The sequence below is a fragment of the Stegostoma tigrinum genome, chromosome 12 (assembly GCF_030684315.1).
Source record: "Stegostoma tigrinum isolate sSteTig4 chromosome 12, sSteTig4.hap1, whole genome shotgun sequence".
Classification (NCBI taxonomy): Eukaryota; Metazoa; Chordata; class Chondrichthyes; order Orectolobiformes; family Stegostomatidae; genus Stegostoma; species Stegostoma tigrinum.
Window position 1 is genome coordinate 19,296,713 of NC_081365.1, and position 228,846 is coordinate 19,525,558.

General features: G+C 41.4%; 1 protein-coding gene across 8 annotated transcripts; it reads left to right on the plus strand.

Annotated features, from left to right (window-relative positions):
* The first annotated feature begins 23,365 nt into the window (after positions 1-23,365).
* Positions 23,366-194,489, plus strand: hlcs (holocarboxylase synthetase (biotin-(proprionyl-CoA-carboxylase (ATP-hydrolysing)) ligase)). 8 transcript variants are annotated; one of them, XM_048540532.2, is made up of 15 exons: positions 23,586-23,694; positions 36,710-37,021; positions 37,108-37,136; positions 37,318-37,685; positions 46,256-46,405; positions 47,088-47,172; positions 50,676-50,838; positions 60,427-61,439; positions 61,940-62,122; positions 83,489-83,760; positions 161,131-161,198; positions 168,301-168,461; positions 172,154-172,268; positions 181,852-182,065; positions 194,248-194,489. In XM_048540532.2, exons 5-15 carry the CDS (start codon positions 46,368-46,370, stop codon positions 194,420-194,422), a joined length of 2,487 nt encoding a protein of 828 aa, XP_048396489.2. In that variant the 5' UTR covers positions 23,586-23,694; positions 36,710-37,021; positions 37,108-37,136; positions 37,318-37,685; positions 46,256-46,367; the 3' UTR covers positions 194,423-194,489. The 8 variants fall into 8 exon arrangements, with proteins under 8 accessions (XP_048396484.2, XP_048396486.2, XP_048396488.2 ...); XM_048540533.2 differs by lacking the exon at positions 37,108-37,136; XM_048540534.2 differs by lacking the exons at positions 36,710-37,021; positions 37,108-37,136 and having other exon boundaries at positions 23,643-23,694.
* Positions 194,490-228,846: the final 34,357 nt, after the last annotated feature.

Sequence of the window (228,846 nt, forward strand, 5' to 3'; positions counted from 1 at the left end):
AAATGCATAGACCTTGGGTACTTTCTTTTGATCTCCAAGCTATAGACTCTGCCACTCTCCTGAACTGTACCAGCTTATTGTTACTGCCTCCTTGAAAAATTCCCAGAAGGACATGCCACAGATACATCTGGGTTCTCACCCAAAGCTCAGGTTGGTGTTGGCATTATGTCCTGGAACTAAAACTCATGCTGAAGTTTCAGGTCATGCAATTGCTATCCCCCACTTCAATTATCTTTCTAATATATTCATAGAATCATGGAATTTTACAGTACAGAAGAGGGCTAGTCAACCCAGCCTGCCTGTATTGCCTCCCAAAAGAGCTACCCAGCTAGTGCCAGTCCTTTTCATGTCCTATCTCCATAGCTCTCTAAATTAATCACTTTCAAACACATATCCAGCTGTCTTTGAAACCTCCTACAGAGCCTCCATCATTCTCCCAGGATATCCCTTGTGAATTGACCAGAAACTAATTTCTCCATTCTTTGCAGAAATGTTCCTTCCTTGTACTTTTCCTAATATATCTTTAATTACTGTATTTTTCTATTTCACTGATTTTTTGCATCTGCCTGACTTAATTGGAATTGACCTCTCTAGTTGGGAGGGTGGCCGTGGCATGGCTACGGGAGGAAAAGGAGAAAATTAGGTAAACTTTGAATAATACATCAATCCCCAACATCAATCCTGATTGCTTAGTCTTAGTCCCCCTGGTCGTTTGTAGCAATAGTGTCCCTCCCTCTCAGCCAGAAGGCCCTAGTTCAAGTCCCACCTGATCCAGAGGTGTGTAATAATGTATTGGGACAGGTTGATTACAAATTATCTTGCTCGATCTTGGAGATGTTACTCTTGACTGGTAGCCACGCTTTGGAGTACATGATTCTTTGGTCAGTATCAGTCTCAATAAGGAGCTACTGATATAATTGCAAGAGGAATTTTAAATCAAATTTGTGTTTTAATTCTTCTATGAAGCACATTTTGACATTTTAGGACTTTATAGGTGCAATATAAATGCAAGTTATTGATATTATGCACTGAGATCAACTTCTAAATATTTTACAAATTAGGATATCAGGATTTTTGATGGTTAATGAGGTTAACACACAATTCTCTTTCAACTTTGGGACTTGAGTGCAAACTCAATTCTGACTGACAGGATGAATGTCCTCTCTCTCTACCACCTGTCATGTTTCAGCCTTTGTGAAATTGTTTCAAACAACCAAACCTAATGTAAAAACAACGCAGATGATGGAAATCTGAAAAAAAGAGAGAGGAAATGCTGGAAACAGAGGTCAGAAAGTATCTGCGGAGAAAGAAACAGAGTTAACATTTCAGATTGGTGACCTTTCATCACTAGAATGTCTGGCATTTTGTGTTTTTAAATCAAAACCTCATGCCTCATTTCAAGGACCATGGACACAAGATTAAAACGAGTACAGGGTAGGGAATATGTCCTACTGATGCAATAGAGAATGTGCGTCTGAGACTTGGTTTGCATTCAAACTAGATGTTTTGCGAGGATAGAGTAAAGATATACTTACTCTTTACCAGCTGTATCAGAACCTGACCTAAAAATGTTAGGTGCTGACACTGGATCCCTGAAATGGGAAGGTATCCCATTTCCTTGTTCAAATACTCCTTATGAAGAAGAGTATAAATTATCCACATTTTTAAAGAATAGGTCTGTATTACTTTAGCACTTTACATTCTTAATACATAAATTTAGAGGTAATTAGATGTTACAAATAATAACCTCCCCCTCCAGTGACTGCTTAATCTTGTACAATAGGATTGCAATATTTATTCATAGATACAAATCCATTGTAATGTCATGTCTAGACTTGACCCTGCTATCGTTAGTTAAAGGTTAATTAGCTTGTGCAAGCAAAAATCAAAATACAGGGGATACTTGAAATTGGAACATAAAAATAGAAAAAGCTGGAATTACTCAAAAAATTTGAGGAAATGGTCTGGATTTTCATGCTTCCCACTCTTTCTGAATAGAGGTGGGTGAAATAACTCTGCAGAGGCTGATATCCTGTCACCAAGTCTCCCTTTACTTACATGAGCATAGTACTTGACACTGGTCTGGCTTTCTCAGAGCCAGCTCTTGGAGTGAACAGAGCCCCTGACAGTTCTGTTTATATTGACAACCAGGGGTCTATGACTGGACAAAACTAACAGTCCAACCAGGGACCTCACATTCTATGAAGCGAGATAACAAGGTGTAGAGCTGGATGAACACAGCAGGCCAAGCAGCATCAGAGAAGCAGGAAAGCTGACGTTTCGGATCTGGACCCTTCTTCAGAATGAGGTTCACCTGGCTGACTTTGTTACAATCACTACATTGGGGGTGGTGAAAAGTATTGAGCTGGATACAGGGTGCCTGTTGCAAGCTCACTGTTGCACCCCTTCTCTGGTCAGTTCCATTGTGGGAAAGACAGCATCTTCTTGATTCCCCTAGTCTGGATTTGGGAATCATTGCCTAATCTACACAGTAATTTCAGCTTTCTCTGTGCCTGTATAAAGACTTGATATAACAGGGATTAAAAGCAAAATTTATGACAGCACATTGATGAGCTACATTAGCATTAACACAGTTGATTTAGAGATGGGTAGACTGCAACATTAGGCCTGTGATTCTTTACAAAGTGGATGACCAATATCAAGTATGTAATTGTTGGCAGACAGTGGGGGAATAAAAAAAAATGTGGAAACCCATAAATTTTTCTACAGAAATGCTTTCAGGAGAATTTGTGGCAGGGTTATCCTCGAAAGGATCTTACACACTTCTGAATGTGAGCTTATTGCAAATATCAGTATTGATGGGTGAAAAGTCACAGCTGTATTTTGGGTAGGGAATCACTTTGCAAATCATAATTTTATTTGGTTTGGAGAGGCAGGAAATCCTCTTTCTGTTGTTTTGCCATGTAATTTGTCTTCCTTTTTTCTCTATCTTTTAACCTTTTTTGTATATCACTACACATTTACCTTCGTTGGCTTTCTATTTTTAATCTCTGATTCTATTCTTCATCATTTCTTTTGCTCTCTTTCTACAAGCAAATTAGTAAATTATCAGTTATAAGTATATTTAAGCAATATTAAATATTAGGCATTAGATAGAGTGCAGAAAAGATTGACAAAAATGGATTAGAGGGAACTTCTATACTTATGTGTTTAGACTGGAAATGATGGGACTATGGAGGGGAGAAAGTTGAGAGATGATTTTACGTGGTATGTAAAATTACAAGGAATTTGGACAGAGCAGAGGGAGGAAAGCTGTTTCCATTGGCGAAGGATTGATAAATGGACAGCACAGATTTAAGGTATTGTTAATATAAGAAATTCTCTGGCTTAATTTGTGTCTATCCTGGGTTAGGTAATGATAACAATTGGCCTAGAGAGGAAACATCAGCTAGGGGATCAGGCCCAATGGCTCCTCTGGAATGCTTGCGTATTTGGACATTCTATCAAGGCTGGATCAACATGTAGGGTTACTAATGAAGAAACATTGTGCCAACAAAATATGAAAGGACTGGGTGCTGAGGAATTGTACCCCAGCATGGGCCAATATCTTTAAAGAAGGAATAAAGAAAAATACTCTGCAATAAAAAAAAGTACCCTTTGTTGAATTAATCAAAACTATAGCTCGAGGACAGTTCAGTTTTAATTCTTAATGTGTCATGGATGAATTGTTTTTCAAACTTTCAGAAAGCATAATTACACAGACTATGTCTCTGGTTTAAATCTCTGTTTTCGCCCCAAGGTGGTCTCTCACTAAGACCGGAATTTACCTTCCACTGGTTCTGTCAGCTCTCTGGGATATTTATCAGCTCTCATTCATGTGTCCCACGCCCTGTGGTTGAAAGTTATTATGGAATCAGATACTTCCGGACGTATTTACTGAGCAGAGATATCTGGACCTGTCAGTAATAAAAAATTGTATTTTGACAGGGGTATTTTAAATTAATACTTACCTGGGGATGTTTAGATGACCTTCCTTTATGAGTTCAAAACAATTCTGTTCCCTGACCCCTCAAGGTTGATTTGTGGAGGGCATATTTAAAAGTCAAACATTTTTCATCTCTAACAGTAGAGGTCCTTTGTACAGACTTTTTCATGGAAATCCCATGAATACCAAGTTAGAAGCCGGAGTTGGCCATATGGCCCCTCTATCCTGCTCGGCCATTCAATAAATTCACGAATAATCTGATTGTAATCTCAACCCCACACTAATGTTTACCTCTCATAATCTTTGCCTCCCTTGTTAGATAAGTATGTGTCTACCTCTGGGTTAAAATATTCAACGATCATGCTTCCACCACTTTCTGGATGATTTATGAATGTCTGACTTACAAATTGCTTGTGCTTACGAGCACAATCCCATATGGCGGTCTAATTTTAAAGATCTTACATATGAACATTTCCTGTATTTATGAATGGCTACTTAATATCACCCTTTTTCACGTTTTGACTTGAATATAAATTGACTTGTGAATGGACTCGAGAATTGAACACTTTTGCAAACCAGGGACTGTCTGTATTTAATTATTTCCTCCTTCTGTTGTTTTGCCACGTAATTTGTCTTCCTTTTTTTCTCTATCTTTTAACCTTCTTTTGTATATTACTACACACTTACCTTTATTGGCTTTCTATTTTTTTAATCTCTGATTCTCTTCTTCATCACTTCTTTTGCTCTCATTCTACAAGCAAATTAGTAAATTATCAGTTTTAAGTATAATTAAGCAGTATTAAATAATCGGCATTACGTAGACTGCAGAAAAGATTGACAAAAATGGTTACAGTGAACTTCTACACTTATATATTTAGACTGGAAATGATGGGACTATGGAGGGGAGAAATGTCCAGATATTACATTGCCTGGATATTTCCTCTCCCAGCCACATTGGAAAACTTGTGACAATCTAAGCTACCATAGATGGATTTTTCTTGTCACAATGTAATGTCCTGAGGCATGGTCTATCTATCAAGAAGAATCACCTGAGCTTCTAGCATCTCTCCTTACCCTGTCATTTAGTAAATTGTTTAAAGGGATCACTGGCAAGGCCAACATTTGTTGTCCATTTCTATTTGTTCTTGAGAAGATGATGTGAACCACCTTCTTGAATCACTAAAGTCCATATAATTGAATGGTTAACTAGATTAGTTAAGGAACAACCATGATGCTGTTGGTTTGGAATCACAAGAAGGCTGGAATAGCAGATTTCTTTCTTTTGAGGGCATTAACGAACCTGACAGATTTGTTTTTACAACAATCAATGGTAGTTTCACAAATAATTCCAGACTTACAATTGAGCTTAAATTTCCCAGCTGCAGTGGTGAAATTCAAACTCATGTCCCCATTAGCCTGGAGTTTCTGGTCAACACTGCTGTCTTCTCTTAGAAAGTAAATATCAACTAGCTGCAGTGCACGTATAATGCAAGCTACAGGGAAACACTGAATGAGCTGCTGCTTCATACTGTGGAAAAGATGATGCTGAGGGAAATGAAGCTAATAAATGTCTTCAAAATGCAAGAGCAATTTGATAAGGCAAATGTAGAATTGCTGTTTCCACTTGTGCAGGAATCCAAAACCATGGTTCATAAGTGTAAAATAATAACTTTGAAATCCAAAATGGAATTCAGGAGAAACTTTTCAAGACTGAAATAATAGCATAAATGTGGAACACACTACCCTAAGGGGGAGTTAAGGTGTAGCACAGATGTGGTTAAAGAAAAGCTAGATATGCATATGAGGGAAAAAGCACCTGAGGTCATGTCGATTGGTCCACATGTACCTTCTGAGAGTTGCAGGAGTCAGATCTGTAGAGGGATAGTAAGAACTGCCAGTGTTGAAGTCAGAGATAACACAGAGTGGAACTGGACGAACACAGCAGGGGAGGCAGCATCAGAGCAGCAGCAACTTTTCTGAAGAAGGCTCTCACCCAAAACATCAACTTTCCTGCTCCTCTGATGTTGCTTGCCCTGCTGGGTTCACCCAGCTCCACACTGTGCTAGATCTGTAGAGGGGCTGTTTTGGGGCTATTTAGTTGAGTTTGAAAAGAAATCTTGTGGTTAAGCAGCTGCTGTTGGGGACTGTATTTCAAATCCAGTAACTTTGGAACACATTTTTAAAGTAGTGCAGTGAAAGTAACAATTTATAAAGTCAGACATCATGTGACACCAGTCCAACAGGTTTATTTGAAATCACAAGCTTTTGGAGCACAGCCTCTTCTGCAGGCGTTGGACTATAATCTGGTGTCAGTGACTTCTGACTTTGTCCACCCCAATCCAGCACCAGCACCTCCACATGATAATTTATAGGCTCAGGAGAGGGTGCTGTTTTAGAGTAAGGTCAAAGAATTTCTACTTTCTACTGATTTTCAGTTTGTAATAGTACCAGAATAAGATTAAAGTAAGATAAAGTAAGTAAAAGTAACTACTGTTGAAGGAAGAGAGGAGCTGGATGAACACAGCAGGCCAAGCAGCATCTTAGGAGCACAAGAGCTGATGTTTTGGGCCTAGACCCTTCTAGGCCAGAAACGTCAGCTTTTGTGCTCCTAAGATGCTGCTTGGCCTCCTGTGTTCATCCAGCCCCACACTTTGTTATCTCGGATTCTCCAGCATCTGCAGTTCCAACTATCTCTAATGTTGAAGGAAAGTAACTTCAAAAATTATGGCTAAGGAATGCAGCATGGCTCAGCCAAGGGGAATGCCAATTTTGTGGCCTGTGGGGAATCACGGACTCTTCTTATGACCCAAATGTACAGCTCATGTGCAGGAAGTGTCTCCAGCTGCACAAGCTGGGGCTCTGGATTTCAGAGCTCAATCAATGCCGAGAGTCACTGAAGTGCATCCATGAGGCAAAGACCAATGTAGGTAGGATGTTCAGAGAGCTGGTCACAGTTATTAGGCAGATGGGGAATGAGGACTGACGAGTATCCAAGGTATACAGGTAAGTAGTGCAGTAGTCCCTAGAGCTTCTGGTCACTAATTGATTTACTGTCCTTGATATCAGTGGAAGTGATGGATCCTTGATGGAGTGCAGAAGAAATTGAGTCACTAGTGCCATGGGTGCCCAGGTGAGGTGCCCAGAAGAGGTGAGAAAGAGAGTAGGTATAGTTCTGACAGGAATTATTTACTTAGGGGAACAGAGAGGCATTTCTGTGACCAGGAGACAATATTAGAAATTAATCCCAGGGTGCTTGAAATGTTGCGAGAGGCAGACAGTACTAAAATAAACAATAGTCACTTAATAGATCAAGTTGGAGTAAGAGAGAAAGTAATGAAGTCTAAATCAGGGTTACATTGCATGCATGTGAATAGTTAATAAGAGTATAGTTAATAAGGCTGAGGAATTACATACATAGATTACTTTGTGAGATTATGATATCATGGCAATAATGGAGAATAGATTAAGGAAGGAAAGATCTGAGACGATAAATATTCCTGTTTGCAAGGTGCTCAGAATAGACAGGAATGGGAAGGAAAGGAGAAGGGATGGCAATTTCAGTTAAGGAGAGCATTGAAGTACGAGAGAAAGAGGAAATTTTAGAGGATTCAAGGACAGAATTGACTTGGCTGGAGTTAAGGAATAAGAAGGGCTCAATTACGTTACTAAACTATAGACCTATATATGGTGGAATGTATATAACGAGCAAATCTCCAAAGAAATTACAGGGTAAATATCTTAAGAAAGTTAGAATGATGAACTTTAATTTCCTGTATATATTCTGCGATATTGGTAGTGTAAGGACAGCAGTGTACGTTCAGTCCAACAACAATAAAAACATTGCCAAACCTGGTTCTTGGAAATGAGGTGGGCCAAGTGAAATAAGTGACAATAGGTGAACATTTAGGAAACAGTGATCATTGTGTCATAAGCTTTAGGATGATGTTAAAAAGTTACATTGGTTAATCCAGAATAAGAATAAATAACTGGAGGAGAGCAGACTTCAATGGGACAGGAACAGGTCTGGGCCAGATGGACTGGAATCAAATATCAGCAGGAAAATCCGTTGCTAAATGACAGGTTACCTTCAAAAATGAGATGGTTTGGGCACAGTCAAAGTATGTTCCCTCAAAAGAAAATTTCAGACAAACAAATCCAGAGCAACCTGGATTACAAAGGAAGTAGAAATTCTGCTAAAGAAGAAAATGTACGTCTGCGACATTTGAGAACCAAGTTGGATATAGGAGGTTCAGCGGGAAGCTAAAAATCAAGTATGAGAAGCAAAAAGGGATTTTGAAAAAGTATGGGCAGCTAACATAAGACACCAGGACTGAGTGAGATTCTCCTTAAATGCATCTACACTATTTACTTCACTGTTCTATGGATTTGCAAGTTCCACTTCTAACCATTGTCTAAATAATAAAATAAATCAATCTCCCACCTTCTCCTGTGTGAAGTACACACTAAATAATTCACATCATTGAATTTCTTTATGATTTGGTAACATCCAGTGAATGTTGCTTTTAATTGTTCTTTTAAGACCAGGTGGTGATACTAATGATTGGTCTTCAACAGCAAAATTTCAAATGTTGGCCTTTTTATCTGCTGCAGTTATCATTATTGAGCACATTTCGAATGTTTTTTAGATATATGAGAATATAAGAACATAAGAACTAGGAGCAGGAGTAGGCCATCTGGCCCCTCGAGCCTGCCCCGCCATTTAGTAAGATCATGGCTGATCTTTTAGAGACTCAGCTTCACTTACCCGCCCACTCACCATAATCCTTAATTCCTTTACTGTTCAAAAATTTATCTAGCTTTGTCTTAAAAGCATTCAGCGAGGTAGCTTCAACCACTTCACTGGGCAGGGAACTCCACACATTCACAACCCTTTGGGTGAAGAGGTTCCTCCTGTCCTCAGTCCTACATCTGCTTATTTTTGTTTTGAGGTAATGCCTTCTAGTCCTAGTTTCACCTGCTAGCGGAAACAACTTCCCTGCCTCCACCTTATCTATTCCCTTCATAATCTTCTATGTTTCTATAAGATCTCCCCCATTCTTCTGAATTCCAATGAGTATAATCACAGTCTACTCAGCCTCTCCTCATACTCCAACCCTCTCAACCCCTGGAATCAACCGAGTGAATCACCTCTGCACCCTCTCCAGTGCTAGTATGTCTCTTCTCAAGAAAGGAGACCAAAACTGCACACGGTACTCCTGGTGTGGTCTCACCAGGAACCTATACAGCTGCAGCATAGCCTCCCTGTTTTTAAACTCCATCCCTCGAGCAATGGCAGATAAAATTCCATTTGCCTTTTTAATTACCTGCTGCACCTGCAATCCTACTTTCAGAGATTCATGCACAAGGACACCCAAAATTGCGTGCTGCAATTTTTTATGATTTAAAACATTCCCAATTTTGCTGTTATTCCTACCAAAATGGATGACCTCACACTTATCAACGTTGTACTCCATCTGCCAGACCTTTGCCCACTCACTTAGACTATCTATATCCCTCTGCAGACTTTCAATGTCTTCTGTGCACTTTGGTCTACCACTCACCTTAGACAACTCATAGATAATGATCAATTTTTCTCTGAAACTCAAAATGTGGGCTGGAAACATAGCTTCTCCACTTTAGCTTATCAGTTTCTCTTTAATTAGTTTAAGTGGGCAATTTAAGTTCAAATTCCCAATTATTAGGAATATTCCTAATAGAACACTGTAGCAAATGAATTCCCTTGTCCCAATCGTTAGGACACAGATTGGTAATAACCTCCAATCATGTTCTTCAAAATTTGATGTGATCATTCCAAAGTCCCTTTAGATTAAGTGGAAAAAGATGGCAGAAAGATGTAAATTTTTATTCCTGAATGAATCATCACTTTTTTGAATAATTGTGACTTAAAGTTTGAACCTTGTATTGATTATACTTCCTAGGATAATCATTTCATATAAAATATTGAACTGAATTTTCCACAAACAGTTTTATAATTTTCCCTAAAGGCAATGCTTTAGGAAATCTTGTGAAAACATCCATAAGTTACTGAGTAACATTCCAGGTTTTAGGCAGGAGTTGTACACAACTTACCCGCCCACTTAGACCCTACCAAACAGTTCATCAAAAGCTGGTATTAGAATTAAAGGTGCAGATTGAATTGAAGGTAATAAAATGTGAGGCTGGATGAACACAGCAGGCCAAGCAGCATCTCAGGAGCACAAAAGCTGACGTTTCGGGCCTAGACCGGATGAAGGGTCTAGGCCCGAAACGTCAGCTTTTGTGCTCCTGAGATGCTGCTTGGCCGGCTGTGTTCATCCAGCCTCACATTTTATTATCTTGGAATTCTCCAGCATCTTCAGTTCCCATTATCTCTGATTGAATTGAAGGTTTGTGTTTTGGCAAAATTTGAAAACATCTTTGTATAATCCTGGCCAATAAAAATTAATAATGAAGATAAACTGGAACAAACAAATTACTTACTTTTAACACAAGTTAAAGGTTTTGAAACATGCAGTAAAATTCAATCTGATTAATCCTTACAGCTCTCCTTTATTGTATTCTTCCAGCGAATTCCCTTCTCAGTTGCACCCCTAGGGCTTAGTTTAACTGTGCGTCAATTACAAGTTATGAAAATGGGATAGTCTCTTCCTTGAATCTCAGAGAACTGAGCTCAGACTTTGTCAGCTTCGAACAGTCTCTTCAGCATTTTAAGCAAAGACTTCTGCTCTTGAACTTTAAATTTTTTACGCTGAGGTACCCTATTTCTTAATAGTTCTAAACGATCTCCTTTGCTCAGGAGCAACTGATTTACACAGCCAGCTTCAGCCAAGACTTCCACAAACCTGCTGAACTGAAATTCAAAAAGCTTTCTTAAATCTATAGGTGTTTCCTCTAATCAAAAGAAAGAAAAATCAGTCTCTGACCTTCTAAATTGAAAGATAAAACTCCCAATGAAAACAATTTGCATTAAATACCCTTGAACTAACTCGCTCAGATTATTTCTCAGAACACGTATCTACAAGCTAATCATTAAATCACTTCAGTCACACAGACCAAAATCCACATGCCACTAGCTCAAATCCAAAGCCTTTTACTAAATGATATTAAAATATAGATAAATCACACAACTTACATTATAGTCAGGATTTATCAGATTTGGTATAATCCATGCAAAATGTTTTTGCCTTTCTCTCATGTCTTGCTATCATTTGTTGCATGATGGAGATAAGAATTATTATTCGTTTTTACTATAATGAAGTGCATTAAATTACAAAGTGTCAAGCAATGTGGATAAAGAGCAACTTATGGATGTGGTATACATGGATTTCAAGGGCTTTTGAGCAGGTTGCACATTAAAAATGCCTAGACAAAATAAGAGACCATGTTTTCTGGGTTAGCATTATTCATATGGATAGAGAAATACTTAGCTAACAGGAAGTAGGGAGTTGGGATGAATACTGTTTTTGAATTGGCAGGCTGTGATGAGTACAATGCCACAGGGATCAAAGCTTGGTCTCAACTATTAACAATCCATATGAATAGCTTGGATAAAGGGACTGAATGTGCAGTTACAAGATTAGGTGATGACACAAAGATGTGTAGAGTGTTGCCTCACAGCGGCTGGGACCCGGGTTCAATTCTACCCTAGGGTGACTGTCTGTGCGACTGCACAGTCTCCCCTTGTCTGCTTGGGTTTCTGCCAAGTGCTCTGGTTTCCTCCCACAGTCCAAGGATGTGCAAGTTAGGTGGATTGGCCATGCTAAATTACCCATAGTGTTCAGGGACGTGTAGGTTAGGTGCCTCAGCCAGGGAAATGCAGGATTACAGGGATAGGGTAGGGGAATGGGTGTGGATGGGATTGTCTTTGTAGGGTGCGTGTGGACAATGGCCAAATGGCCTGTTTCCACACCGTAGGGATTAATGGAACCTTGGTTTGATTCCATCCTTGGCTGATCATCTGTGTAGAGTTTGCACATTCTCCCTACGTCTGCATGGGTTTCCTCTGGGTGCTCAAGTTTCCTCCCAAAGTTCAAAAATGTGCAGGTTAGGTGCAGTGGTCATGAAAACTTGTCCATAGTGTATGGGGATATGCAAGCTTGGTGGGTTAGCCATGGGAAATGCAGGGTTAAAGAGATAGGGTAGGGAGGTGTGTCTGGGTGGGCAGCTCTTCAGATGGTCAGTGTGGACTCAATAGGGCAAATGGCCTGCTTCTGCACTGTAGGTAGGGATCCGATGAATCCATGAGTCTACTTTGATAGGACAAATAGAAAACAGTACATTTTTAAATGGAGAAATGTTATAGTACATCTGGACTACAGGGGGATCTGAGTTTTATTACAACAAAGTCTGGAGAGATGAATAAATTTCCCTATATTCACCCTGAGGTCATTGAACAGATTTTGAATTTTTAAAGTTACATGATTTTTCAATTTGTTATACAACTGATAATGTGTAAAACTATGTCAAAACAAGCCAGTCAGGTACCTTAATGTTGTAAGTAAAAAGATTAATTATGAAAATAAAGCTCTCCCATCTAAAAATATAAACATTTTAGAGATAAAACACATCCTGAATCTCACAACATATGCACACTAGCATGCAACGGAACAAGCTGTGGGGTTGGACAGCAGGGAATTAAATTTGGAAGAAAGTTAAAGTCCATGGTAAAAAAGCATTCTATGTTCTGAGGTTCCTTTAGATGATCTTGAAGTTCTGGTGGCATTGTGGCTAATACAAACTGATCGATCTTCTAGTGACAATTTCTTCTAATTATAATCAGTAATTTTTCACAGTGGGTTCTGTGGCATTTAAAACTTCTATTATTTTTAAATTCTCTGTCTCTGTGATTTTGTAACAGAAATAGTGTCCAAGATTGAAAAAATATTTGAGAGAACTATTATTCCATTGTGCAGGCCTTCTTGATGTTACAGAAAAGCATACAATGTTAGTTCTTCCTAGGTGGGTTTCAGTCACGTGGACATCCGACTGTTGTACTCAAAGGAGGCAAGACGTATGAACAAAGGAGTTTCAATCCTCCATTGCCAAAGCTATCAAGATGCCATTGAAATAGATAAGTGAGGTCATTAGCTCTTCTCTTTGCATATTGGGATTTGGTAGATCTCTTTTACTTAGAACATAAAACATACAACATAGAAAAATACAGCACAGTACAGGCCCTTCGGCCCACGATGTTGTGCCGTGGAATAATCCTAATCCAAAAATAAAATAACCTAACCTACATTCCCCTCAATTCACTGCTGCCCATATGCATGTCCAGCAGTCGCTTAAATGTCACTAATGACTCCGCTTCCACGACTACCACTGGTAAACTATTCCATGCGCTCACAACTCTCCGGGTGAAGAACTTCCCTCTGACGTCTCCTCTATACCTTCCTCCTAACACCTTAAAACTATGACCCTTCATGGCAGACTATGACCCCTCGTGGCACTTCTTACATGTCCCTTAGAAAAAGGTGTTTTGCTTATTATCCATTTCAATTAACTTAATGCAAATCAGTTTCCTGGCAATGTTATTTTAGGCATCCACTTCACAAGTCCCTATGGAGCTTGGCCGGTTTGCAGATCAGATGGCTTCAAACCAAAGTTTGAACCGAAGTCCTAGCTCATTTAAAGATAGTAAGAACTGCAAATGCTGGAGTCAGAGATGACACAGAGTGGAGCTGGAGAAAGGTCCAACCCAGAACGTCAACTTTCCTGCTCCTCTGATGCTGCCTGGCCAGCTGAGCTCCTCCAGCTCCACACTGGCTCATTTAAAGGCGGTTTCTTGCAAACAAAAGACCCAGGTATGAAATAAATTGTTAGAATTAAAGAATAATAGGGTCTATTGCATGTTACGACAGTGTCTTGGTACATGAATCACTAAATGTTAGCATTGCAAGTACAGCAAGTGATTAAGAGGCAAAAGGAATAACGTTTATCACAGGGGACAGAATATAAAAGTAGTGATATTTTTCTATAGTTGTACGGGACATTGGCAAGACCACACTGGAGTCCTGTGTACAGTTTTGGTCGCCTTATTTTACCAAAAGATGAAATTAATTAGAAACAATTCACAGAGCATTCATTTGACTCTTTTCTGGAATGAATGGGTTATCTTATGAGAAAGGCTGATCAGGTTGGAGTTTAGATGAATGAGAGGAGATTTTATTGGAATGTATAAGATTCTGAGTGTACCTGCCAAGATATATCCTGGGAACTTTTCCCTTTAGTGATATACTGTAAGTCGGGCCAGTTTAAAAATAAGGAGCTTCCAATTAAGTTGAAGGCAGGGAGAACTTTATTCTCTTTGAGGTTTTAGCAAAGGTTTATTGCTCAGGTTGTGGCTGAGGTTGTTGACTTGCTCGCTGAGCTGACTTGTTTTTCATTCAGATGTTTTGTCACCATGCTAGGTAACATCATCAGTGAGGCCTCTAATGAAGCAATATTGTTCTACTCTGCTTGGAATTTATACTGTCTGGTCCATTATGATGACTTGTGTCATTTTTGGTTTTGTTCTCTGTGGGTTTGTATATGGGGTCCAATTCTATATGTTTGTTGATTGCATTATGGGTTGAGAACCATGCCTCCAGGAATTTCCATGCATGTCTATGTTTGGCTTAGGCTACTATGGTTACATTGTCCCAGTTAAATGGATGGCCTTCATTTTGTGAGCTTACTCATTTTAAGCTAAGCTCATTGTGTCGTTTTGCTGCTAGCTGATGTTCGTGTATTCTGATGGCTAGTTTCCTTCCTGTCTGTCTGATGTAATGTTTGTGGCAGTTGTTGCTTGGTATTTTATAAACTATATTGGTTCTGCATGTTGTGGGAATTGGGTGTTTAATCCTTGTGAGTGTTTGTCGTAGAGTGGCTGTGGGATTCTTGATTGACAATATAGCAAGGTATAAATGGGGAGACAAAAAATAGAGTTGAAACCCCTGTCTGATGAGGCATGATCTAGGTGAATGGCAGAACAAACTCTACAGGCTGAGCTGCCTACTCCTGCTCTTAATTTATAGCACATTGGGAATTCAGATGAAGCTAATTGCATGTCTGATTTGTGAATAAAGCTGTGCATAATTATTATTGGGCATGTGATCTCAACAGATATTCACTCAGTTAATTGAAGTACACTCAAATCTTTTGTGGAATTATTGGTTGAATAGTAAAATGAAAAGCAAAGTATATGTGTGCATTTCGTCATTGTGATTGCTTGAATTCCTTGTTTGTTGAGTGTTTGTTTGGAAAAAATATGAGAAGTACATTTTCCTGCCTTGTGTACATGAGTATGAAGTGTTTTCTATTAAAATTTGTGCACAAGGCAAGATGCTGGTTGGAATTATGCCTGTAGCTTGCTATTAATTTTTATTGGCTGTATTATAATTTTTTTTTCTGGACTTGGTGCAGGGTTTTACCTCTCCTGCTTTGGCATATAATAGTGAAAAGGTGGGAAATTATGAACAGAATGAAAAAAATCAAAATCTCAAAAAAATTTTGGTTTTGATTTTCCCTTCAAGAATTACATGGCAACTTCACAATCTCCCAACGAGTGGTGACTACCTTATTTCCACTCATTTGCACCTCATTCAAGCCCAAACTCACTTCATTTACATGTCATGTACAATTCCCTTTTTCTTCACCAAGAAACTATACGGCACAATTCCCAGCATTTAAATCACAGTGGGTACTTGGTGGCTGCAGCTCATTGAATGCTTGACTTGGACACTATCTGACTGTTTCTTTGCAACAATGTCCCTGCATGCACCATAAACAGTATCCTCCCTGACACTTGTTCCATGCAAACTGGCATTAGCATCACCACAACATGCCTGTTCTTGATCTAACTCAGGCACTACTTCAGCCCTTCAACTATTTATTGTGGAGCTCAGGGACAGATATAATTTGCATGCTTCACTTTGCATGGATCTCATGCAGCCACACAAGATACAACTTATGATTCCTAGTTTGTTTTCTTAATGTTTATCTACTGACATCAGCGTTGACTTATAGACTATCAGCTTCTGTGTGGAGCACACTGTTTTCTGTGCACAGAGTCTATGGTGCACAGTTAAACATTGCCAACCTCTATGATTTGCATTGCTTCTTAGTACTGAGGGAGAGGCAGGTGGCTTAACAAAGTGGTGAGCATTGAGCTGTCGAGCAGTGAACATCCTGGTGTGTCAACCATCCTTTGTCAATGTCACATCTGTAGCATTTGCCAGTACTTCATGTGACAGGCACATTGCTAGTGCTTCAAGTGAATGGCTATGTACGGAAGTAAAGAAATAGCAGTTTTTTGTGGAGTGAAGGGGGTGTACAGTCAGTTTGGGGAACCATCTAAAGAGTCAGTCAAATTCACACATCCAATTCCAGTCCAGAGGTTGGCCATGGTCTGTTCTGCTGGTCATTGCAACTAATCCTGAGAGTACAGATAAACAATTCAGAGTGCTGTGAAGACTTTAGTCTGGTGTTCGGCACTTATTCCAGCAGTGAGACAAAGGGAGGGATAAAGTATGACGGTACTGAGTGGAATAGCAATTAATCTTCTTGCAAGATCAGAATAGGCATCCCCAATGAATGAGACCGAAGTACGGGGGGATGGAAGCATCAGTCATTTTGGAGGAGGATTGGATGAAAGCTTTTGAGTGGGCATGATGTGTGCAATCGTGAGAATTGTAGTCCATGAACCTCGGTGAGATGTGTGCACGGTGGCAGAGTTAGAGTGAATGCGGTGCTGTGAATGTGATACAGCATGGAGAAGACAGTGACACTTACCTTTGCTGAGTGCAGAAGATTATTTACCTTCTTCCCACAGTGCTGACTATCCCTTTTCACTGTGGCTATAGCACTGCCATGGGCTACAATTTGTGTCCAGCCTGACTTAACCTGGTGGCATGGCCTCCTGGGGCAGTCGTCAGGAAAAAGGTCTGCACTTCTTCCTGCCATCCTGTTCACCAAGACTTTCAGGTCCCTGCCTTTGAAAATTGAGGCTTGAGTGACACATTGTGGAGATCGTTCCTGGCTTGTAGTATGTGAATTGGTTCACAACTGGCCTTCAAATCTGCTGTGCCAGGGGGTGTCTGCTGAAAAGACCCACCAGTGGTGAGTAGTCCCATCTTTCATTGAAGGACATTAGCTTGTTTTTGGTACAGGATAATCAAGGATTGATTTCATCTGAGGAAATCCAGAGATTAAATGTTTTAGGGTAATTCAGAAGAGACATAATAGGGGTCAAAAGCAAACATAGTTTCCCTCCTGGAAGGAACTATCGGACAGCTGAGTGTAAACACAATTAGCTTAGAGTAAACATTTAGTTTTTGAAATTACTAAACTAAGGGTGCTTGGTTAGAACGATGCAGATTATTAGAAGGTAAGAAAGTATAAGCTCTTATTTTCTGTGCATTGATGTAAAAAGGCTTTCTAGTTCACTGGAAGGAAAAATTGGGAAATAGGATGAGATTTTCATCTGCTGTGTGTTATAAGGTTTTTCAAACTGTGTTCCATTTTGAGATGGTTTGAGTTTCATCCTTTTCATTGTATAATAGATTTTTGTTGTTAAACAAACACTCTGTAGCCTTGTGTGACTTTGATTCAGTAACATTAAAGTAAGTGAGCCAAATTTCGTTCTGGAATCTTACCTGTCCAATAGTATCATTAGATGTGATCATCATACTGTATAGAAAGTGTCAAGATATACTGAGTGACTGATCCAACTTAGCCTCCTCCAGAGCTCCCTAGCATCATTGTGCCTTCAGCCTATTCAATTCACTTCACACAATATTAAGAATAAATTGAAGGTACCGAATACTGCAAAGATTATGTGCTCTAACAACATTCCAGCCATAGTACTGAAGACTTGTGCTCCAGAACTGCTGCACCTCTAGCCAAACTATTCCAATACAACAATGAAACTGGCATCTGCCTGACAATGTGAAAATTGTCCATGTACATCTTTTATATATAAAGCCAATCTAACCTGGTTAATTATTGTCCCCTTATGTGGCAGCACAGTGGCACAGTGGTTAGCCCTGATGCCTCACAGTGCCAGGGACCCAAGTTGTGTAGAGTTTTCACATTCTCTTGCCTGTGTGGGTTTTCTATGGGTGTTCTGGTTTCTTCCACAGTCCAAAGTTGGGCAGATTGGCCATGCTAAAAATTGCCTTATAGTGTCCAGGTATGTGCAGATTCTGTGAATTAGCCATGGTAAAAGCCCCGTGTGGGGGTAGTGTTCGTGGGTCTGGGTGTGAAGCCCTGCCAAGGGTTGGTGCAGGCTCAGTGGGCTAAATGATCTTTTTCTGCACTGCAGTGATTTTATGATTCTACGTTCATTTCCTCGTGATCATCAGTAAAGTGTCATCAAATATGAAGGGTGTCATCAACACTGTTACCAAGCTGTATTTGCAATAGCCTAATGCTCAGTTTATGTTTCACGAGGGTCACTTAGCTCCTGACCTCATTTCAGACTTGGTTCAAATATGGACAAAAGAGTTGAACTCCTAAGGGAAGTTAAGTGTGACTGTCCTCAACATCAAGGCCACATTTGACCAAGTGTGGCATCAAGGAACTCTCGCAAAACTGAGTCAAGGGGAATCGATGGGTATCTCTCTGTCATACCTAGTACAAAGGAATATGATTGTGATTGTTGGAAGTCATTTATTTTATCTCCAGGACATTTCTGCAGGAGGTCCGCAGGGTAGTGTCCAAGACCCAAACACTTTCAGCTGCTTTATCATAACATTCCCTCTATCATAAACTCAGAAGTAGGGATGTTTGTTGATTATTGCACAATGCTCAGCACTATTTGTGACTCCTCTAGTATTGAAACAGTCTAGCCCAAATGTAGCATAGAGTTATAGAGGTCTACGGCACAGAAAAAGATGCTTTGATCCATCGAGTTTGCATCTGTCAAAAATATCCACCTATTCTAATTCCATCTTCCAGCACCTTCCAATACTTGTGTGTCTTGGCATTGCAAGTGTATATATAAGTTATTCTTATGTATTATAAGGGTTTCTGCCTCTACCACCGTTATAGGCAATGAGTTCCAGGTTCCCACCACCCTCTGCATGAAGAAAGATATTCCTTACATCGCCTCTTTCCCTCGATCCCCTTACCTTAAATCTCGGCCCCCAGTCATTGATTCCTCCACCAAAAGGAAAGGTTTCTTTCTGTTCACCCAAGCTCCTCCTAATTTTGTGGAGTTCAATCGTTGTCTGAATCCAGTCTCCTCTGTTCCAAGTTAAGCAGCCCCAGTCTATCCAGCCTCTCTTCATAAAGTAAATTATTCAGCACAGACAACATCCTGGTAAATCTGCAAAGAACCCTCTCCTATGCAATCACATCCCTTCTGTACTGTGGATTCCAGCAAGATGTAGACATATCCACATTAGGGCTGACAAGTGTAATGTAATTGCCACACAAGTGCCAAGCAAGGACCTTCTCCCACAAGAGAGAATCTAACCATCACCCCTTGACATTTAAATGCATTACTACTACTGAATTCCCAACTCTTAACACCGGGGGGGTTTCCACTGACCAGAACCTGAAGTAAACTAATCATGTAAATATACCGGCTGCAAAAGCGAGTCAAAGGGTAGGAATTGTACAGCAAGGAACTGACATCCCAAAGCCTGCCCGCCATCTACAAAGCTCGAGTCAGGAATGAAACGTAATGCCCTCCACTTGCCACAATTCAGGACAAAGTAGCGCAATTGACTGGCACCACAAACACCCACTCCCTCCACCACCAACACTTAGTACCAAGAGTGTATACCATCTACAAGATGCACTGCAGAAATTCGCCAAGGCTCCTTAGAAAGCACCTTCCAAATCCCAAACACTTCCATCCAGAAGGATAAGGGCAGCAGAAACATGAGAACACCACCAGCAAGTTTCCCTCCAAGCAATTCATCATGCTAACTTGAAAATATATGCCATTTCTTCAGTGTTTTCAGTTGAGAAAAGTTTCCACAGTTGCAGATGACACAAAAATAGACAGAAAAGCAATTGGTGAGGATGACAAAGAGTCTGCAAAGAGATAAAGATGGGTTAAGTGAATCGGCAAAAACTTGGTAGCTGGAATATGATGTGGGAAAATGTGAGTTTATGCTCTTTGGCAGGAAGAATAGAAGCTCTGAATATTACTTAATTAGAGTCTTAGAGGCATAGAGATATACAGACCCATCGGACCAACTCGTCCATGCCAGCAGATAGTCTATATAAATCTTGTCCCATTTGCCAGCATTTGGCCCATATCCTTCTAAACCCTTCCTTTTGATACAACCAACAAGATACTTTTTAAATGTCATAATCTTACCAGCCTCCAGCACTTCCTGTAGCAGCTCATTCCCTATACGCACCACCCTCTGTGTGAAAAGGTTGTCCCTTAGGTCCTTTTTAAATCTTTCCCCTCTCACCTTAAACCTATGCCCTCTAGTTTTGGACTCCCCCACCCTGGGGAAAAGACCTTGCCTATTTATCTTATCCATGCCTCTCGCGATTTTATAACCATTTATAAAGTCACCCATTAGCCTGTGATGGTCAAGGGAAAAGAGCCCCAGCTTATTTAGCCTCTTCCCATAGCTCAAACCCTTCAACCCTGCCAACATCCTCATACATCATTTCTGAACCTTTTCTAGTTTCACAACATCCTTCCTATAGGAGGGAGACCAGAATACCGTGCAATACTCCAAAGTGGCTGAACCAATATGCAGAACATGATCTCCAAACTCTTATACTCAATGCACGAACGGATAAATGCAAGCATACCAAATGCCGTCCTCATTATATCACCTACCTGCAACTCCACTTTCAGGGAACTATGAATCTGTATATCAATGTCTTTTTGTCCAGCAACACTTCCCAGGACCCTTACCATTAAGTGTATAAGTCCTGCCCTGTTTTCCTCTTCCAAAATGCAGCTCCTCACATTTATCTAAATTAAACTCCATCTGCCACTCTTCGGCCCATTGGCCCAACTGATCAAGATCCCATTGTACTTGAGATAACCTTCTTTGCTGTCCACTACACCTTCAATTTTGGAGTCATCTGCAAACTTATTAACCACACCTCCAATGTTCACACCCATATAAATGATGAAAAGCAATGGACCAAGCACCTTAAGACCAAAAGACCATAAGGCATAGGAGTGGAAGTGAGGCCACTTGGCATGAGTCCACTCTGCCATTTAATCATGGCTAATGGGCATTTCAACTCCACTTCCCTGCACTCTTGCCATAGCCCTTAATTCCTTGTGAGATCAGGGACTTACCAACCTCTGCCTTGAAGACATTTAACGTCCCGGCCTCCACTGTACTCCATGGCAATGAATTCCACAGGCCCACCACACTCTGGTTGAAGAAATGTCTCCTCATTTCTGTTTCAAATTTACCCGCTCTAATTCTAAGGCTGTGCCCACGGGTCCTAGTCTCCCCGCCTAATGGAAACAACTTCCCAGCGTCAACCCATTCTAAGCCATGCATTATCTTGTAAGTTTCTATTAGATCTCCCCTCAACCTTCTAAACTCTATTGAATACAATCCCAGGATCCTCAGCCGTTCATCGTACATTAAACCTTGCATTCCAGGGATCATCGGTGTGAATCTCCGCTGGACATGCTCCAGCGCCAGTATGTCCTTCCTGAGGTGTGGGGCCCAAAATTGGTCACAATATTCTAAATGAGGCTTAACTAGAGCTTTATAAAGTCACCTGAAAGCATATTGCTGGTCAGAGATAATGGGAGCTGCAAATGCTGGAGAATCCGAGATAACAAAGTGTGGAGTTGGATGAACACAGCAGGCCAAGCAGCATCTCAGGAGCACAAAAGCTGACGTTTCGGGCCTGATGATTCTAAATAAATAGGGAGAGGGGGAGGCGGACCGAGGATGGATAGAGGAGAAGATAGGTGGAGAGGAGAGTATAGGTGGGGAGGGGATAGGTCAGTCTGGGGAGTACAGACAGCTTAAGGGGAAAAGATGAGGTTGGTAGGTAGGAAGTGGAGGTGCAGCCTGAGGTGGGAGGAGGGGATAGGTGAGAGGAAGAACTGGTTAGGGAGGCAGGGACGAGCTGTGCTCGTTTTGAGATGCAGTGGGAGGAGGGGAGATTTTGAAGCTTGTGAAATCCACATTGATATCATTGGGCTGCAGGGTTCCCAAGCCAAATATGAGTTGCTCCCGGTCGCGAACCATTTCAACTCCCTCTCCCATTCCTTAGACAGCATGTCCATCCTGGGCATTCTGCAGTGCCACATTAATGCCACCCGAAGGTTGCAGGAACAGCAACTCATATTCCGTTTAGGAACCCTGCAGCCCAATGGTATCAATGTGGACTTCACAAGCTTCAAAATCTTCCCTCCCCCCACAGCATCCCAAAACCAGCACAGCTTGACCCCGCCTCCCTAACCTGTTCTTCCTCTCACCTATTCCTTCCTCCCACCTCAAGCCGCACCTCCATTTCCTACCTACTAAAGTCATCCCGTCCCCTTGACCTGTCCGTCCTCCCCGGACTGACCTATCTCCTACCTCCCCACCCATACTCTCCTCTCCACCTATCTTCTCCTCTATTCATCTTCAGTCCACCTCCTCCTCTCTCCCTATTTATTTCAGAATCCTCTCCCCATCCCCCTTTTCTGATGAAGGGTCCAGGCCCAAAATGTCAACTTTTATGCTCCTAAGATGCTGCTTGGCCTCCTGTTTTCATCCAGCCCCACACTTTGTTATCTTGGATTCTCCAGTTCCCATCATCTCTATATCCAAATAGCTAGTTCTCCCTATATTCCATATGATCTAACCTTGCTAGCCAGTCTACCATGAGGAACCTTGTTGAACACCTTACGGAAGTCCATATAGATAACATCTACTGCTCGGCCCTCATTAATACTCTATGTTACTTCTTCAAAAGAAATCAGGAAAGACTGCAGAAATCTACAGAGCAGATGCATTTGGGAATACTCATTCATTCATCACAAAAAATTAGCATCCAAGTTCAGAGGGTAATTAGTAGGGAAGGCAAATTGAATGTTGGCCTCTCTGCCAAAGGGAATGGAATAGAAAAGTGCAGCTAAAACTGCACGAGGCACTAGCAATGCCTACACTTCTTAAATGAGTAACACTTTACACTTGGCGAAGGAAAACAGCTCAACCTCCGCTGACACCACGTTTTCGACGTTACTGAGCCAACGCTGGCTGCATGCGGGGTTCAAGCCTGAAAGAGGCGGATGCCACACTAGAGCAATTTCCAATAAGAAGCATGAACGGTGAGGGGGTGGGGACTCGTGGAAAAAGATCATTGGACAGCCCGAACAAGGGCGGGGCGGGACAAGTTGTTGGTAGCAATTACCAATGAGGAGCTGGGAAAGGGCCGGAGCGGAGATGGGTGCCGGAACAGTGACCAATGGGAAGCGTGGACCGTGAGGTGCTGGGGTCGGGTGTTGCGGCAATGGCCAATGGGAAGCGGGAGGAGATGGGTTTCCAAGGGGGAAGCTGAACGCAGTGTGGTTAGACGTTAGTCATGTTGCCGGCTTGGTCGCCATGTTGATCACTCTGTGCTATGTTTACCTGTGGATTCGCCTGCAGAAATGCTATGCCATGATCATCTTTCGGTCCGTGAGGCGTTTCCACCGCATGTTTAGCCTGACCTTCACCGCGTTGCCGCCTGACAGCGAGGCCCGGCCTTACAGCCCTTCTGCAGCTGTCCAGGAAAACATCTGTGTTCGTCTGGCCGATAGGGCTTTCCTCCTGGCTGAGCCCCAAAAGGTGATCCGCGCGCAAATTCTTAATCCAAGATTGTCGCACTTTATTTTTATCTTAATCATCATTAATATGAATTGGACCTTCTGCTTAGTTGTTGAGTCTGCCTCACGATTCTTGTTGCTTGTAATCTGATGGATGTTTTATACTATGCTCTTTTGAACTGTTTTATAAACTTTTTTAGTACAGTGATAAATTACATTGTTATTCTTTTAAATCAGAAGTATTGCACAAGAATCTAATTGCATAACGTTATGAAAAATATTACCTTATTTCCGGACTCTGGTGCATATCGCTATCGTTATGCGAAGTAAACAGAATGACAGTATGATGCACAAGTGTCAAATTTGACCAAAGACGTAGACATGTGCTATATGTGCACCTTGATTCTTGCTGAGTCTTCATAAAATGTTTGGATTTGTGTAAATGTGCTATATCCGTGGGGTGCAGAATCAGTGCTCTTTATCTTGGGCAAACAGAAACTGTACTTGGCTCTCTTATCAAATTGGTTTGGAGCGTACTGAGTTGCCCGCTGGGTTTCTGTATAAGATATCCAAATTAACCAAGTATTATTGCAAGGATGTTTGATTTTGGAATGACTGGATTCCTAATGAATTTCGAATGAAGTTTAAATGGTTTAAATTTCGAAAGACATTGAATCTACAATAAATGTTTTCCAGTAATGTCAAGTTTGCCACCTAAAACATGCTTTTGTTTAGCATTGATAATGGGAACTGCAGATGCTGGAGAATCCAAGATAATGAAATGTGAGGCGGGATGAACACAGCAGGGCCAGCAGCATCTCAGGAGCACAAAAGCTGACGTTTCGGGCCTAGACCCCTCATCAGAGAGGGGGATGGGGTGAGGGTTCTGGAATAAATAGGGAGAGAGGGGGAGGTGGACCGAAGATGGAGAGAAAAGAAGATAGGTGGAGAGGAGAGTATAGGTGGGGAGGTAGGGAGGGGATCGGTCAGTCCAGGGAAGACAGACAGGTCAAGGAGGTGGGATGAGGTTAGTAAGTAGGAGATGGAGGTGCGGCTTGGGGTGGGAGGAAGGGATGGGTGAGAGAAAGAACAGGTTAGGGAGGCAGAGACAGGTTGGACTGGTTTTGGGATGCAGTGGGTGGAGGGGAAGAGCTGGGTTGGTTGTGTGGTGCGGTGGGGCAGGGGACGAAATGGGCTGGTTTAGGGATGCGGTGGGGGAAGGGGAGATTTTGAAGCTGGTGAAGTCCACATTGATACCATTGGGCTGCAGGGTTCCCAAGTGGAATATGAGTTGCTGTTCCTGCAACCTTCGGGTGGCATCATTGTGGCACTGCAGGAGGCCCATGATGGACATATCATCTAAGGAATGGGAGGGGGAGTGGAAATGGTTTGACCCCACACCCGAGCACCAAACCGTCATCTCCAACACCATTCATGACCTCATCACCTCAGGGGACCTCCCACCCACAGCCTCCAACCTCATTGTTCCCCAACCCCACACGGCCCGTTTCTATCTCCTTCCCAAAATCCACAAACCTGCCTGCCCTGGTCGACCCATCGTCTCAGTCTGCTCCTCCCCCACCGAACTCATCTCCACCTACCTGGACTCCATTTTCTCCCCTTTGGTCCAGGAATTCCCGACCTACATCTGTGACACCACCCATGCCCTCCACCTCCTCTAGGACTTCCAATTCCCTGGCCCCCAACACCTCATTTTCACCATCGACGTCCAGTCCCTATACACCTGTATTCCGCATGCAGATGGCCTCAAGGCCCTCCGCTTCTTCCTGTCCCGCAGGCCCGAGCAGTCCCCCTCCACCGACACCCTCATCCGCCTAGCTGAACTCGTCCTCACCCTCAACAACTTCTCTTTCGATTCCTCCCACTTCCTACAGACTCAGGGGGTGGCCATGGGCACCCGCATGGGCCCCAGCTATGCCTGCCTCTTTGTAGGCTACGTGGAACAGTCCCTCTTCCGCACCTACACAGGCCCCAAACCCCACCTCTTCCTCCGGTACATTGATGACTGTATCGGCGCCGCCTCTTGCTCCCGAGAGGAGCTCGAACAGTTCATCCACTTCACCAACACCTTCCACCCCAACCTTCAGTTCACCTGGGCCATCTCCAGCACATCCCTCACCTTCCTGGACCTCTCGGTCTCCATCTCAGGCAACCAGCTTGTAACTGATGTCCATTTCAAGCCCACCGACTCCCATAGCTACCTAGAATACACCTCCTCCCACCCACCCTCCTGCAAAAATTCCATCCCCTATTCCCAATTCCTCCGCCTCCACCGCATCTGCTCCCACGATAAGGCATTCCACTCCCGCACATCCCAGATGTCCAAGTTCTTCAAGGACTGCAACTTACCCCCCCCACAGTGGTCGAGAACGCCTTTGCCACGTCTCCCGCATTTCCCGCAACACATCCCTCACACCCCGCCTCCGCCACAACCGCCCCAAGAGGATCCCCCTCGTTCTCACACACCACCCCACCAACCTCCGGATACAACGCATCATCCTCTGACACTTCCGCCATCTACAATCTGACCCCACCACCCAAGACGTTTTTCCATCCCCACCCCTGTCTGCTTTCCGGAGGGACCACTCTCTCCGTGACTCCCTTGTTCGCTCCACACTGCCCTCCAACCCCACCACACCCGCACCTTCCCCTGCAACCACAGGAAATGCTACACTTGCCCCCACACCTCCTCCCTCACCCCTATCCCAGACCCCAAGATGACTTTCCACATTAGGCAGAGGTTCACCTGCACATCTGCCAATGTGGTATACTGCATCCACTGTACCCGGTGTGGCTTCTTCTACATTGGGGAAACCAAGCGGAGGCTTGGGGACCGCTTTGCAGAACACCTCCGCTCGGTTCGCAATAAACAACTGCACCTCCCAGTCGCGAACCATTTCCACTCCCCCTCCCATTTTTTAGATGACATGTCCATCATGGGCCTCCTGCAGTGCCACAATGATGCCACCCGAAGGTTGCAGGAACAGCAACTCATATTCCGCTTGGGAACCCTGCAGCTCAATAGTATCAATGTGGAATTCACCAGCTTCAAAATCTCCCCTTCCCCCACTGCATCCCAAAACCAGCCCAGTTCGTCCCCTTCCCCCACTGCATCCCAAAACCAGCCCAGCCTGTGTCCGCCTCCCAAATCTGTTCTTCCTCTCACCCATCCCTTCCTCTCACCTCAAGCGGCACCTCCATTTCCTACCTACTAACCTCATCCCACCTCCTTGACCTGTCTGTCTTCCCTGGACTGACCTATCCCCTTCCTACCTCCCCACCTCTGCTCTCCTCTCCACCTATCTTCTTTTCTCTCCATCTTCGGTCCGCCTCCCCCTCTCTCCCTATTTATTCCAGAACCCTCACCCCATCCCCGCTCTGTGATGAAGGGTCTAGGCCTGAAACGTCAGCTTTTGTGCTCCTGAGATGCTACTTGGCCTGCTGTGTTCATCCAGCCTCACAATTCATTATCTTTTGTTTAGCATGCTGTAACCCCACATTCAAGTAAGGTCAGGAAGGAAACTACAGGCCATCTAGCTTAACATCTGAAATAGTGAAATTTTAGAATCTGTGATGAAGAGTCTTATGGTCGGATACTTAGAAAATCATAATTTGATAAATCAGTCATCTTGGTTTTTGAGAAAGTAAATTCTGTTTAACCAAGTTAATAGACTTTTTTTGAGAGAATAGCAAGCAACGTAGATAAAGGGAAACCTGTGGGTGTGATATGCTCGGATTTCCAAAAGGTGCCACATTAAAAGGTTCTGTACAAAATAAAAGCTCATGATGTAAGAGATAACATACAAGTATAGATAAAGGATTGGATAAGTACCATGAAGCAGTGAGCAGGGATAAATTTTGATTTGGCAAGTTATTTGTGCCACCCTGGATCATTAATATCTCAGCCATTTACAATTGACTTTAATGATTTGGATGTGGGAATCAAAAGTATTCTAGTTAATTTGGCTGATGACTGTAAGTTAGATAAGAAATTAAGCAGTTGAATAGGTAGATAATCTGAAAATTTCGAGATAAGCTAAGTAAGTGGGCAAATCTTTTTAACTATATTGTTGGATAGTGTAGTGGAATATTGCATGAGAAAATATGAACGCGTGTACTTTGACAAAAAATAGAAAAGTTACATATTATTTAATGGAAAGAGGCTGTAGAACTTTGAGATACAATGGCATCTGGATGTTCTGGTACATGAATCATTTAAAAAGTTGGTTTGTAGGTTTCCCATGATTGTGATGGTAAATGGAATGCTGGCATTTATTGCAATGGGTCTGGAATATAACAGTAGGGAAGTTTTAATGTGCATGGTCTCGGTGAAAGCACACCTGGCATACTGTGCATGATTTTTGCCTCCTTATTTCTAAAGGAGTCAAGGAGTCAAAGTATTCTGTCTTGTAATCACCAGGACTAGGGTACAAGAAACAGGCTTGACAAAGGGTCACCAATTTACACAGCAGGAAAGTAGGTTGCTAGATAACAAAGTATGCAGCTGGATGAGCCCAGCTGGCCAAAGAGCATCTCAGGAGCACAAAAGCTGACGTTTCGGGCCTAGACCCTTTATCAGAGAGGGGGATTGGGAGAGGGTTCTGAAATAAATAGGGAGAGAGGGGGAGGCGGACTGAAGATGGATAGAGGAGAAGATAGGTGGAGAGGAGAGTATAGGTGGGGAGGTGGGGAGGGGATAGGTCAGTCTGGGGAGGACGGACAGGTCAAGGAGGCGGGATGAGGTTGGTAGGTGGGAGGAGGGGATAGGAGAGGAAGAACCGGTTAGGGAGGCGGGGACGAGCTGGGCTGGTTTTGGGATGCAGTGGGGGAGGGGACGAACTGTGCTGGTTTTGGGATGAGAATCCCCATCGTCGTCACAGACCACCCCACCAACCTCCGGATACAATGCATCATCCTATGACACTTCCACCATCCACAATCCGACCCCACCACCCAAGACATTTTTCATTCCCCGCCCTTGTCTGCCTTCCGGAGAGACCACTCTCTCCGTGACTTCCTTGTCCGCTCCACACTCCCCTCCAACCCCACCACACCCGGCACCTTCCCCCGCAACTTGCCCCCGCACCTCCTCCCTCACCCCCATCCCAGGCCCCAAGATGACTTTCCATATTTTGCAGAAGTTCACCTGCACATCTGCCAATGTAGTATACTGTATTCACTGTACCTGGTGTGGCTTCTACATTGGGGAAACCAAGCTTGGGGACCGCTTTGCAGAACACCTCCGCTCAGTTCGCAATAAGCAACTGCACCTCCCAGTCGTGAACCATTTTAACTCCCCCTCCCATTCCTTAGACGACATGTCCATCATGGGCCTCCTGCAGTGCCACAATGATGCCACCCGAAGGTTGCAGGAACAGCAACTCATATTCCGCTTGGGAACCCTGCAGCCCAATGGTATCAATGTGGAATTCACAAGCTACACAATGTTCCCCCTTCCCCACTGCATCGCAAAATCAGCCCAGCTTGCCCCGTCCCCCCACTGCATCACTAAACCAACCCATAAGACCATAAGACATAGGAGTGGAAGTAAGGCCATTCGGCCCATCAAGCCCACTCCACCATTTAAATCATGGCTGATGGGAATTTCAACTCCACTTCCCTGCACTCTTCCTGTAGCCCTTGATTCCTTCTGAGATCAAGAATTTGTCGATCTCTGCCTTGAAGGCATCCAATGTCCTAGCCTCTACTGCACTCTGTGGCAGTGAATTCCACAAGCCCACCACTCTCTGGCTGAAGAAATGTTGTCTCATTTCTGTTTTAAATTTACCCCCTCTAATTCTAAGGCCGTGCCCATGGGTCCTAATCTCCCCGCCTAACGGAAACAACTTGCTAGCGTCCACCCCTTCTAAACCATACATTGTCTTGTAAGTTCCTATTGGATCTCCCCTCAACCTTCTAAACTCTAATGAGTACAATCCCAGGATCCTTAGCCGTTCATCATACGTTAAACCTACCATTCCAGGGATCATCCGTGTAAATCTCCGCTGGACATGCTCCAGGGCTGGTATGTCCTTCCTGAGGTGTGGGGCCCAAAATTGGACACAGTATTCCAAATGGGGCCTAACTAGAGCTTTAGAAAGCCTCAGAAGCACATCGCTGCTTTTATATTCCAACCCTCTTGAGATAAACGACAACATTACATTCGCTTTCTTAATTATGGACTCTACCTGCAAGTTAACCTTTAGAGAATCCTGGACCAACACTCCCAGATCCCTTTGTACTTCTGCTTTGCGAATTTTCTCACCATTTAGAAAATAGTCCATTCCTGTATTCTTTTTTCCAAAGTGCGAAACCTCACGTTTATTCACATTGAATTTCATCAGCCATTTCCTGGACCACTCTCCTAAACTGTCTAAATCTTTCTGCAGCTTCCCCACCTCTTCAGTACTATCTGCCTATCCACCTATCTTTGTACCATGGGCAAACTTCGCCAGAATGCCCCCGGTCCCTTCATCCAAGTCATCAATGTATAAGGTGAACAGTTGCGGCCCCAACACTGAACCCTGCGTGACACCGCTCGTCACCGGTTGCCATTCTGAAAAAGAGCCTGTTATCCCAACTCTCTGCCTTCTGTCAGACAGCCAATCATCAATCCATGGGCCCCTCGAACACCATGGGCCCTCACCTTGCGCAGCAGCCTCCCGTGAGGCACCGTATCAAAGGCCTTTTGGAAGTCCAGAGAGATAACATCTACTGGGTTTCCCTGGTCTAACATACGTGTTACCTCTTCAAAGAATTCTAACAGGTTTGTCAGGCATGACCTCCCCTTAGTAGATCCATGCTGACTTGTTCTAATCTGACCCTGCACTTCCAGGAATTTAGAAATCTCGTCCTTGACAATGGATTCTAGAATTTTACCAACTACTGAGGTTAGGCTAATCGGCCTACAATTTTCCATCTTTTGCCTTGATCCTTTCTTAAACAGGGGGGTGACAACAGCAATTTTCCAATCATCTGGGACTTTCTCAGACTCCAGTGACTTCTGAAAGATCACGACCAAAGCCTCCACTATTTCCTCAGCCACCTCCTTCAGAACTCTAGGATGTAGCCCATCGGGGCCAGGAGATTTATCAATTTTTAGATCTTTTAGCTTTTCTTGCACTTTCTCTTTTGTAATGCCTACCATACTCAACTCTGCCCCCTGGCTCTCCCTAATTGTTGGCATACTACTCACAGTGGAAGGCTGACGCAAAGTACGTATGAAGTTCTTCAGCTATTTCCTTATCTCCCATCACTAGCCTTCCAGCACCAATTTGGAGTGGCCCAATATCTGCTTTTGCCTCTTGTTTGTTTCTTATGTATTGAAAGAAGCTTTTACTATCATTTCTAATATTACTAGCTAGCCTACCTTTACATTTGATCCTCTCCTTCCTTATTGCTCTCTCTGTTATCCTCTGTTTGTTTTTATAGCCTTCCCAATCTTCTGATTTCCCAGTGCTCTTGGCCGCTTTATAGGCTGTCTCTTTTTCTTTGAAAAGAGACAGCTCGTCTCCACCTCCCTAACCTGTTCTTCCTCTTACCTATCCCCTCTTCTCACCTCAAACCACACCTCCATTTCCCACCTACCAACCTCATCCCGCCTCCTTGACCTGTCCATCCCTCCGGGACTGACCTATCCCCTCCCCACCTCTCCACCTATACTCTCCCCTCCACCTATCTTCTCCTCTATCCATCTTCGGTCCGCCTCCCACTCTCTCCCTATTTATTTCAGAACTCTCTCCCAATCCCCTTCTCTGATGAAGGGTCTCGGCCTGAAACGACAGCTTTTGTACTCCTGAGATGCTGTTTGGCCTGCTGTGTTCATCCAGCCACACACTTTGTTATCTTGGATTCTCCAGCATCTGCAGTTCCCGTTATCTCTGAGAAAAATAGGATGCTGATTTCTCAGGCTGATGTCAGTGTGGAGATACAGCTGTTAACTGACAGTTTTAGTTCTTAGACCAGGTAGGGGGACCGTGATCAGTGTGGTTCCATGGGAATGCGGCAGAGATTGATAGTCTCCATGAGCCTTTTTTCCAATAACTAATCCACACTATGGAAAAATTGCCTTTTAACTATGATTTAGTTAGATGTGCAGTCTGATGCAGTAGTACATACTGGAAGCTATATTGAAATACACAGGGATAACAAAGTGTTGAGCTGAATGAACACACTCAGTTTAGATTAGATTAGATTAGATTCCCTCCAGTGAGGAAGCACGCCCTTCAGCCCAACAAGCCCACACAGCCCCTTGAAGTATCCCACCCAGACCCATCCCCCTATAACCCACACACCCCTGAACACTATGGGCAATTTAGTATGGCCGATTCATCTAGCCTGCACATCTTTGGACTGTGGGAGGAAACCGGAGAACCCGGAGGAAACCCATGCGGACCCAGGGAGAATGTGCAAACTCCGCACAGACAGTTGCCCAAGGCTGGAATCGAACCTGGGTCCCTGGAGCTGTGAGACTGCAGTGCTAACAACTCAGCCATTGTGCGGAAAATGGAGTAAAGCCATTGTCATATTGGGAAGAAGGGAAAGTCAAGTGGAGTTGAGACTACAATCATATCAATTATAATCTTACTGAAGGTTGAAATAAGAATATAACAGCATAAGAAGTAAGTGCAGGAGTAAACAATTCAGCCCTCAAGCCTGCCCTGCCATTCCACAAGATTGTGATTGATCTGCCCGCGGTCACAATTCCTCTTTCATGTCAACTCATCATTGCCATCAAAGCTCTGATCGTTCAAAAATCTGCCTACCTCCTCTTTAAGAAATTTCAGTGCTGTAATCTCTGCAACTGCCCGGGATAGATAATTCCAGACATTCACTACCCTCTGGGAGAAGAAATTCTCTTGCATCTCAATTTTAAAGGAGTGTTCCCTTACTCTGTCTGCTAGTTTAAGATTTCCCTATTAATGGAAACACCTTCTCAACATCTATCCTATCAAACCCCCCCCTCAGAATTTTGTATGTTTCAATAAGGTCATCCTCAATCTTTTAAACTCCTGCTGAATAAAGGCCTAACCTGTTGAACAGTTCTTGAAGGGCCATTCCCTTTATGTAAAGAATCAGCCTAATGAATCTATTCTGAATAGCCTCCAATATCATTACATTTTTAATTTAAATTCAGTGACTGAACTGTACACAGCAGTCTAGGCAGAACCTCAGCCAGACCCTGTGCAGTTGTAACAAGACTTCTGTTTTTTAAATTACAAAATCCTAGCAATAAATGCTCTAATTCCATATGCCATCTTAATAATTTGTTGCACCTGCATCCTACTTGCTGTGTTTTAGTCACAAGGACACCCAGATCCCTTTGTACTTCATCTTTTGGAGTCTCTCTCCATTTAAACAATAGTTTGCCTTTTGATTCTTCCTTCCAACGTGCATGAGCTCTCACTTTCCTACATTAAACTCCATCTGCCAAATTTTTGTCTATTCATTCATTCAACCTATCTGTACCCCCTTGCAATTGCATTATGTCCTCAATACAACATACCCTCATTGTTCTATATTGTCAGCAAATTTGGCTACATTTTTGTCTGTACGTCCAGGTCATTAACATAGATAGTAAATTTTTGAGATCCTAGGACTGATCCTTGTGGCATTCTATTAGTTACGTGTTTCTAACCTGATAAAATATCCATTAGTCTCCACCCCTCTGGTTTACCAACCTACTGGATCTTTACAGGAATCAGGTGAGCCTGTATTATTCCGACCAGTGCCTGCACTGTCTCTGCAGCCATTCCTTTAATACCCTCGGTTGCAGGCCATCATGTCTGCCTTTAGTTCCATTCGTTTATCAAATATTTTGTCCTTGGTGATAGAAACGTTATATGTTCATAAGTACACAAGCCTATTTTCTCTGTGATTCTTTATCTTTAAAGAGCTGTCTACTGTAAGCCCATAAGACCAACTTTTCAGATAAAAGTGCATAAAGAATTTCAGACGTTGATAATCTGAGTTGGGTTGCAAGAGAAATGAATGCTTTGTTGCCAGAAATAAACATGGCTCAACAGTGAATTTGGGAGGTTGATTTTAATTTCAACAGATGTTCACTACATTTCCCTAGGGATTGGGAAATAAGATGTTGTAAATACTCGTCAGATTAGTCGGCATTTATGGAGAGAAGTGGAGGTAATGTTTCATGCTAATGACCTTTCACCAGTTTGTTTTTTGCATTTATTTTTGGCTGTGTATCCAATTCCTATCTGGAAATGTTTTTTTTTTCTCACAAATATACGTAAAGATATTTTCTATGAATAAAATATGTATAGCCATAAAGATATTATATGTATACATAAAGATATTTTCTATGAATATAGCCACAACACATCTTTTACACATACAGGATTGTATTTACATGCATTTGAAGTGCCAGGAGGGTCCAATAACTGAATGGACCCCATTTAACTTGGCAGAAAGATCTCACCAGTCGTCTTCCCCACTGCACCTTGGCAGTAGCTGTCACAAACTTTAGTGTGTCCCCCAGTTCATAGTTCTAGACCTTGGAATGTGCCAGTCTGCAACACTCGTTCAAGATCAACTCCTTGTTCTGGAAGACCAACAAGTTTCGGAGACACCAAAGAATGTCTTTCACTGAGTTGAAGGTCCTCCAGGTGCAGCCAATGTTTGTCTCCATTGCGACCTGGGGAACAGACAGTAGAGCACAGGGTCCTGCTTCACAGAGCAGCTTGGGATGAGCCTCGATAAAAACAACTGCATCTTTCTCCAGACTTTCTTTGCAAAGGCACCTTACAGAAGGAGATGTGTGACAGTCCCAAATCCCCAACTACAGCTGCATCAAGGGCTGTTTGCATTGGTGCTGACAGACTGGGTGCACATAAATGATCTCACAGGTAGTGCCCTTTTCACCACCAGCCAAGCAATGTCTTGGTACTTGTTGAAAGCACTGGTGATGAGGCATTCTGCCAAATGACATTGACCGTCTGCTCAGGGAACAATGCAACAAGATCCACCCCCTTCTTTTCTTGCAGGGTTTTGATGACGCTAAGTGCTGACCACTTTCTGATAGACTTGTGGTTGAAGTTTTATTTCTTGCAAATTTATCCATGAAGGACAGATGATATGGAACGGATCACCTGCATGAAGTGTTCCGTGGCAATGAGGCTGGTCTCGTCCTTTGCAACATCGGGGACAGGTGGAACATGTTCGTAGAGACACTTGGTGTTTACATGAAGAGAGCCTGTGCACAGCTTGATGCCATCGCACATAAAGGTGACCATCAGGATGAGGGCAGCATTGGGTACATTTTCATCGCCTTGTCCAGAGTTTTGTGTATGGAGACTCTGCTGACATGGTCCATCTTAGACGTCCAGATGAATTGGTAGATGGCTTGGATGATTGCAGTTTCGGAGAATGGGCTGGACTTGCGCCAGGTACAACAACAGAGAGAGTGCCTCACGCCTGATGACCAGGTTTTTGCTGCAATGGAGAGGGAATGATGCTGTGAAAAGAACAGTTTCTGCTTCACCTTGTCAATGTACTCCTTCCATGATTATGCACATACTTTGTCCTCTCCGAATGATATTCCCTGCACCTTCAGCTAATCTGTCCTGATGGTGAAAGTAAGAAAGGATTAGTTGGCCCAGTTCCCAAACAATGTGGCCTCGCTTTTGCCTTGATTTACCTTGGCTGCTGAAGCAAGTTCCAACTGGTTGAAGATACTCATGAGTCCGTGCATTGACAGCTGATCTGAGCAGAAGATGGCAACATTGTCCACGTATAGGGAGGCTTTGACCTCCTGGTCTCCGCTGTCTAGAATAATCACCCCTATTAGGCTTACTTCCTTCCTGATGAACTCAGCAAAAGGCTATATACAATACATAAACAAGACAGATGCGAGTGGGCAACTCTGCCTGACTCCAGATCTGATTTGGAAGCTTTCTGATTTCCACCCATTGAGACGGCATTCATGATGTTGGTATAGAGCAGGAAGACCCAGTTGTGAATTCCCTCTCCAAAGCCAGTTTTGGAGAGCACATCCCACATGTACGATATCCTGTCGAAGGCCTTTTCCTGGTTCAGGCTGATGAGACAGGCTTTCACCCCCCTGTCATACATGTAGGCAATCATATTCTTGAGGAGCGCGAGGCTCTCAAGATTGTCCTGCCCAATATAGCAGAGGTTTGGATGGCTGAATTATCGATCCCAGAACAGACCTGACCTGGTTGGCGATGATCCTAGGATTTTGTAGTCTGCATTCAATAAAGTGGACAAAGTTGAAAATGCCCAGCATTTGCAGAGTGTTTTTCCGGTAAATAACTTTCTCAGAATTCCACTAATACCTGAAATTTGCTTTAAAACAACTCATTTTCTAATTGTTGGAACTAACTCTTTATAATGTTCCACTCAGTATTCAGTTGATGTTCTGTGATAGTAAGGGACTTATGGCACAGTAGTAGTCTCCCTACCTCTGGGCTAGAAGTCCCGTCTGGAGTCATGTCATAACAATACAAGAATCGGATGATGAAAATAACGGATCCTGTGTTACTGAATTGACAACCGATAGAAGTAGTCTTGTTTTCTACCTGGAGAAGTCACATGACCTTAGAATGAAACCTAATGACACAAATGGGCTTCAGGGTTTCATAAATACAATTATGGTGTTTTCGTGAATTTTGACGAGTCTTTACATTGCTGTTGTAATTACTGGAACAATCAGACCCATATGCAATACCACAACCGTGGCTGAGCCAGTATTTCTTAATAAGTTAAATGACTTCCTTACTTTTGTATGCAAAGAAATATAGCATAAACCTAGGATTGTCTTTACTTCTTGATGGTCTTTTCTGCAAGTAACAAAATCACTTTTAGCTACTTGTAATTTCTTGGGGAGAGGAAAAGAGAATAAAGTTACACAATAATGTGCTATACGTTTGAGTTCAATCTGAGACAAGGAATAAATATGTAACAGCATTAATTGAACTTTGTAACATAATGAAGTTAGTGAACTAAAAAATCAAATTTTAATTTTTCAAATGTACCAGGATTGAAACAATGTAGCAGCCTAGCGTGTTTGTGACAGACCTAATCGCAAAGGCAAAACAACCCTTCCTTAGTGTCGCTCTGAAGCACTCAATGGAAGTCGCAACAATCTTTGCCTAGCTGTGAAGAATCGTCACTGACCAATCTACACAATCCACCAAATGGTGGACCAATTTTCAAAGGATAACCCAGGGAAATTGGTTGATAAGGCTGTGTTTTATAATGGACAAGTGGGGCAGCAATGTGAATGCCATCAAGCTCCTCATTGTTTGAAGAACTTGCAGTTTTGGAGAACATCCAGGAAATCGTAAAAGGTAAAATTAAATTTAAAATGCTCAGAATTTCCGAATTGAAAAATAATCCTTTATACATGTTATAATGCATATTACTTGGTTAACAGGGTCCGATCTACTTTTGCACTCGAAAGAGGTAATTGCATGCCTGAAGCTTGACGACTGATGCGCTGCAATCTGGTTTGGGGAAAGGTGTGGAGTTAAGGAACTCATCAAGATGGTTATGACTGATGAAAGTATTTTTTTTTGCTGCTGCTTGTGCTTCCATTCTAAGTGGAAATGCAAACATTGTTGATATAGTGTCATTTGCTTTACAGGTGAACAGCTGACAAGCCACTAATGCTTTATGCATCAAGAATCTCCAGTGAGCTTAGGAACCAACCTGAAGCTGGTAATGAATGTGGCCAACATAGTGGCCACTTTATGGAAATGCTAGCTCTGAGCAACAACCAGTTTCGGAGTCTGCTGGAGGAATTCAATGCAAAATATGTGGATTTACACCAAAATGACGTATGCTAGCTCATTATGGTTTGCAACACATTCACTTGGAGTTGCAACACAAAATTATACCTCTTACTGGAGGAAGGAATAATCAGTTTCAGGGCTCTGCAGTGGGATCTGGTGGATTTCTGTTTGTGTTTCCCTAGACTTTGGAGTGCTGGAAGACTTTCTTCAAGAAACTGAGGTTAATATGTAATGAAAAGAGCTTACTGAGTTGTGCTCATGCTTTTGAGACAAACTTTGACTGTTTGACTATAACTTGGTCCTGTAGTGAGTTGTTACCATTTCCCTTGTACTGTGATTGAAATGAAACTGGAGTGGCCTGTCAATTAACACAGCAGGCCAAGCAGCATCTTAGGAGCACAAAAGTTGATGTTTTGAGCCTAGACCCTTCATCAGATAAAGGGTCTAGGCCCGAAACGTCAACTTTTGTGCTCCTAAGATGCTGCTTGGCCTACTGTGTTTATCCAGCCCCACACTTTGTATCTTGGATTCTCTAGCATCTGCAGTTCCCGTTATCACTGGTCTGTCACTTAGACAGTTATTAGTTCAACAATAAGAATTGCTTACCAGTTCCTTCCAAGAATCAATGATATCACCATTTGAAAATATTACTTTTGACTGGAGATGCAAATGAAATTGACCAAATTCTGACACAATAAAGAGAAGGTTTAATGTGGGTGCATTAGCATTCTGTAAATACTCTTAGGAGTGATTCAGAGATTGCAAGATCTTGCCTTTATTAATTAGCAGCACATAGTTTACAGAAGAAAATCACAACCCAATCTGTAGCACTTCCACTGATGTTTGAGAACCCTCAATATCTTCAGGGCAATCTTCAATTGTTGGCAACGAAGTTGTCATGGTAAATGCAGTTTCCGGTGATGCAGAACTGAATTAATAAACAGACAGTACACAACAGATGTTCAAAAAAAAGTTGTTTTATACATAATAAAGCCCATCTGCTCCAAGAAAAACCTATAATGTGCAAAATGGTGTGAATGTTTCAAATATGTGTAATACATATCAAAAAATAAATCAGTTGCATTGGACTTTGTGCTTAATTATAATTTTGATCTACCATGCATGTCTAATCACGTTTTTGATTTAATTTATTATTGTCACATGTACTTAGTTACAGTGAAAAATATTGTTTTGCGTGCTATCCAGGCAAATCATACCTTACATAAGTACATCAGGGTAATAGAACAGAATATGATGCTACAGCTACAGAGAAGGTGCAGACAAAGATCAACTCCAATAAATGAGAGGTCCATTCATAAGACTGTTAGCAATGGAGAAGGAATTGTTCTTGAATCTGTTAGTATGTGTTTTAAAGTGTTTGTATCTTCTGCCCAATGGAAGATACTATAACATTGATGGGAGGGGTCGTTGATTAAGTTAGCTGGTCCAGTTACAGAATAAAGCATGTGTACATATGCCTTAGTCCAGAAGATTGGACAGAAGTAAATAGATTTTTTTGATAGATTTGGGAATAGGCCATGATCTTGTTTAACAGAGGAGCAGGCTTGAGGAACTGAATTGTTTATTTTTGTTCCTATTTTGTAAGTTCATGCATGCCCTTGTTTACCCAAGGCTGTATTTCCATATGCCAACAGACAATATCTGGCATAGGTATCTTTTCAGGTTCACTGACATTCACTGATCTAAATCAAGCTGATTTATTTCATGATAAGGTAAATGTGTATAATAGCAGTTGAAACAATTCAACTGATTGATTACACAACAATCATAATAAATAAAATGTAATACTTCCCCACATAAGTAGGGCATATTGGCTTGTTAAGATGTTTCACTAATGCAATGATACTCACAGTTTCCTTTTTAGAAAGTGACTGATGGCCACTATGCTGCTTCAAAAAGCCTCCCTGGCAGTTTTGTGTTCCTATCTTGGCATGTATCAGTGAGGGGAAAAAAAAGCACTGAATATAAAAGAGCGATCTCTTTCATATAAAATTTGCCATAAAAATTTTTGCATGGTAAAACACACTTGCAATGTAATTAGCATCTTGGTAATATTACGAAATGCTTTTTGTAGATTTTCAAAAATTCAAAACTCTAATTCAAAAATCTGAAATTTAATTTTGGTGTTTCTGGAATATTCCTTGTTGCTTTGAGAGTGGAATGTATCGAAGATTACAATAACTGCTGAGGATCACTCTTGTTTAGACATCTACCATAGTCATTTGAAAGGCATACAGAATTGGGTGGGGAACACCTTGTTTTTGTTTGCCAAAACTATTTGGGTGGGCCAGGTAAGTTAGTCGGAATTTGAAAAGTTTGTTTCATGGAACTTGTAAGCAATGCACTGGACATTACAATGAGGTTGCATTTCATTTTGGTACCGCTTGATATTAAAGTTGATTAATGTGATAACTGGCTCAATGGCAAAGAACTGTAAATACTTTTCAGGGAAGCTGTACTACGTTTCACAAGAAGTGGGGAGTATATCTGAGCAGTTATGTAATGTTAGATAACAAGATGTAGAGCCGGATGAACACAGCAGGCCAAGCAGCATCAGAGGAGAGGAATGCTGACGTTTCGGGCCTAGATGCAATGTTCATCATAAATTCAACATACAGTTGAACTGATGACAGGAGATAACCTTGTAAGCAGAAACTTATATACATGTTTAAAAGATTTTAAAAGGACGATTTCAATATTCAGAAAAGGCAAGCTAAAATTTTAATTAGTGTCCAAATTTGCTGTATTACAACAGTGACTACATTTCAAAAATACTTTGGGTATTAGGTGATTTTGGATGTTCTGTGGTTGCGAAAGACGAGGTAGACAGACAAAAACTTAACAGAAGTTTTTTTGTATAATCCTTTAAATAAGTTTAATTTCTCCCTAAGATGCTGCTTGGCCTGCTGTGCTCATCCAGCCCCACACTTTGATAACACGCAAATTTGTGACTTTTCTGAACTCCCAAGTATTTAAATTGGCAGAAGTTAAGCGGCATTAGTTAACAATGAATAGTTTTGCAAAAAAAAGACAAACATTTCCAGACAAGATGATCAGAGGATTGGATAGGGTGGACAGTGAGAGCCTTTTTGCTCGGATGGAGATGGCTAGCACGAGGGGACATAGCTTTAAATTGACAGGTGATAGATATAGGACAGAAGTCAGAGGTAGATTCTTTACTTAGAGAGTAGTAAGGGTGTGGAAGGCCCTGCCTGCAACAGTAGTAGACTCTCCAAGTTTAAGGGCATTTAAATGGTCATTGGATAAACATATGGATGATAATGGAATAGTGTAGGTTAGATAGGCTTCAGATTGGTTTCACAGGTTGGCGCAACATTGAAGGCCGAAGGGCCTGTACTGCACTGTAATGTTCTATGTTCTATGTTCTTTTTTAATATGAACAAAATAGTTTGATAATGTAACTTTTTTTTGCATCCTATGGGCTGAACAGCAACATTTGAAGAATCTGTTTCTCCAGGAGTGTCTTACCTCATTTAATTCCTTTGCACCCTGATAACTGGATTGTTGGAATTTCCCTGTGGAAATTATTTCTTCTGAGAGTGTAAATGGGGTTGTTGGACAAAACCAAAGCTTGTAACTCTCAAAGACCCTGTGATTTTTTTTTTTCTCTCTCTCTAATGAGCCGAACTTTCCTTCCTGGGGTTTGAATCCCTGCACGGAGTGGTCCAGACAACTCTGCTATTTTTTTAAAGAAGTGACCAATCTGAAAATATTTTACACATTCAGATTTTGGGAACTGGTTTGACAGTCTTGAGATAGTTTGAAACTAATTGAACTTCACACTAGTGCAATATAATTGGAAGCGATGCAAAACCATATTGGAAACATTACATTTTATTTAATCTTATTTTCCTGAAGTCATTGTCTCTCAAATTGAGGTACAGTTCTGTAAGCTCTGTTTCATTTCATCCAAGTAACCATTATCATGTGTTAATGCTGCAGGCTTCCCCACGCTGGCCAAACCCACATCATAAGACATGGGCATCGCTGGCTAGGCCAGCATATGCTTCCCATTCTTAGCTGCCCTTAAGAAGATAGAGATGAGCTGCCTTCTTGAACAGTTACAGTCCATTTGGTGGTGGTAGACTCGCAATGCCATTGTGAATGACTTGGATAGGAACTTGTTAGTGGTTTTGTTCCTGTGTTTCTGCTGCCCTTGCCCTTCTAGATGGTAGCGGTCGTGGGTTTGGAATTTTGTCCTGTTTCCAGTAGGAGTGGAAATCATGGATGAGCTTTCTCTTTGACTAACCCACTGCTGTTCTGACCACTTTGTCCAGTCCTTACCTGACAATGCTGAGATCAGCTAAGCCAGTATAAACCATATTAAATATTGAAATGTTATTTTAGTATATTGGTAAATGGGATTATTAGTTTGGTCAGCATAGGCATGGTGGGCTGGAGGGCTCGTTTCTGTGCTGTATGACTGTATAGTTCAGATGCAGCCATCTTTGCTTCTGAGAGCTTGTAATGCTATTCTTAGAAAGATCAGAAGAGGTCATAAGAAATAGGAGAAGGCCATCCGAGCCTGCTTTGTTATAGCTATCCTGATTGTGATCTTAATTCCACTTTCCTGTTGCTTGCCTGTCATAACCCTTTACTGTCTTTGGATCAAAAATCTATTTTTAACTGTGTTGAATATATTCAGTGATCCAACCTACACTGCTGTCTGGGGAAGGGAATTCCAAACAATATGCCACTTGGAGAGTCTGCAAATGCATTTGGCATGCAGACAAATTGACTCTGACTCTGAGATAGTAGGAACTGCAGATGCTGGAGAATCTGAGATCATAAAGTGTGGAGCTGGATGAACACAGCAGACCAAGCAGCATCTTAGGAGCACGAAAGATGACGTTTCGGGCCTAGACTGTTCGTCAGAAGGGTTGAGGCACAAAACGTCACCTTTTATGCTCCTAAGATGCTGCTTCGCCTGCTGTGTTCATCCAGCTCCACACTTTGTTGACTCTGACTCTGACTCTGATTCTGGTTCCAGAAGACAACAGAGGTCCATGCAACGGAAAGAAAATATTGAGAGAAAATAGACAACAAAGTCTAATAACCATCCTAGACGAAAATAATTCCCCCCCTCTGTTTTAAATTTCTTTTTTTAAAATGGTGCCTCCATGTTCTAAACTCCTGGAGAGGAATACAAAGGGAAGTGCTCTGAGCATCCACTCTGTTCCTTCATTAAGGTCACCTTTCATTCCTGTCATTTTTTTTGCACAAGCTGTTTTCATAAGCTAACCCTTTCCTCTGAGAAATCAGCCATGTGATCTTCTCTGAATGCAATTATACCCCTTGGGTAAAGAAACCACAATTGTACACCATGTATTCCCTTCCTAATGGCATTGTGGGTCAATGCACAGGAGTTGGACTGCAATAGTTCAAGAAGGCAGCTCACCACTACCTTCTTGAGGGCAGCTAAAGGCGAGCAATAAATGTTGACCAGCCAGCAATGCCCACATTCCACAAATGAATTTTAAAATAAAAAGTGATTTTACTGAGGCTTTGTACAAGTGATGAATCATATCCCTGGTTTTACACACACACACACACACACACACACACACACACACACACACACACACACACACACACACACACACACACGTCATTTGTGTAGTGAATCATGTGTTGTATCTACATGCTAGCTTGTTTGGATTGTGTACTACACAAATTGATGCAATCTCTCATCAGTTAAATAATAACCTACCTTTTTTACATTTTTCATGGCAAAGTGGACAGCCTCGTTTTCCTGCTTTACCCTGCATCTACCAAATCTGTGCCCCCTCACTGAACCAATCTACAACCCCATGAAATGATTTCTAGTTCAATATGTTTCAGTAGTAATAGTTTATGCAGCAAGGGTGTTACGAAAATTTGAGATTATATTCATACTTTTATACCAATGAAATTATCAAAGTAATAAATTTGTTAAAAATGTTTATTTAAAATAAATCATTGATTTAATTCAACTCTCTTGCCAGAGAGTTGGTGCTTGTTGGTGGATCATTGACCTGTGTTATGGTCCAACTCTGGGACAATGCACCATTTAAAAGCAAGAACTTGCACATGAGGTAGTAGATAATCAATATGAAAGCAGAAGCCAAGATGGGCAGTTTGGAGAGTCGAACAGATTATTAGTGTTTAACCAGGGGAGGGGAGTTTGGGTTCCCTTAACAGTGGAGATAAGGAAAACTTTAGGGATTTTTTAGAGTATAGACAAATGAATCATGGATGCCAGAGGTAAGAAACTGAAGGCAGATATAATTGAAGTCAACGTGAAGTGAAAAGTTTGTTTGAGGAAGGCTTTTCGTTTCTGTGGCGGTAAATTGGAGGAGCAAAAGCCATGGATTTAAAATATGGACAAGCATTTTAAATTCAAAACATTAGCTTGCCGGTAGTAGATTAGGCTGGCAAAAATGGGGAATCTAAATAAAGATTAGTGGATAGCACATGAGCAGCAAGGTTGTGGGAGGGAGTACTGGATAAAATGCCTGGATGATGAAATGCTAATGATAGGATTATGCAGTACAGTCTTGAAGTTTTGAATGTTTGGGAAATTTTGGAGTCAGTAGGTTAAAATGGGTAATTTTATGTTGTTAAGAAAGTGAACTTGGAAACTCCAATCAGGAATGAACAGGATGTTAAGATAGTGAATTGTCGGTAGCCTGATAGAGTGCCTGGAATCTGCTGGAATAGCTGGATCAGTGGCTTCTGTGTCCTCACTGTTCAGGTGGTGGAGGTTCTCAAACAAGTAGACAAAAAAGTAAAAAGAAATAGTGGTGAGGAAGAATTAAGTACCATTAGTATATGCCTGTTAATAATGTTGTCAAAGGATAGTACATAAATGAAGAAAGGGCCAATGTTATAATTGAATTTAAAATAATTAATCCAAGCAAAAAAAAACAGTTAACCAAACTTTAGTGCGAGTTATTAGTGACCAGGTCAAAGGCTACAGAGTGATGTCATTTGTGACTTTGGTAAGGGCTACCTTAATGCTGTGGAGCATGTGGAAACTATTTTAAAAAATGGAAGGAAGGCTTCATGTTCCATTTCAGTGTGTTTTATAAGCTGAACATTTGGTTGGACTGGAACAGTTCAAGAAGTCGATTTACCTACAGTGTGGAAACAGGCCATTCGGCCCAACAAGTCCACACTGTCCCTTGGAGTATCCCACCCAGACCCATCCCCCTACAACCCACATACCCCCAACACTATGGGACATTTCAGCATGGCCGATCCACCTAGCCTGCACATCTTTGGACTGTGGGAGGAAACTGCAGCAAACCCACGCAAACACGGGGAGAATGTGCAAACTCCGCACAGACAATTGCCCGAGGCTGGAATCGAACCTGGGTCCCTGGTCTGTGAGGCTGCAGTGCTAACCACTGAGCCACCATGCCACTCATAAATAGACTTGCTACAACCTTCTGAAAAAAACAATTATTGCTGTTCTTGCCGGTGATACTTGCTTCACATGAAAGAATTAAAAAATAACTTCAATTATAAAGTCATAGAATTGTACAGTGCAGAAATAGAACCTTTGGCCCAACTCGTCTATGCCGACCATATATCCTAAATAGATTCAGAGATTGTAGGAACTGCAGATTCTGGAGAATCTGAGATAATGAGGTGTAGAACTGGATGAACACAGCAGGCCAGGCAGCCTCAGAGGAGCAGGAATGCTGACATTTCGGGCTTAATGTCAGCTTTCCTGCTCCTCTGAGGCTGCTTGGCCTGCTGTGCTCATCCAGCTCTACACCTTATTATCCTAAACTGCTGTAGTGCCACTTGCCAGCATTCGGCCTATATTCCTCTAACCCCTTCCTATCCATGTATCCATCCAGATACCTTTAAAAAGTTTGAAATTGTGCCAGCCTTCATTACTTACTCTGTCAGCTTGTTCTATATACACACCACCCTCTGCATTTAAAAAAAAAATGCCACTTAGTTCATTTTTAAATCTTTCCCCTCTCACCTTAAATCTGTACCCTCTAGTTTTGGACTCCCCTACCCTGGGAAAAAGACCTTAGCTATTCACTCTATCCATGCCTTTTATGATTTTATAAACCTTTGTAAGATCACCCCTCAGCCTCTGATGCTCCAGGGTAAAAAGCCCCAGCAAATTCAGCCTCCCTATAGCTTATCAGCTGATCTGATCAAGGTCCTGTTGTACCCTGAGAATATCTTCTTCACTGTCCACTACACCAGCTATTTTGGTGTCACCTGCAAACTTACTAACCATGTTTCCGTATGTTCACATCAAAATCGTTTTATATAAATGACAGAAAGCAGAGGAGCCAGCACTGATCCTTGCAGCACATCATTAATCACAGGCCTTCAGCCTGAGGAACAACCATCTGCCATATCCTCCATCTCCTACTTTGAAGCCAATTTTGTATCCAGTTGGCTAGCTCCCCTTTATCCCTCATGATCTAACCTTGCTAACCAGTCTACCGTGTGGAACCTTGTTGAATGATTTGGCTGTCCCTAATCAGACCTTGACTTTCCAAATGCATGTAAATCCTGATTCTCAGAATCCTCTTCAACAACTTAGCCACCACTGATGTAATGTTCACTGGTCTATAGTTCCCTGGCTTTTTCCTTACCACCTTTTTCCTAAATTTTTTTTACATTAGTATGTCAACCTGGGTCAGTTGGTTAGATTCACTTACTAACTTGTCCCACTAGCTGTGACCTTGTGATCTACAATATACTTACTTTGCATTTTTTTTACCAATATTTCAGCTTTGTGATGACTTGAGTAAATGGTCACTGCACCCTGAACCTGTGATAGCTAGCACTGAACACAAGCAGCAGGCACAGCAAATAACTTTTCTGATAGAAGCTATCTTCGGAAATGCTAGTTTTGATACAATCTCTGTTTCTTCTGAAAAAGTAAGTGACTTGATCTTATATAAAACAATTTTTATTTATAAGGATTATTTTAATTTGCAAAATCTACAACCTGTTAGGCATTCCTTAGCTGGATATCTTTAAATTATCATTTGATATTTTAGTTGCTGCTATGCTATGCTCAAGATAAAGTCTGATTATTTTGAAATTATGCTGTATTAGTTTATAGCAACAGCTGTCTGAGCTACTTACTGAATAAGCCACAATGCTTCCTTGCCTTTTAAGCAATAAAGCAGTCTTAAATTATGCTTTTATGAAGAACTGTCTCCCATTGCCTCGCAATTCTGTATTAAGTCTCATCTGCTTTTGTTTGCCCATTGGCTACCTGATTGTTGTCATGTTGCAGTTAGTTAGTATCGTCTTCACTGTCATATCTGTTTTGTGGTATCTTCAGCAAATGTTGAAACAGCTATGATTATAGTTTCTAAAATCTCATCCGCAGCCTATGTTAAACTGACTGCCCTGTGAATATCCTTGCAACTCTTCTCAAGTAATAGTTTCATATTTACCAGTTTTTAATATTCTGGCAATTCCCCATTTCTAGAGAATATTGCAAGCCTGTGCACTATCTCCACCTCAGCTTCCCTTAGTAACACAGGTTACAAGCTCAGGTGACATCGCTGTCTGCATTATAACAAGTCTTCCCTCCATATTTTGCCTACAGGTTTTTACTCTGCTTGTTTTCTCTGTCAATTCAGCTTCTACTGATATTTCGTCAACATATCATCCTTAACAAACATCAATACAAGGTACTCCATATATTTTAACCTTGGCTCCATGTTGTAAACACATACCATCATCCTTGCCCCTCATCTGCCACCATACTATTTAATGTTTACAGGCCATTTGTAAATTTTTGGGTTCCATTTTGTGTTAACTGACATTTTATTCTTATATTCTCTTCCGCTGTTTTATTTTTCTTTTTCATTTTCCTTCTAAACTTGTTTTACTCAGCCTGGTTCTGGAATTCACCTGAACTGCACTTTACATGCTCTTTTTGTTTAATCATCTCTATCTTCCTCCTCATCCAAGCAACTGAGGATTTTGTTCCCAGAACTTTGATCCCCTTCTCATTGGAACAGACCTAGCCCGTACCTGAAGCACCACTTCCTTAAAGATCAATTGGGCAATGCACAGGTAACCTGAGAAAAGCCATGAAGAGTTGAAGTATGGGGTGGTGCCTTGTCTTTCTGGCTGATATTACAGATAGAGGAGGCAGTGGCCTTGTGGTCTTATTGCTAGATAATTAATCCAGAGAGACCTAAGTAATGTTCTGGTGCCCTGGGTTCGGATTCCACCATGGTAGACAGATTCAATAAAAATCTGGAATTAAGGGTTCAATTATGACTGGGATCATGCTTTATTATCGTAAAAACCCAACTGGTTCATTAATGTTTTTTAGGGAAGATATTGACTGTCCTTATCAGGCCCATGTGAGAGTCTAGACCTTGCAAGGCATCTTGCGACTCAATGCACGAAGAACATGAGAGTTCTCAAGGGCATTGATTATATAGGTAGGCATCATGACAGCTTCCAGGGTACTTGGTGCAGACATCTAAGATGTGACATTGTGATCACAGAGGACTCACATAACAATGGTTTGAAATCCTTTTCTGTTGATGAACTCAGCTGCAGTACGGTGTGGCTTTTTCTGTGTAGCGTTTGCCTAGTCTATCATTGCTCTACATCTTGGGAAGCCAACTGTGTTGCCAAAACCTACTGCCTAGGCTGCAGCGCCGAGCTGAGTGCACTTTCTGTTGTTTTCTGGAGCACCTTCTTCCCAACGAACTGTCCACTGCCTCTTTATTTCTTCATGAAAGAAAGCATATAGACATGCGAAGCCAAGAAGTATAAATTGTCAAGAAGTGTAGGCAGACGAAGTTTGGACCGAGATTGGAAACAATATGACTGGAAAGGTCATTAAATTAAAAGATCAATGGATTTGGCAAAATTTGTGTTAAATGATCTGAAGAACTCTACTTATGTCCAACTATTCTTGAGTGTGCCTTTAAAAATATTCCTGTGAACTTCTCTTTGTCACTGATTCAATGAAATGTTCAATTTAAATTTTTTATAGGAAATCTGAAATTAAACAGAGGATGGGATGCATAAAAGTATACAGTATGGCCATACTTCACACTAAAACAGTCACGTGCCTCACTGAGAAACTTTGACTTGAACCAGTGATTTGAAGCTGACAGAAAACTTGGCTTTGACGCAAAAGCTGTGTGCTTTTTTAGTACTAAGCTGAAGTTTGTTGATGGGTTTATTTAACATCAATCATGTGCTATGTTGGATGAAGATCAGTACATGGATTTGAGTTTAATATCAAAATAAAACTTATTGAATAAAGATTCACTACTTTGAAGTAGAAACAGGAATAGACTATTTAGCCCATTGAGCCAGCCCCTCCATTCAGTATCATTATAGTTGATTGAACCCTTCAGTGCTTTTTACCTACCCCATCCCCATAACCCTATATAACGCTGATAATCTATAAGTTTTAATGAGTTTTGAGAAGATTTGTAGCTCAGGTTGAGCTTCTGGATGTGAGTTTGCTCGCTGAGCTGGAAGGTTAGTTTTAACCTTAAACATACTTAAAAATTGAGCTTCAATGGGCCTCTTTGGTACAGAAATCCAAAGATTCACAGCTATCTGAGTAAAATGTTTCTCCTCATTTCAGACCTAAATGGCAACCCCGGTCATGTTAAAATTAGGCATCCTGGTTCTAGACTTCTGAACTAGAGGAAACATCTAACGTGCATCTACTGCCTGTCCCTTTAAGTACCTTGTAAGTTTCACCTCTCATTCTTTGAAATGCTAGAGAATACAAGCCCAAGTTTGCCTAATTTCTCTTCAAGGAACAGGAACAAGACTAGTAAACCTAAGTTACACGCTGTGGCAACAATGCATTTCCTAAGATGCCTCTTAGAGTACTCCACAAGTAGCTTATCAAGCTCACGTACATTTGAAGGAAGAGACCATTTTGTAGAGCATCTGTGCTCTAATATCAACATTTTCTGGTTGACAACCATTTTAACTCCCCTTCCACTTCTTGGGTGACATGTACATCCTGGGCTTCCACCAGTGACACAACGACACCACCCGCAAACTGGAGGAGTAGCACCTCCTATTCCGCCTCGGGAGCCTACAGACCAATGGCCTAAACGTGGATTTCACCAGTTTCAAAATCTCCCCACCAGCACCCCCCAGCCTCATCCCGTGACTAACCCTCCCTCTCATTCCCGCTTCCTTGACCTGACACAACCTGTCAATCATCTCTCCCACCTATCTGCCGTTCCCACCTCACTGACCAATCCCCACCATTTCCTACCTGCACTCACCTATCACCATTCCACATACCTGCACTCACCTAACACGATCCCACCTACATACCTAGTCCCGCTGCACCCCTCTCTATTTATTTCTGAGCTTCCTTCCCCCTCCCCATTTCTGAACAATGGTTCTGACCTGAAATGTCAATTTTAAACACCCTCTGATGCTGCCTGGCCTGCTGTGTTCGTCCAGCTCCACACTGCGTTATCTCTGACTTTACTGCTCCTGTATTTAAGTCAGATTTCAATAAGGGATAACATTTTTGTTAGCCTTCCTAATAGCACATGTAACACACACACTTGCACACACACGCACACACATAGAGAAATAACCCAAAAATATGCTCACAATCCATAGACATTATGAAGAGAGCAAAAATGATTTGCGTTCAGTGATGGGCTTTATGCAGAAGGAAACGGCTTATTCTTAATAAGGATAAAATGTAGGATGTTCTGGAGCCTGTTTCTCTGAGCATATGTAGAAGTCATACACTGTTGTCCCTGAAGTGTTTCAGACACTGTTTGATCAGGAAGTACAAACGTGAGATGCTTTTCCAGTCAGTCTTCCAAAATACAGGTTTCACAGTGAAATGATGTAAAGAATTTTGTTTTCAGAAAGGGGAAACATCTGCTGGGATACTTGTCTCCAACTCAGTTCGCTCTTATTGTCTTTACTACAACTCAGCTAGATAAAACACAAATTTGTCGAAACCAGCCACTGTTTAACCAAGCATGTTATGACACTTTTGCATCAAACTGAAATTGCATTGACCACACTAAATATAATTAAGATTTGGACAGATATTTCTGCTGCAATATTTTCAGTGTAAGTAAAGTGGCCAGGTTAACGTTGACAGAATTTTCAAATTATTTAAAGTTTTTTTTTAAACCAGACAATTGTATTTCTTTTCCTATAGATTTTAAAGTATTCTGACTTATGTGTACCGTTGGCATATTTGCTTGGGAACCCATACAAACTAATTGCTGAAGCAAATGTGGATAATTTTAGCAGGCTTGGTGTTGCCTTCATGGAGAACAGACTACAGATGGATAATGGCATGGTACCTCAAAAAATTGTTTGTGAGTGCCTTTTTTTGCATTTGGTTTCAGAATTTTAGTTGTATTAACTACATTTATGTAAAGCTCTTGGGTAAAAGTTTAATTGGTGACCATTTGTAGAGACATTGTAAACATCTTTGAAAGGACTTCCAATGTTTAGTGTTTCTCATAAATATGCAAGCATGTTTCTTTTCTTGAATTTGACATTAACACTTTTACATTGTGGTTATATGTGGCAACCAAAGAAATTCATATCTCTGGGGAGAGAGCAAGTCTAGATGACTCTTCATCAGAGCTGAAATGAGGTATGGAGGAGAGAGCATTTATGCTGTTGTTTGTGAGAGGGGTTGTGGGGTAATAGGTGTAGGGTGCTGGTGGAGAAAAGATGTTGATAGTTCAGTTTAAGTGATCAGAATGTGAGAATGGCAGACCAATGGAGTGTCCTGTGCCAGACTTGAAAGGACAGTAACTGGGATAGGGGGAGGGGAGGACATGATAACAAGCTAAAAGAATAGGAAGAATCGGTTAAGAATTTAAAGGTGACCTAATATGGACTTCAACATCCCAGTTACTGTTCTTTCCAGTCTGGCAGGAGAGACCATTCTCACTTTCTGATCACTTAATTTGAACTATCAACATCTTTTCTCTACCAGCACCCTACACCCACTAGCCCCTCATGTCCCACCCCCTAACTACAGCTTAAATGATTTCCACTCCATACTTCACTTCAGCTCTGAAGTCATCTCGACTTGAAGCTGTAGCTTGCTGTCTTGCCAAAGGTGCTGTCTGACCCGTCGTTTTCAGTACAGATTCCAGCATCTGCAGTAATTTTTCTCCTTAAATTCTTGTTCCTATCTTCTGTTCACAGTTTAAATCAAGTCTGTGAGAGTTTAAGTTATTTGTTTTATTTAATACCTATTTAGAATAAGTAACTATCATCGTTTTTTGCTAATTTACAAAGTTGTTTTTACATGCAGACACTTAGGAGGAACTGAGCCTCTGTTAAGAATGAGATGGCATTAATAAAAGTTGAAGGACCATGTAACGATTGTAAAGAGATCAGTTGAGTGGACCTCATGGGATATGAGTTTCCTGTTAATCTGGTCTAATCAAAGAGCTTTGGCTGACACATTAAAACAGGATTGTCAGACTCCTCTCACTCTGGCTCTGTGGGAGCTTGATCAGTGTCAAGGACTCTCTCTGTTTCAGTAAACAATGACTTGGCGATGGGATACCAGCCTCTGAGGAGTTACTTCATTGTCAGCAAGAGTGGGATACATCCTGAAGAAACTAGCTTGCAACAGTTGTCTTTGAGTTGGGTTGAGAATTGCTTGCATCATGCTGTTATTTGGGAAGCTTGACTCATTTGACCCTGCTGTCGAAGACTGGGCTCAGTATGGAAAGAATGGGAAGAATGCATTATTTTTATTTCTGGGCAAATGATGTTGGGGCAGGTGAAAAAGCAATGAATTGTTCTCCTGACAGTTATAGAGTAGATTAGGTTAGGTTAGATTAGATTATATTCCCTACAGTGTATAGGAGCCTAACTTTCTCTGAGGCACAAGATACTAAAACCATTCATGAGTTGAAGACTTTAGAAAACATGTTATGACCCCAAGACTCCTATAATTCTGAAATGCTGTAGTTTTTACTGTCTCTTCAAGAATCAAGGGAATCCATACTGGGATTTTTGACTAGGTTAAAATGACTGTTAGAGGCATGTGACTTTGATTTAACCCCTTTAGAGATGCTGTAGGGTCATTTAGTATGTGGGATTAATGATGTAGCCAGGCACAAGTGCCTACTAGCTGAAGTCCAACTAGACTTCAAACAGGTACTACAACTGGTTTCATCATTGGAAAATGTTGCTAGTGGACCATCTGTGCTGCAGGGTATTCTGTTGGAAGTGGACACCCTTGCCAGTCTGGCTGAGCTGGGTAACATGACTTGAGTGAAAGAAGTTGCAAAATTTCACTCAGGACATATCTTGAACAGAAGTTTTCCCACAGCAAAATCACAAAATAAAGCCAAGCCTCCACCAAATGGTTACAATTTTCATCAGGATCTGGATGGTAAGCCATTATAGTTATTGCCAAAATGCGGACTCGAGACCGCAAAAGAGTCCCACAAGACCTAATTTGAGCAAAAGAACTCTCAGACCGGTATCCAAGAGAGTACACACCGTGGAAAGTCCACCTGCATCTAGTTTGGAACAATTAAATTGCTTAGGAACATCCAAATCAGCACCAATCAAAAATAAACTACCAATTAAATGGTCACCTGGTTCTATTGGAGATTGATATTGGCGTGGCATTTCAGTAATCACAGAACTAGTCTTTAACAAAATTCCTCTCTGGACTCCAACCCTTAAGTTTGCACAAGATGTTGGCTAGACTGAAAATCTGGACTAGGGAACATTTTCAGATTAAAGGCATGACTTTGGTTCTGTTCTCTAATGAGAAGCAGCTGGTTCATTTACCGTTGATTGTAGTAAAAGGCTGGGGCCCAAGCTTGATAGGACAAAATTGGTTGAGAAAGATTCACCTAAATTGGCTCAACATCTTTTGATTAGAAAATGGCTGCCTGAATGAAGATCTAATTAAATTCGCAGAAATTTTTCAGGAAGGTCTGGGTCTATCAAAGGAGCTAAGGCCACTTTGCATGTTGACCAGGAAGCAATTCCATGATTCTGCAAGATTCTGCCCAGTGCAATTTGCCTTACAGGCAAAAAAAAGCAGAAATCAGAAGGCTAGAAAGCAAGGGGATCATCAAACCAGCCCAGTTTGTGGAATGGGCACCACCCGCCGTATGGACCGTGAAACCCAATGGGTCAGTTTGTGGGGATTTTAAACAAACGGTAGATCGCTTTTCACAGCTGCATAAATACCATAAGCCTTGCATAGAGGACTTAAAACAAAGCTGACAGGAGTCTGTCCTGTGTGAAGTTAGACATGAGTCATGGTAATTGCAGTTAGGTGAGGATTCCCAGAAGTATGCCACAATTAATGTGCATAAGGATTTATTTGTCAGCCTGTGCAATTTTTCAGCGGATGATGGAGAACTTTCATGAGGGCTACCCCAGGTCGCCATTTATCTAGAAGACATGCTACTAATGGAAGACCAAAAAGGAGCACTTAGAGAGTGTGAACATAGTCTTTAGATGATTCTCCAAGGCAGGGTTATGCCTTAGAAAGGAAAAGTGTGTGTTCTAGGAACCCCAAGTGACCTACCTGGGCTACAGAGTCGACAAGACTGGGTTACACCAATTGTAAGATAAAGTAAGCGTAATCAAAGATGCCCTGGCTCCCTTAACTGCACCAGAGCTTAGGACTTTCTTTGCACTGGTGAATTGTAGTGGAAAGTTCATATGTAACCTGGCCTGCATCCTGGCACCTTTCCATCAACTCTTTTGAGAGGGGTCAGCCTCTTCTGTTCGCAATGGTCGCATAGCCAAGCCGTAGCTTTCAGGGAGCTGAAGAAACAGATGACATTCTCTCAGGTGTTGACACACTGTAATTCCATACAGGATCTAGTATTGACATGCAATGCCTCCCCGTATGGCATTGGAGCAATATTAGTTCATAGATGGCCTAGTGGAGAGGAATGCCCAAAAGTGTATGCATTCAGGACTTTTGTTAATGTAGAGCATTAATATGCCTAGGTAGAGAAAGAGTGTTTGATGGTCATATTTGGAGTCAGGCAGTTACACCAATACCTTCAGAGGTAATGGGAACTGCAGATGCTGGAGAATCCAAGATAACAAAGTGTGAAGCTGGATGAACACAGCAATACCTTTATGGGTGGAAATTTGTAATGGACCACAAACCCATGCTAGGTCTACTTAGAGGACAAGTCTGTTCAGCTCATAGCTTCAAGCCAAATTCAGCAGTGTGCTCTAATAATAAGTACATATAATTGCAGGTTGTAACACTGTCTGGGAGGCTAAGGAGCAGATGCATTGAGCTGCCTCCTGCTGATTCACGTCACTGCCACTGAACGGGTCTGTAATGGTTTTAAATTTTCTCAATACCCTTTCAGTCACAGCTGACAGTATCAGACTTTGGATGCAGAAAGATCCAGTCCTGGCAAAACTGAAACAACTGGTGGTGATGGGGGAAACTGTCACAACTGGAATTGAAACCTTTTTGGACCCGGAGAGACTGGATCACAGTGGAGGATGGCATAAGAATGATTTTCCTGAGCAAAGGCAGCTGCCAGATTCTGGCTGAACTCCACCAGGGTAGTCCAGGATGTCCAAAATGAAGATGTTAGTGTGAAGTTATGTCTGGTGGCCGGGATTGGATGCAGACATAGCCCTGTTGATGGGGCAGTGCCACGAGTGTCAACAAGTACAAAAATTACCACCAACAGCTCCCCTTTATTCAAGGGAATGGCCAGGTACACCCAGAACTCACTCACGCATCGACTATGCAGGTCCTTTCATGGGCTCAATGTTCTTTGTCATTGTGGATGCCCACTGGATATGTGTAGAGTATATTCGTCAAATGTGGGTACGACGATAGAAAAATCGTGCACATCTTTTGCAATACATATCTTCCAAAAGTGATGGTCACAGATAACAGGCTATCATTTACCTGCAGGGAATTTGAGTATTTCCTAAAATCGAATGGCATTCAATGTAAGCACAGCTCCATACTCTCCATCATCCAATAGTTTGGCAGAAACAGCAGTCTAAACTTTGAAGCCAGGCTTTTAAAAAAACTAGCCTACACCTTGATACCAAACTGTCTGTATTCCTGTATGATCATAGGACCACCACTTATGCAACTACAGGAGTAGCTCCAGCAGTGTTGCTAATGGGCAGAAGACTCCACACCAGGTTAAATCTGATTTTCCTGGACCTCTGGTGGGGAGGGATGAAATGGCATCAAGAATGCCAGTGCTGGTCACAAGATTCTGCTAAGCAAGAGAGACAGTTTACTTCAATGGGCAAAGATTGATGTGGGAACCATGGGAATGGCAGCCTGCATGGGTAAGAGGCCTGGTCGACGCAAAGTCAGGTGCAGTGATGTAGGAAGTTCGGGTAAGTGTGATGGTCCTGTGAAGTGAACCATGTGAAAGCTGCAAATGCACAAACAGGACAGGAGCAAAATGTGCCCAGCTCCTTGGAACATTTGAAAATGCTGGTTGAACCTGCGTGTTATTCCTGCCTCTCAACTGTTGAAGAGACCTCGGAATCTGAGATGGACATGGCGGTTGTCATCACTTCGACATCCTTTGCTGGAAGAATAGAATGAATTTCTTCCAAGATGCTCTGGGGTGCAAGTGGTGAGCTATATGTGTTACACACTGCCAGTATACGAGGCAGAGTTGGAGGAACCTGACCCAGTGCTAAAATCCTCCAGGAGGAGCTACAAAAAAAGAGCCAACCAATGTCCTTGGACTCTGGGTGGGGTGGGAGTATGGAAATTAATGATTGTAAAGATGTCGGTCAGATGGACCTCATAGAATAAGAATTCCCGGATCGGGAATGAGTGCTGGTCGACAGATAAGAACAGGGTTATTAGACATCCTGACACTTTGAGACCTGGCTCTGTGGGAGCTGGATGAGTGTCAAGAACTTTCCATGTGTGAATAAAGGATGACTTGGTGACAGGATACTGGCCTCTGGGGAGTTATTTCAGACCATTTTACCAAGCTTTATTCCAATGCTTTCCTGATAGTGAATGATCCTGGGATATGACTTCAAATGTCGCAGCACCTTTCTTCATTCAATTAGTCTAGTTGTTTTGTTTTGTGAGGATTAATAATGAGTGTTTGTTGGGAGGCACTATCTGTATAATTGTGAGCATGCACTTCACTTTCAACAGTTTTGTGTCCAGTTTTGTTTTGTTCATTTCATGGAGTGTTAGCTTTACTGGCTGGCCCAGCATTTATTGTCCATCCTGAGTTACACTTGAGAATTGCTGCAGTCCATTTGCTGTAGATAGATCCACAACAGCATTAGGGAGGATGTTCCAGGATTTTGACCAAGTGACAGTGAAGGAATGGCAAAATATTTCCAAGTCAGTATAATGAGTGGTTTGGAGTGGAGCTTGAAAGTGATGGTATTCCCCTGTATCTTCTGCTGTTGTCCTTCCAGATGGTAGTGGTCATGAGTTTGCAAGGCACTGTCTCATGATCCTTTGTTAATTTCTGGAGTTCATCATGTAGATAGCATGCAATACTGCTACTGTTTATGGAGGAGCAATATTAATTTAGTTCATTTGTGGGATGTGGGTGTTGCTGGCTGGCTAGTGTTTATTGCCCATACCTAGTTGCCCTTGAGAAAGTGTGGTGAGCTGCCTTCTTGAACTGCTGCAGCCCACCTGCTATGGGTTAATCCACAATGCCATTAGGGAGGAAATTCCAAGATTTTGACCCAGCGACAGTGAAGGAACGGTAATATACTTCCAGGTCAGGATGGTAGGTGGTTTGGAGGGGATTTGAAGTGCTGGTGTTCTCATATATCTGCTGCCCTTATCCTTCTAGATGGAAATGTTTGTGGATTTGGAAGGTGTTGTCTGAGGATCTTTGGTGAATTTCTACAGTGCATCTTGTAGATAGCACACGCTGCTGTGACTGAGCGTCAGTGATGGAGGGAGTGGATGCTTGTGGATGTAGTGCCAATCGAGTAATCTGCTTTGTCCTGGATGGTGTCAACATTCTTAGCTGTTGTTGGGACTGTATTCATTTGGCAAGTGGGCAGTATTCCATCACACTCCTGCCTTGTTCCCTCTGGATTGTGGTCAGGCTCTGTGAAGTCAGGAGGTGAGTTACTCACCACAGTATTCTTAGCTTCTGACCTGCTCTCGTAGCCACTCGCTTATGTGGTGACTCCAGATGAGTTTGTGGATGTGGTGTTGGTTAAGTTGCATGCTGTTATCACTGTTGTAAATGGAATACACTGTATATTCACAAGCATAGTAGGCCATCAGGAGGTGCTAACTTCTATTCAACCACAATGAGTAACCACATGCTATACGTTCTCCATTTTACTGTTGCTGTCAATTCAGGAGATCAAACCAGATTCAATGAGAATATTGCTAGGAGGATCACCAGGTACACGTAAAAATGAGATGCCAATGTGGTGAGAGATAGTAGGAACTGCAGATGCTGGATAATCTGAGATAACAAGGTGTAGAGCTGGATGAACACAGGTCAAGCAGCATATTGAGAGCAAGAAGGCCTAGACTAGGCTCGAAACGTCAGCCTACCTACTTCTCTGCTGCTTGGCCTGCTGTGTTCATCCAGCTCTAAACCTTGTTATCTCAGATTCTCCAGCATCTGTAGTTCTTACTATCTCTGAAACAATGTTAAACCCACTGTGAAGCCTCTTCTAAGGATGCCTACACTGAAGAAGTTACCCCTTTCCCTCCGGAAAAACCTCAGTGGATCTCTGTCCCACTGCAACTCTCTTGTAAGGAAGAAGGGTCTAGGCCCGAAATGTCAGCTTTCCTGCTCCTCTGATGCTGCTTGGCCTGCTGTGTTCAACCAGCTCTACACCTTGTTATCTCTGCCAATATGGTGATGCTGGCTGCACTATATCTCATCATGAATAGTCGTACACAACTAAAGAACTGATGGAAAGAGGAGAATAACGAAATATTCCCATCCTTAATATGATTGACTCAGAAATAGCAAGAACTGCAGATGCTGGAGTCACAGATAACACAGTGTGGAGCTGGAGGAACACAGCAGGTCAGGCAGCATCAGAGGAACAGGCAAGTTGATGTTTTGGCTTTGGACCCTTCTTGAAATGGGGAGGGGCTAGGGAGCTCAAATAAATAGAGAGGAGGGATGGGGCTGGGGACGGTAGGTGGGATGGTGTTAGGTGAGTGAAAGTAGGAAGTGGTGGGGATTGGTCACTGAGGTGGGAGGGGTGGATAGGTGAGAGAGAAGATGGACATGTGTCAGGTCAAGGAGGAGGGAATGATCGGGATGGTTTGACATTGGACAAGGCCGGGATTGGGGAGAAATCCATGTCCATCCTGGGCTCCCTCCAGTGTCACAATGATACTTCCCGCATACTGAAAGAGCAGCACCTCCTATTCCGCCTCGGGAGCCTATGGCCCAATGACCTAAACGTGGATTTCACCAGTTTCAAAATCTCCGAACTACCCGGCCTCATTGCATGACCACCTCTCCCCCTCATCTCCGCCTCCTTGACCTGACACAACCTGTCCATCTTCTCTCCCATTTATCTGCCCCTCCCACCTCACTGACCAATCCCCACCACTCCCTACCCACATTCACCTATCACCATCCCACGTACCTTCCCCAGCCCCACCCCTCCTCTCGATTTATTTCTGAGCTGTGTTACCCCTCCCCATTTCAGAAGAATGGTCCTGACCCGAAACGTCAACTTTCCTGCTCCTCTGATGTTGCCTGACCTGCTGTGTTCCTCCAGCTCCACACTTAATATGTCGAGCCATCTGATGGTCATCTTAGCTTCATCCTGAGCTCACTAGCATCATAGATGTCTTCAGCAATTTCATTCAAATAAATTGCCCATTTAATATGAAGTAAATAACTCTTTTAAATACCAAGTGAAACAATATTTACAAAAATAAACAGTTGATATGGATTTTGTATTGGTCATCTGGCAAGCACTTATGATTATCATGTTAATACTGAGGTAGGCAAAGTATTTATAATGGAGAAAACTAAAATAACTTAAAACTTTTAACATTTCTTTTATATATAACTGTGTGGTGGTTGCTGACATCTTGGGAAACTTTCAGGTCATGAACTAGTCTTCACATGCAAGCCATGTCTTTACTGTATTTCATTGGATGTTACATTATGCGCTGAAATTATCAAATAATTTGCAATGAGTTCTTAAGATTGACTGAAGTACCTGCTAGGGATAACTGGGCTACCAGTCTATGCCTGTGCCATTGGAGCTGACCCAAATAGTAGAGGCATAAAAGCCGTTGAGACTATATAAATGGTAAGATGACTTGGACTGTTGAGAATAGTTTGCTCAGCTCAATTAGCAGTGAAGTTATTTCAATTAACGACAAAACAACTGCAGATGCTGGAATCCAAGGTAGACAAACAGGAGGTTGGAAGAACACGGAAAGCCAAGCAACATCTGGAGGAAAGGAGGCAGAGAACTTCTTTAAAATGGGTATCCTTTAAGTTCTGAAGAAGCGTAATATCTAAAACATCGACTGCTCCTTTCTTCTAGATGCTGCCTTGCTTGCAGTGTTCTTTCAGCCTCCTGTTTGTCTGATGGAAGTTATTTCAGTTATTTTGTTGACTGGCTGATATAATTGCTACTCTTATGTTGGCTCTTAAAAGTTTGTGAGCAAAGCAGATGATCGAAGAAATTTGGAATATATTTTGGTTTGTTGTGGGGCAGAGGCAGAAATCCAGTGTAGGACCAATGAATTTGTTTGCAAAAATTGGGATTGCTTTTCTCTGTCCATAAGGTAATATTTTCGATCAGGTTCAAATTTTTAATTCCTATGTAATCTTTGACAGTACAATTGGAAAATGCTTTGGGATGCTTCCTGTCTGATATTTGATGACATTGAATTTAGGAATACATTGGATTGTATCACTCAATGTTGCTGATTTCAAGTGCATGTGTATTTCTTTCAGCTCTACAGCTCAATGAATCTGTCCAAATGAAATTGCTGGAACCAAGTGTCGGGTTTCAAAAAGAGTGGCAGGAGCTTGGTCATCTCCAGGATCTTGATATTGCAATGGAACCATGTCATAAAAGTACTTTAATCAAACCAGTGACTGACCAAAATGTGGGTTCGTGTGGCGATACCTGCAGTACAGTTGGTTCTACTGAGAAACTTCGTCAACCAGAAATGGATGAACTTAAGGCCATTCAAAATAAAGAGTTTCATATCACCCAAGAGGCAAAGGAACTCGAGGAACACGAAGGCTATTGCCTTCACCTTGCCAGTTGCTCTGAGTGTTTGGAGTTGGAAAACAGCACCATTGAGTCAGTCAAATACGCCTCAGCAGAAAACCTACTGGACCTCCCTGATGATTATTGTGGAAGCTCTGATGAAACAGTGGTTGGGGAGGACAATTTTACAATAAACACAGGACAAAGTAACAAGAATGGGAAACCTCCCAATGTATTGATCTATGTTGGCTCTGATTACAGTCAGTACTTGGTAAAATTTAAGCAAATAAAATCCGTACTTTTGGATTGCCTTGACAATGAAAGCTATGTGATCTATCCCCTTCTAGAAGAGCAGGTTCTAAAAGTTCCTTGGGTTGATAATGCTGTATTGCTGGTTGTGGCATGTGATGATCCAGTGCCTGAACAGATTCATGCAAAGTTCATGACCTACCTGTCCAAAGGTGGGAAGATCTTGGGACTCTGTACATCATTTTCTTTTGGTGAGATCAAAGTAGCTGTCAAAAAAGAACTGAAAGGAAAGATTCACAGATGGTTCTTCACTAAGTCTGACAGCAAGGACATAACCCTCCATGCTTTTATCAGTGGCAAAGCATTCTTAAGAGAAACCAAAAATGCAGAGGAAGCCATGGAAGATCTTGAGCTATGGGGGAGTTTGGCTAATCCTGAAAAGGACATAGTAATTGTACGTTTACCCTATGGAGAAAATGGAGGAGAAGCTGTGCTGTGCCAGGTATGATGGTTAAAATTTAAATATTTGTGAAAGAAATATCGTTTATTTGTTAGTTTAATTTATTCCCTTGCCTGTTTCTGTCCTGATGGAAATTTAGTAAGGCAGTGATGGACTATTCTTAAAAAAGGAGAAATAAATCTTTTTCTGATAAGTTTGTCAAACATACCTTATAAGTTATTCTGCAATACTTTGACTTCACTTACTCCTAGCAACCAAATTTTCTGCTACAGTTGCTTGCATTGTTCTCTTCACTTATACCTGATCATAGAAGTAGTCAATAATTAGATAAGGTGGGGCATTGAATACTCTGAGATTGTTATTTTGTTGGCTGTAAGTGGCTTGTCATAGAATGCAAAGGAATCTATAATAAAACAAAAGTAGAGTTGGGGTGGGAGAGAGTGAATTTGAAGGAAAATCCCCTTCCTGAACAAAACCTTGGAAATTATAGACATTACTCGGGAGTTAGTTGACCTTTTTTGGTTGTGCATATACCCATACAGGTTCATCTTGAAATTCCTCCTGATTCAAAAGAGACCCAAATGCAGCAGGATTTCAGAGCACTTAAACTGAGCAATGCACTGCGATATGAAGTACTGACAGAAATTCTGACATATTTGCAACTTAACTGTGAACTTAGTCAAGTTCCACCTCTGACACCAGTGTACCTTCTGACCACAGCAGAGGTAAGGATTCTATTTAGCTAGGACACAGAAGGCTTAATTTTCCCTGGTTCACGTGGATAAATACTTTACTACATATGATTTTTTGAAAGATATTTTGGTTTGGATTTAACAATTAGGTTTATGGCGGAAGCAATAGTTGTCTGCATCTTCTCTGGGGAGTTCCTGAATATAGTTAAGAGATCATTGTCTTGTATTACTAACATGGGGCGGCACGGTGGCTCAGTGGTTAGCACTACAGCCTCACAGCACCAGGGACCCAGGTTCAATTCCAGCCTCGGGCAACTGTCTGTGTGGAGTTTGCACATTCTCCCCGTGTCTGCGTGGGTTTCCTCTGGGTGTTCCAGTTTTCTCCCACAGTCCAAAGATGTGCAGGCTAGGTGGATCGGCCATGCTAAATTGCCCGTGGTGTTCGGGGTGTGTGGGTTATGGGGGGTGGGTTTGCGTGGGATGCTCCAAAGGGCAGTGTGAACTTGTTGGGCCAAAGGGCCTGTTTCCACATTGTAGGGAATCTAATCATAACTGTTTTACTAGTGTATGGACTGAGACGAAAAGCTGAGTGCACTAGCTTGCAGTTACATATTCTTTCTCTCATCACCCTGTTCAGCAGAACCAGTCTCAAGAGTCACTCACTAATTAATCGTATTGTGAGGCCAACTTGCCAATTGCACTGCTAACAAAGCACAATTTCAAAAGTTCAGAAGAATTGCTCAATTTTTCTTAGGAGAAAAAATATTGACCTTTTTAACATTTTAAAAACTCCCTTACATTTTACAACTTCCACATAATAAATCATCTTTCACAAGATTATTTTGTGTTATTGACTTGTTTTTTTATCTGTTGTAAGATGTAATACATTTTTAAATCTCTGTGAATGTGTGGGGGTGTGCAAGTGATGTGCTATTAACCTTCCTTTTAATATTACTTTGTCCTTTCTGAAGGAACACAAATCAAATACTTGCCTTTTGGTTCTCTGAGATGACTTCTCTGCTGCTTTGAGGAAATTATGTCTTTGGACCATTTAATGTTTATATTGTTTGGCCTGTATGACTTTGGTTGGTGCCTTCTCAAATTTGTTACTAAAGGTCACCACCTAGTGGTAACATATGGTAATAACTGTATTTAGAGACAGTTTTTGAGTCATAGATATACATCACAGAAACAAACCTTTTGATCCAACTTGTCCATGCCAAACAAATATTCTAAATAAATATTTGGCCCAAATCCCTCTAAGCTCTTCCTATTCATATACCCATCCAGATGCCTTTTCAATGTTGTAATTGTACCAGCCTCCACAACTTCCTCTGGCAGCTCATTCCAGACACGCAACACCCTCTACGTCAAACATTTGCCCCTGAAGTTCCTTTTAAATCTTTCCCTTTTTGTCTTGAATCTGTGCCCTCTAGTTTTGGGCTCCCCACCTGGGGAAAAGACCTTTATCTATTTAACCTATCCATGCACCTCATGATTTTGTAAACCTCTATAAGGTAACCCCTGAGCCTCCATTACATTGTAAAATTTGAATTATCTAAAAGCTCACACCAAGCAGTCTAAATAATTCAGCAAATTTAGTAGTTCTAAACTAAATTATGATATAATTTGAAATAAGCCACTTTGAATTAAAGACATGGGTTGCCTGAGACAGATGAAAATAATTTCTGTGTGATTAATGAGATAGAATAGAGTTATATGTGGCACAAAGCCCAGCTATATTTTGAATGTTTTTCTATACTTAGTTTAATCACATATGCTTATATCCTGCTCTTTAAACATTTCTGTATTCATAAAACATCAAAATTGTTTTTTAGGAACATTTATGAACTGCTCCAACAATAGTTTGGGGCAAATCATTTCATTGTAAACAATAATTCTGCATATAATGTTGTTCTTCTTTTTGCATCAAGTTTTCTTAAATTATATTAAGTTTCCATGTTGTAAAATGACCAGTTTTTCTGCCATTTAGGTTCATATCGTATTCTGTCAATAATGCAGAGCGCAATTTTGTCTGTTATCGAGATGTCCAATGGCAGCAGACAGTCCGTATTTACCTTCCCATAGTCCTTCATAGTCTTTAGTTCTGTTTTTAGGTCTTTCACTTTGTGGAGAAAAACAGAGTTAACATTTCAGATTGCTGATCTACCATCAAATATTATGGAAAGTTAGTTGACCTGAAACGTTAATTCAGTTTCTCACTTCACAGATGCTGTCTGACTTGCTGAGTACTTGCAGCATTTACAGCTATATTTCACTGTTGCACCCCTTACCTTTCTTTGGTCCAGTGCAAGAAGCCTTAATTTCTCAAGTGCACTGTCTTGTTTTGAATATTATATATTAACAGAATAGGTTAATGGTAATAGTAATCTGTGATAAAGTAATCTCTAAGTTATATATTGGTAACGTACATATTAAGAGTTACAGCTGGGGGATAGGGAAGTTTTATTTTACCTGTTTATTCAGTTTTTCTCTATATCTTGCTTGTAGTGAACAGTGAATGGTTCATAGATAATGGGAACTGCAGATGCTGGAGATTCCAAGATAATAAAATGTGAGGCTGGATGAACACAGCAGGCCAAGCAGCATCCCAGGAGCACAAAAGCTGACGTTTCGGGCCTAGACCCTTCATCAGAGAGGGGGATGGGGGGAGGGAATTGGAATAAATAGGGAGAGAGGGGGAGGCGGACCGAAGATGGAGAGTAAAGAAGATAGGTGGAGAAGGTGTAGGTGGGGAGGTAGGGAGGGGATAGGTCAGTCCAGGGAAGACGGACAGGTCAAGGAGGTGGGATGAGGTTAGTAGGTAGCTGGGGGTGCGGCTTGGGGTGGGAGGAAGGGATGGGTGAGAGGAAGAACCGGTTAGGGAGGCAGAGACAGGTTGGACTGGTTTTGGGATGCAGTGGGTGGGGGGGGAAGAGCTGGGCTGGTTGTGTGGTGCAGTGGGGGGAGGGGACGAACTGGGCTGGTTTAGGGATGCAGTGGGGGAAGGGGAGATTTTGAAACTGGTGAAGTCCACATTGATACCATATGGCTGCAGGGTTCCCAGGCGGAATATGAGTTGCTGTTCCTGCAATCTTCGGGTGGCATCATTGTGGCAGTGCAGGAGGCCCATGATGGACATGTCATCAAGAGAATGGGAGGGGGAGTGGAAATGGTTTGCGACTGGGAGGTGCAGTTGTTTGTTGCGAACTGAGCGGAGGTGTTCTGCAAAGCGGTCCCCAAGCCTCCGCTTGGTTTCCCCAATGTAGAGGAAGCCGCACCGGGTACAGTGGATGCAGTATACCACATTGGCAGATGCGCAGGTGAACCTCTGCTTAATGTGGAATGTCATCTTGGGGCCTGGGATGGGGGTGAGGGAGGAGGTGTGGGGACAAGTGTAGCATTTCCTGCGGTTGCCGGGGAAGGTGCCGGGTGTGGTGGGGTTGGAGGGCAGTGTGGAGCGAACAAGGGAGTCACGGAGAGAGTGGTCTCTCCGGAAAGCAGACAGGGGTGGGGATGGAAAAATGTCTTGGGTGGTGGGGTCGGATTGTAAATGGCGGAAGTGTCGGAGGATAATGCGTTGTATCCGGAGGTTGGTAGGGTGGTGTGTGAGAACGAGGGGGATCCTCTTAGGGCGGTTGTGGCGGGGGCGGGGTGTGAGGGATGTGTCGCGGGAAATGCGGGAGACGCGGTCAAGGGCGTTCTCAATCACCGTGGGGGGGAAGTTGCGGTCCTTAAAGAACTTGGACATCTGGTGAATGGTTCATGCTGTGATTGTGTTTTCCAAATCAGAATTCTTTGTTAAAGGGTGCCAGAGAAGTAGGAGAAGAATCTGACTGCAACTTGAATTCTTGATTACAATGCCTTTTCAAAGGCATTTGATTTTAAAGAACTGCTAGTTTTTATTCAATGCATGCCTTGTGTTCACCAAAACTTAATTTTGAAGCATTAATGTAAAACAAAATGTCCTTAAAATGCATTTGAGATTTTAATCCAATGAGCAGAAAATGTAAGGAAAGGTGTGTGTGAAGGTAGACAAATTCCTTTTTCACTCAACCATAAATGCTTGATATACATGAGTGTGTTCAGTTGGGGGGAAAAAACACTTGCACCTGAGTTTACTGTTTCCATTCAGTGTTTTCTTATCCACAAGGAGGCATTGCATGCCTAGAAATATCAAGTAATTTGAAAATACGTGACTGCTGAAACCAGAATTTTTTCATCTTTTAAGAAATACATAAAATTATTGTCTGTATTGGATTAGTCAACCTTTTAAGGCAAACTATAGTTCCGGGAAATCAATTCAATCTATTTCATTTATAAGCTTATTTGTATAAATATTCTAAATACAAGTCAGACATTTGCCTGGGCCAGGTAAGGAGATGCTTGGCGATTGTAGCTGCACAACTGCTGCATGTGAAACTTTCATCTTTACTTTGACTTACTGCTTTTTAAAGAAAATTTAACTTGCTCAATAGGGATGCAGCAAACAGCTCCAGTTTTGAATCCCCTTCTCATTCAATTCACTGGTTGCTGCAATATATTCAGGGCTTGCTTCTTAAAGCCCTCATTGTTAAATGTAATCATTGTCCTCCCATCAGTTATTTATTAAGTCTTTCTAATAACGTGTGTCCGAAACTGTTTTCAAAGTTTTAAAAAAGTTTGTGTACCTTTATTCTGGAGTTCGATTGACACAAAACTGCATTCCAGATTGTTTTTGCAGATAGATTTTATGGGATTGTTGCAAAGTTTGCCCTGTATCAAACTTTTTTTCTTCTTCCCTGTTGCCTAGGATACATTGTTAAGGACGTTATTGTTGCTAAAGTACTGTTAACTTGTTTGTGTCAGTCGATTATTTTTCTTAGCTCACTTATTTTTTCACTTGGTGGGCCTTATCATTGGAAATTAATGAAAACATCAAGATGCCATTGGGAATTTTGATTGGGAAATTAGGTGACAGTATGCATTTTACCTGAAGGGCTGGACATTGATTATTGACAGCCCTGTGAAGGTTGAGCAAAATGTAAAGCGGAATATTATATTTTGGAGACACACAGCAGGTAGGTTAGTATCTATTGAGATGGTGATCATTTTTAGGGAGCTAGGCATTCAAAGAGAACAGTTAGGCTTGAATTAAAGATTCAATTCTGTACTTCAGATAAAGTGTTCCGAATTAATGAGTTATTGATTGGGAATAGAGAATGTTTGTGGTCTTTGGTAGTAACCCTACCTCTGAGCCAGGAGGCTTGAGCTCAAGTTTCATTTGTTGCAGGTGTCTTTTACTACGTTACTGAACATGTTGGTTAGAAATTACCTAGAACTGGAATAGAACTGATTTAAAATTTGCAGCCAATACCCTGGTTATAATCTCTTCCAACCTCTTCTCTCAGGCAGAAGATACAAAAGCTTAAACACACATGCCAACAGGTTCAAGAACAGCTTACCCACTGTAATTAGACTTCCGACTGGACCATTCAAATTTCAAAAGTCATGTTGGTCTTGCTGTTCGTGCATCTTCCTTGCTGCTGTAACTTCATAATCCTTGCTCTGTTCTATAACTCTATGATTAGTATGTTTTGATCTGCCTGTGCTGCTTGGAAAACAAAACTTTTCACTGTACCTAGGCACATGTGACAGTAATAAATCAAAGCAACAAATGGAGTGCATGGTGATGAATATTGGGTGTAGATGGATGAGATGTCATGTAAGGAAAGAGCAAGTGCATTTAGACTTGAAGTCTTGCAATCTCATAATATCTCAGACCTGTGCAAAAATTATTTCTTTTCCCTGCCCTCTTTCCAGTTTTTAGTGCTGTAGATGATGAGTCTGACAATCATCCAATACTTATTCCTGGCACAGACAATACTGGTGAAACTCAGCAATTCTTTCAGCACCTGGAGAGAAACAAAGACAGTTAACATTTTGAACCTGATCTGATTCTTCTTGAGGCATACTTTGAGTCTTAAATTTTTCCAGCATCCGCAGTCTTTTGCTTCTGTTTCTGACCTTTGTTTGTTGTGTGCACGCCAAGAGAAGGGCGGTGGAGAAGATTGCAACCATTTCTCTCACTCAGTGCACACTTGTTCCAGCAGGGTGTCACTAAATAGCATTCAGATTCCCTGTCTGACCACAGTATGTTTCCCCCCCTTCTCTTTTACAAGGGGTTGGGGGGGCAATATTCAGGCTAGCTGACTTCAGCCAAAAGAACACAGTCCGTGGATTACATCTGGCACCTCATGGATCAATTGACTCGGTACCATAATGGGTGGTACATTTCCCCACTGAGTGCCAGAATATTTAATGAATCTCTGCCATTCTTGATGCCTTAAGATCTGATTGAAACAATTTCAATGTTACTAAAACCACACACGAATCTCAATAACATATTTCGTTTCAATCTCTTTAAAACCAGTTGATCTGTAGTCCAGGGAGGGTATATTATAGAAAGGAATTCTTTCCGGTTAACTGAAGCATATAAAGGTTATGCTAGAATTGGAACAAATGATCTTTAGCTAGGACTGATTAGGGATAGTCAACATGGCTTTTTGTGTAGGAAATTGCATCTCACTAACTTGATTGAGTTTTTTGAAGAAGTAATGAAGAGGGTTGATGAGGGTAGAGCAGTGGACGTTTCTGTATCTGTTCAATAAGACATTTGACAAGGTTCCTCAAGGTAAGCAGGTTGGTATGTTTAGGTCACATGCAATACAGGGAGAACCTTTGATTTGTATAGAGAACTAGCCTGAAGGTAGAAGGCAGGTGATGGTGGTGGAGGGTTGCTTTTCAGACTGGAGGCCTGTGACTAGCAGTGTGCCACAAGGATCGTTGCTGCGTTCATTGCTTTTCATCAATTATGTAAATGATTTGGAGGTGAACGTAGGTGGTATGGTTGGTAAGTTTGCAGATGACATCAAAATTGGAGGTATAGTGGACAGCAAAGAAGGATACCTCAGAGTACAATGAGATCTTAATCAAATGGGCCAATGGTACGAGGAGTGGCAGAAGGAGTTGAATTTAGATAAATGTGAGTTACTACATTTTGGAAAGGCAAATCAGGGCAGTACATATGTACTTATTGTTAAGGTTCATATTTTCTTGAAAGTGGAGTCGCAGGCAGTCAGGAAAGTGAAGAAGGTTTAAAGTATTGGCAAAAGTCTGCAGCTTGGGTTGTGGATGAGGTTGTTGACTTGCTAGTTGAGTTGGCTTGATTTTGTTCAGACGTTTTGTCACCATGCTAGGAGACATCATCAGTGGAGCCTCTGATGAAGTGGTGTTCTACTCGGCCTGGAATTTACACTGTCCAGTATGTTATAGTTAGTACTGTAATTTCCGGTTTTGATCTGTATGGGTTTATATACGGGGTCCAATTCTAAATGTTTGTTGATCAAAGTACAGGTGGAGAATCATGCTTCTAGGAACTCCCATGCGTGTCTGTGTTTGCCTTGGGTTACCATGGTTATTTTGTCCCAGTTAAACTGATGGCTTTCGTTGTCTGAACGTGCAGATTTTAAGGAGAGCGCATTGTGCGGTTTTGCTGCTAGCTGATGTTCGTGTATTCTGATGGCTAGTTTCCTTCCAGTCTGTCCAAAGAAGGTGTTTGGATATGCTTGCCTTTATTAGTTAGTGCATTGGATAAAGGACTTGGACAGTCATGATGCAGCTGTACAGGGCATTCGTTAGGCCACTTTTGGAAGACTGTGTTCATTTCTGGCCTCCCTGTTATAGGAAGGATGTTGTGAAACTTGAAAACATTCAGAAAAGATTTCCAAAAATGTTGCGAGGGTTGGACGGTTTGATCTATAATGAGAGGCTGAATAGTCTGAGGCTATTTTCCCTGGAGCATCGGAGGCTGAGGAGTGACATTGAAGATGTTCATAAAATCATGAGGGGCATGAATGGTCAAGATCTGTTCCCCATGGTCGGCTAGCCCAAAACTAGAGGGCATAGGTTTACGGTGAGAGGGAAAGATTTAAAAGGGACGTAATGGGCAACTTTGTCACGCAGTGGGTGTTGCATGTATGGAATGAGCTGCCAGACGAAGTGGTGGAGACTGGTACAATTGCAACATTTAAAAGACATTTGGATGGGCATAGGAATAGGAAGGGTTCAGAGGGATATGGGCTAAGTGCTGGCAAATGGAACTTGATTTATTTAGGAAATCTGGTCAGTATGGACGAGTTGGACTGAAGGGTCTGTTTCCATGTTGTACAGCTCTGTGACTCTGTTTCCATCAAAATCCTGTGATTAAAAACTTAGTGAAGATGAGATTGAATATTATAAGATAGAAGAGATTTTTGGAATGCTTTATGACCCTTCTCAGCAGGACAGAGCTGATCATACAAAACAGAAGTGTAACTATTTCAGTAAAATGTGTGATGAAAAAAATGGTTGGGGACTTTTTTTAAGCAAAAACATTGGTAGGTTTTAATGTCAAGAAGAAACTAGTTAATGGGGGATAAATACCAAGAGTTCCACTTGGTTTGTGGCTATCTTTGTAAGTGTCTGCATTATGCTGTGGGTGTCACTAGCAATATCAACGTTTATGCCTGTTGTCACAACTCATTGGGGAGTGTGTGCTGGAAATCAAGTCTCACTCTCCCTCGAGTCACTAAAAAAATTAAAGATCTTAAATGAAATACCCAAAACCTCCAGACCAGGTTGATATAAGGCGTGGACCACTTGATGATCAATATATTACAGCTCATTAATTTCTAACTACAGGTGCACAATTAAACTAAATTAAGTAAACTCCACAAGTTAGGACTGTTAAACCCTTGCACACAAATAGACAGGCGATTATAGACAAGGAGGACAAATAGGTGAGGGAAAACTGTGAAAACAGTTCTGTAAGCTTTGTTTGGGAGCACTTTTGAGTTCATTCTTGCTGATCTGACTGTTTCTTCTCAAAATTCCTTTTTCTGGATTTTCCACTGGTTTGCATAAGGTGCAAGGTGGCCAATTCACTATTGAAAGGTCTCTGACTTTTCCAATTAAAAGTCACAACTTGCAGCACCTGCTGAAGGAAGGAGAAGCTTATTTTCTTCCGGCTTGATGTGGTTTACAGCAGAGAATAGAGAGCATGTTTTTGGCTGTAGCAGATCTTTTGATTTCTCTTCTGGTCTGACAAAACTTCTGTATAGGTAACAACTAAACGCCTTGTTGGCAGACAGACATCCTTTGTCATTGACAATTGATCCTAGTCCTAAAGCCAAGTAACTTCATCTGTAAATAGTCCCTCAGCTCCAATTAGCTGAGGGTTTCGTCAGTGTTTGTAGTAGATATCAAATGTCTTACTTTCAAAATACAGCCATCCTTGTTAGTCCCTTAGTTTCACAATAGTTCTTGCATATTTGAGTGCACAGTTTCAAAACGTACAAAAAATAAAGACTGTCTTTACATCTTCATTGTTCTTGAGAAGATGAGCTTCCTTCTTTAACTGTAACAGTGGCTGTCCTATTGGTATACTAACAGTGCATTTTCAAAGAAGTTCCATATACTAATACTCTATTATTGCATGTGTGATCTTCCTGGCTCCAAGTTGAATCTCTTACTTAGTTTTTCCGTCATTGTTGATATTTGCACCCCTGCTGACTACTGTTTTGAACCTTGCTGATCCATTGAAGTATTTTTCATATAGTTGTCATCACAGTATTATTACAACACAGAGGGGAGCATTTGGCCTATTATGTCTATACCAGCTTATTGAATGAGCATTTCACTTAATGCCTTCTCCTGGTGACTGTGTACATTGTTTCTTTTGAAATGACATTCTACCACCCTTTTGAATGTACTTCGGATCCTGAGTACTTGCTATGTCAGAGAGGTTCTTTTTTATATTTCTTTAACCACATTTAGCAATTGTGCCCCATTGCTGTCGATTATTTCATAAGTGGAAACAGTTTCACCCTGTCTATATAGTTTTAGTGATCCTCATGAATACGTCTGTCAGCCCCTGCACAAGAAATGTTCAGATAAAACCCTGAAGAGGTTATTTGAAGCTGAGAGCATTTAAACTCTTTTTCTTGAGCTTTTATACACTTATCTGATTTTTCAGACTGGGAACTTAACTTGCGGTATGGATTGGACTTAATGGTCAGAATGGCTAATTGCTTAGGTCACTCAGTTGGGGGCAAAAATGACAACGTCATTTTGAGAAGAATTCAGTAATTGTATTCCTACAAATTTGTGATCCTGTTTAGATGAGTGTCGAGTATTCAGGATCAAAAAAGCAGCAGTTTTCATGGAATCACAGAGTAATAGAATTGTTACAGCGCAGAAGAAAGTAATTTGGCTCATCATGCTTGCAAATTGAAGTTTCAAATATTGTAGCAGAAGAGGCGTTAGTGTTGTTACCTGTTTCTCGGGAGCGATTTAAAAACTAAGCTTGCTGGACCTTATCTAATCAAAAGTCAGTTACATAGTGACCACTCCTGCCAGGAGTAAGAATCAGTGAGTGTGTAGTAATAAGGATGGTAGTCAAATGAAAAAAAGTCTAATTTTGAAACCATAAAATGAAGTTCTGTGTATGAAATATACAGAAATCAGAAATAAAAATAGATCATGGTGGTCACAGGGCATCTCAAAAAGGAAAAACAAGTAAACATTCTCAAAAGCTAAAACAGGATATTTTCTCCACCTGCTGACTCAGATGTGTTGGTGTAAAAGGGCATCCCTTTTATTATTCAGTATACCTAATGGGCTCATCAGCATGCATGTTTGATGACATCCTGAATGATCTACATGCCAGCCATCCCCAGTTACCTAACAGAGAAGAGCAATTACAGAATGTGAAATTAGGGAAAAATAGATTATCTTTGGGGAAAGACAGCTATTTGGGTGCATTATTGAATCTTATTGTTAACTGGAGGCAGGTTCAATGGAGGCATTCAAGAAGACATTTGATAATTATTTGGGTAGAAACAGTATGCAAACACAAGCGAAAAAAAGCACTAGGTTAATGATGCTTGTTTGAAGAACCAGTCCAGGCATGAAGGGCTAAATGGCATCGTCCTGTGCTAGAACAATTATGTGATTCTGTGACTAATAAACCTATGGCAGTATGAGTGGCTGTACATGTAATGTTTTACTGGGAAAGCAGAGTCAAAAAGATAACTGTGTGAAGGAAGCTAGAAGAGAGAGAAGGATTTGGATGTTTTGAATGCACACGACTTTTAGGAGCTGTGGTCAGCAATCGTTACTGACATCAGAAGTTTCTAGTTAGGCACTTGGTATTTTGGTTGAAATCAAGCAACTTTGGAAAGCAGACAAGAAAAGATTTTAAGAGAGGTAAAGCCTGAGTTTTATGACTTTATTTGTGGATAGGTTGATATTGGATGGCCTGTATTGAAAATTGTCCAGCAACAGTCTCTGAACTAAAGTTACTGTTTCAGTACATACAGATGTGTGATAGTCAATGGAACAAACCTTCAAGAAACAAGCTAATAAGGATCTTTCAGTCTCCTGATGAGGAAACCTTACATCAATAACTATCTTCTTGGTCCTGAGATAACACTGAAAATGAGTACCTTCAGCTTTCAGAGTTTAAGAGACACTTCAACTGTTACTTCCATTCAAACAGCTGAGTGTAACTGACTTTTCATCTGAATTGAGGCCCAATTTAAAGATTGCCCATTGACCCTATGGCTGTCAGTATTTTGGTCTTGACATCAGGAAGTTGATTGGATTCTGAGAAGTTGCTTTTTTAATCCTTTGGGTTTAGACACTTGACCAGCTCACTTGGGTGGTTTTCACATTTCTCTTTTTCCATATTATCTATGCGGAGTTGTTCTGTCTGTTGTATGAATGAGCTGAATTTCTCATATTGTGGCTGTGGTAGTGTTGGGGAGTTACATGGAGAATTTCTCTTGGTGAGCTGTAGTGAGCCTTGTTGTGCAATTTTATAGTACTCACCTCATTAAGCATGAATCTCAGTACTGCACTTGGGCTCTTTAACACTCAGTGGCAGCAGAAATGCTTGCTGCCAAGTCTTTGCAGTTTTCCTGCCACCGACACCAGTTCAAATACACCAAGCCAAGACTTGCCTTGAACAGTTTGAGTATGTGAAGAATTTCAGAGGATTTGGCTGACAGAGTCAAATTGGAATGCCAAGTCATGGAGAGTGACCTTGAGGCCTGGATAGTGGAGAGGAAGAATGGCAGTCCTGAGGAAATAGGGCAGAGGAAACCATTGCACAAGACCTTGCTAGCCTGGACTGAAGTTGCCACTGGACTGGTGCCAGGTACCACAGTCCGGAAGAATGTTGGAAGAATATTAATGACCATTTGTATATCTCAAATGGATAAGCGCCATCATCATCTTCTGCTACCTTTATATTCTCGCCAATTCTGCTACAGTACCCACTATTGCACTTTTCCCTAATAGCTCTCATTCACCTAATCTCCCAAACAAACAACCATTCCCACCCCTTGCACTTCCTATTCCTTTGGGGTACCTAAACATATTTCCTCTACCTGCACCAATGCTAACAACTGTGGCAGCCGTGGTCATCTCCGTCATTCCGTACCTTTGTGTCACTCCTAAAGCAAACAGCCTACAATAGGGCAGTAAGGGCGAAGATGTGTGATGTAGTGCCCAACATTTGTTGGTTCATCCCCTACAAGGAGTGGACCAGATCCCTCATGTACTGATGCCAGGATACCAGTGCCAGTACCTCCGTGTGCTGACAGTCATGTAAGATTCATTGTGAAGTGCTGTGTTGCCCTCCCACTACCGTCGCTGTGGATGTGTTCTTAACATTTCTAAGCTTAAGTACCATTCCACAACTCATTCCCTCTCTTGTCCTCTGCTTCCAAACAACATCCACCTTGAAGAAACCAGCCTCTCCAGCCATCACCACTTCTTTCAGCTTTGCGGGAGAAACCATGAATATCTCAGGGGAGCCACTGGCAAAGCTGTCACATGCACCCTCCTCCATCCAGATACTGACATCTAGGGGATATGTTAGCGAAATTAGAGTTGGGAACACATGAGTGACACATGTCCCAATCTACTGAGGAGGAAACGCTCAGGTTGCTGGCAGTAAGAAGACTTCTGGAGATAAACACCTGCTCAGTTCCAGGTGGGAGAGAACCCTGTAGAGTTGGCCATTAACAACTTTGTGGATATGCACAAATCAACACAAGAGCAGTGGACGTGTTTGTTGAAGACACTCGGGTAAACTGCTTAGAAGGTTGTAGGAGGCAATGAAAGTGATCTGTTTTTTGTTTACTTTGGCATGCTTATGTCTTGATATCTCAATGGACAGGCTGGTGAGTGACCTCAGTGGGGATCTGAGTTCAGTAGTATGCTCAGTGGCTGCTGAGATGCATGTAGACATATACCCTATTGCTGTAACCATTGATGAACAGATCCAATGGCAAGGCAACAGGGGCACAAGGGATCTTGACCTCACGTCAGGTATCTCCTCTTCACAACGTGATAGGGTAGAGTTAGCAGGCACCCAGCTGGAAGCAGAAACGCATGCACACACCCCAGTAGTCGCCTTGCAAGATAATCCAGAGGTGTCTAGCCCCTCCATTTCCATCTTGTTTGTGACATGCAACTCATTGGAAAGTTAATCCAGGTTGGATGTGTCTCCATCTGGCCAGGATATGCTCAGCATGTCTGGGCCATGTAGCCACAAATGCCTCCAGGGATGTCTGCCCAAAATCCTACAAACTCAATGAGCTCCAATTTTGGCTAGGTCTTCTCCACTCTAACTGTGGACCTTTGGGACTGCTGCTAGACACTGGAAGGAAAGGAAAAAAGAAATCTTTGAGGGCACATAGGCAGCATGGGTGACAGATGAGTGTAAGTAGAATCTCATGTTTGTAAATATATTTTCACCTTGCATCACCACCTGTCTGATCCGCAGTAACTTTAGCTGTAGGTACAAGAATGATACTCGCGAGGCTACATTTCCTTAGTGCTGCATGGTGTTGGAATCCTATGTGAAGAGATGGTACTCTTGTCTCAGTGCACATCTGAGTTTCAGTTTTTATTTTGAGTGTGGAGCAGTCCTGTGAAGACCTTGGAATAAAATGGCTATATTTATCCTTGCTTCTGAAAAGGGAAGGACATATCATGAACTAAGAGTGAGGGGGAAGTCGCAGAAATATTAGGATAAAACCTTGAAGAGGTTTCTTAAAGCTGAGTACGTTGAAGCTCGCATATATGATAGCTCATGGAAGAAACTATCTGCAGTACCACGCTAAATGTTGAAGTCACAATCAACTTAAATCAGCTGAGCTGTTAGATACAGGGACTCTGGCATAAGTATTGTACAAGTGCTTTTTAAGGTTCTATATATACAAAGATTTTCTGAAGAAAGGTCCTGACCCGAAACGTCAAACTTTCCTGCTCCTCTGATGCTGCTTGGCCTGCTGTGTTCATCCAGCTTCACACTGTGTTATCTCTGTATAGAAGCTGTTTTGTTTCTCTTTCCTGTCAAAACAATTTAGAAAGTAATGGGAGTTTGTTTTTACTGATTACAAACCTTGAATTTGCATTATAGGCAGATAGTTTGGTTTATTTTACTTTAGCTTCATTTCTGTAATAAACTACTGTTTTATTTGTAAAGCAAAACTATGTTTCAGTGAGAGACCACTTTGTGAAATCCCAAACAAATCAAAATATTTATCAAGCAAGGTTGATGCCTGTGCTTTAATTTGTCTGATAATAACATCAGCTGGGATCATAAAACTGTCCAAGCACAGGAACCTGATTTTAAGGAGCCCTAACATGTGGCTCTTGATGGCTTATAAGAAGAATTGTTTGGTATTGTTTGTACAGTTGACCTCAGCTCGGATATTATGTCATGAGTTATCAGCTATAGTTGGAGAGAATTGCCCTCGTCTCCTGGTAGTGATCCATGTAAGGCATGCTGTCCTTGGCATAAAGCAGGATCCTGAGAGTGTTTATGGAATCTTCCATTTCCTATTAATGCTGTTTTTGACATTGTAATGTACCTCCCTGAAGGCATGTGTGTATAATCTATGATGCTGTACACCTGAATGCTCCAGCAGACGAATGTTCTGTCAGTGCCCTGGGACATCCTTGTTCAGCAGCAGTTTTGCATCTTGCTCATTTTAAGGGTATTCCATTGAAGACAAATGATGGTCTCCTACACTTTCTCTGGATCCTGAACGGAATACTTTGCTGCAAGCCCTGCATTTGGAGGCTGCAGTACATTTGCTGTACTTTGCTGTTGGATCTGAGCTTCGAGACACACGTTTTCCTTGTCATTTTCTGTGGATGTACTTTAGCCACAGAGGATAATAACAGCTGCTAGGCCTGGACCCTTTGAAAACAGTTCCATTGAGCCTGTGTAGGGAATATCAACAGTAAAGCAGCTCCTTAATAAGGTGATCAGTCAGCAGTTGCAGCACACAAATGAATTTAACCGTTGTCCTTAAAACATTGCGATATTGAGGCCTCTGACATCAAGGCAATGACAGATGATCAGGTTATTTTGCATCCATCTTCACTATGGATGATAGTGAAGCAAGCAAATGTAACTCTTTTATTTTTACATTCAAAAAGTGAAGTCGGGGAGTAGGAAATTCTAGGTCAGTTAGCTGAATTGGTATCATAGGGAAACTTTTATATAGATGTGGAGAGATGTGTTTCCTGTTGTGGAAGAATCTAGAACTAGAGGCCATTTCTTAAAACCAAGTGTCACCTATTTATAACATGGATTAGGCAAATTTGTTTTCTGAGGTGGCGTGCCTTTGGAATTCTCTCCCAGAAAAGTTGGTGGAAGCAGACTTCCTGAATATGTTCAAAGCAGAGGTGTAAGTTTAAGAGATGAGAAACTGGAGTCCAACATTAGTATTCTGGAATTAAACAAAAGTAATTACGTAGGCATGAGGACAGATTTAGCCCTAGTGGACTGGGCAGGAAGGTGAAATGGCAGAACAATTGATGAGCAGTGGTTGATGTTTAAAGGGATATTCAATTCCTCTCAACTAGAATATGTTCCTGAGATAAAGAAGGATTGTAAGAGAGAGAAAAATCCACAGCTAAGCAAGAAAGTTAATGATAACATAAAGACAAAGGTGGTTCAGTGGTTAGCACTGCAGCCTCACAGCACCAGGGACCCAGGTTCGCTTCCAGCCTCGGGCGACTGTCTGTGTGGAGTTTGCACATTCTCCCCGTGTCTGTGTGGGTTTTCTCCGGGTGCTCCGGTTTCCTCCCACAATCCAAAGATGTGCAGGCTAGGTGGATTGGCCATGCTAAATTGCCCATAGTGTTCAGGGGTGTTTGGGTTATAGGGGGCTGGGTCTGGGTGGGATGCTTCAAGGGACAGTGCGGACTTGTAGGACCGAAGGGCCTGTTTCCACACTGTAGGGAATCTAATCTAATCGAAAAAAACTAAAGGTTACCATATTGTCAAGGCCAGTGGCAGGCTGGAAGATCACGAAATTTTTAAAAATCAACAAAGTGCTACTAAACAAGTAGTAAAAAGAGCAAAGGTAAATTATGAAAGAAAACTATCGCAAAATATAAAACATAGCAAAACTTTCTGTCAGTATATAAAAGGGAAGGGACTGCCAAGGTGAATGTTGGTCCTTTGGAGGATGAGATTGTGAAGTTAATAGTGAGAGGCACAGAAATGGTGGAGGAACTAAATCAGTATTTTGCCTCAGTTTTCACAGTGGACAACATTAGAAGTGGAGAACATCCCGAGAATAACAGTTAATGCACAGGTTCCAGAAAGGATGGAACTTAAAACAGTTGTTCTAGGCGAGAAAGCACTGGAAAACTATTGGCATTGAAGGCAGAAAAATCCCAGGGTCTGATGGCCTACACCCTAGTCTCCGAAAGCAAGTATACAATACAATTCAATACAATACACCACAGGGACAGGGCCTTGGGCCCAACAAACCTGTGCTGATTCCTAATTCTTATTTAGATCTGCTATGCACGGTTCCTTTCCCTCTGTTCAGCTCCCATTCATGTGTTTATCAAGATACACCTTAAATGTTACTAACATGTCTGCATCCACCACTTCCACTGGCAGTGCGTTACAGGTACCCACCAACCTCTGTCTGACAAAGTTTCTCCTCACTACCCTAAACTTTCACCTTCTCATCTTAAACCTTTGCCCTATTTTAGTTGATCTTTCTACCCTGGGAGAAAGCCTCTGACTATCCACACTGTATATGCTTCTCATAATCTTGTAGACCCCTATCAGATTGCCCCTCAACTTCCATCTTTCCAGTGAAAACCCTGCGACCCTACTTTCTGGCGTTTCCAGTGAAAACAGTTTGAGTTTATCCAACCTCTCCTCATAACTAAAATCCTGCAGCACTGACCTTGTGAAACACTACTGGTTACTGATCTCCATTCCAAAGTGCACCGTTTCACCTTCTCTCTCTATCTTCTATGACCAAGCCAGTTTTGTTATCCATCTAGCCAGCTCACCCAGATCCCATGAGACTCTACCTTCTGTACCAGCTTGCCTTGTGGGCCTCACATTGCTCAGAAGTAGAGCCCATCCCCTCGGTCAAAAAAAAACATAGCCCATCCATTGTGAGTATGCTGGGAGCCATTTTCACTTTTGTGCACATTTGCAATGAAAGGCAACACAGCCAGTGCTTCAGAGAATGAGTTGCCGGCTCAGCCTCTCAAACCCTCCTGATCGCTCCCTTTTTGTCTTGCACCCTTTTATTTATCCTCTTCATCTCCTCATTTTACCCCTCTGACCCCAGACCTACTGCTTAGTTAGATCAACTATCATGATGCCCATCAAAACCAAGTTGGTCATGACAATAGATGACCCTAACATCTTGCAATACCCTGTGCCCCCTCAGGCTGAATTGTTTCCCATCCTGTTATGTTGTGTTGCTCCACTCTGCATTCCAGGAAGCTGTCTCCAATCCCACAATTGACTTCTCTGGCATCCCCGCTGCAACACTGACTCATAATAAACCCTTGATTTTCGATGCACAGATCCAGAGGACTGACAGTTGCTCACCCCAATAACAGATTTAGAAGGACAGCCTGAGTGATGACGGACCAGATTCTGACTAATTTCCGTCTAGATCCCTGGATGTATTTATCTTGAACCAGCGGATTGATTGTAGCCCATTCATTGGACTGTATTGAGATTGTTCGCCAACCCTGATTGTCCTAACTGGCTGACTGACAGCGTCCAAGCCCTTTGACTGAGATCAAACTATGCCCTTGGCTGTCTGTGATGGGGCGGGCTGACTGACCATAGTTCCCCATTTATGGCCCGAGGACAAGTCTAACTAGATTTGATTCAAGCACATTCAGTGTGTTTGCCATTTAGGGTACTGGTATGTAGTGTCGGTGTGAACTTGATGTAGCAAGTGCTGAACAGCAACAGATCCATCCCTTTACCATTCATTGCAGAGAGCTTGACAAGCTGCCTGGCTTTCTGGCTACCATAAAAGGCAAGGCAAGGCAGAACTTGCCTGTAAATTATGAATGAAGCAGCAATACGCAAAAAGGCAGAGATGCTGTGAGCATCCAGTAGGTGCAAAGTGAGTAAATGCGGAGAAAGCAAGCTAAGATCCTGAAACTGCTTCCTACATAAGGCCAAGGACCTGTCTGGTTTCTGTGGAGCAATGGATGATGTTACTATGTCCAAAGTGCACATTGGCAGCCGTGAACTTTATCATAAGTGAGTTTGAAATGTTGTATGATGATTGTGGTGACTCTAGTGCTTTGCCAATGCCAACCTCTGTGCAGTCACCGGGTGACCACTTGGATTTTCATGTTGGGAACTGGTGCCGTTTAGTTTCTCTCCACTGCATGGGAACATAGCAACCTGCAAATAAATGAGGGGAGCTTAAGGAATAATGAAATATTAATAAAATCAATTGGCTTTTCACTAGTGAGATTCTAATCTAGCCATTGAATCTTTGTGTAAAATCTGATTTTTCTCTACTCTATTGAGAATTTAATTTATTATATTCTTGGTATATTTTCTAACTGTCTCACCATTGCCTCCCTTCTTCAAGGGCTGGGAAGATTTGTATTTGTGTGTGTGGGATTTAGTTCGGCACAACAGGTCAATTGTTAATCAGTTTTGTAAATTGTTTAAAGAATAAGTTGTATTTATAACAATCAAGTTATTTTCAGGATATTGAAGGATCCTGGTGAAAGCCTGTTTTCTTCTGGATAACAGTCACAAAGAGAAAATGATTGACCATTCAGTGATTGAATAAAACATTTGCACTTTTCTTTTAGCTCTCAGAGTAGTGAAGCTTGATTACCAGCACAATCCCCCAGTTAACAATAACTGTTTGTAAGACTTTGTTATCCACTACTATTTTCTCATTGGTAGTTTTTTTTAACGTTTTTCATACTGTGGGATATTTGCAGTTGAGTTGGTGAATCCATTCCTTTGAGAATTCTAACTGACACTTTGTAAGCAATTGATTGTCTATTCTTTCGTCGTGTGGCATCATAGGATCTAAGCAAATTGGACAGTCAACAGTCATATGCCCTATTTTACCGTTCTTTGATCAGTCACACACTTACCCACTTACCAAGCTTCTCAATTGTATCATTTTTCAGAATGAGTGCCATTTGCATTTCTAACTTTTGTAATTATTATTTGATTCAGTGCCCTGATCTAGTATTTTATCACAAAACTCATGAGTGAAAGTGTTTTGCCTCATCTTTAATTCCCGTTTTCGTAATTGGTAGCTTATGCCTTTTAGGATTCAAACACTTCATTAAAATTAGCAAATTACTTGGAACAATTTTCCTTTTGCATTTGAAATGTTTTATCTTTCTAAGTTTGAGAAGGGTATAGTCAAATCAAACATTTCAATGTGTGTGTAAGATATTTGTAATGGTGATGAGAAGCTTGAATTGGTGCCTTCGCTTTGTCTCACAAATATGTTTACTTCTGTTAATAATTGCAGTAATTAATAAAGACGAAGAAGGTTTTGCAGCTAGTTTCATTTAAAATTATTCATAACAGAAATTATTTATCTAAGAATAGGTTCTGTTTAAACATGAGTAGTGCAAAGATTGCAACAATTTGATAAGGAAAATATCATTGAAAACCTTCACACAATATAATATTTGGATATCTTGAATATTCTGTCAAAATGGATCATTTAAAGAAGGAAGTACACATTAAAAAATACACATCATCAATGGATATATCGGCTAAGCTGTTTAGTGTTTTGTATGACTCTCCACAACACAAAACGCACTGTTCTCAAATGTAAAAACTTGCATTCATTCCTTTGTAGGTATGTCAGGAGCTTGGAGGTGACATTTAACCTTCGACCTTGGCTACTTTGTCACAATAAACATTTTGCTGATGAGTGCAGGCTGCTTATAAGATTGCTTCCAGATCATTCATTGTAACTGCGGTAGCTGTAAAAATAGTCTGCTTAATGTTCGTGGTTCGGAAATTCAGCATATCTGTAGTATGAATTTGTTTCAGAATCAGACGTGCCCTAGCGTACAGTGCAGGTTTTTCTTATAATAAATTACAGACAAGTTAAATTACTGTTGCATGTTACTTTTTTCTTCAAAAATACCTGCTCAACTCATGACCAGAGCAGTACAGTTTCTCTCCCCCTAATATTATTGGGAGCTTTGCCATTTCTCTGTGTCACTGCTAAAATTTGCATATAATTTACACATGAACTAGCAGAGAGATTTTAATTTAAGTGGACATACCTGAATTGTTAATTGCATGGACGTATTTGATAACCAAGGTGGATGAGAGGGCAAAACTACACTAAGGTGGATTGGATATTGGCCCTTCCCCTATGGGGTTGGATTCAAATGCACTGCAGATGTCTTCTATGTTTACTGACCTTCAGACTGCTCGATGAAAGTAATAAGCGCAGTTTCAAACCTGCACTAAGTAGGCACGAGTGGGCAAAAGAAAATTGCAGCTAATATGACAATTATTAGTGTTTAATAGAGGTGACTTAGGATAATTGTTATGGGATTATAAAAGAAAATCTTGCACTGTAATATATTGGGGAATATTGTTCTGAGGTTGAGGTGATGTTTTAGTGTCAAGTTGAGAGCTTTTACACTGCATCCAACTGTTCTATCTGATCTGAGAGGACGCGATGCAGACAGTAGGGGCTTGAAATGGGTTATTCCTCACACTAACATTGCAAAACTTGAATATAATGTATTTATTTTATTTGGTTGGAACTTAACTTGGCACACTTACACCATTAATAGTAGATGTCTGTCTGGTAATTTTGAGAATGGTAATCCTGGAGTAAAAGTCTACTAGCACCATAAACTATGTCATTGATTCCTGTGTTTAGTTGCTTTGATTAGTACTCATTTCCTTGAGTAATAATTTCCTTATAGAATAAAATCAGGTGTCAGGAACCCAGTAAGTTTCATTTTCATCGAGGCTTGCAATTTTTACTATTTCAGGATATTCGACAAACTTTCCTAAAATGGCTATGGCCCAGACTGGACAAGGAAGGTGTACTTAAGTCACAGAAAGTATCTTTAAAAGTTGTAACAATGCAGCAACCCGGAATGGAGGTCACACGTAACACCTTGCCCGTCATCATAGAATCGCCAAAAGTTTCATCAGAATATTTTGACCTGAAAGTCTACTGCGAAAATCTGCAAACTAACGTCCTAGGTCAAATAGTTTTCTTCAGTGAGGTGATCATAACTACAATGGATCTGTTTGATGGGTAAGGCTACCATTGGCATGAGTCTAGGTTGCAATATTGCTTTGGTGAAAATTTGTAATTGCGATGCAGCACTGGATTTTGTCTTGTTTGTTCTTGTTGCCCTTTTATGGTGGTCACCCTTGTAATTCAGGCAATGCCTCTATGCTCTAATCTATTTACTTTACAGAACTACTGGTATATGATACTAGAATGAATCAAATTCCATTTTTACGTAGTATTCCAAGATTTTCTTTTGAGGATTAGATTCCAGGAATCTTGCACTTTACCACGTAGATGGAAAATCGTTGATCTCAACACATAATTTATAATGGCTGCAACCCACAAATAACAAATTATTGGTTTATGGTTACTGAATAAATACAGTTCCTTTTATTACATTGGACTCCACTTTTACCAATGTTTTGATGTCACATTTTCTTGCAATATTTTCTATGTCTTGCTTTAGTTTTAGAGTCAAAGTTGAGGGCACAATACGACCTATTTCATCATTCTGTAATGCTATATAGAAATCTCAGTTTTGATATAGATGTTTTGTATTTTGTCAAAGCTTTAATGTGTGCAATTCTGGTCACCACATTATAGGAAGGATATGGAGACTTTGGAGAGGATGCAAAAGATTTACCAAGATGTTGCTTGGATTGGAGTAGTATGGCTATAAGGGGAGGTTGGACAAACTTATATTGTTTTTTGCTAAAGCTTCAAAGGTTGATGGATAATCTAGTGGAAAAATACAAAATTATGAGGGGCATGGATAGGCTGGATAGTCAGTGTCTTTTTTCCCCAGGGTGGAAGTGTCAAATACTAGGGGGAATAGGTTTAAATTAAGAGGGGAAAAATTTAAAGGAGATGTGCAAGGAAAGTTTTTTTACACAGAGGGTGGTAGGTGCCTGGAATGCACTGCTAGGGGATGTGGTAGCTGCAGATATGGGACCAATATTTAAGAAGCATTTAGACAGACACATGAACATGCAGGGAATGGAGGGATACCGACTACTTGCAAACGGATGCTATTAGGTTAGAATGGCATCATGGTCAGCGCAGGCATGATGGGCTGAAGGCCTTGTTCCTTGTGTGGTACTGTTCTATGTTCTAATTAGCAAAATTCAGTTAATGAAACATTTATTATGTTATTAAGTTACAGTTAATTTATGTGGTATTTAGCTAAAGAATTCCTTTTGTGCTGGGTGAGACATGTCTTGAGATGGTCTGTAATGTTAAATTTTACAATGAACTTTTAACCTTACTGTAATCTCTCAAAACAGTTTAATTAGGTTGGGCGAATTGCATAATTAACATTGGAAAGCTCAAGGAAATGTGACTGCAATAATCTTTACATTCTTAAGTAGCTTTTGCCTTCAGATATTTAAAAATAACAAAGGTTACAAGGTATTAAACCTTAACAATCAGTTTTTGTCAAATTATAAAATATTTTATTAGAGGTGTATTCCTGCTGGCATTGCTCAGTTCCTATCTGGCTTGTGGATTGATTGACCAGGGTGTCGCTATCAATTTTAAATTTTCTGTGTTAAATATCTGTACAACTGCAACTGGATTCTTTGAGATTTTAAAAGAAGTTATGCTGGTACCAAAATCATGTTAAGACTTAAATGGCCCTCCACATTTGATCACTATTATTGATAAGAATCCCCAGAGATGTCTTCCAAAGAATGGGCATGGATAGTTTCTCGATTTGATCAGAGAGACTAAAGAATATAAAATTCTCATTAGAGTAAATAGTTTTGAGTGATGAGCTGAGAAGGAGCTCTTCTTAAAAATGTGTCATCGATATAGAGAGGGCTATTTGTTTTCTGCAGTGTCGACAACATGCAACAAGCTTGGGAAAACAATAGCATAAAGAAGGGTCCCGACCCGAAACATCAAGCTTTCCTGCTCCTCTGATGCTGCTTGGCCTGCTATGTTCATCCAGCTCTACACCTTGTTATCTCGGATTTTCCAGCATCTGCAGTTCCTACTATCTCTCTCTCCAGCATAATGAGAAGCCTGTTTACCCAGTAAACAGTGTTCATGGAATGAATTTAATACAGCAAGCAGTTCTGGGCAGACACTTCAGGAAGGATATATTGGAGGGAATGCAGTGCTGGTTTAGGAGAATGATACCAGACTCCAAGGCCTTAATTATAAGGAAAAATTATACTCATTAGTTTGTATTCCCTGGAATTTCAGTTAGGTGGTGTTTCAATCAATGTTTACAGAATATTAAGGGGAATAGATAGATGGAGATAAACTGTTTCTGCTGTTTGAGGAGCCTAGCGCCGGGGGATATAACTGAAATAAAACCTCAGAACTTTCAAGAGTGCAATTAGGAAACACTTCTACACACAAAGGGTGATGAAAAGATTTCAAACTATATTCTACATACAGCAATTGATTCTTGATCATTTGGAAATCAATCTGAGATTGATAAAATTCTATCACTTGAAGGTGTTGGGGATATAGGGCAAAGGTGTGTTTGTGGAATTAATTTGCCAATCAGTTCTGATCTCTTTTAATAGCAGTGGAATAAGGAGCTAAGTAGCCTAGCACTAATCTTTTGTTTTTGTTGTGGAAATTGGCTTGGTTTCAGAGTTCAAAAAGCAAATACACTGTTTCATGATCTAACATAGGATATATACTTAATAGAAAACAGAAGGGAAATGAAATACAAAGCAAAATGACACACTATGATAAATGGGCTAAATGTACCTTGCTTTTAATCTTGGATGGCTTTTGTATTATTTTGGCGGTACAATACTGGAACTAATAATTAATTCCACTTGATGTATTTGAGCATTAGCAGGGAATTTCATAGCTAAGACTGATCTTAATGTGAAAAGAATCAGGGATAAACTTTATTTTAAATAGTATTTTAGGATTGTTGAAACTACTAGAAATTCTATCACTACAAACTTGGGTACATTAAAACTTCTGAGTTGAACATATTCTTTAGTCTGTATTTTGTGTTTTAAAGGATAGTGCATGGAGTTTGATGTATTTACAGCCTTTTGGTGGGCTTTTGCATGACAACCTAAGGGCATTGTATTGGATGTCTCAATGAAGCACCCTCTAAACAGATTTGGGACTTTTATGAACAGGAAATGGAACAGGTGTGCATACAACCAGCCAGATTGAAGAACATTCACTAATGCATGCATTATCTAAAAGAATGTTAATTTAATGTAATACGATATACAGAAAGTGAAATAAAGATTTGATTGAGAGAGGGAAAGCTAAAAGAAATAGATAGGAAAATGAACAATAACTTTCAGTTTTAAAATATCCAATTAACAGCTGAAGAAATGAGACTGAACACTTAGAGGTGCATTTTCATTACTAGAATTATTATTTTGTACTCATTGAGACTTGTGGTAGCTTAGCGGTAACGTTCGTGGTAGTAATCCAGAATCCCAGGCAAATGTTTGGCTGAAATGGGTTTGAATCCCACAATGGCAGGTGATGAAATTGGTGTTTAATAAAAGTCTAACGAATGAAGGGGTATCTCCTAGAGACTTATAAAATTCTCATAGGACTAGAGGGTAGATGTAGGGAGGATGTTCCCGATGGTGGGTGTGTCCAGAACCAAGGGTCACAGTCTGATTTGGGGTAGACTATTTTGGATGGAGATGAGGAAGTATTTCTTCACTCAAATATTGGTAAGCTTGTGGAATTCATTACCACAGGAAGTAGTTGATGCCAAAACATTGAATGTATTCAAGAGACGGCCAGATATTGCACTTAGGGTGAATGGGATCAAAGGTTATGTGGAGAAAGCAGGATTAAGCTAATAAGTTGGATGCTCAGCCATGATTGTGATGAATGACAGAGCAGACTCAAAGAGCCAAATGGCCTCTCACTTCTATCTTCCGTGTTTCTACGTTAAAGTGAATGTTGACCCATTATATGTTGTTGTAAACACCCGTCTCGTTCAGTAGTGTTATTTAGGGAAGTAAACCTGCCATCTTAGATAACAAGGTGTAGAGCTGGATGAACATAGCAGGCCAAGCAGGCAATCTTAAGGGTCTAGGCCCGAAATGGCAGCCTTCCCGCTCCTCTCATGCTGCTTGGCCTGCTGTTTTCATCCAGTTCTACACCTTATTATCTCAGATTCTCCAGCATCTGCAGTTCCTACTATCTCTGGAACCTGCCATCTTATCTGGCCTGGCCTATATCTGACTTGAGATCCACAGAAATGTGGTTGACTCTTAAGTGCCCTCTGGGCAATAGATGCTGGTCTAACGAGCAATACCCACATATAGTGAATACTGTTTAAAATTAAAAATGTGCTTGTGTTTGAATGGATGAACCCTAATCTTATGAAATGAGTTTTAGAGAGTCTCTTGTGGCTAGAACTACCAGCATCATGCCCTTCATATATGGTGATAACAAGTCTTTCGATTAGGCTCTGATGTAGTGAAGATTGTGGCCGAGCAGAGCAAACTGAACACCATCTTCTTCGTTCTCGTATTTACAATAGAAAATCAATTTATTGTCATGTGTATTTTTACAAAAACAGTGAAAAGATGCCATACCATGGTGCTTGTATTAATGACATAAGTCAACGATAAGAAGAAAACGAAATTGAAAGTTAAGACAGAATTCTTCATAGATTCCTTTCAGTTCAGGGGAAGCTGATTAAAACGACAAACGCTGGAATACACAGAAGCCACCGCCAGAGGAAACCACCACGCCGGGACAAGACCTCCATACTAGGAGAAGACGGCTCAACCTGGAGACCAAGCCAAGACAGCCCCTCCAGGACAAGGTTGCTAGCATACCCAGAATGAGACTTCCAGGCCGGAACAAGGACCCCTTGCTGAAGAAGACCTCCACTCTGGGACGAGACCAGTTAACTGTCCATGTGTGAATGCTGGCAATTGCCATCAGATTTACTGTGTAATAATTTTGAGGTTTGATGGCCCAATTATTTTCCAAAAATTTGGAGCATTTTTTCCCTTTCATTAGATGCACAATTTGTTGTTGACACCGTTTTTGGTTTGTATGTTACCATCGCTGAATTGCACTCTATCAATATCCTTGGTGTTACAGTTGACCAGAAACTCAACTGGACTCACCGTATCAATACACTTTTTTCTCAAAAACTGATCATGAACATACAAACAGGAGTATGCCATTCAGCTCTTTGACCCTGCTTCTCCATTCAAGATCATAGTTGATCATCTACGTCAATACCATTTTCCTGTGCTATTGCTATATTCCTTGAAATTATGAGAATCCAGAAATCTGTTGATCTCTGTCTTGAACATATTTAATGACTGATCTATTTCAGCCCTCTATTATGTAACTTAGCAAATGGTTCAATGACTAATTAGTAAGAAATGTGCGTCTTGCCATTGTTATGTTGCTGTTAGTGATTAAACCTGATTAATGAAATAACTTTTTGACATTATGATGCATTTTAAAAATTGTAACAATACTAACTGCCTAGGTTATTGCAGTTTTTGAAAATTGCTTTTACATGCCAGGAAATATGATGTATTCTGAAGATGGGACAATTGTAAAGGAGGAATGCCTGGAATCATTTCACAAAAATACAAGAAAACATTCTTAGATGTAAACTACTTAGTGCAGTGCTGAGGTATGTAAATGGCACCGGTACAATGCTCTGAACCATTTAAATCTGAAGCTTTCCCCCCACAGTGATCGAGAACGCCCTTGACCGCGTCTCTCGTATTTCCCGCAACACATCCCTCACACCCCGCCCCCGCCACAACCGCCCTAAGAGGATCCCCCTCGTTCTCACACACCACCCTACCAACCTCCGGATACAACGCATCATCCTCCGACACTTCCGCCATTTACAATCCGACCCCACCACCCAAGACATTTTTCCATCCCCACCCCTGTCTGCTTTCCGGAGAGACCACTCTCTCCGTGACTCCCTTGTTCGCTCCACACTGCCCTCCAACCCCACCACACCCGGCACCTTCCCCTGCAACCGCAGGAAATGCTACACTTGCCCCCACACCTCCTCCCTCACCCCTATCCCAGGCCCCAAGATGACATTCCACATTAAGCAGAGGTTCACCTGCACATCTGGCAATGTGGTATACTGCATCCACTGTACCCGGTGTGGCTACCTCTACATTGGGTAAACCAAGCGGAGGCTTGGGGACCGCTTTGCAGAACACCTCCGGTCAGTTCGCAACAAACAACTGCACCTCCCAGTCGCAAACCATTTCCACTCCCCCTCCCATTCTCTAGATGACATGTCCATCATGGGCCTCCTGCACTGCCACAATGATGCCACCCGAAGGTTGCAGGAACAGCAACTCATATTCCGCCTGGGAACCCTGGGCAGCCATATGGTATCAATGTGGACTTCACCAGTTTCAAAATCTTCCCTTCCCCTACTGCATCCCTAAACCAGCCCAGTTCGTCCCCTCCCCCCACTGCACCACACAACCAGCCCAGCTCTCCGCCCCCCCCCCCCCCCCCCCACCCACTGCATCCCAAAACCAGTCCAACCTGTCTCTGCCTCCCTAACCGGTTCTTCCTCTCACCCATCCCTTCCTCCCACCCCAAGCCGCACCCCCATCTACCGACTAACCTCATCCCACCTCCTTGACCTGTCCGTCTTCCCTGGACTGACCTATCCCCTCCCTACCTCCCCACCTATACTCTCTCCACCTATCTTCTTTACTGTCCATCTTCGGTCCGCCTCCCCCTCTCTCCCTATTTATTCCAGTTCCCTCTCCCCATCCCCCTCTCTGATGAAGGGTCTAGGCCCGAAACGTCAGCTTTTGTGCTCCTGAGATGCTGCTTGGCCTGCTGTGTTCATCCAGCCTCACATTTTACTATCTTGGAATTCTCCAGCATCTGCAGTTCCCATTATCTCTGATACTATTTTAACCTCACTGCGAAGCCCCTTCCAGGGATGCCTAACCTGAAGAAGTTACCCTCCTCCCTCCGGACCAACCTCAGGGAAGCTCTCTCCCATTGCAACTCTGTTGTAATCTCTTCGGCCTTGAAACTGCTCGACCATGTCCTGAAGCAAACCAGGTACCACAGCCACATCACCTTCCTCAGCACCTGCCTACGGAACCAGATCATCCCCAAGGGACTATAGTCCACATTTCAGCCTTCCCAATTTGGCCCCAGCCGTGACCACCTCTACCTCCTGGTAGTATGGCGCACTGACCTCTACATCGCCGAGGCCAGACGCCAACTCTCCGACACCACCTCCTACCGCCCCCTCGATCATGACCCCACACCTGAGCACCAAACCATCATCTCCAACACCCAGAATATTCAGACCCTTCAGAAGCGTTTCTCCCTGTGAGTCCTGAAACAGACACTCGCAGCCATGCGCCGGCACCTCCAGGCACTGCAATCCAGCCTGCCCCAGCTCAGAGCCTCCCTCTCCCAGACCTGCAAAGGACCTCTGCTGTTTTTCATCCTCCGCAGGATCCACAGACTGAATACCCAGGTTCACTCAGCTTTACTGGACACCAAAAATCGTAAGTACAACCAACTCACTGGCCCCTGCCACCCACAAGAGGATTCCTGTGCCTCCCAAATCCCGACTCTGTCCCTGACCCTCCCCTACCATGCACCCGCCGCTATTGACCATGAGGACACGGCCGGAGACCGCACCGATGACGTCACATCCGCCTCCGCCGGCCACAGAACGTCCGGAACCGCTGCTGCAGTCACCACCTCCACGTCCAGGTACAACACCCCACACACCACCCTCACCGCAGCTGCTGCCAGCCACCCCGATCCTCCAACCGCCGACGGAACCCCGCCCACGGCCGACGGAACCCCGCCCACGGCTGACGACCTCATCGCTCTGCCCACAACCTCCACAGCCAGCAACCCCAGAGAAGACAGTCACACTGAGCCCTGCCGCATCTTCACCATCCCCCCAGACCTCCCACTGACTGAGGACGAATGGTCAGTCCTTAGCAAGGGGCTCACCTTTGTCCCCCTACAACCACACATCAACGAATACCAGTCACGGTTGGACATAGAGCAGTTTTTCCGTCGTCTTTGCCTCCATGCCTACTTCTTCAACCGGGAACCTAACCCTCCTTCCACTGACCCCTTCACCCGCTTCCAACGCAAGTCCTCCTCCTGGACACCACCCCCAGGCCTCCTACCCTCCCTCGACCTCTTCATCTCCAACTGCCGTCGAGACATCAACCGCCTCAACCTCTCCACCCCTCTCACCCATTCCAACCTCTCCCCCGCAGAACGGGCAGCCCTCCGCTCCCTCCGCTCCAACCCCAACCTCACCATCAAACCCGCAGACAAGGGTGGCGCAGTGGTAGTATGGCGCACTGACCTCTACATCGCCGAGGCCAGACGCCAACTCTCCGACACCACCTCCTACCGCCCCCTCGATCATGACCCCACACCTGAGCACCAAACCATCATCTCCAACACCATTCACGACCTCATCACCTCAGGGGACCTCCCACCCACAGCCTCCAACCTCATTGTTCCCCAACCCCGCACGGCCCGTTTCTGTCTCCTTCCCAAAATCCACAAACCTGCCTGCCCTGGTCGACGCATCGTCTCAGCCTGCTCCTGCCCCACCGAACTCATCTCCACCTATCTGGAGTCCATTTTCTCCCCTTTGGTCCAGGAACTCCCCACCTACGTCCGTGACACCACCCACGCCCTCCACCTCCTCCAGGACTTCCAATTCCCTGGCCCCCAACACCTCATATTCACCATGGACGTCCAGTCCCTGTACACCTGCATTCCGCATGGAGATGGCCTCAAGGCCCTCCGCTTCTTCCTGTCCCGCAGGCCCGACCAGTCCCCCTCCACCGACACTCTCATCCGCCTAGCTGAACTCGTCCTCACACTCAACAACTTCTCTTTTGACTCCTCCCACTTCCTACAGACGAAGGGGGTGGCCATGGGCACCCGCATGGGCCCCAGCTATGCCTGCCTCTTTGTAGGTTACGTGGAACAGTCCCTCTTCCGCACCTACACAGGCCCCAAACCCCACCTCTTCCTCCTGTACATTGATGACTGTATCGGCGCCGCCTCTTGCTCCCCAGAGGAGCTCGAACAGTTCATCCACTTCACCAACACCTTCCATGCCAACCTTCAGTTCACCTGGGCCATCTCCAGCACATCCCTCACCTTCCTGGACCTCTCAGTCTTCATCTCAGGCAACCAGCTTGTAACTGATGTCCGTTTCAAGCCCACCGACTCCCACAGCTACCTAGAATACACCTCCTCCCACCCACCCTCCTGCAAAAATTCCATCCCCTATTCCCAATTCCTCCGCCTCCGCCGCATCTGCTCCCACGATAAGACATTCCACTCCCGCACATCCCAGATGTCCAAGTTCTTTAAGGACTGCAACTTTCCCCCCATAGTGATCGAGAACGCCCTTGACCGCGTCTCCCGTATTTCCCGCAACACATCCCTCACACCCCGCCCCCGCCACAACAGCCCTAAGAGGATCCCCCTCGTTCTCACACACCACCGTGCCAACCTCCGGATACAACGCATCATCCTCCGACACTTCCGCCATTTACAATCCGACCCCACCACCCAAGACATTTTTCCATCCCCTCCCCTGTCTGCTTTCCGGAGAGACCACTCTCTCCGTGACTCCCTTGTTTGCTCCACACTGCCCTCCAACCCCACCACACCCGGCACCTTCCCCTGCAACCGCAGGAAATGCTACACTTGTCCCCACACCTCCTCCCTCACCCCTATCCCAGGCCCCAAGATGACATTCCACATTAAGCAGAGGTTCACCTGCACATCTGCCAATGTGGTATACTGCATCCACTGTACCCGGTGCGGCTACCTCTACATTGGGGAAACCAAGCGGAGGCTTGGGGACCGCTTTGCAGAACACCTCCGGTCAGTTCGCAACAAACAACTGCACCTCCCAGTCGCAAACCATTTCCACTCCTCCTCCCATTCTCTAGATGACATGTCCATCATGGGCCTCCTGCACTGCCACAATGATGCCACCCGAAGGTTGCAGGAACAGCAACTCATATTCCGCCTGGGATCCCTGGGCAGCCATATGGTATCAATGTGGACTTCACCAGTTTCAAAATCTCCCCTTCCCCTCCTGCATCCCTAAACCAGCCCAGTTCGTCCCCTCCCCCCACTGCACCACACAACCAGCCCAGCTCTCCCCCCCCCCCCACCAACCCATTGCATCCCAAAACCAGTCCAACCTGTCTCTGCCTCCCTAACCGGTTCTTCCTCTCACCCATCCCTTCCTCCCACCCCAAGCCGCACCCCCATCTACCTACTAACCTCATCCCACCTCCTTGACCTATCCGTCTTCCCTGGACTGACCTATCCCCTCCCTACCTCCCCACCTATACTCTCTCCACCTATCTTCTTTACTGTCCATCTTCGGTCCGCCTCCCCCTCTCTCCCTATTTATTCCAGTTCCCTCTCCCCATCCCCCTCTCTGATGAAGGGTCTAGGCCCGAAACGTCAGCTTTTGTGCTCCTGAGATGCTGCTTGGCCTGCTGTGTTCATCCAGCCTCACATTTTACTATCTTGGAATTCTCCAGCATCTGCAGTTCCCATTATCTCTAAATCTGAAGCATGCTTCCATTTCATGTGAATAAGCAAAAAACAAACAAACCAGATGATGTTTGTTTCTGGTAGTTCAAGAAAGCAACATGCAATGTGCAAAATAACTAATTGAGCTGATAGACTGTATGATCACCATGACTGTGCTTCCTTTAAGTGCTGTTGAGGGAACAGGCTTTCATGTATTTTTGGATCCTGAATACTGTGTCCCTGTGAGACAGACATTTAGAGAATTGTTATGAGGACTGTGTGAAGTTTTTTTGGGAAAAATTGGAATACGTTCATGATGCTGTTCAGGACATTCTTTAGGCCACTTTTGGGAGACTGTGTTAATTTCATATCTCCCTACTATAGCAAGGATGTTGTGAAACTTGAAAGCATTCAGAAAAGATTTACAAAGATGTTGTGAAGGTTGGGGTGTTTGAACTATAACGAGAGGCTGAATAGGCTGACACTATTTTCCATGGAGTGTTGAATGCTGAGGAGTGACTTTAAAGATGATTATAAAATCATGAGGGGCATGAATGGTCAAGGTCTGTTCCCCATGGTGGGCTAGCCCAAAACTAGAGGGCATAGGTTTACGGTGAGAAGGAAAGATTTAAGAGGGACCTAATGGGCAACTTTGTCACGCAGAGGGTGTTGCATGTATGGAATGAGCTGCCAGAGGAAGTGGTGGAGGCTGGTACAATTGCACCATTTAAAAGGCATCTGGATAGGTATATGAATAGGAAAAGTTTAGAGAGATATGAGCTATATATTGGCAAGTGGGATTAGATTTATTTAGGAAATCTGATCGGCATGGACGAGTTGGACCTAAGGTCTATTTCCATGCTGTACAACTTTGTGACATCATTACTACGTTCTTCGCTGCCAACTAATGGACAGCATTAACTACAGAAAATTGCAGGACTATTACTTGCCATTATAATAAGAATTGGGTGAATCAATCTGCAGTTCCAGAAACCAAAAGTATTATAGAACAGCATACAGCAGAAAACCTGGTTGAGAAATTAAATACTACACTGGAAAGATAGGCCTTTCAGGCTGTTTCTTGGTATGCGTACAAGGTATTGGAAGCAACATTGTGCTCAGTTACAGCACGATGAATTATGTGGGAATCTGTCCTTGTTTTTCCGGTCAAACTATGGCCTTTCTTCTTGTATGGATTATACCAGTGAAACTGCAAATAGTCTAGTTCCATATTTCCGTTAGTGCACCATGGTGGCAAAGGTACTTGAAAGAAAACAAACACAACTTCAAACTGAACGACACAGATTATTCATTTCACAAAACCTGTTTAAATCCTTATCTTACCGTAGCTTTCCACTTTAAAAATGAGCTAAAACTGCCATGTCTGCTGAAGAGTAAGTTTTTCAGTTTGAAGTATTTATTCATTTTGCAACTGTCTTCTCTAAATTTGCCTTTGAATTGAGAGTCCTTACGAATTGGAAAATTCATTGATTTCAAGGCTGCTATTTGGCACTCTTTGGAGTACCTGCAGAAAATGTATTTTCCAATGCTGGCCTTATTGTTAATTGACTGCGCAGAAGACTGACACCAGAGCATGAAAACATGTTAATTCTTCTAAACAAAGACCAGAATCAGAGGTGAAATGCAGAATTTATTAAATTTGATTCGCATGAATTTTACTCTTGTTTAATTTGATTTTTGGATCGGTCTGGGATATTATGTAAAAAGTTCGAAATTGCTGCAGAAAAGAGGTTCTTATTTTTTAGGAAGACATTGGTAATGTTTGAGCATACCATGTAGGATTTTGCCATAGTTGTTTCTGTAGATTTATCCATTGCTATTTTTCATCTTTATGGGTATAACTAAATTGAAGAGCTGAGTGAAATTTGTTAGTGTTTTAATTTTAGTAAACATAACTGTTAACATTTGAATCGTTAATTGATAGAATTTTTACAGTTTAAATATTTAAACTGGTGCTTTTTAAAATGATATTTAAATCGCTGCACTGAGTAGCAAATTCCAAAGATTCAGTACCGTTTGAGTGAAGAAATCTCTCCCTTTCCCTGTTCTAAATAGCTTGACTGTATTCCGAGGCTATGTACTTTAGTTTTAGATTCCTGGGTCAAAGAACACACCCTTTCTCTGTTTCTGTCTAAACTTTTAAGAATTTTAAGTTTTTATAAGTTCTCCTGTTGTCATCCTAAAGTTGTCAGGATACATGCCTACTTTCCTCAAACTCTCTTCATAGGCTTTCCTAATACCTTTGTGGACCTGTATACTAGCTTTTAGTGATTTATGAAGAAGAATATACAAGATCACATTTTTAAAAAGTATTCTGCATCTATGTTCCTCTGACCAACATGGATAACCTTACACTTAGATTAGATTAGATTACAGCGTGGTAACAGGCCCTTCGGCCCAACAAGTCCACACTGCCCCTTGGAGCATCCCACCCAGACCCATCCCCCCATAACCCACACACCCCTGAACACTATGGGCAATTTAGCATGGCTGATCCACCTAGCCTGCGTATCTTTGGACTGTGGGAGGAAACCAGAGCACCCGGAGGAAACCCACGCAGACACTGGGAGAATGTGCAAACTCCGCACAGACAGTTACCCGATGTTGGAATCGAACCCGGGTCCCTGGTGCTGTGAGGCTGCAGTGCTAACCACGGAGCCACTGTGCCACCCCTATTCCTATTAAATTCTATTTGCCATGTTCTTGACCTCTCGCTCAGTTTGTCCAAACGCAGTTCATGTCCCTTTGCATTATGCTCACAACACAGATTACCACTTAGCTTTGTGTCATCTCCAGACCTGCAAATTATTGATGCTACTTCACAGAATCCCTACAGTGCAGATAGAGGCCGCTTGGCCCACTGAGTCTGCACTGACCCTCCGAAGAACATCCCACCCTATCCCCATAACCCTACATTTACCATAGTTAACCCCACCTGTACATCTAGCCTGAACACTACTGGGCAATTTAGCATTACTGATCCACCTAACTGGCACATCTTTGGACAGTGGGAGGAAACTGGAGCACCTGGAGCAAACCCACACAGACATGGGAGAACATACAAACTGCAGACAGACAGTCGCCCAAGGCTAGCATGGAGCCTAAGTTCCCGGTGTTGTGAGGCAGCAATGCTCACCACTGTGCCGCTATGCTACCTTGTGAACAGCTCGGGTCCAAGCACTGATCCTTATAATGCCTAACTAGTCACAGCCTACTAGATAATGACCAATTATTACTCCAGGCTGTTCTCTTTCTGTTAAGCTACCCTCAATCCTCACCAGTAAGGTATCACCTACCCCATGTGTTCTAATTTTGTTTACTATACTCTTGTGTGGGCACCTAATTGAAAACCTTCAGAAAATCCAAATACTTCACATTCCCTGGTTCTCTCATCTATTTGTAAGTGACGTCCTCAGACAAATCTAACAGTTTTGCCAAACATGATTTCCCTTTCATAAATTCATGTTGATTCTGCCCGGGTCATTTTCCAAGTGTCCAGTGATCACATCCTTTGCAATAGATTCGATATTTTGAGTACTAGTGATGTCAGGCTAACATGTATGTAGTTCCCCAATTTCCCTTTCTCTCCTTTCTTAAATAGTGGGGTTATGTTTGTATTTAAAATTTTTAATCGGGCTTCTTTTGCATAGTTAACATATCCAGAATAATAATATTTCAATGTTTAAATAGTTTTGACATTATTAGTATTAGTGCAATTAACAGCATCAATCTGTGATCTAAAAAATAAAGAAAATGGCTTGGGGAAATCGGAATTCTAATAAATTGGCTTGCTACAGTTTTAAGTTGCTTTTTTGAAAAGAAAATTACAAAGCAGCATATTTGTTCAGAAATGGAAGTGTTAAAAATACAGTCAGTTAAATCCTTTGGTAAATCAGTAAATACAAGAATTAAAAGGCACTTGGAGATAGTAAGAACTGCAGATACTGGAGTCAGAAACAACACCGTTGGAGCTGGAGAAACACAGGTCAGGCAGCATCAGAGGAGCAGGAAAGTTGACGTTTCGTTTCGGGACCCTTCTTCAGAAATGGGGAGGGGCAAGGGAGCTAGGAAATACTGCCAGTGGGTTGCCGTGGGAGAGAGATACACTGAGGTCTTTCTGAAGGGAGAAGAATAACTTCTTCAAGGTTTGCAAAATGAAGCTTCTTTTTCATAATGAGATTACATTACTTATATTACCTAATGGCAATCACATTTATTCCAGTAAGTGATTTTTAATCTAACTGCTACAGTGACAGTAAAATAGCCATGAAATAGTTCACCCATAGAATCTAATATAAGCTCCAACATAGAATGTGCATACATCTAGACATATATCTCTGAAGTTATACACATATGAATTTCTGAGACAGACAACCCTTCCCCCTCGTTCATACAGATCAGAAAGAAATACATTCAAACCATTCTCTTGTTGGCATCCCATGATTGACTTCCTCAAGTACATGTGTGTGGATGTAGCTTCTGCACAACTTCTTTGCTGTTGGTGCAAAAAGGTGAATACTAAATTCAAAAATTCTAGACAAGGCCATGGTAGAGGTTGTTAGAGTAACACCTGTTTCAAGGACCTGGAAAGGCCAGGTTAATAGTTCAAGTAGCAAAGCTACCTGGCTCCATATGTGAATAATATGAAATGTTTATATAGTATGTTAAAGTAAAGTACAAATGGGACCTTTGTTAAACATATAACAATTCAGCCAACTTTCTTTTGCTGTTTCTCTTCAAAAAATACATTATTTGTTTTGTGGCAGTATTTTAGGTTGATGGAGAAGTGGGCAGAGCATTTATTAAAACAACTGAAGGTGCAAGTGTCGGTCTTGACTACATTTTTTTAACTGTTTAGACTCAAAGTTGGGAGTTGAAGATAGTGGGATTAAAAGTATTTGAACAGACAAAAAAAGTGAAAGAAGAATAGTGGTGGGAAGGGCAGCTTGAAATTCTGAAATGCCAGGCTGATTTAAGTGTGTGTTCTTAACCCTGCTGTAATAACAACAGTGACAAACCTTTGGCCTGAAAGAGCCAAGGCACGGGAGGGTAGTTAGTGGGGTGGAACTAATTTAATGCCTCAGTGGCCTCACAGCAGTGAGCAGCCAGAGCCTACAGAGGTCTTTGTCTACATTTCCACTTATACTGGTAAGATGCCAGTCAGCACTTGGGTTCAAAAACAGGTGGGAGCTATTATATCTGTCATAATGGTTTGAAAAATTGTTTCTGAAGTTTTGCTCCATGGTTTAAAAATGAATTGAAAGTGATAGCCTGGTTGCAAGGCTTCTGTAGCCAAAACACAAAAAAGCTGATTAGAATTTCCTGATTCTTTGTGAAATTAGATGACTTATTGTCATAGTTTGCTTTGTGCTTTGTTTTGTTACTCTTGATGTAGATTTTCTTTCAGTTTGAAAGCGAGTGTTTGTGAATGATTGTTAAATAACATTAGTTTTGCTTGTGTTAGCCAGATTGATTTAAAACCTTAAATATAGTGTTAGGACTCATCAGCTGCTGGAGTTGCATATATTGTTTAACTGAGGTCGGGGTGCAAAAACAGTGTTTAACCAGCACTGTTCTCAATTTGAATTTACAGTTCCTATGGTTTTACAGCAGACTTTTGTTTTACTGTTGTGAGACCAGAAGATCATAAGATATAGTAGTGGAAGTAAGGCCATTTGGCCCATCAAGTCCACTCCCATTTAAATCACGGCTGATGGGCATTTCAGCTCCACTTCCCTGCACGCTCCCCGTAGCCCTTGATTCCTTGTGAGATCAAGAATTTGTCGATCTCTGCCTTGAAGGCATCTAACGTCCCAGCCTCCACTGCACTCCGTGGCAGTGAATTCCACAAGCCCACTGCTCTCTGGCTGAAGAAATGTCTCCTCATTTCCGTTTTAAATTTACCCCCTCTAATTTTAAAGCTGTGCCCACCGGTCCTAGTCTCCCCGCCTGATGGAAACAACTTCCCAGCATTCACCCCTTCTAAACCGTACATTATCTTGTAAGTTTCCATTAGATCTCCCCTCAACCTTCTAAACTCTAATGAATACAATCCCAGGATCCTTAGCCGTTCATCATATGTTAAACCTACCATTCCAGGGATCATCCGTGTGAATCTCTGCTGGACACGCTCCAGTGCCAGTATGTCCTTCCTGAGGTCTGGGGCCCAAAATTAGACACAGTATTCTAAATGGGGCCTAACTAGAGCTTTACAAAGTCTCAGAAGCACTTCGCTGCTTTTATATTCCAACCCTCTTGAGATAAACGACAACATTACATTTGCTTCCTTAATCATGGACTCTACCTGCAAGTTAACCTTTAGAGAATCCTGGACCAACACTCCCAGATCCCTTTTGTACTTCTGCTTTATGAATTTTCTCACCATTTAGAAAATAGTCCATGCCTGTATTCTTTTTTCCAAAATGCAAAACCTCACATTTGCTCACGTTGAATTTCATCAGCCATTTCCTGGACCACTTTCCTAAATCTTTCTACAGCTTCCCCACCTATCTTCGTATCATTGGCAAACTTTGCCAGAATGCCCCCAGTCCCTTTGTCCAGGTCATTAATATATAAGGTGAACAGCTGCGGCCCCAACACTGAACCCTGCGGGACACCACTTGTCACCGGTTGCCATTCCGAAAAAGAAACTTTTATCCCAACTCTCTGCCTTCTGTCAGACAGCCAATCCTCAATTGAAACCAGTAGCTCACCTCGAACACCATGGGCCCTCACCTTACTCAGCAACCGCCCGTGAGGCACCGTATCAAAGGCCTTTTGGAAGTCTAGATAGATAACATCTACTGGATTTCCCTGGTCTAACATACGTGTTACCTCTTCAAAGAATTCTGACAGGTTTGTCAGGCACAACCTCCCCTTAGTAAATCCATGCTGACTTGTTCTAATCTGACCGTGCACTTCCAGAAATTTAGAAATCTCATCCTTAACAATGGAGCCTAGAATTTTACCAACAACCGAGGTTAGGCTAATTGGCCTATAATTTTCCATCCTTTGCCAGTGTCTACTTTTGCCTCTCGTTTGTTTCTCATGTAATGAAAGAAGCTTTTACTATCATTTCCAATATTACTGGTTAGCCTACCTTCATATTTGATCCCCTCCTTCCTTATTTCTCTCTTTGTTATCCTCTGTTTGTTTTTGTAGCCTTCCCAATCTTCTGATATCCCAGTGGCCTTGGGCACTTCATAGGCTGTCTCTTTATCTTTGATACATTTCCTGACTTCCTTTGTCAGCCATCGCTGTCTAATCCCACTTTGGGATGAACCTCTGTACGGTGTCCTCAATTACACTCAGAAATTCCTGCCATTGTTGCTCTACTGTCTTCCCCGCTAGGCTCTGCTTCCAGTTGATTTTCGTCAATTCCTCTTTCATGCCCCTGTAATTACCTTTATTTAATTGTAACACCATTACATCCAATTTTGCCTTCTCTCTTTCAAACTGCAGACTGAACTCTACCATATTATGATCGCTGCCTCCTAAGTGTTCCCTTACTTTAAGGTTTTTTATAAAGTCTGGCTCATTACGTAGCACTAAGTCCAGAATAGCCTGCTCCCTTGTGGGCTCCATCACAAGCTGTTCCAAAAAGCCAACCTGCAAACATTCCATGAATTCCCTTTCTTTGGATCCACCGGCAACATTATTCACCTCGCCCACCTGCATATTGAAGTCCCCCATGATCACTGTGAACTTGCCTTTCTGACATGCCCTGTCTATTTCTCGGTGCATCTTGCGCCCCTGGTCCTGATCACTGTTAGGAGGTCTGTACATAACTCCTATTATGGTTTTTTTGCCTTTGTGGTTCCTCAACTCCACCCACACAGACTCCACATCCTCTGACCCTACGTCATTCAGTGCCGTAGATTTAAATTCATTCTTAACTCACAAGGCAACCCTGCCCCCTCTGCTCACCTCCCTGTCTTTTCGATATGTTGTGAAACCTTGGATGTTTAACTGCCAGTCCTGAACTCCCTGCAAATGTACTATTATATGATTCTCATTTCAACATGTTTTTATAGATAAAGAGGCCGAATTTACTGCTAGCGTTGAGTTTCAAGGAAGGTTCACATTTGACTTTGTTTCTCTGTCTATGGATGCTGCCATACTTCATGAGTTTCTGCAGTACTTTCTGTTTTAATTGCTTTGATCTCCCATTGTCAAAACCAGCAAGGTGCTATCGGAATTGAAAGGGGCTCCTCAGCAACCTTCATTAACAATTTTTCCTGTGTTACTATGAATAAGAATGAGAGCAAAACTGCTTTGTAAACGTGCATGCCTATGATAGTTCCTGTGTTCTTCCCAGTTAGCCTGCTATACTCACACAGTGCTGTGTCTAGCACAAATTTCCGAGAATGAAGTGGCTCCAACATAGTCATTCCGAACCTAAATAAGGCAAAGGATTACATGATGAACAGTAGGACCGTGGGAAGCACCAAGGATCATCGGCACCTTGGTGTGCATGTACACTGGTTCTTGAAGATAACAGAACGATTGGATAAAGTGGTTAAGAACTCATATGGTATATTTGCCTTTATTAGCCAAGGCAGAGAGTTTAAGAGCTGGGAGTTTATGTTGGAACTGTAAAATATTGGTTAGGCCGCAGCCAGAGTATTGCATACTGCTCTGGTTGCCATACCACAAGAAGATTGGAGCTATCTCATTTAAAAATTAAAAAGAAAGACTTGCATCTAAATAATATTATTTTTCACAATCATCAATGTCTCAAACGATTCTACACCTAAATAAGCACTCTTGAAGTGCAGTCTCTGCTGCAATGTAGGAAATGTGACTCATTTACACATCCCAAACTACCACAAGCAGCAATGTGATAATAACCAGAATCTACTTCTACTGCACTATCTAGGAACTAGATACATTCAAATGTAGGGCCCACTTCTCTGTAGGCAAAAGGAGCGTATCCAGGCAGGACACAGTTGCACAATTGCTTTCCAATTACAGAAAAGGCCCTTTTTTGGATGACGATAGGGGGTGGGGTCAGGGGCTGTGTTGAGAGCATTTCCCCTGGCAACGCCTCAACTAAACATTCTATTTGCCACCCAATCGGTTAGATTCTCATACAGTATTTCTCTCTAAAATTTGATATTCCTGCATCTGTCCTGAAAAGTGCATGACAGAAACTTTGACATGCCTGTTTCTTCAGCAGTTCGGAAGCTCTGTGTAACCAAACTTCCACCTGGCTATTGTCATGCTCTGTTGTGGCGTAATGTTTCTAAACTTCCAACTGATTTACCAATTTCAATGAGGATTCTGAGATTAGAGGATTGCATTTCACTCCTAAACTTTAATCCCTCAATTACACAACAAATATGAAGGAAAATGTTACAAATTTTTGTGTATTAAAATGATTTGTACCATCTTGCTGTCTAAACAGCTAAATTATGACCAGCTATTGAACTTCGATAGTAACCAGTCCAGCACACAAACAAAGCTGCGTGCAAATGCTATTTAAAAGGGCAACAACGCACTGCAGCAGCATGGAACTACACCAAGAAGAGAAGGAATACCTCTTCCAAGTGTTCAAGGATAATGGATATCCAAAGAACTGGGTCAGGAGATGCCTGCAGGAACAGCATCAGAAAGATTCTACATGCCCCGACACACTCATCATACTACCCTACATCAGGAACACGTCAGAACTGACCACAAGACTTCTACGACACTGGGCAACAGAGTGGCACACAAACCCACATCAACCAGTATTATGTACAGTTCTGGTCACCGCATTATATGAAGGATGTGGAAGCTTTGGAAAGGGTGCAGAGGATATTTACTAGGATGTTGCCTGGTATGGAGGGAAGGTCTTACAAGGAAAGGCTGAGGGACTTGAGGCGGTTTTCATTAGAGAGAAGAAGGTTGAGAGGTGACTTAATTGAAACATATAAAATAATCAGAGGGTTAGATAGGGTGGATAGGGAGAGCCTTTTTCCTAGGATGGTGACGGCAAGCATGAGGGTCATAGCTTTAAATTGAGGGGTGACAGATATAGGACAGATGTCAGAGGTAGTTTCTTTACTCAGAGTAGTAAGGGAATGGAACGCTTTGCCTGCAATGGTAGTAGATTCGCCAACTTTAGGTACATTTAAGTCGTCATTGGACAAGCATTTGGATGTACATGGAATAGTGTAGGTTAGATGGGCTTGAGATCGGTATGACAGGTCGGTACAACATCGATGGCCGAAGGGCCTGTACTGTGCTGTAATGTTCTATGTTCTATGTAACCCTACGACAGATGCTCACCCGATCTAAAGACCCACTCCCTGCCACGGACAGGACCAGTGTCATCTACTTAATCCCCTGCAGAGACTGCGAAAAACACTACATCGGACAAACAGCAAGGAAACTAACAACAAGAGGACCTGAACACCAACTGGCTACAAAAAGACACGACCAATACTCACTCATCTCAATCCACATGGACAAGGAGAACCACGACTTCGACTGGGACAACACCAAGATCCTGGGACTGGATAGGCACAAGAATTCCTAGAAACATGGCATTCCACAAAGCAGGCTATTTATAAACACATCGAACTCGACCCCATATACATTCCACTACAGAGGAAACCCTGAAGTGAGGCAATCCATTGCAACGGACCCCAGAGTTCAAAAACCAGGCCGGAAAACACACTGACGCTTCATCATAGGCTGCACTGAGGATGTTACTCAGCACGGTAACGAAACGCCTGCGGAACAACAAACCAGTTCAGCGAGCCAACCAACCTCAACACCCACGACCTGAGCTATAGATCTCCAAATCCTTATGACAAAAAAGACATTATCTTTTTAGCATTAACGGAACTGTCCTTTTAATCACTCAATTTTAAGCAGCCAAGGTAAAACGCTTTTTTTTCTTCAGATATCTAAGCATTTTAAGTAAAATTTGATATTGGCTTCCTCCTGTCATGTTAATAGGAAACTGGTTAATATGAGTATACTTGCTATAATGGTAAAACTTTAACTTATTGTGAAATCATTATTTTACTTTGGAGTGTGCCTATTTTATAATTGGAGCACTTGCCCTTGGGCAAATAGTAGTTGGTTACAATAGTCTTTTCAACTACAGACTTTTCTGGAAATGGAGAGTTGATTCAGTTCACTGGCTTTTATTTGTCAATTTAATGTTAGCTTTCAATTTTGACTTAATATAAGTAGCACTTCACGATATTTCTAGTGAATTTACAACAGTGTTCAGTAAATTTGTGATTTCTAGCAAAAAAAGTTTGTGTGCACAGAAATGATTGCCGGCCGAGCATGGAAAGAATATTACTGAAATGGCTTTTTTTTTAACATTATATTGCTAGCATATCCGTTAATTATTTACACCTTTCCCATTACTTTCACTTCAGCCCATTGTTCACTGGGACATCACAATTCTGCTACATCATTTATACTGTGTATTGTTGATTTATAGGACCTATCCCCACCCCGCCGTCTAATTTATATAGCAATGTGTAGAAATCTGATGGAAACAAAAAAGACTGGAAAAATCTCTAAGGTCTCATTTTTATTGGCATATTCAATGAAATCAGGGTTATGAGGTTTATCATACTGTTCCGTCTTTCTATATATGATCTAACGACCCAACTTGATGACTTCAAACTAATGAGATAGCATCTAAAAAGTCTTCTAGAAAATATGAAGCTTAAACAGAAAATGCTGGAAATCCTGAAAAGACTAGTCAACATCTTGGAGAGAGCAATGGCTAATGGGCTGGATTTTGAACTCAGTGGCAGAGCAAGGACACTCACCACTGAGCTCAAAGTAAGCCTTTCTGTGGGATCTTGTGATTGGTGTGATGAGAATTTCACCTCTGTTGCATGCAGTGGTATGGCATTTGATTGTCCCAAACTAACTGGGCATCCACAGAATGTTTGTGTGCTTTGTTTAAGTTAGAGAAATCTAAACTTGTCCGTCACTATAATACATAATTCTTAGGTGCAAGAATTTCCCTGCCAAGAAAATATTTTCAAGAAAGAAAAAAAATGTGCATTTTAAACAGCACATTTGGTGACCTCAGGACATGGCAAAGCATGTTGCAGCTAATGAAGTATTTTTGAAGTGTACTCATTGTTGTAATGTCAGAAATGCACTACCAGTTTCCATAGCATCAGTCACATGGACCACTTGTCCCAGGCATTTGTCATCTGACATTTGTCAAAAGAACAAAGAACAAAAGCGAAGTACAGCACAGGAACAGACCCTTTGGCCCTCCAAGCCATGCCCGTTGTCATTTGCCATTTTTGTGTCCAAGTCACCAATCTTATCTATATCCTATTGTATCCTTTCACAATCATCGACATTATCAGCAACTCCACCAATCTTCGTGTCATCTGCAAGCTTACTAATCAGACAACCCAAATTTATATCCAGATCATTTATATACACTACAAACAACAAGGACCTAAGACTAATCCCAATGGAACATCGCTAATTACCGGTCTCCAATCTGAAAAATACCCTTCCACCGTTACCTTCTGTCTCCCGTGACCAAGCCAGTTTTTTTATCCATTTAGCCAGCCTACTCCAAATTCCATACGATTTTAGTTTTTGAACCAATCTGCCATGTGGGATTTTATCAAATGCCTTAATCTCAAGAATGACATTCACAGCTCTTCCCTCATCAATTATTTTTGTCACCTCTTCAAAAAATTTGATTAGTTTGGTGAGACATGACCTTCCTCACAAAAATAACACCCAGCCTGTTGCTAACTAGACCATTTTCTTCCAAATGTGCATATATCTTGTCCCTACGTATCTTTTCCAAGAGCTTCCTCACCACAGATGTCAGACTGACTGCCCTATAATTTCCTGGATTATCCCTACTTCCTTTCTTGAACAAGGGAACAACATTGGCTGATCTCCAGTCCTTGCCAGAACCTTGCCTATGGTCAAAGAGGATGTGAAGATATCTGCTAATGCCCCAGCTATGTCTTCCCTTGCCTCTTGTAGTAACCTGGGATAGATCCCATCTGGTGCTGGGGACTTGTCTACCTTAATGTAATTTAGGATACCCAAAACTTCCTCCTTTTAATATATTGACATTCTTTGGAGTATTCACACACTCGTCCCTGACCTGAACAACAGTCATGTTCTTCTCCTCGGTGAATACTGATACAAAGTATTCATTAAGAATCTCTCCCACTTCCTGTGGCTCCACGCATAACCTTCCTCCTTTGTCCTTGAGGGGGCCTGCTTGCTACCCTCTTTCTTCTAATATATGCATAAAACAGCCTTGGGATTCTCCTTGACCCTGTTTGCTGAAGATGTTTCTTGGCCCCTTTTAGCCTTCCTAATTCTGTGTTGAAGTTCCTTTCTAACTTCTCTATACTCCTCAAGGGCTTTGTCAGTTCGTAGCTGCCTCCATCTATTGTATGCTTCCTTTTTCCTTTTGACTAAGTTTGCAGTTACTCTTGTCATCCATGTTTTCTGGATCCTGCCATTTCTATCCTTCAGTTTTGCAGGGACATGGATGTCCTGCACTTCAATCAATCTTTAAAAGCTTCCCACATGCCAGGTATTGATTTGCCTTTAAATAACTTCTCTCAATCCACATTCCCCAGTTCCTGTTTAATTTGGATTTAATTGGCTCATGCCCAATTAAACACCCTTAGCCGAGGGCTACTGTTGTCCTTGTTCATGACTACTTGAAATCTTATGGAGTTATGGTCACTAAACCCAAAATGCTCTCCTACTAAAACATCAATCACCTGTCCTGGCTCATCCCTTCTTGAGATAAACGACAACATTACATTTGCTTTCTTAATCACGGACTCAATATGCAAGTTAACCTTCAGAGAATCCTGGACCAACACTCCCAGATCCCTTTGTACTTCGGCTTTATGAAATTTCTCACCATTTAGAAAATAGTCCATGCCTGTATTCTTTTTTCCAAAATGCAAAACCACACATTTGTTCACGTTGAATTTCATCAGCCATTTCCTGGACCACTTTCCTAAACTGTCTAAATCTTTCTGCAGCCTCCCCACCTCCTCAGTGCTACCTGCCTGTCTACCTATCTTTGTATCATTGGCAAACTTCGCCAGAATGCCCCCAGTCCCTTCATCCAGATCATTGATATATAATGTGAACAGCTGCGGCCCCAACACTGAACCCTGCGGGACACCACTTGTCACCGGTTGCCATTCCAAAAAAGAGCCCTTTATCCCAACTCTCTGCCTTCTGTCAGATAGCCAATCCTCAATCCAAGCTCACCTCGAACACCATGGGCTCTCACCTTACTCAGCAGCCTCCCATGAGGCACCTTATCAAAGGCCTTTTGAAAGTCTAGATAGATAATATCCACTGGGTTTCCCTGGTCTAACCTACTTGTTACTTCTACAAAGAATTCTTGACAGGTTTGTCAGGCATGACCTCCACTTACTAAATCCATGCTGAACTTGTTCTAACCTGACCCTGCACTTCCAAGAATTTATAAATCTCATCCTTAACAATGGATTCTAGAATTTTACCAACAACTGAGGTTAGGCTAATCGGCCTATAATTGTCCATCTTTTGTCTTGATCCTTTCTTAAACAAGGGGGTTACAACAGCAATTTTCCAATCATCTGGGACTTTCTCAGACTCTAGTGACTTTTGAAAGATCACAACCAAAGCCTCCGCTATTTCCTCAGCCACCTCCCTCAGCACTCTAGGATACCCACCTCCGTGTCTTTTCAAAAAGTTGTGAATCCTTGGATGTTTAACTGCCAGTCCTGAACTCCCTGCAACCATGTCTCTGTGTCTCTGTGATGCCTACCACAAGGAGTTGGGTTCATTGGAGCTCCACTACTGTGGGTAGAGACTCTGGAATCTCTTCTTTGGGATGGGGGGTGTGAAGCTACAGTCATGGGGAATGTGGGATGACAATTGTGAAGTCGAGGGACATTAATACTTGTAGGGGGTATATAGTAACATGGGGATGGGAAGGAGGTCGTACAGGTGAAAGGTTCATCCTTGGCCTCAAGCGGGGGAATCCCTTTGTGCTCAAGACTGGGGTAAGGAGTAGTGTCAGGAGGTGGATAAATGCGGCATCATGCATATGGTTTGGATGGGGATTAAAATTAGCCATGCCATTGTCATCAAAGTATGCTTGAAATACTAGTGCAGTTGAATGGAAACTCTAGGTCATTGAATGCATTTATGCTAGTTCCTGGATAGGATTTGAATGTGCGTGACACGTGATAGTATCACTAATTAGAATATTTATATTTTTAAGCTATTAACAAGGCAAAAACCAATGAAGAATCTTTCTGTTTGCCTGAAAATGTTTCAAAAGTCATCTGTCTCATTTTGTGATCGTTTTGTTTTGCTTCGTTTGAAAATTTTTGAAGGGAAGAAGATCTATTTTCAGGAATTGGTTGAAATCCTTCTTAAATTCTTCATGCAGTTTATATGCAAATAATTTTTAAAAATACACAGACTGAAGTTATTATACACAGACTGACTTATCCACTGAACATAACTGAACTGTTTATAATTCAGACATAAGCAGAATGTAATCAGTACAGTCTGCCATAGTTAGTGTTTCTACTTTTGTGTTTCACTCACAGGCTGTCTTTTTGTTTAATTATTGAGCAGCTGAATAAATCTTTTGAAACTTGTCGCCTAGAACTTCAAATATTCTTAAAACGACAAATGAAGTATTGTGGAAAGCTGAAGGTAAACACGGGAACATTGGCAGATCCAATGTAATTCTGCCGCAGTGAGGAGTAATTGCAGATTGCATGTGCTCCGTCTGGAGAATGTGTTTCACAACCCTTCAAGCCTGCTTTTGGGAGACAATAGTATCATATTTAATAGGTATTAAAACTTCTATTTAGACCTGTCATGAGGTTGCCATTTGTTCTTTAAGTACTAAAATAAACTGCATTTGGAGCCTGCATTATAGATTAATGAGGCTGTCAGCTGTCAGCTAGTCTGTGGTTTATTTGAGAAAATGTCTTCTCAAGGCCTCTCTCTCTCTCTCTCTCTCTCTCTCTCTCTCTCTCTCTCTCTCTCTCTCTCTCTCTCTCTCTGTGTCTCTCTCTCAAGAACACAAAGACCTGCGAGCTCCCCTCCAAATGACTCACTTTCCTCACTTGGAAGTACATTGTTGTTCCTTCACTGTTGTTGTGTCAAAGCCTTGAATTTAAAAAGAGAACGAACTACTGCAAGTGACACTAAGGAAGGAGTGGAAAAAAAATTGGCAGTATGCAACTTTGAATTTTGGATGAATCAAAATGGCTGTGTATTATCCATTCCTTGCTGCTGTGAAAATGAAAGAAGATATGCACAGAATTGACTTTTTTTTCACTCAATGGCAAAGCTATGGAATATTTATAGAAGTAGCTAAAAAAACCTGAGCTAATAAGAATAGAAATTCTGATGTCAGTACTTGGGAAAGAGATACACAGGTTTTGAAGGCTTTGAAAACCATATTAATATTATTTATGAAGATATTAGCAGGAAAAGATAAATTTTTGAATTTTTTTTCCATTGGCTGGTGTTTCTGGGAGTAGGAGCATAATCCCAGAATTAGAGTCGGTCTATTTGGGAGAGATGTTAGGAAGCACTTGTATGCAGGAAGGGTGCGAGAGGTTTTGAATTCTCTTCCACAAATGCCAGCCAATGCTGGAACAGTTGTTAATTTTAAATCCGAGATAGATACAGTTCTGTTCAGCAAATATGTTAAGGAACGTGGGCCAAAAACAAGTATATGGAGTTGGGTCACAGATCATCGATGATCTCATTGAATGGTACAGCAGGCTTGAAGGTCTGAATGGCATTCCCTATTATTATGGTCCTTACTCTATGTATTCTGCATCAGAGTTTTGGGGAGGGTAGGAAGCAGGAAGGCTATTATTCAGTCTTTGACTCCATTGATGCATTGAGTTGAATCCTGAGAGTTTGGATAATTGAAAAATTATCTTTCAGAAATAGGATTGCTTTAGATGTAAATGTATTGATGGGTGTAAGTTGAGGCTTTCTATTATGCCAAGAGACATTCCAGTACAAATAAGAACAATATTGCAATAAAAGGAAGAAATATTTGCAGAAGAACCAGCAGAAACATCAAAGCCTACAGGAAGGTTATTATTGAATTGGAGAGAGATCAGAAGAGATTTTCACGGGTGTTGCCAGGACTATCCATAGAATAGAATACTTAATTCTGACGAAGGGTCACCAGATGTGAAACGTTAACTCTGTTTTCTCCTCCACAGATGCTGCCAGACCTGCTGTGCTTTTCCAGCAACTTTGTTTTTGTTGTTGTAGAATCCCTACACTGTTGAAACAGGCCATTCGGCCAAACTAACTCACATCGATGCTCAGAAGAACATCCCACCCAGACTTAACACCCCCGAGCCTATGAGGACATAGATAAGGTGCTCAGCAAAGATTTTTTCTCCAGGGTAGGGAAGATAATGTGCTCAGCAAAGATTTTTTTCTCCAGGGTAGGGAAGTCCAGAACTGGTGGGCAGATTTTTGAGGTGAGAGGGAAAGATTTAGAAGCTGAAGGGTAATGTTTTTAATCAGAGGTTGGTTTGTATATAGAATGAACTGCCAGAGGAAGTTGTAAATGGAGGTGGAGTTACAACACTTAAAATACATTTAGACAGGTGCATGAGTAGGAAAGGTTCAGATGGATACCGGCCAAATGCAGGCAAGTGGTACTAGTTTACTTTGGAAACTAGTCAGCATTTAAGAGTTGGATGGAGGAGTCTGTTTCCATGCTATTTGACTCTATGGCAAGATGTAAATATCATGGAGAATGTTACAGGAGAGAAAGTGTGTCAGCATGGGTAAAGCATTATGGTAAAAACAAGAAGATGAAGCATTTTTGGTGTGCAGATACATAGATCCCTTAAAATGGCCACCCAAGTGGACAGGGTTGTTAAGAAAGCATATGGTGTTTTGGCTTTCATTAACAGGGGGATTGAGTTTAAGAGTCGTGAGATCTTGTTGCAGCTCTATAAAACTTTGGTTAGACCGCACTTGGAATACTGCGTCCAGTTCTGGGCGCCCTATTATAGGAAAGATGTGGATGCTTTGGAGAGGGTTCAGAGGAGGTTTACCAGGATGCTGCCTGGACTGGAGGGCTTATCTTATGAAGAGAGGTTGACTGAGCTCGGTCTCTTTTCATTGGAGAAAAGGAGGAGGAGAGGGGACCTAATTGAGGTATACAAGATAATGAGAGGCATAGATAGAGTTGATAGCCAGAGACTATTTCCCAGGGCAGAAATGGCTAGCACGAGGGGTCATAGTTTTAAGCTGGTTGGTGGAAAGTATAGAGGGGATGTCAGAGGCAGGTTCTTTACGCAGAGAGTTGTGAGAGCATGGAATGCGTTGCCAGCAGCAGTTGTGGAAGCAAGGTCATTGGGGTCATTTAAGAGACTGCTGGACATGTATATGGTCACAGAAATTTGAGGGTGCATACATGAGGATCAATGGTCGGCACAACATTGTGGGCTGAAGGGCCTGTTCTGTGCTGTACTGTTCTATGTTCTATGTTCTATTTCACACACAGGTGCTTAGCTAGAAAGGAGAAAATCAAGACTACGAAGTCAACTGCTGGAAAGATGTCAGTCAATGATTCTGATGAATTGCTCTACACATTACTACAAGTTGACCTTAACAAAAACAAAAATTACTGGAAATCTCAGCAGGTCTGTCAGCACCTTTTGGAGAGAAAATACAGTTAACATTTCTGGTTAAGTGATCCTTCATCAGTCGCTTACAGCATAGTTCAGTCCACTTTAGGACCCAAGTTTCCAAATAATAATATGTCATGAACTCTCATCCCAGACATTGTGATGAATGACAATAGCTTTCAATTGACATATGAAGAATTCAGCTGATTAAGAAAGGACCACGAAATGTAACACCAAACATCATTTTCAAACCATTCTCGGTCAAATAGAAAGGCAAAGGCAGCAGTGCAAATCACGAAAAGGACCATGAGGAACTCAGAGGAATTTAGCACAGACTTGTAAAAGGAAGTCCTTGAGTGGAGAAATATGTATCCCAAAGGCATGAAAAGTCATGCAATCCAAAGACTAACATCATATGTGCCTAAAGTATGTTCCAATAGCAAAACAAAAATATTGAAACCATAAGTAGTAACAGTTGTAAGTGAGAAATTGAGGTGAAATAACAGACCGCTAACTCTGACTTTGTAAGACTGCCTTGTAATTGCTAGAGGGATTTGGGCCAAATGCTTGCAAATGGGACTGGATATATTTAGGATATCTGGTCAGCATGGACGAGTTGGACCAAAGGGTGTCTTTCCATGCCTTACAGCTCTATACCGTAGAAATGTAGTATTTTTAAAAAATAAGAAGGTTTTGTTCTTTAGAGAACTATAAACTAAGCTTCAAGTGGAAGTGGGCAAAGGAACAGCTGTCATTTTGCATCATGAGTAGCTGTCCCATGGTCATTGATCAAAAGGATTCAAACAGTTGATTGACAGAGGGTAAGTTATCAGTCCCTAGAAATAGGTATATCATTAAGTCCTTGGGGGCAGAAGATGGTCCTCATTGGGCAGTTCTTGTTGGATGGTCCTTAGAAGACAGTTCTCATCAGACAGCAGCCCTTATCAGGTGGACTTATGAATTCATCTTCTCCTGCTGGAAGATGTAACGGAAAAGGAGTAAGAGCAGGGGAGAGTTCACTTAACTGTGGCTATGGAGTAGGGTGCTGCCTTATAACTTATATGAGACCGAAACATATTGCATCGCCAGTCTGTTTGTGCTCTGGTGTTAGTGAATCAACGAATTGTCTCAGTTTTGTCATTTTTTGTCATAGAGTTATATAGCATGGAAACAGGCCATTGGGCCCAACTTGGCTGCCCCTTGTGTCATTTAGCTCACGTCCCTCGAAAACGTTCCTATCCATGTACCTGTCCAAATATCTTTTAAATGTTGTAATTGTACCTGCCTCTACCACTTCCTCTGGCAGCTTGTTCCATATTTGTGAAAAAAGTTGGCTTCAGGTCCTTTTTAAATCTTTGCCCTCTTACCTTAAACTAATGCCCTCTAATTGTGGAGTCCCCTACCCTAGAGAAAAGACCGTTGCTATTCACCTTATCTCTGCTTTTTATGATTTTAAAAACCTTAATAAGGTCACTGCTCGGTATCCAACAGCCCACACAAAATGTTGCCAGCCTATCATGCCTTTCCTTGTAGCTTAAACCCTCTGGTCTCAGCAGTAGCAGATTTGGGTTGTAGTTAAACTTAATACTTATATTAATACTTAAAGCAGAAAGTCATTATCCACTGAGATATTTGAGAATGTGATTGATAGATTACTGGAAAAGTTGATCATCTGTAGTAGGAGCTGAAAATTGTGGACATATATAATGGTGATTACATGTGTGTCCTTGACAGGCTTTTAAAAAAGTTACTAAAGGAACAGGGATAATGGGAACTGCAGATGCTGGAGAATCCAAGATAACAAAGTGTGAGGCTGGATGAACACAGCAGGCCAAGCAGCATCTCAGGAGCACAAAAGCTGACGTTTTGGGCCTAGACCCTTCATCAGAGGGTCTAAAGGAACAATTGAGTTAGAAACAATCTGGTTAATAAACAATACTAATTTGCATGCTTTAGAGCTGGATGGGAAAAATAAAGAACTGCAGGATTTGGTTAAAATAGCTGCGGGGTAAATTGGTTTCTTCCCTACTTTGATGTCCCATACATATCTTGCATAACACAAGGAAAAGGCGATGGGTGGATCCAATCTTGTGACTGGACTAACTTGATATTGATTTTGAGATGAATCATGAAATGGGCTTTTCTGATTAAGGTACAATCAAAACTTGTTGACCAGAAAATTTGAATGGACAGAATCTGTGACTGCTATCTCAAGACAAGACAGGTAACCTTCCGCCATCTACAATCCGACCCCACCACCCAAGACATTTTTCCATCCCCACCCCGTCTGCTTTCCGGAGAGACCACTCTCTCCGTGACTCCCTTGTTCGCTCCACACTGCCCTCCAACCCCACCACACCCGGCACCTTCCCCTGCAACCACAGGAAATGCTACACCTGTCCCCACACCTCCTCCCTCACCCCTATCCCAGGCCCCAAGATGACTTTCCACATTAAGCAGAGGTTCACCTGCACATCTGCCAATGTGGTATACTGCATCCACTGTACCCGGTGTGGCTTCTTCTACATTGGGGAAACCAAGCGGAGGCTTGGGGACCGCTTTGCAGAACACCTCCGCTCGGTTCGCAAGAAACAACTGCACCTCCCAGTCGCAAACCATTTCCACTCCCCCTCCCATTCTTTAGATGACATGTCCATCATGCGCCTCCTGCAGTGCCACAATGATGCCACCCGAAGGTTGCAGGAACAGCAATTCATATTCCGTTTGGGAACCCTGCAGCCCAATGGTATCAATGTGGACTTCACCAGTTTCAAAATCTCCCCTTCCCCCACCGCATCCCAAAACCAGCCCAGTTCGTCCCCTCCCCCCACTGCACCACACAACCAGCCCAGCTCTTCCCCTCCACCCACTGCATCCCAAAACCAGTCCAACCTGTCTCTGCCTCCCCAACCTGTTCTTCCTCTCACCCATCCCTTCCTCTCACCCGAAGCTGCAGCTCCATCTCCTACCTACTGGCCTCATCGCACCTCCTTGACCTGTCCGTCTTCCCTGGACTGACCTATCCCCTCCCTACCTCCCCACCTATACTCTCCTCTCCACCTATCTTCTTTTTTCTCCATCTTCGGTCCACCTCCCCCTCTCTCCCTATTTATTCCAGAACCCTCACCCCATCCCCCTCTCCGATGAAGGGTCTAGGCCCGAGACGTCAGCTTTTGTGCTCCTGAGATGCTGCTGGGCCTGCTCTGTTCATCCAGCCTCACATTTCGTTATCCAGGTAACCTTGGGAACATGCTGAGAGTACCTTCCACATTGTTCTGTCATTCTGATGCAGTGGCAGTCAGGGCAGAGCAAGGATGCAGGTGGAAGAGGTGTGTGAAGGGCCTTTAGACATTGTTAAGGAATAGGTCACACCCCTAAATTCATCCCTTTTTTCCCAACAAAGTTAAGAAACCCCCTGTGAAAATTTGGATTGTATTCATGGAGAGTTCCATTGAATATTACAATGACACAAAGCTGACAAGCTGGTTTGAAGCTTGAGCTATGAGGAGGATGTAGAGATTTTGCGGTGTGATTTGGACATACTCAGTGAGTATAGATGGAGTGCACTGAAGGTTTACAAAATCATTTCCTGGGATGGCAGGTCTCATATGAGAAGAGATTGAGACAGTTAGGATTGTTTTCACTGCAGTCTGGAAAAATGAAGGGGGATCTCATAAAACCTATAAAATTCTTGATAAGTCTAGACAGTTTAAATGTGGGAAGGATGTTTCCGATGGTAGGGGAGTCCAGAACAAAGGGTCACAGATTAAGGATAAGAGGTAAACCTTTTCGGACTGAGATAAGGAGAAATGCCTACACCCAAAGAATAGTGAGCCTGCAGAATTCATTACTGCAGAAAGTGGTTGAGGCCAAAACACTATGTTTTCAAGAAAGAAGTAGACATAACTCTTGTGGCTCAACAGATCAAGAGATACTGGGGGAAGGCAAGATTAAGGTATTGAACTGAATGGTCTGCGGTGCTCTTATTGAATGGCAGAGGATACTCAACAGAGGATATTCCTGCACCTATCTTCTGCATTCTTTACATTCGATTGAAATCAGTACTAGAACACAGAGCAGTCCACAAGGATCACAGATTCAAAATTGATTTAAGAAGTCCAAAGTTCAGACAATAGTTTGAAAATGGTGTTTACTTTTCAATTTTAATTTTAAAATGGCTGTCCCTTGAAAATCAGAGATGAAGGGTCTAGGCCGAAACGTCAGCTTTTGTGCTCCTGAGATGCTGCTTGGCCTGCTGTGTTCATCCAGCTCCACACTTTTGTTACCTTGGATTCTCCAGCATCTGCAGTTCCCATTATCACAAGTTGAACATAGTGCTTATTCTAGTTTTCCAGGAAAAAAAATTTGTAAACAAGATATGAGCGACCAAAAAACCTAAACCACTTTTGAGGACCAGCATGTTTTGCCTTTCTCAGACCCACAGAGTTAACTTTTTCGCTGACAGTATTTATATTATAGCACACATCTGTAGTGTGGCTTAATGCATGATTTTGAACAGAACTAGGTGTGGACATTTTGGACAATTTGTGGACAATATTGCACATTAATTGGCTGGCCAACAGAAGACAGCGTGTGGTAGTAGAAGGAAAATATTCTGCCTGGAAGTCAGTGGTGAGTGGGGTTCCACAGGGCTCTGTCCTTGGGCCTCTACTGTTTGTAATTTTTATTAATGACTTGGACGAGGGAATTGAAGGATGGGTCAGCAAGTTTGCAGACGACACAAAGGTCGGAGGTGTCGTTGATAGTGTAGAGGGCTGTTGTAGGCTGCAGCGGGACATTGACAGGATGCAGAGATGGGCTGAGAGGTGGCAGATGGAGTTCAACCTGGATAAATGCGAGGTGATGCATTTTGGAAGGTCGAATTTGAAAGCTGAGTACAGGATTAAGGATAGGATTCTTGGCAGCGTGGAGGAACAGAGGGATCTTGGTGTGCAGATACATAGATCCCTTAAAATGGCCACCCAAGTGGACAGGGTTGTTAAGAAAGCATATGGTGTTTTGGCTTTCATTAACAGGGGGATTGAGTTTAAGAGTCGTGAGATCTTGTTGCAGCTCTATAAAACTTTGGTTAGACCGCACTTGGAATACTGCGTCCAGTTCTGGGCGCCCTATTATAGGAAAGATGTGGATGCTTTGGAGAGGGTTCAGAGGAGGTTTACCAGGATGCTGCCTGGACTGGAGGGCTTATCTTATGAAGAGAGGTTGACTGAGCTCGGTCTCTTTTCATTGGAGAAAAGGAGGAGGAGAGGGGACCTAATTGAGGTATACAAGATAATGAGAGGCATAGATAGAGTTGATAGCCAGAGACTATTTCCCAGGGCAGAAATGGCTAGCACGAGGGGTCATAGTTTTAAGCTGGTTGGTGGAAAGTATAGAGGGGATGTCAGAGGCAGGTTCTTTACGCAGAGAGTTGTGAGAGCATGGAATGCGTTGCCAGCAGCAGTTGTGGAAGCAAGGTCATTGGGGTCATTTAAGAGACTGCTGGACATGCATATGGTCACAGAAATTTGAGGGTGCATCCATGAGGATCAATGGTCGGCACAACATTGTGGGCTGAAGGGCCTGTTCTGTGCTGTACTGTTCTATGTTCTATGTTCTATGTTCTATTAATACGCATTCAGCTTCTTCCAGAGCCACAATGGATGTTCTTGTGTTTCTAAACAAGTTTCAAGGACACACTCAGGAGTCTTCTGAGGTAACTTATTTAGAGCAGGACCTTAAATTGACTGATCACTTGTATCTTGGAAGCTTGAATTGTTTGATCCTGCTGACGAAAAACATAAAAACAGCAATTAAAACCACCAGCCTTGCATACAATTGTCTCTGAAATTGGGATTGATAAAATAACGCGTATCAAATTGCCAGTTCAAGCTCAAAATTGAAAATATAATTGAAGCTTAATTTAAAATGAGAGCTAAAGGAAACAGTCTGGGCAGTTTTAATTTGTATCAAGAGAAAAAAGATTGTTTGGGAAGAAATTAACTGACTACCACAAAACCTGTGAGCCCAACAACACTGCTGAGGCTCTACTCAAAGAGAAACCCTGAAGTCTGTTGTTGGCAATAATTTTGAAAGAAGGGAATGTTCAAGTTACAGTTGAGATAATTACAAATGTCTCTTTACTGCTTAGAACCTCATAGATTAAAAACTGAACAGAAAGGGTTCTCTTGAGCTCCCGAATCAGAGAGAATGGTAATTACTGGGATGGCCAATTTAGAATAAAAGGTGGTAACGGGTAAAGGTGCATCAGATAGAAATGGAAATCATTCATTTTAGGTGAAGTGGAATATATCAAGTGAAAACCAAGTGAAGATTAAATGAATTATTAACTGTTTTCTCTTACAAATACATGCACATACCTGTAAGTCTTTTAAAAAAAAATTAATTCATGGGATGAGAATGTCATGGTCTTGGCAAGCATTTATTGCTCATCTCAGAGGGCAGTTAAGAGTCAACAACATTGCTGTGGGTCTGCAGTCACATGTAAGCCAGACCAAATAAGAATGGCTGTTTCTTTCCCTAAAGGACATCAGTTGACCAAATGGGTTTCTCCTGACAGTTGACATTGGAGCCGTGGTCATTGTTAAATTCTTACTTCCAGATTTTTATTGAATTCAAATTCTACCACCTACTGAAGCAGAATTCCACATAAATCCCAGAACTTTACCTGGGTCTCTGGATTAACAGCCCAGTGATAAAACCATTGGACCATTGTCTCCCTAAATTGGATGATTTGGCCATAATCCAAAACACTGGACCAGATTGGGAGGACGCACACATTCTTTCGCCCTCCCTCTCGCCCTCGCTCTCGCTCTGTCAGTCTCTCTATCTGTCCTCTCTCTGCTGTGTAAGGGAAAAATACTTAAGAAATGCCCACAAGATGGGCAAAGGGACAACTGGAGAATCTTTTTAACTCCATACATAACCTGTCACTGAAATTGGATGTATCATAATCAGCCAAAGATGAGTCAATCCTAAAAGGATGATAGTGTAGCTTCAGTGCACAATGGAGAAGAGAGGGAGAAATCCAACACTATGATGGAACAAAACGGGAAAGCAGAAACAGAGACACTGAGTGGGAAATATTTGTCTTATTTGGAAATGTACTCTGCTTCCAACCCACTTTAACAGCCATGATTGTTACTTCTTGGTCCATGTATCTATTCATAACATCATGGCGCTGAGACTAAATATCTCCATGCAGAATGAGGTACTTGTGGCCATCTGTAAATTTGGCAACTCAATTTCCCCTTTGCCTCTGAACCTCAGACCAAATCTAGATAGGACAAGTGCCTCAGAAAAACATCTGATTGAAATGGCCCAACTGACCGAAGAAGTAGAAGAAGAAATTCAAAAGTTAGGATGGTGCGGGGGAGGGCTGTTCCCATCCTCCAGAACTGGCAGGGGAGACCATATTACCAGACTCTGCTAGCCTGACCTGAGGCTTCTACCCACGTCAGTGTGGTCTCAGCCATCTGGATGAATGCTCAGGAGTGTAAGATGAAGATATCCCAATTTTCTTTTTACTATCCAAAATACTGTATCTCTGCCACTTCAACCCAACTTCCATCAAAGCTTGTGCTGTACGATTCTTGCTACTGCGTGGACTATTTTTCCTCACTCGCTGTCACTCAGCCCAGCCTCCTACACTACAAATTCTACATGGCTGCTGCACTGCCCACTCAAGCACTCAGGATAACTCACCACTTGTCTTTCACCTGCACTAATACTAATAGCAGTGCCAGCCATTTTCATCTCCCTTAATACCTCCCTTTCTGTCATTCCAGGAGAGCACAGCCTACAATAGAGCTGAAAGCCAAGACCAGTGGCATCCTGCTCAACATTTAGTTCTTCATCCAATAAGAGAGGATCTTGACCTTTACTGCCCCAAGTGACTGACCTTGCCCAAGCCCTTGTACTGACATCAGAACTACCCTTGACTTTCAGTTCAGGAAACTCGTAACTGAAGGTTGTTTGCCTTGACTGAGGACTACCAAAAACCATGACAAGCCTCCTGGCTTTGTGTCTGCGATAAAGGGCAAGGCAAAACTGATAACCTGCGAGCCGGGTTTTGGCACACAGAGTGTGCCTTGAGATGCTGTTACCAGGTGTTCAAGATAGATGTCTGTTGGATCAGCAGCACATTGAAGTCACCAGGTCCTACACAGACTTTCTTGTTGAGAGTTTACGGTGTTGCATTTCCTTGAAGTGGTTGGTCAGACAGGAGGCTTGTTATTAATTAGGTGAGATTGGCAGTTAATTAAGGTGACAACAAGGAATATTCCTGTTACTAGGCATCTCGCTACTATCTAGCAGAAATCTTATTTTGACTCCTGGGACTCTGTTAGGAAATGTTCCCAGTTATCCCCACCAATGACACAGATTTTGCTGGACTTCTCCCAGATTTGTCACCATATCCCATTATCACTGATGAGATATTTCCCACAGATCTATTAATAAATGATAATTTTCTTGACTAACTTAGATAAAATATAACTGCAAATATTAGTGAATACATTTTGTTTTGTGATAACGAAGTGTGGAGCTGGATGAACACTGCAGGCCAAGCTTGGCCTGCTGTGTTCATCCAGCTCCACACTTTGTTATTTCAGATTCTCCAGCATCTGCAGTTCCCATTATCTCTGATACATTTTATTTTGTGCCTTTTTATGAAATTTGATATTTGGAATTATATACTTAGTGTACTGGTTGCCTTGTGGTCTTACGACCTCTACCTCTGGTTGCCTTGTGGTCTTATGACCTCTACCTCTGCTGCTCGTGTCTTTCTGCGCAGGCCGTGGCAGCCAAATCACTTGGTATAGAGGAGTGCAGCATTTAAAATGGAAAACATAAATTAGAAATCTTATTGTTTGTCAGGTTGGGATTCCGCTGGTTCTGGACAAGTTTTGAAAATAAAAAGCTTATTGGAGAGAAACCCATGGCTGTTCGAACATCAACCAGACAACTGAATAGCCTCTGGCACGCGTTTCTGCTGGAAATATGAATCCAGACCGGGAAGTCCAACTCATCTGGAGCTGCTGGCTAAGCAGACCCTGGCAGATGTTCAGCAAAGGGGTGAAGGTTGGTTCCTGGGCTTAGGTGTTGCCAGGGCAGGAGGAAAGGAGTCAGAATCAAAGCTAATAAGCCACCTTGATAACAAGGTGTAGAGCTGGACGAACACAGCAGGCCTGCTATGTTCATCTAGCTCTACAACTTGTTATCTTGGATTCTCCAGCATGTACAGTTCCTCTTATCACTGATACAATAAGCCACCTTCTCTGTTCTAGGTTGAGTTATGCACAAATTGTTGCCGATTAAGGGACCCTTTCTCTTTAACCTCCAAATTGCCACAAACTAACAGCCTGATTGTGTTGGGTTACCACTTAGGTAGCAGGTAGGCCTGTTCTTACTCATGCAGCTCGGCGAAGTTGTTAATTGACCACTCAAGACCCTTAATTGACAGTGGATCATGAGGATTGACCATCAGCTTTCCACTCGGAGCATGATTTCTGAGGTGGCAGGATGGATGTGGGTATCATCTTGGTCCTAACCCACCTGATTGTTATCTCTTTTTCACTGCTTGCTTCCCTACCCCACAACTCTCCCACTTCTGAAACCTGGAAGGCAGATAGTTTGAAAAGAAAGAGAGAGATAAAAGATGCAAGCAGAACAACATGTGCGTTTTAGTTTTTACTTTATTTAAACTCTGAGCGTACTAAATGGTGGAGGAATTAGACATCACACTTGAAAGAGTAAACTTTTGAGTAACTCGTATAGACAGATGTAAAAATTTGGCAGACAGATTGCACGTTCTCATTTGGTGTTAAGTTCAAGAAATTAGTACCATGCTATTTTCTCAAGTATGCAACCGAGTGTTTCTTGAATCAAATTCATGTTAATTTGACCTTTTTTATGTCATGCTAGTGACTCAACACTTTAACATTGCATTTAAGGTATATATTTATATGAGGAAGTTGCATATATAGATTGCACTTTATGGAACTCCTAGCTCCTTTCTGTGATGTGCCTTGAAATTTTTTACATCCTGTCTTGGGAGATGGGGCTTTGGTGAAACATTTTGATTGACAGACTGTTCTTACAGCAATAAATTACTTCAGTCCTGCAATGACTTGTAGGGTATATGTGCTGTTCATTCAATAATATTATTGCATTCATAATTCAAAGAAAAAGTGCTGCCAATAAAGCCTAGCTGATGCATTATTAAAAATATACATATCAGCAACATAACTTGATGAAAGAATTTTCATGACTTCTGTTTTCTAAACCAACCTTGTGCATAGAGGGCTCTTTAATGTTGGAAAAAAGAACATGCATGTAGTAACGTGGTTGTTCTCTCCACGGAGTTTAATAGAGCTGTGAGCTTTTCAGCTGGCTTCCGTCTGCGAACTGCCATATGTACAACACAGATATAAAAGTTGATGGAGATTCTTGATTCTGTTTGGCCATCTGCTGTGTGAACCTGAAATGTCTATATAGATGGTTGGTGTAATGGTGAATAATTTTTGGTTACCAGACCAGAACAAGTTACCAAGGATCATTGCTGGTGGAATGTTTAAAATCTGCAGTTGTAATCTGTGATGAAAATATGGTCTTTGTTTCAATTATGAGAAGGTGTAAAGGAGTGGGAATCCCCTTAAAATGAAAAGCTGCTACGAAATTTAAAACTTTGAGTTAGTTTGGACTGCAACAGGATTTAAAAAAAAACTGAGAGAATGTCATTGTGTCATGAGTAACTCTTAGACTAATTTAGTACTAGCAATATTTTGCAAGTGTGGAGACTGAATAACTCATCAAAGCTATTTAGTATGCTGTGCAGGCCTACTCATTCAATGCGTGCATTGTATTAAGCATCTGAGTACTCATTTATTTCCTGTTAATTCAACATACAGTGTACTTTGAAATGATTCTTGTGCATAATTTTGCAACAGATGGATTTCCCCATTCTGATCAGATCATCTCATATAATTACAAACAATTTAAATCTCGTAATTAAAATTCTAAGTTAATTATCCTGCCACCACATCACATTAAGCGGGTATTGTTACAAAATGGAAACAGCGTATTTTGTCTTCAAAAAAATCATAACATTTTGATATTAGGATTTGCATATGATTTTAGTCCCATGTAGAATGACAACTTTTCGTGTAATTTCTCTTCAATTAAGTAGCAACCAAAATGAAGAGACTATCGTAGGAAGATTGTATTTTTTTATATTTTTCTTTAATTTTGATTGTGGACTGAAATGGGAAAAGAACTGTTTTAAAATCAAGGATTTTTGAAAGATTCCTGCACTCTTTAAAAGCAAGCAACCTGAAACTGATTACAAGTGCTGTTTAATAGCTGCTTGTTCAAATCGTAATGGAAGTCGGGTTACAGATGTGCTGGCGCCAGAGGACTGGATATGAAAGAAGATTTGGGTGGCAGAAAGGAGCTGATTGGTCTGTGGACTAGTGACCAGTTATCAACGATGAAGGCTTACTGCCTGCCAACAATTATGTGAATGTCTCCAAGAAGCAATTGGACCTCTGCAAAGGCAGGAGTTGTCTCTTTCTCTGCAGTAAAATAACCTTAAGACTGAAGAAAGCCAGTTTGTTTTTTCCCTCGGTAGTTGCTGTAAGCTTTAGCTCTTAACCAGATAAACTTGAGTTTTTATAATGATGTGTGTGTGTGTGTGTGTGTGTGTGTGTGTGTGTGTGTGTGTGTGTGTGTGTGTGTGTGCGCGTGTGTGGTGAGAAGGAGAGATCAAAAGACAAGATGGGACTTTATGTGGAACATCCCCAATTGCCCATAAATGAACAAAATGGGAGCAGTATGAGAGAGAAAGAGAGACTCAAAGATTGAGGGAGTGGTGATGGCTGGTGTAGTTTTCTCTGTTCCGCTATCTCTCTTCAGCTGTCTTTAGAAACAGCCCCAAGTACATGAGAGAAGATTACAGCATTCTTAGAGAGAAAGAGACATTGACAGTGAGAGAAAGAAAGCAGGGGCAGAGAAAGAAAAGAATAAATAGAGTGAGGAACAGAGAGAGAAAGAAAACAAGGACAGAGTGAAGAAATAAACAGAGACGGGAAAAGAGAGAGAGAGAAAGGGAGAGGGAAAGAGAAAGAAACAGAATGATAGAGAGAGCAAAGGGAAGAAACAGGGACAGAGAGAGGGGGAGATCCAGAGAACAAGAGGGAGAAAAAGAGAGAAATGGAGACAGGAAGAGGGAGAGAGTGGGACACAAAGATGGGGGTGACAGTCTCTCAATCTCTGCAGCCTGTGGTTTATAATTGTGGGATGTGTTCCTTTTGGAGTGTAGTGGAACTGCACATGTGATCTTTCTGTGCAGTTGCTCATTCATTACAACTGTGTAGCCCTTCCTTTGTGTGGGGCTGAGGGAATTGGGAAGGGGTCAAGAGCCTATGGGAGGCTGTGTGAATCGCTGGGGAGTCAAAGTTGCTGTTTTTCAGACCAGGTCACAGAACAGCAAGGATTCAATGGAAGATACAGGTGCCGTTCAAATGTATTTTATTGTGGTTCTGAGGGCAGTGGGAGGGAGAGCAGGATTTGTCCTGGTTTCTCTGTCAATTCTTTTTGATTTTTTATCACTGAATCTCTCTACAGAATACCCACTGACACTTGTTGGCATTTTAATTAGGAGGGAAGGAAGTGAGTGCCCCCACCCTTCTCTGTCCCACTTCCTCCTCCTGGCCTCTGTCTTGTCTGAGCGAGATTCAGGGGGAGGAGTTGTGGGATTGAGGGGATTCTTCAGATTGACTAGGATCTTGCTGTTGTCTTTGGGGAAAGGGGTGGGGGTTTTGACTCCAGGGACTGGGACTCGGGAGGACGGTGGGTAGTTAGCTCGTAGAAGGTGCTGAAACTACAGGGTTTGATGCTGTTGCTTGACATTCAGAATGAGGGCTAACCCCCACCCCAAAAAAAATCAATGAGGAGCCATTCTCGTGTTGCTGTTTGTGGGATACCATCGAGAGAGAATCACACAGAGTGAATGTGAGTGGGGTGAAGAGGAGACAGAAAGATTTACATAAGGTGAGAGAAAGAGAGAGAGAGAGAGAGAGAGAGAGAGAGAGAGACCTACAATCAGAAACTGAGTGTAAGCTGAGATGGTCACAGACTCCAGACAACAGTGTGTGAAAATGATTTTCAAGAATGGCTCCAGAAATGAGAAATTTCAGTGATGTGGATAGATTGGAGAAGTTGTGACTGTTTTCCTCGTGGAGAAAAAGACTGAGAGGAGAGTTGATAGAGTTTTCAAAATGGTGTGTGTGCTTGGCAGATGAGAGAGAGGAGCTGTTCCTGTTTGAAAAGGAACAAGTAGTAGAGGGCACAGATTTAAGAGGATGTGCAGATGAAGTGAGGGTGAAGTTAAGAAAAACTTATTTCACCCAGAGAGTAGTGAAGGTTTAGAATGGACTGCTTTGAAATGTGGTGGGGCCAGGTTCAATTGAGGCATTCAAGAGGGGCATTGGATGTTTATTTGGATAGAAATAGTGTGCAGGGACATGGGGAAAAGACAGAAGATTGGCAAAGCCAGTGCAGGCACAATGGGCCGAAAGACTTACTTCTGGTCCCTGGGGCGAGTCATTAAACAGAGCGATGGAGAGGTTCAGGCATATAGCTCCTTGAAAGTGGAGTTACAGGTAGACAGGGCGGTGAAGAAGGTGTTTGGCATGCTTACTTCATCAGTCAGAGCATTGAGTACAAGAGTTGTGACATTGTGTTGTGGCTGTACAAGACATTTGTACATCAAAGTGAGGCCATTTTTGGGGTACTGCATGCAATATTGGTCACCGTGCTGTAGGATGTTATTAAACTGGGGAGGGTTCAGAAAAAATATACCAGGATGTTGCTGGGACTAGAGTGTTTGAGTTATGAGGATAGGTTGGATAGGCAGGGACTTTTTTCTCTGGAGTATTGAAGGCTGACCTTACAGAGGTTTATAAAATCATGAGGGACACAGATGAGTCGAATAGCAAGTCTTTTCCTCAAGGTAGGGGAGTTCAAAACTAGCAGGCATAGGTTTAAGGTGCGAGGGTAAAGATTGAAAACTGACGACCTGAGGGGCCAATTTTTCAAGCAGAGAATAGTTCGTATTTGGAATTAACTGGCAGAGGAAGTGGTAGGTGCAGGTATAGTAACCACATTTAACAAATATTTGGACGGGTATATGAATAGGAAAGGTTTAGAAGGACATAGACCAAATGCAAGCAAATGGAAATTGCTTACTTTGGGGAATCTGGTTGGCATGGACGAGTTGGAACGAAGGATCTATTTCCATGCCGTATGACTATGACTATATGACTCTATGAACCATCCACCTTCTGCAATCAAATGAAAGTATCTGGAGAAGGAGAATCACGTCCTCACAAGTCAAAAGGCCCCCTTAGCAAACCCTGTAAACAGGGTTGATTTCCAGTCTTTCCTTCCACTTATAACCATGATTTATTTTCTTGTCTATATGTGTGTGAAAAGAGGATTTTGTAAGGAGATTAGAGTTTTAACTGGCAGACTTCTACATCATAGAGTTATAGAGCTGTACAGCATGGAGACAGACCTTGCAGTCCAATTCATCGATGCTGACTTGATGTCCTAAATTAATCTATTCCTATTTGCCAGCTTTTGATTCATATCCCACTAAACCCTTCCTATTCATGTGCCTGTCCAAATGTTTTTAAATGTTGTAATTATACTCACCATTACCACTTCCTCAGCAGTTCATTCCCTACATGCACTACCCTCTGTAAAAAGTTGCCTCTTAGATCCCTTTTAAATCTTTTCCCTCTCATCTTAAACTGATGCCATTTAGTTTTGGACTCTCCACTCAGAGGAAAAGACCTTGGCTATTCACCCTAGCCATGCCCATCATGATTTTATAAAGATCACCCCTCAGCCTCCGATGCTCCAGGAAAACAACCCCAGCCTATTCAACCTCTCCCTCTAGCTCAAACTCTCCAACCCTTTGTAATTCTTTTCTGAACTCTTTCAGGTTTCACAACATCTGTCCTACAGCAGGGAGACCAGAATTGCATGCAGTATTCCAAAAGTGGCTTAAACAATATCCTGTACAGCTGCAACATGACCTCCCAACTGCAGTACTCAATGCACTGACCAATAAAGGCAAGCATACCAAACGACTTCTTCAGTATCCTGTCTACCACTTTCAAGGAACTGTGAACCTGCACTCCAAAATCTCTTTGTTCAGCAACACTCCTAGGACCTTACCATTAAGTGTATAAGTCCTGCCCTGATTTTCTTGTCCAAAATGCAGCACCCCACGTTTATCTAAATTAAACTCCGTCTGCCACCCCTCGGCCCATTGGCCCATCTGATCATAGTTGTTATCTGTAGCTAGAATCTATTTGCTTAAATCATCATTATAGAATAATACAGCATGGAAACAGACTCTTCAGCCCAACTCATCCAAACTGAACTAGTCCTACTTACCTGCATTTGGCCCGTATCCATCTAAATCTCTCCTATCCATGTATCTGTCCAAATGCCTTTTAAATATTGTAATTATATTTGTCCCTACCACTTCCTCTAGTATCTCATTCCATATACGCACCACCTTCCGTGTGAAAATGTGCCCCTCAAGTCCCTTTTAAATCTTACCCCTAACACCTTAAAACTATGGCCTCTACTCTTGAACTCACCTACTCTGGAGAAAAGACTTTGGCTATTCATCTTGTTTATGCCCTTCATGATTTTATAAATCTCAGTCTGGTCACCGTTCAGCTTCCTACACTCCAGGGAAAAATGTCCCTGCCTATCCCGCCTCTCTTTAGAACTCAAATGCTGTAGTCTTGGTAATATGTTAGTAAATCTTTCTTGAACCTTTTCTGGTTTCATAACATCCTTCTAAAGCAGGGTGATCTGAGTTGTACACAGTACTCTGAATGTGGCTTTGCTACTGTCTTGTATAGCCAAAAGATGACATCCCAACTCTTGTTCTCAGTGCTATGACTGATGTAAGCATGACAAATGCCTTCTTCCCCACCCTGTCTTTCTGTGGCACCACTTTCAAGGAACTATGAACCTGCATCCCTTGATCTCTCTGTTCGATTCAGGGCCCTACTGTTAACTGTGTAAGTCCTGCTCTGGTTTGTCCTACCAAAATACGGCACCTCACCTTTGTCTAAATTAAACTCTTTCTGCCATTCCTCAGCCAACTGACCCAGTTGATTGAGATCCTGTTATGCTCTTAGATAACTTTCATCACTGTCCACTGTTCACTGACAAATTCTTTTAGCATTTTAAAGTGGGATGGGGGGTACATTTTCAGGATGACTAAATGTGACTAGTGGTGTGTCACAGCAATAAGTCCGGGGGCCATACATTGCCAGTATGTATATCATCAACAAATGTACTCACCATGTCTCTTGTATTCTCATCCAAATCATTTATAGAAATGGCAAACAACTTTGGACCCAGCACTGATTCTTGTGGCATACCACTGGTCACAGACCTCCACTCTGAGCAACAACCCTCTGACCACCCTCTGTCCCCTACCGTCAAGCCAATTTTGTATCCAGTTGGTTGGCTCTCCATGGATTCCACGTGACCTAACCTTACTAACCAGTCTACCATACTGAAGCTTGTCAAAGGCCTTGCTAAAATGCACGTAGACAATTTCTGTCGCTCTGCCTTCATCTATCTTTTGGTTACTCCTTCAAAAAAAATCTCAAGTTTGGGAGACATGATTTCCCACGCACAAACCCATGCTGACTGTCCCTTTTTAAATGTGCATAAATCCTGTTTCTCAAAATCCCTTCCAACAACTTACCCACTACTGACATCAGGCTCATTGGCCTGTCGCTCCCTGGCTTTTCCTTACAGCCTTTCGCAAATATTGACACAATGTTATGAACCTCCAGTGTTCTGGCATCTCACCCGAGGCTGTCGATGATACAGATATCTCTGTTAGCTTCCCATAATGTCCTGTGATACACTTGATTAGGTCCTGGGGATTTATCTATCTTTATATGTTTTAAGACCTCCAGCACCTCGTACCATGGACTCTTTTCAAGATATTAAGACTTATTTCCCAAACTCCCTCGCTTCCATATCTTTCTCCACAGTAAAAACTGGCATGAAATTTTTGTTTGGGATGTTACCCATCTCCTGTGGTTCCACACATACATGGCTTTGTTGACCTTTAAGAGAACCTGTTCTGTCCCTAATTACTCTTTTGCCGTTAATATACTTGTAGAATCTCTTTGGGCTCTCTTTAACCTTATCTGGGCTATCTCACGTCCTTGTTTTGCCCCCCTGATTTCCCTCTTAAGAGTACACCTATACTCCCAATTCACGTCAAAGGATTCACTTGATTGCTGCTGTCTATTACTGATACATTCTTGTTGAGTACAGAAACCTGGTCCATGCTTTGTGTGATCCTGGGTCCAAAGGTGGGTAAATTGGAGGGTTTTGCATAATTTTATTAAATGTTTAACTTTTGTAACAGCATCTAGGAGCTTGATTTCCAGAAGACAACCTCAGTGAAGCTGAACACAGTACTTCATTATTTGCCTTATATATTTTGTAAAAGTTGTGATCAGTTGGATGAAGGCATCAAGAATAAATGAATAGAAACAAGGAAGTTAGGAGCAGGAGGAGGCCATTTGACTCTTCGAGCCTGCTCCACCATTCATAATGATCATGGCTGATGGTCCAACTCAATAGCCTAATCCTACTTTCTCCCCATAACCTTTAACTGCATTTGTCCTAAGCGCTAAATCTACGCACCTCTTGAATGTATTCAATATTTTTGGTATAAACTACTTCCTGTGGTAATGAATTCCAGAGGTTCACCACTGTTTGGGGGAAGAAATGTCACCTCGTCTCCGTCCTAAATGGTTTACCCCAAATCTACAGACTGTGACCCACTGGCTCTGGATATGCCTTCGGGAATGTCCTCCCTGCATCTACCCTGTCTAGTCCTGTTAGAATTTTATAAGTCTCTGTAAGATGCCTCCTCATTTGTCTGAACTCCAGCAAAAACAATCCTAACCTAGTTAATCTCTCCTCATGCATCAGACCCGCCATCCTCAAAATCAGTCTGGTAAACCTTCGCTGCACTCCCTTGAGAGCAAGAGCATCCTTCCTCAGAAAAGGGGACCAAAATTGCACACAATATTCCAGGTGTGGTCTCACTAAGGCCCTGAACAACTGCAACAACATATCCCTGCTCCTTGTACTTAAAACCTCTTGCAATGAAGGCCAACATACCATTTGCCTTCTTTACTGCCTGCTGCACCTGCATGCTTACCTTCAGCAATTGGTGCACAAGGACACCCAGGTCTTGCGGCACACTCCCCTGTCCCAAATTACAGCCGTTCAGGTATTAATCTGCTGCCTTGTTTTTGCCTCCAAAGTGAATAACCTCACTTTTCAGGGTTTAAGTGAAGATTTGTAGCTGGAGTGCTGGTTGTAGATGTTGGTGTGTTCACGGAGCTGGGAGGTTTGACAGCAGATTTTTCATCTCCTTACTGGTGACATCCCCAGCTAGCAACTAAATGACAGTCCAGGTGTCCTTAGTTTCAATACACACAAACGGGAAAACCCACATTTTCAACTGCGACAACACGACTATCATCGTTCGAGCCAAACAGAGGACAGCCAGGAAATTCTTGGCGGCTTGGCCTTCATCTGCAGACTTTATCAACAAACCGACCACTAACAACGCCCCGCTGAAACTGGCACCTACTGGAAGCAGCAAAAATCAGACCATATAAATTCGAACCAGCCCATGATGACAACACTTCACAGGAAGCTGCACAGCACTGAGGATGTCACCTAGTAAGGAGATGAAACCTCTGTTATCAAGCTTCACAGCTGGGCGAGCACACCAACATCGACAACCTCACCTTTATCCAAGTTGTACTGCATCTGCCATTGATTTGCCCACTCACCCAATTTGTTGAGATCATGCTGAAGGATCTCCGCATCCTCATCACAGTTCACCCTCCCACTGAACTTGGTATCATCTACAAACTTTGAGGTGTTATGTTTTGTTCCCTCATCCACACAATTAATATATATTGTGAGGAGCTGAAGTCCCGGCGCCGAATATTGATGTAGGATCGGCAGCATGATTAGGATTATTTGTTTGCATGAAAAGTGAATGTCTGCATTGATTTAATTGGCTGAATGGTCTGCTTCCACACTGTAGCTCTGTGTGCTTGACAGTAAGTGATGCAAAGCTCAGTCACTTTGTAGGAGTGGAAGAGTCTCTGCTGGGGTAATCGAACTGTAATTTGGATGAGCAATTTTTCCAAGCACGATATGTTTTGTTTGTTCAGATTCCTAACTGAAAGATGTTCCCTAGGCATTCAGGTTAGGTGTACTAAAGTATTCCAGACTTTATAAAGTCACGAATTCATCAGAATCTGCCATTTTTTTTGTTTTGGCTTTTCAAGTCCATTCACTTTTATTGTTGCCATGTTTGGAGATGATTTCCTCTTGTACAGTTGAAAGTTCTATATCTTTTGTAAAAACCTAAGAAAAGACATTTGGCTGATAGATTTACGTATATAAATTATTACCCTTCAAGATTGATTGATGTCGAATTTATGAAAACATTACTGTTCAGCAACTATCTACATGTACCCTAAGTATTCAAAACTGAGAACTTTCTCAAAGTATTCATTACTTAAAAAGAATTTGAAATCTGTTATGGTCAAGAATTTGCCGGAGCAGTGCACCTGATGGCTGACTCTGCCTGTTAGATTTTTTTTTCCCGATCTTCTACTCTGAAAACTCTGCTGTGCAATTTTCTGTGATACAAATAAGCACACAAATTGTGATAAATTTATGCCCAGTGTGGGAGCATGGAATATGCCTCACCCTTAATGTGACAAAGTGCTTGTTGCACCTTTAGAATTTTGGGCAGCTTGGAATCTCTCTGCCTTCAGAAGCTAGTGATGTTTCAAGGCTTTAACCACTTGAGCTGGTAAGTAGTTGTTTAGTAAGTATTTAAGGCTTCATTTTTCTAAACATGGGCAGTAGTTTTAACTGTACTAGGAAAATATAAATATTACTTGAAATTTATAATGCCTTCATGGCAGGCTCGTACAGAAGCTGAGCTGATAAGGTGGATACAACTGACTTCATCAGAGAAGACAGAATAGTGATGGAAGTATGTTTTTCTGACTGGTGATCAGCGATCATTGGTGTTCGGCAGGGATCAGTGACTGGACTCCTGTTGTTTGTAGTATATGTAAATAATTTAGAGGAGATTGTAAGTGGCCTGATTAATAGGCATACAGATGATACAAAGATTGGGAGAGCAGTGGACAGTGTGCAGGATTGCCCAAAGGTACAGCATGATATAGATAGGCTGTAAAATTGGGTGGAGAAATGGCAGATGGAGTTTAACCCAGACAAATGTGATATGATGCATTTTGGAAGCTCTGAAGTCGGAGGGATGTATGAAATAAACAGCAGAACCCTTAGCAACGTCAGCATACAGAGGGATCTATGCATACAAGCTCACAGTTCCCTGAAAATGGCAACACAATTAGATAAGGTGATCATGAAGGCATATGGCATGTTTGCCTTCGTCGTTCAGGGCATAGAGTATAAAAATTGGCTAGTCATTTTGCAGCTGTATAGAATTTTAATTAGGGCAGAATTGAACTATTGTGCACAGTTCTGGTCGCCACATTACCAGAAGGATGAGAAGGCTTTGTAGAGGGTACAGAAATGGGTACCAGGGCATTGCCTAGCTTGGCGGCCATTAGCCATGAGGAGAGATTGGACAAATTTGGTTTGTTTTCCTTTGAACATCAAAGGATGAAGGATGATCTGAGAGAAGTTTACACAATTATGTGAGGCATGTATACAATGCATATTTGGAGTTTTTTTCCTAGGGTAGAAATATCAATTACTAGGGGCACATAGGTTTAAAGTAAGAGGCAGTAAGTTTAAGGGAGATGTGAGAGGCAAATATTTTACATGGAGAGTGCTGGAATGCGCTGCCAGAGGTGGTGTTGGAGACAAATGCAATAGTAAGGTTTGAGGGGCATCTTGATAGATATATGAATAGACAGGAAAATAGGGACAAGGGGCAAAAAAATTTTTAGTTTAGAAAGGCATCATATGTTGACACAGTCCTAGTGGGCCAAAGAGCCAGTTCCTGCATTGTATTATTCTTTGTTTTAGTTAAATTACTTGGTGTGGCTAAACTTAAGAACTGAGTGATATTTCTAGATTTAAACCTTGTTGAGTAAAACTCACCAGATATGACAGGCAGGTAATGCATTGCAGCTGTAGCATATGGAAACTAGTGCATACCTCTGTGATCAATGGCAAGATGTTTTCTAATCACCAGCTTAGAGTTGTTAATACACAACACACATCTGGAGCAAGTAGGACTTGAACCCAGGTGCCATGGTCCAAAGGTAAGAACTCTGCCACTGCAGTACAAGGTCCTTAGTGATCCATGGAGATCACAACTGTAGTAAATGTTTGCAGCTGGAGGAGCTTTAGCTCCAAGTTGATAAACTGACGTTCAGGCCAAGGACCTTTGCATATATTGATGGGGTTGGGGCAGAGTTACTTAGATACTTTGTTTCAGGAGGCTTTCACACCTTTCCAGCTAAGTACTTTAGGTTGGTCAGTGGTCAGGGACAGGTGATGTGAAAATGAGTAATGCAGTTTTCAGGACCCAGACAACACCTGTTGAGGAACAGTTGCTTTTGCAATTATACATAAAGGTCAATGCTCTTTCGACTTCTGTGGATGATAGCAGAGACTGTAGGGCGTATGATCAAACTAACCAGGACACCTTTTAGTGCATGGAACCACTTGAGTGAAAGGAGTGAGCAGGAATATTGTGATTGACAGCAGTATAGTTAAAGGGATAGATTCTTTTCCATGCAGCCAAGAGTCTGAGTCTTGAAGGGTGTTGCTAGCTGAGTGCCAAGGTTCAGGTTTCTCTTTAAGGCTGGGGAGGAGCTTCCTACCAGAAGGCAAGAATCCAGCAGTCATGGTCCATATGGATGTGAACAATATTGGTAGACTAAGAAAGAAGTTCTGATGAGGGATTATGAGCAGCTAGGAATCAAACTGAAAGGTAGCACCACAGAGGTAATAATCTGTCATTGCTGTTGAGCCGTTACACAGGACATGGTAGAAGTAATATTAGGGAGTTGAATGAGGGGCTCAGGAATGGTGTTGGGAGAAGTGGATTTCACTTCATGCAGCACCGACACCAATGCTGTGCTGTTGGGGTGGTATTCACCTGAACTGCACTGAGACCAATGTCTTGGCAAAGCTGTAGAAAGGGCTTTATACTGAGCAGTCTGGATATGGTTCACGTGAGAGGAGATCTGTGAAATGGAGGAAAACGGGATCCTATGACATAGAGATAACAAGGTGTAGGGCTGGATGAACACAGCAGGCCAAGCATCTGTTCATCCAGCTCTACACCTTGTTATCTCAGTAACTCCAGCATCTGCAGATCCTACTATCCTATGACATAGTGCAGGTTAGCAATACAGATAATGATGGTCAGAGTGTGACAGCATGAACATAACAGTATAATGGGAAATAAGGTTAGAACAGAGATGAATTGTAAAAACACAAAATTAAATGTCCTCATTTGAATTCATGCAGCATTCGTAATAACTTGGGTAAATTAATAGCACAAATAAAAATAAACGATATGACAGCCACTTCGGAGACTTGGGGCTGATGTTATATGCTCTTACCAGGCCTAAATATCCAACTTGTGCACTCTGTAGGAATTCATCAAACTCATTATTATTGCTACTGTGCTTTGCCCAGTCTGAATGTTGATTAAAATCAACCCATGATTATTGTGCCACACTTGTTGCATGCATCAGTAATTTCCTGTTTAATGTCATTCCTGTCCCACCAGTAATGTTTCCCGCCTCTTGTTGCTTCTTAGCTCTAGACATCTAGATTTGCCACTCCAATACTCTTTCTTTCTAGTGCACTGATTTCATCTGTCACTAACAATGACAGCACTAAACCTTTCCCATAAAAAAAGAATAGCAACTAAAGTGAGACTGGGGAATTAATAATGGGAAATAAAGGGATAGTGATGAAATTGAATAAATGTTTGGTATCTATCTTCAAAGCAGAAGAAATAGAAATCACTCCAAGAAGAGTAGGACATCGAGGTAAAAGGAAGGGAGGAACCTGAAAATAAAACCTGTCACTACCGAAAAGGTACCAGCAAAACTAATAGGACTAAAGACTGACACATCCTCTCAACCTAGCATCTTAAGGGGAAGACCAGTGTCTCCCTCTATATCTATGCAGAGATTGTGGAAAAGTTGGTTATAATCTTCCAAAATTCCGTAGATTCTGGAAAAATCCCAGCTGTTCGGAAAACTGCAAAGAAAACACAGCTATTGAAGAAAGGAGGTATGTATGAAGCAGGAAACTGTAGGCCAGTTAGCCAACATCTGTCAGTGGGGAAAATGCCAGCATTTGTTATTAATGGAGGCAGTGCTTGAACATTTAGAAAATAACAGTACAATCCTGAAGAGTCAGTATTGTTTTGTGAAAGGGAAATTGTGACATACAAAATTATTAGTTTTCGAGCAGAGGGAAAGGGAAATTGTGAATATAGTGTATTTGGATTTCCAGAAGGCATTTGATAAGGCACCACATAAAAGGTTACTGCACAAGATAAGAACTCAATGATGTTAGGTTGATGTATTAGCATGGATAGAGGACACAGCAAACAAAGTCAGGACAAATGGATGATTTCCAGGTTAGCAAACTAATAGAGTGCCTTCGGGATTGTGATCTTATTGAATAGTAGAGGAGGCTAAATTTTTCGAAAGGCCCATTCCTATCTAATTTCCCATAGTCCACTTAACTTGGTTAGCTCAATTGTCTGGATGGCCAATTTGCAATGCAGAGTGATACCAGCAGCATGGTTTCCGTTCCTGCACCATATGGGGTTACTATGAAGGACTGTCCTTCTCAGCCTGTCCCCTTGACTTAGGCATGTTGACCCTCAGGTCAAACCACCAGCAGTTATCTGTCTATAATGAAAGACGAGCCGTATGGTTCAATAGGACTGTGGAGACTTTACTTTTTACTTTGATGCTTGTATGGTGTACACTGATGTAACTAAGAAAAGAAACTTATTATCTGTATAATAATTTAGTAGAGCCATCATTCTGCCACGCCTCAATTTTATGTATACTGAGACTCATGCTATTATTGCCACTGATAAACTTCTGTGCATCAAAGATGATTATGCACTCTGCCAAGGTGGCCATTTTACTTTAAGAGGTATAGTCTTAAATTTTTGTTCTTTATAGTCTTATTTCAATTTCTTGGTCCACGTGCAAAGTCAGGTGTCACATTATTCTTGCCTCATTTTGCTTGAAGTGATGTATTCTTATTTTCCAAACAAGTTTTGAAAAAATTTGTAAACTTTAATTAACAAAGTAACAACACTATATTTTGGGTAAATCATCATGGGTATGAGTCTAACTGTTCTTGCCAGTCTCAATTAAAACTGACATTTAACAACATGTACTTGGATTGCAGTTACTACGAAAGGGAGTATGCTCTGAAAAAATCCACTGCAGCAGATCTTGATGTAAAACTCAATTGACCAAATTGACCTTGTGCAGTGTAATTGCAGTTGTCTTCAATTGTAAACAGATGTTGCATATCTGTTTTATAACACTTGTTCCATTCAAATATAAGTGCATGATTAACTTGAAAACTGTTAGCAAAAAAAGCATTTTAAACAGTAATGACTTCTGTCAGGATGTACAAAATAAATGCATCGCTACAACTGTGTGTGTAAATAACTCCAGCTAAATAGATTGGTAATGAATTTACGCAAGAATCCTGAAAAATGTGGCAAACTCTATAAGGATTGGAGAGTATGAAATAAGTAGTCCCTTATGTTAACAAATTACGGAGAGATAGGTGACAAGGATAGTTGTTCATTGTTAAATTAACATTAAAAAACTTATGAAAAAATTTTGACTGAAATATCATCATTTAAACCGGCCTGCCTACCCCCCCCCCCCCCCCCCCCGCATGAATTGGGTTTTTTTTGCCTGTTTTGGAATCCTGTTTCTTGACACTCATTAGATTGGCAATCAAGGCTTTATTTTTAAAATTACTTCAGTTCAATAGATGTTGAATTTGTTAGAGAATCTGGGTAAGATTCTATTCAAAAATGATTGACTTAAAAGAAAATCATGCCTGCTTTCTTTCGGACCTTTTTTCCCCCCATTAATTTGAATGACAGGCAATTTTACAAAGATACATACAATTGAAAGAGCCCTTGGACACACCAGGATGTTCAGCCTCAGAAAAGTTTGTTGTGATCTATCTGAGTAATTCAATAGAATCTAACTGATCTGAACTCTACTGAATGTAACTTTACTACATTTAAACTTTGTCTTACAGTTGGCATTTAATTTGTAACATTCTAGGTTTACTTTTATTGTATATCCTTTATGCACTTGTATATAGTCTTTTTTTCCCAACTCCTTTCAAAGCTGAGGAGATGATTTTTTTTTGTAGTTTGCCATTTTAACCCTGATTATCGGGATAATACTGGATATCTGAATCTGCATTGCTGCTGGGGCTTGGCAGGTTTTCATTTATAAATTATTTGAGTATTCAGCTCCAGGCCCAGAAGTTGAGTAGACAACTTAAAACTCCAGCATTATTTTAAGTCAAATGCCAACTGCAAAGCAAAGTTTAGACTCGAAAGACAGGTTCTGGAGAGATTTCGGGAGTCGCTTAGAATCATAGAATCACAGTGTTCCAACCTGTCCATGCTGACTGGATATCCTAAACTGATCTAGTCCCATTTGCCGGGATTTGGCCCATTTCCCTCTAGACACTTCCCAATCATGTACCCATCCAGATGCCTTTTGAATGACATTAATTGTACCTGCCTCCACCATTTCCTATGGCAGGTTGTTCCATACATGCATGACTCTCTGCATGAAAATTTTGCCTGTCAGCTCTTTGTTAAATCTTTCCCCTCTAACCCTAAACCTATGCCCTGTAGTTTTGGACTCTCCTACCCTGGGAAAAAGACTTTGGTTATTCGCCATATCCATGCCCTTCATGATTTTATAAGGCTCCAGAAGTTCAACCCTTAGCCTCCGAAGCTCCAGGGACAAAAGCCCCAGCCCATTCAGCCTCTGCCATCCTCCAATCCTGGCAACATCCTTGTAAATCTTTTCTGAACCCTTTCATTTGCTTAAAGAATAATCAACAGCATGTAGGTTGGTGGAAGTAGACTCTTTGTAATAACCAAAATCACTTGGCCTTTCAACTTTCTGCAATAGGTGATTGCTATAATGCTAGAGCAAGAGAGCAGTAGACTGCATGGAGTGCCTGTCACTGACAAACTTTATACCCAGACAATGTTGCTTGTTTGAAATTGAGAGTGAGCAGTGCACTTAATGAATGTTGACAGCTAACAGAGACCAGCTTGCACAGTTATTACTTTTCACCTATTAACTGTTCTAAAATTGTTCTCGAAGGATATTCACCATGTGTTTCATCAGAATGAGTAACTCTCGCTACCTGAATGGTATGTTTAGTCTTCAGGGCAAAATGATCTTGTTTTCTTAAAAAGAGTGGAAGGTTGAATAGTTGTTCCCCCACCCGAAGAATGAGTTTAAATACATTCTTTGTACCTATTTTGGGGGAATAAAACAAGGAATTTCTGTTTATAGACATTATTGACTTGAACAAACTTGTTGCATTTTCCAGTGTCATATTTGAAATATAAAAATTTGCAATAGGAATGATTCTTTAAAACCCGACAACTGTGACTATATGTTGCACATGGTGGTTTTGCTTCTCATAATAAAGTGAATTCTAATACACAATTTTACAAAGCTTCTGTAAATTAAGTTTAGATTTACTGTTGTAATGATCTTACTTTGGCATTTCCAATCTGTACTAATACATTTTAAATTTTAAATGTTAATCCAAATTTTAAAATTTATACCTGATCTGAACTTCATAAATCTGAACCGCGTAATAATAATCTTGAAAAATAACAGCAGTGCTAAGTAGGACTGCTTCATTGTTTTTGTAATTTTAATTTATTTTTTGTATTTTATCCAGGGCATTAGACTCTAACATTATTCATGAAATGCAACTGCAGGGGATTTTACTTCTGAAATTTTATGTGTATATGTTTTTTCTCCTTGCTTCTATCAGTGTGACCTTCACACAGCCTCATTGTGTTTGCTTTTTGACTGGAAATGTGTGCTTATTCCTTCCTAGAAACATCAAACTTGATACCAACAAAACTGTTGCTTGAGCAGTGAAGTTGAATGCTATTTTTCCTTTGTTTCCTTCAGTTAGGAATGGAAATTATCCTTTGGAAGAGCTCAGTGCCATTCCCAATCAAATGCAGATTCAGAATCTGACTTGCAGCTATTATTTTGCCAAGAATTAGCTTATAGTTTTTCAGGAATATATTAAAGGTTAATGTCTAACAAAGTAAATTTTCACAGACTGGGTCCACAGGAATCATGTGACTGAGTTGTGCCTCTCTGAAAAAATACTCAGCACTGTACCAAGTGGTGTAGGAAAATAATGAATGTCAGGTCAAGGGAATATGTAATTTAGTGGCAAGGTCTGATATTAATTTCATCAATGGCTCCTTGTGTTTATTGGAAAGGATATTTTGTACAAAAAAACCCTAAGGAAAATTACCTGGATTCTGTATTTTCACGGCCCAGTGAAGAGAATAGCACCAGAAGTTCCTTTAGTTTGAAAGAACATTTTATCTTTCCATTTTTAAAGCTTACATTTGTTTAACAAAGCTATTCTCATCATCTTTAAAGTTGCATCAAATATTCATTTCTATATGTGTATACAAAACGTGTTGTATACGTTTTAAGGCTGCTGCAGGCTGGGGGCTTCATAATTTAGAATTGTTGTTTTAAGAGTTCATAGTCTTGGGTCTGTGCTTGCTTCTTTGTGTCTATTTTCATTTTTTTTAACATATATCTTTAGAGATGTGGGTATACTGATAATTTTCCATCAGGTGAACGACCCTACCATCCAAATACAATTTGATTTTTGGAGCTGATTTAACTGCTCCTGGGTTGAACTTGTAATCTCATTTTACTTGTAATTGTTTGTTTATGTTTCTTGCGCAGTTCTTTGTTTTGTTTTTATCCAAAATAAGCAGTTATGAACAATTAAAATTGCTTGGTGTTTTTCTGTGTGTTAAATAATGGTTTGATTCACTCCTGTATGCTGAAAAGTATTGTCAGTGTTTTGCATAATGTACTTTGTAATTGCAGGAGCAATGTGACCCACAGTCATGCACACGCATCTATAGAATGTAGCCTGAACCTCAACTTTGGCAGTGAATCTTGTTTTTCCTGCTGATATTTTTAAGTTCCTTTGTGACATTTTGTGAGTGTATTTAAGTGTGGTTTGCCAAACATTTGTTTTTGTAAATTGTAAGCCAGAACACAGTAGTAAATGATTCTGTAGCATTCAAAACACAATTCTCTGCAACATTTTCCAATGACTTTTTATCATTAGCATATTCATGTGTTGTGGTTATTCCACAAGAACTAACCATGAAGTGATAAAGCAAGAAGTAGAAATAGCAGCGTAAGTCCTTACAGCACATTTGGAAATAAACCTTTTCAGTGCTAAATCATTTCATATTTATTACTTGGTGCCCAAAAACTTGGATTTCCTTTGGTTTGTTTCTTAATGTTCAAATTCCTTCCCTTTTCTCTCTTAGTCTCCTGAAAGTGCTGACTGTTGGAGAATGGTTCCAAGATCACTGATAGTTCCCCTGTTCCTCACCCAGGTCATTACTCTTTATTTATGAGACCAGGGTGTTACAACTGAGCCTGCTTCTGTTTTTAACAGATGTTCTATGTGCACTTTCCAGCAGAATTCATTCATCACAGACTGAGTAGCATTCAAGCAGTGCAGTTGACCTCAATGCCTCCAGGCTAGGAAGCAAGATATCAGCCAAGGTTCTCATTTCTGATCATAGCCAGTGAAGCTTCGAGAGAAGTATGTTTATGTAGGGTAAGGACTTAATGGACCTTGTTTTAATGCCTAGTGGTCAAAATAGCATGTCATACCCATGAATAGTCTCATATTTGAGGAATTACCTTTTTTTTGCAGAATTAGTATAGTTGTGGAACTGTATGATGAGTTACTGGCTTCAAGAATTGGAACAATATGTTGTTAGAGGGTGCCATGTTCTCCCCCTCAAATGTTACATGATTTTAAGATGTTTTCTTGAAATACCGTTGTCTCCAGTTTAGTTGACATTTATTGTAGTTAAAGTTACAGAATAACTGTTAGTGGCCCAGTTTTAAGAAAAAGCACACTGACTTTTCAATGTGTTTAATGCCATCATGAGTGCATTGACATTGCCGTCTGTTCTCAATATATGAGAGCAATTCAGTTTCCATTGCTGCTAACTGCCATTGTCTCAGCCTTGTAGAATATTAATATTGTTAACAATAAACTTTGTATCTCCAGCCTGCATAATATTCCTTCTGTTTCTACTTATTTTACCCAGTACAAAATGAGAAGCTGCGTTACAACTCTCTCTGATACTTCGTAATGATCATTTTAAGTTGAAGTGCCATAGCAGAAATTTAAGGAGAGTGCTCAAGCACTCCCGTGTAAAGATATAATGATTTCCGTCAAAAGAACAGAGTTTTAACTATATTAGTCAAGAGGCTACTCATGTCATGGACCTTTTAAGAGTTTTTCCTGAAATTTGCATTTGATAATGAGCACTAATTTATTTCCTTTATTTGTTTCATTTTTCTAATTCTTATTTCCCTCTGAAGGCTTTTAGTGCTTCAAACCATCATTTTAACACTTTAGAGCAGAACAAGCATCATGTGGTTCATATTACCCTCATTTTATTTATATTTCCTCTAATGGCAGCTTTAATCTAAAGATCCAGAGACTGGGTGGTTTCACTTTCTAAGTTTGTAGATCTGTACAATTTAACATGGCACATTTTGATTATGGTTGTAGAATAAATTACATTCACAGCTGTGTCTAAAGAAGGTATCTTGCCATTGATTTTAGAAGTAAAATTGGGACCTGCAGCTTATAGAGCTGGTGGGAAATTAGTTTATTCTGCTATTTTAAACCGATGTTCAAATCTGCTTAAAGTGCAAAAAAAATCAGGAATCTGTGGTATTCTCAGGCTGATATATGTGTACCCACAGGATTAGTTTAACATTTCTGAATTTAGTTAACAGTTTACAAAGAATTCCAATTTATTTCCCTCCTAAGAAAAGCTGATGAAACCTTTTATAATGCAAAGGGCTGTGTCAATAGAACAGACTAAACATTACTGCATTAGTCCTCGGGATAGAGAGGTCAGAGAATGCTGCCGTCTCCCTTGCTGTTCTAAACCTCCCTGGGCTGACAACTCAATCAAGATGATTTTTCTTTAAAAAAGGACTCCTTGAGTACAATATTTTAATAACATACTGACATGTGGTAACCAGATAGATTTTATAATTTTATTGCATGTGTACGAAAGTTGGAGAGACGATAACCTTCAGGAATTTTGTATCAGGGCAAAATGCTGCAATTAAAGCAATGAGCTGAAAGTCCTTGTTAACCATTTCAATGTTGCTGCTATTGACTATGTACTGTATTGATTTTGTGAATAACTCAATTCGGGTGGAAACTGAATTCTTTAGTGAATAAAATACCAATCTAACTACTAGAGTATGGATATTTTAACAATGTATTAAATATCATAGTACAGACTTAACTGAGTTTTAAACAAATAGGCTCTCATGATTTATAGCTCTTCACATGGTAAGATTATATGATTGATACTTCGCTACAATGTTCGAATTATATTTAGCAAAAATCCTGTTCGTTGTTACAACAGAAGCATGTTTTAACATGCAGTACATTCTAGAGAGAGTCTTTTATATCTCATGTATTAATGTGTAAACCATAGATCCTTATTAGAGTATGGGTTGTCTTATGAATGAAACATTGTAGAAAAATATTATTGTTTTTGTGTTACTAGGGGATTTATGAACATTATATTATAGTTTGAATTGTTTTGATGTCATAGTTTGTCCACTGTATTGATCCAACAAATGTGATTGATGCACAGCAAAAAAAATCCTTTTCAGTTGGATGTCTTCATATGGAACACCATTGCTGATGGTTGAAGAGGCCAATCCTTGAGAGGCAGATTGTGCCACAGGTGCTGCACCATGTCTTGTTCTGTTGCTGTTTTGGCATCAGTACCTTCTGCTATGCTTCCATATACCGATCATTGCGATGGTATATGTTAGCTTTCAGGAGGTGTTGACATTTAGCCCTGCTAATAAAGAGTGTCTTCCAGGGATCTGTGTAGGGGCTTCATGTCACTCTCTCAAAAACATCCTTGAAGCGGGGCTTTGGGTGACCTGCTGGTTGTTGGCTGTGGCTACCACAGTGTACAAAAAGGCCTTAGAAATGTATCTGTCTTTGATTCTGCAGATATGCCTGAGCCAGTGAAGCCACCTAGTACACATATGTACACCCGCACGCTGGGCTGATGGAAAGGTGAAATTTGAAAAATAAATTGCTGACATCTCTGAAAATTTACATTGAAATTCCAGAAAACCATTGGATTTGTTTTAAAAATAATATACGGTCATCTATGTACTAACATATCTATGTGAAATGTTATGCTTTTGGTACTATCAACTAGTCAAAACTAAGAATAATTCACCAACTACTGCTTGGGATATAATTTTGTTTACTTTGCTGTCACCTTTTCTTCCTTACTGGAAAAGCCTTTAGGGTTGAATTTCCACTTGATGACATTAGTACATTTTGGGAGCTTATATAGTTAATTAGTTTTGAATCATTATGCCGCAACTCTGTATGGCATTATCTCTTTCAGTATTTTAAAAGCTGCCACTTCTATTGCACAATTTGCAGACGTACAGGAAACAAAATTAGACTAAATTGGATTAATGCACTCCACTGTTGGATATCAAAGCTATTTTAAAAAATGAAAACAAAAGGCAGTTTTTTTTAGCATGAAATCTAAAATTTATGAATTGGCCCCTTAATTTGCCAACTTTACTCATTAATTGACCACACAATCCTGTCAACTGTATACATAACTGTACATTTGCAATGGAATTTGCAATAAATGGTAATAATGCTCACGTTATTGTGAAACAATGAATATTTACAGGACAATGTATTAATTTGAAATATAAACAGAAAATACTGGAAATGCACAGCAGGCTGTTTATAATCTGAAAGAGAAGAAGTAAGTTAAATAATGAGCATGAACCCTTCAAAAGCACAAGAAAATAAAGAGCAGGCTTTTTCAGATGGCAAAGTTTCCCAACTGGCCGCTGGAAGATTTGGCAGGGACTTCACCTCCCAATCATAGCAGGAGGAGTGTCAATTGGCTGGAGGTGGAACGACCGTTCTCCATTTGGGTAGCAATACCTTAGGTGGCTTATAGTTGGCTACTTAATAGCCTCCATTGAGGATGATATGGCTGGGTCAACTATGTAAAATTGCAGACTGGATGGAGGGGGGAAATCCACCCAGGAAATTTTACAGGCCTTCCATCTTACAAGACATGCAAAGAACTGTAGAATTCTGATCAAAAGATTCAGTTCTTCCTCAATGGTCAAATCAGCTTCATTTCTGAATTAACAAAAAATGTAAGCCATCATTTTAATACATTTATGCACTTTAACATATCTTGGTTGCAGAATAAAATGCATTTAATGTAAGATAATACAAGGAACCAATAAATTATCTATGTTTGAACTCTGTTTAGGCTCTTCCTTACTATTTGTTTAAACAAATTAACATTTATTTATAGTTATCCACTTTTATCTACAAAAGGTTGAAAGTAAGCACTAGGTAATCCGAGTGTCACATATGTTTAAACACTCTGCGTGGGAATCAGAAATTCAGGTTTAAGTCTCACCTGCCAAAACATGTCCAAAGAGGTCGCTTAAAAACCATAATTAAAAGTCTGTGTTAGAACCCTCGCTGATGTTTAATTATTTTTATTCCTTTATCAATTTTGGCTTGGAGCTGAGGATGGCTTGTGGACTTTGAAGCAGCTTGTGGTAAGAGGAAAAGAAATGATAAAATGAGCTTTGTTTATTTGTGAAGCCAGGCCTTGAGGGTAATTGCAAGCTGAGTTTTGAATAAAAGGGCTCCTATAGATACAGCGAGCCCAGGAAGAGCATTGCGTTTAAGATAGGAGATAGCAGAAGTTGGTTAGTAGCAAGATCAGTAGCTAGGAACTGGTTCTGGCAAGTCTGCAGAGATTCTGTGTTCGAGTAGATGGCAGATGTTGAATGGTAATTGAGGCTTTGGGAAAAGACGTTCAGTCTATTAGGGCAGATCCAGAGCTGGAGTTGTGGTTGAACTGTGTTTTCTGGCAGAAAAGGAGCTTGGCTGTTGACAACACAGCTTGAAGATTTGAAAGTTCCCTGCCTATCTTCCATACCAAGATTGGAAGTATGGAGAGTAGGAAGCTGAGTTAGAAGTATTATTGCCTATATTTGGATGAACTGAGAAGGTGATCCTGATCAGTGGGTCTAGAAGAGCAACCAAGGAGTCTCCATCTATGGCCTGTCAAACAAAATATTGTGAAAGCCAGTTGTTATCTGACCAGTTTTGTTACTTTCTTTTGTTTATCCCTTAACTGTTTGTTTGTCTGTCTATCTGCCTTTTGTGTGAACATGACTGAAAACAAATGTTTCAAATATAAAAATCTTAGGTGTTACACAGATTATCTTGTTTAATTTTTTTCTCTGCTAAAGTTATTGGGTATTTAATAAATTGTTAAGTATTTAGTTTGAGATACAAAACCAGTGTCAGGAATTAATTTACAAAGTCTGGCATTGATTATTTAAAACAGTGGGTAGTAAGTATTGGACTAACTATGACAGGTCTTCAGTTTAGTTTTACTGTGTTATGAATACAGAGGTAGAAAGGCTGAGTTGATTCATCAGTCTGTCTCCTTTCCATCCTAGTTTTGGTTCTAATTACAGAATGCCGTGATTTGAGTTTGGTCACAATATTAAACCTGATACCTGCAGGGTTTACACTTGAATGTTGATTGGACAGAACTTCTGTGGTACAGAATATGTGTGTTTCTCATACCCACTTTATCTGAAGGTGTGGTGTGCTCTAGTTGGCTTTAGAGTTTCCAATAATATTGACTTTAGATTTTATTGCAAATTTAGTGTGATTCTACTTCTAACTTTTGAAGTCAATACCTCAGTGCAGTTTTAAAATCCAGTATTACCAATAGAAAGGCTAAGTTTTCACAAGATTCTTCCTACATCTCATATTCTTCTCAAACTAATCGGTTAGCAGAAAGTTCAGCCATGTATTGGTGGTAATATATTTAAAAATAAAGTATTAAAATAAAGTGTGCCATCTTTGAAACACTGCTCGTCCTGCTCCCCATTTCAAAGAGATTTGACTTTGACCATCTTGGCTTCATGAGAATCACTTACTTTCATCTCTTGCAAGTTAGAAAGAAATTTTCTTGACTGCACTAGAACAGAGATTTAAGGTACAGCATTGATTGTGTTGCTTCCTTATTATCCAGGACAATTGGTTTGAACAATACTAAATGTGCAGCTATTTAAAGTGCAAATAAGTTATCATTTCAATGAATACTGAAGTGTAATATGTAAGCTCTGCAGAAACCCTTTCAGCTGCCTGTATTCTGGCATAAATGTGGTCAGTGCAACAAATGCAATTGAAGGTATAGACCTCTGGAGTAGTTAAGAATATTCTCATCAAGTATCACCAGCTGTCCGAACAAGTTCATGAGCTGCGCGATTTCTTAGGGATACCAGTTTGAAAAATTATTTTACTATTATTTTGTGCAGCATAGAATTGGTCTTTTAAAAGCTGATGACAAATTGAGTTACAAGTAGAAAAAGGCACATTTAATGATGCATTTAAAAAACCTGCTGTCAGTTCTTTGTGGCTTGCTGTTGTGCCTGTGCAGCAGGCAGGAGCATGACCTCCCAGAGCTCCACCAGGTTAAGCAGTCTGATTGAGCACTGCTGCTAATTAAGAGTCCTTGCTGTTTGGCAGGACCACCAGAGAACCTTCTGCACTTGTTCATGATGACTGTATGTCCTTTAAAATTAACTCTTGATGCATACAGGCAGGAGGCCCAGCTGGCCTCTGCAATTCCTCTTACACAAAGATGAAGTTTAATAAGAAAATCGGTGCCAAGCACCATCGGCCACAACATCGAGACAAAGCAAAAGGGTCTCCTGCACAAGAACAAAATTAAGACACCAAGTCGCAACGTAGCTTACATGTGATCAGTCCAGGATGAACAAAAGAAGAGTCTCTAACATTAAGTGACTGAAGTGAAAAAGCAATTAAATGGTGAGAATGCAAAACTGTCTTCAAATTCTTGTTAATTTCTAGGAATTATTGTTTATTATTATTGTTATGCTGCCTTCACAAGCATAATTACTGATTTCTGTTTTCCCCTCTTAAGTTTCTCCTGTCCTCCCTCAGATGTTAATTTATATGAGGTTCCAATTAGCTGCTTTCCAAGTAATCATTCATTATATGGCAGCCTAGTCAGAAATTTCTGGTAGGCTATGTGCATGTGTGTAGATAGAATAATTTGTATTTGTATTTGAGTGGACAAACATTTTAAATTAGCATCACCAAGTTGACGTAGAGCAAGCAATTGCAAACTCAAACAGTACATATAAGCAGCGGACAAATAAAGATGGAAATGATGTAGATCTAATATTAACAAGGTTGACATTAAATGAGGAAATTGGAGGAAGATAATACAGAAGATGTCAGGCATTTCATGGTTTATCGAAGTGCATAGATTATCCAAACATTTGATTGTCCTTGGGCAGCACTGTGGTATGGCCTGATATATATATTTTCTGTGTGCGCACCAATATTCAAGCCACAACATTTGGACAATATTTTTGTTCCATGTAATTTCTTTTAATTTTCAATTGAAAGGTAAAAGATGCTGGTCTGGCATAGGAATGGGTTTAACATTGTTATTGTAATTCCATATTGGAGATGCAATGGAATGTAAATGAATAATACTCCATAGCATTAAATAGCTGTAATTGAACATCAGCTTGCATTTATACTGTGGCCTAGATGACTTAAAGTACAACCATCGGTGATGGTTCGAAAGTAGTTGGGATTCACAAGAAGCCAAAGCTGGAGGAATGCAGAGCCTTCAGAACTGGAGGAAATAACAGATATTTTACTTTGAAATACTGTTGTAGCCTGTCATGCTCGTTTTGATGACGTACTTACTATCTTGCTACTGAGTTAATCTTTTCTATAGATAGTGAAACTGTCTTGTGCAGCGAACTGTCTAAAAGAAAGGACATTAGCCCTTTAGTCAATGTGGGGAATGAGATCTGAAATGAGTCACTTTAAGTGCTTTTTCTCATCTTCTACTGCTGCACTGTTGTGACCTCAAAATCAATCCTGTAAGGATTAACATGTAAAGCAGTATTGAATTAATTTTAGAATGTGAATATGAGATCAGCTTTGGACTATACAACACATCTACCTCTTAAATACACTAATGCTCTTAGGCGTTCAATGAAAAGCTGTCAATAAAAGGGTTTTCTGATTTGAAGTGTGGTGCAATCTATCAGGCCAGTGAAAGCTTGCTTCTGCTTAGCATGACTAATGCATTCCTCTAGAAGTTAATCCTATGTCAAAAGCGGCTCCAGCAAGAAGTGCCCATACTGCAATAATTGTGGCACTAAACGTAATACAGTTTTTGATAATGCCACCAAATGGCACATAATTAGTTTTGAAGTATCACTTTTATCTATTCCATTTCATTAATGTACAAGGAAAATCATGAGCAAGTTGCAACAGGTACAGTTAGCTAAGGGGTAATGACCCGATCAGTTAGATGCCTAGGTGAGTTCTATGTATTAGAATTTCTGCTTTAGCACTATTTACTTGTAGACGACTTGTATCTGTATCCTTCATCATGATTGCTGCTGTTTAAGAAAACAAACATGATTATTCATTCCATGCAACTTGGTCCCTCCTGTTTCCTATTTTCCAGAGTTCAAAAATATTAATTTGTTTTTATCTGATATATTTTCAGCACTGATGCTGTCCATTGGATAATGCTTCTCTTAGCCAGAAGCGACAGACACAACACAAAATTGCTACTTAATGCTGAATTCAGGATAATTTTGTGTTGTGATCACCAGTTTGAGTGGGCTTAAACTTATTTATGTCTTGTACAGTCAGGACGCAAAGAGTGACTTCATTCATTAAATAAATAAATCTTGCATCCAATCAATCTGGGCTAGACATCAACCCAGAGATGAAAGGACAGTTTACAGCTATTAAAGCAATTTAGGTAAATTGTTAATTTGAAGTCAACTTTAATTAAAACACCGAATTAGGATAGTAACAATGGAAAACCATTTGTGCACTACGTGACTGTAAAAATTACCATTGCAGTGTTTATGTATATATTGCATTCACATTATACAATTATCTTTTTGTGATAAAGCTACTGAACTTTTATATGTATTGAAAGAACACTTATGCGAACTTATAGGAACACATATGATTTAGATGTTTTAGAGATGCAATGTGAGTACATCAAGAAGAGACACTTTCTTTGGTGATTTTCTCTATGATGTACGTGGAACATGTAAACTGACACATTTATTCAGTTGTCTTTGCCTTTTTACTGGAGTGAACAGGATACCAAGAATGAAGAGTAACTTAATCCAAAATGTCATGCTTTCTGAAATTTCACAAGAATAATTGGATCTTCAAGTTTGATGACAAATTACAAAACCTATGCCTGCATCTTTTTAATGATACTAAATCAGAATTTGCTTACCTTGTCTCAATTTTGTTCATTTTGTACATTCCTGCCCTTTGTACATCAGTAGTGAATAATGTTGGAACAAAAACAAAGTTGGTGGAAATGCTCAGCAAGTCTGGCAGCATCTGAGGAGGAGAAAACAGAGTTAACATTTAAGGTCCAGTGACCTGTCCTCAGACCGGATGGTGGCTGGGAAAACGTCAGTTTATATGCAGAAAATAGGAAGGTGCGTGGGGTAGGGAGTAAACAATAGGATAGAGCCCAAAGAGAGAGAAAGACAGTTGGATCGACAAAGGAGTTGCTGACGATCAGGCTGGAAAGGTGAATAGTTGTTAATGGGGACTGTTAGTGACTAACAACAGGGGGTGTGTAATGGCAGGCTTTGTGGTAACAAGCGTTGGTGTGTGGGGTGGGGGCTGGGACATGGGAGAATTTAGGCCCTAAAATTATTGAGCTCAATATTGGGTCTGGAGGGCAAGCGGAAAATGAGGTATTGTTCCTCCAGCTTGTGCTGGACTTCACTGGGACACTATAGCAAGCTGAATAATGGCGGGGCCAGAGTAGTCACTGATGCACATCAGACAATAAGAAGTGCCCTAGAAGAGTTAGGACAGATTCTCTGTAATGGACGATACCATTATCATTTGGTTCACTGATGATATTACCTAGAATGGTGATGAAACGTCTGGAAACGAACCTTCCAGCTCAGTGAGCAAACTCACATCCAGAACCTCAACCTGAGCTACAAATCTTCTCAAAACTCGCTAGGACGATACCATTATTTATAACAGGAATGGTAGAAAGTAGCGGTGTATTTATACTTAGCATTCTTAACAAAATTGCAATTTGACCAGGAGTCAAGTGATCCTGTTCTAGAGGTGTCGGTGTATTCACTATAACTTTTAAACTTATTAACAATACAGCTTCATGAGCCATTTTGTTGACATTTGGCGTTGTCTCCACGATATCCCAGGCTTAAAGACCAGCTCTGTGCACTGAACTGACTTTGTGTTGATTTATTGTCACCATGTATCAGAGGGATGGTTGAAGCCATTAATTTAAATACAATGATAATTGTTCAATTATATGTTTGGCAATTATTTTTAATGGATTGTTACTCAAATTTGTTTGATGCAATTGATTCTTGAAAAATTATTTCTCAACCTGGCAGGTTCAAAATTGGATAGTCTATGAGAGATGTTGGAAATTAGACACATCAGTTAGTGCGACATTGGAGAAACTGGCATATATAGTTCAGTGGGCAAGTTGTGACTATTTGTTATTTTCAGTTTACACAATATTATTGAGCCTAGTAACTGTCACAAGAAACTGCATCGGTTTGTTGCTACAATTCACTTATTCTTTTATTGTTAAATAAATCTATTTGTTTGTCAGTACAAGCCATGGGAGGGTGCATGTTAACTTCAGTGGGATAGTATTTCTATTGCGGCTATAATCTGGAAAGAAATTGCACTTGTTTTGAGAAGTTTCTGCTGAAACTAATTTGCTAGGTCCATAATCACCTATAGACTTGAGTGATAAGACATTTAAAACTTAGTTTGTGAAATTATATGTTAGCTTTAACACCATCACCTGCAAGTTCCCATCCAAGCCACTCATCATCCTGACTTCAAAACATAATGCCCTTCCTTCACTGTCGCTGGGTCAAAATCCTTAAATCCCCTTTCTTTTATGGGTCAACCTACAGCAGGTGGACTGCAGTGTTTTAAGAAGCTAGCTCACTTCCACCTTCTCAAAAGCAACTGTGAATGGGAATAAATGCTGGCCCAGTCATTGATGCCTGCATCCCTTGAGTGAATAAAGGTAAACTTAAGAGTCGTAACTTGCAGCAGTTTGCCAACAGCAAAAAATAGGTTTATCACCCAAACAATGTATTAAACAAAATTGTAGTGTATTGCCTATGAGTAACAGGATTTTAAATTGCTGAAAATTACTTTTTAAAACTATACAGAACTATTTACTAGTTATATCAGTGCACAGTGGTCAGTTTCTTAATTAATGAACATAGAACATGACAGCACAGTACAAGCCCTTCAGCCCTCGATGTTGTGCCGACCTGCCATACCAATCTGAAGCCCATCTAAACTACACTATTCCATGTACGTCCATATGCTTGTCCAATGACGACTTAAATGTACTTAAATTTGGTGAATCTACTACCGTTTCCGGCAAAGTATTCCATACCCTTACTACTCTTTGAGTAAAGAAACTACCTCTGACATCTGTCCTAAATCTTTCACCCCTCAAATTAAAGCTATGCCCCCTCGTGCTCGCCGTCACCATCCTAGAAAAAAGGCTCTCCCTATTCACCCTATCTAACCCTCTGATTATCTTCTGTGTCTCAATTAAGTCACCTCTCAACCTTCTTCTCTTTAACGAAAACAGCCTCAAGTCCCTCAGCCTTTCCTCATAAGACCTTCCGTCCATACCAGGCAACATCCTAGTAAATCTCCTCTGCACCCTTTCCAAAGCTTCCACATCCTGCTTATAATGCGGTGGCCAGAACTGTACACAATACTCCAAGTGTGGCCGCACCAAAGTTTTGTACAGCTACAGCATAACCTCTTGGTTCCGGAACTCAATCCCTCTATTAATCAAAGCTAAAATACTGTATGCCTTCTTAACAGCCCTGTCAACCTGGGTGGCAACTTTCAAGGATCTGTGTACATGGACACCGAGATCTCTCTGCTCATCTACACTACCAAGAACCTTACCATTAGCCCTGTACTTTGCATTCTGGTTATTCCTACCAAAGTGCATCACGTCACACTTGTCTGTATTAAACTCCATTTGCCACCTCTCAGCCCAGCTCTGCAGCTTATCTATGTCTCTCTCTGTAACCTACAACATCCTTTGTCACTATCCACAACTCCACCGACCTTAGTGTCGTCTGCAAATTTACTAACCCATCCTTCTACGCCCTCATCCAGGTCGTTTATAAAAATGACGAACAGCAGTGGACCCAACACCGAACCTTGCGGTACACCACTAGTAACTGGACTCCAGGATGAACATTTCCCATCAACTACCACCCTCTTCTTTCAGCAAGCCAATTTCCAATCCAAACTGCTATATCTCACATAATCCCATTCCTCTGCATTTTGTACAATAGCCTCCTGTGGGGAACCTTATTGAAAGCCTTGCTGAAATCCATATACACCACATCAACCGGTTTACTCTCATCTACCTGTTTAGTCATCTTCTCAAAGAACTCAAAACTGTGCCGACTATCCCTAATAAAATTATTCTTTTCTAGATTATTATAAATCCTATCCCTTATAACCTTTTCCAACACTACCAACAACTGAGGTAAGGCTCACTAGTCTATAATTACCAGGGTTGTCTCTACTCCCCTTCTTGAACAGGGGAACCACATTTGCTATCCGCCAGTCTTCTGGCACAATTCCTGGAGACAATGACGAGTTAAAGATCAATGCCAAAGGCTCAGCAATCTCCTCCCTGGCTTCCCAGAGGATCCTAGGATAAATCCCATCCGGCCCAGGGGACTTAGCTAATTGAAGGCAAGTTTTGCAGCTAACCTTTTCAAGCATTCATATTAACGTCCTCATGCCCACAAGAAAGTAACTTAATTTCTAGAGCTTCCTCAAGGACTTCAAAAGCATTGTTTGTGGACCTACCCAATAGTGGTTAATATATCCTGGGGTCTTGATGGTGCCCACTTTGAGAGTGATGATTTTTAAACTAGTGGAAAAGATTATAGAAACTCAAAGTAATGAATAAAGTTTGTGATGACGATTCAATGATCTTTGCCCTCTGGTCAGGGTGACTTTTGGTTGAATTGCATTGAAAATATAGTGCAGGTGAGTGGAAACTTCAAGCCACATAAAATTGTTGCACAATTAAAATTGTCTCATTCTGTTGCTAAAGAAGCACATTACCAAGTGACACCTTTCCCTGGGAGAGGAAGATCAAGGGATCACCTATCGGTATAGGCTGAGATGCTGAACTGCAAATCTCACAAAATCTAAAGTTAACTCCTCTTGAAGGTGAATTGCTAGACAGAATTAGTGACAGGTGGTGAATAACAGTGCCTTTGTTCTTGAAAATGATGTTTAGATGTAAAATGTATGTATGCAACGCAAGTTAGTTCAAATGTTACACTTTGTTGTATCTTAAACACTTTTAAAAGAAACAAAAAATCCAGTCAACCTGCAGACTAAAATTTACAATGATACAAATTCCTCACGTTGACCTGAGATGTTTCTAAATGCTGCAATTACCTGAACTTGACTATTTCCCCTGAGGGAGTATTTGTTGAGCAATGGGTTTAAAGGCATTGGCCAAGTTAGCAGATAGAGATGGAGTATTAAATGAAAACCAAAAGAACTGCGGATGCTATTGTATGAGGTGGATTATTTCTCTGCAAAGATATGGGAGATAAACTAATTTTATTTTTGTTTTGTATGTTTGCAGCAATGTTGCTCAATGTGCAACATACTTCATAGTAGGGATTTATTCTTTAGTTTGACTTATGTTTAACAAAAGGATAAATCCTTTTATAGTTTCATCGCATAGTTGAGATGGTGTAATAAATGATTGCGTTAAAGAAATACTTCACTTCCAACTTACCTCATTTTAGTATGTTGTTTTCCACTAGGAGTAAGGATATTGGAATGGGATATTGCAAACTGTGTAGCTGGTTTGCTACTGAGCATTTGATGCCGTTCACTACAGCAAAGTGTAGGAACCCAGACGGCTATGTTGGCAACCTGATTCCAGGGTTTGGAACATCTACTCGGGGCTGGACAGGAATTCATTGTGGAAGGGGATGAGAGAATGCAGTCATTGTGATCCATGAAGGTGGCAGTGACATTCAGCAAAATCATGGCAGATCTAATTGCTCCATATTCTCGCCTACCCCTGATAATATTTCACCCCCTTGCTTATCAACAAACTGTTTACCTGTCCCTTAAAAACAATCAGAGACTCTGCTTACACTGCTTTTTCAGGAAGAAAATTTCAACCTCTTTGTAGCTTGCTACGTCCTCTGACCAATCTGCTTTCCTATCTTTGAGTCATCAGCGAATTTGGCCTTAATTTCCTTCATTCCAATCATTTATGTAAGTTGCAAAAAGTTGGGGCGCCGACACTGATCTTTGTGGCATACCACTCATAACTATGGCCAACCAAGAAATAACCCATTTATGTTTATTGTGTTTTATATTTTCTGTCTATGCCAATATGTTATGCCCACATGATGTTCTTTTATTTGCAGCAATAAATTTTGAAGGCACCTTAACAAATGCTTTCTAGAAATCTTAAATAAGTGCATTTAACAGTTCCCCATTATTCACAGTAAATATTACATCTTTGAAAGTCTCCAATAAATTGGTTAAACATGGTCTCCCTTTCACAAAATTTAATGCGAGCCTAATGAATTAGAAAACTTTGATGTGCTCTGTTATACTATCTTTAATGATCGGTTATACTATCTTCGCTATGATGGGTTAGCACATCAGAGAGTAATTACCTAAGTTCAGGAAACCAGGATAGAGAAATGTTTTTGTTAGAAATTATGTTGACAGAGCATCACCTGTGGGAGTGGTGTGCCGCCCCCCCCCCGCCCAAACTAATAATGTGGTAAGACTGAGTATATGGGAGGAGACAATGAGAGTTTATCAAGGTCCCATAATAATTTCGTCTATAATTTCAATTGTAGCTTTCAATGTACACTAAATAGGAAAAATCAGATAGGCAAAGGGATCATGGATGATGAGTGCGTGGAATGTTTTGGGATAATTTCTTGGAACAATATTTCTTGGAGTCAACAAGTTTGAAGGAAAGAAGAGTGGGTTCAAGACTTGCAAACTCATGCAGACATAAAAATAGATCGCTGAAGTGAACTGACAAATTAGGTTAAGGGAATTGAACAAAGATACAGTGACAGATGTGGAAAGTGATATTTCAGAATACACTAAATTGATGTATTCGAACAAAGGACTTGCATGCCAAACTGCTGAAGCAACATGCAATGGACAATCTACAAATATTCAAATGCTCAACAACCGGGGAACCCAGGACATCACACACAAGTTCCTTGGAGAGCAAATAGAATATTAACATTTATTGCAAGGGGACTTGAGATGAAAGTAGGGATGTTATGCTTCAGTTGTACAGGACATTGATGAGGTCACATCTAGATTACTCTGTAATTTATTGGTTTCCTTATATAAGGAAAAATGCAAGTGCATCTGAAGAAGGGTCCCAACCTGAAATGTCAACTTTCTGCTCCTCTGATGCTGGCCTGCTGTGTTCCTCCAGCTCTACACTTTGTTATCTCTGACTCCAGCATCTGCAGTTCTTGCTATCTCTGCATTGGAAGCAAGTTTGGGTAGTTTATTAGACTAATAATGGACAGGTTGTCTAATAAGGATAGATTGGAAAAGACATGACACTATTCCCTGGGGTTTAGGAGAGTAAGTAATGACGTGATTGAAACATCCATGATCATAAGGAGCCTTGAGAGGATGGATGTTGAAAGGATTTTTTTGTCTTGTGGGAGAATCTGCATCTAGGGATCTTTGCTTAAAAGTAAGGGACCCCTTCATTTAAGACAGTCTGGGAGGGTTATGAGTCTATGGAACTCTACCTGGAAAGGGAATGGAGGCTGAGCCTTTAATATTTTTAAGGCAGTGGTAGATTAGCTCTTGATAAGCCATGGGGCAGAAGGTTATTGGGATAGGCAGTGATGTGGGCTTGAAGGCACAATCATAGCAGCCATGATCTTATTGAATAGTGGAACGGATTGGATGAGGCGTTTAGCATATTCCTACTTCGAATTGGATGTTTGTATACTAGATTTGTGTGAAATAATAATCCATTTTCTAACTATGTAACTTCTCAGTACAAAGCTATCTTTACTGACATCTATTTAAGAACATTTGTAACAGCCTTGTCTAACTATCCATACCTGACAAATGAAATAGATTGTGAATGAGATTTACCTTAATTGACATTTAAAGAATATCAATGAATATCAGATTACTGAGTTAAGCCAATTACAGTTGAGGAACTATCTGCCTGTGTGAGAACCTTGATATTTCAGGCAGCATAAAGAAGCAATACTTGATTTTATGTTCATGATAGAAGAATACACTCGTTTGTAGGTCTAGGTAATGTGCACAAGTAAAAACTCTCTTGCCTTGATGTAGGCCCAAGCGTGGGAAGAAAGTATGGGCAAGGAATGCTAAATAGCTACAGAACACCATTATTTTCCTACTTGAAATTAAGTGATCATTTGTATGTTATGTGGCCTAAATTTTGCAAAGAAATTTTTGCGACGGATTTACAGTGATGACACATCCAGAAAAATAGCATGAAAAAGTCATTATTCTCAACTGTTGGCCATTATCTTATAAGAGTTGGTCTTTCTTTGCACCAGTGCCTTTGAACATTACAGGACTATGAGCATGTAGCCCTAAATCGTGTTGGGAGCATGGGGATGTCACAATAATCTGAAGAATCACTACCCAAATTAGTGGCCAAAATTTGGAGCTGCAACAATGGCCTGGGCCTCTGCTTTGTCTCTCCCAATTCGAAAATTCAAATTACAACCATTTGGCAGCCATGAACATTAATGTTTCCTGTAACAGCTGATACTCCAATGAAAAATAATAAATTTGTTAGGTTTATGATTACATAGTCATTAATTTCTTTGTTGTTATGCAAAAAGAAATCAGTCTCTGCACTTGAATTATCTCATCATATGAAGCTGTTTTGCATCTTTAAATACAATGAGATTATGAAACAAAATATGACATAAGCAACCTAAGGAGATATTTGGGCAGATGACCAAAAGATGAGATAAAAGAAGCCAATAGTGGAAAGGAGGAAATTCTAAAGCTTAGGGCTTAGGTAACAGAAGGTATGGCTACCAGTAGTAAAGTAATTAGAATTGAGGATGTCCAAAAGTCCAGAATTAGAGGACAGTTATCTTGGAAAATTGTGAAGCCGTTTGAAATTTTTGAGGCAGAGACAAGCAAGGCCATGGAAGTATTTCAAAATAGGGGTCAGAATTTTAAAACAAGGATATTACTTGACTAGGGAGCAGTGTCGCAATGATGGGTGAATGTGACCTGTTGCAAGGTAAGATGAAGGTAGCAGAGTTTTGAATGCTCTTTAGTTTATAGGTAGGAAAACGTGGGAGACTAGCCAGGAGGTCATTGGACTACTTGAATCCAGAGATGATGAAGACATTCATTGAGATGGAGGTGAAGTTGCGTGATGTTTTTGAGCTGCAAACAGGTGGTTTAGTGATACTATGAATGTAGAAGCTCATCCAGGGATCAAATATGATATGACAATTTGATCTTAGTTTCAGATTATTACTAAGGAGAAGGGTGGAACCTGTTGCCATGGAGCAGGATTTGGATACTGGACTAAAAATCGTAATTTCAGTCTTTCTAATTTTTAACTGGAAAATCTTCTGCTTATCCATTATTGGGTGTTGGGAAAACAGTCTGCTAATTTATCAGCAATGGTAACAGGTTGGCACTGCTGTTGTCAATGATCATGTGGAAACTAATGCTGTGTTTTTGGGTGATGTTATTGAAGGGATAACATGTAGATGAGAAATATGAGTAGACCAAGGATAGATCCTTGAGGCACAGTGATAATTGTGTGGAGCAGAAAGGGAAGTCTTTGTAAATGATGCAGTGAATGCAATTAGGTAGATAATGGAGCAAGGAGCGAGCGCTGTCACCCAGTTAGATGATGGTGCATAGATGTCAAATGAGGATGGCGTGGTCAACTGTGTTAAAGGCTGCAGACATATTTGGAAGGACAAGGATAGAAGTTTGCATTGTTACTACCTCACAGGCTGTCATTTGTGACTTGTATGAACTGCTTTGGAACTGTAGCAGGGAAAGCTGATTAAAGGAGTCTAAAACGTAGGGTTCTGGGTAAGATGGGTATGGATTTGTAAGGTGATATTCAAGAACTTTGGAGAGAAAAGACAGATCGGAGATTGATCCATACTTTGTGAAGGTTTGGGGGGATTCTATGAACAGAAAGATGATGTCAGATGTAGAGGAGAAAGGGAGGACATCTGAAGAGAGAACGATCATAAACATTAGCTCCCTTGGAACCAAGAAAGGAAATCAGTTTAGTCGGAATAGGATCAAGCCAACAGGAGTTGGCTGTCATGGACAAGGTAAGGTTGGAGACAGGTGAGAGGAGATGAGCAACAAACTGGAAGGAACAGGTTAGGGCTAGGGTAAGGGTAAGCTTTAGAGGAGGTTTGCTTCAGTGCGCTACTAAAAAGAGGGATGCAGTTGACATAGCTGCTGCGTGGGTAGTGTCAGCCTTAATGACAAGAAGTCTATTAACAATTTGCAGATATGATAGGAGGGGAGGGCAGGTCGCGTAATAGACAGTACTCGACTTCCTCACTGCGCTAGATTCTCCAGCTGTAAGATTAGACTGGACCCTGAAATTCAACATGTTTAATATTGTTGTGGTGATATATGATGGTACAATCTTTTGTTTTAATGGAAGATATATTTTGGCAGCAACGAGAGTCTCTGTGCTTGATGCTGCATGTTGAGTTTTTAAATGGGTGGGTTTATTGTCTTGTAATGATTTCACATTTATTATTCTGTAATAACATAAAGGTGGTGGAATAGTGGTAATGACACTGGACCAGTAATCTGGAGACCCAGCAATGCTGCAGGAACATTGGTTCAAAACCCATTATGTGCAGTCTGTGGAATTTGAATTCAATTAATAATTCTGGAATATAAATCTAGTCCCATGAACTTGATTGAAACAAATTGTAAAAACATCTGTTTGACTAATGTTCTTTAGGGAAGGAAGTCTGCCATCATTACCTGGCCTGATCTACATGTAACTCCAAACCCACAGCAATCTGTTTGACTCCTAACTGCCCTTTTGAAATGACCCAACAAAACTTTTCGGTATAAGGGCAGTTAGGGTTGGGCAACAAATGTTGGCCTTGACAGTGAACCCCACATCCTTAAAAGAAAACTGCAGTTAGCCAATTAAGCAGTGGTTTTGGATATTGTTTTGAAGTGAGTAAGTATTTGTTAGGAAAATGTAATTGTGATTTTGCTAATTGCTAAATTTGCCAAATTTAGCTATAATTCAAAATGATTTTTGCTTAAATCTACATTTTTGGGTATAGTCCTGATTTTAGTGAGCTTCCAATGTCTATTGTCTGTTTCAGTTGAGTGCATTTCTCATAATTCACAGGTTGATGCTTTCGTTTCCAGAGGAAGTAGGGTTAATTGCCATTGCAATTCGACAAACACAAGGCAAAGGTCAGTAGTTTTCCATCCTTCCTTTCTAATCTTCAAAAATGTAAACATCAGGGTAGTTTAACCTAGATATTTCTATTTAGATCAGGATAAAAGTGTTCAAAATTTTGTAGGATTAATTAAGTAGAAACTGTTTACAATGGGGAAAATGTCAATAACTGGAGGACACATGTTAAAGTATCTGGCAAATTGAATCATTAGGAAGTGAGAATATCTTTGAATGATGCAAGTTCTGTGCTCTGGAATGCACTACCTGAAATAATAGCAGAGCTGATTCAGTCATTACTTTAAAAAATGAGTTGAATATATACTTGAAAAGAGAATGTTTGAAGGGCACTAGAAAAAAAAGGCAGTAGAATGGGAATAATTGGATAGCTCTTTCAAAGTGCTAATTCAAACTTAACGGGCTGAATGAATTTCCTCTGTGCTTCATGATTGTAATAATGAGATAGTCATAGTTTTCAATGTTTGGGACCACATTTAAAACCTTTGAGTTCTACATCTGACACTTGCTGTCCCAAACATGAGTACACATTATTATGGAAACTAAATTGGATATAATGATATAGCATACTTTTTACCTATTATTGTGCTATTTCCCTATTCAGTTCATGTGCTTTTCTATTTTGTAAGTTTCAATGAGATCACCTCGTTATTTGAAACTCTGGCGAATACTGACCCAGTTTGCCCAGTGTCTCTTCATAAACATTCCTGCCATCTTTGAATGTATCTGGCCAATCTACATTGCACTCCCTCCATGGCAATAATATCTTTGCTAAGATGAGGAGACCAAAACAACACACTGTATTCCAAGTGCAGTCTTACCTTGGCTCCCATACTGAAATCCTCTTGCGGCAATGGCTAACATTCCATTAGCCTTCCTAACACCTGCATAGTGGGTAGGCGATGGCCTAGTGGTATTATCGTTAGACTGTTAATCCAGGAACCCAGCTAATGTTTTGGGGACCCAAGTTCAAATTCCACCATGGCAGATGGTGGAATTTGAATTCAATAATTTTTAAAAATTATGGAAAATTAGGAATCTACTGATCACCATGAAATCATTACTGATTATCGGGGAAAACCCATCTAGTTCACTAATATCCCTCAGGAAGGGAAATCTGTCACCCTCATCTGGTCTGGCCTGTATGTGACTCCAGATCCACAGCAATGTGGTTGACTCTCAGTTGCCCTCTGAAATAGCCCAGCAAGCTGTTCAGTTTTACCAGTTGCTACAAAGTCTCAAAGAAGTGAAACTGGATAGATCACCTGGCATTGATGTAGGCACCGGAAAAGAATGAAACAACCCTGTCGACCGTATAAAGTCCTCCTCTCTAACTGCTGGGGGCAAGTGGCAAAATTACGAAAGCTGTCTCACAGACTAGTTAAGCAAGAACCTGACAGAGTTGTACTCACAGAATCATACCTTGCAGACAATGTCCCAGACACTACCATCACCATCCCTGGATATGTCCTGACTCACCAGCAGGACTGACCCAACAGAGGTGGTGGCGCAGTGGTATACAGTTAGGAGGGAGTTGCTCTGGGAGCCCTCGACATTGACTCCTGGGCAAGGAAACCACCTGCCCATTACCACGTCCAGCCCTCACTCAGCTGATGAATTGGTACTCCTCCCTGTTGAACAGCACTTGGACGAAGCACTGAGAATGTCAAGGACAAAAAATGTACTCTGGGTGGGAGATTTAAATGTCCAGTGTAACACTGGCTTAGCAGCAGTACTACTGGTTGGGTTGTTTGGATCCTAAAGGAATTAGCTGCTAGACTGAGTCTGCGGCAGGTGTGAGGGAACGAACAAGAAGAAAAAACATACTTATCCTCATCCTTGCTAATCTGCCTGCTGCAGTTGCATCTGTCCGTGACAGTATCGGTAAGAGTGACCATCGCACAGTCCTTGTGGAGATGAAGTCCCTCCTTCACATTGAGAATAACTTGCATCCTGTTGTGGGACAGACTTTGCACAGATCCAGCAACTTAAGACTGAGCATCCATGAGGTGCTGTGGGCCATCAACAACAGAATTGTACTGTAGCACATTCTGTAACCTCATAAACTGGAATATCCCCCACTCAACCAATGCCATCAAGCCAGGGGATCTGCTGTGGTTCAGTGGACAGTGCAGGAGGGTATGCCAGGAACAGCACCAGGTATACCTGAAGGTGAAGTATCAACCTGGTGAAGCCTCCAAACAGTTCTAATTGCACACCTAACAGTGAAAGCAGCAAGTGATACATAGAGCTAAGCGATCCTACAACCAATGGATCAGATCTAACCTCTGCAGCCCTGCCACATTCCAGTCATAAACCGTGATGGACAATTAAACAACTCACTGGAGGAAGAGGCTGCAGAAATATCCCCATCCTCAGTGATAGAAAAGCCCACCACATCAATGCAAAAGATGAGGCTGAAGCATTTGCAGCAATCTTCAGCCAGAAGTGCCAAGAGGATGATCCATCTCAGCCTCCTCCAGTTGTCCCCAGCATTACAGATACCAGTCTTCAGCCAATTCGATTCACTCCATTTTATATCAAGAAACAGTTGGAGACACTGGAAATTATAAAGGCTACAGGCCCTGACAACATTCTGGCAACAGTACTGAAGACTTGTGCTCCAGAACTTGCCACTCCCCTACCCAAGCTGTTCCAGTACCGTTACAGCACCACTATCTACCTGACAATGTGGAAAATTGCCCAAGTATGCCCTGTACACAAAAAGGAGGACAAATCCATCCCAGCCAATTACCACCCCATCAGTCTCCTCTCAATCATCAGGATAGTGTTGGAAGTTGCCATCAACAGTGCTATCAAGCAGCACCTGCTCAGTGACACACAGTTTGCATTCTACCAGGGCTACTCAGCTCCTGATCTCATTACAGCCTTGGTTCAAATATGGAGAAAAGAGCTGAATTCCAGAGGTGAGGTGAGAGTGATAACCCTTGATATTCGGCTGAGTGTGGTATGAAGAAGCCCTAGCAAAACTGGAATCATTAGTTAGCAGGCGCAAACTATCTGGTGGTTGAAGTCATAACTGACACATACGAAGATGGTTGTAGTTGTGGGAGGTGAATCATCTCAGCTCCAGGACATCTGTGCAGGAGTTCCTTGAGGTAGTGTCCTCGGTCCAACCATCTTCAGCTGCTTCATCAATGACCTTCCCTCTGACGTAAGATCGCCGATGATTGCACAATGTTCAGCACCATTCACGACTCCTCAGATACTGAAGCAGTCCATGTTCAAATGAAACAAGATCTGGACAATATCCAGGCTTAGGCTGACAAGTGGCAAGTGACATTCAAAGCACACAAATGCCAGGCTATGACCATCACCAATAAGAGACAATCTAACCACCACCCCTTGACACTCAATGGTTGTTACCATTTTTGAATCCCCTCACTATCAACGTCTTGGGGGTTATCATTGACCAGAAACTCAACTGAACTCACCACTTAAATACTGTAGCTACAAGAGCAGGTCAGAAGCTAAGAATACAGCAGAGAATAACTCATCTCCTAACTCTTCAAAGCCTGCCCACCATCTACAATGCACAAGCCAGAAGTGTGATGGAATACTCCCCACTTGCCTGGATGAGTGCATCCCCAACAACACGCAAGAAGCTTGACACTATCCAGGAAAAAGCAGCCCACTTGATTGGCACTGCATCCACAACCATTCACTCCCTTCACCACTTACACTCAGCAGCAGCAGTGTGTACCATTTACAAGAAGCACAGAAAAAATTCACCGAAGATTCTCAGACAGCACCTTCCAAACCCACAACCACTTCCATCTAAAAGGACAACGGCAGCAGGCATATGGGAACACCAACATCTCCAACTACCCCTCCAAGCCACTCACCATCTTGACTTGGAAATATATTGCTGTTCCTTCACTGCCATTGGGTCAGAATCCTGGAATTCCCTCCGTCATACCATTGTGGGTCAGTCTACAGCTGGTGGACTGAGGCATTTCAAGAAGGCAGCTTACCATCTCTTTTTCAAGGACAACTAGGGATGGGCAAGAAATGCTGGCCAGCCAGTGACGTTTACATCCCACAAATGAATAGATGTTAGCGTTCAGCAGCTGATCAATGAGGATACCTGGGTCTCTTTTGCATATTTACACTTGCCAATCTCTTACCATTTAAGACATAATCTGTGCACCTGTTTCTCCTACCAAAGTGGATAATTTTACATTTTTCCACAATGTATTCACCTGTCCATTACATGCCTGTCCAAATCCTCTAGAAACCGCTTTACATCTTCCTCACATCACATTTCTATTCAATTTTGAATCATCAGCAAATTTGGAAATATTATTTTTGGCTCTCAACCCCAGATCATTGATGTATGTTGTGATCAGCCGGGGCCCAAATACTGATCCTTGTGGACACCCCTAGTCACTGCCTGTCAACGTGAGAATAATCCTTTTATTTGTACGGCTTGTTTTCTGTCTGGTGGCCAATTATTAATCCATACCAGGGCATTACCTTCTATGCATGTGCTTTAATTTTTGTAACCAGCTTCTTGCGGGGGGTAAATTATCCAGAACTTTCTGAAGATCTCACTGTGCTATGTCTGTCAATTCTCCTTTGTCAATTTTGTTATTAACATCTTCAAGAAGTTCCAAGTTTATCAAGATTTCCCATTCACATATCCGTACAAATAATGCTAAATGGGATCATTATCATCGAAGTGTTTATTTACTCCATCCTTCATAATAGATTTGAGCATTTTCCCTACTGCTGAGGTCAGGCTTTCAGATCTATAGTTCCCTGTTTTCTCTCTTGCTCCTTTGTTAAGCAGTTTAGTGACATTTACTACCTTCTGAAAGATTTAGGAATGGTTCCTATGGGTTGAATTTTTGAAGTTGGTTCACCAGTACGTCAACTGTCTCTGTAACTACCTCCTTCAATATTCTGGGGTGTGCATTATCGGGTCCTAGGGAACCTAGGAACAGGAGTAGGCCCTTCAGCCCCATCATTCAATATGATGTTGGTTGATAGGACAGTTCAATATCTTTTACCCAGCCCATCCCCATAATCTATATGCCATTGATATTCAAAAATCTTGAAGTGAGCAGGGGGAAATTTAAAAGAGACCTGAGGGGCAGCTTTTTCCACACAGAGGGTGGTGCCTGTATGGAATGAGGTGCCAGAGGAGGTGTTCGAGGCGGGTACCAGAGCAACATTTAATACACTGGTTGGACAGTACTTGAATTGGAAAGGCTTGGAGGAAATGGGACTAGTTCAGTTTAAGAAACCTGGTCAGTATAAACTAGTTGGCTCGAAGGATCTGTTTCTTTACTGTTAGAGTGTATGGCTCCACCGCAGGATGTACACATCATTGACCCTTCTGATCTGCTGTCCTGTACTGGTAAAAACATTTTGTTACACTTGAATAAATATGTACTTACTGTGAAAACATAACAAATCTTTTCTCAGAAAAAGGGAAAAAAAATTTGAGACTTAACTAAAAACTGAAAGAACTGCGGATGCTGTAAGTCAGGAACAAAAACGAAGCTGCTGGAAAAGTCCAGCAGGTCTGGCAGTATCGGTGAAGGACAAAACAGAGTTAACGTTTTGGGTCTGGTGACCCTTCCTCAGAACTAATGGTGGATGGGAAAACTTTAACACACCACCCTGCTCCCTGGCCAATATCTCTGTCTCTAGCTTGCTGCAGTGTTCCAGTGAAGCCCAACGCAAGCTGGAGGAATAACACCTCATTTTCCACTTGGGGACCCTACAGCTCTATGGACTCTACTGAGCTCAATAATTTTAGGGCCTAAACTCTCCTATGTCCCAGCCCCCTACCCCACACACCAGGCCTTGTTACCACATAGCCTACCGTTATACACCCCATGTTGTTCATCACTGACAGTCCCCATTAACAACTGTTCACCCTCTCAGCCTGGTCTTTAGCAACTCCTTTGTCTGTCCAACTGTCTTTCTCTGTCTTTGGGCTCTATCCTATTGTTTACTCCCTACCCCACCCACCTCACCTGTTTTCCACATATAAACTGATGTTTTCCCAGCCACTGTCAGTTCTGAGGAAGGGTCACCAGACCCGAAATGTTAACTCTGTTTTTTCCTTTACAGATGCTGCTACGCCTGCTGAGCTTTCCCAGTGACTTTGTTTTTGTTCCGGAGACTTAAACACAAGCTTAATATACAACTTGTACTTTAAAAATGAGAAACACTGACCAAGCCTGCACAATAATTAGGTGCATTTTCTGCACTAATGATATCACACTGCTGTTGCTACAGTTTGTATAGATCTTTGCTTCCACCTCATTTCCTTTCCCTCTCACCTCTCACTCTGGAAACTTTAGTTCTTGAAGTAAGCCTTAATTAAAGCACCTCTTGCCCCCTCTGCCTTGAATTACTGCTTTGACCCAAATTCCCAGTTTCTCAATCCGTCTCAGTCTCAATCTAATGAAGTCTCCCTCATTCTGACTGTGCAATTTATAACCTTTCATTAATTATTCATTAATTTCATTAATTCAGTAATGTCTCCAGTAAAATTTTCATGCTAATGCTGATTTCCTTCAACCCCTCATTTAACCCAGCCACTGAGATCTCAAGTTCTGGGAGATTTCTTGTACCTTCCTCGTTGAAAATGAAAATTTGTGCAGAGTGCAGCCAATAAAAGATCAATCAAATAATTTACTTAATGGTGTTTGAGCGTTAAAAATTGTTCAAATATATTAAATCCCATGCTTTATAAAGGGTTCCACAGAGCTTATTTTGTTCAACTGAGAGACCAATCAGACCTTTGATGCAACATCATGATTGCTGCCTTGACCATAAGCACTGCCCTAGAACTGCTGTGAAATCTTTGGTGTGGAACTTGAACCCACAACCTTTCCATTCACAGCAAGACTGTCCTCAGAAAGGCCAGGGGTCTCATGCAGGATGCTTATAACTTGAAAAGAGAAAAGCTTAGTCTTGTCATTTCAGAACAGATTGACATTCAGATGTGAAGGACAATTATGAATTGCATTATCTTTATCATTGTGATTCTTTATGCATGGCTTATCTTTTAAACTAAATTTGATTTATTCATTTTTCGTCTGGTTTTGATTTTAACTGTAGGTCGTGGAGGAAATATATGGCTAAGTCCAATAGGCTGTGCAATGTTTACTCTACACACTAGGATTCAAGCCCACTCTAAACTTGGACAGAACATTTCTTTTGTACAGCACTTAATGGCTCTGGCTGCAGTGGAATCTGTGGTATCCATGCCAGGATATGAGGTCTGTCAATTATACTTCTCATAATATTGAGATTTCATGTTTAGCTAGTTCACTCAATGATCTGTTATGCTATTGTACTTGAGTCAAAACCATGTGCTGTGTTGAGGTCAAGTAGGTTAGAGGGAAAGGAAAGGGGAATAGAAAGCACACTCATGGATGTTGGAGGAAGGATGACAGATAGTGGTGCTCGATAGTAGAGGGAGAAGAGAGGAAGGGGGTGACAAAGTAGGGAGAGGAAGTTGAAGGGGAGTGGATGTGAAAGGTGAGAGTTGGGAAAAGGAAACATGAGAAGATGAAGAGCGTGAATGGAGGAAGGCAGAACATTTGGGAATAGTGGATGTTGAAGTAAGGAAAAGGAAAGGAGGACGTGGAGGATTTGGGGAAGATAGAAAGAACAATGTGGAAATTGATAAGTGCAACATGAGAGAAGCTGGATTATAGGGAAAAGAGCAGTACATGAGGAGCAGGAGGTACAAAAATGTGAGAAGAGATTGTACGAGAGAGGGGATAAGTTGGGACGAAGTACAGTATGAGATGAACAACAAGAGGATGTGTGAGGAAATACAGTCCTCTATTTCCGTGGTGAGCAAGAGACCAGTGTTCCAGTCTCTGAATGCAGGTTTGATATCTAGGGATATTCTTCAAATGGGAGTGTGTTGGCAATTTGCTGTTATATCTAATCTGTCCTATTAGTAGGTGGTTTTAAATTAGGCTAATGACGTTTTCACATAATAAAGGCTTAACTTAAAGAGAAACAGATCTGTTGAATGTGCAAATTGGCATGATTGAGAGAAGATTATTTGTATAAGTACCTGTACTATTGGCAAAGAGGTATTTTTAAATTGGGTTTCACTTCTGCTTCCGGTTGCATAGTTGGAGCAAAAACGTTGTCGACATCACAGATGCAATTCTCGCTAGCTTAATGAAGTTAGTATTTGTTTCTGAGGTTGAATGGAGAGCATTTGTTACAAGGGAAGGTCTGACCAGCCTTTCTAAAGCGTGTATCGGCATGTCACACCCTGCTAAGAGTCTGTCTGTCAATGCACGATGGATTTATATTCTTAAGCAACCTAAAGATGCAATACTATTAAAATGTTATGACTGCTTATATCTGATCATGTTTAGCAACTAAATGGCATATGTGTTTTGACTATCTTTTTAATCTCCACATTTTGATCACCAGCAGATGATTTTTCTCACATTTCTTCTGTCCTGTTCTGAGAGAATTATGTAATTGTGTGTCTGTTCTCTGTCGCTTTTAATATGGATGTAAGTTGATTTGTTTCCACTGTGAAATGGTTTACTTGTTGCTATATTTAGAAATGTAGAAGAGCTGGTTACCTGCTTTAACTTCACTGTAAATTACCTGATTATTCTAAATATTCAGCCTGTCAGGACTGCACTGGCTCGTTAAATGACCATCATTATCTAGTGCCAATCTATCGGTTTATCCAATATCTTTGCACATTATTTTTATCCATATTATTATCCAGTGCCCTCTTGAATGCTTCAATTGAATCTGCCTCAACCACATTTCCAGACAGTACCAACTATACCTTAACTTATCACTTCATCCTTGTTTCTTTTGTACATCATTTTTTAATCAATGCCGTCTTGATTTTGTTTCATTTACAAGTGGCAACAGTTTTCCCTATTTACTCTATCCAGCCTGCTCATGGTTTTGAAAACCTCTCTCATATCTCCTCTTCTCTTTTAGGGGAACAATCTCAACTTCTTCAGTCTATCCTCATAATTGAAGCACCTCATCCCTGGAACCCTTCCTGGAAACTGCTTCTGCACCGAATCCAATGTGTTCATTTCCTTCCTATAATATAGCACCCAGAACCGTATAGAATATTTCAGCTATGATCTAACGGGCGTCTTATACAAGTTCAACATTGCCTCCTTGCCTGTACTTTAATCCCCTATTAATAAAGTTGAGGATACTGTTTGCTTTACTTACTGCTCTGTCTTCCCAGTCTGCCACTTTCAATGATATGTGCATGCACACACCCAGCTTCCTCTGCTCCTGCATACCCATTAATCTATTTGTGCTCAATTGAGCTAATTTATACCATTGAGTGCACGTGATATGCCTGTGTGGTCAGGTACAATACTATTTTACAATATTACTTCAAAGAAAGCCTTAAAGAATCATAGATTCCCTACAGCGTGGAAGCAGGCCATTCGGCCTATCGAGTACACACTGACCTTCGAAGAGCATCCCACTCGGATCCATTCCCCTCCCTATCTCTGTAACACTGCATTTCCCATGCCCAATCCACCTTAAATCTGCACGTTTGAATTATGAGTGGAATGGAGCCCCCAGAAGAAACTCACACAGACAAATGAAGAACGTGCAGACTCCACAGAGATGCTGGTTTTATGTTGTGAATTGGAAACTTATCCTTGACATTTGACTCAATTACGTAAATGATGAATAGAAAGATTGCATTGGTTAGATGCCGTCAACACGAGTAGTTTGCACTTTTATTTAACAATTTTGCCTGGCATTCAATCGTGATAGAGACCCATGGCAGCCTACTCAAAACCAATTTCTTGACGGTGGTTTGGAAGGGCACTTGCTTCGATAATTAATTCACTTATGGTAATGCAACTTAATTCCATTAAACCAGCCAACGGCACATTTTGATTTAATATCTATAGAGGTACTTTTTTTTAACAGAAGGTCATGCATTCTTTAACAAAGATTTTGAAATACTTTAGTTCAGGTATTCATCTGACAGTATTGTTGGAATTTGATAGTATGTCATTTACAGATGATGTGGGTGACCTTTATTTTATTCTGTGTTTTGGCGTACGTAAACAATTTGTGATTTATGTTGGAATGGTAATATGTCAACATTTGCTTTTAGTGATAATTCCTGCTTTTAGTGTAGCAGTAAACTTTTAGCTTAAATTACATCTCAGTTCTAATATATATTTTCTATAGTCAGTCAGGAAAGAACTTTAGCAAACAAAATATACAACTAAGAAGAAAAAACATGGCATTCAAAGTTGAAGTAAACATTTTGTAATTTAGATATTAATAACATTTCGCCTGTGGATGAAAATTAGTAACTCAGGTTATAGCAAATCAACTGCATGCAGGACAGTAAACTGTACATTAAGTACTTTGCCATTTAGTTGCTAAACATGATCAGATATCCATCTTTATTGCCCTCTATGGAAGCAATTGCAGCTGTATTCTGGATCAATTGATGGAGATGGGGAAAAGAAAGAAACTTATATCTTAGGTAGAATGGTTAAATTGAGTATGTACTGGGGTCCTAGAACATTTGACACTGCTCAATTTTCTTATATCTGCAATGGGAAGCCTATTTTTAAAAAAATATTATTTTCCCTTTTATTGTGTATGTATGATACATTCACACACACTTATGAAGTACTTAGGAAAAACTGTGACTGCAGTGAAACAACAAAAAATATCTATAAAACAAAGGAGCCATTTAATTTTTATTGAATCCTAGGATTTGGTATTCAGATGAACCCAGTGGTTGAACATTTCACTAGTGCCCTGAAATTAATTTATTGATATGATGTAATAGACGTGACTAATTAGGAATTTCTTGAATTATTTTCATGCTTCCATTTTGAACAATGCATTTATTTTATCATGCTAATGAGGGAGTAATGAATGTCATGTAATTTGCACTTGCTTTTTTATATAGGATATTGATCTGAGGCTTAAATGGCCAAATGATATTTACTACAGTAATCTCATGAAATTAGGTGGAGTCCTGGTTAATTCCACTTTGATGGGAGCAACCTTTCATGTACTTGTTGGTATGTACTGAAAGCTATTTATTACATCTGTTATAGATTTATTTCCAATCAAGTTTAACGTTTGCATGTTTCCAAGTTTAAAAAAAAGTCATTATTAAGCTTTTATCATAAAAATATTGCTTTTTTATATGGTGATTCAAATATTTCTGGTTTGTAATGAATTTGTGTCACTAACCTGATAATTCAGATGTGGTATGTTACATCAGGGAAAAAGTGTGCACAGGATTTTATTTGGAGGCATTCAGAAAACAACAAATAGGATCACTGTAAGTTGCATGATTTCTTGGATATTAGAACTGCTTCCCTCCTATTCTTGTTCATCATCAGACCTTAACAATTATTCTGTGTTCTAATTGTGCATGTATTGTAATTAAAAAAAAGTATATCATCCATGATATGATTAATCTCTTCCCAGCAAATAATGTAGTCAACTATTGTTGTCAGTTTGATTTTTAGTTGCATTAGGTAGGCCTTGTGAATTCTGTGTTGTGCAAACATTTGTTAGTTTTGATTTAACGGAGTATTTTCTCCTTTTTTTTCTGGAGACAGTGTTCTCTGTAACAAAAATACTGATGAACTGCAGATGCTGGAAGTCTGGGGAAAAAAATTGCTGAAGAAACTCAGTAGGTTTGGCAACATTTGTAGAAAGAAAACAGAGTTAACATTTGACCCCTTCTTTAAAGGGTCAGTGGACCCAAAACATTAACACTGTTTTCGATGCATAGATACTGCCAGACCTGCTGAGTTTCTCTAGCAGTTTCTGTGGTTGCGTCGGTTATTGTTATGCCGGATCCATCTTACCTTTTGCAAAACAAACAAGAATTACACTGCAAAATCATGACAGATGTCATGTGTTTGAATCTGTTCCATGAAAAGGAATGCTCTGTGCCTTCTTGTCATAGATGTATTCAAATCATAGAATCCCCACCATGTGGAAAGAGGCCATTTGAGTCATCAGATCTATACCAACCCTCTGAAGAATATCTCACCCAGACCCAGCCCCCTAGCCTGACCCTGTAAATCCACATTTACCATGGTTAATGTACCTACCTTGCACATTCCTGGACACTACAGGGTAATTTAGCATGACCAATCTATGTAACCTGCACATCTTTGGCCTCTAAGGAAACCAGAGCACCTGGCTAAAACCTACGTGCACATGGGGAGAAAGTGCAGACTCCACACAGGCAATCACTGAAGGCTGGCATCGAATCCAGGTCCCTTGCACTACGAGGCAGCAATGCTAAGCACAGAGCTACTATGCCACCCTTTCCCTGAAATAAAGCATTAAGTGCTATAACAGTTAGTAGGGGAATCCTGGGAAATGGGTTCTTATTTTGGGTCATGTTTTAAGTAGGTGTTACATAGGAGAAAATGCTTTATTTCCTTAGTTCCTAAAACTTGTGATCCATTTCCATAAATGTCCTCTCATCCCAACCAACTCATGACATACATTTTGAAGTTTTTGAGAAAATTTATAGCTCGGGATGAGATTGTAGACTTGATCACCGAGCTGGTGTGTTTGGTTGCGAATGTTTCATCACCCTGCTTGGTAACATGTCAATGTGCCTCCGGTGAAGCGTTGGCGCTCTGTCCCACTTGTTGTTTATATGTGATAATGAGAACTGCAGATGCTGGAGAATCCAAGATAACGAAATGTGTCAGTTTGTTGGGGTGTTTTTAGTACCACTTCCAGTCCTGTTCTCAGTGGTTTGCACACAGGGTGTAATTCAGTGTGTTTTCTGACCGAGTTCTGGTTAGAATACCAGGCCTCCAGGAATTCCCTGGTGTGTCTCTATTTGGCTTGTGCAATTATGGATGTGTTGATCCAGTTGAATTCATGTCCCTTGTTGTCAGTGTGTAGTGAGACAGGTGAGAATTTGTAATGTCCCTTGGTGGATAATGATGTTTGTGTACCAGTATTGTCAATTTTCTTTCAGTTTGGTCTGTGTAGTGTGTCTCACAGTCCTTGCGTGGTATTTTGTATATTACACTGGTTTTGGATATGGGATCCTTCACGTTCGTCAGTAGCTGTCGCAGGGTGGTTGTGAGTAGCTTTGTGGACATCTCTGAAAGTCCCTGATGTCCAGTAGAGTGATTAGCGAGTCTGTGTTGTGGTCTGTCCTAGAGGTAATGATGGATTGTGTTTTTCAGGTATCCATTCCTTTTGAAGACTCTGTGTAGGTACTCCTGTTCTGCTTTGCAGCAAGCCAGAACTATACAATGTGTTGTGGCTCTTTTAAATAGTTACCCAAATTCTTGGCCGTTGGGGTGGTTGCTAATGTAATACGGACCAGGTACCGTATGTGTGAGTGATAATGGGAACTGCAGATGCTGGAGAATCCAAGATAACAAAGTATGTAGCTGGACGAACACAGCAGGCCAAGCAGTGTCTCAGGAGCACAAAAGCTGACGTTTCGGGCCTAGACCCTCATCAGATCCTCTCTTTGTTTGTATATGTCGGCATTGAAGGGGAAATGGGTTGTGAGGCACAGATCTAGTAGTTTCATGGTGGTTCCTTACAAGAAAAATTGTCCAAAATTACCCAAATCAACAACATGGACAACACAGATTCATGGATTAAAAATATCTCGGACCGACCACTTACAGACAAGGAGATGACCATCCAGCATGCGGATGGAACTATAACTACAGATGGAACTATAACTACAGAGACATTATAAAGACTGACATTCTGGCTGTGCTGGAATCAACACTTAAGACCAACGGACTCACGGAAGAAGTACAACAGACCATTACAACAGACGATATCCCCAATACCTAGCAAAAAAGGTGAGTGGAATACATTCAATGCAGAAGAGAAGAAAGCTCTGGAAGGAGTCAAGAAAGACAGGAACATTGTAATCTTAACCAGCAGACAAAGGACACAAAACAGTAATCCTCAGTAGAGCCCAATACATCGAGAAAGCTAACACACTACTAGCAGATACTGACACCTACCAACAGATGGTGATAGACCTGACACCACAGTTAGGGAACCGGATTACAACAACCCTGAAGAAGTTACACAACTCAGGAGACATCAGCAAGACAGACTACCAAAAGGTGAAGCCAGAGGGATTCAGCACACCCCGACAGACTCCACAAGGTACACAAACCAGGAGTCCCCCTTAGACCTGTTGACTCACTACTAGGCACACCGCCATATAGAAACCGAAAGAACTGTGGATGCTGTAAATCAGGAACAAAAACAGCAGTTGCAGGAAAAGCTCAGCGGGTCTGGCAGCATCTGTAAAGAAAATATCAGCGTTAACGTTTGGAGTCCGGTGACCCTTCCTCAGAGGAACAGAAATTGAAATACTTAGTTGACAACAGTGCCCACTGCATCCACTCATCCCAAGAATCCCTCAACATCATCAAGAACACCTGGATAGAAGAGGATGAGATGATGATAAACGTCAGTGTAACAGCACTATTTACGCCTGTAAACATCGACCTAACCAAAGAGACAATTGCCACACTACTGGACAAATCAAGCAGGCAGGCACCCCAGGATACCAACATTAATAAGGACATTACCATGAGACTACTAGATCTGTGCCTCACAACCCATTTCACCTTCAATGACAACATATCAGCGGAACACCAATGGGATCCCCAATATCAGGACTGATTGCAGAAGCAGTAACACATAGGTTAGAACGACAGTGCTCCCTGCTATACAAACCAAACTTTGGGGCTGATATTGCAAATGATTCCTTTGTGATTGTCAAATGCACAAAATTAGAAGAAACCCACCGACACATAAACAACTTCCTCACCGGGATAGAATTCACAAACGAAGAGAATAACAATCGACTACCCTTCTTGGACATAATGGCAGAACGCAAAAACAGTGGGGAACTGCAGATTAACGTATATAGAAAGACCACACATATGGAACAATGTACTCAATTACACTAGCAACCACCCCAAAGCCCACAAATGGAGCTGCATCGGGACACTACTTAAAAGAGCCATAACATATTGCAGCAATCCGGAACTACGCAAAGCAGAATAGGAACACCAAAATGGAGTCTTTGAAACGAATGGATACCCAAAAAGCACATCCCACCATTTCCTCGGAGAACGACCACAACAGGAAGACGCAACATGACCAGACACACTAATCACCTTACCTTACATCAGTGACTTTCAGAAATGCCAACCAGATTACTCAGACCCTTAGACATCAGAGTAGCTCACAAACCAACAACCACCCTACGACAGCTACTGATGAACATAAATGATCCCACAACTTAAACCAGCAAAACTGGTGTAATATACAAAATACCGTACAAAGACTGTGAGAGACACTACATAGGCCAAACTGGAAGAAAACTGACAATACGGATATATGAACACCAAACTAGCCACCAAGAGACACGACCAATTCTCCCTTGTCTCACTACACATTGACAACAAGGGACACAAATTCAACTGGGATAATACATCCATATTTGCACAATTGCATAATTGTTTCAAACAGAGACACACGCCAGGGAATTCCTGGAGACCTGGTATTCTAACCGGGACTCGGTCATTAAATTACACCCTGCGTGCAAACCACTGAGAAACAGAATCGAAAGTGGCACCAAACACCTCAACACACTGAGGCATATAAATAACAAGAGGGACAGGACATCGATGCTTCATCAGAGGTGCACTGATGATGTTGCCCAGCACAGTGGTGAAAACGTTTGCAACCAAGCCCACCGGTTCAGCGATTATGCCTACAATCTCAATACATACATGCACACATACTCTCTAATTTGAACAGTTCTACATATGATATCCTTCCACTATCCCTGAATCATACAATTTCGATGAAGACCATTGTAGAAGAAAGGAAGAATCATGCTAATAATATCTTATTAACCCAGTGATGGACTGTAGTTTCAGTTTGTCTTTAAATCATTGTGATCACTTTGGCTTTTTCTGAAGGTGCTACCGTTGAAAGGAGGCCATAATAATCAAACAAAACTCCTTTACCTAATAGTTGAACCACTTACACAAGCCAGAAGACAAAGGAGCAGAAGTAGGTCATTCAGCCCATCATGTTCTGCCGTTCAACAAGATCACAACTAATTTGATAGTCCTAAACTCAACTTTTCAGCCTTTTCACTGTAATCCTTGATTCAGGCCTAATTAAAAATATGTCAGTCTCAGCCTTGAATATACTTAACCACCCAGCCTCAACATCACCTGTTCAGTAAAGAATTCCACGGATTCCCCATCCTCTTGAAGGAAGAAATTCTACCTCATCTCTCTTAAATGTGCAATCCCTTATTCTGAAAGTATGGCCTCTCGTCTTGGCCAAGGGGAAGTAACCTTTATCTATCCTGCCAAGTCCCTTAAGAACCTTGTATGTTTCAACCTTCTAGAGGCTCAAGCTACTCAACCTCCTTGTAAGATAACCCCTCTATACCAGGCATCAGCCTAGTGAATGACCTCTGTAACAATACCAGCTTCAATACCAGTATATCTCCACTTAGATAAGGGGCCCAAAAATTGTTCAGTCTTCCAGCTGTGGTGTGATTAGTGCCTTGTACGGGTTTAGCAAAACCTCCCTACTTTAATATTTCATTCCATTTGAAGTAAAGGCCAAGATTCCAATTGCCTTCCCTGTTACAAATAGAATTTGAATACTAGCCTTTTGTGAATCGTGGTTGAGGACGCCCAAATTCCTCCATTCTATCCTGTTTAAATTTAATTCAGCTCCTGTATTCACCCTGCCAAAGTGCCTAATCTTACATTTCTCCACATTATATTCCATTTGCCAAGTTTTTGCCCATTTGCTTAACCTGTCTGTATTCTCTGTAGATTTTAGGTCGTCCTCACCAGTTGCTTTCTCACCTATTTTGTGTCATCTGCAAACTTAACAGCTGCATCTTCATTTTCCTCATCAAAGTCATTAATATATATTATAGAAGATTTGGGTCACAGCACTGATCCCAGTGGCACTAGCTACAGATTGCCATCCTGAAAATGCCCTCCATCCCAAATCCCTGCCTTCTATTAGTTAACCAATGTCTATCCATGCTGAGTGTACTACCTCCAACACCTAGGCTCTTAACTTATAAAGTAGTCAGATACATGGTGCCTAATCAAATGCTTTCCAAAAATCTAAATACATAACACCCACTGCTTCCCTTGAATCTATCCTGCTTGGTATGTCTTCAAAACAATGTCAGACATAATTTCCCCTTCATGAAGCCATGCTGACTGTACTTGCTCATAGTAAGTAAGTGTAAATGCTGTGCTATTACGTCCTCTCTAGACCGTAACATTTTGCCAACAACAGACATTAAACTAACTGGTGTATAGATTTTGTCTCCATCTCTCTTTTTCAAAAAAAAACAGGGTGATATTGGCATTTTTCCACTCTTCTGCGACGCTTCTAGAATCTAATGTTTTTTGGAAGATTCCTACCAGGGCATCCACTATCTATGTAGCTACCTCCTTTAATAAATCAGTGTGTGAAGCTGAGGGAATGAACCTTGAAACTAATGACCAGTCGAAATAGAATTAATAGATTCTAGTAAAACCACCATACGAATTGGAGCAATTTAGAATCTTGTACTTAGAAGGGTTTTCTTTTTTTTTGATGGTCTAATTACATTTTTACTCCGCCACCTCCTCAGATTACTTGGCCCTAACTGTTTTTTGAACTCAGTGATCTGAAAAATATTTCTTATCTGGAATTTTCTCCTGTCACTGATGTGTTTTCATTTTTTCTATGTAGTGAGATAAATTCCATGAAGTGCAGAGGATCCTAGAGATATACAGCTCAGAAACAGACCTTTTGGTCCAATCCATCCATGCTGACCAGATATCCTCAACTGCTGTCGTCCCATTTGCCAGCATTTGGCCCATATCCCTCTAAACCCTTCCTAATTCATTTACCCATCCAGATGTCTTTTAGATATTGTAATTGTACCTGCCTCTACCACTTGTTCTGGCAACTTATTCCATAACACATCACCCAGGACCTTACCATTAAGTGTCTAAGTCCTGCCCTGATTTGCCTTTCCAAAACGAAGCACCTCCTATTTATCAAAATTAAACTCTATCTGCCACTCCTCAGCCCATTGGCCCATCTGATCAAGATCCCATTGTACTCTGAGGTAACCTTTTTCACTGTCCACTACATCTCCAATTTTGGTGATTTCTGCAAACCCACTAACCACAGCTCCTATATTCACTTCCAAATAATTTATATAAATCACAAAGAGCAGTGGAGTCAGCATCGATCCTTATAACTCACCACTGGTCACGGGTCTCCAATCTGAAAAACAACCCTCCACCACCATCCTCTGTCTTCTATCTTCAAGCCAAGGGCAGGCAATGGCCTAGCGGTTTTATCCACTGTTAATCCAGAGACCCAGACAACACTCTGGGGACCTGGGTTCGAATCCTACCATGGCAGAATTTGAATTCAATAAAATATCTGGAATTAAGAATCTAATGACGACTATGAACCCATTGTCAATTGTCAGAAAAACCCATCTTGGCTCATTAATGAAGGAAACTGCCACCCTTAGCTAGTTTGGCCTACATGTGACTCCAGACCCACAGTGAGGTGGTTGACTCTGAATAGCCCTCTGGATAATTAGGGATGGGCAATAAATGCGGCCTAGCCAGCGATGCCCTCATCCTGTTAATGAATAAAGAGTTATGTATCTAAGTAGCTAGTTCTCCCTCTATTCTGTATGATTACCTTGCCAATCAATCTACCATGAAGAACCTTGTCAAACACCTTGCTGAAGTCCACAAAAGATCACATTCACTGCTTTGCCCTCATCAATCCACTTTGTTACTTCAAAAAACTCAATCAAGTTAGTGAGACATGATTTCCCATGCGCAAAGCCATGTTGACTATCCCTAATCTGTCCTTGTCGTTCCAAGTATATGTAAATCCTCTCCCTAAGAATTCCCTCCAATAACTTGAAGACCATTGACGCCAGGCTCACTGGTCTACAGTTTCCTTGCTTATCCTTACCACCTTTCTTGAATAGTGGCATCACATTAGCCAACCTTCAGTCTTCTGGCACCTCACCAGTGGCTAATGATGATACAGATATCTCGGCAAGGCGCTCAGTAATCGCTCCCCTAGCTTCCCACAGAGTTCTCGAGTACACCTGATTGGATCTCATGGATTTATCCACCTACATGTTTGTTAGCTGTAGGTATCCATGTCACATTTTAAGCTGCTTTGTCTCAACTTGGCTTTAGCTTCACTCACCATAGCTTACTTAAATTTGGAATAATTGGAACTAAAATTAGAATAATATTAATTTATTTAAATGTTATATTTTGCTGAACAAGTAACTTGACTGTACATTACCAAATTTGATAAGTGGGCCTTCGAAATAAAAAGCACAGCTTTGACATGCAACAGTTTTTTCATTAGGTCTCAGCGATGATAGTCTCATATGAATGACTGACACTAGAACAGCCCTTTATTTGATTGTGTAAGCTACTTGTTCACAGAGCTGTTGAATAGCTTTAGGATCAGAGAGGTACCTGTGAAAGCTTTTGCTGCTTTCACAACTGCTAAAGATTCATAGCCATCACTCTGGAATACAAAACAAGAGATGAAGACCTTAAATAAATCATTCAAACGCTGTTCTCATTAAAGGAGGGATAATAATGTAACTTTCAGTATTTACAATTGAAAAAGACCAGCTAAGCAGAATGCACACACTTCAGTGTCTAAAAGGATGCACATCAGTTGTGCTGCTAGTCAGCTCCAATCCAATTGCCTATTTTCTTCAGGACAGATGGAAATAACTGAAGTTGTTTTGCTACAAAATCATGCATTTAGTAAGTGTAAAACTGGTTGACCAAATTCATGCAATAGACACAGGTTTTGAAAGTGGCATTTTTTTTAATAAAACCTATAAATGCCTGAAATCATTACTGACACACAATTTGTAGTTGAGCTTAGTATTACTTAATGAGAGGTTTTTATTCTCATGGAATTTCAGTGGAAGCAAGAAAACCAATGACTTAAACAAAATGAGTATTTATTCAAACTTTTCAGTTGTCACTGGATGATCTGTGTATTGTACAAGCTGATAACAAAAGCGAAATATGGATATTAGATATCTGAAATAAAAACAGATAACTCTTAAAAATAATCAGCAGGCTTGGCAGCTGTGCCAGGAGAGAAGGTTTTAACAATTCAGGTTATTGACCATTCATCAGTATTCAATAACCTGAAATATTTAATTCCATTTTCCTCTCTGTTGATGTTGCCAGACCTGCTGAGCATTTCCAGTATATTGTGTTTTTGTTACCTAAGCTGATGCTGACTAGTTAGAATTGGTATAAATAAAGTATCAGTCATTTGGGTTAATTTGATACAGATTATTGCTATTTTACTTGTGACCTTACAATTCCCTTCTATTTAACTAATTAATTGATTGAATGATCACTGTCATATTACATCTCAAACCTCTCAGCTAGCCAAAATTGCTCTTGAGTGATGTTTATCCTGTTGAGGATTAAAAACATTGTGCATGTTTATCACTTGCATTCATACAAAGTTAAGACAGATTGTGGTCCTTTTCTCCAAAAGGCTGTGGATTCAATGTAAGCAACAGCAACCCCACGATTTGTATCAATGATATCATCCAGCAACATAACAAAGAGAATGGAACAGATTTGCAGACACTTCGAATAGACCTGCTGATAGCAAGAACCGTCACTATCTTTGAAAATCTGATGAGCATTTTCCAGGAGAAAGGGCCAAATGGAGTTTTACCACTCTATTATAAACGATGGCTACACAGGTATGTAGAAACAAATTATGGAAGAAAATATATATAGTCTTGCTGTATAGAATAGATCCAGTTACCCAAATCATACTTGCAATTGGGGAAAAATTAGAAGTGTTTGAAATAACTTCACAGAGACTGGTATCCCATTATCTAATCACCTTTATTAGCACAAGAAGAGTCCTGGACACTGATACGGATTCCTCAGAGCCAGCTCTGGAGTGCACAGCATGTCTGACATCGTGTATGTTATCTGTCAGTCAGGGCTCCCTGATTGGTCCAAATTAACAGCCCCAATCAAGGGGTTCTTTGAGGTTTCACCTGGCTGACCTCATTACAATCACAACTTCCCTCCCAGTCCAAGTCCATGGATATAGGGTGGTTCTTTTTTCATAGCTCCTCCTGGGACATTTTAGCACCGGATTGGGTTCCTCCAAATCTGCCTCTGATATGGGCAGTGCATATGCACATTAGCTCACCTCTTGCACCCAGACGGTCTCAGAAGAAATTAATAAACTTCTTTAAATGGCAAAGTTGTTCAGGCAGAGGCAGCGACATCCACTATGTCCGTCTCAGATTCTGAGGTATCTTCGATGCCTGATCGAGAGGGAGAACCCATGGGTTCCAGAACAGATGAGCCGGACATGTTTTGCTGCCATACCATTTGCAAGTTTGCAGCTTGCATATGGTCCAGGTGCTTATTTAGGATTGTCGCACCTACCTGAACTTTGTATGTCGCTGGACCTGACCATGCGTCAACCATGACTCCTACCCATGCAGTGTCATTCCCATGGCTCCTTTACCAAACTTCGTCCCTTGAAGTAAACTGTCTCTCACTTAGCAGAGTCTTGTGTCCAGCATTAGCATTCCTGATGCCATTACACCCCTCCCCACCCCTCAGGCCCAGAAAGATCAGATTAAAACCTGTTGCAGAGTCTTCTCCTCATGAGCGACTCTGCTGGAACTGTCCCTGAATTTGTATGAGGGATGGTCCTATAATCACATAGGAACAGGGATAGTTTGATATCTAGTGAAGCTGTACGCTTTCTTTAAGCTTGCCTTCAAAATTTGGACCAGCCTTTCTGCCAAACCTTTGGATGATGGATGGTATAGAGTTGTCGTTATATATCAAATACCATTTTACTTCAGGAATTACTTGCATTCCATTCTGTTAAATGATTGCCAACACTTCTATCGACTGTCTTGCAAAACATGCGTGCAGTTTTTCTATTCTTGTTCCCGTGTTTGACATATGAACTCTAACCATAACCAGCTTCTTTAAGTGGACATCCACAATGACTAAGAACATTGACCTCATGAAAGGATCTGCACGGTCAATGTGTAAGTTAAGAATTTACCCAGTCATTCCCATGAATTTGGGGGCACTGCTGGCAGTAATTTCTGTTCTTGTTGGTACTCTGGGCATTGCCCCATCAACACTGCTTGTGTTTGCATCTGATCCTGGCCACAAGACATGATTTCTTGCCAATATCTTAATTTGGAAAACCCTGGAAGATCTGTTGGAGTTCAGCCAGTATCTGGCAGTGAACTTTTCTTAGGACAATCACTCTTGCTCTCCATAATAATTTGCCATCCTCTACTGTGATCTGATCTCTCTGTTACAAAAAGGTTTCAGTTCTGGTTATGTCGGCCTTTTGATATCCTCTCTCTGTTCAGGATTTGTTCTTAGTGAGGCTGTGTAATTGCCTTCACTCATGTGGTGTTCCCTAAGATCAGTTGGATTGGCGACGGTGTCCACTTCCACTGGAATACCCTGCAACTCATATGGTCCAGTTGCTGCATTTCCCAATGATAAAACCAGTTGTAGTGCCTATTTGAAGTTCAGTAGGGCTTCAGCTAATAGTTGCTTTTGCATGGTTTGCATCATTAATCCCACTCTCCTTGCCACTGAAATAACTCCATGGAGGCTGGTATTCCATCACAGAGTCACCCTTTATTTACATATGGAGAGTCCTTGACACTGATCTACTTCCTTCAGAGCCAGCTGTCAGAGTGAGCAGGATATCTGACACTCCTGTTTATATCTGTCAACCAGGATTCCCTGATTGGACCAGATTAACAGCCCCATTCAGGAACTCATATTCAGTGAGGTCTCACTGGCTGACCTCGTTAAAATCACTACAGTGTTCTCCTTCCCTAAAACCCTATTTTTGTTGACTGCTACCTGTTGAGTCAGAAGACCATGAAGATTAAATTATTAGTCAGCACCTATACATTTCAAAGCAGAGTAGCATGAATCAAAGGAAAGTTACATCTGTTTTGATTGTAAAATCTGTCAAGGAGGTCTTGATGCCTCTGCAAGGAATTTGCAGCAGGCTCAGTTCCAAGGACAGTTGGCTTTCATAAGTTTGTTTGCGAAGCTTACTATCTGCTGCAGCTGCCTCTGCTGGTCTTGGAAGTTCTTGATTTCAGTGCACTGGAGAATTAAATTTTGGATCTTAACTGTCGCAGTATTCTTCCCTGCCAACACAAACTTGAAACTGTTATGTTTCAACAATGCTCTTGCCCCTTTATTGTCTGTTGAGCCCATTTGTTCTTTCTGCTTGTTACTGTTAGGCTGTTTATTTCTTTTAAGTTTTAAGAAACCTTTACTGATGTTTTAAAAAAAACAATTGGTTGGATCTTCAATGTGAATTATCTTTGTAAGTAATTTTCAAGTTGCCTCAGTGTCCTTTCCAAAACAAACAAGATTAACTTTGTTAGCCTCTGCTTATAACTCAAACTTCTGGAAACTGAAATCAAAGAATACTACTTTTGCAGGCACCTTTTTAAGTGAGGATAACTGTATGGAAGTTTTTTTTCTTCCCAGTTCATACAACCACCTCCATTCTTATTAATCCTGTTTTAAAGCCAGTTGCTGAGAAAGTAACTTCCTGGGTTGAGCCCTTTTATTTTTCCTTTCTCCCATTGGCCTGACTTGCTGTTTGTCAGTTTTCGACATCATTGCATCTTACAACAGACAAATCTGCAATGTGTTGTGTCTGCATACTATGCTCCCACAAATCAAGCAGGTTCTTCTAAAATCATTGAAAGTAATTTCTTGTCATCTACAAAAGGTGGCTCAATCAGTAATTCAAGTAGACTGTTTGCAAAGAACACTTTGAAAATCTGCCTGAACAAAGAGAGATTTGGCAATGCATTTTACTAAGAACCAAGGACAGGGACTGTTGGAGCCAAGCATTGGGCTGTGCACACACACAAAGTAAATAGATGGATTAACACAGAATGATTCAGATGTTGGAACTGAAAAGAAAATACTGTTTTGTTTTCTTGTGTTGAAATTTAGTCCAGTGTAGAGACTGAGTGGCGGAAGATGCCAGAAAAAAGATTGAGAGGTTAATTGCATGTCTCAGCATTTTAGCAAGCTTAGCAACATTTTTGTTTCTAATATATGCCTTCCTAAGAAAAATTGTTTGAATACTGCATGTATTTTAAGAATATTTATCAACTTCTAAAATATGTCAGAAAATCCACTGGCTAGAAAATCTGTAGGCCAAGCAACGGTATGTTGGCTGGGCTTTTTCTTCAACTTGAGGATTTAATCAATACCATCTTCAAATTAAAGTAACGAGTACAACAAGACTTCTGTGAATGCAATATGTAATAAATGTATTATTTAGAATGTTTTTTGAAGACTGGGAAGCATCTAAGTATATTTGAACATTTTTATGATTTGATTTGGTTCAGCTCTCTCATCAGTTTAGTGGTTTGGCCTATTTAGCAGACAGACTAAAAAATTTACATCCAAATGAATTCTTATGACCGCTTGGGTCAGGAGCTGCCTGAATAAATGAACCCATAAGTACCAAATGATTTATTCTTTTTTTTCTTTGCTGCACTCTGTGAACTTTCTTATTTTGGAACTGAATTAATTCAGGCAATGAAATTGTAGTTTGCATTTGTGAACCAACAACAGGCATCTTGACTGACTTGCTGAATCTCTGCTGTTCTGCCATGAGTTAGATTGAAGATATGTGTACAAGTTTAGAATACAGTACATCTTTTTATTTTTGCTTCCTGTCTGTTGTGTTTGTTATTTGTGTACTTTCTTTGAACCCCCAATATTTCTCCTCTGATACTGTGAAACTGGCTACTGTGGTGCTCTTGACCCAAGCTAGACATTGAATATTATCAGTTTATCTTCAAACCCAGGGGCTTCACAGCTGTGCTTACACCTGTCTTTGCTGCAGGTTCATTCTGGCACAACTTATAGCTGAAATCAATGGGCATGGCTTAGGAACTGAAGCTTTGGCCGTTTATTTTTCTCTTTTCAGTCTTTCTCTCCAAGAGTGCATTGGAAAGTTTTAGCATCCATATCTTTGTCATGACTGAGATTAGCTAATTTAACACAGCTTCGGAATTGAGTTCAAGACTTCCTTGTTCATGGTATGGCTAGGTTCTAAATTAATCAATGGCTGTACCATAGAGTCACTGGGGAACAGTTTTCTATCATCTTATGGATATAGTATATTATCGTCTTGTCTAACACCAATATTTACAATTCCCTTTCAATTGGTAATGAAATCAAAATCATAAAATGTGATTAATTTACTCTGTACAAGTGAAGAAAAAATGAATTCTAAAACTCTTTATCCTGAATGTTTCTCTGAAGGATTAAATAGCATTGATTATTTTTGGGGTAAAGTTTGTGGGTTTTATACATTTTGGCTAGCTGCTCACGGAGATCTTGCATTTACTGTTACAATTGTAGCTAAGAGATATGGCCCACCTTAGTGAATGATAAATTAGGACAGAGCTTTTCTTAAAAAAAGAAGTTCTGTTCTCTCAGATTAAACTGAGATTACCAGAATGGAGTTTGAGTGTCTCTTACCAACTTTTTAAGCAAAATAACATATTTTATTGATTGCTGGCCCGGACTCATATTTGAGTTTCCTGAATTGAAAACAAGAGCCTTGATTGCTAGTACCAGAGGCAATTTATTGCATCCTACAATACTTATTTAGGACCTTTTGACCCTACCTCTGGGCCAAATAGACAGGTTTCACATCGCAACTGTTCCAGAGGTGTCTCCTAACATGTCCGAACAAGTTGATCGAAATAATTTACAATACTAACTTGCTGAGATAAAATGTGCGATTGATTCAATAGTGTTTGTGTTTTTAATTACAAGAGCCAAATGTAATTGGTGCATTGCCATTTTACCTAAATGAAAGTAAAATTATTTAGGAAAAGCAAAGCCCCAATCATGTCATAAAGCTTTACCTTTATTAAGTGAGCAATAACTATTCATATTTAAACAGGGCCTTAGCATAAACATCTCAAAGTGCTTCATAGAGACATGACAGAAACCAAAACTTAGCCAAAGTATCAAGTGTTAGGAAAGGATTAGGAAAAATTTCATTGGAGATGTGAATTTTTAAAAAAAATAATGAAGTAGAGGGATTTAAATGTGGAACCGCATTTGCAGAAAACAAAACCATCAGTGGTCTGATGATGCAGTAGAGGTCAGAGGATCAGAGTTGGTTTGGAGGAGGTTACAGAGATGGTGACTTTGAGATCACAAAAGAATTTAATGATAAGGACAAAAGGGTTACAAACATAAGGTGCAGCACAATTGGTAGTTGACGCAGGACAAGTGCCAAGACAGAGTCAGCTAATAAAAAGATCCATCACTCCATCAGTTGTACCAGTTACCAAAATAATCACTTATCTTTATCAGTGCTGTCTAGGATAAAAGAAATATTCACCAAACATCATTAATGAATCAAAATTAATCATTTATCACAAGTAAAACTTATTCATAAAGCAAGTGGTAAATTCTGATTGAGAGCTTAGAGATGAATTGGCAAGAAGACTATATCCCCTTAATCCCATACACAATACACAAAAATATGAGTTGGTGAAGACTTCCCTTGTCTTGGCCAGTGGGAAGAAAGTAACTCCTGTGCACAGTTAAGTCTGAAAGCAAAGAATAAAGTGTGATGCCTTTTCTCACCCACTGTGTTTACTGTTGACGAAACTGAATTACCGACCATGACGGTAGAGACCAGTCCTAATTCCAGCAAGGTTGGATTTACATCTCTGAGAATTAGTTGTTGCTACAACAGGTTTTGTCAGGTGGACAGAAATTCTGGTATTTGGAAATTCAATCAAGTTCCAGAAGCTTCTGGTAGAGAACCTTTGCTTGGTTTTTTTCTCCAGAATCACTCAGTTTACAGTTTAAGAAAAAGACAGGGGACTTACAGCACGTACTAAATGTTTGACTTCTGTTTCCATGAAATCACATGATAAAACCTTTCTCTATCCAGAGAATGTCAAATAGGCAAAAATCTTCCAGTATTTCACCGTCAGTAAACATAAATATGTTTCCCAACCAGTGTTGATTTCAGAGGTTGCTGATGGTTTGACTTAATGTAAAACTGTTTTTAAAGAAAGGAGAAAGATGTCAATGATGAGGGAGTGGAAATGGTGATAATGGCGGTCTTCTGTGTTGTTAAACTTTGAACTGGATGTTACATAGGTCGTCAACAGAAAACCAGTAGAAAAATCACATTATATGGTGAACAGGAATAGCTGAGTGTCGTCAGAGTAAAGGCCCAATGAAACCCAGCCTCTGGGCAGTAAACCAGTGAGTGAAGCCAGTGATAGTAGGAACTGTGGATGCTGGAGAATCTGAGATAACAAGGTGTAGAGCTGGATGAACACAGCAGGCCAAGCAGCATCAGAGGAGCAGGAAAGCTGTTTCGGGCCTAGAAAAAAAATGAAGTGGTCTCGGCCCAAAACATCAGCTTTCGTGCTCCTCTGATGATGTTTGGCCTGCTGTGTTCATCCAGTTCTACACCTTGTTATCTCAGTGAAGCTAGTGAGTTGTTAGCATTCCCCATGATCTCCTGATGCACCCAGCAGATTGGAAAACCACAAATGTAATGCCACTGGACAAGATAAAACGGAGACAGAAAGGGAGTGAAAGGCAGTTTGGAAAATGCTGAAATCCATGACTGTGGAAATAGTAGCAGGATGTCTCGAAAATGATAATACAACCAGACAGAGTCAGCGTGCTTTTGTGAAAAGGCTTTTATTGCAAGGGGGAATGGAATATAAAATTTGTAAAGTCTTGCTACACTGGTGCAGCACAAAAGCGGTTCTTGTCAGATTCAGTTAAAAGTAGCTAAGAGAAAGCTCAACAACAGCAATTTGCTTAAATATGAGCATTTACTGAGTAATAATAAAAGACAAAAAATAAAGCAACAATTATTAAGTAAATAAAAGATTGAAAAAGCCAGGGAAAATACAATGACCCTCACGTCCTTCTGCCTGTCGGTGATCCCTTGATCGACAGCTGGTTTGGAGGCCAAGGTTGTTCTTGGCACCGTTCACCATCCTGGTCCGAGGTCAAGCGGAGCACCTTGGAACTCTCCCTTATACAGTGTAACAAACAGCCAGGCACTGAAAAACAGTTATAGAAAAACATCTTTGGCAAGTACAGGAATGTTCACAGGATTCATTCACGGTCATGCAGCTTGTCAAATATCATCAACAATTTTAGTCCTACAGCCCATCCTATACAATCCACCCCGATGATATTTGACAGCGCATGTTAACAATTGCAGATGCAGATGCAAATCAACGACAGCTGTACAAGAACATATAATAAGAGTACGCAGCCTACACTTGAAGATTAAAATTACAATGAAAATAACTGTCAACAATAGGAATAATATAACAATAGGGTGTATTAACAAATTAATGATTGCAGTGGCCTTTGAGGACCAACCATTAAATATATATCTCACCCCTAATATATGATCAAGGCACGATGGAAGCAGCAATCCATGCCATCTGACTGTCTGCCTCTGCTAGGCTCTAACTTGAGAGGACCCCACAGAGGATTAGTTTTTCCATTCTTGCACTGATGGCGGTAATATCCTTAATTACAGTCACCGCCCAGTAGTGTCAAATACATACATGCAACTTAATCTATTTCGGCTCCCATCCTGGAGTTGAGGATCCTGTTTCAGCTGAGGGCCCTTAAAACCTGCAAGAGGGAGAAAGGGAAAAAAAGTGTGTGCCAGACCACCTGGCTGTTAGTCGATTGTATATTTTTTCAGTTAATCTATGTATATAATTTTCTGAAAAATGTAGCATATTCCAGATTCAGGTTCCTTAATTTGTGTTTTATTTTAATTCTTCTGTTCCCTATCCAAGATCACATCACCCAGTAACAGTAAAATAATGTTATACGTGGACTCAAAATTTCTCCAGCTCTCTTCATTGGTATCCTTCCTTGCTAACTTTCTGAATGATTGTACCATTGAGTGGTAACTACCTCCATATGCAGGTACCGCCTTTGAGCTACAATATACATGTATCAAACAATACAGCTCTAATGTTCATCCTGCTTTACCTTCAAGTTATGGTTCCTGCCTTTTATTTTTCCCGGCGTTCCCTTACTACAGATTCCTACACCGTCTGAATCTTAGCTCGGCCTTTTTTTACATACACTAACTGCCCTACCATATTACAATTTCACCTATTAGTTTAATCATACAAATGCTCAAGATTGGATATCTGTATGCAATCCAATAGGCCCTTTCACGCAGTCCACTATTACTCCTCCCAGAGTCCATATTCTTTCATTTCTGTAACATTTTGATATAACCACCAATCACACTTTTTATTTTGGTCATAATTCTTCTTATATCCCTTAAAGCCACTGATCATTTTTGTATGCACTGAATCCACTGAGTCTGTGTGCTTACGCATTACCATTTCCCAGAATTCCTTTAAATTTTCAGGTAACTATTTCATCTAAATGTTTTAGAATACCAAGGCACTCATTACAATTAATATTTACACAGTACTTCCCCAACACTGAAATGTGTTATGAGTGAATGGCTTGATGGATTGAGGAAGCCTCATCAATCACTGTGTTGTGATGTTGAAATTTTGCAAATGTGTTCAGCCTTCAGTGCCTCCAATTTTTAAAGATACAAACAAGTTCCATCCATTCCATGTCAAGCAGAATAGGTTTATTAGTATTAAGCTAGTATGGACTATAAAAAAAGGGGTGGGGCATAAATTCCTGCACATAGTTACATCATCTGTCTCTTCTCCTTGAAAGAAGAAAAAAACCCACCTTTTTATTAAATTTGCCTTTCTTAAATCCTTGCACACGGAGTTACATTTTCAACATTCCAACATCCCTATCACTTGGATATTAACGATGAGTCAATCTTATCATCTGGAATTAAAGACTGATTTGTGTCAAAATGGTATTTGGAGGTTCACTCTGGCCAGAAAATGAAATCTCGTACATGGTAGTTTCTGGAATTAAAATTTGCCCAAGTCCAACACCATACACAGCCAATTCCAAAAGGTAAGTTTTTACCAAGCTCCATAAACCAAATTTTTGAATCAACATTTTGCAGATTTTTGTTTTGCACAACCACTGATGTTTTCTTTAAAGGACATTACATTAACCATACATGTTCCACACTAATACACACACACACACAGGCACGAACTACACTTTCAAATCACCAGACATTCCCAAAATGCAAACTAAAACTTCGTGTCCCCAGATCTTCAGCTCCAGAGAATACAAAGACACAAATTGTACAAGATGACATTGAGCAACGAACAAACAAAGGTGCATTCAAACCACACCACGAAGAGTTATCATTTCTACAACGTTCAGTGCACTTGCACAGCACAGAAACCTGGCCTCCAGTTGTCTCGTTTTTCCTGTTATAAACGTCCCCTATCCTTTCAGGAGCCCTAATTGTGCTAACATATTAGCTACAGACCCAAATTCACAGTCTGCTATGTTCCACCCTGGAATACAGAAGGTCTTCGGAGCATCAGGTTGCTTTTCCCTTCTGTTACACATTTTCCCGAATTGCATCCTCAACGCCAAATATGTCTTGGCTCACAGAGTTTATCAAAGTGATTCTTTTGAGATTTTGTTAAATGTAGTTAAATGAAGGTTTGACAACAGCAATTTGCTTAAATATGAACATCTAATGACTAATAAAAGATGAAAAAGGAAGTGTTATAAAACGGAGGTTGACACTCCACCGAGAACTAAAACTGAAACACCCAGATAGGAATGCCTCACCCTATAACCTGCTAAAAGGAGTGTGGGAAGGCAGTAACCTGTTTTTGCAGCAACTTCTAGTGGTTAAGTAAAAATAAACCTCTGACACTCACTTTACAATTAACAAATAGTAATTTATTTATCTAACTCAAACAATGAACAAACTAAATTAACAAACCGACTAAACCCCTTCTAATTATTAACTATTCCCAAATAAAACAAGATCTTAATGGTATACTGTTCCAATAAATACAAGTTCCACATAGATAAAATTAAAAAGTAGAATTTAGTCTCTCAAAATTACAGCCAGATTATGCGTCTTCCGGAATGCTGTGTGCCTTCTCCTTCTCTGTGGGGTGGCATGGTGGCTCAGTGGTTAGTATGCTGCCTCACAGCACCAGGGATCCAGGTTTGATTCCACTCTCAGGTGACTGCCTGTGTGGAGTTTGCACATTCTCCCTGTGCCTGCTTGGGTTTCCTCCCACAGTTCAAAAATGTGCAGGGTAGGTAGATTAGCCATGCTAAATTGCCAATTGTGCCCAGGGATGTTTAGGTTAGATGTGGGAAATGCAGGTGTAGGGGAATGGGTCTGGGTGAGATGCTCTTTGGAGAGGCACTGTGGACCTGTTGGGCTGAATGGCCTGTTTCCACACCATAGGGACTCTATGAATGTTCTGTCAGGAACGCTCCCTCCATCGATTCTTCTTTATTGGAACTTCCATTTGCCAGTGTTAACAGCAGTCACCGCTCAAGAAAGAATCATTGGCTGTCACAGCCTTCTCTAAGCTTTAGAGTAAGCACCATCTAAATCAAAGATACTGGCAAAAATGGCAGTTCCCTCTCCTGTCTTTGGCCAACTGCCCCTTCTTTTATACTCTTGATGACATTATCAATTTCTTCCAACAGGATTGGTCCAATGTTGTCAAAACCATCAGATTTAAATTTATTTGGTTTTTGGTACCTAAGTGGCTGGTTCAAGTTGATTGGCTAAATTCAAAACTTGTTGTCTTGATAACAAAACAAAACAACTGCTTGGCCTGCTAACCCTATGGCCTTTTGATACAAATGTTTCAATTTGGGTGCTGCCTATCGTTGCAGACTTTCAAGCTACTCAGACGTTTCTTGAAAATCTCTAGCATCGAAAAAGCACATTATCTTTTAAAGGGATCACACAATGCTTTCTTCCCTAGCATTTTACAAACACCAAGTTCTAACCTCCTGCCTCCCAATCCACGAGCGCTCTACCCAACTTCGCAACAAAAGGAACATTTAAGTAAGTAAAAAGAATGAAAAAGAGAGGGAAAAAAAATCAATGACCCTCTGCCCATTGGGGACCTCTTGATCGACGAGTATTCTGGAGGCTGAGCTTGTTCTTTACACCATTTGCGATCCCAATCGGTGGTGAATGTTCACAGGACTCAGTCAAGATCATGCAGCTGCGAGAATATCATCAACAATTTTAGGCCTTCAGCTCATCCTATACACACCATTTGATGTGGAAAAGTTTGAATTCATGACCTCAGGGCATTGGCCTGGAGTTCTCGATTAGTAGTCCACAATGCCACCACATCCGGACATCTATCCTGTCCCAGACTCTCCAGGATTTTATATTTCAATCAAGTCACCTCTTAACTCTTTTAAAATGCAGTGGATACAAGCCTTACCAGCCTTTCCTCATAAGGCAAATTTCCCATTCCATGAATAGCTATAGAAAGCCTTCTCCGAATTGCCACCATTCACATCCTTCCTTAAATAAGGTAACCAGTACTGCTCAGCTACGGTTGGTTTGTTGACATTATCTAAATCCAGTGTCAGAGCTTGATACGGGATAACTCATCTTGCTCGAGTCAGGTCAGGATCAAACGCTGGATTTCTGCTATATTGCTGTGAGATTATAATCACTTAGCACTAATACAAAAGTTGAATCATAAATGTGCCCCTATTTTTTGAAGGCATTGATTAAGCTATGTCGAAGGAAATCTGGCCCTCTGCTATAGCCTATTTAACACATAGCAGGAAAGGAATGTATTAATCACGTAACTGACCATAAACTCTGCCTTCATATATTTACATGAGCATCTTTTTGTGAATTTATTAATTCTTCCTTTCATTTTGGTAGTGGCACAAAGGTACGACTGTGGAAAGAGGACGGTCCAATAGCGTGGGTTGTTGGCCTGGATGATTCGGGCTTTCTTCAGGTTCAGCTGGAAAATGATGAAGACATTGTTACAGTGCAGCCTGATGGAAACTCGTTCGACATGCTTCGTAACTTGATGATCACTAAGCATCATTAAAAATGCCATCAGGTTTTGGGGAAATTTTGTTTTCCTGGAGTAAGGAATAAATAAATGAGTAAATTTTGTTTTGCCTTTTTTCTTGTTACTCTTGCGCAACAAATGACCACCCAACTTTGGTCATTGTTAAGTGAGTGGTTATTTCGTTGCATTGACTGCCTGAGGTCTGGAAGTGATGTACTTCTTCAGGGAAAGAACTTGTGGAGATATTTGTTCTCTCCAGAGTCAGAGGTATAATGACATTCTTGATTGTTCATTGAAAAACAAACAGGGGCAGAATTTTGCCCCATGTCAGCTATTTCTTGGTGAGATACTCCAATTTCACACGCCATGTCGCGTGCCCAAAACCACAAGAATTATACCAAACCCTTGATTTGGGTGATATTTACTGGTGACTGTTTTAAACAGGCATTAAGATGCTTGTATAAGCTAATGAAAGATCTAGCATTTAGAATACCATTCTGAGATTGCTCAAATTCTAGATAGATGTTGGGCTCTACAAATTCTGTCCAGTTTCCCTGGCTCTGTGATTGTCTAAATTACAGTTTCTTAAGGGAACTGCTTGAGGTTTTGTAAACAAAGAATTTTTCCCCTCTTTCTCTTCATACGAAGTTGGTTTTCTCTTGTTTACCTCATCTCTTCTGGATCTACCTGAAGGCAGTAAGTGAACTGGCATATCTTGGGCCTAATGGTTAAGGCATATTAGGTGACCAATTGGCATGAACAGCTTGTTGTATCTGTGTAATGAGGACTGACCACAAATTTCTGATGGTCGCCATGCCAACCTGTCATGGCATGCATCTCATGTTTGTAGTCAGGTGCTAGCAAGTTCTTCTTTATTGTGTTTTCTGTGTTGCAGGAAGATGATTACCACAATTTATAAATAAATTTCTGCATATTTCATAGGGGAGCATCCATTACCTACTCATACATTTAGACACTGGCTTTTTGTGGAAAATGCCAGAAAAGAAATAGAACTTTGCTTCGCTATTTTTATTTTTCCTTATTTATTATGTATAACTTTTAACCATACATGATATAATAGAATTGTTTGTGAAAAAGCTTTATTTTGGACTTTTATTTGTAATTTTCTTCTAGAAATTACATGACTGTAATGAAGCACTGTTTTAGTTTTCAGAGTAAACTAACAAAAGAGAGACAGCTACTGGAAAAAAATTGGAGTATGTTAGAAAACATTAAGGTTCCATTTTGGACCAAGGTTCACTTGTTAATAAGTATAGCATGCTATAAGCAATCTTTTGAATAAAGTTGTTTTTTAATTAGGATAATTACTTCTAAAATTTAATTTTGTCTCTGATTTTTATTTAAAGATGAATATAATTGCTTTAGCAGTCCTGAAAGCAGTTTCTCTGGGGCGTCCATTCAAAGTAAATTCCATTGGTAATGACAAACTGTAAATTTTAGAGTGCTCCATGAATGGTTGGTTTTTCGCTGACGATTCTAAAAATTGTCTGTCCACCATCTACAAGGCACCAGTTAGGAGTGTGATGAAATACTGCTCACTTGCTGAGATGAGCACCATTCCAACAACATTCGAGCTGACCACAACTCAAGACAAAGCAGACCAGTTTATTGCCCCCTGATTGTAATGAGGCCAGGCAGATAGACCTCATATAAATGGGGTGGCACGGTAGCTCAGTGGTTAGCACAGCAGCCTCACAGAACCTGGGACCCGGGTTCGATTCCAGCCTCAGGTAACTGTATGTGCGGAGTTCGCATGTTCTCCCTGTGTCTGTGTGGGTTTGCTCCGGTTTCCTCCCACAGTCCAAAGCTGTGCAGGCTAGGTGGATTGGTCGTGCTAAATTGCCCTTAGTGTTCAGGGGTGTGTGGGTTATAGGGGGGATGGGTCTGGGTGGGATGCTGCAAGGCGTGGTGTGGACTTGTTGGGCCAAAGGGCCTGTTTCCACACTGTAGGAAATCTAATTTAAATGAGTTCCCTCATTGGAATTGTTAATCTGGTCCAATCAGAGAGGCCTGGCAGACAGATAAAAACAGGAGTGCCAGACATCCTCTCACTCTGACATCTGGTTCAGTATCAAGGACTTTACACGTGTAAATAAAAGCTGACTTGGTGACAGGATACTGGCCTCTGTAGAATTATTTCAATGATCTGCTACTTTAAACATTCACTCCCTTTATAACCAATACAGTGGCAGCAGTGTATAGCATATACAAGCTGCAGTCCAGCAACTGAAAGGCTTCTTTGATTAGACCATCCAAATCCGTGACTGTACTGGACAAGAAGGACAAGGGGAGCAACGTGAATCTTTACCAAATGGATGGCAACAGTTCAAGAAAGCTAGCGAGTTTTGAGAAGATTTGTAGCTCAAGAACAGGAAATGACATCACCAACATGGGAAATGACATCACCAACCCAAGGAAGCCTAACCAGATAAATAGAAAGCGGGACATAACACCAGCGCTTCGTCGGAGGCTCACTGTTGATGTTACCTAGAATGGTGACGAAACGTCTGGGAACAAACCTTCAAGCTCAGTGAACCAGCTTACGTCTGGAACACAATAAAGACCCACTCTCTTGTGGACCGAGAGGCGGAGAGTGCTATCTTGGAGGTGAAAGGAGGACGTCGGGTTGGCTGTGCACCCTTGCGACCAGTGGATTTTAATGCTGGCTTCGGCCTAACGCTGGTTCAGGGGAACAGCCAACCTGCAACGATGGCTGCGGCAAGTGCTCGTGCCCCAGGTCAGGGGGTCCGGAACACCATCCGTGTTTCTGTGAAGAAGGTGGATGAAGGTGCACCTGTGGACCGCACCTTCTTCGTGAAGAGGGTCCTGTTGGACTGTTGTGGGTTTGCTGCTGCGGACATTTACTGCTTGCAGGATTTCCCCGGAGGAGGTTTTTACGACGTGACCTTCAGGAGTTCCAAGCTTTGCGAGCGCTTCCTGGAGGTTTTCAAGGAGAAAGGAGGTGAGGGCCCCCCTCTCTGTATTGACCGCTGTCCCACTGTTTGTGATGCCAGCACAGAGGAGCCGTATGGTGACTGTACACATGTACAACCCGCATGTGCCAGCAGTTGATGTCCTGACCTTCCTCGGAAGGTATGTGAAGGTGGAAGGGGACCTAACTGACATCGTGGACCCCTTTGGCATCTGGACGAGTAAGAGGCAGGTCAAGGTGACGCTGAGGATGGGCGCAGACGGGAATGTCGCACACCCACCGTCCAGCTTCGCGATCGGCGGGAGCAAGGGCTACCTGACTTACGCAGGGCAACCTAAATTCTGCCATGCCTGTGGCAGGTCAAGTCACGTGGTGGCCGACTGCAAAGCCACCATCTGCAGGAACTGCAGGGAGGAGGGACACCTTGCAAAGGATTGCCCACAAGAGAAAAGCTGCAACCTTTGCGGGGAAGCGGGCCACCTCTATAGGGCATGCCCGCAGCGGGGGACCAGCTACACCCAGGTCGCCGGCAGGGGCAATGCAGGGCCAGCCCCCCCCGGAGGAGAGGAAGGCACCAGGGCCCAGCAAGGACCTCACTAATGTGCAGGAGGGCCCAGCCCCGCAGGATGGGCCCGAGGCCAGCAAAGCGCCCCTGCAGGCTCTGCTCCCCCCCGACAACCCAGAGTCGATGGAGGCGGCGACAGGCGACCCAGGGGAGTGGATGATGGTCCGGAACGCGAGGAGGAAGGTGCGTCGACGGGCCCAGGAACCGCAACCATCAGGCGGGAAGAGGCAGCTACAGGGGGCTATAAGAGCTCCTCTGACGAGGGGAATTCGGAGAGGGCCCGCCCGAAGCAGAAGTTAAAGATCTCGAGGGAGAAGGAAAGCAGCACCACGCTTCCAGGTGACAGGGGGGCGACCTGAGGCTCCCTCCGACACCCAGTCAAGTGCCGCTGGGGCACTGGAGGGGCCCCCCGGAACTTCCAGGCGGGAAGGAGGAAACAGCGCGTCCCCAGCCTGACCCAGAGCCGGACCCTCCTGCCTCGCACCCCTGACGGGGGGATGCCACCCGGAAGGCAGCACGGACGGTTTCCTGAGCCCGGAGAGCGTCCAGCAGTTAGCAAGGGCAATGGGCATGAAGGGACAGATGGAGGGGCTGGACCTTGGACTTGGGGAGGGTACTGCGGTCACTGCCCACCATGGGGGTATGCGTTGCGAGCATTAATGTGCGCAGTGTCAAGACCACCGCAAGATGTGTGTCCACGTTGGCCTACCTGACCACCATCAAGGCGGACCTCCTGTTTCTGCAGGAGTGCGGGATAGCGCACCTCAGCAGGTATGGGAAATGGTCCGGCGCCTGGACCTGTGGGCCTTCGATCTGGTCGGGGGGTAACGACTGTCGCTCCTCGGGCCTGGCTATTCTGCTGCGGGGGCGCGACTTCACCATCTCTCAAGTTCAGGAGGTGGTGGGGGGGGCGCCTCCTAGTGGCTGACGACACCTACAGGAACGCTCTCCTGAGGCTGATCAACGTGTACGCTCCAGCGGTACGGAATGAGCGGTTGGCCGTCCTGCAGCGGCTTCCACCCCTGCTGGCTATGTCCAGGCCGGTCATCCTAGGTGGAGACTTCAACTGCATCATCGATGCAGTTGGAAGATCCGGCGTGGGGACAGCGGGTGGGGGGAGTCAACTGAACGTCACGTCCAGATTCCTGATGGGCACGGTGAAGGACGCCAAGCTGCTTGACGTCTTCAGCACCCCTGCAGACGGAGCGCAGCGGAGGTACACCTGGTCGCGGCCAGACAGGTCTATCCGCTCAAGGATAGACTTCCTGTTTGTGTCACGAGCGTTCTCGGTCAGGTCCACTGGTGTCGAGCCGGTGTTCTTCTCTGACCACTGCCTCCTGCTGGCCGACTGTCACTTACAGGACGACCAGCTGGCCGGCAAGGGGACATGGAAGTTCAACACGACTCTGTTGACCCCAGAGAACGTCGAGGAGCTTAAGAGGGAGTACGCCGGTTGGAGAACCGTGAAACCCCTCTTTGAGTCTCCGGGCGACTGGTGGGAGACGGTGAAGGAGAACATCAAGAGGTTCTATGTCCTTAAGGGTGTTCGGAAGGCGAGAGAGAGGCGGGGATAGCTGTCGCGACTCCAGAAAAGGGTGCAGAACCTGCTCCTTCTGCAGTCGATGGGGGTTGATGTCATGGAGGACCTCGGCGAGGTGAGCGGCCAGCAAGCCGCGCTCTTCGCCGTGGAGGCCTCCAGGATAATCTTTCGGTCCAGGGTCAGCTCCGTGGAGCAGGACGAGACGTGCTCACGTTTCTTCTTTCAGAAGGTGCACAAAGAGAGCTCTGTGCTTAGCCGGCTGAAGGAGGACGACGGCTCGGTGACGTCGTCTCGGCCCGACATTTTGAGGATCAGCAGATCCTTCTATGCCGGACTGTACGACACGAAGCCCACGGACAGCACGGCCTCCGAGTTGTTCCTGTCGTCTATCACAGAGGTCTTAGACAACGGCACGAAGGAGTGGCTGGACCGGCTGATATCCCTGGACGAGCTGACCAGAGCCCTCAAGTCCTTGGAGAGGAATAGGACTCCCGGAAGCGACGGCTTACAGGTCGAGCTGTATTCCGCTCTGTGGGACCTGGTCGGCCAGAACCTGCTGGAGGTGTACGATAGTGCGCTTCGGGCAGGGGAAATGTGCAAGTCCATGAGGAAGGGCATCATCACCCTCATTTACAAGAGGAAGGGGGAGAGGGAAGAAATTAAAAATTGGCGTCCCATTTCACTGTTGAACGTGGACTACAAAATCCTGGCCAAGGTCATAGCCAACCGGGTCAGGTCTGTCCTGGAGTCGGTGATTCACCGTGACCAAATCTGTGCTGTGCCGGGCAGCAAGATCGCTAAGAGCCTCGCGCTCATCAGGGATACGATCGACTATGTACAGGACAGGCGGGTGGACACCTGCCTCGTCAGCCTGGACCAGGAGATGGCCTTCGACAGGGTCTCTCATGCTTACATGAGGGACGTCCTCTCCAAATTGGGGTTCGGGGAGGGCATCCGCAATTGGATCCGGCTGCTCTACGCCAACATCGTTAGCGCAGTCTCGATCAACGGGTGGGAGTCAGACAGTTTTCCTGTTAGGTCTGGAGTCAGGCAGGGCTGCCCGCTCTCTCCTGCCTTGTTCGTGTGCTGTGTGGAGCCCTTCGCCGCATCCATCAGGAAGGACGTGAGCCTGAAGGGCGTGACTATCCCAGGCAGCGGAGGCCTTCCTCTCTGTACATGGACGACGTCGCCGTCTTCTGCACCGATCGTCAGTCAGTGAGCAGGCTGTTGGACATCTGCGGCCAGTTTGAACTAGTCTCGGGTGCCAAAGTCAATAGGGGTAAGAGCGAGGTCATGTTCTTCGGGAACTGGGACGACCGCTCCTTCATCCCCTTCACCGTCAGGACAGACTACCTGAAGGTGCTGGGTGTTTGGTTCGGTGGAGCTGGGGCGTGCACTAAGACTTGGGAGGAGCGTATCACCAAACTGAAGCAGAAGCTGGGCAGGTGGACGCTCCGGCCCCTCTCCATCGCGGGTAAGAACCTGGTTGTCAGGTGCGAGGGGCTTTCGGTACTGTTGTATGTGGCGCAGGCCTGGCCTATTCCCTGGACCTGCGCCGCTGCGGTCACCCGGGCCATCTTGCACTTCATTTGGGGGTCGAGGATGGACCGGGTCTGCAGGGACACCATGTACAAAGATCTGGAAAATGGGGGGAAAGGGCGTATCGAACGCCACCCTCACCCTGACGGCTACCTTTATGTGCGGCTGCATCAAGCTGTGCATAGATCCTCAGTATGCAAACACGAAGTGTCACTACTTACTGAGGTTCTACCTGTCCCCGGTGTTGCGAAGGATGGGCCTGGCCTCGTTGCCGCGGAATGCTCCGAGTAGTTGGACCGTCCCGTACCACCTGTCCTTCATGGAGAAATTTTTGAAGGGAAACCCCTTTTGACCACAAGGCCGTCAGGCAGCGGTCAGCACGTAGTCTCCTGGAGACCCTTCGGGAAAAGGAGAGGGTGGATCCCGTCTTGTGGTTCCCCACGGAGACTGCCAGAGTCATTTGGCAGAATGCCTCATCGCCAGAACTTTCAAACAAGCGCAAGGACGTTGCTTGGCTGGTGGTGAGAGGGTCTCTGCCAGTGAGATCCTTTACGCATGCCCGGAATCTCTGTGCCACTGCACGCTGCCCTCGAGGTGGCTGCGGGGGTGACAAGACTGTCGATCACCTCCTTCTGGAGTGTCCCTATGCACAGGTCGTCTGGCGGGGGATGCAGTGGTATTTGTCGAGGTTCGTCCCGAGCAGCTCCGTGATGCGGGACTCCGTGCTCTACGGGCTGTTTCCCGGGATGCACACCGAGACCAACATCAACTGCGCCTGGAGGACCATCAATGCGTTGAAAGACGCTCTTTGGTCTGCCCGCAACTTGCTGGTCTGCCAGCTGAAAGAACTGACCCCGACCGAGTGTTGCAGACTGGCGCACTCCAAGGCCCAGGACTACGTGCTGAGGGACGCGCTAAAGCTTGGGGCAGTTTCCGCCAAGGTGCGGTGGGGAAAGACCACGGTATGAAACCCCTCGTCCAGAATAGAAAAAAAGGGCCCTATCTGGTAACTGGGCCCAGCTGGCGCCTTCCCCAACTGGTCAGGGGGCCAACTGGGACTGTGCGGGGAGATGACTGCCGGGGTATTTTCTTTGTTTTTTTTTCTTCTTTGTTTGTTTTTTTCCTTTAGTTGGTGTACGTACCCCCTGGATAACCTGGAGCAGCTTGCATGACTGCGTAGGTGTATAAATGTTTTATTTTTTGTACATCTTATGAATAAAGTATATTTTTTTCAAATAATAAAAAAAAAGTGACGAAACGTCTGAAAACTAACTTTCCAGCTCAGCGAGCAAACTCACATCCAGAGTTCAAGAAAGCATTTCACCACCACCTTCTCCAGGATAATTAGGGATACAAAAAATACTGGCCACTCTCTCCCTGCTATAGGAAGGAAACTGTAACTTGTAAAGGTTGAGAAAAGATTTACAAGGATGTTGCCAGAGTTGGAGGGCTTGAGCTGTCGGGAGAGACTGAACAGGCTGGTGCATTTTCCCTGGAGCATCGGTGGTTATGGGGTGACCATACAGAGGTTTATAAAATAATGAGGGGCATGGATAAGGTAAATAGGAAAGGTCTTTTCCTTGTGGTTGGGTGGTACCGAAACTAGAGGGCATAGGTTTAAGGTGAGAGGGGAAAGATTTAAAACGAACCTAAGGTGCAACTTTTTCACACAGAGGCTGGTGCATGTGTGGAATGAGCTGCCAGAGTAAGTGGCGGAGGCAGTTACAATTACAGCATTTAAAAGGTATCTAGATGGGTACGCGAATAAGAAGGGTTTAGAGGGATATGGGCCACATGCTGGCAAACGAGACTAGATTTATTTGTATCTGGTTGGCATGGACGAGTTGGACTGAGAGGTCTGTTATATATCTGTGATTCTATGACTGTAAGCCAGTGGTCCCCATATCTCAAAAGAATTAAAGAAAAAATAATCTTTGAACAGTTTGATTGATTAGTTCTTTTTGAGTTGTTTCTTGTTTTTCCCTGCCTTTTTTTTTGACTGCAGCTTTTGGATTTTGTACTTGCATACTGATTAATAGGTTCGTACCTTTTTAGTCAATATTAGTTTCAGTTTAATAAACATTCAGTATCACCTCATATGTAAGTCTGGTGAGTACTTTGCATTCATTGTATTGCCAGAAAAAAAAACCCTTGTATTAGATACATTACGATTTCAGCTGTTGTCATCAATGGACAAGTCAGATCTCAGACTGAAATCTGATTTGTTAAATCATATTTTGTTTTGGTTTTAATAATATGGTTTCTCACTGAAACACAAGCACACAATTCTACAGATTTTTTATAACAATAAAAAAGAAGTTTATTCAGCATAAGAAATGAAGATAAAATAGGATAAACCAGACTATTTACTTATCAGGGTGTAGAGCTGGATGGACACAGCAGGTCAAGCAGGATCAGAGGACCAGGAAGGCTGACGTTTAGGGCCTAGAACCATCAGCGTTCCTGCTCCTCTGCTGCTTGGCCTGCTGTGTTCATCCTGCTCTACACCTTGTTATCTCAGATTCTCCAGCATCTGCAGTTCACTTATCACACCAATTTAAAGATTTTGAAACACGTGGTGAAATTTAATCCTCTTAATCCAAAAATATTGAGATCTTTATCAGTCAAAATTATGATTAAATAACTTGCAGATTCCAAGACACCTCTGGATGGTATTCAGAACTACACCTTGTACATTACTCACACCAAACTAAAAATCTTTCTCTAACATCTTGATGGCTTTCATTTTTTTTCGATTCTCAGTCTCAAAACTATTAGTTATAAAAAAGAGCCCTGCAAATTTTTAAAAAATAAATCACTGTGGCCACAGAAACACTCAAGCTTACTATTAATTCCTTCAGGCACATAGAAAAGTCCATTTATAACTTTTCAAAATTCATAACTTAACATGTACATTAATAAATAGAAATAAAACTCTGTTTACATCATTGATGTAAATTCAAGATTTCCCATGACATTGTTCAAATTCAGATGTTACCATTTTACAAGGAAAGGAATATTACACCATAGACTGAATTTTACCAGAAATCACTCATATGAAATAGAAGAGGCCATTCAGCCCCTCCAGTCTACTGCCAAAAGTACACCAAACCCACTTTACATCACTAGAGGTCATAGCTTTGCATGCTGTAATGCTTAAAGGGCTAATCCAAATCGATTCTGTGCCAATTTTGACAAGTCTTGTGGAGGGTTCTCTCCGTAAGTCTGAGTGATGTTTCTCAGACTGTTTTCCAAAACCTACCTCATTACTGATGCATCACACCACTGTGGCTTCCCATTGTTCCTCCCTTCCCTCTCTCCAGAGGCAGTAGTAGTCGTCACTGCCTCGACCACCTGGGATTCCCGGCGCTGGCACCATTTTCATAACTCATCAGTGAATTAGGCCAAACTCGGCCAGCTAGATGCTGTCCTTCACTTTACACATAGTGGGAGGAGAACTAAAAGGAAACACTTCTCAGGACATGTAGGTGATACACATGACACTTCATTGCAAATGTAAGCGCAAATTCGTTAAAGATATTGCAGTTTAAGAACCATGCTCCATAGGTAACCCGCCTTTAGCATCATCCCATGTTAGAACTCTGTCTGAGGGAGTGCTACTCTTCCCCCAAGCCTATAACTTAATCATGCTAACCATCAGGCTGCAGTGTCCCCCATTGAACCAAGTTGATTGACCATCAATGATGTGCCCACCAACCTCCAGTAACTGAAGTTCTCCAATGCACTCTCATTGTTGCCCAGCTTTTCCGTTGAGTTGCCCCCACCCCTTCATGATATTGGCCATTCAGCATCCCATCATGTTGCCTCCAATCCCCACAATTGACTTTCCCAGCTTCTGTACCTCCGCAGCGGCCCCTCATTAACTCTCTTGACTTACTAAGAGCAGATCCCCAGGACAGACTGTGACCAACCTGGAAGGACAACCCCAACTGATGTCAGACCAGATCTTTGACCCGTGTGCAGCCCCAGCATTGACTTATTACACTGCCTAGACAATTTACACCAGAGCCACAGGTCTAACCATGGCCTACTCACCATACTGTAGAGGCACGGAACCCTGATCACCCCAGTTTACCAAGTTTCTGGATTGATAGCAGATGCTATCCTTCCCTTAAATGCCCAGACTGAAGGTCTGACTCCCTTGAACTATCTGAGTTTTTTTTTAACTCATCATTTGGGACTTTGGGACAGAGCCATCTCTCTGAAGCACATGGAATGTGGCTTGGTGTGCATGCGGCTGGCACACATTCTGAAGGCATGATACATAGCTCAGTGCAATACAGAAACATCTCTAGCCCCTTAATGACCCCTGATGACCACCATTTCAAGCTGCCTGGCTTTGTGTCTGCGCTGAGGAGTGTGAACCTTTGAGCTCTGATTGAGAGGTCAAAGTGAAAAAATGCAAGGCAAGGCAGATCTAGAGTAGGCCGTTTAGCCCCTCAAGCCTGCTGTGCCATTCAATATGATCACAGCTGATCTGACACTCCTCATGTCCACTTTCCTGCCCTTTACTCATTATCCTTGATTCTCCTAATAATACTATTTACTCCAGCCTTAAATGTACATTAGGACTCTACCCGACAACCCTCAATGGCAAGGTGTTCCAAAGAATCTGAACCATGTGAAATAAGAAATTCCTCCATATCTCAGTCTTAAATTGGCACCTCTGTATTCTGAGACTATGCCCTTTGGTCCTCCATTCTCCCATGAGCTACTGTCACCATTTACCCTGTCAAAGCACTTAAGAATCCAATATTTCCTTGAGATCACCTCTCATTCTTCCAAACTCAGTGAGTAGAGTCTCGGCCTGTTTAATCTTTTCCCATAAGACAATCTAATTTCCATACTGGGGATCGTCCTCGTGAGCCTTCACTGAATGTTTTCCAATGAAATGAGACCTTGCCTTAAGTGGACCAAAACTGCTTACCAAACTCCAGATATGGTCTCACCAGCACCTTGTACAATTGCAGCATGACTTCCCTACTCTTATACTCCAATCCCCTTGGATAAGGGCCAAGATTCCACTAGCCTGCCTGATTACTTGCTGTACTTGTGTGCTAGTTTTCTGTGTTTCAAGTAGGCACTGAAGTGAGTGATAGGAGAGTAAGTGTGTAGCTTTGTGATATGTTGTGACCCAGTCCAGGGATTGAATCTACTGTGTCTGCCTGAGAAGTGTTCTGACAGGAAAGTTACAAGGACAAAGGTGCCAGTACACTCTAATGCAGCATTGAAGTGGAGAACTGTTCTGTAAGTGGATAGTGGTTGTGCGATCAGAATGCATTGAGGCTGGTATATTTTTGATGCCATCATCCAGCAACAGTGGGAGTGTGTTGCAGGTGATTGTTGACCATGGACCATACCCTGAGATGTTGAGCAGTCCTGTCCAAGGTGATAGCCTGAAAGAGCAAACGGTGAGGTGTAGTTGCCAGGTACTTGCTGGATAACTTCCAGGCAGGAAAATTTTGCGGTCTGGTTTCTCTCCAGTGTATGGGAGAATGGTAATGTGCAAATAAATGAGGCGAGATTAGGTAAAAACGTCATGCTAATTGGATAAAAAACTGGCTAGGCTACAGGAGACAGAGAGTACTAGTAGAAGGGAGTTTCTCAAATTGGAGACCTGCGACCAGTGGTGTTCACAGGCATCTGTGCTGGGACCACTGTTGTTTGTGATATATGTAAATGATTTGGAGGAAGGTGTAGGTGGTCTGATCAGCAAGTTTGCAGATGACACTAAGATTGGTGGAGTAGCAGATAGTGAAGGGGACTGTCAGAGATTACAGCAGAATATAGATAGATTGGAGAGTTGGGCAGATAAATGGCAGATGGAGTTCAATCTGGGCAAATGCGAGGTGATGCATTTTGGACGATCAAATTCAAAGGCGAACTATACAGTAAATGGAAAAGTCCTAGGGAAAATTGATGAACAGAGAGATCTGGGTGTTCAGGTCCATTGTTCCCTAAAGGTGACAACGCAGGTCAATAGGGTGGTGAAGGAGGCATATGGCATGCTTTCCTTCGTTGGGCGGGGTATTGAGTACAAGAGTTGGCAGGTCATGTTGCAGTTGTATAGGACTTTGATTCAGCCACATTTGGAGTACTGTGTACAGTTCTGGTCGCCACATTACAAAAAGGATGTGGATGCTTTGGAGAGGGTGCAGAGGAGGTTCACCAGGATGTTGCCTGGTATGGAGGGTGCTAGCTGTGAAGAGAGGTTGAGTAGATTAGGATTATTTTCATTAGAAAGATGGACATTGAGGGGGGGACCTGATTGAGGTCTACAAAATCATGAGGGTGAATAGCAAAAAGCTTTTTCCCAGAGTGGGGGACTCAATTACTAGGGGTCATGAATTCAAAGTGAGAGGAGGAAAGTTTAAGGGAGATATGCGTGGAAAGTTCTTTACACAGAGGGTGGTGGGTGCCTGGAATGCGTTGCCAGCAGAGGTGGTAGATGCAGACACGTTAGCGTCTTTTAAGATATATTTGGCCAGGTACATGGATGGGCAGGGAGCAAATGGACACAGACTGTTAGAAAATAGATGACAGGTTAGACAGAGGATCTTGATCGGCACAGGCTTGGAGGGCTAAAGGGCCTGTTCCTGTGCTGTAATTTTCTTTGTTCTTTGTTCTAATACGTGAAATGGATGGAAGTAGGCCCCAGGGTGCTCACTAGCAAGATTCTCATCTCGCCATTTAAACCTTGATTGGAGATTTGGACTTGTTCCTCTCAATGTCAAGAATCTAATTTCTGACTTGCCACAGCATTCAGGGCCTGGGAAGAGTATATGTTTATGTACAATGCTTTCACTTACCCTTGAACCTGTGCACTTTGAAGGCCAGAGACTCTAGAAATCAAGTTAATACAGCTTCAGGTAAATCACAGTTTGAGGATTGATGGTGAGTTACAGGCTTCTTGCTCAGAAGCACCCTATAGTAAGTGATTGGCATCTGTCCCCACCTCAGGATTATTTTGGCCAAATGTGCGAGAGAAAATTTTTGAAGCAGTGGTGTTCAAATAGATTGAACTAATTAGGAAAGGCAACTGTACCTTCTCCTTGTGATATTTGTTTTGACAATTTCTTAATGAAAAACAAATGCTGATAAGGTTGTAATATAATATCGGAGTTTTCTTCAATGGAAAATGCATTATTATTTCATTTCCTGTTTGAATGTCTAACAGATGGAAACTAATGAAGTGTGGACAAGTCAGTGCACAGGTGGAACTTGTGGGAATAACTTTGTTTCCTCTTCGTATGGGCTCCTTTTTTGTGCGCATGACCTCTCATTGTCTTGACAGCCAGCAGTTTTACATTGAAACACATCATTTGTCACTGTCCTGTATTTGCTTCATTACCCACTATCGAACCAAATCCTTCCACACAGGACATAGAAACCCTACTGTTATGTTATTTAACAGATCTTAAATAGTTCAGTGTTTGGTTGCTACAGAAAGGAGATGTTGAGAATAGAGTGAATATGTTTTTTATAGAATGAGAAGTAACTTACAATGTGCACTTTGGTGTTTTTTTTCTAAAGTCACCCCCAAGACATCTGTTTTTCATCTGAAATTTCATACATTATCAATGTTTTTAAGATTTAAAGTTTTCAGTATGTTGAACCATTGTTCAATCGTTCTGGACAAATATTCTTCTAAATCAAGTTCTGATTGAATAGTTCAAAGTTCAAAATGTTTACACTTCACTGTATAGAGATCATACTCTTTTGCAATGGAATGTTTTTTAAAATGTTGAAAATTTGACTAAAATCTATGTCTTTGTTGATATGTCAGTACATTTTTGTTTTGCTTCACAGTGTATCAACTGTTATGTGAAAGTGTGATTGGCTGTCATGCATTACAAAAATAAGGTAACATTGATTCCATTTGATAAACCATAAAACATATACCTTCAAACTAAGATAAATATACAAATAACACCACTGGTTTTCATTGCAATATGGACAGAAATTTGCAATTCCAAAATTGCATATCTTGAATTATATTGATATTGAATTGCATAATCTTGAGGAACAACATTAGTAAATCATTAAAAAACAATGACATTAATTGCAGGACACCACAAACCCATTAAATTTTACTGGCAAGATTGTTAAATTTTCATCTTTTCAAAGCTGGATCTAAGTAAGGAATGTGATCCTCCAAGCATTAACATATGATCTTATACAGTCACTTTAAGTTTTGATTTTTATTGCTGGGATTTTACAAATTACATGCTTCTCAGCATGTATAATGTGTCATAAGATTAAGATATTGATCCAAAAAACACACGCAAAAATGAGTTCCAACACTTGCCATCCTTGTCAGTTTGAAAATTCAATTCTGCACAAAACTGTGATTTTGTTTTCTCATCGAATTGGGGTTTTCTCTATTAACCTTACATGTTTTAAAAATGTTACTGCCATTAGTATTGAATAGAATTAGAAGAGTCACTGACCCTAAACAGTGTGTGGAAGTTGAATTAATATTGGTGGATACATCTGTTAACCCCAGAGTGCTTCAGTAATTTATCTTCTCAACTATTCTTTTAGGTTTTCTCTAAGGTGTGAGTATCACTGTGTTCATTGAAACAAAATGTTCTAACAACATCGGCAAGCAATGAAGAAATATAAAAATACAGAATAGTATTAGAGATTAAAATAGCTTGTTTAATTTCTGAGGATTTGTTTTTTAAAATGTTACTGTAGGAAATGTGCATATAAAATTCAAAACATAAATTAATTTGGACTGTTGAACTTAGGACAGCGATAAGTCATTTGGTCCTTTCAGTCAACTCCACCATTCGATAAGATAATTGTTATCTGAACAACACTTCCCTGTTTGAGCCCTGTAGCTTGAACAAATAAAGGGAATGCTAGAGAAACCTAATAGGTCTGGAGCATCTATGGAGAGAGAAGCAGAGTTAACATTTCAATTCTAGTAAGGACTTAAAGCATTAACTATGTTTTTCTCTCCACAGATACTGCTGAGTTTCTCAAACATTCTCTGTGTTTGAATCAGATTTCTGGCATCCTCAATTTTGCTTTTACCCCATAACTCATAACTACGTTGTTAATCAAAAGTCGATCTGACCAAGCCTTCAATGAATTCAATGTTCTAACTTCCAGTGTTTTCTGGGTAAGAGCATTCCCTTGGAGAAAAAAAAAATCCTCCTCATCTGCTTCTTAAAAGAGAGAAGACTTATACTTGAGCTGTGTTCCCTAGTTCTAGTCTCTTCACATCTACCCTAACCAGTTCCCTCAGGATCTTAATATTCAATGAGATCGTGTCCTGGTCTTCTAAATGCCAATGTTCATATTGGCCTAAACTGTTCAAACTTTATTCATAAGACAAGCCCCTTGAAGCAGCAATGAGTTGAGTGAACCTTCTCTAATTTGCTTCTAATGCGTTATATGCTTTTTATCAAATAAGGAGATGAAAACTGTGCTCAGTGCTCCAGATGTGGTTTCAACAATACCCTGTACGGATGTAGCAAAACATTTCTACTTTTACAGCATATTTCCATATCTAACATTTGGAAAGCCATTCATGACTATATCAAACTTCAGGTACTATGTTAGTACCATGAAACAGTTAAGACAATATTGTTCAATCACTGGAAATTTCTGGTGTAATCTGTCACACAATGCATTAATGTAAAATTTTACACGAAAAGTAAAGTGAAATGAATATTGATTTTGAGTAATTATTTTGGATGGTTTTGAAGTTGTTCCTCTTGTCGGAGAGAATTGTGGAGAATTGGCAACTCAGCTGAAGTAATTATTAATGGCTGACAGAAGGCGACAAACATTTGAGTTTTTGTTTTTTTCTAAAAAAAAATGACATTTCCAAAAATTCATGTGTTTTAATAAAATTCTCTTTGTCACACTCTGCCTAGCTTTCACATTGCACGCTTCTATTCTCCTTACCTCAAAACAAAATCTCTCCAGTTTCCTTGTTTGTGTTTATTGGTGAGCTTTCAGCACTGCGGATAAAGTCAGTAATCTAATTTTGGAGAAAACCTAGAAAACAGTCATGACATTGTACAGACCTGCTTTTCCCAAATTATGCTGGAACTTATTTCCTTTTGGAGTTCCCAGTCAAATATGAATTTTCTTGTTGTGATGCCAAATCTGTGTGTATCCCGAGACATCATTTTGCCCACAATCCACCATAGTCCATAATTTTTTGCTTATATCAATGAGCCAGGGTCAGTGAAAATGATGTAAATATTATATATAACCTTTAAAAAGTTATTGCAATAAATTGGAAATTCGAAATAACCTAGCTCCCTCTAAGTTTAAGTGTTCTGTGTCCCAAATCACATCAGTCACCATCACCATTAGATTTACGATCACTAAAAATTAGGTGACATTGCTGGCAATGTAGTTACATGTTCTTAAGAGATGTGCTTTATTTTTTAAACTATGTTTGTTATTTCTATCCTTCTTCCTGAAGCCAAGCAGACAGGTGGCCAAATGTCACAACACCATAGGTCTAGCTGTTAGCCAGCTGCCAAGCTGTGGACGACTGGCCCAGGGAAGACTTTCGATTTTCTCTATCCCTTAATAGGTTTTAAATGTGTGTAGTGTAAAATTACACATTGCGGTTATGTGTTCCTGACTTGAGGTCAAACTTTTATGGCAGATGGAAAGCTTGGAGCAGAAATCTAAATGCCTTGAAAAAATAAATAATCTGTATTTTTTTAAAAAAATAAGCTGCCAAATTACCCTCAACAACTTAATGTTCATAAAATGATGAATTCTAAATCTAAAGAAATCCACCTTTTAAAATTTCCTTTCTCAAAACAAGGGGAATTTATCTTAAAATTGTTTAAAATCCTTCTGGGATTTTGTATTTTATACTTTGATTAACATAATTTCATTGTGTGAAAACCACATATGCTTCTAATTAGGACACAATAAATTAATCTAACCCCTTAAACTGATACAACAGCTGGTGCTGGAATGCTTAAGGACCACTTACAACTGCAAACCCCAATTTCTGTACAATTTCACTTTATCTCGTATGGAGTAAAATGTGTGTGATTGGTTTACTCACACCCTTGGCACTAGTTAATGAGTATTATATGTGCCCTCATAAAGCACAATGCCCTCATATTTGAAAGCTGTGTATTTGTCTGTACCTTCCAGCCTGCCCCTTTTCACAATGATGTGGAGGCGCTGGTCTTGGACCGGGGTGGACAAGGTCAGAAGTCACTTTACAGCACGTTATGGTCCAGGACAATAACCTGGTGTTGTGTGACTTCTGACCTTTTCAACAGATCACTCAAACCTTTTGCAGCAAATTGCTGACTGGCAAACTCTCCTGCACAGATGATTGTAAGTGACAGGAGACATTAAAGACTGGAAAGCCAGAGTCTTTTGGCATGAAACTGGGAAACACAGCAGGTCAGACAGTGTCAGAGGAGCAAGAAAGTCAACATTTCCAGCTTCACATCAATAGACAGTTGTAAGTGACAGGATGAGTTGAAAAGGCTGCTCAAAAGGCACACAACTTCACTGATAGAGGCCTAGCACAGATTCTTCCTAATTTCCTGGGTTGTTTGGGTGATGGGAACCCACAGCATCTGGCTTTGCCAGATCTTTCACTGAACCACAAAATTAGCATCCCACATTTGCTCACAGTGAGGAGGAATATACAACATGACCTGATGATGGAAAAATTTCGAATGAAAGGGACTTGGAGACAGAAGACAATTACTCACAAAAATCCCCCCATGGAGTACAAAAGCTAGCACATTATGTGAAAATACTCCCTAACATGCATCTTTAAAATTGTGGCCAATTCTGAGCATCCTGTCTGAAGAATTCCATGCACTTGGGAGCGGTGCAGACCTAGATAGGAATTAAAGAAGGGCTAGACATATACAGCCGATGGTAAGGTCCTGGGGAATTTTGCTGAACAAAGAGACCTGGGGTTCAAGGTTCATAGGTCCTTAAAAATAGAGCCACAGGTAGATAGGGTGGTGAAGAAGGCATTTGGCAAACTTGCCTTCATTGGTCTGTGCATTGAATATAGGAGTTGAGGCATCATGTTGCAGCTGTACAGGACATTGGTTAGGCCACTTTTAGAATACTGCGTACAATTCTGGTCACCCTGCTATAGGAAGGATGTTGTTAAATGGGAAAGTCTTCATAAAAGATTTACAAGGGTGTTGCTGGGTTGGAGGCTTGGAGCTTTACAGAGAGGTTGAATAGGCTGAGGCTTTTTTCCCTAGACTGTGGGGTGACCTTATAGAAGTTTATAAAATCACGAGAAGCATGGATAAGGTGAATGGCCAAGGTCTTTTTTCACAGGGTGGAGGAGTCCAAAACTCGAGGACATAGGTTTAAGGTGACAGGAAAATATTTTAAAAAGGACCTGAAGGGTAACTTTTCCATGTAAAGAGTGGTGTGCATATGAATCAAACTTGCAGAGGAAGTGATGGCAGGTGGAGCACAATTAAAACTTTTAAAAGGCATTTGAATGTGTATATGAATAGGAAGGGTTTAAAGGGATATGGGCCAGATGCTGGCAAATGGGACTCGGTCTGATTGGGATTTCTGGAATGCGCAGATGAGTTGGACCAAAGGGTCTGTTTCTGTGCTGTATAACTATGAGTCTATAACACAGAGATAATGGGAACTGCAGATGCTGGAGAATCCAAGATAAAAAAGTGTGAAGCTGGATGAACACAGCAGGCCAAGCAGCATCTCAGGAGCACAAAAGCTGACATTTCGGGCCTAGACCCTTCATCAGAGGCTGGTGTTGGACCGGGGTGGACAAGGTCAGAAGTCACTACAGCACGTTATGGTCCAGGACAATAACCTGGTGTTGTGTGACTTCTGACCTTTTCACCAGATCACACTAACCTTTTGCAGGCTCTCTGATGAAGGGTCTAGGCCCGAAATGTCAGCTTTTGTGCTCCTGAGATGCTGCTTGGCCTGCTGTGTTCATCCAGCTCCACACTTTGTTATCTATAACACAGATGTGTGTGGAGACACTAGAGAAACTGGGATTGGTCCCTTTCAAGCCAAGAATGCTAAGATTTGATCAGGATGTTCAAAATCATAAACAGTTGTGACAGACTAAATTGTGAGAATTTGTTTGGAGAGCAGAAGTGTTGGTAACCAAAAAATGAAGATTTAAGGCAATTAGCAAAAGAATTGGAAGAAAAATGAAGAAAATTCTTTTCCCCACTGGCTGTTGTGATCTGAAATGCATTAGCTGAAAAGGTGCATGGGAAAAAGTTAAATGGTGACTACAACGAAAATTGAATAAATGAAACAAAGGAGGAAACTTTGCAGGGCTATGGGAAAGAGCTAAAGATTGAGATGGTTTAAATAACTCAAGGCAATGCAGGTAAAAAGGGCTGAATGGGAATGTTGGCAGCAAAGGCAGGGGTGTTGGCTCATAGTGAGCAACCCCCTTCCTCAAGGCAAGGTCTCAGCAATGGCACTCAGTATTTATAAATGAGGGACATCTGCTTGCTGGAAACACACAACTGACCCTGACAAAGATTAGATTTTCATTTCACTATGAGTCCCCCAAGTTATTACTGGGCAATTACTAATCTTAGAGGTACGAGGTCCTTAAATTAATATAAGTAGCTTCATGTAAATTGATGAGGGGTTGAGGAGGAGGTAAACCATCCCTGAGCTTTTCCTTCTGTGGAGTAGTTGTGTAAGAAGTTGTTGACTTGCTTGCCGAGCTGGCTCATTCTCAGACGTTTCGTCACTGCGCTAGGTGACATCATCAGTGGAGCATCCAATGAAGTGTTATTCTACTCCGCTTCGAATTTATACTGTCTGGTCTGTTATGATGATTTGTGTCATTTCTGGTTTTGATCTGTATGGGTTTGTACATGGGGTCTAACTCTATCTGTTGATTGCATTACGGGTAGAAAACCATGCCTCTGGGAATTCCTGTGCGGGTCTATGTTTGGCTTGGGCTGCTATGGTTACCTTGTCCCAGTTAAACTGATGGCCTTCGTTGTCTGAGTGTACAAATATTAAGGAGAGTTAGTCGTCACCAGCCTCACCCACAACCCGAACTACAGGTTTTTGCCAAAACTTTAAAGTAGATGTGGGAATGTGGAGGGTCATTCACATATCATCTTTTCCCCTTTTACTGTCTCCCTCTTCACCAACCCTGCCCCCTCCACATCTCTCAAAGATCAAACTTACCTGGGTGGGGATGCATTCCAGTCTGCCTGTTCTGTTAAACAAGCATTTACTAGCAGGAAGTCAAATTAGATTTGCACTTACTAAGTCAAATTTACTTGCTCTGCCACAAGTCAATAGTAATCTTGCAAACAATTGCCAAGAATTGCTGTTGTCTTGGGAGATTTTTTAAACCATGTTAAGCTTTAAAGTTCTAAAAACAACTTGATTGTTGACTGAACTTTTATTTTCAGAAGATGTACCTGAACGGAAATGAATAACACCAGGTGTTGGTAAGGACCCCAAATCACCATCTGAGCCGATAATCCCAACTGACATTCCAGTGCAACATTGAGGAAGTGCTGAATTGTCAGAGGTACTATCTTTCACATGAGTTAAGTATTCATGTAGATGTTAAAGATCCCATGACAACGTGTGAGGAAGGACAGAATGTTCTCCTTGTATCCTAGTCATCATCAACCAGTACCTTCAAAAAACAATATAACAGGTCATTCATTTTAGGACCCTTTGTAAGGCATAACTGGCATATTGTAACGAAAAGAGCTATATTTCAATTGCAATTTGTTGACCAGACAGAAATCATTTCATTTTTTGTGCTGTGTGGAGGCCTTTGACATGAAATGGTAGAATGAATATCCATGAATATGATCTAGGCATCAAGATAATAATCTGAGCAACTGATCACCCATTTAGGAAACAAATCTTCTGATTTTGTCACTGTATTTTGTCCGTACTCAGCTGAAACTAACAGTAATGTCTGGAATCCACATATACCTATTTGGACTTGAAAATTCAGAAAACATTGATTATCGGCTCAGATGGTGATTTGGGGTCCTTACCAACACCTGGTGTTATTCATTTCCGTTCAGGTACATCTTCTGATTCTGTGCTTCTGTGGAAGTTGGAGTTTGTCCCCAGACTATAGACAACAAATTGAACTGATGAAAATTTCTAGTTTTATTCTCTTCAGAGAAGGAATTAGTCTGCAAGGGCAGCCCTCAGTAGTAAGTAACTTTTCTCCATATAGGATCAAAGTGAAAAGTGTTTATTAACAATGATCCCATTTCGAACTGCCTTCCTGAGCAAGATCAGCCAGCCGATAACCTTATAATGGGAAGAAACAGGAAGTCACCAACTAATTTCTTGTGGCAGACCATATCGTCTGAGTTGTGTTTGAGCTCCCATGATAAAAGTGGTCCCTTTGAACAGGTTCAGAACAGGCCAGAGCCCCTGTGTAACCAACCTCCACTACTCTGGCAGTTTGTGATAACACGCCAACAATGCTGCATGACACTGAGTTGTGAAACATCTGGCTAAATGTGAACTGATCAACTTAATTTCCCCTGATGAGGAGGCTAACACTTGGTTTTATAGATTTACATAGGTTAAATAAATAAAAATTAAATTTGAAAATTTCAGTTTCCATTGATTTATATGATGTTGCCAACATTTTTAATATAAAGTCAATTAAAAGAAACAGTGAGTCTGGGAAACATATTGCCAAACAGAGTTTGAACTATCATCCTGCAAACTTCAATAGTGAGTAGGTTGCCTCTGTCATAAACTTTAACGTCACTATAAAATTACTGGAAAAAGTTATACCATGTTGCATGAGGTGTAACTCAGAATTTAATAATGTATTAGGTTCATAAATTCTGTCAAAACAATCACTCACCCTAAAAATAGTTTAATATTTATTGAATGTCACCTTTCTCTATTTGATAAATTTTACTTACAGCTGTTTCCTTTTTACACATTCCCAAGTAATGTAGTTTAATAACATGTAATTGAAAAACACTCCTGTTTAATTGTTTTCTCTTTATTTATGCATGGACTGTGAATGTTACCAGCAAGGCTGGCATTTGTTGTCCTCTCTGATTGATTGAACTTGGAACTGAGTGGCTTGTTGACCATTCCACAGGGCAGTTAAGAGCCAACCACATCTGAAGTCTGGAGTCATGCGTAAGCCAGAACAGCTAAGGATGGCCTTACCTTAAGGACATCAATAAGCCCGATGGTTTTGTTCTCATGGTCGTCATCACTGAGACTAGCTTTATATTCCAGGCATCTTAAGTGAATTAAAATACCATCAGCTGCAGTTACGGGAATCAAACCCATCTTCCCAATGTATTAGCCTAGGCCTCTAGATTACTAGTCCAGTGACAGAATCATTACATGACCATCTTCCTCCTCCTTAGTTTATATACCATATGCATTGTTCTAATGTACTGTGCCAAAAATACTCATTTAATGAATGACCTATGTTCGAATGGGCTCAAGAAAGCCCACTAGCACAATAAAAATAGGCTGCACATGACTGAGATCGAAAAGACACGCAACTAAACTAGGAGTGCCGTCTGCAGTGATTTAGCAGAGAAGGCACACCTGGCAGCTATTTGTCCATGCATCTTGGATGTTCGTGGAGGTGGGCACCTGGCAAGTAGGCACATGTACTTGGAAAGTTCGCAAAGGGGTGCAATATAAGTAATAATCTGTGCATGTCTCTTGCAACGTTTTGTACATATATAATTCTCCAGGTTCTGCATAATTAGAGGTTATTGGATTGACTACATAATGTGTCCAGTTTATGTTAGCTGACATTGCTCTACTTTGCGCCATTATTTTATCCTAAAGTATAAGTACAATGTGCAAGTCGGCTAATAAATGTCCATTAGATGGGTTAAGGGATCCTCTTATCACAAATGGAACAAGTGAACAAAGATTTTGAAACAGAAAATGAATGTGCTGTGATGTGATGACCCTGGTGAAAAGGCAATAGCTGTAGTTAGTTCATTTGTGCTTCCACCAATAACTATGTGCATAACCAGGAGGAACAAAGATAAAGGTTACTGGGCAAGATGCAACTTCTCTAAGTTCTAAGATTTATCTGTGCAGATCATTAGTCAACAATAGGTTTCATGAACTATGTATTGTGTATTTTGCATTTATTTAACTTATAACATAGTCTCAGGTTTTGGAACTAAAAGTTTTGAGTAGGGTACACTTTTACTGATATATATTTTTCAGTGGGGAAATCTCCTTTGATATAAGTGGTCTTCCTTTAAGTAGAAGTTTGCAGGATCATATCTACTATTTTAACTTCTATCAACATGTATGTCCCCATCACTTTTCTCACTATCCAAAATTTAAAAGTAAAGACATTCAATATTTTTTCTCTTGATTTCCTGTCTGCAAGTGCACTTGAATGGGATTGGGTTGTTTCCCTTGTTTAAGGGTCATGCTGTTTGCTGGATGCCTGAAAATCCCTTTTGCGTTGGCACCATTAAAACAGTCATCAGGAAGAAAGAAATCTGCACCATCAGGACTGCAAGACCTTTGTGGGCAGCTTTCTTCAAGGTCAGTAGTAAGTGATGTCGCTTTACCATCAGATACAAAATCAGGCTCAGTTTCAGAGCCAAAGCACCTTTTGTGACTTTTGTGACAGCCACACCCTGTCTCTGAGGAAGCCTGTTTGGGCCATGCTGCCAAGATCCAAAAACTCAACTCTAGAGTACAGTAGTGAGTTAGGTTTTGGGTCTCTCAGATGGACATTTTGCTCCAGCTAATGCATTTACTGTATATCTTTTTCAGCTCAACCACTTGATTGTACTCCTGAGAAAGGCTTTACATTTATATAGTTGCAAGGTGGCACATTGGTTAGCATTGCTACCTGACAGCACCAGGGACCTGGATTCAATTCCAGCCTTGGGTGACTGTTTGTGTGGAGTTTACACATTCTCCCTGTACCTGTGTGAGTTTCTTCCCATAGTCCAAAGACGTGCAGGTTAGGTGGATTCGCCATTGCTAAATTGACCATAGTGTGTAGGGTGAGCAATACAGGGATAGAGTGGGAGATGGGATTGGGTGGGATGGTCTTTGGAGGATTAGTGTGGACTTGATGGGCTGATGGCCCGCTTCCACGCTGTAGGGATTCTATGATCCAACTCAGTGGGCTCATGCTCTGACACCTTGCCGTGCTCACTGATTTTGCAAGTTATTTCAAGGATTGCAGATGCCATGTTGTTCCAATAAACTCCATCTTCTTGCAGCATACCGTCTCATTCTGGCATTCTCTTGTGCCTTTCACTAGCAATGTTGTCCTCAAGTGGAAGTTGACCCTGCTCTGAGAACTAAAACTGAAAAGCCCCAAAGAGGAGTACCTCATCTTCAGCAACTTTTAGCAGTTAAACAAAATAAATCCTTGACACTCACTTTAAAATCAATACGTAACAATTTATTTATCTAACTTTAACAGTAAACCAATTAACTAAACTATTAGCTAACCGAATAAATCCACTCTAACCACTGACTTCCCGAATAAAACAAGATGCTAATGGTCTGCTGTTCCAATAAATACAAGCACCACTTGTATCTATGAAAAAGAATAGAATTTAATCTCTCAAAATTACAGCCTGCTTACATCTTCCAGAATGTTCTGTGCCTTCTCTGTTGATTCTTCTGTCAGGAATGCCTTAATCATTTCTTCTTTCTGGAATATTAACTAGCAGTGCCAGTTATTCAAATGGTACTTTCTGTAAGACATGGAGGATGCTGTGAGAGCCAGGAACTCTACCTTGAGAGCTGAGGGCTGTTAGGTCTGGTGATGGCAGCTAGCTCTGGCCTTTGTCTAATTGCCCTCTTCTTTTTTTACCCTTGATGACATATCAATACTTCTTACAATAGGATTGGTCCTATGTTGTCAAAACAGTCAGACTTAAATTTAATTTTTTTTGGAATCTGAGTGCTTGGTTCAAATTGGTTGACTAAATTCAAAAGCCTGTTGCCTAGGTAAAAACAAATGTTTCAATTCGGGTGCTGTCTGTGTACAAGCAAACTTTCAAGCTGCGTCTCATAGATATTGATTTTAAGTCTTTAAGCACAGAAAAAGCGCATCATCTTTTAAAGGGACATGCAATGCTTTCCCCCCAGAGCATTGCATAAACACTAAATTCTAATTTCCTGCCTCCCAATCTATAAGTACTCTACCCAACTTCACAACATCTCTCCCCTAAGAAAAAAGTGAACTATCATTTTGAAAAGATGGCTTCTTTTGTTTTGTAAAACCTTTACCCCATTATATTACTAGATCCATTGCACATTAATCTAGAGTTACACAGTTTGTACTAATTCTATACATAAAACATTGAACACTATGGTTTCTATTTTATATAAGCATTTTTCTTTTAACCCACAATAAAGCATCCGTGATAATATTTTCACGACCCGCAACATGTACAGTCTGTAAATTAAATGCTTGTGACATGAAACTCCAGTGAAATAATCTGCTGTTCTTGTCCTTAAAACTTTCTGGAAATGATCAAAGGAATGTGATTGGTATACACAATCGTCTCTCATGCACTGTTTGCAACGTACACATTAAGATGTTGTAAGGCCATTACCAAACTCAGCAACTCTTTTTCAATGGTTGAATTTTTTTTCAGGTGGATATTGAGTTTTTTTGAAAAATAACCAAGTGGCCTTTCAGTTCTACATTCATCATCCTGTAACAACACGGCTCCAACACCTTCCATCACTGGTGACTTTGAAGGGTTTCAAAAAATTTGGCGTGGCTAAAATTGGTGCAATGGTTTACACGGTTATTAAATTCTCAAGTGCCTCCTGGCATTGTTCTGTCCACCCAAACTGCATATTCTTTAACAAATCTGTCAACGATGCCACTACACTACTAAAGCTTGGTGCAAATTTCCTGTAGAATCTGCTCAATCTTAAAAATTGTAGCACTTCCTTCTTCAAGGATTGTCTTGGAAATTCCTCAATGGCCTTCATCTTCATATTCCTGGTGTCATTGTTCCATGTCCAATGTTGTGCCCTAAGAATGCCACTCGTGCCTTCGCAAATTCTGTTTTTGCTAAGTTTATGACCAACTTTGCCTTCCATTGTCTCTCAAAAAGCTGTGCCAGATGCTGCAATGTGATCTTTCCACAAATGGCTAAAGATCACGAAGTCATCTATGTAGACACCACAATTAGTCCTGCAACAACTCTGTTCATGAGCTTTATGTGGCTGGTACATTTTTCATTTCAAAGGGCATTACTTCAAATTGATATAGCCCATTTGCAGTTACAAAAGCAGAAACTTCTTTTGATCTCTCTGACAAAGGTACTTGCCAGTCTCTACAAAGTCCAACTTTTGTGATGTTAAGTGGTATGTCATACCTTTTCTACACAATTCTTCAACCTTGGAATAGAGTATGCGTCAGATTTATTCACGGTGTTAACCTTCCAATAATCTATGCAGAATTGTTGATGACATCAGGCTTGGGAATCAACATGATCAATGAACTCCACTTGCTTTGAATGGTCTCTATGATATTTTCTTGCAGGATTGCTTCCATTTCCTTCTGAATCTGCACTGCTTTGAGAAGATTAAGCCTATAGGGGTATTGTTTCATCAGCACAGCATTCCCTATGTCAACCTCATGTACTATGGCATTATTCCTCCCCATTCTACTTCTATATAGGTCTTCATTGCACTGTAACAAGTCTTTCATTTCAGTTCTCTATTCCTGGGACAGATAGCTCGCTACCCTGTCCCATTCCTTAAGGACTTCATCATTATTCAGTTTGTTCTGAGACACATCAAATCCAAATCATCTAGAGTTGATTCCTCACTCTGAGTGGCAGTAACTAATACCTGTTTCTCCGGTTCCCTTTCACTGTAATAGCAAGGTTTCAGCATGTTCATATGACATATCCACTATTTTTTTTCCTATCTGTAATCTTTAATGGATAATTCACCTGACTTCTTCTCAATCTGATAGTGATCACTAAACCTTGCTTTGAAGGGATCTCCTACCACTGGTAACAGCATCAATACTTTATCCCCACAGGCAAACATTTGAATTTTAGACTTCTTATCTGCTTCTTGCTTCGTTAGGTGCTGTGCCATCTTCAAATGTTACCTAGCTAATTCACCTACTCTGTTTAATCTTCCTCTCACCTCAGATACATAATGCAACTGTGAGATCTCTGACTTTGGACCTGTCAACATTTCCTTAATTAATTTTAAAGACCGTCTTACTTTGTGTCTGAATATCAACTCAAATGGAGTAGATTGAGTCGCTTCATTTGGAGCATCTTTAATAGCAAATATAAATGGGATACCTTTATCCTAATCATTTGGGTAATCCTGGCAATAAGCCCTCAGCATTGTCTTTAGGATCTGATGCCACCTCCCAGTGGTCCCTGGGATTCAGGATGGCACACACTTGATTTAAGGTGTTTGATACCTAAACTATCCATCACTATTTGGCAGTAAAATTGGACCCTTGTTCTGACTGAGCCTTCTTGAGTTGTCCATAATGGGTGAAGAAAGCAAGCAACTCCTCCATAACCTTTTGTGCCTCGACATTCTATAGTGGAATTGTCTCCAGAAACCAGGTAGACATATCTATTATGGTTAGCAAATACAGGTTCCGACTTTTGGATTAGGGAGTGAACTTACATGATCAATTCTAACCAGTGTAATAGGTTCTTCAAATGCAGGAACTGGCATCAAAGGCACTGTTTTTATCACTGCCTGTGCCTTTCCTACCATCTGACACATATGGCAGGTACGGCAAAATTCAAACACATCTTTATGTAATCCAGGCTAATAAAAAAGCTTCTGTATTTCAGCCCGAGTCTTCCTCACTCCTAGGTGACTTTCTACAAGTAATTTGTGTGCCACCTGCAATACTTCCTGCCTCTATTCTACTGGCAATCTGGTGAACTTCTGCCCATTTTTCATTTGTGCTCACCTGTCAAGATCTCTATTTCTGCTTTAAGATTTTATCCTTAAGGTAATAACATTCTGGAATACATTCTGATTCCTTTTCTGAGTAGGCATCATGATATATATCCTTTATTGTCTCATCTTTTTGTCATAACTTCATTAATCTTTCAGTACTAAACATCTCTGCCTGATCCTCGACCTGCTGAGGTTTCTCCTTTACTATCTCATTAGAGTGTCAGCTAACTGGACCTGAACTCCTTCATCTCTCTCTTTTGTTTTCTCTTCTTGTTTTAACTTATGACTATGGGATCTGTCACCATGCAGTCTGGAAAAATTCCAGGGTATTCCCACCTGTTATCCAGCTATATCATTTCTAAGAATAAGCTGTATTTCTCGAATAGCCAATTTTTCCATCACTTCCACTATCACTTCCCCAGTCTTGACTGGACTTTCTAGCCTAATCTTGCACAAGGGAACACTATTTCACTCTCCATTTATTCCACAGATTATCACTCTCTCAGGCAACGTTTCAGAATGATTGCAAATATTTTCATCTCTTATTATTATAGACAGACTAGCTCCCGTGTCTCCCAATATTTTAATTTCTTTACCTACTCCCGCTGTTCTACTTGAATAAATCTTTTACCCATACAGGTGAAGGCTTTGTAATGATCGGGCAATATCTTATGAGCCAGACTAAGCTGCACAGTCTCCTGCAGCTCCTTGACTTGTCTTGGGATTTCCTTCACTACTTTAACTTATGCCACCGATTTATCTTTTTTTACCATAACCTTTTTCCCAGTGCCTTTCTTTAACCACCAGCTCTGTGACTTTGTGTGTCCCACCCTAATGCAGTAAAAACACCTGAGGTCTTTCATCACTTTTCCATCCTCTTGAGTTTCTTTTTCCACATGTAGTATTCTACTTATTCAGTGCATTGAGTATAGGAGTTCAAATGTCATGTTGCATATGTACAGGACATTGGTTCGGCCACTTTGGAATATTGCATCCAGTTCTGGTCTCCCTGCCATAGGAAAGATGTTGTGAAACTTGAATATGTTTAGAAAAGATTTTCAAGAATGCCACCAGGGTTGGAAGGTTTGAGCTGTAGGGAGAGGCTGAATAGACTGGGGCTACTTTCCCTGGAGCTTCGGAAGTTGAAGGGTGACATTATAGAGATTTGTAAAATCATGAGGGGCATGGATGGGCTGAATAATCAAGATTTTTTTCCCAGGGTAGGGGAGTCCAAAATTTGAGGGTGTCAGTTTAAGGTGAGAGGGGAAAAGATAAAGAAGGGGCCTAAGGGGCAATATTTTCACGCAGAGGGTGATGCATATACGGAACGAGCTGCCAGAGCAAGTAGTAGAGGTGGGTACAGTTACAACGTTTAAAAGGCATGTGGATGGGCACATGAATAGAAAGGGTTTAGAGGAAAATAGGCCAAGTGCTGGCAAATGGGACTAGATTAATTTAGGATATCTGGTCAGTATAGACGAGTTGGACCGAAGGGTGAGTTTCCATGCTGTACATCTCCATGACTCCATATATTTGGAGACCTTTGAAAAACTTATCACTTGCAGTATTTCTAGTCTCTGGTCTGCTCTTGTAACCATATTATTTATATGGCTAGTCCAGTTTAAATTTGAGTCAATGGTATGGCATTGAACGTCAAGGGACAATGGTTTTATTCTCTCTTGTTTCTAGTGGTCTTATGTAGCCTGAACATTACCTGTGACTTGTCAGCCCAACTGTAGATATTTTTTGATCTTACTGCATTTGAACATCAATTGCTTCGTATTTGAGCAGTCACGATTGTACAATGTTCAGTCACTGAACATTGTACAATCATTGGCGAACATTCCCACTTCTAATCTTATAATAAAGGAAAGGGCAATCATAAAGCAGCTGAAGATGGTTAGGCCGAGCACACTACCCTGAGGAACTCCTCAGAGAAGTCCTGGAGCTGAGGTCACTGACATCCAATAACTATAACCATCTTTTATGTGCGGAGTTATGAAATCACCTAGCTCTGTCTAAATCTCACTGTTAATACTGTTTGGCATGCAAGTGGCCCTACGCTGTAGCTTCATCAGGTTGACCCATCATTTTTAAGAATACTTTATGCTGCTGTTGGCTTGCCCTCCTGTACTCTTTATTGAACAGGCTTGATCCCTTGACTTGTTGATGGAGGGATAATGACAGGCTACAGATAGTACTGGTGTATAAATCTACACTGTTTCTGGTCAATTTTTAGTTCAGTTCTGTTCAAAACCTATCCCATTTATCACAGAGATAGTGCCACACAGCACAATATAAGGTATCCTTAATATGAAGACAAGACAACCTCCACAAGGACTGTCTGGTGGTCACTCCTACTGACAGTGCCAGATATATTTGCAGCCAACGGATTAGTGAGGATGGGGTTAAGTGTGTTTTTCCCTCTTGTTGGTTTCCACACAACCTGCTGCAGACTGAGTCTAGCAGCTCTGTTCTTTAGGACCCAAACAGCTTGGCCCCCATCCAGTGTGTATTCTGCAGCCCTGCCAGCCTCTGTGCTTCCTCCATGTGGTTATCCACATGAAAGAATACTGATACATCAGCTGAGGATGGGGTTGGAGGCTGTGGTATGTAGTAATCTGTTGGAGGTTTCCTTGCCCATGTATGACCAAATGACATGGGAATTTATGGATTCCAGAGTCAATGATGTGGACCCCTCAAAAATATAACAATTGCTGAATTTCCTCCTGTCAACATCCTAGAAGTTATCAAAGACCAGAAACTGATTTAGATTGGCATAAACACTGTTGCTACAAGAGAAGGTCAGAGGCTCAGAATCTTGCAGCGAGTAACTTTACCTCCTGACTCCCCAAAGCCTGTCTACCATCTAGAAGGAACAAATCGGGAATGTGATGGAATATTCAACAATTTGAGATTGTAGATATGCTTGTCAAACTGGTGTGTTTGGTTTGCAAATGTTTTGTCACCCTCCCAAGTAACATGGTCAGTGTACCTCTGGTGAGGCGTTGGTGTTCTGTCTCGCTTGTTGGGGTACTTGGTGCCATCTCCAGTTCTGTTTCTCAGTGGTTTGTACACAGGATCTAATTCAGTGTGTTTGTGTTTGAATTTCTGGTTAGAATTCCAGGCCTCCACGAATTCCTTGGTGTGTCTCTGTTTGGCTTGTGCAATTATGGATGTGTTGTCCTAGTCTAATTTGTCCGCCTTGTTGTACGTGTACGATGAGACAAGTGAGAAATTGGTCATGTCTCTTGGTGGATAATGATGATTGTGTATCAGAATTGCTAATTTTCTTCCAGTTTGACCAAAGTTCTGCTTCTCACAATCTTTGCATGGTATCTTGTGCATTACACCGGTTTTGCTGGTTTTGGGTATGGGATCCTCTACATTTGTCAGCAGCTATCACAGGGTGGTTGTCAGCTTGTGGGCTATTCTGATACCTAGGGGTCTGAGTAGTCTTGTGGTCATCTCTGTAATGTCCTTGATGTAAGGTAGGGTGACTAGTGAGTCTGGTCGTGTTGTGTCTTCCTGTTGTGCTCTGTCTCGGAGATAATGGTGGATTGTGCTTTTCAGGTATCCATTCCTTTTGAAGATTCTATATAAGTGTTCCTAATCTGCTTTGCAGTTCTGGGTTGCTCCAATGAGTTGTGGCTCTTTTAAATAGTGTCCTGATGCAGCTTCATTTGTGAGCATTGGGGTAGTTGCTCATGTAAAACAACGGGGAACTGCAGACTAGCATTTATAGAAAGACCACACATACAGAACAAATACTCAATCACGCAAGTAACCACCCCCATGTCCACAAATGGAGCATCGGGACACTATTTAAAAGAACCACAACACATTGAAGCAACCTGGAACGATGCAAAGCAGAATAGGAACACTAATATGGAGTCATGACCTACCTTACATCAAAGACATATCAGAGATGACCACAGGACTACTCAGAACCCAAGGTTATCAGAGTAGCTCATAGCCAACAACCACCCTGTAAACGCGAAGGATCCTATACGTAAAACCAATGTAACATACAAAATACTGTGCAAAGACTGTGAGAAACACGACATAGGCCAAACTGGAAGAAAACTGACAATATTGATACACAAACATCACTATCCACCGAGAGACATGATCAATTCTCACTTGTCTCACTACACACAGACAACAAGGGACACAAATTAGACTGGGACAACACATCCATCATCACACAAGCCAGACAGAGACACACCCAGGAATTCCTGGAGACCTGCTTTTCCAACTGGAACTCCATCAACAAACACATTAAATTAGACCCTGTGTACAAACCACTGAGAAACAGAACTGGAGGTGGTACTAAACACCCCAACAAACTGAAACATATAAATAACAAGCAGGATAGAACACCGAGGCTTCACCGGAGGTGACCATGTTACGTAGGAGGGTGACAAAACGTTTGCAATCAAATACATTGGCTCGGCGAGCATGTCCACAACCTCATCCACAACCCAAGCTATAAATCTTCAAGAACTTTAAACTCAACAATTTCTCCTCTTCTCAGTCCTAAGTGGCTTAACCCATGTCCTTAACTGTGACCTCTTGTTCTGGATTCTTCTGGCATTCGGATTATTCCTGCTACATTTACTTTGTCTGAGCATGAAGTCATAAAGCAAGCTTGAAAATGTTTAATTTGATTTCATTTCTGCTCTATGTTCCTGCTAAACATGGCCTTCCTTCTGGGCTCTTCCCGTATCACTATACACAGGCCTATGTCCTAGCTGGTTCTATTAGGCCACATATGGATGAGATCATAGAATCCCCACAGTTTGAAAACAGGCCATTCAGCCCAACAAGTACACACTGCCCTTCTGAAAGGCATCCTACCCAGACCCATCCCCCTACCCTTTCTCTATAACCCTGCATTTCCCATCTAATCCACATAAGTTACACACTCCTGGACACTACAGGCAATTTAGCATCGACAATCCACCCGACCTGCACATCTTTGGACTATGGGAGGAAACTTTAGCAGCCAGAAGAAACACACACAGACACGGGGAAAATGTGTAAACTCTACCTGAGGGTCGAATTGAACCCAGGTCCCTGGGCAGCAGTGCTAACCACTGAGCCACTTTGCTGCTCACTGGTGTGGATAATGGAATAATAGGCTATAGGGCAAGATAACAATAATGAATGGATTACATGCCTTGAATTGGTGTATCTTGCTGAACACAGTATTGGCATAAAATGATCAAGAGAGGGTACATATTTTCCATGACAGGAGATCTGAAAGCTACTGTCAGGAACTGAATTGTCCCCTCTTGGCTGATGAATAAATTCTCCTCCATTTTGAACAACGTTTGAGGAAGCACTGACGGCAGCAAGGCATCAGAATGTACTCTGGCTTGGATTTGATTTCACTCCCCACCACCAAGAGTGACTTGGCAGCAGCACTACTCAGCTCCAGGGCATCGCTGCAGGAGTTCCTCAGGGTAGTGTTCTAGGCCCAACCATCTTCAGCTGCTTCATCAATGACCTTCCCTCCATCGTAAGGTCTGAAGTGGGAATGTTCACTGATGATTACACCATGGTCAGCACTATTTGCGACTCCTCAGATACTAAAGGAGCCCACGCTCAAATGCAACAAAATCTGGACAATATTCAGGCTTTGGCTGACAAATGGCAAGTAACATTTGCACCACACAAATGCCAGGCAATGGCCATCTCCAATAAGATACACTCTAACCATTGCCCCTCGAGATTCAATGGTGTTACCATCTTTGAATTCCCCACTTCCAACATTCTGGAGGTTACCATTGACACCATCCTGGTCAAAGCAGCCCACTTGATTGGTCCCACATCTACTAGCATCTACTTCTTCCACCACCAACGCTCAGTTGTAGCAGTGTGTACTATCTACAAGATGCACTGCAGAAATT

Coding starts and splice junctions, on each gene's coding strand:
- hlcs (XM_048540527.2), top strand. CDS start 23,470: ATGTTGATCACTCTGTGCTATGTTTACCTGTGGATTCGCCTGCAGAAA. Junction 83,761..161,130: donor ACAATGGATCTGTTTGATGG/GTAAGGCTACCA, acceptor CATAATTCACAG/GTTGATGCTTTCGTTTCCAG. Junction 168,462..172,153: donor TATCCATGCCAGGATATGAG/GTCTGTCAATTA, acceptor TTTTTTATATAG/GATATTGATCTGAGGCTTAA.